Source organism: Poeciliopsis prolifica, unplaced genomic scaffold (assembly GCF_027474105.1).
Source record: "Poeciliopsis prolifica strain line A6 unplaced genomic scaffold, Auburn_PproV2 SCAFFOLD145, whole genome shotgun sequence".
In the NCBI taxonomy this organism is placed as follows: Eukaryota; Metazoa; Chordata; class Actinopteri; order Cyprinodontiformes; family Poeciliidae; genus Poeciliopsis; species Poeciliopsis prolifica.
The window spans coordinates 11,818-300,175 of NW_026562520.1; the positions used below are offsets into that span (position 1 = coordinate 11,818).

Consider the following 288,358-nt stretch of genomic DNA (forward strand, 5'->3'; position numbering starts at 1 on the left):
AGATAAATGAATTCAGGATGTTGGGATGGTTCTCTGACCCGGATCTCTGCTCAGCTGCAGAACAGCCTGGTGAAGCAGCAGTGTGTGGATCAGGGAGACGTTCCTGGCAGCATCCCGGTCTTATACGAGTGTCACTTTGAGGAAACGCAGGTATCACAGGGAATCATTAACACAAGCTCTTGCTGAATTGCTACTGAGTCCAAAACATGAGCCGGTTTCTGTCCCTGCAGAAATGTTTCTACAACACAGAGGCTGAAATCATCATCGGCGGCCTGAGATCCCATAAGTACAGCCGGAACCGCTGCCTGGTGGATCCGGGCTCCGGAAGCGTTCCCACTCTGCATGAGTGCAACACAGCAAGGCTGAACCAGTTACACATGAACTGGGACTTCAAGCAGGTGAGCTGGGAGCACTGGGAACAATGAGAACAGTGGGAACAATGGGAACAGTGGGAACAATGGGAACAGTGGGAACAGTGGGAACAATGGGAACAATGGGAGCCATGGGAACCATGGGAACACTGGGAACAATGGGAACAGTGGGAACCATGGGAACACTGGGAACAATGGGAACAGTGGGAACCATGGGAACAGTGGGAACCATGGGAACAGTGGGAACAATGGGAACAGTGGGAACCATGGGAACAGTGGGAACCATGGGAACAGTGGGAACTATGGGAACAGTGGGAACTATGGGAACTATGGGAACAGTGGGAACTATGCGAACAGTGGGAACTATGGGAACAGTGGGAACAATAGGAACAATGGGAACAGTGGGAACCATGAGAACAGTGGGAACCATGGGGAACAATGGGAACAGTGGGAACCATGGGAACAGTGGGAACAATGGGAACAGTGGGAACAATGGGAACAGTGGGAACTATGGGAACTATGGGAACAGTGGGAACTATGGGAACAGTGGGAACTATGTGAACAGTGGGAACAATGGGAACTATGGGAACAGTGGGAACTATGGGAACAGTGGGAACAATAGGAACAATGGGAACAGTGGGAACAATAGGAACAATGGGAACAGTGGAACCATGAGAACAGTGGGAACCATGGGAACAATGGGAACAGTGGGAACCATGGGAACAGTGGGAACAATGGGAACAGTGGGAACAATGGGAACAGTGGGAACAATGGGAACAGTGGGAACCATGAGAACAGTGGGAACCATGGGAACAATGGGAACAGTGGGAACACTGGGAACCATGGGAACAGTGGGAACCATGGGAACCATGGGAACAATGGGAGCCATGGGAACAATGGGAACAGTGGGAACCATGGGAACACTGGGAACCATGGGAACAGTGGGAACAATGGGAACAGTGGGAACCATGGGAACAGTGGGAACAATGGGAACCATGGGAACAGTGGGAACCATGGGAACAGTGGGAACCATGGGAACAGTGGGAACAATGGGAACAGTGGGAACCATGGGAACAGTGGAACAATGGGAACAGTGGGAACAATGGGAACAGTGGGAACCATGGGAACAGTGGGAACAATGGGAGCCATGGGAACAGTGGGAACCATGGGAACAGTGGGAACCATGGGAACAGTGGGAACCATGGGAACAGTGGGAACAATGGGAACAGTGGGAACCATGGGAACAGTGGGAACAATGGGAACAGTGGGAACCATGGGAACAGTGGGAACAATGGGAACAGTGGGAACCATGGGAACAGTGGGAACCATGGGAACAGTGGGAACCATGGGAGCCTTTCTGTCTGTGATCTGAAATCGTCTCACAAATGAAAACTCAAGTTTTTATCTTTGGACCTCAAGAGGAACGATTTAGGGTCAACACTCAGCTTCAGTTATTACAGCTAGAAACTAGAGATCAGGATGACCTCTGACCTGAGCCTTCACAGCCACATAAAGACAGTTACAAAGTCGGCCTGCTATCATCTGAATGTCCCAGCAACATCTAGAGAAATGCATTTGTTTTGTGTTTCCATCACTAATGTGCACAAATCTGTTTCAATATTTTGTTAATGTAAAAAAAGAAGCAATTTTGCAGTTGCATTAAATAGGATATAAAATTAAAACCACATTTGAATAATAATAATAATATCCATCTTGTTCACACAATAAGCTTTTATTTATAGGGTAAGTAAACAGATTTAAACACATGATCTATATTCATAATTCATCTCATCATCTATCAGCCAATCAGAGGAGACGTTGGCGTTTTGTTCAGGCATTGCGGCAGCAAGCCCCGCCTACTTGGGAGGGTTTACATGTGAAGTGTTTTGGGGACGTTGGAGTCGGCCATTTTCCAGAAGAGCGGCGATTCGGTACGTTGGAAAGACTCAACGTTTTATGAACTGATGCAGTGAGAGATCCGGTGGATCCGGCTACAACAAACCATCATCCTCCTCCACTTCCTGTCGTTGTCTTTGTCATTTCTGCCAGTAGTATCATCCAGTTGTTGATCACAATGTTTCCATCGCAGTTCAGCAAAATGCATCTATTTGAAAAAACACTTTATCCCATTACAAAAACCTTGAATGAAAAATCATGAGATTTTTGAAAGCCGCCGTGTTTCCACTAAGTAAATTTATTTTGTAATTTAAATTTGCTCAATTCTTTGGTTAATGGAAACGCAGCTGCTTTAAATCCAGACTGAACCCTGAAACATGAACCAAGTGATGATTTTATTGATGGCACTTGATGTAATGTCTATTACTGGTTTCCACCATCGTTGACTGTATGATGCCTTGTTGCTGAAATGTGCAGTGCTAATAAACTTGATTGATTGATCATTGTTCGATCAAACCTTCACAGGGCAGAGAAATAAGGAACAAAGCCACGCGGCGATGTCTGGAGGTCGCTCCGGGAGAATACCTGGACTACCAGTTGGTCATCCAGCGCTGCACCGGCCAGAGCTGGACCATCCAGAACCTGGTCACCACCGCCTAGCGCCGCTCAGCCACAGCCGGGACTCACTTCATAAAAACAGACAGACGGTTCAGGACCTGCATCATCTACCTTCACCTGCAGCCAGAACCTAAATAAAGAGGCGAGTTGGACATCTGATCACCTGACCAGGGTGTCTACCGGGGACGGTGTGTCCTCTCTGGACAGTGGACGGCAGATGGATGGTGTCTCTGGTGCTGTAGTTTTATATTTGTGCTTGTAATTGAGAAGTTAAAGTTGTAGAGAAAAGTCCTAGAGGAGTTTTGTAACTGCAGATCCATTTCTTCTTCTTCAGTAAGAAACAAATTATATTCATTGAGTCAAAATCACAGTTTTTCCCCAAATGGAGCAAAACAAATCCTCACATGCCAGAAAAAAATTACTTACAAATAAATATTTGTTGCTGAGAGTGAATAAAATCCATCCATCCATGGATGGATGGACACGCATACACTCACACACACACACACACACACACACACACACACACACTGTTAGGGTTAACACCTGTTAAACATACATTAACAAAGACAGAAAAGACAAAAGAGTTAGATTCTTTTTCACTCGCGAGGAGAACGGACAGAGATGTGCTTCAGTTACAATCTCCTACCGCTCTGAAGCACATTTTGTCTGCTCCTCTATTTTATTGTTTCTAGGATCCCTAATCACAAGGACGCTGTAGCTCTAAAGGGAGGGGGCAAACAGCTACAGCGTCAAATGTTATTCACTAACTAACACACAATCATTCTGCACTAGATAATCTCCTTCCAGGCACAAAGATTAATAAAATATGTAGTGATCAATGATGGTTTTATTGGAGGCCAGCAACTCAACCGAAGCAGAGCTCTTCACCAAGAGGTAAACCTGCAGGAAGATTTTGTTTCTGCTCTCTGTCAGTGAGGCCTTCTGAGAAAGGAATCAGAGCAAATCAACAATACAAGAAACATTCTTAATTCTATAATGAGATTAACTTTAAGGGAAGCATCAATTAAAGATACATTATAAAGATCAATGAGAATAACAAATAATTGATTAATAATATCACAATTTCTCCAACACAGACTCACACACACACACACACACTCACACACACACACACACACACACACACACACACACACACACACACACACTCACACACACACTCACACACACACACACACACACACACTCACACACACACTCACACACACACCCACTCACATACACACTCACACACTCACACACACACACACACACACACACACTCACTCACACACACACACACACACACTCACACACACACACTCCAAAATGTCTACCAGCCAACAGAACTTTTAATAACTCGGCTTTAGAACTGAACCTGAAGTCGCTTTATGTTTCTGCTTCTGTCTGTGCAGGCAGTAAAAACACAAATTCAGTACTTTTTGTTTCCAGATTAATAGGTTATTGTGTGACTCATGTGCTTTAGAGGTTATATGGCTTTTAATGGAGGCGGTTCCAAACCGCACAGCTGAACTATTTAATGTGAAACAATAAATGAGGGGTTGTAGTTTAAAACTGTAGGGCCGGGATGTCAAAGTCAAATACACTGAGGGCCAAAAACATAAATTTGCTGCAAGCCGAGGCCAAACACAGTGTATATTATTGGATAATTAAATGAATAAAGCAATATTTTCTTCTGGATCTGTCAGTAACCTCAAGGAAAACATGTTCAACAAGCAAACAGCAAAAAATTTTATTGTTTTGAAAAACTAAATATGTTTCTTAATATCAAGATAAATACATAAATTAAAGTGCATAATAAACTGAAACTATATTATTGTGCTGCTCTATGATGTTTATGTTCTTGTCTTTGTGTGTTTCTGAGAAACTTGTTAGAGCCTTAGATTATATCCTCATTACAGCCGGACTGTCTACACACAGGCAGTGACTGCAGAGTTACTTTGAAAAAGTAACTTTTATCAGATTACTGATTACTCCTTGAGATGGGAATTTAGATTACTGACTACTTTATTTGGAAAGTAACTAAGTGACATTAACAGTAACTATTTACTGTTCGATAGTTATGTACTGTAGCTATTTAACAGTAAATAAGTATTTATTTAACTGTTATTTAAATAACAGTAAATAGTTATTTACTAGTTAAATAGTTACAGTAAATTTTATAATGATTACATCAACACTGTGTCTCCAGTTATAAGGTTAAACTGAAGGGAAAACAGTACAAACAAGACTTTAGTAATTTGTGCATCTTTTTGTGTTTCTATTGTCTGGAAAACTATCATAGGATTTCAACAACGCCTAAAACAACAACAAGCGACTTTAAAGAAACAAAACAAGCCCAAATAATCGGACGTTTGGAGCAGAACTCAAAATGCGCATCTGTCTCCACTGTTCATGTTTCTGGCGCATAGACTCTCCCCGAGCCGCAGAGAGGAAGTCAACTTTAATCACAAAAGAAAAATAGTAACAAAGTGAGTTTGATAAGTCACTGTAGTCTGACTACTGGGTTTGAAACAGCAACGCGTTAGATAGTTACTGAATCAGTGGTTCAAAGTCAGTAGTGACATCACAGCACGGAGGTTTGTCTCTTACCTCCGTGAACATGAACTCTGCCTCCCGCCAGAAACCCTCTGTCCTCAGCGTCCACTAACCGTTCCACCATTCTTGAGGAGGGGACCCGGAAGTTGATCTCTGCTCTGATTGCTGATGAAATGAAGCCACTCGAGCTGCAGCGGCTTCATTGGCCGGATCACGGGCCTTGACTTTGACATGTGCTGTAGAAAATGTAGAACCAACAGCAAACAGAAAAAGGAAATCCCACGTGAAAAAGTTCCGTCCGTCCGTCCATCCGTCCGTCCATCCTTCTGTCCGTCCAGCCGTCCTTCTGTCCGTCCATCCATCCGTCTGTCCTTCCGTCCGTCCGTCCATTCGTCCGTCTGTCCTTCCGTCCGTCTTCGTCCTTCTGTCCGTCCGTCCATCCGTCCGTCCATGTCCTTCGTCGTCCGTCTCCATCCGTCTGTCTTCCGTCCGTCTGTCCTTCCGTCCGTCCGTCCATCCGTCTGTCCTTCCGTCCTTCTGTCCATCCATCTGTCCTTTGTCCTTCTGTCCGTCCATTGTCTGCCACTAATCCAGGTCGGGTCTCGGGGAAGCAGCTTCAGAAAGGAGGCCCGGTCTTTCCTGTCCCCAGCCACTTCTTGCAGCTCCTCTGGGGAACCCGAAGTCGTTCCCAGGCCAGCTGAGAGACATGGTCCCTCCAGCGTGTCCTGGGTCTTCCCCGGGTCTCCCTGGTCCAGCGAGAGCTGCTGATCACGTCCTGATGGAGCCAATAGGACCAAATCATCCACAAAAAGCAGAGAAGTGACCCTAAGTCCACCAGAACGGATCTCCTCAACACCCTGACTGCGCCGAGAAATTCTGTCCATGAATGATGAACAGAATCACTGAGGGCAGCCCTGCTGGAGTCCAACTCTCACTGGGAACGAGTCCGACTAACTGCCGGCAATGCGGACCAGACACCTCCGGGACCCTGCTGGGGGTGTAGAGCTGATCCAGTGTTCCACGACCAGAACCAGAACCACACTGCTCTCCCACAATCCGAGGTTCCACTATCAGACGGAGCCTCCTCTCCGAAACTCTTCCATCGTTCAACCCTGACCTGCTCCCTGGTAGAAACCCCAACACCAACAATGCTTCAGAGAGTCGGGCGTGCTTTTTCTCAAAATGAGTTTTTTGAGAAAAAACATGGCAGTCTTAAAATACCCATGATGGCACCCAATATTTCAAAGTTCCTGAATCATACATTGTTCGAAAAGCACGCCCGACTCTCTGAAACATTGTTGGTGTTGTTTCTCCTGGCGTGTTTTCTTCCGTTTCCTCCGTGGTTGTTACAGTTTTCTCCATCTTGTTTAATTTGTCTTTGCCTTTCAGTTGATCTAATTTAATCTTTAACGCCACGATTTCCTTATTTAATTTGATGTTTTCTGCCTCCATCCAGACCCGATCTCTGGCGCTTTCCATTAAAGAAAAGTGGGCCTGTCGCCGAATGGATGTATGTTTCTGCTGCAGTTGTTCATTTGTGCGGGAAATATTCTTAACCTCTTTTTTTAAAGATTTAATTGTGGCTCTCGCCTCCTGCAAATCCATATTTAGGGCCTTGATTCTGTAGTCATTCTCCTTTTTCAGGCTCAGAAGCCTCCTGTTCTGCTCCTCTATATATCTCAAGTTGCTGTCTGAGCTGTTGGACAGCTGTTCAATTTTTGACCTGATTTTCTCCACGGTCATTTTAAGCTGGAGGTTTTCTTCTTCTAAACCCTTGAAGCGCTTCTCTAAAACGTTCACTGTATCAGCTAAACTGGGTTGAGCCATGGTGATCTTTAAACTTTCTGAAAACACAAATGAATCTCTCTGTGGAATCTTGGAATATAGAGACAGTCACCGATGATGTCACAGAGAGGATGAGTGACATCACAGTTTCACATCAAAGCCACAAGAAGTCTGTTGTGTGTGAGGGGGGAGGAGCGGGGGAAGATGTTTTTTTTTACTTTGTTCCCAGACACACTGTATAACGACAGAGTGAAAGATTTCTTTCACAAAAAACAAATACAGATAAACAGCTCAGCTAATTCAAAGCGGTACAGATTTCAATTGTTTTAATAGTTACTTTTTGTCAGACTCTTGATATAAAACTTAACTTCATTGTATAATACAAGGCCTGGCTTTCCCTACCAGGAACAATGAATATGATATTTACCGAGTGACAATAAAGGATTTATGAGAAACTAAAACAAAAACCTGCAGCAGCATCATTCTCTAACATTACCTGTCATCTTCTTTGTTATTTCTGCCAGTAGTAACATCCAGTTATTGATCATCTGACACGTGATGTGAAAATGTGTTTCTGTTGCAGTTTTGTGAAATAAACTGATTTATACAGTGAGAAAACCAAACGCAAAAATTAATCAAAAACCATGTTTTTTTCAAAATGGTGTGTTTCCATTAGGTAAATTTATTGTTGTAATTCCAACTTGCACAATAATATGATCAATGGAAACACACCTGTATATTATTTATGAGGGCAATAGCAGGAGATAATCAGTCAGTATGATTTTTATGCTATCTAAACCTGTTTATCACTCTAACCAGAAATGTTTCCATGAACAACCTTCTACCTTCATTTTCTTGTGCAAGTAATAATTGACTTCATCGAAATAACTTCCCAACACAAAGATGATGGTTTCAAAATATGGAAAAAACATTTACACATGAGGAAATAACATTTTTGAGACTGGAGTTCACTTTGGTTTTGGCTAGTTTTGGACTAGCTGTTAGCTTTAGCCTCTGGGATCAACTAATCAGGATTTATACAAAGTGAGGAGACATAAACTTTACTCTCACCTCAAATTTAGGGTCTGAATTGTGGAATAGACTATATTTGTTACCCGACTGGTAAACACTCACTATTGAATTTCAATACAGGAGAGCAAGGATTTGGACCTGATAAAGACTCATCAGAATAAACACTAAAGCATCATGGGAACTTCAGTAACGGCTTTATTAAATTAGTGCAAAAGACAGACAGAACTCATTCAAAATGTCCTTTTTTGTTTCAGTTGGTCTTCCAGCACAAGCTATCCGCTTGCTGGATGTGAGAGAAAAAAATTGACAAATTTTTAGTAAACGTGTTCATCTCCTTCACTTCAACCTATCTCTGTGAATGTGGGTTTTCCGCTCTCGCAATGATAAAAAGCAAATCCCGGTCAGGGCTGCTGGTTGAAAATTATCTGCGGTTATACCGCTCCACAGCGCAACCCCCGCATTAACTGGATTTGCGCATCAAAAGCACAAGCACATTGTTCCCACTAAAACGAAGGTGAGCTGAACAGTAATGTGTGAGGCGCGCCTCACACTTTGAAAACCGCCGGTTTAGTTCAATAATGAAGATGGAAAATGTTGATTTGCTGTGCAGCTGGGAGTCAAGGCCATCAGTGATGGATTGTGGGTAAGAGTTCATCTTTTCAGAGAACTGCTTGTTTTACAACGAGGCGCTGCGGCATTTAGCTCTTGGTTTGTTAAATATTATCAAACTGTAATAAATTTGATCAAACTGTAATAAATGTTACACTGTAAAAAAAAAACTGTCATTTTACGGTAAAATACTGGCAGCTGTGGTTGCCAGAATTTAACCGTAAAAATTAGTCAGCTAATTTTTACAATTGCTGATTCTACAGTAAAAAATTGTGTTTTACTTAACCTTTTACTGTAAAAATGACAGTTTTTACCATTAAAATTGATCAAGTTTATCCTAAAATTTACATTAAAACAATATTACAAATACACTGAATTCCTGTATAATTACAGGGTTTTGTCTGTAATTTTAAAAAAAATTATACTTTTTAAAATACAGAGAAAACCCTGTAATTATACAGGAATTCAGTGTATTTGTAATATTGATTTAATGTAAATTTTAGGATAAAACTTGATCAATTTTAATGGTAAAAACTGTCATTTTTACAATAAAGGGTTAAATAAAACAATTTTTTACTGTAGAATCAGCAATTGTAAAATTAACTGACTGTAATTTTTACGGTTAAATTCTGGCAACCACAGCTGCCAGTATTTTACCGTAAAAATGAAACTTTTTTTTTACAGTGCAAATTGCGAAATTAAAAAGTGCAAATTTACTTTGTAAAATTATTAAATCGATTATATCAGCTATATAATGTGTTACCAGTGTAGTCTAATGGTAAAAACATGGAAAGGTATAAGTAAATTTTATATAAAATATCCAAAAACCAAACTTTATTGTATTTTTTCCATTTAATGAAAACTTTTTGGACTGTATAACTTCTCACAACCCTGTGCACACTGATTACAAAGAACTTGTAACACATCTTCCAAAAAGCAGCAAGCACTTACATTAGTGCAAAAGTTTGAAGAGATATGACACAACATTATCACTTCAATCCTGGTGCAGTGTTTCAAATGAATAATCCATATGAAATTGGCACATACACAGAAATAAGAACTTTCTAACAAATGTGCTGGCCACCACTGTAACCTTTCTGAAATAGGTATAGAACTGTTCACATTTGTCAGGTTTTTTGACTTGTAACTTGTAAATCACCACATATTCATTAAGCCTTGACAGTGGTGCAGCATAAAATCGGTTTCATTGTCATCTGCTATTTACATACAGAAAAAAATGTCTAACATAAATTTGCAACATTTAACATGAAGATGAAAATTTTGAAATCTTACAGTGTAAACTTTAAATGCCAATAAAATGCAGTTTTCAACATACGGCAACATAACAACATTACACATCATATCACATGACTAACAAAGTATGGTCTAAGTCCACTCATGGTCTGCAAGGTCAGCGATGAGTGTGAGGACTCTTGGGTTGACTGCAAAGATCTTCCTCCTCTTGCTATGCTCAACTTTTGTTCCTCTCTCCGGATCAATTGAAAAGAAACACCTTGAAGAAAAGAAATTTTATTGCATTTAATGTTATGTTTATAAATGACTTAAGAGAACGATATCACGAGATCCAGCTTTGTGGTGGCTGGATTCAGTGGCAGAGCCAGAGGAATATTCAGTGACAGGCTTTTGTGCCTATTCTGCTTCACAAACAGACTGAAGAACTCTTCTGTGTCCATGGCCATAAAAAATATACAATTTAAACACTGCAAAGAATGATAAAACATTTTCACAGTTTCTACTGGCATTATTTCTATCATGAATATTTAGATTTAGCAGTTTTTTACCCTCCATTTCAATTGTCTTTTGTATTATTATATTTCAGTAACTAGTAACATTCTGATCTATAATGTGAAAACTTCATCTTGCTGGTAAATATAGACACTGTGTAAGTAGAAGAATTACCTCTGGAGGAACTCCAGTGTTGATCGCAGTCCCACTGGGTAGTGTATATTAAAACAGTAGTAACTGCCAAACATCAGGCAGATGGCACAGGAGAAGGCAGTGATGTGGTCATTGATAATCTTCTGATCAATACTCAACATGAAGCAGTCCGCAGTGAAGCAAGAGGACCCTTTGAATAAAAAACATGAACAAATAATATATATCACAAAAAGCCCCTGTGTGAACCATTCAACTACTTTGTCAACTTGGTTCATACATACCACACACAATAAGGCAGGGTGTTGCTGGCACATCCTCCATCTCAACCTCTTCAGCAAGGCTGGTCTTCTCAACATAGTGGAACATTTGCTCTTCCTTCTCACCAAAAAAAGCAAGTAGAAGAAGAATCATCTCTGTACAACCACTGGACTGACCTTTTTCACTTGCTAACTTGAAGAGAGACTCCAGAACTTGTTTTTCTTTCTGAGCAAAAACAGTTTTCAGGAAGTTGAGGATGCGCTCCGCCTTTTTGTCCAGATTGGTGAAGAAGGCTTCCGTCAGACTGATGCCAGTAAGTTGCTGGAAGTGTTCTTCCATGCCAGTTTCATGGAACAAAAAAGGCCTTTCTTGGCATAGCGTCAGGATGCTTGTACCTTTATTGATGTCCTTTCGTTGCGTGTAATAGGTGGACTTGATAAGTTCTTTCACATCTTCTGCAGCATATTTTTTGTCTTTGAACATCTTTTTCATGTCTTCTTTTTTCTTAAGCTGACTCTCTACTGTCTCAGAAAGGGGCAAAAACTTTGGCGCCCAGTTGACACAGCCATACGTGTCTTGAACACTGGCTTTCTGCTCAGCAGGTATCTCATCAGTGTCATTATCTGATTCCGCCTTGCGTTTAGTTATCTTTGGTGTGTCTTGTCGTTTGACATTTTCAATTCTTGCCTGGAGTTGTTTTACCAGGGAATGATAACCAAGTCCAATAACGTCACCATCAATGACATCCTTAAGTGACTTTGGATACCTGCTCACCATTCTTTCTGCTATTTCAGTAGTGTTGCGTTTGGTAGGATTCTTGCAAATCAGCATCATTTCAGAGACAATAATCCTGACCATTTGTCTTCGAAGTCGTGCACTTGGCCTTTTCTGTCGTTCCAAAGTCTGTATCAGCTCTTCTGGAAGCTTCTGCCACGGTATCTGACAACTGTCAACCCAGGTTGGCAAACTGGGGAGCAGCTCAGGGAAGGCGATGAAGTATCAGCAGATGATGGTTGTGAAAGTGAGGCTGCAGGTTGAGAGAATTGAACGGACTGTGGAGAGGAGGATGCCCCGCCTGAAGTTGAAGCCATTGAGTCTGGAAAGGTACAACGCATAAAATTGAAAAACATTAAGTCTAAACTTTTTTGGTAAAGAAAAAAAGAATATTTATCAAAAAAAGATATACACAATATGCTTAAGTGTCAAAACTACTATTATCTCGAAATATCTTATCAACTGGTCATATCAAATTAAGTTATACATAAATATATACAAGTACATGTACTTTTTACTGTTACAATTTTTCATCTTTTACAATGTGCAAAAGTTACACAAGACTTTATCTCAAAATACTTACTATTTTGGGCCCATGCAGCAACCAGTCTTCTGGCCTGTATGGGCTTCAGCACAGGCAATAAGTCTCCTTCGGTGATATACTGGAAATCATCTGTGGTTGTAGTGCCTAGTTTTTCCAACACATCCTCTAAAGCAGCCAAAACCTCCTGAGAAAGACCAGGAAGCACTGCTCGAATGGCATCACGAATGTCCTTTTGTGTATCCATCATATCTGTTGAAATACAGAAAACTAAAAAAGGTTGATCTCTGAACCATTAATATCAAGCCTTTACACTGCCAAAACACTATGCTTTAATGGTACAAACCGATTCCCATCTATTATGTAAGATGATAATGCACACTGGAATCTTTTTTTGGTAGCACTTGAAGCACTCTGAGTATCTTCATTACTTGTTTGACAAATCACATTTTCAAAATAATTTTTATGTTTCCTGGAGATGTGAGAGGTAAAGGAAGATTTTACACGAAACACAGAGGTGCACTCTTTCACAGGGCAAGTTACTTGACGCCCCTCTACTATATGCTCCTTCAAGTGAACAACCAAAGTTTTTATCCCTTCACACTGCCATTTACAAAGTGGAACTGTGCATTTTAATTTCGTTACACTTGTGTCCAGAGCAACTGTTGGCATGCTATTATGATGACGATATTTTAATGCTGCATAACCAGAACCTGCTTGCAACCGGCCGCAACACACTTGAACTTACGCCTCGGTTCGTTGCGATGCAGTTTGCAATGGAGAACAAAGGCTTTAACAGATTTAACTGGTTCTGCACACAGGTTGCATGAATACATCTTAAATATATTACTTCGATGGATAGCTTACAGCAATGGCGATACAAAACCGATGTTAGCAATAGCTTTGTAGAGAGGCTAACTTTCAACAACGTTTTTTTTTCTTCGTTTCCCTTGAAATGTCTTTTCTTCAACCAACCGAAAGCAATTCAAACTATTTGAAATTTTCCGCAATATTTCCTTACCTGAGAATGAGAGCCGATCAGATGGAGAAGGTTGGATGATGAAGTTACTGCACAATCTGAGCGGAAGTTGGACAAAAACGCCAATCACCGAGAGCGACGGGTCCTCAAATGCAGCGCGCTGATTGGTCCGTTCAAATCCACCGCTTCCAAAGTACCGCCAGAGATCCACTGCGCCTGTCCGCGCGGACCAGGTGCAGGGGGCCCTGTTGCCCCATGAACTAAGACTGACTCCATGAAAAGTTAAACTTTTTGAATGGGATTATTAAATAGATTTTTGATTATTACAATTTTTAGAAATAACCAATACTCCCCAGAAATAACCAATTTTCCCCATAACCAATACTCTTTACAGTTAAAGGCATAATTTCTTAAGAGAAGGTATGCAAGAAATGTGCAGCATATTTCTGTTATCCCCATGAGTATATGTAAATTTATAAGCATAAAACCCCAAAATTACAGCATTGACTCTTCAAATCCTTGCAGCGTGTTTCTGTAATTGCCACAAAAGCATGCCCATTTAACAGTTACCAACTGTATTATTCAGGAGAATTAAATGCAAAGGTTACAGCACTAATACAATTTTTTTTATTTCCACAACAGTATGCATATTGACAGTTTTGAACTGTATACTTTATAATTATTGAATGCAAAAACTACGGTATACATTGCTAGAAAAATTACAGTATGTTTCTGTAATTGTCACAACAGTATGCATTTTTAACAGCTCCTAACTGTATTATTTACGAAAGAAAATTGCAAAAACTACAGTATGTACTACTAGAAAAATTACGGAATTTTACTGTTAAAAGTATTACCAGATTTTATTTTACAGCAGTGCAATGTAAATTTTATGAAAAAAAACTGTAAAATTTACATATTTTTTTAATTATCTTATTTACGGTAATTACTTGTTAAATAAACAGTATTAAACTGATTTCCAATTTACGGTATTAAATTTTCGTTTTTTACTTTCTTTAACTGTAAAATCTACGGATATTTTTTACAGTGTATCAAACTGTATTAAATGTTATTACTCATTGTTTAATAAGTCAAACTAAAACTTCTGCTACTAAATGAATCAAATTGAGTGAATCAAAGCCAAACTGAGTGATTGTGACTCCAAGTCACTGAGGCTGAAGCTGCATAATATTCTGACAGGTTTTACAGTGAAGCTCCATTTATAACAACAGAGTCAGCATAATGAAATACTTTTATGTTTATTTATACGCAACATATCGAAGTTTCGTGGGAATTGTTGACACTTATGCCTGTATTAAGTAAATTGAACAAGCAGTTTTTTGAGTGTAAAGGGATATTTCATCATTTTTGGATCGTTATGAGTTAAAATCATAAACCTGCCTGGATGTTCAGGGTATGAAAACTTGTGGACCGTCTCGCCCTCCTGCGTCATCCTGATTGTTAGAAATGGAAAATGTTCTGCTATGCTGGTGAAGTTGACCAACAGGCTCCTGGCGGTTTAATTATAACGTCTGCCGCGCGCTATTTCAGCTGACGTCACTGTTTATTGGACACACCTGCGCCGCGCATCACCGCGTCCCAAAGCAGCGGGTCCTGCAGAACCTGTCGGTGCAGGAGGTTTTATCGGTGCTGCAGGCTGGCTGCTCCAAGTCTCGGTTCCGTTCCGTTCGGTTCGACTCCATCATGAGAGCGGTGTCCTTCAAGCGGCCGGTGCTGATCGTGGGGTGCGCGGGCCTCCTGCTGTTCGTGGGGATGTTCCTGCGGACCGGACCGGAGCCCAGGGACAGAACCGAGAGGCAAATGGACCCGGACCCGGACCGAGCCGTCCGGAGCTTCTCCGAACTGGAGCGAAGCCTCAACAACCTGAGTGAGTTTCTGTGCATCCCGACCGATGATTGGACTTTAACTTCCGGTTTCTGACACATCTCACCAAAAATGACTAAAAATCACAACTTGGGTTTTTTTGGTCTAATTTCTCAAATTGGACTGAAATGAATGTAAAACAGGAGCAAAAACAACTTTTTCTGAACCTTTAAACAAAATGATAAGTTTGAAAAATGGGATGATTCAGAGAAATCTGCCATCTGATGATTTACTGCAATGAGCTGTAAAATTATTTATGTCATATTTGAACTAGAGAATAAACAAAAATATAGAAATGTATAAATATTTTATGCTAAAATGAAGCCCTGCACTTGAAGTTTATTTAACTTTATTTCATCGACTTTAAGAAAAGCCAAAGACTAAAATCATTTATAGATTATTGGTTTGGAATATTTCTGCTTCTTTCCGATCACAAAGTAATTCTTTGTAAAGTGAAGTCAGAGAAATAAAAATGTTTTTTCAATATGCATTTGTTATAAATGTATGTTCAAGATAAAAAACATAGAAGACATAAAGTAAGATCGCAGTCATGCTATACTTTTATTTATTAAAGTCTTTATTAATTTTAAAATGTTCCTATTTAGTCCGAAGCAGCAACACGCCTTCCTGGTTTCTCTTTTCTCTAACTGGTTTCTCTTTTCTCTAACTGGTTTCTCTTTTTGTCAAATATTTATAGAAAATTTTTTTACTTTGTTAGAATAGTTTTTAGAAAACAACCTTGTTTTAGATTTATTTTCGACCCAGTGCTCAGTCTGCTCTTGTGAAAGTCACAATTTTATTATTTTATCTCTGGACTCAAATAAACAGGCTGGAGTTGAAATCCTACCCAGGACTTTGCTCAAAAGTGGAACCGCAATTTTAAAACAATTTACGGGAAAAATGAATTGAATAAAGTGAATTGAATAATTGATCTGTTTTCAGATGATCTTAAGAGTTTGCACCTGGCGTTACGTCGTTCCTCTTTACAACCTGAGCTGACTCTGCGTTTGTCTTTAACGGTGATAAACTTTATAGTTATGACACAAATAAAATCTAAAAATCTGCATAAGGAAATTATAAACCACTCAGGAAGTATTACTGACTTCATTTATATATTTTTAACTGGTAGAAAAAAGCTATTTAGTCAATAAAAAACCAAGAACAGCAGATTTAGATACATAATCTGTATTTTCAGATATTATCTGTTGTCATTTAAACACTCTGTCCTAAAAGGTTTTATTTGCCACCAAGTTCAGCCAAACTCAACCTGCCGTTTAATGCCAGTGACATTCAAGTTTAATCGTCCATTAATCAACTAACCTACGAGGTTCCCTTTTTTCTAAATGTTATAAATTAGTTCAAGTTTAATAAAATGTTTTATTAAACTTTTTATGTTTTTTCTGTTGTATATTTTATATACAACAGAAGAGGAAGAATTTGAAATGGAATTTTCTTCTGTCTTATTTTGTGTCGTTTCTTATTTTTTGCCCGTAATGTTACAGGAATTTCTTTAAAACTAATTTAGACAGATGAGATGCGATGAGCTAAATTTGTGTTTTACTTTGTGGATTTCTTGTTTTTGCAGCCAAGATCCTCAGAGGATTTGAGCGCAGACAGGATGTGATGCAACAGATCCTGGAGGAGAACCGAGACACTCAGAGGAAGGTTGCAGACGTCCTGCAGCAAGCCGTGCAGCTCAGGGAGGACCAGCAGCAGCAGCAGCAGCAGCAGCAGCAGCAGCAGCAGCAGCAGCAGCAGCAGCAGCAGCAGCACCAAGATGCTCCCGCCCCGCAGAAAAAGTCCAAGAAACTGTTCCCCAACTCGGCCCTGTTCAAGGACTGGGGGGAGAATCTGTCCGCGGACGAGCAAAAAGAAGCCCAGTCTCTGTTTGAGATGTACGGATACAACGTTTTCCTGAGCGATCGCCTTCCTCTGGACCGACCGCTGCCCGATACCAGAGAAAAAGGGTAAAACTGACTTTATCTGGTGATATTAGACGACCAGCTCTGATATTTTCCTTCATTTTCAGAGTAAAATCGGAGTAACAAGAGAATACAGTGAAAATAACACGAGAATAAAGTCGTGCAACAGTTGAAATACGAGAAAAATCATTTTCTGAAAACAATACAAAAATAAAGTGTAAATAATAAAAAAAAATTGTAATAATGACAAAATGTAGTTAATTTTATGATGTATCCATTTGTCTCTTATTTATAAGACAGATATTCATAACACAAAATGTACAAACGCAGTAACAATACAGATGGAAAATGAATCCGACTCAATTTAAACTAATTAATGAACAGTAAAAGGTTTTGTGAAGCTTTTCTAGAAACAACAGCAAGTTTAATAAAAAAATCATTTTTAATAAATAAAATAAGAAATGTCAAATTTGGCATCAGTTTTAGAAAGAAAGAAATTATTCTTTTTTTTAAACACATTAACATCAAATTATTAACAGCAGCTGGATTTTGAAATGACTATTTCTAAAAACACAAAATCTTTATAACTTTAAAATCTTTTTGCATCTTTTTATTGGTAAGAATCATAACTTTCTTCTCCAGCCCTGATTCTCTGTTCTTTCCACCTTATCGTGGATAGAGCAATCATTTGACCTTTAACCCTTCGCCAGTTTGCTCACATTTCACTTCACAAGTTCATCCAAACGAACTTTGATAAACGGTTTGTTGAACACGATTCTGCAGGTGTTTGAAGAGGACCTATGAGAAGGACCTGCCGACGGTGGGAGTGGTGCTGATCTACCTGAACGAGGCCTTGTCCATCCTGAAGAGGGCGCTGCGCAGCATCATCGACCACGCCCAAACACCTGCTGAAGGAAATCATCCTGGTGGACGACAACAGCTCCAACGGTGGGTCGCTTTGGTTCCGGGTCGGTTTGGTTCCGGGTCGGTTTGGTTCCGGGTCGGTTTGGTTCCGGGTCGGTTTGGTTCCGGGTCGGTTTGGTTCCCGGTCGGTTTGGTTCCCGGTCGGTTTGGTTCCCGGTCGCTTTGGTTCCCGGTCGCTTTGATTCCCGGTCGCTTTGGTTCCGGGTCGCTTTGGTTCCGGGTCGGTTTGGTTCCCGGTCGCTTTGGTTCCGGGTCGCTTTGGTTCCGGGTCGCTTTGGTTCCGGGTCGGTTTGGTTCCCGGTCGCTTTGGTTCCGGGTCGCTTTGGTTCCCGGTCGGTTTGGTTCCCGGTCGCTTTGGTTCCGGGTCGGTTTGGTTCCGGGTCGCTTTGGTTCCGGGTCGGTTTGGTTCCCGGTCGCTTTGGTTCCGGGTCGCTTTGGTTCCGGGTCGGTTTGGTTCCGGGTCGGTTTGGTTCCCGGTCGCTTTGGTTCCGGGTCGCTTTGGTTCCCGGTCGCTTTGGTTCCGGGTCGCTTTGGTTCCGGGTCGCTTTGGTTCCGGGTCGGTTTGGTTCCCGGTCGGTTTGGTTCCCGGTCGCTTTGGTTCCGGGTCGCTTTGGTTTCCGGTCGCTTTGGTTCCCGGTCGCTTTGGTTCCCGGTCGCTTTGGTTCCGGGTCGGTTTGGTTCCCGGTCGCTTTGGTTCCCGGTCGCTTTGGTTCCCGGTCGCTTTGATTCCCGGTCGCTTTGGTTCCGGGTCGCTTTGGTTCCGGGTCGGTTTGGTTCCCGGTCGCTTTGGTTCCGGGTCGCTTTGGTTCCGGGTCGCTTTGGTTCCGGGTCGGTTTGGTTCCCGGTCGCTTTGGTTCCGGGTCGCTTTGGTTCCCGGTCGGTTTGGTTCCCGGTCGCTTTGGTTCCGGGTCGCTTTGGTTCCCGGTCGCTTTGGTTCCCGGTCGCTTTGGTTCCCGGTCGCTTTGGTTCCGGGTCGGTTTGGTTCCCGGTCGCTTTGGTTCCCGGTCGCTTTGGTTCCGGGTCGGTTTGGTTCCGGGTCGGTTTGGTTCCGGGTCGGTTTGGTTCCGGGAGGGATTGTTGCTGATCAACTTGACATAATGGGAAGATCAGAAAGGCAGAAAGGTCTATTTTACACAATCCGGCTCCCTTAAAAAAAAATATCAACTTCCAGCTGTATTGCTCTAAAAACTAAAATAATTCCTTTCTACTGAGTTTTATGAAATGCAGCCTGTTAGTTGATGCATGTTTGAAATGAATGCTTGTTGTCAGTAAACTGGAGAGACTAGAGACAGATACGAGCAGGAAACACTGCGTTTTGCACACCTGTCCTGACTATAGTTTTGTGAGAAGTGTTAACAATAAAGTGGTTGATTCATGTCTTGCTGCTTGTTCACATCAAAGCATCTTTTGTGTCACTTGTTTTGAATCTGCTTTGTATTCCAGTTCCTCTATTTTCACATCTCCTGTCTGTCCAACCGGATTCAACTCTCTGCTTTCATTCCAGAAAACCTGAAAGGTGACCTTGATGCGTACGTTAAGTCTCTGGAGGAGGAGAACCCGGGCCTGCGGTTTGCCAGGGTGAGGCACACGGAGCAGAAAGGCCTGGCGTTCGCCAGAGCGTCTGGCTGGAGGGCAGCCACCGCCGATGTGGTGGCCATCTTGGACGCTCACATCGAAGTCCATGAGCTGTGGTAGGAGCAGAACCCCAACTGGAAACCAGTTTCTGCAGCTGGGGCTGCACAGTCTGATAGGCCGTAGCTCTGAATTAACCAATCAGGAGCCTAGAAAGACATGAATGACATCATCGTCTGATTTTATGAGAATCAGAAAAGGTTTGATAAAACAGAAGCTGTTCAACTTTTACCCAACTTTTATTTTTCAGTGACTTTTACTTTAAATCACACTGAAATTAACCAAAATCTGCATTTAATTGTTTTATTAAACTTGACCAAATACAACAAGTATTTCCAATAAGAGACCCAAACACTGTTCTTTTGATGAGAATATACTCAATTTTTCAACATATTTTTTTCCAAATAAGTCTCCAAAAATATGCAAACTGCTTTCCTTTGTTTTAATGAGCCTGCTGCTTTCCTTGAATTAATAGACAACAATAAAATATTGCATGCTTATTGTTGAGCAAGAACAAAACCCGACAGTTTTCATCTCTAACTCTCGCTCTGTTGTAATTTTTGCCTTAAAGGTATTTTGGACTTGATAATTTTGGTCTAATCACATGAGAAAAAAAGTTTTAACATTTCCAGAATAAAGGAAATATCAGAAGTTATTGTAATGGAGCTATTGCATGTAAAATATGAAAATAAAATAAAATTAATGTTGCAGATAGGGATAAATAAATTCATTTTTAAACACATCAGCATCAAATTATTAGTAGCAGGATATTTCTCATTAACTTTTAACATCAGCATTTTTTTTTTAGAAAAGAAAATGATCAATATTGGAAATCAGATCTGATAAACGATGAATGTTGTTTTAATGGTTCAGCTCCAGGTCTGAGTTTCAGGTTGTTTAACTTACATTTCATCCATTTTGATGTGGATGAAATGTAAATGTTCAGCAGTTATTTACATAAAAGTAGAGAAATGGAAAGATTTTTCAGACTTTGTATGAAAATTGAATGAGAACTCTTTTATCCCCGGGTGTCCAAAGAGTGGCCCGGGGGCCATTTATGGTCCCTCAGTGATGCAGATTGGTCCCACCAGAGCAGGAGGTTGATGCAGACGTTCTGACCCACAAATTAAAGTCTTCTCACAAATATGTCACAGTTTCATGAAGCAGACCTTGGTGCACAAACATCTGCTTTTAATTACATTATTAAAACTTTGCAGCAAGTATTAAAAAAAGAATGATTTGTGTTTTTGTTGAGAAAATAGATTAAATCTTTTTCACATTTTTTCAGTCAAGGTCAGAGTGCGTAGCTAATAACTAACTGCCTTTTTTGGATAAATAATTACACTGTTCTGAAATATTAAATCTAGAAAGATTTATACATTCCTTTCCTACAAAAATGTAATTTTATTTGTGTAAAATATGTTATGCTAGGTTTATTTCAGCATGAAACAGATAAAACAATTTCAATAGAACTGTTGTTGGTTTTAAGAAATGGAAACGTTTTGGCCTGTAATTTCTCTCTGGGTCATAATGGAAACAGTTTGGACTCTCCAGCCACAAATCCGTCCGAACCTCTGGAGGAATCTTACCGGATCTCCTCTAACAGTGAAACCTTCTGCATGAACCTGGAAAGAGTCCAGACCTCAGTTTCATTCAGCATCTGTGGGGTAAAGTAAACACACCCTGTTTGTGCTGATACTGTTGATCCCAAACTGACCAGATCAGTTTCTCTGGTCCGTTCAGCAGCTGTTCTGCTGCTTGTCATGCAGGCGCGGCTCCCGCCGGCTGTTTCCACCTTTGTTTTACTGACAGCAAGCAAACAAGTTTTTATAACGTCGTTACAGTCTGCACTCAAAATACATTTATTATTGAGCTGGAACAATTTTTTTCCTCCGATGCTCCCTCTGCGTTTCAAACTCCACCCATTTATACATCAGGCAGGCTGCAGCAAGACCTCTCTGCTGCAGCAAAACCTCTCTGCTGCAGCAAGACATCCCTGCTGCAGCAAGACTTCTCTGCTGCAGCAAGACCTCTCTGCTGCAGCAAGACCTCTCTGCTGCAGCAAGACCTCTGTGCTGCAGCAAGACCTCTGTGCTGCAGCAAGACATCCCTGCTGCAGCAAGACATCCCTGCTGCAGCAAGACCTCTCTGCTGCAGCAAGACCTCTGTGCTGCAGCAAGACCTCTGTGCTGCAGCAAGACATCCCTGCTGCAGCAAGACATCCCTGCTGCAGCAAGACCTCTCTGCTGCAGCAAGACCTCTCTGCTGCAGCAAGACCTCTCTGCTGCAGCAAGACCTCTGTGCTGCAGCAAGACATCCCTGCTGCAGCAAGACATCCCTGCTGCAGCAAGACCTCTCTGCCGCAGCAAGACCTCTCTGCGCGCAAGACCTCTGTGCTGCAGCAAGACCTCTGTGCTGCAGCAAGACCTCACTGCTGCAGCAAGTCCTGGTGCAGTTCCGTCTTTAAAAGCAGAACTATGAAGAATGTTTTTTCTTGTTTCGTTTGCCTCTCAGGGTCGAACCGCTGCTGACGCAGATCAAAGCCGACCGGACCACGGTGGTTTCGCCCGTCTTCGACAGGGTGAACTTTGACGATCTGAAGGTCATCCAGTACCTCCCTGCGGCACACGCGTTCGACTGGGCGCTGTGGTGCATGTATGAGGGCTTCGCCCCCGACTACTACAAGCACAACGACAGCTCCCGGCCCGGAAAGTAAGTTCATCCTTCAGCTCTGAACTTCCAGCAGGATCCAAACTCCTCAGCATGAGAGACGCTCGGCGTCTTAACAGCCAACACCAGAGACTCCGAGTCGTTTATGATCATCACAGTAAATGTTCACATCAAAGCATTTATTCCCAAACCTGATTTAATGTTTCTTATTAACCTCAATAGAAACGGCTGCTTAGGGCCTCCACACCACCAGGGGGCCCCAAGAACACCCGTTACATTGAATAATACAAACTTGTTACACATGGAAAAATAATTTCTATCTTATTTTTATAGTTACACAGACAATATGTTAATCTCTTCCTGCTGTTTGTTGCTGCCGCTGTTGGGGAATATAAAATATCAAACTAGTTAACTTGTCTCAGCTGCACTGCAAAAACACAAATTTTACTAGTATTTAGTATTTTTGGTGCTTTTTCTAGTGTAAATATGATAATAGACCTGAAATAAGATGGTTAACTTAAATAACATTTAGAAAGATATAGGAACAAATAATTCCTTAATATTGATTTGTAAAAAAAAGTTACTAATTTCATTGGAAAATTATTTTATAACCAGATATTTTCCCCAATGCTAAAGTGATCTATCAGTGGAAAAGTGGATTTTCTTTGAGCTATGAAATGTCTTTGCAGCCCCTTTAAACACAGTGGCATTAAAACGATTCAGGAAGAATAAATGGATCTGCGGTTCTCGTCTCTCGCTGCAGGAGTCCGTCGGTCATGGGGATCCTGGTGGCCGACAGGAAGTTTCTGGGAGAAATCGGACTCCTCGACGAAGGAATGAAAGTTTATGGTGGAGAAAACGTCGAGCTTGGGATTCGTGTGAGTACATCTAAAAAGTTTGACTCAAGGCGTTACCAAGCTGCAGCGCCTCCTGCTGTTTACTCCAGTAACATTGATAATGGTTAGCAGGTGTGTTTGCTTTCTGTTCTACCGTCGAAGCGCCAAAATAATATTTATCAGCCTTTGAAAAGAGCTTCAGTTGAGAAAACAAACCCGTGGCGTCGGTCTTCAATGTTTGAGAAATTCTTTTCTCTCTGGTTGGACCTAGCCTTGCCTTCGAGACGCAGCTCCTCCCCCACTCTGCTCCTTCAGACTAGCCAGCATCAATTAGCAAACAGATGGAGAATCGAGCTGTAAAATGTGTGACATCATGTTTTCAGCGCTCAACTCGTCGTTAAAGTAGTGATGGCAAAGTCTGCAGCTTTTATTTCAGTCAGAGAAAATTCTGATGATTTATTCCACAACAAGCAGGAAGCCAAGAGAAATGAAGTCGAGGAGACCTAACAAACCACCACACCACGACTAATTTAAAAGCTCTCTTTCATACTTTTTTGTTCAGGTTTTTCTGCTCTAATAAAACAAAGGGATTATTGGCATGAAGGAAAATATTGAGAGAAAAATAATTGCACTGTATTTAAAACTGCTTGCAATAGAAATATTTTGTTTGGAAAATCTTTATTTAAATAACATAAATAAGAGTTTAGTGTTGGAGTAGCGGTGAAGTCTGTGGTTGGACGACAAGAGGGAAATAATGCCAGATTTTAATAATAATTTTTATGTTTCTGGTTGTAGGTGTGGACATGTGGCGGCAGCATCGAGGTCGTTCCCTGTTCAAAGATCGCCCACATCGAGCGTTTTCACAAGCCCTACATGCTGGACCTGTCGCCCGCCATGAAGAGGAACGCCCTGAGGGTCGCCGAGATCTGGATGGACGAATACAAACACAACATCAACCTGGCCTGGAATCTTCCCTTCGAGGTACGAGAGCCGCAGACAGGAAGCAACGCATGAGCGTAAAGCAAACGCCGTTTCATCAGGAGCTGCACAGCAATGACTGGCAGCCATCATTACCTGCAGTCTGACTGGATCAGGTTCGGGTTTTAATTCAAACTGTCGCCGTGAACGCCGCCGTGAGCGGCGCCGTGAACGCCGCCGTGAGCGGCGCCGTGTTCTGCTCAGTCCGCCCAGATTTTAGAATAATTTTACATTTTTTTCCCCCAAACAAAATCACGTTTTGTGTTGCCAGTTTAGAAATTTAGCTTTATTTTTTCTCACTAAATCCCATCTAAAATCTACATAAACAAGAAAAGCAAATAACAAAATAAACAGACAGATTGGCCGCATTTTTATTCCTAAAAGAACTTGAGCAGCTCGCCTCGTTGATGACGGATCGGATCTGTGGTGTTTTGGCACAAAATGTTCAATTGCTCATTTTTAATTGCAGTTGCAAAAACAAGTATAAATTGCAAAATAAATAACGTACAATATTTTAATTGAATAAGCAAAGCAGTCAAATCTCTGTAGTTCTTTGCTGGATAAAAAAAATATCCTAAATTTTTAAAATCGTTTTCTGGAAATGTTCCATTTTATACAGAATTATTTTTTTAAATTAAATTAAAATAATTGAATTATTTGCTTCTTTGCATCTGTTAATGTACTTTTAGTAATCTGTAAAATAGATTTAAGGGGATGAATAAAAAATATGCAGACCATGCCAATTTTTTTGATCCGATTAATTGTGAAAATAATTGATTAGTAATCGATAGTCGCAGCCTGACGTGCTGATTGCAGGTTTGTGTTTTACTTTAAAACGGTTTGGATTGCAGTGAGGGAAGATTTCAGGCAGATGGATCCGTTTTGTTTCTGTGCAGAATCACGGTATCGACATCGGAGACGTTTCTGAGAGGAAGAAACTGAGAGAACGACTGAACTGCAAACCGTTCAAATGGTACCTGGACAACGTTTACCCCAAACTGGACCCCTGGGACAACCTGCTGGCTTACGGCGCGGTAAGCAGCTGCTGCTCTCCGCTGGCAGGACGGAGCCCGGCGTCTTCCTCACCCTCCTCTTCCTCTCTTGACAGCTGAAGAACCTGGACTCTGAGTTGTGCATCGACCAAGGTCCGGTCCCCGGCGACACGCCCATTTCCTTCGACTGCCATTACTACGGACCGCAGGTAAGAGAAGCGGTCGGTACCGGCCCAAATGGCGCTGTGGAAAAGTATTCAGTCCCTTACAGATTTTCTTTTTGTTGCATTTAAATTTTTCAGATCAGTGAATAAACTTTAACACCAAAAAACAGAATCAGAGTAAAAACAAACATCAGGTTTTTATTAAATGCTATCAAAGTCTTGATCTTCAAGCTGTTTCTGGTAAATATGAGGCGAGTTTTTCTGTTCCTTTGGGTCAGCCGTGGTTCTGGTCCTATGGAGTCCTATGACCTTTGACCTTAACAGACAGTGAGGCCTGCAGAGCTTCAGATTCAGAACTTTAGTCACCTAAAACGTTTTTACTTCCATTTCAGTTTCTTCTTCTGAAAACATTCAAAGAGTTTTAAAAAACATTTTTTCTAATGAAATGTTTCTTTTTGGTGTCTGGAAGTGAGTCCTTTCAAAAACATCTAGAACGTAACATCACATATCAACAGGTACTGCCCTGTTACCTACCAACCCCAGGAAGTTCCAGCAGGTTTGTTCAGCTGGTTTTACCACCATATGTGCTGTACAACGGCTGCTGGAAAAGACAGGAGTTTGTTGTTGACTCACCATCCAGAAACCACTTGCTGCATTCTGGTTGAATGTGCAGGAGACGTCACTTCTGCTTTGTATGACTGCTCATCTGTTTGCAGCCAACCTAACCCTAACCCTGAATCGGGGGCGTGGCCAGCAGGAGCTTATTTGGATTTAAAGTGACAGGCCCTTAAACAGCTCAAAATAGGCAGAACGGAGAAAGTAAAATCTGATTGTCTAAGAATGACTTGTTAACCGATCCTAACCGTAGACGGCGGCGGCCATCTTTACAGAGCGCCGCACGGTGACGCCTACGTTCTTCCTGCGGGTCGAAAATCATTCAGTCGCATTTAATTAGCAGCATGAACAATGCAAGAAAGAAAAGTGGTTTATTGTTTCACAGTGTTGTAAGGCACACTTTAATAATTGTATTATTTCAGAACCATATCTGATTTTGTCTAATAAAATTAGTTTGATGATCTGAAACATTTAACTGTGAGGAAAAGGACAGGAATGTGGGAGGAAACAGTTTTTTCTCCGTCTCCTGTCTCTACTCCAGATGGCCTATTACCGTGAAACTGGTGAGATGTACATCGGCGGCATCAAGTCCCACAAGTACAACGACAACCGCTGTCTGACCGACAGAGGGGAGAAGAAAACCGAGCCGGTCTGTTCAACTGCAAAGAGGCCATGCAGAAAGGAATGGGGATATACTGGGACTTCACCCAGGTTGGACCTCAGAACCAGTTCAGACTTACTGCACGGCTCAAAAGTAAACCAAGTTTTATTGCCTTTGACCCTTTTTTAATTGTGTTCCAGGGAAAACAGCTGAAGAACCGTCAGACGAAGCGCTGCCTGGAAATGGTGAACAGGGTTCTGGTGATCCAGGACTGCAGCGGCCAGCGGTGGAAGATCCAAAACGTCATTAAAGACTTTTAAACCCACCTGAGCTGCAGCGAACGGGTCACTAAAGCTCTATGCATGAAGAAAATAAAAAATACGTTTTATGAATTTATTTTACTGAAATTAAATGAAATCATTTTGTAAATAGATGAAGGGAGATTAAATATTTATTTTGTTTTCATATCAATAATGTGAGCATATAAAACCCAACAAATGTCCATTTGCAGCCTCTGAAGCTTTTCTTCGTTTAGCTGCTGGTTTTTTAACAGACTGAAGGTTTCGGCTGGTTTTCTCTGCAGCTCTGCGAGGGTCTGAGGGTCTTTTGTTACAAAATGCTGTTAAAAAAACACTGATTAGAGAAGTTAAAGGTGAAAAAGTTCTTGTTTTGTTCCCTGAGATGATGATGAATAAGAAATCTGGCATGTTTGGTTCAAATAACCTTCGTTACTATGAGAAACTTCATTTGGATTTATGTTTATTAAAGCTGCCCGTGACCAGGATTATTTAAATGTCTTCATGTGTTTTGGGGTTTTGTCATATTAAAAAATAAATTTAAAAGTGTAAAGTTGATTCATGGTTCTATTAGTTTTGGGTTTTTCTTGTGTTGCTGCAGCTGCGGTTCAAAAATATATTTTCATTCTGTGTGAAAATAAAACTTTAAAAGTGAGTTTGTTCATTTTATTACTAAAGTCGAGTTACATTTTGGTTTCATGACAACAGGAGTGAAAAAGGTTTTTCACAAACTTCAGTCATTATGATAGTTAAATTGACTATTTTACATGTTTAAAATGCTTTAAAGAATTATTACTTTTCAAAAAAACTAAAATTCCGAAGGTCAGACACATTTAAAAAAACTTTAAAAAGTAGGAAGTTCTGCTATCAATATTGAAATATCAATGCACATTTCATGAAGTTACAACTTAAAGTTTTGAGAAATTGGCCTTTTTTGTGCGAAATGTGACCAAAAAGCTGCAAATTCAGAGATTTTCTTTGAAATTTTTTTACTTTATATAATTAGAAAATATTGAATCAAATATTGGAAAGTGGATATTTTTCTCCCAACTTTAAGACTTTCATATCAGAAGTTTGAGATTCATTTAACTTATTTTCCTGAAATAGAAAATTATGTTTTAATTCCACAAATCTGAATTTTAACTTCAGAAAAATTAACTGTTTTTTGTTTTCTTGACTTTTTAAAATTAATCTCAATCTGAAGATTATTGCCTGTTAAAATGTGTTTTAAGATCATCTGATGGAACAAAGGAAGTAGGATTTCCAAAGTAAAACAGTAAAATATGGGCAGAGAAAATGGGCAGAGAAAATAGTTGTGAAATTTTTAGAGTTAAAATTTTTTTATGAATAAATAGAATAATATTGTTTTTTTTTTTCTTCCCAGACCTGAAGCTGAATCTTTTCTCTGGAAGTTTTGAATGCTTTAAACTGTCTGTCCTCTGAGTTCAGGTTTGCCCCTCACAACATGGCGGACGCCTGTCCGGATACAACGCAGCGGCTGCGAATCTGTGGTTACCTAGCAACCGTATTGTTTTCACTGACAGACAGGAAGCTGAAGGTGAAGCTGAAGGTGAAGGTGAAGCTGAAGGTGAAGCTGAAGGTGAAGCTGAGATGTTTCAGGTGGAGTTGCCTCGCGAGCGGAAGGCCAGAGAGAGCGCGGAGCGCCGCCAGAACTACGAGGCGGAAAGACGCCACAGGATCTTTAATGAGAAGTTCAGAACCATCGGGGTGAGTTTCTGCTGCAGCAGAGGATCCAGCGGAACCAGCGCGGAACTCAGGCCGTTTCCTGGCTTCCTGCCCAGGGCAGAGAGTCCAGGGGCGCCACAGGCAACAAAATCATCTCAGGAGTCTTTGAGTTGAATCAAAACTCCTTATTTCATGAGAAATTAAAAGGAAATCTAACTTTAAATTTTAAATCGTCGCCATTTGATCATGTAGTTCAAGATTGTTTTATATCTCAGTGCGCTTTGAGATATGTGAAGCGTCGTTTTTTCAATATTTATAGTATTAGACTCACCTTAGATTCAAATCAATAATCTCAGGAACTTTGGAAGCTTTGTTGTACGTCAGTGAAAAACACTATGGATGTTTCTGAGGGAAGTCCAATGTGTGATGATCCACTGATCTGCTTCACAGGTGGATAAAGAAGCTTTAGATCGGCAGGTGATCGAGAAGCTGAAACGAAAATCAGAATTAAAAAATCAAGAAGACGCTCAGCGTGAGTAAATGAGCAGCTTCAGTCTTTAAAGCTGCAGCATTTAAATTATTAAATAGATTTTGCATGTTTGTCAAACCTGTCTCTATATTGTGGCGGTTCTATGAGACATAATCTGAAAAATTTGATTATCATGCCTCTGTGTACTGCTCCTGTGTTTCTCCGCCATTAGAACATTCAGCAACACATACACAGGAATGATTGACAGCACTGAGGCCCGGCTCCAGGCTCTGATTGGTTGTTTTTGGTTGGAGTGGTGCATTTCTTCAGACTATCTGGTTACAGATGGCTGATGTGGACTTAATAATTTAACAATACTATTGATGACGATAAAAATGACGTTAAAACTATTCCTTATTTCCATTACATCAAACATAAATATTGTTCTTGAAAAGCTCCTGTTTGAAAGACGCTTCTCCTCATAGTGTGGTTGATGTCACTAACTGCAAACATTTAATCAGATTTTCAAATTTACTGATATTTATTAATATTGGTAAATATCAAAAAATGGAACAAAAAGCAAAGAAAATAAAATGAACATCTCTGATCATAATGTCACTTGTTTTTTATGTATTTATCATAACTGCCATTTAACATGACAGTGATAAATCAGAATTATTATCATGATTAATTATTCACAGTAAATTAATTCCCATCTGTCTCAGAATCAGCTGTCATGACATGGTGACGGTTTTAACAATTATGCAGAGTCAGAGTTATTACAGCTTTAATTGGAGCATATTTATGATTAAATCATGACAGTAACTTTACGTGACGTTTTTGTTTCTAAACAGATGCTGAAGTGCAGCAGTACAACCGAGCAGCGGGCCTCCTCCAGAGGCGGCACGAGAAGGCGGACCGCTCGGCGCACCAGGCCCGAGCCGCCTTCTGGCACCAGAACCAGAATCCTCAGAGCCGCCGCGAGTTCGACCTCAACGACCCGGACGCCCTGAAGAAAACCGAGTCCCAGATGGTTCTGCCGGGCCTGCTGGGCGAGGACCCGCAGTCCGGCAGCCGGCAGCAGAGGCAGCAGGAGCAGCTGAGGGACTGGCTGCTGCAGCAGCAGAACGAGCTGCAGCAGAAACGGCTGAAGCAGAAGCTCGACGGTGAGCGGGCTTTAAGCTGCCGGACGCAGCTTTCAGAAACCAAACATGCTTTTACAGATTTTTCAAACGTTGGTCATGCCTGGACTGTTTAATAGAGACAGATAATCTGTGGAAAGAAACATCTCTCCTGAGCCACGGCCATCAGAGCCAGAAGGAGGGGCTTAGTGCTGTCAATCAAACATATACGCGCTGCTAAATGTACTAATGATGGAGAAACAATTCACTGTTTCAGGAAAACTGTTTATCTGGTGTCATTGATGGATGCGTTACTAGCCTAGCATTAGCTAAGCTCTGCTCTGCTGCTGCAAAACAGAGGAGCCACAGTGGGAACAGCGGCACACTACTCTGCAAGTCACAATTATCGGCAATAGCGTTGGAACATAAATGATCAACAATGCGTTTGGCAACAGCATCATCATCATAATAATAATAGTGTCACAATATTCTGCAACGGCATCAAAATACGTTTGGCTGCAGCTCTGCAACTTTCAGCAACAATGTTTCACTATTGAGGAGCAGCGTTGTACTATTCTGAGACATGAATTTGATTGACAGCGCTAAGACCCGCCTCCTCACTATCTGTCTTATACTGATAGTGACAAATTCAACAAATATGTAGTAAAATATTATTTGTAAAAGTTTACATCCTGTAGCTTTAAATTGTGCATCAATGCGGCGGAGTTGACGGTTCTGTTCGTCCGTTAGAGATGCTCGACGACCAGTACAGACAGGAAGTAGGCCGCAGAGCGATGGAGCTCCAGAACCTGGAGATGGCGAAGAGAAAAGCCGACCTCAATCGACGACGCAAACTACAACGTAGCAAAGGTGGAAACGATTAACTGTGATGATCGAATATTGACATGATGATCAACTCATTTAGTAATCGATTAATCGTTAACTGGAGCAATACAGACTCTAAAATCGTCCGTTTTCTGAAATAAAAACAGTCAGAGCAGGAATGAGCCAAACCTGTACTAAACTATAAACATCTTGCATGGAAGATTAAAAACTTATTTTTCTATAAATCTGTTCTTCCTGCAGTTTCAGCTTTAAAAAATCTAAAATTAGTCACTTTTCATCCTTTAATGTTTTCCTTATTCTGTGTGAAAGACTTTATTGCTAATTTAAAAATGTCCAAAATGTGCATTAAGATAAACTGATTAGTGAAATAATCATGATTCAATCATTCAGCCACTTGAGCTTGTTTATAAATTCAAATACATTAAGAAAATGCTAACAAACAAATAATTACAATCCTTTGTAACTAGGAAATACATATTTTATTGCCTTAAATGTAATAACAGCGTCCTTTAGTGAAAGTTTGGTCGTTTGTAGCAAAGGATTCATCTGCAGAAAAAACATCAACATGTGAAAAGTTCAGTCCTTTCTGCTGAACTGAAAATCGATACAGAACTGATCTGATGATTATATTTTATTAGTAATTGGATGGGAAAAGGTGCATAATGTGAGATTTTTACAGAATTTGAACCAGGTGGAGCTAAAACTGCTACTTGAGGATTTTTCCATCTTAAATGTGTAAAGTTTTGTTTGAAAGGTTCAGTCACTTCTTTATTTTCTGTTTTTGTCAACAAGCTTGTGGAGAAAACGAACCGGGAACGGGAGCAGCGTGAGGACATCGCGCTGAGCGCCCTGAGCATCCCCCCCTCTATCCCGGCGCCAACAGGAAGGATCCTGCAGAGACGCAGCAGCAGGTCACCCAGTTCCAGCTGCAGCAGGTTCTGGAGAGGAAGGTAGGAACCCGATCCGGATCCTTTCCAGACGCGTCTCTGACCCAGAGTACGGTCGCACTGGCCCACGTTTCCACTTCCTAAGGTTTGGATCCGATAACGATGAATTAAAACCTTGCTTTGGTCTTAACGAGCCGTTTTTTGAAGAATAATATTGTTTACAGAAACTTCATAATTCACATCTTGGATGTTTTGAAATGTTTTCTAGTTCCAGTGTTAAATGTTCATTAGAATTTAAAGTTTATTGTTGCATTATTGTGTCATTTCCATTAGATTTCTGCAAAATGGTCCCAAAACAACATTATCATTTATCGCAATAACTTCTGGAATAATTTATCGTACTGAAAAACTAGTTATTGTGACAGGCAAGAGGCAATGTTATGTAAAATCTACATTTTTTTTTTTAGCTTCACGTCAAATTTGTATGTTTTTCCCCCAAACCTCGAGTGTTGCTTTGATTCTTTACTCTACATGGCAACCAACTAGCTGTTCAAAAGGCCTCAGTGGACCTCGTCCCGCCGTCGAGGTGCAGCTCCTCCCCCACCCAGCTCCTTCAGACTAGCCAGCAGCAATTAGCAAACAGCTGCTGATCTCCTTATAGGAGCTGCTGCTCAGAGCAACGCTGGTAAAAACATTAAAGGGTTAATTCAGGAGCCATGTTGTGATGACTTCCTGGAGGCGGAGCTTCAGAAGGAGCAGGAGTTTCTTAAAGAGACAGAGGAACCAATTTCAAGGGCTCTGGTCTCTGTGTTAAATAAAAAAGTCACATTTTTATAAGAGCTGAAGGTAACAGTTTGATTGTGGCTCTGTGTGCCTGGAAAACACGATTCTACCCCTTTGACATGGTGTGGGTGCGTCTGCTGCAGAGGCTGGAGATGGAGAGGAAGCAGAGGGAGGAGGACCAGGACCGGCTCCTGCTGGACTCGGCCCGCAGCGCCATGATGCTGGAGCGGCTGCAGGAGAAGCAGAACAAGCAGCTGAGGAAACACATGGACAGCGTCAACGCCCAGCTGGCCCACATCCGGCTGCAGGAGTCAGTGGCGTCCGCAGAGCCGTGAGCAGCGCCGTGAGCAGCGCCTCCTCACCGCAGACTGACGCTTTGCTCTCGTCTCGTTTCCAGGAGTCCAGACCTGAAGAGGGGGCGAATCGACGACAGCTTCTTCACCCAGTTCAACACCTGCACCAGATGACGCACGACGACGTCACAGCGCCGCGGCGCCATCAAACATTAAACTGAAATAAACCATTCCCAGTTTATTTTCACACCAGAACAAAATGTTTAAATCAACTTTACTGCTTTGCATTCAAATAGTTAAACTATTGACAAAATGAGCAACAGAAAAACAGCAAAGATATTTATAGTTTTTAATTTGTTCTTCAAACATCAGATGGAGAAAAAATGTTCTAGTGATTCAGCTTTCCAGAGTTCCTCTGATTATTCATGGAGAATCTTTGGAAAAGCCAGAATAACGTCTGATACTCCAACAATAATCATTCATGACCGAAGCGGAAAAACCCGAATACTGAAGAGGTTAAAGGAGAAATCAGCAGCGGCTGCAACCAATCAGCTCATGTTGACCCTGTATAAGGGAATGGTGAAGACAGACACGGGAAACAGACACGGACACGACGTTACTTCTTTCACTTCCAGTGTTGTAATGGAGGAACAGAAGTAACGCGTTCCACTACCCCGAGTCAGACCAGACCAATCGAGACACGATCAGTAAACAGACAAAACTAATCGAGGCACAATCTGTAAATAAACTCTCAAAATTTTGGATTTCTTATTAATAACATGAAATGCGTATTATTCATATTAATAACATTAAATGCGTATTATTCATATTAATAACATGAAATGCGTATTATTCATATTAATAACATTAAATGCGCATTATACCCTACAACACTCACAGCATGAGAAATCAATCATTAAAGATTCACCCCGTACAAAATCTATGCTTTGCTTTTTTCTTTTAATAAAAGTGTTTCCTGAAACTGCTAATTTCATTACAATTTGTATTTAGTTTTTAAACTTTACCACTATAAGAAATTTCTGAGGTTTAAAAACTATTTTTAAAGGCGAAACACACAGACATGACACAAAATGATTAGTTTTTGAAATCCAATTTTGACCCATAATCCATTTTATTTCTTTTTCATTTGTTTATTTTGATATTTAAAAGTTTCTGTGTTAAATGTTAAGAAATGTTAGTTTTTCTTACATTTGAGAGGCTGCACTTGCATTAACATGCCATTATTACTCTGATAGTTGAAAATGGTTTCAAAATAACATTAGCATTTATTTCTATTAACTGGAAAATTTGTTTTTGACAAGAGATTCTCAGACCTAATTGATCAGAATAATTGTTTGTCCCCTAAATAATCATTAGCTGCAGCACTTGTGCCAATCCAGGAATCAGATAATCAATAGTTTCACATTTTCTATTGAAAATAATCAATGTTTCCCCTGATTTAAACGAAGCAGCAGCTATTTGGGTTTATTTCTGTAACGATAAAAGGATGAATGTGTCGAGGATCATCGGTTTCAGTGGCACAACTGGAAAAAGTTCAATGTGACAGAAAAACGTTCTCGCTCTTCAGTTTTCAGCCACGAACTCGCTCCATCTTCTCTGCCACAGAACCAGCGCCTCTTCCTGCTGCTTCGCAGTCAAAGAGCTGAACCTGAAACAGAGACGGGAAAGTTCAGACCGGAACCGGCAGGCCAAGTGGGAACCGACCGGGCGGAGCGCCACCTGATGGAGTTCACGGCCAGCTGCTTCAGGGAGCCGATGTGGGACTTCAAACCGCCGAAACCCACAAACGCCTCGTAGAAGTCGAAGGAGAGCGCGCAGGAGCCGAACATGGCCGGGTCGTCGGAGCTGATGACCAGCGGGTGATTCTCCATCATCAGAGCGGCGGCGGGGTGATTCCGCAGATCCTTAACCAGCTTCAGCACCTGGAGGGGTCAGAGGTCACAGCGGTCAATGACAGTAATTCAATTAACTGGACATGAAAGGCATGAAATAACGAGACATGTCTGGAAGCCCATTTCTGCCATGAGAGCAAAAATAAAAGCCAATCAGGAAGTCAGAATTTAGAGTTAAAGTCATAATCACAACAATTACAGCAATAAGTCATAGTTACACATTTTAACTAATCATAGTTACAATTTACTAGAATTAAACTCATAATTATGAAAACAAAATTCATACCTATGCCAATAAAACTCATGATTTCAAGTTTAAAAGTCATAATTACAAGAATTAGTATTATGATTTTTATTCTCATAATTACAAGAATAAGTTTTATTATCGTAGTTCTGACTTAAATAATCCAACGTCAAAATTCCCGATGGTTTTTGTGGAATTAGGTATGAAAATGTATCAATTTCCCAAAGTAATTAATGTTTCTGTTCACAGCCTAACCCTTTCCCTAACCCTGACCCTAACCCTAACCCTAACACTAACCCTGACCCTAACCCTGACCCGTACCCTTACCCTAGTCCTGACCCTAACACTGACCCTAGTCCTGACCCGTACCCTGACCCTAACACTCCATCCTAAACCCTCCATCCTACCCTGACCTGAAATCTGATGACAAAGATACTAAATCCGCCTGAAAGAAAAGATTATACATCAATAAGCTTCTAATATTTTTTCTGTAATCTCAGAAACAAATGTAATTAATTTAAATAACTCCGTTTAAAGAGAACTTTATATAAATTCATTACATGCAGAGATTTAAGGTATAATTTATTTGTTTATATGACGTTTAAAGGGCCTGATGCTTTAATTTTCTGACAGACTGAATTTTTTATTTTATCAAATCCTTCAGCATCAAATGTAGTAATTCTGTTCTAAAACTGGATTTCAGTACTAAATTAATCTGAAATGGTAATGTGACGTAAAGAGATGCATTGTGGGAGATGTTACCTGGTTGGAGATGGGGCACACCTCCACAGCCACGCCCCTCTTCCTGGACAGATCTTTGGCCACTGGGTGGCGCTGCAGTGCAAACCCGTGGCCGATACGCGACGTGTTGAGCAGCAGAGCGTCCAGCAGGTTCTGGTCCACTTCAGTTCCCTCAACGTCTGCTCACAGCACAAAACTATTTCAGTTCCTTCTGCTCTAAATAATAATAAATAATTACCGTAATCTGGACCTGAAGAAACATTCACTCTGAACTTACTGAATTATTTAAGAAGAATCCAAACTCAATTACATAAAATATTCTTCCAAGTATTTTAATTGCTGCATTTCTTTTTAAATTAAACTTAGTTTTAAAAGCATCAGGTTTTATTTTCCACTCTGTTTTAAACAGCTCAGGTTTATATAACATCTGCAGGTCAGATTAATTACTGTTTATTCAGCAGAAATGAAGTCATAAACCAACCAGCTTCTGAAAGGAACTTCTTCTCATTTCAGCCACGTCTCACATCATTAATAACTATTAATATTGGATAAGAGAGAAAAATAAAAGCAGTTTTCAGTCCTAAAAGAAAAAAGCTCCAAACCAACTGAACACATAATCAGCTCGATAAATCATGAAATAACTCATTATTAAGAGCAAGCTGATTATTTAGTTATAAAACTAAACCTTCATTTCAGGACTAAATATTTTTGCTATTAAATATTTTGCTCTACAAACTAAAACAGCTGTGAGCTAAATATGTAGTTGACGAGAAAATCATTTAGCTTTAAATTAAACATTTAGCAAAAGGCTCAGCTTCCTCTGCTAACTGAAATTGCAGCTAAATATGTAGCTTAAATATTTAGCTACAAACTCAATATTTATGTTGAAATTAACATTTAAAAGTGAATGAACAACATGGTGAAAATATGAGAGAATTTAACCCCCATTTGTTTTGCTCTGTGAAAACAGAATAACCAAAACTATTGCTGTTCATTTTTGACTTGTAACAAACTTTATGCCCGTAATTTAGAAAACAAAGAAGGAGAGTGTGGAAATACTTTTTGCACCACAGTAGTTGTGACATCAATTTGCTCGTCTAAGGAACTGAACTTATAAAAATAAAGCAACATTTATAAGCTGGGTTAAATGGCCCAGTTTTCCGGTCGAGACTCACCCGTCTCTCCGGCATGGAAGAAGTACGGCAGCGCGACGCCTTTCTCTGCAGGCAGCGTCAAGGCATCCCTGAAGTACCACAGCGTCCGGCCTTGGTCCTCCCGGCCCACCTGGACATGCAGAGGTTACAGAACCAGAACCAGGAGCTTCATACTCAGCAGTTCCTGTTGGACCTCACCAGGTCAAAACCGGCCAGGAAGTCGGGAAAGTCCTTCTTCAGGTGCATCGCCTCCTTCACAGCTGCAGCTACCACCGACAGTTTAGCGTGCCTAAAGAGCGAAACACGATCAGCGAAGCAGCAAACACTCTGACCTCTGACCCCTCAGACAAGGCTACAGAATATGGAAAATAACATATTCAATAATTATTACTTCTATTTAGCTTAAATGCTAAAATCATACCAATTGAATTTAGCCATAGGTGAAAAAATGTATCATGAGTTAATAAATAATTCTACCAAAAACTAAATGATAAAAGTCTCCAGGCTGCTTCGGTCTCTACTTTCTATTTTTACTTGTTGTTTTGTTCATTTATTTGGGATTTTTAAAATGTCTTGCAGTTCCAGTGTCAAATGTTCATTAGAATTTGAAGTTTATTGATTTATAATTATCCTTATATTACAGAAAAACAATATTATTGTTTATTGCAGTAACTTCTGTCTGGAACAATTTATCGTCCGACATTCGCTACCTACAGGCTGCTGTGCTGGACAACTTTGAAGACTTGCAGAGAAAAGTTCCAGTGCCTGGTTCTGGACCTGATGGGTCGAATCTGATTGGTTCAGACTCACCTGTGGTTGGTGAAGATGATTCTGGCTCCGTAGAAGTCTGGGTGAGTGGAGACGAACTGCTTGGTGAGGTCCTGGTAGGCCTGCAGGGTCCAGGCCCGGTCGTGGCTGCTGCCGTCCAGCTCGTACAGCTGCAGGTGAAACACCTGGTTAACACCTGGCTAACACCTGGCTAACTCCTGGCTAACTCCTGGCTAACACCTGGCTAACTCCTGGCTAACACCTGGCTAACACCTGGCTAACTCCTGGCTAACTCCTGGCTAACACCTGGCTAACTCCTGGCTAACTCCTGGCTAACACCTGGCTAACACCTGGCTAACTCCTGGCTAACTCCTGGCTAACACCTGGCTAACTCCTGGCTAACCTGGCTAATACCTGTCTAACACCTGGCTAACCCCTGGCTAACACCTGGCTAATACCTGTCTAACACCTGGCTAACTCCTGGCTAACACCTGGCTAATACCTGTCTAACTCCTGGCTAACTCCTGGCTAACTCCTGGCTAACTCCTGGCTAACTCCTGGCTAATACCTGGCTAACTCCTGGCTAATACCTGGCTAACTCCTGGCTAACACCTGGCTAACTCCTGGCTAACACCTGGCTAACTCCTGGCTAATACCTGGCTAACTCCTGGCTAACTCCTGGCTAACACCTGGCTAACTCCTGGCTAACTCCTGGCTAACACCTGGCTAACTCCTGGCTAACTCCTGGCTAATACCTGGCTAACTCCTGGCTAACTCCTGGCTAACACCTGGCTAACTCCTGGCTAACTCCTGGCTAATACCTGGCTAACACCTGGCTAACTCCTGGCTAACTCCTGGCTAACTCCTGGCTAACTCCTGGCTAACTCCTGACGGAGTGAGTCGCCATCATGGCCGGTCGGTTCGAACCTGAGGCAGGAGCGCACGCAGCTCCAGGTACATGACATTGTCTGCGTAGAATTGGTTCAGAGCCTCGATGTAGTAATCCCTGAAGACGGGGGCAAAGGTCACCAGCCCCCACAAGGCCCAAAGGCCGCCTCAAAGCGGTTCCAGACCACATCCTGGCTGGGGAACTCTTTCTCTGGATCCCGGTCCGTAAACAGCGTCAGGTTACCTCTGATGCTGAGGAGGAGAACGATGAAGAGTCACCAGAGCAAAGGTCCAACTGGTCTACGATCCGATTTGCAGCTGGAATAACTAGAATATTAATGAATATTAACTAATCCAGAATCTCCAGAATATAGTTTTATGACAAAAACATCAATTTCAGAAAATTTTACTTGGACTGGACAGCTGTCCTGTTTAAATGTCTTAAATGACTATTAATAATCAATACAGTTTGTACAGGAAACTGATTGGTTCTTAGTTCTTCAGCTTGTTTCATAATTGATGATCGTACAATGTTTTTATGAAGTAAAGAAATTGTGAAATGTTCCAAACAGATAAGCCTGAAAATATGAAAATAAATGTTAAATGGTTTTTAAATTAGTAAAATTTTATTGCCAAATTCAGCAGGAATCCTAAAGCCAGTAAAAATAAAACTAAACTAAAAATATTACACATTATTTCTTTCTAAGAAATGATCAACAATCGGATATAAAAATAAAAATGATAAAACTAATTAAATGTGTAAAAGTCCTTACAATAAATGGAGCAGCATGAACTTAACTGTGAAGTTTAACTTTTCATTTATCCAACTGAAAAGTTAAAAAAAACTATTTCTACCCCACTAGGTGGCGCTAAACTGACAACTCCCAAAGATTTCTGAAAAGTAAACATAAGTGCAGCATTTTATAGCTGTAGAAACTTTAATTAGTGACCTGACTTCCTGCTCAAACACATTTGCATCCAAATTCTCTTACAACCTCCTAATAACGGGAAAGACAGGCAAACATGCTGTTCAAGTCAGAAAATGTTTGCTAAACTTCATCAGTAGTTGACTGTTCAGTCATCAGAGCATTAATAAAACAGCTGCAGCCTCCACCATGCGCCGCCAGGACGTGAAAGAGAGACGCCTGGTGGTGGGAGTCAGTACTGCAAGTTGTTTCTATCAAACATGCAGTTCAGATTGTGAGCGTCAAGCAGATTCTTCTTACATTGAGACTTCTGCAACGCTTGTTGCTCACACTCTGTTAAAGCATGGTGGAGGACCTGTGGTGCTGCGGGTCCCTTTTGTTTCTACAAACCTTGTTTAGAAAACCTGTTTTCAATATCAGTACAGAACTACAACAGAATATGCAGCAGCAAATGAAGGATTTCAGAAAGATACTTTTGCCACTACTTGTTTATTTCTGTTATCTGACCTCCAAACTTTTGTGTTACAGCTGAAGATTTTAGGCCATTTCTATGGAAAAATGTCTGAAGCTAAAAAACTAGAAATAATTTATAGGTTTTGCATGAAATGTGTTGGAAGTGAGCCACCTGTTGTCCAGGTCGGTTGCGTTGCCCGCCTCGGAGCGGAGGCTCTCCAGCAGGACCCAGGCGGAGCAGCGCTCCAGAGGTTTGGGCCCCTGTGACGCGAAGACGAAGCGGACGGACGCGCTGTCGGTGAAGCACATGTAGCAGTGCGGGCGATACGTGGCGTTCTTCACCAGCCACTCCACGTCCACCATGGCGAAGTCATGGACGTGAAGGACGCCGCCTGCCAGGATGGATTAACCATTAATTAAACAGATTTTTTCATGTTATTTTTATATGCACACATATATTGGTTGTTGAACTGACTTTTGAGAGAAGGGGTGGATCATACAAGATTGTTTTCTTCAAATGATTCTCAGGCAAAATTTTTGTTTATGTTAATTTTAAACCGTGAATGAATTAAATAAAACACATAAAAAGTTTCTTTCTGTTTTGTCGTCAGTTTCAGCTGAAAGGAAGAAACAATATTAATCGAACTATTGGTAGAACTGTTCCTCTCATGCTGCTGGAGGATCCAAACTTAAACTCCCTTCTGACTTTTTGTATCCAATTAATTTTTACTGAAGCACATAAACATCCTTTCCAGGTCAAAGTGAACAATCACAATTTCCTGACTAAAACTCCACAAACAGCATAATTATTCTCCTAAACCTGGCTCAACCTGGTGCTGAGCCTGGTTCTGGTCCTGGTTCTGCTTCTGCTGGAGGGTTTTTCCTGTTAAAGGGGAGTTTTTCCTCTCCACTGTCACCTCATGCATGCTTGGCATGAGGGATTTCTGGATGCTGCAAGTCAACGACGATCTGCTGCTGGGTTTCCTGACACAAACTTTTTAAATGAATTTGAATAAAAACTGAACTAATTTTTTTTTTATCTGGGATCAATTAGAATAAATGATTGTATTAAAATGACTTTTTTGTAAACTGTCTTGAGATGACATCTGTTGTGCTGTTGGTTCATTGTTCTCATAGCAACTCCACAGCAACTGCCTACCAAGATGGCTGTCAGTTACAGAGTTATCAGTGTGACATCACAGGAGAAGTGAACTTAACGCACTGATTGATGATTCTCATCCAGTCAATTGGAATGGATGTGGTTAAACTGAAATGAGTGTTTTTTGTAAAGTGTATCGAGACGATGTTTGTTGTGAAATTTTGCTAATAAAAGAAACTTTTTAGGCTCAACTGCAACCAGTTCACAAGCAATCCTGATCCACCGTGTAACATTAGGAACAATAATCAAATGAGCAAATATCCATCTGCTGCAGATCGATATTTAATCTGCTGCAGATCGATATTTAATCTGCTGCAGATCGATATTTAATCTGTTGCAGATCGATATTTAATCTGTTGCAGATCTGCCAGTGCACAGCAATCTTTTGTCAAAATCTAAGATCTGGAATTATTTTCCAGATTTGTACAAACACTGTAAAAACTCAGCAAGTCATGCTGAACTCGTTCTGCTCTTTACCTTTTGGCATCTTCTGCAGCAGCCTGAAGAGGGGACTCGCCTGGATGAGGCGCCGGGCCGTGAAGAAGTGCATGGAGGGAGGAAAGTCTTTCCTGGACATCTCGTCCTGCTTCAGTTTGGCCAGCAGAGCGTCCAGCCGCTGCTCGGCCTCCGTCAGCACCATCCCGCCGCCCGTCTGCATGGACTCCTCCAGCTCCATCAGCTCCTTCCGCAGCCTGGGGTCCGGGCCGCACCGCACCCCAACCAGGCAGCACAGAAACAGGCCACCGCCACCAGGGGGCGCTGCAGCCGGCCTGCCATCCCCTGACAACTGGAGAGAAAAATTCAAATATATAACAAAAATTTTTGTATTTATTGAAGCATTTCAGAGTCAAACACATATTTAGCTTTAACCCACCAGAAGCTCCAAACATTTTCACTCATCAGCCTCCTGTTGTTAATTTGTCTATTTAATGTCTATTTTAGTTTCAGTTAACTTTTTTAATCTGTGGTTAAGAGAAAAATAAGTAGTGAGTAATAAGACTTTCTAAACGAGACATTGCTTTTATCTGGAGAAAACAAGATAAATATGTTGCACCAATGAAACGTTTTGTTATGTTTACTGTTACAATGACAAAAACAGTTCTATTCCAGGATTTCATTAAAATGTTACATTTATCTATCCACAGTACTATTTTCAACCTTTTCCTTTCACTGAACTTTCCTTTCCTGTGCATGGATACAGCTCTCTGAACAGTCACTGCTGTTTGCTAATATTCTGATCATTTTGTTGTGTGGAGCCACAAAAGTCATGAATAATTAAAATGAGTTAATTCAAATCAATCAAATTGTATTTGTATAGCACATTTCAGCAGCAAGGCATTTCAAACTGCTTTACATCATAAGAACACAAAGTCATAGAATCAACAATCAAACAGTCATCAGTAATTAGAACTGATTACGTTTCTAAAGCAGCTTAACCTGCTGAGTTTAGTCCACATTTAAAGGAAGTCAGGGTTTCAGCTGATTAACAGTTTTCTGGAAGTTTGTTCCAGATTTTTGGTGCATAGAAGCTGAAAGCGGCTTCTCCTCTCTTGGTTCTGGTTCCCAGAACCAGAACCTGAGAGTCTGGAAGGTTGATACAACAACAGCAGATCTTTGATGTATTGTGGTGCTAAACCGGTTATTATTATTATTATCATTAATAATTATTATTATAATTATCACTATTATGAATAATAATAATTCTTTTTTCTGAAGGTCGGGTCACATCAGTGGGTTTTATTGATAAAATTGATCAAAATGTCTGCATAACAGCAACAGCAGCAGAAGCAAACAGAACAGCTGCTCGTGTTGCAGATCTGAAAATAGTCGCTTTGCATAACAGCGTTTTTTCCTCACAAGTCGGAAACAAGCAGCTTAAACACAGAATCAGCCGATAATTAACACGTTCAGAAGCTGTAAAGCTCTTAAAGGCGCAGGAAAACGTCGCTGTTTACAGACACAAAGGGGATAAATGTGACATTACCTGGTTGCTCCTTTCGGGCAGCAGGTGGAGGAACGAAGCTCCGCAGGTCGTTTCGCTCCAGCTGTGGGTCACTTCGGCAGTAAGGAGGACTGACCCACGGACACGGACGAAGCGGTTTTCACCGCTTTCTGACGAGCTGTCACAAATAAACTCGCTGCTAAACCCACAGCGGGCAGAACCTTCGCCCTGAGCGCTGACTTGCAGGCACAAAGCCCCGCCTACTGTGCTGTGATTGGCTGAATTAGGACGTTCCTCGCTATTTAATTGGTTCATCTGATGTATAAAAAGACAACGGAAAGACGAGAAAAAGGAAATCATTTTTGAAAATTACTTTTGTTTTGGTGGGTTTTAAAATAAATAAAACTGAAAAAATGTTTGACATAAAGAGGATAGAAACTTTTTTTAGCACCTGAATGTATCAATTTTGATTTTTGTCCAGTTTAAACCGATTTAAACTGGACATTTTTACCCACTAAGAGCCGCTGTGACCCGATCTTCTGAAAAAAGAATATTTATAATTAATAAATTGGAAATATTTTTTTTAAAGAACCAACAGTTTATTTCTGTCCTTAGGTTTTAGAATAAACACCAATGTTTTGCAAAAGGAGGATGAGACATTTTCTTTGTGATGTTACTGGAAAATTATGTAAAATCAAAAATATCAGTTTCCAACTTTTCAGAAAATACAAAATCTGCATTTCTTATCAGGGCAGTGTTACAAGTGGTTACATTTGCTTGATTAACTTTAAGCTTAGGAGTGTCTAAATCCTTTTGAGAAATATTATCGTCAAGTATGACTTTATTGAAAGAACAAAGTTATTTTAAAAACATTTTAGAATTCTAATAAACAAAATGTGTTAAGTTTTATATATTTTTGATTATGACGGATATTTAGAATTGTGGGCTACAAAAAGGTTTTCACTTCTGTTTTCTGTTACAGTCTTGTGCATATATTATTATTAATCTTGTTTTTTGATCACATAAAAACCCTTTCTCTTAACTTTTGGGTTTTTGTGTGAACCTTTTCATCCGTTTCTGCTGACACAACTTTTTCTGTCGTGTCAGCAGAAATCCGTTTTTCAGGACAATAAAGGTTGTTTCTATTTCTTTTTCTGTTGCCGTGTAAACACTGAACATTTCAATGTGTTCTAGGACTTTTGTGGGTCACCTGCAGATCGACCTGGACATGGATGTCCACCTGCCCGACAGGCTGAGGACGCACGGAGCATTTAGAGCGATCAGCTGGAAAAAGCTCAGTTTGAAGCTAAATAGAAAATATTTAGCTGTGAACATACTTAGCTTGCTTACAAACTCTTCACCTTCCTAATTAAACTTCAAACTAAATATTAGCTTGCTAACTAAATCTAGAGCTAAGTATTTAGTTAGCAAGCTAAATCTTTGGCCTAAAACTAAATATTTAACTTGTAAACCAAATACTTAGCTTCAAACTATTTAGCAAATATTTTACATTTGTAGCTTTAGCTTGCCAATTACATATTCAGTTTGAAACTGAAATTAAATGAATGAATAAAATGTTGAAAAAAATGACATTTCTTTCCTCTTATGACAAAATTACTGGTGTTAAATTTTGAGTCTTTACAAACCACATCCTCACGTTGAGAAGCTCCAAAGGAGAAAGTTTCTGCAACATTGTGGTCAACACTACAGAAAACTGCAAAAACAGATAAAACAAACTCTGAGTTGAGAAACGTTATTTATTTCTAAGACAGTATAGAAAATAATCCATTCCATTCCCCAAATAATCCGTGTCAGTCAGATAAGAACATGTAACTCCACTTTAAAAACAAAAAGGTACAAGACTTTATCCCCTCCTCCCAAAGCCGCCAAAGGACGACGGATTAAAAATGTCACAGGAAAAAAGTTACATTAAAACAAGTCCAAAAATGTACAAAATTCTTAAAAGAGCAAATAAATATGATTCACATTTAATCACGTCTAAATGGGTTTGTCACTAGTGCAGAGATGACAGAAGAGGGAGAATCGGTTCCAGTCAACTGGCGGCCAGTACACACACACACACACACACACACACACACACACACACACACACACACACACACACAACACACACACACACACACACACACGCAAGTACACACACACACACACAAACACACACACACGCAAGTACACACACACACACACGCAAGTACACACACAAACATACACACACACGCAAGTACACACACGCAAGTACACACACAAACATACACACACGCAAGTACACACACAAACACACACACACGCAAGTACACACACAAACACACACACACGCAAGTACACACACAAACACACACACGCAAGTACACACACACACACACACACACACACACACAAACACACGCAAGTACACACACACACACGCAAGTACACACACACACAGTACACACACACACACGAACACACACGCAAGTACACACACACACGCAAGTACACACACACACACACACACACGCAAGTACACACACACACACACACAAAGTACACACACACAAACACACACACGCAAGTACACACACACACACACGCAAGTACACACACACACACACCCCTACACACACACACACACACACACGCAAGTACACACACACACAAACACAAGTACACACACACACAAACCTGTTTGAATGCTACCTGCTATTTTCATTTCACTACTTTGATAAAATGTTGAGGAAAATTCTCTGCAGTGTTTCCAGACGTCGCATTAATGAAACGACGTGGGTTCAAATGGACTGCGAACAGACTGGAACCAGATTTCCCATCATGCATTGGGACTTAGAAGAGATGGTACACTGCTGGGGGAGTCTGGGAGGAGAAGAAATGTACGCCAGCCAGCAGCTAGATGAGGTAGATTCAGATCATTACTAAACTGCACTAAAGACTAAACCGCCACGAGTCACAACAAAAAGCCATAAAACTAGAATTATTATTTATTTTTATTCAAAATGACTTAAAACCAGATGAAGAGGAAAGCAGAATAAGAATTAGAAGAAACTAAAACACATTTATTAAAAAAACAAGAAGAAAGTCGGCCGGTTGGGGATAGAAGTTTCGACGTGCTGCTCCTTCCTCGAATGATTCACAAAAATACCCGTAATCTGAATCTGTACACCCTGAGGAGAACCTGACCACTAACAGCAGGAGGAGGAGGACACCTGAAACTCTGAACACAAGAAGCTTCGTTTTGTGCTGCATGTCTGATGGATGCGTGTGCAGCGTACCGGCGGGACCTCAGTAGTACAGGACGGATATGCAATCATTTCAGAGGTTCTGAGGAAGGCCACTCAGTTCTGGGGAATCTGGACTGACTGAACTCATAGTGCATAACAGAGAATCACGGAAGCAACCGCTTCCTGTCAGGACATTCGTAAAATCAAGGCAGCGCTGAATGGTGCATACTGAAGTTTAGAGACGCTTTTAGAGTTATGGGTAGAAACAGAGGCAGGAATCAGAGTCCCTACATGTGCAACTGCGGAGCTGCGCTTGTCGTCTCAAAGGTTAACTTTACATTCACAGAGAGGAAGAAGGCATCAGCAGGCGGCCGCTCAGGACCCGCCTCTCCTACACCTCTACACCTGAGATTAAGAGACGACCTGCGGCTGCCCGGCGTCCCTGAAGGCGGCGTCCCTGAAGGCGGCGTCCCTGAAGGCGGCGTCCCCGGCGCTGGTCAGGTTGATCTAGTGGTTAAAGAGGTTCCCTTCGTTCCAGGATAAAAGCTTCAGCGTAGGAAGAAAGAGTCAGGAGGAAGAGGTTTGATCTCTGAGGCTCAAAACTATTTCACATTTTATTCTGCTGCGGCAGCTGGTCGGTTGGAGCCTCCCAGCAGGAAACAGCGGCGCCCACTGGGACGGACTTCCCGTCTGTCCCAGCAGGTTGTTGAGTCCGTACCTGAAAGGCAAGAATGAAGGTCAGTTAAAGGTCAACTTCAGCAGGTGTTTATAAATTAAAACGAGTCATTTCCTCCATAAATCTCCAGATTGTCGTCAGGTTTTCTACTCACTTTGATATTCAGATTTTTACTGTCCTTGTTTCGCTCCAGCACCTCCAGGAGTCGCCATCATCTGCTGCCTGGAACCATGTGAACTTTGATTAGGACCTTTTGCTCCAGCAAAACAAGCTGCACATTAAAACATTAAAAGTCACTTTAATAAACTCAAGTCACACCTAGATTTGCTTCTGATTGGTTGATCAGTCCCTCATGTCGACTCCAGGAAGCTGGAGCTACCAAGAGGAGGTCTGTCTAGAATCCTGGACCCGACCGAGCCAGAACCAGAACCAGCCACCCAGTTCAAACTTCTGCTTCAACCTTTTTGTTCAAAGCACTTCACCTGGTTTAAACCTAAACTGTGACTAGCAAACAACTTAACGGAACATTACCGCCCCCTGCTGGTGAGAAGTTTGGACTGAACGTCATCAAGACAGCAAAACTTTCCATCATCTCAAAACCAGAATGTTTCTATATTCCAGTCTCGTCTTGCTGAACCAATCATTGAATCCACACAGATTTAAGGAAAGTAAATCATGGTGAAACTAAAATTACATTAATTGCGACTCAGAATCAACATGTTTGATATCGCTTTATTAAAATCCCATCACTGTTGTGATGCTCAACAATTTCATATTAACTATTATTAATGTGGCAATAAACTGAGTTGTGATTGGCTCTTGTGTAAAGTTGTTTTTATCTGGCCTTCCTGCGTAACTGTCCCGATGAGACGGGCGTCACCGAGGTCCGACCAGGGCACCTGGACCTTACTGGGCCTCACCTGGACCTTACTGGGCCTTCCTGGGCCTCACCTGGACCTTACTGGGCCTCACCTGGGCCTTACTGGGCCTCACCTGGGCCTTACTGGGCCTCACCTAGGCCTTACTGGGCCTTACTGGGGCCTTACTGGGCCTCACCTGGACCTTACTGGGCCTCACCTAGGCCTTACTGGGCCTCACCTGGACCTTACTGGGGCCTTACTGGGCCTCACCTGGGCCTTACTGGGCCTCACCTGGACCTTACTGGGCCTCACCTGGGCCTTACTGGGCCTCACCTGGACCTTACTGGGCCTCACCTGGACCTTACTGGGGCCTTACTGGGGCCAATTGACAGAAGTAATGAAAGTTTCAGAAGGAATAAAACCAATTTACTTAAATCTCTGAAACCCTCAGAATGTAGAGGAAGCATATTAGTTACCCCGGGTGCAGGAAGCACTCCGGCCCCCTCTGCTGAACCATCATGCCCTGGAAGTGCCCCAGCCCTGGGGTGTCGGTACAAGGCCATGCGCGTTTGCCCGGGGGGGTAGGGCAGCTGGGGCCGCTGCAGCACCTCCATCAGGTGTGGGTGGGGTCTCTGGGCAGCGTAGCGGGGGTCCGGGTACGGCTGGCCGGTGTATGGCATCCCGCCTCCCGCTGCCTGGGGCATCATGTGCGGCGGGGGGGCGCCGCCCTGCTGCATGCCGGGGTGCAGTGCTCGGGTCATACATGAACCCTGCCGGATGGGCGTGCCGCAGCGGGAGGGGTGGCGCTCCCCGGTGGCGGGCGGCGGCGTTGTGGCTGTCCAGGTCCAGGATTTCCTTCGGGCTTTCCGGCGGCTCTGAGTTCTCGGCCGTTTGGTTGCTGATTGGACCGGCCGGTGCCTCGGCGCATCCTCCCTCCTCCGAGCCGGTGGGGACAGCAAGGCGGCGCGGCTGGAGCCCAGCGGTGACATAGCGCTGTCCTTGAAGTGGCCGTTGGCGGCGCCCACAGGGAGGTAGGCACTGGGGGCATCTGGCTGCTGCGGCCGGTAGGGAGGCTGGTACCCCTCCCTGCTGAGCGGTGGGCCGTAGTAGGCCTGCTGCTGGTACTGATGGGGAGGGAACATGTTCCTGAGCGGAGGGGGCGGCTGCTGGTAGGGGAAGGCGTTGCTGCCCCCCTGCTGGTAGGCAGGGTGGGGCGGGGCGTTTAAGGACTGGCTGGGAAACGGCGGCTTGTTGTAGTGTGCATGCAGGGCGCCGCCCAGGCTGTACTGGGAGGAGGACGGTGCCGCGGGGCTGTAGCCACCCGGCCCCCTCAGGGCAGTGTTGCTCCTTGTGTTACCCCCCATGGCGCCCCCCATTGGCGTGGTCTGGCTGCTGAACTGCTTGTACGTGTTGGGTGGGGCGGACATCAGGGCCTCCGGATCGGGCCTGCCGATGGCCTCACAGGGCCGCTGATTGCCCGGTTCCGCCCCGCTGAGCTGGGGGTGCAGCAGCGTGGAGGGGTGGCTGGGCGGCAGGGAGCTGAGGGGGGCGCGCTGCGGGGACGGCAGGGGGGAGGTGGCGTGAGGCCGGGCGGAGCCCTCTGGCAGCCCATCCGCCCCCTGGCAAATCTGGGAACTGGCGGTCCGCTCCGACCCGGTGGGGCGACCCGACGGACTCAGAGCGGCAGCCTGTTCCAGCCTCATGGCAGGAACGCTTCTTTGTGGCGTTGCTTCATTTATGTCGTTTTTGCAGTTGGGCGTTGAACCTGATGGACAGAAAACAGACGAGTCAGCAGAACGTCGAGACAAACAACTTTCGGGCTGAAATAATTCCTCAAAGTCTCGTTAATTATCCTGATGCCAATACTGTCGAACTATTCAATGCAGTGGCCTGGAAGCTTGTGTTACAAGACAACGCTCTTACTTTGCTAACGGTGTTGATGAGACTATGCTAAGCTAATGTTATTTTAGCTATGTAGCATGGCGCTGACCTCAAACGACGTCACTGTTGCCTGGATGTTCAGACAAACAAAGAATAAACTAAATGGTGACGTCTGAAGAGCTTGTAAGGTTGGAAGAGGAAATAAGGCAAAACACATTTTTAAAGATGAATATACTTTCAATTAAATAAACAAAACAAATAAAAACAATTATAAAGTCTCTGTAAACAAAATTGTTCCTGAAAAAAGGCTAGTTGAGACCAAAACATCAGACTGACGACTAATTCAGTTTTTGGTAGAAAGAGAGAAAAGAGAAATCGGTAAATAGTACAATTGGAAATTATTGAACACAATTTCATTCCATGAAATAAAATCCCAATAAAATAGATTTAAAGCAAATATATTAATCGTTAGAAGTTGTGAAAGCGAGCTGGTGAAGATAGCTCAATATTTTTTGAGGGACCTGCTGTGAGGGATAACTAAACAAAGCAGAAGGAGTTCAGTCTTTCAGCGCTGAGATGGAAAACCATCGATTCTGTCAAACAGAAACGGAGGAATGAAAGGTCGTGTCTACCTCTGGGCTCTGTGTCCGCCTGGCCGTCCGTCCCTCTGTCTCCAGTAGGACCCAGCAACTGAAGCTGTTTGGAGGGAATACTGCCAAACCCTGATGGGGCCCCCGGCTGATGAAAGCCGCCAGCAGGGGGTCCAGAGGAGGCCGACAGCTGCTGCAGGGCCAGCATCTCTGGGCTCTCCAGCATGGAAGACGACTGAGTCCTGCCAGCTGGGTCCGACTGCAACGTCGGGGCCCGCGAGGCCGGTGGCCCCAGGGAGCTGGACATCTGTTGCGGTGCGATGGGGGGTGCTGCGGGTAACCGGCGGCCTCTGGCCACGGCTTGTGTCCCATCGGCGGGGGCATGCCGCCGTAGCCGAAGCCGCGCTGGTTGGTGGCGTTGGGGTTCAGCCGGTCGTGGCCATTCATGCCGGGCCAAACGCCGGAGGAAGAGCCCAGGCCGGGGGCCCTCAGGCCGGGGTAGGGGAGCTGAGCGGGCCCCTCGGGGACGGGAAACTGGCCGGCCATGGGGTGCAAGGAGCGGCCTTCGGGGCGCTGGTGGGACGGGTACATGCTGGCTTCAGGGGGAGGGCCGGGCTGGAGAGCCGTGGGGCGTGGCCCCAGGGACGGGCCGTGAGTCGGACCGATGTAGGCCCGCTGCTGTGGAGGGCCCCCGTTAGGGTCCGGCCCCATTGGATACCTGGGGCCCATGTGATGTCCATCAGCCAAATGAGTCTACATAACACAAAAAACAGTTCTGGGTTAACTGGGCTGACTGTCACCAGGTGGTAACCGTTAGTTATAGAACAATCTGTGAAACAAATTCATCTCCTCCACCTCCTCCCTGTTACTGCCATCTGAAGAATTGCACCAAAAACAACCAATCAGAACCAGGAGGAGGGGCTTAGTGCTGTCAATCACTCTCATGTACTCACACAGTGTGTTAATGGCAGAGAAACAGCTTACAGTTACAGGAAACACGTTGACATCAGTGCTCATGCTAACTAGCCTAGCGTTCAAAACAGGATCTGCTGACAGGAAAATCTGCAGTATCGCAGAGGAAGGCAGCGCCTACTAAACCCCGCCTCTTTCCTCTGATTGGTTGATTCTGGATTGCACTGGGAGAAGGCAGAAGAACTTGATTTTTTCATAGTGACAGTTTCATCAATTGTGTGATATATATTTTTTTTATAAAAGTTACATACTGCAGCTTTAAATACAGATTACCAGGAACTCAATATGTAACATATTGATAAGGTGTGATCAGACTGTTTTACTTTATTGATAATTCAATAGGAGTAAAAAAGGGGTGAAACATGTTGAATTGAGGTGTTGTACCGAGTTACACCACAGGGTGGCGGTGCTTCCTGTGAGACGTTTGGTGCATCCAGGGCCGGATTTACAAGGATGTGGGTCCCTGGGCTGGAAACCGTTTTGGTGCCCTATCCACTAAAGAAAAATTTATTTGCTAATGTAAACTTCATTACATTACATTAATAGGTAAAGCCATACATAACTGATGATACCAACTGATGATGGAAAGTTCAATCATCCTTTCACCACTAAAAATATATTGTAACTCCATAATTTTAAAATACTTTAATATTGTTTATTTTTATAAAAATCTCAAAATATTATTACAACTCACCTGATGCGACTCTTCCACAAAGCACCATTTTATTGACGAAAACATGGAAAGCCTGTGGGGCCTGGTCTACTGTCATTTGCCCTGATAATTTTTTACTCTCTTTTCTAATTATTGGACAACTGCACATACATTTATTGATTTTATTTGTTTATTTATTTTCAAAAATAGCAGGCAAAGCTGTTTAGCTATTAAACCATCTTTCTCTTTATATTTAAACTATTTTTAATGCTTACAATAAAACATAAAAAGAAAAGAAAAAGAAAAATACTCTTCTGGAAATATTTTTTAACAAATGTAAATGAGTTGATGGTAGACATGACTTTTATTTACTTTTACTTTTATTTAATTTTAGGAAGGAAAAGTCCATATTTGATTCCTATAAAGTTTTTTTTATCATATAATATTTGTCACTGCATCAACCACTCTTATGGAGTATGTTTTAAGAGTGTCATAACTGTTCTACTTCACTAGTGTTTTGGTGTTAGCATGCCAGCTAACCAGCTAGCTTAATGGCGAATTGCTAAAGAGTTAGTGGTGATTGTACAGGTTGGTATCTGCCCCATTTATACTACAGAGGCATTAATGATGTTTCTCAGTCAGAACGTTACACTTTCAGTGAGCAGAAGTCTTTACGTTAAAGGTTCTGCATTTTAAGTAGTCATGAAACAAATTTTCCCAAAAGTTATTGCGATAAACAATAACATTGTTTTAAAATGATTTTCAAGTAATATAATGGCAATAATGCAGAACATTCTCACAGATCAATGAACTTTAAATTCTAATAAACATTTACACTGCAACTGGAAGACATCTTCAATATCCAAAATAAATAAACAAAACACCAAAAAGAACAAATAAAATGAATTATGCGTCTCTGTAAGGAAAACTTCCAATCAATAAGGTTTAGTTGAGACCAAAGCATCAAACTGAAGACTTTTATTATCCAGTTTTTGGCAGAAAGAGAGAAAAGAGGAAAATCAATAAATCATGCAAAGGGAAATTATTGAGTTTATTTTCATTTATCACGTGATTAAACCTATCTACTGTTTATTGCAACAGTTTAAATGTTAAGCAAAATCAAACAGTTTGTTCATGTCAGTGGCATTGTTAAGCCATTAGTTTTGTATTCAAGCCGATGTTTGAAATAAAAATATGAACTAAAGCAGTGTTATTTGCACAGTAATAAAACAAGCTTCATGCAGTACTAGGCCTAGTTTGGGGGTCCCAGGCTGAAAAAAGTCAAACACCTCTGGACTCAAAGTTTAAGTGTAGTCTTTATTATTTTGTACCTGCATATTAAAACTGTGAGGGTAGCGGCTGAAGTTGGGGTCTCCAGGCCTCGGGATGTGGACCGGGTAGCTGAAGCGAGGATCCACGGCCATCCTTTGAGCGAACATCTGCGGACCGGGAGGACCAGCTGGAGGACGGAGCTGACAATAAGACATGGAGACGTCAGTTTTGTTTTGATAAAACACAGAGACATTAGTTTTGTTTAGTTTCAGGCTCAGGTTCAGGCAGGCGGGGACGGGTCCAGGATGGTCCGTGATTACCTGCTGTCCTGGATGGAACATGTGCTGCTGGTTTGGAGGCAGGCCGTGAGCCGGTCCATGAGCCAGGCCTTGACCCGGGCCGCTGGCCCAGTGGGGTGGGAGCTGCAGTCGGGGCATCCGGCTGTCCTCTGCCTCTGCAGGAGAGCTGCCTTTTCCCTGCGGGTTCCTCTTACGCTGGACCTGCTCCGTCGCCCTGATCAAGCTCTCCGGTCCTAAATGTTTACTGGTCCGGTTTCGCTTCTTGTCCTTCCGTTCTCGGTCCTCCCGGCTGATGTGGAACTCCTCGTCCGTGTCGCCGTCCTCCGATGGGAAGTGTTTCAGCAGCGCCCGGTTAAAGCAGCGCTCCAGAGATTCGGCCATGACGGTGTATTCTGCAGACAGAAACCGACCGTCAGACAGCATTCCTAAGGAACACCGGACTTTCTGAACCTTCTGTGATGCGTCACATTTCCTTTCATAAAAATATTCCTGAATAGTTTCTAATATCTAGCAGCAATCGATTATTGGAATAAACAACTGGAGTACGAAGACTCAAAAAAAGGCAGTTTGCAGAAAAAACAGCATACTTACAGTAAATAAGCCAAAATTGTACAAAAAAATCTAAAACTTTTTGCATTTAAGATAAAAAAAACTAATTTCTTTGGTCTGTAAATCTACCCGGTTTTCCATTGGCCCATGTGTGGCTCACGGTTCTGCTGAGGTTCTCTGGAGAACCAGAACCTTGGATATGGATCTGTAGCTCTTTCCAGACTGACAGGTGTTTCCTTTAGAGCAGAAGATGATGTTTTGCTGTTTGAGCTCTTCAGGCCTACCTCATGCTGTCAGCCGGGTTCTGGAAGTGATCTCTGGCTGTCATCAGGTAAAATGTAACCATAAGCCGAAAGTTACATATGTAACTACGGTTCTATGAATCCCGGATGACCGCCAGAGGGCGGTGCTGAAAGCACTGAATGTTCCCTTCGCGCATGCGCCGTTCGAGTAATAATGCCAAAAGAGTCACACCTGTGACATATCGGATGATCAATCAGAGGCTATATAGCATGACGTCATCCGATGCTCTGTTCCTACAGAATCTTCTCGCGAAATGCAAGGATTCTGAGTGACAGAGAAGCTCTGGCGGTCATCCGGGATTCATAGAACCGTAGTTACATATGTAACTTTCGTTCTATTTCATCCCTACTGACTGCCAGAGGGCGGTGCTGAAAGCACTGAATGACGAATACCAGCGATGTCACAAGGAATCCGAGCACGCACCTCACTGAGAAGGCCCAGAAGACCCTTGCAAGAGAACCTGGTCCAGAGGATGAGAGGATGCCACATTCACGTTGTAAAACCTAGTGAATGTGCTCGGAGAAGCCCACGACGCAGCAGCACATATAGCTTCCAGTGGAACTCCTCTCAAGGCGGCCCAGGAGGTGGAAACGCTCCTGGTAGAGTGCGCCGTCACGCCGACTGGCCGGGGATGTTGCCCCGCAGCGTAGGCGTGGCAAATGACATCCACAATCCAATGGGAGAGACGCTGTTTAGACAGAGGACAACCCAATCGAGGGCCCCCATAGCACAAGAACAGCTGGTCTGAACGTCGTAAGGCAGCAGTGGCTGCAAGATAGGCCTCCAGTGCCCTCACTGGGCACAGCAACTCAGGACCATCACCAGCGTCCCCTGAGATGGGCCGGAAACGCGCCAATTTCAACGGCTGGTTACAATAAGAAGGAGAAAACACCTTTGGGGCAAACGCCGGGTTCGGCCACAAGGTGACACCAGAGCCATCCGAACTCCACCTCAGGCACGATGGACTGACAGAAAGAGCATGTAGCTCACTGACCCTCTTAGCTGAGACAATAGCCAACAAAAAGGCAGTTTTACATGACAACCATTTGAGGTCCGCCTGAACCAGAGGCTCAAATGAAGGGTGGCACAGAGCACTGAGGACCAAGGACAGGTCCCAAACTGGTGCTCGCGGGGCCAGTGGAGGGCGCAGCCTACGAGCACCACGCAAAAAAAGAGAAACAAGATTATGGCTCCCCACTGTACGGCCATCAATCTCAGCATGACAAGACGATATAGCTGCCACATAGACCTTAAGTGTCGAAGGGGAGCGGCCCTCATCAAGAAGGGACTGAAGAAACTCCAAAACAGTGGAACCGCACAGGTGACCGGATCAACATTACGGGCAAAACACCACCGGGAAAACAGACGCCATCTGTTGTCATATTGCTGACGAGTGGAGGATGCCCTCGCACTCAAAATAGTGTGCCTGACAGGAGCCGAATACCCAGTCAGCTGCAGTTCAAGCCTCCCAGTGGCCACACCCACAGCCGGAGGCGGTGAGGATTGGGATGCCATATCTGACCCCCAACTGAGACAGTAAATCCCTCCTGGGCGGGACACCACGGGACACCGTGACACAGACTCCGTAGAAGTGGGAACCACGGCCGTGCCGGCCAACACGGAGCCACCAGCAACATCCTGTGGCCCTCCTCGAGCACCCTCCGAAGAGTCGGCCAAATCAGGGAAAGGGGTGGGGCATATAGGAGGACCCTGGGCCAAGGATGGGCCAAGGCATCCTGGCCCAGGGCACCGGCGGCCCCTGTAAGGGAAAACCACAGAGGACAATGAGTCGAGGCCTCTGTGGCGAACAGATCGACCTCCGCCTGACCGAAAAGGCCCCAGACCAGGCGGACCTGTGGAGTGGACGCTGTGGAGGGACCACTCTCCCAGAGCCGGCGCCTGTCGGGAAAGGGAGTCTGCTACCTGATTGCACAACCCCGGTAAGTACACCGCCTGCAGGGTGGACAGGTGAACCGATGCCCATACCAGGAGATCCTGGGACTCCTTCAGAAGCTGCGCTGACCTGGTGCCACCTTGGTGGTTGATGTGGTAGACAACAGAGGTGTTGTCCGACCGAACCAGGACATGTCTCCCCTCCAGGCGGGGCAAAAAATGCCTGAGAGCCAAATGTACAGCACGCAGCTCCAACACATTTATATGCCTGGAGCGATCCCGCGGACACCAGCGGCCCCGAACCGCCTGGTGTTGCCACACAGCGCCCCATCCCACAGAGCTGGCATCTGTCGTGACCACCTCTCTGCGACACACAATCACACCCATGGACACACCCCTGGACAAATAGGTCCTGTCTCGCCATGGACTCAGGGCGCGAAGACACAGCCATGTCACCACGAGCCTGCGGTGCCTGTGAAGCCTTGGATCCAGGTTCCAGCTGTTGACCCACCTCTGCAAAGGGCGCAGCGAGAGCAGACCCAAGGGCACAACCCGAGTAACCGATGTCAGTTTGCCCAGCAGCTGCAAGAAGGCAACGTAAGGAAGGGCCCTGCCCAGCCTGAATCGACTCAACAGCTGGAGAATGTTGTCCACCCTCTGGACAGACGGGTAGGCCATCATGGAGGGAGAATCCAAACGCACTCCAAGAAAAGTGGTTGTCTGCGATGGAATCAGACAGCTCTTCTCCAAGTTCACCCGGAGGCCCAACCGGGACACATGAGCGAGCAGGCGACTCGTATCGTGAGAAGCCTGCTCTCGAGACGGGGCGCAGAGAAGCCAATCGTCGAGGTATGGCATAACCTTCATGCCACGGGCCTGCAGAGGAGAGAGGGCTGCCTTCACGCATCGAGTGAACACCCTCGGGGAAAGGGAGAGGCCGAACGGGAGCACACGGAACTGCCAGTGGCGACCCCGATAGGCAAACCTCAGAAAACGACGATGATCTGCCGCAACAGGTACATGAAAGTAAGCGTCCGTAAGGTCGATTGAGGTAAACCAGTCCCCCTTCGTCACGGCGCGAAGAACCTCTGCCATCGTGAGCATGTGGAACGGCAGGACCTTTAAACACTGATTGAGACCCCTGAGGTCCAAAATGGGACGAAATCCACCAGTCTTTTTCGGCACGAGGAAGTAGGTCGAATAGTAGCCTCTGGGTTGCCGCAGAGGATCCACCGCCTCGAGTGCACCCTTGGCCAGGAGGGCGGAAAGCTCCTGGTCCAAGGCCTGAGCTTTCACCGGGTCGGTGATGACGGTCTCCCTGACCCGGCGTGAGATGTGAGGCCGCCGTCGGAACTGTAGCCGGTATCCATGGGTCAGAGTGGCAACCACCCACGGATCCACAGCAAGAGCAGCCCAGTAACTGAGCTGCCGATGAGAAAAACGTCCGACGGCCGGCCCGGTGGAGTCACTTTCTCTCCCCAAGGCCCCTAGGGGCTCTGTGGGTGGGGCGGCCAAAGTCTGGCCCGGGAGTGCCTGGCTGGTTGACGGACCGGCCCACGAAAATCCCCCTGGACCTCTGCTGCACCGCATGAGGCCGAAATCCACCAGGCCGATCACAACCCTGAGGTGGCGGCCGAACGCTGGGGCCAGCCGACGGGCGCCTCGGACCATGAGGAGGAGGGGGCATCCCCCTGCTGAGGCCTGAAAGCTGCTGCCTAGTCTGCCGCGCCTGAACAGAACGTTGCAGTGCATCCAAGGCAGCAGAACCGAATAACTCCCCTGGCACCACAGGAACATCACGGAGGGTCCTACGGCATGGTTCAGTCAACGTGGACTGAGCCAGCCAGACCTGTCGACGAGCCTGGACTAGAAAAGACATCACACGCCCAAGCTCCCTGGTCATCAACGCAAAGGCCTGAAGCGCCGCATCGCTAAAGCCAACAGCTGCATCAGCCCCACTGGCATCCTGAAGGGACCCAGAAAGGGCAAACATGAGGTGCGCCAAGGAATTGCCAAGGCGGCCAGCACGCGCTCCGGCATTATATGCTTTACAGAGGAAGCCATCCGTAATACGACATTGAGCCCGCGGGCACCGAACATCATCACGCAGGGCCTCGTCAGGGGACACGATGAGCGAGGCAGCAGGTTCGACTGCCGGCATGCGATCCAAGCCTGCCGTAACCGACTCGTGCATAGCTGCCAACACCCGACCATCGGCGGAGAGACGTGAAAAGGCCCTAGGGTCCCGCCAACAAGCATGCAACTCCCTGAGGTACTCCTCCGATGGAGGGACAGAAAAGGGGGTAGGGACACGTCCGCGCCTGAAAAAAGCACTGCCAGGAGCAGACTCCGTCATCTGCGGGACATCCAGCTGCAACTGCCCCAAGGCCATACGCATGACGTCCTGCATGGAACTGCCACCAGAGCCACTAGCCGCACTCTGAGACGAAGAGCGTGAGCCGGTCTGAAGCGCGGGATGACTGTGCTTCTTCCTCCTCATGCCGAAAGTGAGAGGCAGAGGCAGCCAAAGACAGTACATCCTCCTCCACGGCCAACTCCGGCATAGGCGGGGAAGAGAACCCATCCATGGAAACATCCACCCTGAGGTGCCTGAAGAAGGGACTTCATCTCTGCCAATTCCGCAGACAAACGCTCAACCATCGTGGAAAGACTCTGGTCAGACTTAGCTCGCCTCTTCTTAGGAGGAGCTACGGAGGCTGCAGCCTCGGTCCTGCGCTTAGAGCGCCTAGCCGTGGCAACCTGCCCAGAAGGTGGAAGGTCACCGTCACGCTCTGGGCGTAACTGGGCCAGACGAGCAACCTTCACAGCATGGGGCATGTAGCTGCAGTTCATGCAGGGATCGCCCGACAGGGCCTCAGCCAGGTGATCATGCCCGAGGCAGGCAGGGCACCGGTCGTGCCCATCATCCGCCTGAAGCACAGCCCCGCAATCCGCACAACAGTGGGAGCTATCCATAGCGCCGCTGTCCCACCACAGGCAGACAGAACCGACCACGATTGGGAGAGGGGGCGGAGAACGCAACCGTCACCAATCACAAGAAAAGAGCAACAAAGGGGCTGACACCATCAGCTATGCCCAGAACAAAGGGCAAGGAAAAAATCAAATCGGGAGAGGGGGCGAAAACGCAGCCGTACCAACCAAACCCGGAGGGGCAACACGCAGCCCAATCCAGAACAGGAGGCTTGCTAAGATCGGGAGAGGGGGCGAAAACGCAGCCGTCACCAATCAAAGCAGCAAACGAAGTCAGGTGAATCCCACACAAAACTACAAACACAAGATCGGCTGAAACTGGGAGAGGGAGCGAGACGCTACCGTCACCAGTCACAGAGATGTTTTAATAATAACACAGACCAAGAATGGGCGAGGGGGCGTGAACGCCGCCGCGGACCAAAATCCAAAAACTCGGGAGAGGGGGCAAAAAGGGCACCCGTCACCAATCAAAGCAAAAAACAAACCGGCCGAAAGGTTCGGCTAAAATTGGGAGAGGGGGCGAGACGCAACCGTCACCAATTAAAGCCAAACGGCAAACTGAGAAAGGCTAACACCGTTAGCGTAGCTCCAACAAACAGTACCGTGAATCGAAGATCCGTCGCAGCCCTAGGAGGGCGACACACCGCTACTCCGGCCAACAGGCAATCGGGCTTCCAACGACGGCGAAAAGATCCAAAAGGCCGATGCCATGCAAAGCGAACCGCACGCGAGAAGAAAAGAGGAACAGAGCATCGGATGACGTCATGCTATATAGCCTCTGATTGATCATCCGATATGTCACAGGTGTGACTCTTTTGGCATTATTACTCGAACGGCGCATGCGCGAAGGGAACATTCAGTGCTTTCAGCACCGCCCTCTGGCGGTCAGTAGGGATGAAATAGAACTCTTGTTGTTGATGAATTACTCTTGGATGTCTAAACTCATGATGTTTTCCTCAGGTTTAAATTCGTAAGACGGGGGTGAATACTTTATATACCTCTGTCATCACAGAGCGTATTGTCACTGACCAGCTGCTGGAGTCAGTTTTCTATCTGTCTCAGCGACCAGGTCAGAGGGCGTGGGTTGGCCCTGTTGGCTCTCCCCTGCCTCAGGCCCTGCAGCATTTCTCCTGCCCCGCCGCCCCAGCTGGATGGACGGCTCCAGACAGAGCGCTTAGGGCCTGGAATGTTCCTGTGGCTCTGCGGAGCCCGGGTCCCCTTCAGCACAACTCAATCACTCCCCATTAATCACTGTCAAGGCGACCTGGACCCCCTCCAACACAGACCCCCTCACCAACACGGACCCCCTCCAACACGGACCCCCTCCAACACAGACCCCCTCCAACACAGACCTCCTCCAACACGGACCTCCTCCAACAGAGACCTCCTCCAATATGGACCCTCTCACCAACACAGACCCCCTCCAACACAGACCTCCTCCAACACGGACCCCCTCCAACACCGACCCCTCCAACACGGACCCTCCAACACGGACCCTCCAACACGGACCCCTCCAACACAGACCTCCTCCAACACAGACCTCCTCCAACACGGACCCCCTCCAACACAGACCTCCTCCAACACAGACCCCCTCCAACACAGACCTCCTCCAACACAGACCTCCTCCAACACAGACCCCCTCCAACAGACCCCCTCCAACACAGACCTCCTCCAACACAGACCCCCTCCAAACAGACCTCCTCCAATATGGACCCTCTCACCAAACAGACCCCCTCCAACACAGACCTCCTCCAACACAGACCTCCTCCAATATGGACCCTCTCACTACCCCCATTCCTCCAACACTTCCTCCATTTTCTACAGCACCTGCAACAGTTCTCCCCTGAGAAACATCAACACTTCCTTCTCGCAACAAACATGATTTACTTACTAATGCATTCATTTTGATAAAATAATTACAAAGTTTAATTAAAATGTTAATGCAACCAATCACCCCTTCTCATTTTGAACATATGAAAGGAACCTTCTGCATGTTTCTGGTACACCCATAAATCTGATGCACGATAACAAAGCTGCTTATCTTTTCCTACAGCAGTCCCTCATAGTAACAATGCATGTGGAAACAGTGGAGAGGACAAACTCCCCTTTAACAGAAAAAACCTCCAGCAGAACCAGAACCAGGCTCAGCACCAGCCATGAACGACTGGAGGTTTAAAAGAAGTAATTTTCTCTCTACCAACAAGTTGCTGTAGTTACACTTAAATCTGCTTCTGATTGGTTGATCAGTCCCTCATGCTGACTCCTTGCCAGGAAGCTTTAGTTACCGAGATCCTGGGCCAGACCGAGTCAGAACCAGGACCAACTGCCATCTGATTTTTAAAGAGGTAGTATCATGTGTTTTCCATGCACATTGTATAATTTTAAAGCACAATCAAGTAACTATGTTAGCTTCAGTTATTTTAAAAATGCTATATGTCAAACATGACTTGAAAGAAATTTGACTTGGTAATTTAACACCTTAAATTGGGACTGTATCTCTTTAAAACTCCTGCTCTTTAAAACTCTGCCTCCAGGGAGTCATCTCACCATGGCTCCTATGTTAACCCTTTAATGTTTTAACCAGCGTTGGTCAGTTGCTCAGCAGTTCTCTGCGAATTATTGCTGGCTAGTCTGAAGGAGCTGAGTGGGGGAAGAGCCGCATCGTGAAGACAGAGTTAAGTCCAACCAGGCCATGGAGATTAAAGGATTTAAAGAATCAAGGCAACACTCCAGATTTGCTTATGATCAGATAATAACATCATAAGATTATGTGAAGCACAGAAAAGTCGATTTTACATAAGAATGCCCCTTTAATAAAGATCTGTAGGGCTCCAGTTTTGTCTCTGAATTATGTTTGAACTACAGTCAGAATGATAATGCAGTTAATTGCACTTTATGTTATTTTTATTTTTTTTACATACAAAAGTCCCAAGCCAGAAGCTTTGTATTGTGTTTCTGGTATAATAATTATAATGGAGTCCCACCATTAATAATTAATTCCATGCATGTTTGTGAGGCTGATGGCTTACCGCTGTCTTCTCCATTGTATTCCACACAGTTTTCAAACATGAGCTTCACGTCTGCCATAAACTCCTCCTTGGCGACGTATTCCCCGTCACCGAGCTTCTTTTCAATGGTGGACAGGTCCATGGGAGTCTGGCAGGATGAAAGGTCAAATTATTCTATTAGCCTATAAAAAACATCATTAAAGATAAATAATTAACACTATATAAGTGAATTTACCTGGATGATGTCATGGTAATTTGGGGCATAGGAGTCATCAACAGGCTCTAAGAAAGGCCAGGCGTCTTTGTGAGCTTTCAGGGCCTCCAGCACTGAACACAAAAGAGATCGGGTTAAATTCTGCAGTGCTGATGGGCAGCAGATGAGCTGCATTTTATCAACATACCTTTGTAAAGAGCGGTGCAGTCATCGTCAATGTCGTAGCTGTAGAGGCAAAGATTGGACATGAGCGACACTGAGTCAGATACATGAGCAAGGCGCCTTGTTAACAACGCAGAGAAGGAAAATAACTCTAACATTTCATCAATAATCTGAAAAGTGCAGCAGAATTCAGCCTCTGTGTGAATATGTTACAGAATTACGTTTAGCAGTGAGACATTAACTTTTTAACCAGTTTTCTAGAAAAAGTTAGACCAGTTTTCTTTCAGTTTTGCTTCAAGCTGAGTCAGACTGGGAACACTGGCTCAGAGAATCAGCTTCCAGTTTGAGTTGGACTTTGACTAGGCCGTTCTAACACATGAAAATGCCTTGACCAGAACAACCTCTGCCTCAAACTAAGACCTTACATTTTTCTGAGTTATCCCTGCACTTATGCTGCAAACTGAACACCGTTAATCGCGCTCTTCTCCTACTGCTCACCAACTTGCATTACTTGCTGTCATTTCCACTCAAATCTTTATATTTATTTTTTTCTCTCCATAGTAGCTGCCCCTGGTCTGGCAGTTGGCAATGATTCCTGGAGGTTGACATAATCCTGCCATCAACTAATCGACTCCCTTTGCTGCTGTTGACTTTTTACTTTCAAGTTCTCCTGGTTCAGTTATTCAGAAAAAAATTTAATTTTGAAAACCCTTCGTTTTTCTTCCACTTTCCCATACTTCACTTTGTCATGTTTTTATCAGTCAAAATCTTGATTAAACACATTGAAGTTTGCAGCAGCAACTTGAGGAAGAGTTTGATTTGCATTCTCACAATTCTTTGCTCTTCCGTGTCCGCCTGACGGGGGAACGGCTCCAGGTTCAGGAGTTCGGGTGGAAGATCTTTTCCCTGGGAGAGCAGCCAGGCCTTCTCCTCACGCATCTTCCGCCTCTTCGCTCGCTCTGAGGGAAACCAACACACACACTTTTATCCACAGACGACTTTAAAAACTCACCGCACAGCGGCTTCAGGAAAACGCAGTTTCCCCAGGCTTTGAAGTTCGCGTTTAAAACCGTCTTTGAGGCCGTCAGCACGGCCGATAAAACCAGACCTCAGCTGCCAGAGAGGAGCAGAGCGAGGACGCATCAGCGCCTCCGCTTCAGCTTCCAACATGAAAGGCGGAGCGGCCTGCCAAACCCCCTGCTGTGTGGATTAAACATGTCTGACGGAGAATATCTACAGTCCACAGGTCCTGCTGCGCTATGGCAAGTCGATTTACCATAATATCAGATTCATTTACATTCCACATTTCATGACTAAACACATAAGTTAAGATACATCTAATCACGATCGATCAGATAAGTAAACTAGTCATAATTATTATTTTTTTTTTTATCATTTTTTTCTCCGAAGAGTTTTGCGGCGCTAGTAGCTCGTAGTTTCGACAGTAGGATGACAGGAAAGAGGGCGAGGAGAGGGGAAGACATGGTGCAAAGGTCGCCGGGTCTGGGAGTTGAACCGTCCGCGTCGAAGACTGAGGCCTACAAACGTGGGGCGTGCTAACGCCCTGCGCCACCACAGCACGCCCCATAGTCATCATTCTAATGAAAAATATGTTCAATGTATTTTTTAATTAGAATGGTGCAAATGAAATTGTGGTTATATTGAAAGTAAATAATGACACAGTAAAGCTAGCTTAGCAATATCTAGAACTGTAATTTTGACTTGTAATGATTCTTTTTAAGATATTGGCAAATGAATTAGAGATATCTGGAACTTTGACGGCTTTACGAGATATGGCAGGCCGTTTTTAACATAAAATAATTTCAGATATCGAAACATGAGTTTTGATCAGAGACTATATTTTGACTAACTGGAATGATAATTCAAGATATATGCAATTACATTTTCACTAGTAAGATGAAGAATTCAAGCCATCTTAAATCACATTTTAAGTCAATATTTCTTTCAAAACGAGGTCACCAAAAATGTCATTTTTAGGTATCTGAATTAAGAATTTGGGCTCAAGCCCTCTGGCGTTGTCACTGAGCTGTCCAAACAGTTACCGCCAGTATTTTGGGTTTCCTGCACTCAAAAAGAGTAACAACAACAAAAAAACTATCAATATCTATTTGATATCTGTATTATAATTACAGAAGGTCAAACAAATTCAATCTTATGCTAAAACTGCTTGCCATAGAGCTCATCCATAGAAACATCCCTGATATTCCTCCGCTGGAGAACAATCAGCCTTTCGTTAAGCCCTGATAGGAGACATTAGAGGCAGGAGGGATCCTCTGATTACAGGCTTTCCATCCCATTGGTTCATCATAAAGCTTCTAGAATCACTTCGCCTCTCAGGGAACAAACCACAGCAAAGGAGATGTGAAAGAGTCTGTTACTACAAAATCACACCTGCTACCAGCATGAGACAATGAGACAATGAAACATTATCAACGTTCAACAATTACCACCAAAGCCTGTTTATCTCAGAAACCGTAGAGTCCAGCTGTGAGAAACATCTGGAGCAGAGAGCAGCTCCACCCGCCAGCCTCACCCTCCACAGCTTTCATCTTCTCCAGCTTCTCCCTCTGCTGCTCCTCCTGCAGGAGGCGCTCCTCTTCCCGGCGCTGCTCAGCCAGCAGAACCTGCCGGTCCAGTTCTTCGTCTTTCCGCTTCTCCTCCTCTGATCTGGCCTTCAGATTGTCCTGCAGGCATAAACAGGAGAGTTTTACGCTGAGTCGTCAGGAAAACATGCCACGCTCCATGTGTGCATGTCGCACCTCTTTCTCAGGTTCAATGTGGTTTTCAGAGAACCACTGCGAGGTCCGGACCGGCGCTGGGTCCAGTAACTTCTGCTTCTGCTCTCGTTCCTAAAGAAAAAAAAGCACAAATTTAGTTCCGTTTCTGAAACTCGGGCAAGGAAGATTAATTTCGCTCTGACTTTAACTGCTCAGTATCACAACTCCTCCTCCTGTTTGCTTATTGGCCAGGATGGAGAAATCGATCTCAATAGGAGAAATGCCAGTTGGAACACTGAGGGGAGATGAGAATCAAGTGGATTTGTGTAGGAAGACACCAGAAAGGCCAGCATCAAGTCAAACTAAAGTTGAAGTTACCGAGGTTTTCCTGTTTAAAGGGAGTTTAACAGGTTGTCAACTGTATGTAGGCTTGCTTAGGTTGTCAACTGAACCTAAGGGTGGATGTGTGTGTATGTGTGTGTGTGGGTACTTGTTTAGCCAACTAACCAACCGAATCAGTAACCAATTAATTAACTGGAGTAGAGACTCTAAAAACAAGTCAGAACAGCCACTAAGTCAAAACTGAGCAAATAGAAATGTTTATGTTCCACCCAGAACGCCTTAAGTGGAAGTTTAAGCTTCACTTGGTTCAAATTCTGCAAAAATCTCATATTAAGCATATTTTGCTTTCCAATTGTTAATTGAAAACATAATCCTCAGATCTGTACAGAGTTGAGCAGAAAGGGTCCAGCTTTTCACCTGTTGATGTTAGAATAATTGTTTTAGCTGCAGCTGACCGAGCGTAAACTAATGGATTGATATTCTAGCATTTTAAGCAATAAAATGTTTGTTTTCTTATCTGAAAAAAGGACCTGAAATATTTATGTCCGTTTTTGACGTATTTCTAATATTGTATAAAAAGGCTTAAATTGATTAACAAAAAAATCATTGAGATGAGGCTTAGATTGTACAAATTAATGGAAGTCAATGCAACTCCACACAAGCAAAGCATAGTGAGACAGGAGTGTGTGTGTGTGTGTGTGTGTGTGTGTGTGTGTGTGTGTGTGTGTGTGTGTGTGTGTGTGTGTGTGTGTGTGTGTGTGTGTGTGTGTGTGTGTGTGTGTGCATTCATAGCTGGAAAGTAAAGAGAAGAAGAAGGAGGTGTGTGGGAAAGTAGGAGATAAATGACAACGATGGAAAGAAAAAGAAAGACTCATTTCAGTCAGAAACACTGATGAATCCCAGGACCTTCAGCTCCACCCAGACCAGTCAAACAGCTGCTGACATGTGGGGGAGAGACTTCAGCAACCTTAAAGGGCCAGTATCATGTGTTTTACAGGCACCATTTCACAGCACAATCAAGTGACAATATTTCCTTCAGGAGTTGTAAAAATAAATAAAAATGCTGCATATATTAAATTTGACTTCCTGACTTAACACTTGATATTGGGCCTCTGTCTCTTTAAAAACTGCTGCTCTTTCTGGCTCCTCTCCTAACCATTTAACGTTTATACCAACGCTGCTCTGATCAGCAGCTCCTATAAAAGGCTCAGCAGTTCCAGGTGTTTGCTAATTGCAGCTGGCTAGTCAGAAGGAACTGTGTTAGGAGGCGAGTATGTCCTCCCAGGCATTTTGCAGAGCTGAATGATTGCCATACAGATTAAAGGATGTCTCAAACATAAAAGAGTCAAAGCAACAGTCCAGGTTTGTTTTTGATGCTGTAAAGCTCAAAAAAGCAGATTTTACATAATACTGCTCCATTAAAATTTCAGTTACGTATGTGGTACTCTACTTTATATTACAAATGTAATTTAAAACTACAAATGTAGAAATGCATTTTTTCTGAAGTGAATTCAAACTAATTTGAGTTTGAAAGCGATCGACATCTGAACAGATCTGCTTCTCGTTGACTTGGGGTAAATTGTTCAAAGAAGGTTCTGCAGAGATTCTCTGTTATCAGCCTCTGAAGCTAAATAACGATCAAATGAGTTTCTGTCAAAGGAACCTGCAGTAAGGGAACCGTGAGTGGTGCCGACGTGTTTCCAGCTCTGACCTTGTGCTCAATCATGCTGCTGATCTCAGGCAGGAAGTTCTGGCTGATGACGCGGTAAAGATGGCGGTCCTGTGGGGACGTTCTGTCCTTGATGCTCTCCGCCAGGCTGATCCACTGCTCCTCCGTTTCACACACCAGAGACCAAGCGCCGCGCTGACGGCCTGCCGGAGGCACAGCAGGGGGTTTGATTCAAAGGTAGAGATGATGATGATGGCAAACGGACAGGTGTCCAAATCTCACCTGTGCTTTGGAGGAAAGTCATCCAGCCCGTTGTCTGACTTCACATCTGCCCCTCACTTTCATCTTCACTGAGCAAAACAAATGGAAGGAGATAAATAAACCAATAATCTGCTGGAACAGGGATCTACAACACACCTGGCTCAAAAGGCTAAGTCGGCAAATGCTGCCAAGGCCTGGTGACTGCAGCTGCACATGTCACCACAGTATTTGTTTTCTTCCAGTGCTAACGAGAAACAACCAATCGGAACCAGAAGGTGGGTCTTAGCGCTATCCATCATGTCCATGCGGCATTTAGAGCTGCTGCGACAGTTTTTTTTAAAAAGCAGCGCAACATGAGTGCAGAACATAATATTGTTCATATTTACCTTAGATTATTGTCTTCTAGCTTTGTTTCTTTGGTGGTCTTCCCCTCCTCTTCCTCTCTGGTAATGTTAGATCAAATTCACTGGAAGAACATTTTAAGGAGTTTAATTAGCTCCTGAATGCTTAACGAGTCTGTAAACACGTGTTAATGTCCTGTTCCAATGACACGCTTCAACATCTCCCATTAAACCAACAGAAACCTGAATGCTGTCTGATCTCACCTGAGACTCTCAGCTTTCATGTCCATTGGCTCCTCTTTGTACATACGAGTGCCATAGAAGTACCAGTAGAGGGCACCGTCTCCATCTTGCCCCAGGGGTTCTACCTCAGGCTGTCTGCATCCAGCCCCTGCAGGAGGAGATGAAATTCAAATCATATGTTTTGAGTAGTTAGTGATTAATGCCATTCAGTCCTTTGAACGAACCCATTTAAATTACAATAAATAAATAACCTCTGAAATGATTCATTAAATGTGTGATTAATTAGTTGAAACTGAAAATAAGGAAATCATTTATTAAATCGTGAAAATAATTACATCTGGGTTTGCAAAAAGGAAATTTATACATTCAATTGAGACATGTAATTAATGTAATTTTAAATAAACAATTTTAGTATTTCTTTCAAGTTTCAAAAAAATAATGGCATTAAATAATTATTTTATGAGTTATTGGTTGCATTTGCACTCTTCATTTACATATTGTCTGTGAGAAAAATAATTATAATAAACCTTTTGATATTCTTATCTTTTATTTATTTTATCTTTTTTGTTAATTTATTATTTTCACTAAAAAAATTACATTTCTTAAATTACGTTTTTATTTCTTATTTTTTTTATCTTAGATATTTCATCACCATAGGCTCCTGAGTCTATGAATAGAGCAGGGAAGGACAAGCCTTGGCTCCAGCCTGTTAATAACCAAATTATTGGTGTTTTGTTTTCTAATTTGCAATGTTGTCGATTTACCAAAACAAAATGAGTCTGAAATCTGAACATTGATACAGAGTTCAAACATAAAAAAAGATCCATTGAAATTTGCATGATTTCAAACTGACCAACTGCAAACTTCAGGTGTAGATTTAAAAAAAGCTAAATAAATTTAAGTTAATGAGGAAAGCAGCTTCTTTTTAAACCACAACATGACTCCACGTTTAACTGACCTTCAGCAGGTCAAAGACGTCTGCAGCATCCAGGCGGTAGTCGCAGAGCCGGTGCAGCAGCTCCACCTGAGTGCGAGGGTGGAGGCTGTCAAACGGCCCATCCCGCAGCGGTTGGGCTTCCCCTCCTCCAGCTCCCACCTGTAGCTGATGATGTCATCCAGGTATCTGCTGAACGTCTGGGGTCTGAACACAATGGCGGCTCTGTTACAGTCTGCCTAACAACTCCACAGAAATATCTAAGAGATATTATTCTTCACGTTTATGACGATTAACATGTGATGCGTGTTTGAGTTCCTCATCTTTATTCATTTTTAGATTTAAAAAGAAAAAACTGAAAACAAGGACGGCATAAAACTACTGGTTGACTTGATGACAAAAATTAACTGAGTTACTTGCAGGATATATTATTAATTAATAACATTCTGGTTGAAAACTACATAATCAAAAAATAAGCAACACTTTCAATTGCTGCTAATTAATTGAATAAACAGACATATGATCTCAACATCTAAGATATTTACAGCCTTTAATCTGTTTTTCAACCATCAGGTTGGAACAAAGTGTTTTTCTATCAATTAATCTTCCCCCAGTTTCCCTGATCATTCATGGAGCTTCTTTAGAAAACTGACATTACATTTTTAACTGAAGCATGTGCAGCTTTCAGACGGCATTTTTTAAAAATACCTGTAAAAGTTTCAACTGATGCAAAAGTGCTCAGCTTTAATACTTTTCCTTCCTTCCTTCCAGTCGTTTGTTACTTTGCCTGTAAATCTGACACACCAGCTACATCCGCTAACAACAGTAACGAAGCTGCTTTTCTCAACTCACTGAGGTTTAAGTTCTGCCTCTAAACGATCTGACCGACTGTTGTTGTGCTAAAAGGAGTTAGCCTATCAGCAAACTATGCTAGGCTGAAATAGCATGCTAAACATGTTGCAGCTAACACTGATATTAGCGTCCGCAGTCCAGTTTTGTCCTCATTGTGATTTCAACGGTGTAGCAAATGTTTGGTGTTCATTATTATGAATGCTGATTGGTCTTTCTATGTGATCTTCCCTCCCGGCCAGGTTGTTATTGCTAGTATTTGTTCTTAATAACTCACCTGATTAAATAAACTTTAAATAAATAAATTTAAGACCAGTTATCAACATATTTAAGACTAACTTGCATTTTTCTTCTAATGAATTCAAAACATTTTAAGACGTTAATTTCAGTTACGTGAATGAAGTGTTTTTGAGGATGCACAGACAGACACCCTGTTAAACTTTTCATGGGAGCTGGGTTTCTGCTGCTGGGTCAGGTATGAGAGATAAACAGGACTTCTCCTCTGCTGTTCTTGGGCTGAGTTTTATCTGAGCATCTGTGGAACTGCAAACAGAAAAAAGTGGCTTATCTTGACAGAGCAGCGTGCGTTTTTCACACCGCTGCAGGCTGCCTCCGTCCCTCCTTTCTGCCCCTGCTCCCCCGCCCCTCCAGCTGCAGCTGAGCGTTAAGCGCGTGCGGATGAAAAGGGCAGCTCTGTGAAAGGCCGCCCCAGGATGCCAGCGCCTGTCTGCTCCAATAAAGCCGCCTGTCTTCCTATAACCAGCTGCCTGGGTGGAAAAACTGGATCGTGCTTCGGCTCTTGCCGCGTTACGCTACTTTCTAACGATGGAGAGAAGTAGGAGGATAACAGACGGGGAATCCCCCTGAGCAGCTAAATATCTGGATTTGAATACCAGCCTCTGCTGATAGTCACTTTCTCCCATCATGAGAACACAGGAGAGAGAATGGTTTCAGCGGTTTTATTGCATTCATGCAGAAATCAAAACACCTCACTGTTGTTGCCCTGGTGACTCAGACTTCCTGTGGAGCTTCCTGAGACCTCTGACTAATATAACATGACATTTATAGATAAATTTGATGGTTCAAATTTATCTAAATGTTTTATATGTTGTTTTATGCAATCCGGATTGCTTACACACAAACACCATGAAGGGGTTAAGCCCTCTAACAGATTAATATCAGCCAAAAATAGCACCAGGAACAAGACAGAAAAAATATCCAAATGTGAAAAATGAAATAATGAGATTTCATTATCAGTGTGGAGCAATTCTGGCCGACTCTTCTTTGGAGAATTGTTTTACTCAGCCATTTTGGAGCTTTTTACCAAGGTCATGCCACAACATCATAAAATATGTTCACTTTGAGACTTTGACTAGGCCACTCCAGAAATGTAAGGCCCCATTAACACAGAGCGGGTTTTCAGTGAAACTCTCACATTTTTGTGGCGTTCCAGCCACTTGATTACATGTCTCTGATACAACAACTAATAAAACATTACGTTGCATACTTTCAAATTTTAAGATTTAGTAGAGCTCAGAATGGCACTGACAACATACTAATCCTATAGAAATCTCCTTTCAAAATTTTATTCAGAAGTAATTCAAAAAAACAAACAAACTATGAATTAAAAAGAGAATTTTGTTTAGAAAACTAAAAGTCAGAACAAATATTAAAAACAACTGTAATTAGAGAGATTCATATCTGGAATAATTGTATAAATGAGTTAAAAATGATGTTTTTTTACTCTCTAATTAAATCGGGTGAAAGATGCAGCTGTTACAATTCTGCATTTTCACAGCGGGTTTTTCAAAAAGCACGACAAAACAGCTGATCCTTAACTTCTCCACTCACGTTATATCAGTGCGCTGGTAGCATCCTTGCAACAAGCAGGCAACGAGGTCGCCGAGGAAGTCCAGGTCCTGCTCTGACAGAGCCTTCTCCAGCTCCTGGAAAGAGAAAACAGGGACACGTTTAATTAAAGGTAAAGAACTGTAAATGCAGCAGGGTTCAGCTGCAGCAGGGTTCAGCTGCAGCAGAGTTTAGCTGCAGCAATAACACTCCCAGTCAGTGAGTAGCGCTAAACTCAACAGCAGCTAAACAATGGTCAGATCAGAAGCAGGAGAAAAACAACAAAAAAAGCTCATTTTAAATAAATTTGGAAGGATCTCCTGCTAAATCGATCAATGTTTTGATCGATTTAGCATCATGAGAATGATGCTAAATCATTCTCATGATTTAGCATGAGAATGAGGCTGCAGGGAAGCCTATGAGGCTGCAGGGAAGCCTCTACAACTCTGAGGTGAATGTTTCCAGCTGATCCAAACATCATGGGAGCAAAGGCAAGGCCGTCATGTAAACTGGAGCAATCACAGCAGGGTGTGATTTTATTCTCTCCTGTCTGTAGTTTGACCTGATCAGGGCCTGGTGACCCAGATGATCAGATCAATGATGAAGCAAACACTCAGGAAGGATTTAGCTCTCTAAACACTTCTTCATCCTCCATCTCGTTTTTTATCATGTTTCTACATCAGAACTACATTCTATATTGAACTACTTTCAATAATGAACGTAGTTTTAATGTGTTTAGAACGTTATAGAGTCAAAGCAATCGGCACTTCATCATGTAAACAAAGAATAAACATCCATGAATCTCGTGTTTAGGGTGACAGCGAACAATTATTTTAGAAATTGAATATTCTATTGATTATTCTGATGGTGAATCGCTTAATCAGACAAAAAAGAATACCACAATCTTTATAAACATATATATGTACATACACACACACAATATACATGTGTTGCACTTTTTTGGTTTAGTTATTGTTCTGAGGGTATTTTTCTTTGAATAAATTACATGTTTTAGACTGTGTCCTCCAATTTATTTAATTACTAAATTAATAGCCAATTATATCAATTAATCACAATAAATCCGATGAATTATTTCAGCATTCTTATGAACCTCGTGTAACTGACTCATCAAGCTTTTAACCAGTTGCCACTAAGCCGTCATGTAGCGTCCATCTTGAATCATCTGCACGCTCCTCCTGCCTGCTGACTAGAATTTACTGTATTCTGCAGCTTCGTGTGAGAATGAAAACAATCATCTGGAAGAGAAAGAGAAGCTCTTCCCGGTAGGACTCTGCAGGTGGATGAGGCATTGCAGTGGCGTGAGTCAACATTCAAACGACGCTCTGCAACATGCAAACAGGAATATGAAAACTGGATCTGGTAGGGAAATCACATAAACACCACAGCAGAATAAGGGTCTTATTTAAAGTCTGGGCAGAGGGAGGCATAGCTGCAGTCTGTCAGCTGTTCAGTGAAACTTCCTGGTTCGCTAGCTGCTGTCGGGTTCAGAAGCAGCGCGACCTTAGCAGTGACCCCTCTGCTCTGCATTGTGTTTCAGCCTTTCAGGTTTTATGAGGCAGTAGTAACTGGCCAGGCAAAACTACAAAAGACCCGAAAGCGCCAAGGAAAGATGGCCGGCAGCATCCATGTGCCCCTCTGCTGACCAGCCCATACACATGGCCTCCCAGAATGCACTGCTCCTCAACCAAACCAAACCCAACTGGACAAAGGGGAGTTCATCCGAGTCGTCGGTTAGTTTTCTCAACTACAGAACAGAAAGACAAGACTTCAGGTTCAAGTCCAAGCAGCTGGAGGGCAGTGAAAATTATTCACCCAAAAACTGGATCCTCTTTTGCTGTTTAAGCATCAATATGGATGAACTTTGACTCTGTCTGGTTTGGAGAACGGATTGATATTGAAGATATTTCTGGCATATTTAAGTTCATGCAACATCTTAGCTGGATTTAACAACAAACTTTGAATAGGCCACTCCAAAACCTTCAGTTTGCTATGGTAGCTTTAAACCAGATTTGACTGGAGGCAGACTTTTTAAAACTTCCCATTTCCCCAATAGCTTTGGGATTATGGAGTTGAAGGAAAGTTCTCTTCTGTTCCATGCTCATAGCAGTTTTCACTCTGGTATGGAGTCCAGAAGCTCTACAAAAGATTGGATCTGAAGTTATAAAAACAATATTACCCAATAAACTCAAAGATGTTCTGATAAGATGCTGCTATGGATAGGAAGGTGGCTGCTTTATGGTTATGTTTGGTCTGAGAAGATGGGAGGTTGGGAGGACCTTAATGAGATACAGAACAGAAAAATACTGGTTTTCTAATATAATGTAGCCCTAAAACAACCGGTGCTTTGAAATACATTGAAATAAAAGCTTTTCTATGACATGGAAGCATGTTTAATTATTATGCCACATGCGTCTTTGTCTGCCTCTCCCTTCAAGGACCAAGCTTAACTCAGAGGTCACCAAAGGTCAGCATGCACACCTCCGGGCCAAGGAGGCTGACGGAAGCCAGGAGCCAACAAGTCAGCACAATGAAAAACATGAGGAGGAGAAGGAGGAAGAGGGGTTGAAAAACAGGATAAATATTCTGCTGGAGATTAAAACAAAAAAGCATAAAAACTAAAAACTGATCCTGATGCAAACTTCTGTCAAACACAGGAGATTGAATTTGAATAAAAGTTTTGCTTTTAGAAAATGTAACCAAACCAACCACTCCTATCTGATCTGATGAAAATTTAAGATCACAGAGAAAGTTACAGGTCTCAGGTGCCAAGTGCAAAACCTGCCCAGATGACAGGAACTGAGGGAACTACATCCTGTTTGATTCAAACTCACTTCTTGAAAAACTAATGATGGATTAGAGCTGTTATAAACAACGATTGAATACAATCACTGATTTATCTGTTTCTGCAAAATCATATTGGAAATCAATCAAATCTTTATTTATGTAGCATTTTCCAACAGCACCTTGCATGGCAGGCGCTTTACAACAAATTCAAACACAACAGAACAGAAATATTTCTAAGTAAAATGCTAAAACATACAACAACATTAAAAGAAAGTACAGAAAATATAATGAGGCGAGAGAAGTCAGTCATCAGGTAAAGACCTGCTTCAGTGAAGATCCAGGCCCGCACATACGGAAGGCAAACCAGGTCAAAAACACAACCTCGAAAAAACAAAAAAATCAGCGTACTGATAAATAAATATTGATTAGTTTTTATTGTTGAAATCCAAACTATTGATGTGGCCTTTTGTCTTCCAGCCACAGGTCTGTTTTGAGGTGTTGTTCTCATTTTCTCCTTTCACTCTACCCTGACCCCACAACATGAATGAACTCAGACAAATTCTAGTAGTTTCCTCCATTTCTGGGAAGTTGACCGATTTTCTCCACTATATCTAAACTGAGACTCAAAAACTACTTTCATAATTCCTCATTTCCATCCTACCTAAACACTAAAGGTACCTTTAGTTTCAGAAGGAGTCAGTGAAGTTTCACACAACCAGAAATACATCTGCTTTAAAGAACATCTGAATCTGTTCGCCCAGAAATGGAAAACAAACCATAACAAAGAGACAGAACAGCTCCAACTGCTCACTCTGCATTCCCTCACGTGTTTCCCAGCTGCCCGTAAACTTTGATCTGAATATCTGCCGTGTATATCTCTGCCAGCAAGCGCATGTGCAGAGGAGGCAGAGATCCTGCATGGCGCTCTTTTCTTCCTGCAGGCCTCCCGCCGGCCAGCCTCTGGGTCACAGTGGACTCATCCATCAGGGGCTGGCTGCACTTTGAACACGCTCCGAAAACCCTGGGGCCTCCGCCGGGGCCACGACTGGGTAAGGCGCTGTGCTAGCAGATCGAAGGCCCCGGGATTAACACCACCCTGCTCCAGCAGTCAGGTGGAAAGCAGACCTGAGCTGGGTCTGCTCCATCCTCACGCCGGTGCTGCACCTTATTCTGTGACCACCGTATATTGTGACGGTAGGAGGCGCTGTTGCAGTTTTATGCCAGAGCTTGTCATATCTACAGTCACAAAATATGATAGCGCTTATCATATAGTGTTGCCACTCTGTAACTTACAGTAAAATACTAAATACTTCAAATAAATATGTGACAACTGATATTAAGACATTGCTTTTTATTAATTGGAGGAAGGAGAGAGTTTGCAAAAATACTTTGGTTTAAATATTTAGTATTTTAAATTGCAGTTTGGTCACATTATAATAAGCACTATTATAGTCTGAGGCTGTATAATGTATAATAATACATTATACTGTATTATTAGTGGTTAGATATTACTTTTATTCTTCGTCAAGCTTCTTTATTTTCCATTTGTGTTTGTTTTCCCCATGTAAGGCTTATGTTTTTGTGTTAGCATTGTGTTAAAAATGCAACAGCGCCTCCTGCAGTGTGGGCTCAGAACATTGTATAACACTGGCAAACATTATAAAACCTATAATCAATCACTTTAACCCAAAAACTTCACACGATGCTGAAAAACACAAAGTGTTGTGATGATTATTCAAACTTGGAACAAAAAGAGAACTTTGGCTGTTTGGCATTAATGATCAATGGGGCTCTCAGATAAGGCGGCTGGAGAAGTGAAGCTATTGATTATAAATCATAGCTGCAGCGTCATTTTCTGGTGGAGACAAAGCGGCTTCAGACCTGCTATTCACCCTGCAGGCGTTTCTCTCCCCAGGATCCCTGCTGCTTCCCTCCCCCTCCCCGGCTCTGCAGCCCAGAACCTGACTGGGCCCCTGACGACACCCTGAGCCCTGAGCCTCCACCGCCTGCCCCCTTCCCTCTCCCTGTCCTGATCTGTCCTGCATGCGTCGGCCCGGTCAGAGGCGGTCAGTAGCCAACTGCCGTGGCTCTCCTCTCATTAAAACGACTTATTCTGCCTTTTAGTTCAGGTTTCCTTCAACAATTCACTTTCTTCTCCTACTACTCTCCATTAACATTATTTGCTGTTATTTGACTTGTTAACTTTATGTTTTCTTTCAGTTTTTTTCCTCTCTGTAGAGGTTAAATCTGGACTAATGTTCTGTTTGGCTGTTATCAATGTCACAATAAATCAAAGAATCGCTTGAAAAATTAAGATGAGCTCCATGATTTCATTCAGACAATTATCATTAAAGAGAGGCTCCTCTTTAATGATAGTAGCTAGATTGATTCTTTTTTTTTTTTACTGAAGTCCTGTCTGCCTCTTTTGCCTGTTCTCCCTCTCTCTAAGCACAATGATTAATAATTAATAATAACACAACTTTGCCTACAGAGGAGTTTTAATTATTGCTGGTTTCAGTTATGTTATTTATTTTGGATATTTAAAATGTTTTTCAGTTCCAGTGTTAATTTTTTTTTTTTTTTTTAGAAATTAAAGTTCTTTGTTTGTTTTTAGATAATGTACTTGCATTATTATTATTATTATCATCATATTGCTGAAAAATGGCCTCAAATTGTCACTTATCACAATCATTTCTGGGATGATTTATCATCCAGTAAATCTTGTCATGACAGGCCCGGCTGTGAAGCCGCCCTGGAGGAGGATTTTGGATTAGATAAAACTAAAACTAATTCTCCTGCTAATGACTGTCTATTACTTGAACATAGAAAGTTCTCCTGGTTCAGTTCTAATGCTTCTGCTTGTGTCTCTTCTCTGTCTTCTCAATCCACCAGTCGGTCATGTCAGACAGCTGCTGATACTGACCCAGGATCTGGTTCTGGTTCTGCTGGGGATTTCTTCCTGTTAAGTTTTTTTCTCTCCACTGTCGTTACATACATGCTCAGTAGGAGGCATTTCTGGAAAGTCAACAAACAGAATGGATGTGTGATTGAGCTAAAATTACTTCTTTTCCTCTAAATGAGATGTTTGTTGTGAATATAGAAATAAACTGAACAGAATGAGGCGCCGATGCAGCAGGACAGACTGACCCAGCATCTCCACAGAACAAGCTGAACTGTCTCTTTTGTCCGTAAAACAGTGTGAGAAGTAGCAGGGAGATGACTCTGCAGCTTGAACCGCTCCCTTTCTCCTCCTCACAAAGCCCGTCACACCTAACGCTCCCCCATTAACGCCACCAGAACTTCTCACGGCCCAAAGTCCTGCAAATGAAAATCTGGACAGTCATGTGAATCCACCTTTTTTTTTTTTCTTTACTGTATTGTACTTTACTCAGTTTTGATCCTAAAGTATTAAGATCCAAACCAGAACAACCCTGTATGTTTTCCAGATGCACAGTTTGAAAAAACTCAGCCCAACACTTTAATATATCTGAACTATTAAATGTTTGCTATCAATATAATTCTATGGTTTATGTTTGACTGAAGGAAAATTAACCTACAAAGACCCTGAAATGAACCTTTAAGTGAAAAGAGAGACAAATTTAGCTTCAATGTAAAGTTTGGTGTGTCAGATGAAATCCCAGTATAGTGCAGTTAGTGGTACCTGGTCAGGATGAAGTCCAAATTAACGCTGCATCGTCTCTGTTCATTATCAGACTGAATCAACAAGCATCAAACCTCAACCACATCTCTGCTGCAGGTCGACGCCAGGCATCATGGGAAATCAGCTGCTCTAGTCACATTAACCACTGAGAACACTTCACCCTGCAGCCACACTCAACCATAAACACATTCGTACAGACCAAACGCATCCATACGCCGATAAGCCAATCAATGGCTGACTTGGTATTAATATGTTAATATGTGGTAAAAGGAAGCTGCAATCAAACTCAACCTTCAAATTTAGCTAAACATTAAAAGTAATTTTAATGAAATTTTATGTTTTCAAGAGTCATTTGTTTGTTTTACTAACTCAATGGTAGCAGGAGAACTGGAACCAGAACTGGATCCAGAACTGGAACTGCTTGGGTTTGGTTCCAGTACAGAACAAACACTGCAGCTTTCATTTTCCTTCGTGATAAATCCATCTTGACAGCTTGCAAATGATGACAAACATGACTATATTTAACTGGGAACCATTATACACCCATCACATCAGAAACATTATCAGTTGACAAAAATGTACATGGAAGCTCGCATCATTTGAATAAATATAAATGTTTTAACCTGCGATATGATCTATGGTACATGTCAAGTCCATTGGTAGCCATTTGTTTGCTCTGAGAACAATGCTTGGCGGTGGCAAACCTCCCAAATAAGGAAATTATTTGAGTATTTCCATACAGAGATCTTTTGCATCAGAAAACATAGGATGAGGGATCATCATGAAAACATGACAAAACCATTTATCTTACATGGACATGGTGCCAGGGCTTTTCATTTTGATGACAGATACTTTCATTGACATGAATACTTGCTTTTGACAAATGAATGATCCATTTGGAGCAGGAAATGCACTTCCCTCGGTCAGCTAGGTTTTGCAGTTTGTACTGTTTTAAAAATGCAATAGCTGTTTTGCAGATGTTATTGATGTGAGAAATGCACCAAACTGACTGAGAAAAACTAAAACCACAAATACTCAAAAGTCTGCAGAATGTCTGCACTTTAAGTTACATATTATTATATTATTGTAGATAAACGAACCAGTGTTTGATTAAAGTGGACTAAACAGGGCTGGTGTAGATGCGACCAAACTCCTTCCCATTTGCCTAAAAAGTCCGGTTTGTTTGGGGAGGAGTGAATGCAAGATTAAACTTGTTCATTGAGGAACTACAGAGAACTAGCTTTTATAACTAACTGGCATATTATGTGATGCATATTGTCCCTTTTGAAACACGCAAACAACTACTATTCTGATGCAGACCAAAAAACAGGAACTCTGTTAGAACAGAGACCTCCAAACCTCAGGCTGGGTTCAGTTAAACTGAACGTTTGTATGCAGATGGAAACGCCAAACAGACCAGAGATCGCTCCAAAAGCATGAAGTAAACTGCAGCACAGGGCATTCTGGGTAAATACAACCAAAGCAAATGTGTTAGCCTAGCGTTAGAGGCTTGTGGTTTTTAGCTACAGACAAAAGAAAAATCCTCCAACCGCTGAAATCTGAAGCCACTCCATGTTTGTTTCCATTTGGTGAAGAAGGAAGGTGCACTCCGTGTCTTCAGAGGTTTTATGCCTTCAGTGGTTCTTGGTGCAGCGCCCCCACAGGCCAGGAGGGGAACAGGTTGCTCAAAGGGTTTGGCTGGTTTGACTCAGAGCAGAGAGAAAGAGAACCACAGCAGCTGGAGATTTAACAGATGGTGAAGTTCTGGTTCCCACAGAACCAAGTCTACCGGACTGTCAGGTGTGAAAACAGACAGCTTTTCTTCAGTCTACATTCCTACAGTGAGACTGTTTCAGCTCCATATTTACAATATTTTCTCTTTCAGAAGCTAAAGCTTGTTCATCCCTCAGTGTCTCTATCCTGTAAAACATGATAAATATTACATTTTGGCTCATAATAACAGACCTTGCATGTTTATGCAAACAGCCTCTGATCTTCAAAGCAGGCTGATAAACAAAAGCCAAATGTACGGCAGAGTAAACATGACTCCTGTAATCTCGTGCAGTGCAACATCATTTTGTAGCATTATGTAGCAATTATACTCCTACAAAGCTTTAATTCCTCCGCTGCAGTGGGATTCTGGTGAATAATAGGTTCACTTCCTATGTTTGATACACGAGGACCACGCTGTCCAACCACCAGGAGACGATTTGCTTTAATGAGTTAATGAGTAATCAGTTTAAACTGATTTGATGCCTTAAATTTTCTTTGATTTTTTCCCCCTCAAAACTCATAAAGAAAAAAAAACAGGCTAATGGAAATTATGATGAAAATATGATGAGAAACAGACGCATCCCAAAAAGATTTCAGAGGTGTTATGCATCAGACTGTGCTGGATTCTGGACTTAAAACTTGTTGTTGACTAAATATTTTATTGGTGAGTTGGGCTTTATTTTGCAATCCTGTCTGTTTTGTTTCTGTTTTGACAAAAGGGTTTACTGTGTTACAGTTATCATTTGTAAAGAAACACTTTTTTATTTCCATTTTTAGGCATTAAAATAAAGGAAAACACAAACATTTGTACAAAGAGCACGGCTGCATCTGGATGCAAAATTATGTTTTAAAAAATGGAAGCACATATTTTCCAGTAAAAAAATCTTAAATATAACTGGTACTTTTTTATTGTGGGAATTTGATACACATTATTCCATTAAAAAATGTTTATTTGTTATTATACATTTACTTAAAATCAGCTGATTTTAATCAAAGTTATCAAAAGATCCAATGAACCGCTAGTGGCTCTGGAGCCTCAGGTTGCAAAACCCTGATCTAGCTAATATATGAGTTTCACTTTCTGAGATAACCGACGACAAATAATGCACTTTTACACAATATAAAAATTTTTTGAGATGTACTCATAAAATTAGATTAGTGAAATAAAAAAAGTCATTACAGAACCGCATGAGACCTGAACATGCCTCTGATGAAGAGGAGAGGAAGGAACCAGGAGGATGTTGCAGGTCTACCAGAGAACCGCTGCTCCTCCACTAGTTAGAGGGCGTAATGGAGGCCGGCGGGGGATGGAGGGGCTGTTTGTTGTGTAAAGGCTCCAGTCTTCCTCCACCAGCCCCCCCACTGCACATGGTTCCTCCAGGAGCCATCATCTGACAACACCCCAACCCCCACTAGAAGCCGCCTCCTGCCACATGACAAAGCCAGCTGTGAAACCACAGGAAAACGCCCTCACATCCTCAGGATGTGCAGATCATCTGATCAAATGCTAACGCTGACATCTCAGACTATTGCCTCAATCATCTGACTAACAGCTCCAAACTGTAAGATTTTCACTTTTCAACACCAAACGTCTGATATCATTTATATTATATTGGTTTTTCCTTCCAGCTGCTTCCCCAAGCAGCAATCAGATCGATCTGAAGAGTCGCAATCATTGATTTACAAAAATTAAACTGAGAGATCGAGAACCATGATCACATTAAATACAAAACACACTCTGCACTCATTCCACCGTCCAGCAGTTTCTTATTAAGTCAGGATCAGGTGGGACAGGTGGGGGAACATCAGGACGCTGGACACATCCAAGCCGTCCTCAGGCTACGGCTGGATCAATCACAATGAATCGATTCTTGAAATATTCATCAACTAATTTAGTAATCGAGTAATCATTAACCAGAGGATTCAAATGCTTAAAAAAGTTATTACTGTAAAAAAAAAAACCCTTGGAGCAGCAATTTATGTTTTAGTTTCACTTGATTCAAATTCTGTAAAGAAAATGTCCTGTTAAACACTGTTTAATGTCCAGTTATGAATCAGTTAATCCTAAACATGATAAGTTTTCTACATTTTTATTTTATTCAACAATAAACTAAAAAAAGATTATTTCATCCAAATTAACAAATTTGTCAGATTTGTACGTCATTATAGATACAAAACATAGTCTTGGACTACATTTTTCAGACAGTTTCTGCATTTTTAGGGTTAATTATTTTCTTATTTGAGAATAAGAAATAATGTAGCGACCTCACTATCGCGGAAAGTGAGGTCGATGTTTGTGGTTCTAGTCACTCCAAAGGAAAAACCTTGTTACCCTGAAAGACAAAAAATGTCAATTTGCATCCACTATGGCTGCAGGCCAGATCTTCTCCATTCTAAACTTTAGCTCAGAGGACCACCAAAAATCCTTCAGAGGGCTGTAATTGGCCCCCGGGCCGCACTTTGGACATCCCTGCTACACTGTGTTGATGTTCAGTGCAGTTCCACTTTGAGGAAACCGCATCATCAGCTTCCTCAACTCAGCTTCCTGCTCCAGCTCACATCCCACTGGATATACTTTAATTTAAAGAAAACTCCCAGCTAACTTTAGAAAGACGTTACAAACAGGATGTTGCTGTTATTTCAAAGTAACATTTAAAAAAAACTTAAAGTCTGGCTGGTGTGACGAGGTCCTGACTTTCCCAAACAGCACAGCAGCTCCCCAGAAGTTATCCCACATGAAACCCCCCCGGACCACCGAGTCCAATTCATCCCAATGGGGCCACATTCTTGGTGCCACCACAGAGATCTCAACGATTTTTTATTCTGATCCTTCTCATTCTACCATAGATTCAGGATTTTCCAGCCAAATGGATTTTGATTTTACCCAATTTTCATTCCGAGTATTAGGGGCGGGTAATATCCCCTCACAATATATTTCTTTAAATACCGCAGTAACAATATCACAGATGTTATTAGACATTTTCTGTTTCTTCTTTTTTAAGTTGGATTTTGCCAAATATGTAACTTCAAAACTGTTTTTTTTTTACATTCTTTTATAAACTGTCACTAAATAAAAAGATATTTATATATAAATTTACACAAAAATCCCACAATGTGTTTAGTGCATTAAAAAATGAAATGGATTATCATATATAAATGTAAACTAAATTTGGCTGACAAAAACACTCTGAAATCAGCTACTAAACATAAATAAAATACTTAAATACACAAATGAGACAAACTGCTGTGGTTCAACAGAACATTAGTTTACTAGATGTTGAAATGTTTTTCCCTCATTGTGTGCAAAACTAAGAATATTGATTCAATATAAAAGGAAATCTTCCTTTCATAAATACTCAACACCAAAAAACATGTCACATAAAAACCTGCATAAGGTAAAATCTTGTGTGCGTTCCTAAAGCTCAGGAACTTCGTTCATGACTGTCAGTGTTTCGTGTTCTCGTTCTCCTTAAGTTTTTCTATAATCCAGCATAATATGAAAAATTAATGTTATGGAAAGTCGATTGACCCTTTTTATCCAAGAGAAAATTTTTATCAAAGATGGCAGCTTATCAATTAATTGTTAGTCCATCAATCAACTTTAGATTAACTAATGAAATCAATAACTTGAATCCCTATATCACTCAGTGATAAGAGTTTCTAAAATAAATTAGCTTTTCAATAACACTCTAATTTATTGTATATGAACAAACAGCAGCATGTCCGAAGCTAACCGTTAGCTGCCGGTTCCTCCCAGATGTGACCTGGTGAGCATTTCATCACCTTTGGTTTTGCTTCACATCCAGCTGCAAAGGGACTCCCTCCTCCCAAATGCCTCCACCCCCTCAGACTGGAGACAGAGAGTGGGAACCATGGGGAGTCACCACAATGAGTCTGGCAGAAAAATAAGTGCATGCACCACTCTGCCCCCCCCCCCCTCACACACTGGCTATGTGGAACCATCTGATGCATGTACTGCTGTCAATCAGATCAGGGGGAGGGGTGGCATGATCCTCCATCGCCCCCTAACTTAGCATACAAGTGACAACGTATTACAATAGACTTGCAAAAAACTGTTTGATCTTTAAGGGTCCTCGTGGCTCCGGGGTCATTTAAAGCCTCCATGTTTGAACTTCCTCCCTTCCTGCTGCCAGTTCAGACCAATAAACTATTTCATGCTCATGAGGAAAAGTTTGTAATTCAGTTGAACCGTCTAATGTTTGCTTGATTAAACTATATTTCAGTGAATTGTAGGTGTGATTGCATTTGGGCCAGATGGCTCGCTGGTAAAATAACGGACTAAGAGTCTAAATTTTTCTTCTCCCAACTAGAGTGAATGGCTTCATAAATAACAATCTGCGTTCATCAAAACTGTAATAATACTCTAATTGCAGGTTCAGGATTGACGTGTACAATTTGTTTCACTCTTACTGAATTTTATCGGTTTGGGATTCAGAAAATGCTGATTCTGTAAGGAGACCAGGTCAAAACCTTAACTTTTATGTGTCTGTGTATTGTTGATTAATTGATATAAAGGTTAGATGGTCGGTTGGAGTCCATCTCCAGCAGTCACTGGGTAAGACGCAGAGTCTGCCTTCACCTGGTCTAGAGTCCATCGCAGGTCCATCGCAGGACATCACTGGACGACTGCATGGAAGAAGTGAAGACTTCTGGTTTTCTCTAAGATTCTGAGCAGCTGCAATGTGAGCATTTGAATTCCCTTCTGCTTTTCTCTGAGGCTTGAATGTGTGGTCAGACTGAACATGACAAGAACACGGAAGGCTTGGAAAACGATTATTCAATAGATACTGACTTGTTTGTAAAGTTTGTTACACCAACCAAGAGTTGTGTTTCTGAAGTGTGTTAGGGAGAAAACCCACGCAGCCAAACTCCATGCTGAAAGATCCCAGGCCAGGATTCAGGTTCGCCACATTTCAACCATTATGAGCTGCATCTACAGCCCCAGCAGAGGCAAGGAGGCGCCGGGCCGTGAGGGAGCATCTCTTTCTCTCTGGTGATCCACTTGCTATTTACACAACAGAAACAAGGATGTGCTCACAGGCAGGCTGTTCTTCCTTTTCTGCTACATCTAATAGGACTAAATCTTCTTTCACAATCATCCTGGTTAAAATGCACACACACACGCCAGGATCCCCTCCCCTCACACACACACACACACACACACACACACACACACACACACACACACACACACACACACACACACACACACACACACACACACACACACACACAGCAGCTTTACCCAGTCAGAGTGAGGAGCCTCCACCCTCCAGGGGGAAGCCAAAGAAAGAGCCACCATCTGGGGTTTAGTCATGGTGATGCCAGGGGCTGGGGCGCCAAGCGGGGAGCGGCAGCCATCGCAGACGTAAACAGACACCCCCATCCAGGTTCTGTTTCCATCTTGTGTTTTAAAATTAAGGTCAGAACTTATATTCACTTTGTTAACTATAAAATATTATCTTTCTGAACAATCCAAATTGCTCTACAATATGGAAGATATGGTCTATTATTATTTTTCTGGCTGCCATCGCAGAGGAAGAGGTCATCATATTTGAGGGTCCCTGACAGAAAACAACACCAGTTTGTGGGTCTGCTGCTGATAACAGCCTGGGTGGTCCGTCACGACTCCATGCCCACTTCACCCACTCGACATTCTGAACACCAAAAACATTAAAAGATTGAACCGAGACCAAAAGGTCACAAATCCCTGTTTCTGAAACATTACAATATTTTTTTAATCTCCAACTCCAGTCCTTCAGGCCACCGTTCTGCAACTTTTGGATGCATCCCTGCTCTGATACCATTGGATCAAATGAATGTCTACATTCACATAAAACCAGGTTGATGCAACACATATCCAACTTATTCACCGCAGTCTGAACAGCTCAATTCTGATCCTTTGATCCAAAATAAATCACCTCTGTTCCACTTCCATATGTGGAAATAAATCAAGTGTCTGCAGTCTGAACGCTCATGTCGCATTTTATCCAACATGCGTCAAAATTCAGCAGCGGAAGAATCCAGATGGTAATCTAAACTATGGCTGAAAAGCTAATAATCACATGATGAAAGCAATCTGAGTCAGTGAACGCATCATCCCAACCGACCACTTCTGATCCGACTCCACATCCAAACAGAACCGGGTCAGAGGCTGCAGCTCTGTTAGCTGTTAGCTTTCCGTTTATCAGCTTCTTTCATCTGTTGACCGTCTCCTGACCATGCTGTCACTCAGCAACTTCACAATCCATCCAGAGACCGGCCATCTTTACCGCCGTAAACAGAGCGCTGCAGCGGCCATTTACTGCCTAAACAGAGCGTTCGGCGGCCATATTTACCACCCAACATTGTTCCCCAGAGATGCTGGGGAAGAACTGTGGGGTTGGAAACCGGTCACACAGAAATCTGACTTCAACAAAAAAACTGGAAAAAACTATATGCATTTCCACAGTTCCAGCAAATATTTCATCCTCAGAGTCTTAGAAAACTTGAAAGATGTTCTTGAGTTGCTGTTGAAAGCAGCCAATCAGATATCAGGGGCTTCTATAATCCCACCCACTGAGTCTGAAAGGTGAAGTTGACAGTTTAAATTAATTCACAATGTGGTTCAGCAAAGGAACCTAAAATAATTTATGAAATCATGACAAAATTATATCTAGTTTAAAAAATAATAATAATAATCAAGACATTTAATTGTTTTATTCTATATTTGATCAATTATTTGTTTACTTTCATCTTTAACAAATTAATGGCACGTTTAAATAATTTTCTCATGAACTGTTGATTGTAATTTTTCATTCTTCACTCTTCAAAGTTGCTGATTCATTAAAAACCAGAAACTGCTCCTCAAATTCAGTGATCTTTTCTTTTGTTTTTTTCTCCTTTATGAAAGAATTTAAATATTTGAGTTTACATTTACATCTTTTTAACATTGCCACAAAATGCAAGAAGCTTTAAATTATTATTAAACCCAAGACCCAGACCCAATTGTAGTGCCGCCTGATCTCAGAGGGACAATGACAAGCAGCTAATTAAGATGCGTAGTAAAAACAGACGACCATGTGCCAAACAAGCTCTCAGCAGGGCCGTACTGACAAGCCCAGGACGGAGGCCCCTGGCACCAGGGCCCATGTCTGGCAGAGCGACTCCCCACAGAGGATGGCGGGACCTCTGGCATCATCTCATTGATCCACAGCCAAAAGAAACACCAACAAGAGACAGAAAGTAAGGCACAGTGGCGCGCCGGGTCGACCCTCTGCTCTTCCTCTGCATCACTCACCAACTAATGTGCTTCAGCTTCCTCCCTCCCCTAAATGCCGTCTCCAGGACACTTCCATCTACTTCCTCCTCTGCCCTTCCCCTAACTCACTCGTTTCCTTTGCTCTAATCCTCCGGCTCGCTGTCTGGAGTGGGAGGAAAGTGGGAACCAGTCACGGTGAAGTGTGTCACAAACAGGACAATGTGTGAGGGGCTCCTTTGTTGGGAAGCCTGGGTAGAAGCTGCCACTGCAGCGCTGCTGGCCTGGATCGCTGGATTTGTCAAAAATCCACTTTGGCTTCAGTTTCAAAGGTCAATAAACACCGAGGTCCCAGATGACGGATTTGTTCATGCATGTCGGGAAAACAAGGGCCTTCGCTGGGCAGAACACTCAGCGCTCAGGTTCACTTTCACTTCCTCACAGATATACTCAATAAAGGCTCCAAAACAGCAAGTTAACAACATTTAGCTTTTGGTGACATTTCTAAACTATTATTACTACGTCAGTGTAAAAGTTGTAGCCAAATCAAGAGTGGCAGAGAGAGCGCAACAGAAACCTCACATAATTCACGCCAACTCGCCGACCCGGTTTAGAAAGTGGGATTAAAATAATTAAATATAACATCAAGAATAATAACCATCAAATATATTTATCAATGTTCTAGATGTTATTAATCAAAGGCAGCTCTAACCAGGCGGGGTTTTAGTCTGGATTTAAATGAACTCAGTGTTCGACTGTTTTCTGGGAGTTTGTTCCAGATTTGAGGTGCATAGAAACTGAATGCCGCTTCCCTATGTTTGGTTCTGGTTCTGCTCTACATCCAGAACCAGAAGACCTGAGAGGTCTGGAATGTTGACACAACATCTTTAATGTATTTTGGAGCTAAGCCATTCAGTGAATAATAATGTAGATATTAAATAGGAGAGGTCCAGGCCTGAGCCTTGGGGTTCCCCACCTGTGACTGATGTCTGCTCCAATGAGAGCTTACCTAATGACACAAAGAAGTTGTCCTTTTGGTCAGACTGGAACCAGTCAATGCAATTTGTAATTTATAACATCAAAAGTTTCTTTAAAATCTCACCCTGGTCTCATAGACCAAATATACTTTTTTTTTTTTTTTGCTGAATTTATGGCTCTGGCTAATTTACAAACTGCAAGATAATCAAAACCCTATGAGAAACCTACCTGGGGACGAAACAAAAAGCACAAAAACATAATCTGTTTAATTAGTTATTAGGGTTGTGAGCATGATTAAAACAGGCCATCTCTAGATTATAACCTGTGGAGGCATGAATGTCCACACCCACTGACTCACCGGACACCAGAGGGAAAACCAGGAAGCTGCTCAATAAGGCAACACAACAGGATTAAAACTCTTTGGTTTACGGTGTTTCCCATCAGATCCCACATTGCAGTAGTTCTAAAGACCGACAAGGGAAACGTTGATTTTTCCAGCAGTGAGGTGCCTCCTGTCGCAGAACCAGAACTTTTCCTCACTTATCTTTTCTCTCTAGCTAACAGATGTGGGAAACATGATGTGAATATTTCTGCGTTTAGATGATTTACATGAAAGACGAAACTGACCAGAATAAGACAAGCAGCAGAATAAAGTGAAGAGTGAACGCTCGCTGCTCACTTCCTGCCTTCTCATCTGAACACTTTCCGCTCTAAAGCTAAAGCTGTCTGCTTCACTCAACTGATCCTTTCCAGCTGAAAATATGTGGAATATGGAGGAGCAGAAACTGAAATCAAGTTCATACTTCCTAATAAACTTTCACAACTACTATCTTATTCTCCAAAACGCTTACAGTAGCCATGACGAAAGCAGAAGTAGATGAGTGGCCCGGCTTGTCTGGTTGCTGCTATGTGGCATTAAGCAAAACAAACATGTCCGCCTGCAGTTTCCTCTCATTTCTGTGACACAACGTCCTCAAAAAGTAAACATGCTGGTTCCAAATGTTCAGAATCCTAAAGCTGCTGTTAAAACTGTTTGTGTGAAAAGAACAGCAGGATAAAATAAACAAGCCAGTTTTTAATCATTAGTTCAGCAGATCCTGAGCCGTTTCTATCAGTCCTTTCCAAGATCATCCTGTTCTCACAGCATCTAAAACATGATATCTGTCCAAAAGTTGGCTTTCCAGACCAAGATATAATAATATATATGGGGTAAAAGCAGAACTGTTACTAAGTTACTAAGAAAATGCATTTTATATTTACCCAAATGTTGAACCCTTAAAATGTATTTAAAGCATTTAGAGCACCTGAAGCTCTACATCAAGAATGACTCTAGTGGATGAGATTTAACCAATGTTCAACATTTGTTACATGTTTCTAACAGAAATCCCTTATGTTGCACGAGAAACCACCAGCACCCTTTCCCTGTTCCCCATTTAAGTTTCTGCAGGGGTGCACAAACTATTCTCCAAAGAACTAATCCATCGAAATTTTTTTGAAATTTGGATCAACAAAATGTCTCCAAGCTTCACCTTCTTCACATCACAGCTCAGCTTTAAGTCAGAAGTCCAGACCAGAACGAAGCATGATGAGGATTTTATGGATTCAAAAACTTCCGGAAATTAATCCAGAGCCAAAACAATTCATTAATAATTCCAAGAAATGTGAAATGTTTTATTTCTCATCTCTTTTTGCACTTGGAAAAAAACTTCAAACGTGTGACAAAAAGTGATGTTTGAATTATTTTGCTTTTAAGCAATAAAACGTTTTCTATTAAACAAAGAACTGAAATGTTTTTGCCAGTATTTATTCAATTACAAACTAAGTTTAAAATAGCCCTAATTAATGAAACTGAAACCATTGAAAAATGAAACATGCTGGATTTTAAGATTACTAGTAAAACAAAGAAATTGCGGTTCAGAAATCATGTTGATTTTTCTGTCTTGGGATTCAGTAAGTCTAATCACAGAGTCCTTAATTAGCTTAGCATTTCACTCAGACGCAGAAATACCATTAGAGCGCCATCAAACTGACAGTTTGAAAGCCATGGATTCAGGTAATCGGCTGAAAGAAACAGAGTTCTAAACTTTTCCAGAATCAAATTCCAGATATTTCCAGAAGTTTTTGAGACATTTTGTTCAAATGCCCAGAATGATTTGAGCACAGCTGATCCGTTAGGTTGACTTTATATCTTAATCCAGAGCCAAGAAGTAGTGAGAGTGGCCAGAAACCTCTTACTTCGAGAGTTGTGTTCTGCAACTCTGCAACACAACATTGTAGTTCAGCAATGAGCTAACAGGCTAATTCACTGCCTTTAATGGGAATGCTTGGATCGACTGTTCTTAAAAATCTGTAACACCTTAAAGAATTGGTTTATGTGTTTATAACGTAGATCTAGGTTTTTGGAAAGTCACAGAACAGAGCTTATGATCTGTTTTAATAAACTTTTCCAAAACTTAATGGAAGTGTAAATGTTTTTTGCGTGTGAATCAGTCCAGACTTAAAGGTTCTCGCCGTTGGCAAAGTAATCCACACATTCTGAATTTTGAATTAAAGTGCATTCCTTTCTCAGCAGTGAGTTGGACAAAATCTTGAGTTTTTATCAAAGATAAAGGAAGTAATCTCAACATCAATCCAACCCTGGAGAATCAGATTTTCCAGATTTATACATGTCTAATTTTATATATACCTCTCAGGTTGGGTAACACTGCTTCACTTCCTTCAGAAGCAAAGGAACAGAAAAGATCTGACTTACTTTTTGCAAATTTTTCCAGAGACAAATGATAGAGAGGCAGCCACCATTTTTCCACCCAAAACTGTTTTAATGCAATGCAGAAACATCCGGACTGCATGCAGAAAAACTGCAGGACCTTCTTTGTGGTCTCACTTACCAGTTCCAACTATTTCCATTACTCCCAAAGAACTACACCAAATAAAGCAGAAAAGTTTGAAAGCAGTTTGGAATCCAACTGGAAATTAAACAATTACACATTTATTGCCATTTAGTCTCTCTAGACTCTCCATTTTAAAAATTGTTGTGAGTTGATGTGTTCATAAACTAGAAGTTGTGGGACCTGGGGGGGAAACATTAACATCAGACAGCTGTTTACTGTACAGTTAGTATTATAAATGCAACTGCTGGTAATTAAGCGGAGTACCAAAGAGTTATAACCTTGAACAACCCTGCATCTAATTAAGATGTCAAAGTGTGAGACTTCTGCATCAATCTCAGTGTCCTTGCATCCAGCTGAGGGTGTAGCCACACGTGTGATTTGCTTAGTGATGCGGTTCCAGATGAATGGATTATTCATACTAGGCTGCAGCAGCAGAGCAGCACTGGCAAAACGAATGACTCAAATTATGCCTGACCTGCAAAACGAATCATAAAACTACAAATCAAGGCACTCAGGTGCATAAGAGATCCAGCCCTTATGGACTAGTGCAGCTAATTATCTTCATCCCTCTTTTATCCTAAATCCAGTCAAATACGTATGAATACCACAAATGTTAGATGCTGCCTGTCCCCATCATACTAAATATATGTACTTTTACTGATAAACTTAGGAAATAATCTCAACTCCTGAGCTTGGTTTGGAATATTTAATACATTTAGTCTTATTTATGTATTCTGCTCATGATAACGTGTTTAATTCTAAAACCTATTTCTAATTTTGAGTCTGAAGCTTTTCAGCAGCACTGATTAATACTAGTATTGATAAGTAGGGCTGGGACTTTAATGCATTCATTTTGATTAATTGGCTACATCAATTTTAACGAGTTAAAAATCATAAAAATTTAAATTTTCCACAATTCCTGAGCCACATCCTTTGTGTTGTGTTTCTGATACGCCTGTCAATCTGATGCACTGCAACATTCACAAAAAACAGCAATGAATGACAAGTAAATATATTTTAGAAGTACTAAAATATATTGGGCATATATTTTGACTATACAACTTTGAATCAAATAATTACTTGAAACTACAATATAATGTTTACATAATTATGAATAAGTACTTATTCACATAAGTACATACCCTAATATGACATTTTTATTGGGATTCATGAGATAAAAGATTTAACACAATTCAGTAAAAGGATCTTAATTGATTGAAAATGTGTGTTGAAATTCAATTAGTAAAACTAATTTCACATTGAGAAAAAACAGAACTTGCAGCTCATGAGATACACTGCTGTAAATACAGTGGAATGAATACAGAGTTGTACTTATAGTACTGTGATGGTTGTTGTAAAACAATAAACAGCATTCCCAGACTGAAGTGCCTGGTGGATCTAATTAGCATCATGTCTAAAATGACACTAGATGTAATGTCCACATTTATCATCTCTGATTAATTTAAGTTGCAGTAAAAGTGACTTGATATAAATTCAGGCTTTAAGTGAAAATACATTGAGCTATCTGATCTAAAACAAAGCCCCATGTGAAGGAGCCAGAGCAACAATAAGACCCTCAACTTTCGTGTAAACTGGGCGCAACGCGATCCCCCATCTGGCTCACTTCGTTTAACAACAAAGCCGCTGCCTACGTGTTTTCCTGCTGAAGGGGGTGGGGACGGCTGAGTGATGGAGGCTGATGCTGATGTTGACCCCACCAATTTCTTTAAAAAGCAATCCATCCCGGCGGGGCAGAGCAAAGCATCTCCATGAAGCAGAGCTCCCTGTTCATACTGTACTGTGGGGCGGAGGGCTTTACAGTGAGCAGCGGCAGGAGGAAGAGGAGGAGGAGGAAGAGGGGGTGGACACTGATGAAGTTGCATTGTCAGATAATAACGTGTAAATTAACTTTTTTTTCCTCCACAAAGAACGGGAGCACGTGCAGGACGTTGCCTTGGCAACTGGCAGTGATCGACCTGCGGCGTTTTTTAACGTTAAAAGCCGCCGTTTCTGGCAACAAGACGGGCTGGAGGAGCAAACAATGCCTGAAAACAGCATCTGCGTCCCTATGGCGACCAGAGCCAGATGGCTGAGACAATAAACTCCGAACCTCACACCGTGAACTTAACTTTAGCTCCGGACTCGGTGGATAAACGGAGAGCAACCCAACGATTAACGCGAATATTAATTAGATGTTTCCACAATGGCGGTTGAGGTTAATAACGTCCTAGAAAACGAAGGTTTAGAGTGATTACTCGTGTTGTGGATAGTTTCTCCGAGCAGATTGGAACCAAATCGTTGCTCTTTAGCGAAACCCGGAGCAAATAACAACAAACATGACCTCTAGGAGTTACTTGTTTTGGTGTGTGTCTGTAAATATGTTACAGCAGACATGTGAACAATGCCAGGAGTAAATGAGGTAAACTTCTTTCAAACATTTCCCAACTTTCAGGCGCGGGGAGCAGCACCTGAAGCTCCCTGAAGCTCCTGTTAGCTAACAGGATTGCCGTTAACGGCTGAGAAGTTCGGAGAAGCCTCCATAAGCTGGTTAACCGAACCCCGCCGGGCTCAAATGCGACCGACCGATCACGTAAGCAGAAAGTGCTGACACAAACAGCTCCTCATTTCCGGATTAAAGGACATCCGTGTGGCCGCAAGCCGCCGCGAATAAACCCTTACCTCTATTTCAAAGTCTGGAAGCCGGAACGCCGTCCTGAACAGCGAGCAGAAGTGGGCTATGGCGGGGACTTCCCACCAGGACTGGACCTCTTCCACAGAAACGGGACATCCCTGGGACATTTTGGGATCACTCAAAGTGTGTAACGATCCTTCCTCACATAGGAAAGTAGCTTCTTCAGTGACTCAGAACTCCTCCGGAACATTACAAACAAGAAGAAAGTTGTCGCTCCCTTCTGTTGGAGCGGTTGCCATTGCGACCAGCGGAGCGCTATGACTCGCTTGAATCAGTGTCTCAACCGAGCCGAACAGATGGAATGGACCGTACCATTCCGGCTGCAACATGGGGGGGATCACCTAGTCAACACCAGTTAATAAACTACTTCTAAAGACATATAAAAACGCCAATCCAGCGGAAGTGTTTTTACGTAATCAGTAACAACAGACACAACATATTTACATTTTGATTTGCTTTTTTAACCGCGAAAATATGACCGGACCCCACCAATTAGATGGTGCGCTCCTCGTTTAAAGGGAACGATAGTAAAACACAGAATGACGAAGAAGCTGAAAAAGTTACGCAATGCCTGACTGGTGATTCATTCTAGTTTTGTTTTTCTTCCGATTTGGTTTCGTCTAAAACTGTTATTAAACTTGTTAACGTACACTTCAACAAACGTTACTATTTTGTGGTCTAAGTCTGATTTTCTGTTAATTGTTGTTTAGTATTTTTTAGGGAATTTCGTTCTGTATAGATTAAGACTTAACCTCGGGTAAAGGGGTATTTTGTGAACGGCAGTGTTGAGTGAAAGTTAAGCTGCGTTGGGGCTCCCCCTACTGTGGTTATTAAGTATTGCACGAGCACCGCAGATAGACAGAATCACTGTGGCTCCAAGCATCCAAATAAATAAGAAACCAAAACTAACCGTTATTACGTTTTATTAGGAATCTATCAAATCTATTTCATTTTTATGTGCAATAACTAGAAAAGCAGAAGGTTCGTTTTACATTAAGAGGTGTGAACAGTTCTTGTATGGCAGCTCTTGTAAAGACTTTACCACGCTAACACTTTGGTTTGAAGTGTTTTAGACTACTCTAGTCTATTATGCCGTTTGTTTTTAATATTATTTTGGTTCTTAATGACAAAACTGTGGAAATCTGCAATAGGTTTTCTAAAAATAGTATCTTTAGTTCTATTTTGGGAAAATCTTTTTGAGTGCAGACACACTGAATCTTTTCATTATTATTTTGTATTTAATTTTTAAAACAATTTTTTGTATTTATTTGAACATTTTTACAACGCTGCAGCTTTGCCTGTTAGCATTCCGGTTGTCCAGCAGGTGGCAGTAGCTGTCAGTGTTCGCCCATCTCGTTGCTTCAGGTTCGTCGGTGACAAGTTTTATTCTGACGTAAATAGCAAATGTAACGCTCACTGAGGCTAGGCGCCTGACTACAGCCAAATATAGCAATAGGCAATCAGAAGGGTTCGCCTGAGGAGCCCGTGCATGTGAATAAAACACCAACAGACAGGTTGTAAGTTTAAGTCATTGTATTCAAAAGCATATCTTTGCATATATTTAGGGAGGTATTCAATAATAATAATATATATTTGTATTTTCCTACGAGTATAAACAATAATTACAACAAGAAGACAACAACAAAAATAAATCAATAATTAAACAAAATAAATAAATAAATCCCGATAACACCCAAGAGTTCTTTTCTCATTCAAGTCCAGTACTTTACATGCAGAGTGATTAATGATCCACCAATCACAGTCCGACTAGGTCCTTTTGTTTTCCCTAGTCCATGATCCAGGGCTATAGGTCCAGAGAACTAAAGCAATTTGGTCCAAGTTAGTCCTACCGCAAAGCTGCGGTGATCTGGTAGCTCACCATCCTGGGTTGAAACCGGGGGTGGAAAAAAAAACCTGACCTAAACAAGGTCATAAATAAAACAAATTAGCATGTAACAGGCTTAATCTGCTATTTGAGACACATAAACATTCATTACAAAAAATTGTTATATTCCATAAAGTACTTATCAGAAATGATTCAAATGAGTTTCAAATTAATCACATTAATGTTACAGATTAGAATCAAGTTACAGATCAAGTAGTCAGAGATCTAGTAAAATCACAGATCTAATAAAGTCACAGATCTAATAAAGTCACAGATCTAATAAAGTGCACTTTCAAGTTGTATCCAAGTTTAATTGACATTAAAGTCAATTAAACTTAATTGACTTAATTACTACTTCAAATAGTTTTTTTTCTGGTTTGTTGCGCAACCCTAAAGAAATTAACCAATTCCAAAGTTCCATTGGCCGTTAACAAAATCAATGAAAAGTAACTAAAAGTATCCGTAAAGGGCAAATTTACAAAAATCAAAAGGTTTGCTTAATTCATTGAGAATATATATTCTATTCGGCCACAAAATTAACAAAGAAAGAATGATCTTTTAGTTTACAAGACCATTCTAAAACGCCAGTACATCATTTTAAGTGGGCGTGTCGCCACCGCATTTCTACTATACAAAAAAAAACAAAAGACGTAAAATAAACGACTCACCGTCGAGCAGTTGTCAGACTATACCCAATATAATCCTTCGGCTGTGTTAATTGGGCTCGATTTTGCAATATTCTTCAGCGATTTAGGAAAACGCCAACACCAGCAGCCAGCCACAGCGACAGCAGCAAAAGCAATTGAGCAGATCCGAGTGCAGTTCTGACCCCGAATTTAAAGCGTGCTGTCCGGTTTGACCCGCCAAAATAAAATACGGGGTTATTATTTTGTGCAGGCTACACTCTCCCCTCCTGATCCCATGTACGTCCTCGCACATGTAGTAGGCTGGCAGCAGATAGGTGGCTGGGGTATGAAGCAATCAACTGCTCTTCTTCATCTGCTTGATGGGCGAAGGAGAAAGCAGAACTCAATCCATGAAGCAAAGTCTGGATGCTTTTCAATAATGGGTTGCCAGGTTTAGTATACTGTAGCCGAGCTGGTGGATGTCTTGTACGGCTGGAACGTCTCAGGGGTTGGTCTTCAGTATCCAGAGCTACTGATTCCACTGTTCTTGAGGTTCTTCAGCATAGCTGGAAATGTCTGGCACATCAAGCTCTTGTATGTCAAGTCCTGCCTTGTCAGATTCTGGCGTATCAGGATCCAGAGAGAGACTTCCATCAGCTCTGGAGACCTCTGCAGAAGTGATTTGTCCAGAATCAATTTCAGGTTCCTCACTGCCTGTTGCTAGTTGTTCCTTTTCAACAGTTGTGGTTCCTTCCACAGGTTTTGGTTCATCTTCCTCAGTGTCCCGGTCTTCTTCAGTGACAGGTCCTGGGAATTGTGTGAAGTCGACAGGCTGCTCAGCAGGAGGTAGATCAAGGTCAATTGTAAATTTGACCAGGTTCAAAAGATAGTGGAATGTGCAGAGGTGGATTGATTAGTTCATCCTCTGCTTGGTCATCATCAGCAGCAGGTACTGGGGAAAACACAGGAGATTTGTTTTTGTCTCTGGTAGGTATTTCCTCCTCAGGAACTGGTAAGTACCCACATGGTAATAAAAGGTCTCGATGTAGGGTTCTTAGTGGTTTGTCTTGGCTTTCTGGTCTGACTGTGTACACAGGAAGATTGCCGGCTTTCTTCACAACAATATATACAGATGACTCCCATTTATCTGCGAGCTTGTGTTTCCCTCTTAGTCGCACATTCCTCACCAATACTCTGTCTCCAATGTCCAGGTCTGATGCAGTAACTTTTCGATCAAATCGAGTCTTGTTACGTTGCATCACCTTAGCTGAGTTCCTACTAGCCAGTTTATAGCTTTCCTCCAGGTGGACTTTAACTTCTGCACATACTGCGTATGGGAGGTAAATCCGTCCCTACTCAATGGCAGTCCAAAGGCTAAGTCCACTGGTAGGTGAGGTTGGCGTCCAAACATCAGCTCATATGGTGAGTATCCTGTAACATTGTTTTTCGTGCAATTGTAGGCATGCACTAGCGGTTTTACAAAGTCTTTCCAATGAGTTTTTTCCTTTTCGGTTAACGTTCCCAACATGTCCAGCAGTGTCCGATTAAAACGCTCAACAGGGTTTCCTCTTGGATGGTATGGAGTGGTTCTTATTTTGTGGATATTGACCATCTTGCAGAGCTCTCGAATGGTTCGCGATTCAAAATCTGAACCCTGATCGCTGTGCAATCTTTCCGAAATACCATAGTGCACAAGGAAATTGTCCCACAAACACTTTGCAACAGTTCTGGCTTTTTGGTTTGGAGTAGGCACAGCAATGGCATACTTTGTGAAGTGGTCTGTTATGACAAGAATGTCTTTGACTCTGCGATCCGGTTCTACAGAAAGGAAATCCATACACACCAACTCCAATGGATGAGTGGTTTTGATGTTGACCAAAGGTGCAGCTCGCTCAGGCAATGATTTGCGTTTCACACACCTTTCACAAGTTCTGACTTTGTCAACACGTCGATGAACATTCTGGGCCAGTAGAAATGGGAACGGACTAAATCGAGAGTTCTTTCAATTCCCATATGACCCATTTGGTTATGCAGTTGGTGTAGCACAGCAGCTCGATACCTCTGAGGTAATACTAGTTGGTATGTTGGCTCACTTCCCACTTGTCTCCTCCTAACGAGAAGGTTGTTTTGGAGCTCCAGTTTGTTTACTTCTCGCAGTAGCAGGGGCAATTCAGGAAGTTCTTCCCTCACTGATGGTGATGGTGACTCTCCTCCTTCGAGTGTAGCTATGACATGGCGGATAACAGGGTCGTCACGCTGTTTGACTGCAATGTCATCTAATGAGAATTGAGGAAGAGAAGAGGAGTTGAACTGTTCATCGTCAGTAAAACTATCCGGTAGGCTGTTGACATGGGCGGACATAGACAACACCAGAGCATTGTCAAGATGTACACCTCTACTATACACCATGTGACGAGCACAAACCGCTTCAATGGTGGGTTGGTCAATAGGGACATAATCTGGTTCATTTAGGTGTTGCTGAACGAATTTCAGGACTCGTTCGTGTTCCTTTCTGGAGATAAGATCATCAGACAGCTCACCATGAGGTCTCCGAGACAATCCATCAGCATCCATGTTCTGCTTTCCAGCTCTGTAATTGATCTTGAACGTGAATGTAGACAAGGCTGCAAGCCATCTGTAACTGGTGGCATCGAGTTTTGCTGAGGACAACAAGTAAGTTAGTGGATTGCTGTCTGTGACAACTGTGAACTGAGTGCCGTACAGATAATCATTAAATTTCTCCGTTACTGCCCATTTTAGAGCGAGAAACTCTAATTTATGAGCTGGGTATTTAGACTCACTTCACGAGAGACCTCTGCTGGCATATGCCACAACTCTGTTTGTTCTGTCGTGCTCCTGATACAACACCGCACCAAGACCAGTAGAACTGGCATCAGTGTGGAGTGTGTAGGGCTTCTGTGGATCAGCAAATGCCAGTACAGGAGCAGAAGTTAATCTCTTAATGATGGTTTCAAAGGCCTGCTGGCACACTGGTGTCCACCGTCCTCCAATGGTGCTTTGGGGTTCAGGTAATTTTCTGGTTTCACAGTTGACCTCAGTTTCTTCTGGGATGGCGGATAACCAGCAGTGAGGTCATGCAGTGGCTTAACTATGACTGAATATCCTTGAACAAAACGGCGGTAATATCCAGAGAAACCAAGGAAAGATCTCAATTCTTTCAGGTTCTTGGGTACTGGCCAGGAAGTAAGTGTTTTGATCTTATCAGGATCAGTCTCAACACCATTCTGGGACACTACATGCCCAAGATATTTCACAGATGTTTGAAAAAATACACATTTCTCAACAGACAATTTCAACCCAAAGTCTTTAAGTTTGTTGAGAACATTCATCAGGCGTTCTTCGTGTTCCTCCAGAGTGGGTGCAAAAATAATCAAATCATCAATAAAGACCAAAACTTCTTTTAGATTCAGCTCCCCATGCATTTTTCCATCAACCGTTGGAATGTGCTTGGGGCATTAGTGACCCCTTGGGGCATGCGGTTGAATTCCCAAAACCCCAATGGACAAACAAAGGCCGTTTTGGATTTATTCTTTTCCTCCATTTCAATCTGGTAATATCCTGACTTGAGGTCTAACACAGTGAACCACTTTGATCCAGAAAGGGCAGAAAAGGTATCTTCCAGCTTTGGTAGAGCATAGGCGTCCTTTATTGTCTGGAGATTTAATTTTCTATAGTCAATACAAAGGCGTACACTGCCGTTCTTCTTGCGAACAACCACTATTGGGGAAGCGAATGGCGAATTAGACTCTCTTATTACTCCTGAATCAGAAAGTTCTTGCAAGTGTTTTCTGACAGCATCGACATCCTGAGGGTGGATTGGTCTTGGCCTTTGTTTAAAAGGAGTGGGATCAGACAACTTGATTTGATGTTTAACCTTGTCTGTCCGGCCAAAGTCCAAGTCATGCTTTGCAAACACCTCAGGGATACTGTTGAGTTTTTCGGTGATTCGCTGCTTCCATTCAGGAGATAAAGGTGAATCTCCAAAGTTGTAATGTGGTTGAGATTGTTGTAGTGACTCTGTAGACTGGGTTGAATTCTGAACTTTTTGCTCTTGGGAGATAACACTCTGGAAAGTGCTGATTTCTGCTATGACTGCTCGTGCTGGAATATGAATCTCATGGTCAGACTCATTGCTTACCACAACTGGCAGATGACAGGGCCTATGTTGAGGCAAGTCAATGAGGCACGTTTTTACCATAAGCCCACCAGGGAGAGCATAAGAATTTGGATGTTCAAGGAGGACTTGTTTTACATCTTGCCATAATCTTGCAGCCAAGCAACCTTCTACAACTGTGGTTTGGCCAGCAGGGATGAGTTGAGGCTGATTAGACTGCAGGGTGACATTTGCATTATAGTCATTCAACCTCTGGGCATAGCGGTGTTGGAGGATCTTATACACTGCTATATAGCCTGACATCAAAGGTTGAAATGAGTCATCAGGATGGGTATCAAAATGTTTGCTATAAGCAACATCTAAGGTGTTGGTGCCAATAAGAATCAGATGTTGAGAAGGTTTAATATCAGGCACAACAAGAGTGAGTGTGTCGACTTCAACAAGTAAACCAAACAATTCAGGCGGGAAGGTTATGTTAATCTCTACATATCCCAGGTAAGGCACTGTTTGTCCATTAGCTCCTTCTATTTCCAACAGGTTGCTTATTGGTTTAATTTCATGATCCCTGAGGTAAGTATTGTAGAAGGAGTAGGGGATAGTAGTAACCTGTGAGCCAGAATCAAGGAGGCAGTTGAACCAATCTCCTTTTATTTGAACTTGGCCTGTACTCTTTGTGCCAACAAGACCTCGTGGCACTGTCTTTATCTGGCGTTCTTTGGGACTGTTCATATGCACAGCTTCTGTGTGTCCCACAATAGAAGCTGTTCTTAGTTTAAAGATTTTGAGTTCTTTTCATCCCATGCTTGCTGCTTTTGGCGTAACAGTTTCTTTTTCTGCTCAACAAGACTAGGGTTTGCTTTACTTGTGCAGGAGGAGGAAAGATGACCATCTTCTCCACAATTAAAACAGTACCAGGGCTTGGGCTTGGTTTTTGACTGAGGTGAAGAAGAGTATGATTTCTTCTGTGTTGGCATGGACTTGAATTCAGTTGAACTTTTCTTGGACAGAAGTTGAGACATTTGCTGCTGTAATTTCTGAAGTTCTTTTTTTCATTTCTTTCAGCTCTTCATTGGGTGCAGAATGTCCACAAGGACAGGCACTTTGGGACTGGATATGAACTTTCTGTTTTGATGTGCCCATATGCTTTTTTTCATAAGTGATTCTTTAGCATACTGTCTGTCTCTTCTGTTCTCAATAGCAACAACAAATCAGAGAAAGATGGTGGGTTATCTTTCTTTTGTTCCAGCTGTAACTTGGTTATGACAGTGTTGTCCCAGCACCCGACAAAACTGTTTCAATAGATGTTTATTAATGACTGCAGGTGAAATTCCTCCTTGCTTCACAACAGTGTTAAGAGTAAGCAGAAGCCTTTGAAGGTAACTGGACGGTCGTTCCCCTGGATTCTGGAGAATGTTTAAATATTGGGCATACCGTCCTGCACTGTCCCAAAGGCAGAATCCAGTATATTTAGCAAAATCGCTGGTGATGTGTTGGGGCTCAAACCTTTGACCAAGTCAGCTGCAGGTGATGACAAGCTTTCTGTAATTTTTCTGGTGATATGCAGCGCAGGAAAGCTGGGGTCAGCAAGCAGAGACTCAATCTGGGAACGCCAGAACTCAAAATCCGCTTCATTACTCGGCTTAGGAAGCCGTCCAGAAAAAGTTCGAAGACGAAGTGAGGTTGAACCAGTCAAATCAGCATTTCTGACCACATGTTCAACAACAACCCGTTGTATTTGAGGTGGATTGAGGTCATTGATGGACAGTGTCAGCCTTGAAGCTGGTTCCGGTTTCCTGCGTCGAGGTCGTGCTCCCTGCTCCGCAGAGGAATGAGCAGGAGGAAGTGAGGATAATGACCCTGATCTCAATCCTGTTTGCACTGGCTGTCGAGCAATGAATGTATCCTCTTCCTCTTTTACCTTTGTTCCACCCTCTTCATCGTCATCGTCGTCGTCATAATCATCATCATCTCTAATGCCAGCATCACCTCCAAAATTGTCGTCGGCTCCTGCTGCATGCAAATGTTGGCCGATCTGGCTCATTATTACCTTTAATACATCTTCAAAACGATGGCCGCTCTGCTCAGCGATTTTCTTAAGTTCAACGACATAGTTGGGCTGATGACTACTGCTGCTATCGACTGTGGCTGCGTACTCGAGTGCCAAAGCAGTGACACGGAACACAAGATCAGTAGTTGTTTGAGAGGAGTAAGTATAAGGCAAAAGCGGTTGCAATGCGGAAAAAGCAGTGGAATCCGCAAATTCAACGATCAGGTTTTTAAAAAAAGTGCTTGAGGAATCAGTTACATACAGAGTGCGACTAAGCTTACCATAGCTACTCAAGCAATCAAGTATTTCTTCATCGGCCTTGGTATTAGTAGCACCAGTAATCATCACTGACTGTGATACATTTATACCAGATTGCGCAACAAAATCCATGTTTATTTTTCTTTTCCCCTCTATATTATATATTTTACTCAAGCTTTTCCTCCTCAAAACTCAAATAAATATTCAAAGTGTAACTAAGGAACCCCCCAAAAAAATATTCACACTCACAGGCTCCTGGCTAGCTCACCAAGTGTAAGGCTCACTGAGGCTAGGCGCCTGACTACAGCCAAATATAGCAATAGGCAATCAGAAGGGTTCGCCTGAGGAGCCCGTGCATGTGAATAAAACACCAACAGACAGGTTGTAAGTTTAAGTCATTGTATTCAAAAGCATATCTTTGCATATATTTAGGGAGGTATTCAATAATAATAATATATATTTGTATTTTCCTACGAGTATAAACAATAATTACAACAAGAAGACAACAACAAAAATAAATCAATAATTAAACAAATAAATAAATAAATCCCGATAACACCCAAGAGTTCTTTTTCTCATTCAAGTCCAGTACTTTACATGCAGAGTGATTAATGATCCACCAATCACAGTCCGACTAGGTCCTTTTGTTTTCCCTAGTCCATGATCCAGGGCTATAGGTCCAGAGAACTAAAGCAATTTGGTCCAAGTTAGTCCTACCGCAAAGCTGCGGTGATCTGGTAGCTCACCATCCTGGGTTGAAACCGGGGGTGGAAAAAAAACCTGACCTAAACAAGGTCATAAATAAAACAAATTAGCATGTAACAGGCTTAATCTGCTATTTGAGACACATAAACATTCATTACAAAAAATTGTTATATTCCATAAAGTACTTATCAGAAATGATTCAAATGAGTTTCAAATTAATCACATTAATGTTACAGATTAGAATCAAGTTACAGATCAAGTAGTCAGAGATCTAGTAAAATCACAGATCTAATAAAGTCACAGATCTAATAAAGTCACAGATCTAATAAAGTCACAGATCTAATAAAGTGCACTTTCAAGTTGTATCCAAGTTTAATTGACATTAAAGTCAATTAAACTTAATTGACTTAATTACTACTTCAAATAGTTTTTTTTCTGGTTTGTTGCGCAACCCTAAAGAAATTAACCAATTCCAAAGTTCCATTGGCCGTTAACAAAATCAATGAAAAGTAACTAAAAGTATCCGTAAAGGGCAAATTTACAAAAATCAAAAGGTTTTCTTAATTCATTGAGAATATATATTCTATTCGGCCACAAAATTAACAAAGAAAGAATGATCTTTTAGTTTACAAGACCATTCTAAAACGCCAGTACATCATTTTAAGTGGGCGTGTCGCCACCGCATTTCTACTATACAAAAAAAAACAAAAGACGTAAAATAAACGACTCACCGTCGAGCAGTTGTCAGACTATACCCAATATAATCCTTCGGCTGTGTTAATTGGGCTCGATTTTGCAATATTCTTCAGCGATTTAGGAAAACGCCAACACCAGCAGCCAGCCACAGCGACAGCAGCAAAAGCAATTGAGCAGATCCGAGTGCAGTTCTGACCCCGAATTTAAAGCGTGCTGTCCGGTTTGACCCGCCAAAATAAAATACGGGGTTATTATTTTGTGCAGGCTACACAAAAGAATTTAATTTGTGAGAAAATCTTGGTTTTTGGATGAAAATCTTATAAAACAAAGTTAAATTTGTGCTTTGCTATACTATTTATTTGCCACAAAGTTCTAGTATATCTTGATCCAAGTATGAGGTGAAGTCATTGACTCGTGTTTACATTTAATATAGCAGCATAAAAATGACTTTTACTACATGCATTTGCGTTGAGGTTTTTCCTCCATTATACACTTTCAAAATACATTATATGTCACAAAGGTAAGAGTGTACTGTAAATATAGTTCAATTAACTCAAATTAAGTAACTTAATTTAGGTTTACGATTGTAAATAGATTGTAAATCAAATAATACCTTTAAAAAGTATACTTTTATAAACTTGAAATGTTTTAATCTAGCCCAAAAAAATATTAAACTGGCATGCTTTGTATTGTTCTGCAGGTAAATGATTTGTAGTACACTTGCAATAAATGTCAGATATACTTAATAAAATTAACTTTGACTGTTAACATATTTTTTTATTAATTAAACTCCCTGCCACTGTCCAGGCTCCAATTAACCTATCAGAGGACTCCAAACCCATGACATCATCATCTGGCCTTTCCCTGTTACTTAAAGCGACAGTAGCCATACTTCTGATTCTGAAGGCTCATAAAAAAACCTGACGAATTATTTCTCACATTATTGTAAAATGTATCAAATAGAACATAAAAATGAAACTGGATGCTCTGAGTTTATTTTATTTTTTTATTTTATTTTTTTATTTATTTATTTTATTAAGTATATCTGACATGTATTTTTATATAAGTTGGGTAAACATTTGTACTGGAACTTTTGTTCCCAAATAAAAGTAAAACAGGAGCGCACTTTTGGTCCCAATTGGAAGTCTGTGAACATTGTGGCATTCAGTGGGTCTGTGTGGATATTATGTAACAGCAGGAGAGTTGCACAGTGAGCTCATTAGTGATGGAAAACCTCCTTTGTTGGAGCTCAGCTTGTGTAGTTACATTTCTAGATGAAATACACACAGAGATCCAGTTATTGATCAGTGTCTGCATGTCCACACCACAGCTTATGTTGGATGTGTTAGTGTAGAGCTGGTAGCTGTGACACACACACACAGAAAGCAAGAGAGAGCGAGAGAGAGAGGGAGAGAGAGAGGGAGAGAGAGAGAGAGAGGGAGAGAGAGCGAAGGAGAGAGAGAGAGAGAAAGAGAGAAGGAGAGAGAGAGGGAGAGAGAGAGAGAAAGAGAGAGAGAGAAGGAGGGGCTTCAGCTGCAGGACAATGCTGGTGTTTGTGCAGCGGCCCCTGAGTGGCGGCTGGTTTTCTCTCGTTGCTCTCGCTTGACTACCAGTTGCTGTGCTGAAAGGAAAGCAGACATCTTCATCCTGATGAACTGACAGAGGAAAGGTAAGATTTTTTCCTGAACGTTGTCTCACTGCTGTGCATTTAGGATTCCTTAGAGCAGTTTTTTTTTGTGGGAGCTGGATGTTGGTTTGGGTTGAGGCACCCTTGTCTGTGTTTTGGCAGAGTCACTACTGTGTGTGTGAAAGGAAAGTTTCACTGAAAGAGACTCAGTTAAAGGCTCCACTGGAAAAGAATGAGTTCAGCTGAGAACAATGATTATTGTGGTAGTAAAGTTCCTGAAAGAGGAGGCGGCGGAGGCGTTGGGAGGTGATGCAAAGTGTTACTAAGGGATAGAGTGAAGGTTTACTCCGGTAAAAATAGACAGAATGGAGATGGAAGGATTAAGAGAGGGAGATTAATGAGAGTGTGAAGGGAAAATAGAAATCGGAGAAAAAGATGACACTAAGGAAGCAGGAGCAGATGCTTACGGTCCGCCACACATTTCTCAAAAAGTCTGAAAAACTAACAGAAACAAACAAGCCTGTCAGACTGTTTGCTTAAACATTTCCTGTTTGGTTATTTGTTTTAGAAAGTGCAGTTAAATGACAGCGACAAACCTTTCATCGCAGCTCTGCCCTCCTTCCAGCTGACAGATTAGAGACACTAAAGATACTGAAGTTTGACAGGATTTGCAACTGAAGTCGTATGAATGAGTTTCAGAAAGCATAAAAACCTGACGGTACAAACCTGCAGGTAAATAACGGCAGGACTTTGCAGAACCATAAGTGTGTGTTTTATGTAATCCATGTGTCTGAAGTCGTGGCTTTTCTGCACCTCAAACCAAATTCAGCTTCCAGCTGTGGAGCAGCACAAAGGAGGCCGTCCACCCAGACTGCATTTCTCAGCTAAATAAATCATCTGGTTCGGGATTGTAGCAGGTGAGAGCTGAAGAAACACCTGGAGGACGACAGGAGGAGCGTTGGAGGAAGGCAAAGAGCCCCGAAAACACTAACATGGGAGACAAGAAGGTCAGGTAAGAAACTGTCTGCTTTACTCACCTTAGGACAAAGTCACAGTGTTTTCTGTAGCAATATACCAAAATATAGTTTATTTTTATTTTTTCTCATCAATTACAAACTCTATTTCAGAAATCTTGGTACCAAAATAAAGCAAACACTTAGGAAACTCCACCAGAAGAGAAAACATCACAGCAGCTGCAGCTATAGAAATGAGGATGGAATATTAAATCATTTGGATTTTTTGCATTATACTTACTGCATGTAAACCTTTTAGAAATACCATAAAAAAGTACAAATGTCAGGAAACAATACCTGTTCAAACACTGATGCAGCTGCAAACTGCAAATTTACAGACGCAGTAGAAAGAAAAGCAAAGGCCTTTTTATCCAACAAAACTGGGAGTTTCATGATGTGATTTTCTAATCAAACTTTATTCAAATTCAAAAATGTTTATTGATCCCAAAGGGAAGTTAAATTGTTGTGGCTCATGTTGGCAGGAAAGCTCTAGTGTTGTGATTTATTACAGCAAAGAAATAAACTTCTTTTTTACATGTCTAAATTTGTTTTTATGTTTTTCTTAAATATCCACATTTATTTTTTATCCAATTATAAAAGAACACTAAAATCTATTATATCTGACTCCAATTAAAGTGTATTTTTTAAGGATCCAAAGTAAAACATAAAAGGAGAAAAATTATAACTAAATTAAGCAAATTTTACTGAAAAAATATTAGAACCAACAAAATATGTACTTTTTTGGCTCTATCAGAGCTCCAGTCTTAATGTTTATACTTCGCATGGTGCAGACCGAGTTTTTATTTCATTTCTACATCTGTGTGTGTGTGTGTGCGTGTGCGTGGGTGTGTGCGCGCGTGTGTGTGCGCGTGTGTGCGCGTGTGTGCGCGCGCGTGTGTGCGCGCGTGTGTGCGTGCGTGTGCGCGTGTGTGTGCGCGTGTGTGTGCGCGCGTGTGTGCGCGCGCGTGTGCGCGCGTGTGTGTGTGCGTGTGCGTGCGTGTGTGTGTGTGCGTGTGTGTGTGTGTGGTGTGTGCGTGCGTGTGGTGTGTGTGTGTGTGTGTGTGGGTGTGTGTGTGTGTGTGTGCGTGTGTGTGTGTGTGTGTGTGCGTGTGTGTGTGTGTGTGTGTGGTTGGTCCCTTTCAGTCTCCCTGCTAAGCTGATCAACGGGGGCGTGGCGGGCCTGGTTGGTGTCACATGTGTGTTTCCTGTTGACCTGGCGAAGACCCGCCTCCAGAACCAGCAGGGCGTCCAGGTCTACCAGGGAATGTGAGTGGGATTTCCTCCACGGCCGTAATCTGCTCCTGTAACTGATCTGGCCAAACAGACGGAGACGGGTTGCCTGCACAACTCCTGATGTTCAAACAGATCTCTCTTCCTCCAAACATTAACAATATCTGAGCTGCATCTCCTCAAAATGATGCTAGACACTTCTGTAAGTTTACAATCAAGCTTAAATTAATGATCAATGTGGATGAGGCAAAATACTTTGTATGGTTTGAATCTACAGTGATTTATCCATTGTTTAAAATATTTCACGCTAAGTTTAGTTTTTTTCTAGTTTATTGTGAAGCAGAAAAAAAATCAGAGAATAACTTCAGCATTTTTAGTTTAAAAAAGAAACATTTTTGGCCATCTGATTCAGTCGAAAACTAACACTCCTGATTTATGTTACTTAACTCATCATAAGAGGAATAAAAATAGGGATGAATTTGTGAAAGTCATATTTTCACCATATGATTAATTCACTTATTTATACATTGCAAGATATAAAACTGAATATTCAATCATTAAGCTAAATATTTAGCTTAGTTTAAAGCTAAGGATTTAGCTTTAGCTACTAAATCCAGGACAATCCTGGAGTGAAAATGTGTTTGATGCTGCAGAAGAGCTGAGACTCGGGTTTAGGTTCCCCTTCCAGCAGGACGACCACCCTGAACAAACAGCCAGAGACATTATGGGACGGCTTGAACCAAAGCAGATGCACGGCTTAAAATGGCCTAGTTAAAGTCCAGGCATAAATCCAAATAAGAATCTGTGGAAACACTTAAAAATTATTTTAAGGATGAAGAGCAGTAAGACACTCTCTCCATCCATAAACTCATTTCTGTTGTTATTTCCAAACAAATGTATTTTTCAAACATCTGAACTGGTTGACCAATAAAGCTGAAGAAAGTCAGAACCAGTCGTCAGGCTGCAGCTGGTGGAGCTCAGCTTGTTCTGCTACGAATTCAGGAATTTGCTTTGGCAGCAAACCAACAGGTAAATTAGGACAAAGTATGACTTTTACATTTAAATCTATTTACAAAAATGAGATCGTTTTTTTCCCAAACTTCCTGGTTTTGTTTTGTTGTCATGATAACTGGAACATCTACTTATTGACTTACACTGTACAGCCGGGGTGCCAAAAGGCGGCCCTGGAGGGCCGGCGTCCTGCATGCTTTAGTTCTCCCAGGTTAGCATCACAGATGAAGAACCTGCTGAGGAGGTGGTGCTTCCACCAGGCAGAGAAGTAAGACGTGCAGGACGCCGGCCCTCCAGGGCCGACTTATATAAGCAACTCAAATCTGCTTATATTTGCTGTATTAAAACTTGGCTAAATACAGGAAGTGTTTTCAAGTGAAGACTGACCCAAATCCTAAACAACAGGTGAAATAAATGTATTCAGTTTTCTTCAGTTTAGCCCAAAATAACAGGCCTGATGTTTTTTATTCAAAACAATCCAAAAACTATTTGAAGCTACAATCTACAAAGAAAGAAAGAAATCTCATCTGCTTAATCAAACAGTTCATGCTTGTTTTATTGTTGAGTAGGTTAAAAAAAATCACAATATTTTTGGTGATTGTACATTTTAAAAGTGATATTTGCAGTTGATAATTATGGGCCAAATGGCATAAAGTTTGGAAATCTGTGAGGTTTGTGTTGAAGTCTCAAAGGGAAGCTGCTCTAAACTCAGTCAAATCTGTGTTTTTATGATGATATTAGCTCTTACAGCTCCAGTTATTTCATATTCGCTCATATTATCAGAGCTGAAGACGCGTAGAGAGACAGAAAAGCAGAAGCAGGCTGAGCCGCTGCCCTTCAGCAGCACAGCGACCCAGAGGTTTGATCAGCACACATCTGCTGGCCGGGCGTGGCCGTCCTGTTCATGCTCAGCTGCCTGTGGGTTTCCTGTGACTCATGCATGGAAAATATCTGGGAAAACTTCTCTGCAACACAGTTAGACACCATTTTCTCAACTTATTCGCTTTAAAAAGCCAGGATGGCTTGGAATAGCAGTCTTATTCCATCTATGAAGAAATAAGACTGCTAATTCACCCCTCTGCAGAATATGTTGTGAACATAACCTGATGAGAAATGTAATGGCTGTTTTTTGTTGTTCTAAAGGTTTGACTGTCTGGCAAAGACGGTGCGAGCCGAGGGCTATTTCGGATGCTACCGAGGTATCTAATCCACAAAACTACGATGTTGTTGTCCTGCAGAGCTTAAATCTTTTTACGGTGGAAACCAGTGAACCATCTGTGCTCTATAGTGACCCGCTAAGCTGCTTTTTAGGCCTGTTTCTATTTGTGGAGACAAACGTCGGCCTGTTTGTTGTTTTCAGGAGCAGCCGTAAACCTCACGCTCGTTACGCCAGAAAAAGCCATCAAACTGGCCGCCAACGACGTCTTCAGACAAAAACTTTCAAAGGACGGGTAATTTATCTTCTCCTGTCATTTGATGCACCAACACTGACACGTTAGAAGGGAGTTAATCAGATCCGTTAGTAGGAGGTGGGGAAACTGCAACCACTTGTGGAAAATTTCTAAATGTTACTTGTGATTTTTTAGTGATATAAATCCATTTCTGTAGAAGCCCAATTCCACCATGAAAGACAAATAATTACCAGAATAAAACTCATAAGAAGTACTTTTATTCTTGTAATTAGAACTTTAAAACTGAATTTGTACTTTTATTGGCATAGATCAATTTTGTTCTTGGAATTATGACTTTAAAACTCATAATTATGACTTCCTGCTGGCCTTTTGTTTTTTATTTCATGGCAGAAATGGGCTTCCATACTTAATGCATGCAGTGTCTGTGTACTGACCAGTGTGTAACCCACTGCTCTGCCCCAGGCATTTGCCCCTGTGGGGGGAGGTCCTGGCGGGGTGCGGGGCAGGGACCTGCCAGGTGGTCGTCACCACTCCCATGGAGATGCTGAAGATCCAGCTGCAGGACGCAGGACGGCTGGGTGAGGCTTTCAGGACTTTCCCAGAGTCGGAGCGCAGGAGTCTCTGCTGCCTGACTTCCGGTGTTTTCCGTTTGCAGCCGCACAGCGACCCGTGGCGGCTCCGACCCAGGCGGCGGCGGCTCCCGGTCCGGCGCCGTCGCTCGTGGCCCCGGCGGTGCGGCGGCCCTCGGCGACCGGCATCACGGCGGATCTGCTGAAGACCCGTGGCCTGGCCGGCCTGTACCGGGGCGCAGGCGCGACCCTGATGAGGTCAGAGAAAACACCTGCAACGAAACGCCGAGGAAACGTTTTCACACCCTCAGACGCAAACAGAGTAAAAATCTGTAAATCTGTTCTTTTTAGAGCAAAGTTTACAATTTACAAGTTTGTGCAAAATTATCCATATCCCTGCAGATCTCTGCAGGTTTAGCATAATCAGAGGTCTTCAACATGGGGGTTGCAACACATCGGGGTCGCAGAGGGACTGGAGAGGGTCGAGACTGTGAGATTTATGATTCAGGCATTTATTTTGTAAATTCAAAGAATTTTCTTGACATACATGAAAGCAACACATAACAGCAATAGTCTCTTCATTATGTTAAAAATTCTGTTTTATAAAACAGTTTATGGCAGTATCATTATTAGACTTTTGAATTAAACTTATGTTTTTAAAAAACAAAATGAAGAAGCTGTAAATTACTTGCAATGTAATAAATATCTATCAAATTCTATTTCTTATTGCATATCATTTTTTCAAACTATTATTCTCTGAGCAGCTTGCAGGTCTGTTGTTACTGATCCAGTTTCTGACGATCTATGATCAATAGATCAATGGAGTCCTGCAGCTATGTCTGGTTGTTACGCTGCTATTAATCTCATCACTCCATCGTTTTTTTCCCAACTTTTCTAATGTTTTGTTGCAGGGATGTACCTTTCTCCATGATCTATTTCCCTCTGTTTGCCAACCTCAACGCTCTGGGCCGGGAGGGCAGCGAGGGCCAGGCGGATGTCAGGCCCAGGCGCCGTTCTGGCAGTCCTTCGTGGCCGGCTGCTCCGCCGGCTCGGTGGCAGCAGTGGCCGTCACGCCGCTGGACGGTGAGCAGCGGCGACATGGACACATATAGTGCATTACACTTAAATGCGTTTTAATGGGATTTTATCACAAGCCACGTGTGAAAAGGGAAATGACAGAAAGTGGAAGGAAAATGATGTTACAAATGAACATCATGCTGCAGCTCCGTTACGCAGCATGCAGCAGCAGCTGCTGCTGCATGCTGCTGGACCTCTGGGGTTCATTTCTGCTTCCAAACTGACCTGATGGGAAATTATTGTTGTGTTCAGGCTAAATTCTATTAGCCTGAAATAGAATCTCGATGCTAAACATGCAGCAGTTAATGCTAATGGCCATGAATGATCAGGGCTTCCTGAACTCTTTGTTTGAAGAACCTGAAGACCTGATTAAAACTATAAATATTGTTGTTGTTGAGCTCATTTAACTATTTATTCAATAATTTAACAGCAAAAACAGGTTTTCAGTTAAAAATGCTGCTTACTTTGTCTGTTTAGTTTTGAAAATGTTAATTGTGATTAATTACAAACCCTTCAATTCAAAATCAAAAATACTTTATTGACCCCAAAGGGATATTAATTAACTTGTTTCAAAGTTGTAATCAAGTTCCACGTTCATTTTGTGTTTCTGTTTGCAGACGTTGCATTTTTAGAGACTTTTTGTTGATTCTTCTTTGGGAAACAAATCAAGCTCAGGCAGATTGGATGGAGAGCGTCAATGAAGATCAATTTGTATATCTGTATGTTTTCATACTGCAAATAGCATAAATTAGAGATTTTTTTCTTTAAATGTTACCAGTGATAAAGACTCGCCTGCAGACTCTGCAAAAAGGCGACGGTGAAGATTCGTACAGAGGAATTGTTGATTGCACAAGGTAAGACTGCTGAGCAAAGGGCTTCACGACTCCTTCCTGCATCTCTCTTAAAACTGAAGTTTCAACAAATACGTCATAAAAATCTATATTCTCATAAGTTACACACTGCAGCTTTAAGTCGTCATTTCTCTGAATCTTCCAGACGCATCATGAGGCGGGAAGGACCGTCGGCGTTCCTGAAGGGCGCGGCATGCCGGGCTCTAGTCATCGCTCCCCTCTTCGGCATCGCGCAGGGCGTCTACTTCCTGGGGGTCGGGGAGGCGGTTCTGGGTTTACTGGGATAGCGGTGACTGGCGGCGGTGAAGAGGAACACGAAGGAGAATCCCAGCTTCATTCTCCAGAAAAATGGAGTTTCTCTGGTTTCACCGCCTGGCAGTGAGGTTCTGATGGGTCAACAAGGTCCGGAGTAACTAACCCGAGTCCAGGTGTTCCCTTCACCTGAAGGACGTTTCTCCCGCTGGCTGTAAAGAAAGAAACTGCTGGATATTTTTACAGCTGCTAAACTAAAATGCCTGACAGTGAGTGTGACCCATTTATTTTCTATCTGCTTAAAGCAGCAGCTCCGTTACGCAGTCCTCCCACTCCTTCCTGTAGGTCACAGTTGTAATCTGGTCTTCTGCTGGACTGGGAGCCAACCTCTATAAGGTCATTTGTTAATCTGATGGTAATTCCTTTAATCCCTGTAATAGCGTACATTTCAATTTACAACACAGCTCACTTCCTGCTAAAAGGCCACAGGTTAGACTGCAGGACAACACGCAGCAGCCGTTTTTCACTTTCACTTCAAATAAGAACAATAATAAAGATAAATTTCCCTCCTTATTTATGGTTTGCTTCAAATAATGTGCGCACAACAACAAAGGACAATGCAATCAACGCCTTATCGATCCTCTTAGTGTTAAAGTTTATGTCTTGTAACATGTTAAAGGATTTTGTTTTTAAAGTGGGATTCTGTACAGAAGATACAGAAAGTCAGTATCTGAGCTTCAGACCTTGAAGCTAAAAGCTAATCTGTGGAGTCGCAGTAATTTATGCCGTGATGAAACATTTCCAACATCAGAGCAGTTCTCTAAACCTTCACCGAGCCAGACGACTGCTGCCAAAACGTTTATTAAACTATTCAAACTTTTTTATTTCTCACCAACATTAAATATGGAGATTTTTTGTTTTAGATCAGTCAGGATCACCAACATTATTTCTTTTTGCTAAATGTCAGAATAAGGATATAAATCTATCACTTTAACAAATAAAATTACTTGATTTGGAATGGAAACAGAGCTGCTGTCGTCATCCACTTCAAAATAAGAGCATGAATATAAACATTACTCACATGAAAAAATTGTTCTGCACAATAGGGGATCAGCAGAAGTCTGACCGCCACGCAGCAGTCAGTAACCAAACTGCAGCACATCAAACGTCACATAACTGTACAAACAGCCACGTATTTTATCAAGAAAAGTTCATTCAAGTGACATCAAGTACATAAAATCTTTTCAAAGTTAGCAAAAGCACTAACCCAAAAAACGATCTTTGTCCAGTTCTGAGAAGTCAATTCACTACGTTTCAGTTTAAATGAAGGAAAACCTGAAGAGGCCCTTTGAGGCAGCAGCTCAGACGCTTCCTGGTTAGATATCAAAAGAAATCAGGAAAAATGTCAGGAACAGAAAATTGTGTTTCCACATATCTGGTTCATTGTTGGTTCAACTTCCTGGTGCACGAAGTTTCTCCTGTTCAAACAAGATTAATCAGCAAAGCAATTGGATGGCAAATATTAAAAATATGCCTCGTTTTTCTGTCATTTAACAAATAAAATGTCATTTTGTTGATAATAGACAGAAAACAGGGAACATTTACACAGATTTAGTGTCTTTTACATGAGTACCTGCTTTTTACTGCAACACAAACATGACAACCTGAAATAACTCCATTCCATCAAAGTGAAGATACTGACTGCTTGTAACATCTCAACAAAACCCCACTTTAAAATTACCCCAGTAGCTGGAAGTGGTAATATTTTGCTAGAATTCAAATTTAGACAGGACAGTTTTAAATATTAGACAGAAGCAGTTTAGTAAGGCGCCTCGTCTTACCAACCGCCAATACTTAAAGCCACCAGGTGGCGCCACCTGGTGGCGCCACCAACAGGTGGCGCCACAGGTGGCGCCAACAGCTTGTTTTGTTTTTGCATTGTAATACCAGACAGACGTGTTTCCATAGCAACTACCTTTGTCCTGTTCTGTAGAGAAAACTGTTTACACACTGTAAATAAAGAGATCTCCAACATGTTAAACTGACTCCAATTTGTTTATTTTGGCTGTTAAACATCAAATAAACTTAAAAATGTTTTCCAACAATATCAGCAGCAGATTTCAGTTTATGCATCCCGTATTTGCAGAAGGTAAGGAGGACATAAGAGCTACTGCTGGGTTACGTTTAAGCCCAGACGTTTTCTGAAAACACTGATCAGTTTAGTTTGACCTGAAAACGTCAATCGCTCTCCTGCGAGGAAGGTCAGGGGTCACCTTGACGTTTCCACCGATGTTCTCCTCAAATTAATCCAAGAATCTGCGGTTGGGGTTGGAACCGAATAAGATCTCTCTAATTTCAGGCATCATCTGGAAGGAGAGGGCGGCGCCGTTTGTTTTAATGAGGAAAAAACGCTGATAGATTCATTAAGGTCTGATTAACTCAGAAAGTCAGTGGTTCTTTCTTCTAAACAGAGAAATTGTTTCAAAATACTGATGCTAATAATTTAATGTCTAAGCACCAAAATATAACTTCACAAGATGCTCAACATGTCTCTTTTTAAATTATTTTTGTGTAGGAGTTTGCATATAATTACTACGTTATTCTCCCACAATTATGATTTTCATGCTACCAAGACTGTATTCTCGCATTATTACAGTTTTATTCTCGTTTCATTATGATTATTCCAGTAATATTCCGATTTTGTCATTTAATTGCTACTTTATTCTACTATGAGTTTTTTCTTGTATTATTGTGACAATGTTCTTGTAACATAAAAATAAATTTATTAGCCTGATCAATATTCTATCATGTTGAAGTTTTGAAAACTGTTTGGCTTCATCCAGACTTCAGAACATGTTCAACATATTTTAGAAACATTTTCAGCTTTTGGGTCAAACAGGAACCGGGTTTGAACCCAAAATGAACAAACACTTAAAAACGCAAAAGGCTGAAAACATTCTGAAGTTTTCAGGTTTTTCCTACTGATAGAGTTATGCTGCCCCCTGCAGACACACAGCAGAACTACATGCTATGATTTTACCTAGTAATCCAAATTTCTGCACTTTGTGTAATGTATAATACCTGCTGTGCTACGAGATCCAGTCTGCTCTCCAGGGTGTTGGAAACCTTAATCTTTCCATTACTGTTATAGACTTCAACGCCGCCGCAGCTGTGAAAACGCAGGACAGATTTACTTTAACTGAACGCATCAGCAGCAGCCGCTGGTCCGCCGGTCCACTGTGCTGCAGGGTTCAAATCTGGTTCCAAACAGCTGCATCACATGAGGAGATGATTAAATTAAAACTGTGATGGATTTGACCATCTTACATGTCTGATGGAAGGAAGTGATCCTGGTCAACCCGGACAGTTATGTTGCTCTTCACCGTCTCCTTGTAGATAGTGATGTTCTTATCCACTGCAGCCTGCAGTCACAGCACACAGCTTTATTTCACCAACCCAAACCGTCACCAGCGCAAAGCAGAAAAGCTAGACTACCTGAACCATGTCAACATCCTGCTGCCGGCAGCGGACGGTGACTTTAGGCTCCAGCAGCTGGTAAAAGCCCTAAAATGTAGCAATAAATCAAAAAAACACGGTTAGCGTAAGTAGTGGGCACACTTACGCTAACCTGCTAACAGCCAAGCTAACAGCCAGCTAACAGCCAAGCTAACCTTTTGCTTAGCGCTTCAGCTAACTTCAAAAAGGTCTAGCATACTTAGCTTCCCATAAATGAGTTTTCCTGGATAAATTCAAAGTTGTTCATTTATTTGGTTGTTTAGAAAATGTTCAGTTGAATGAAGTTCAACATCTGCGTTGATGTATAGATATTTTAAAACAGAATCACACTAAAAACACCAATGGTAGTATGTTTTAAAAAGTCTTGCTTTTCTTTAATTTAAAATCTAAACACAGAAATAAAACGTGGTTCTTTAAAAATAACAAAATTTTTGCTACCAAAAAACTGAGTTTCCTTTTTTTAAAAGGTCTGCAGTCTGGACTGAAGGCTGTAGACGCCCTTAGCATTAGCAGAACCAATGTTTATGCTTCAAGGTTAGAGATGCTAACTTCTTTATCTAGGGTCGCCCACCACTGTTCTTGGTGAAGCATTACTTATGATTCTCAGCTCACCTGCAGCAGCAGACCCTCCAGCAGCTTGGCGTACCTGTCGGGTCTTTGACGATGTCAGCGATTCTTTGTCGAGCCTCACTCAGCAGATCCTGAACATAAACACAAGTTGAAGTTTTTAAGAGCCGCTTATCTCAGAAAACCTTTTCTCAAGCACTTCTGCATAGTTTCTGCATGGTGCAGAACCAATTGTTCTCAAACTGCGGGCGCCCCCTGGTGGTTCACACGGTACTGCAGGTCACTCAGCAGAAAAACTAAAGATATCGGTGGAAAGAAAACATTGGCAGCCAAGTCAGACCTGCTGAAAGTATTAATCTGTCGATTCTTTTGACCCAATTGCTCTGCTTGCACTTATTGTTATTTTTATTTAATTAAAAGTGATTCAACCGGCAACTAAATACAATTGATGAAAATGGGTGTCTAATTTTTATATTTAATAGTGCAGAAGGTTTTTGTTTCTGCCAAAGCAACTCAAGTCTATTTTTATTTACTATGCTTCTAGATTATAAATTATAACATTTCAGGTTATTATTGCAGAAAACAGGATTTCTCTTTAGATTTTCATGTGTTTGTCAAAACTGAATCCACACTTTCAGAATCTGCAAATAACTAAAAACTCTCCCGACTTAATATTTGCAAAGGTGAGTGGCTGTTACAAAACAGCATCATCCTTCTCATTAAGATGAACAAAGAAAACAGCAATAAGTGAGTTAAGACAATAATTTAATTTCAGGTTGCATATGTTAAAATGTTGAGTTATTGCGGGGCAGTTTAAGGCTGGTGAGTTTCTGTGAAATGGGTTAAAAGGTTTGAGGATCTGACCGTCACCATGTCGTCTCGGGCCTTCAGCACCTTCAGCCTGGCTTGGTTCTTCAGTTGGGACATCTGGCTGAGGAGAGACGATTCCTGATGAGAACATCGCTCTGACCTCCAGAAGCCACACTAAAGAACACAAACCTTAAAAACTCACATTTTCTTATGTTGTTCAATCTGCTTCTCCTTCTTCTCATAGTAACTCATAATTTTCACCCGGTGGGTTTGCACCAGGCGACCTTTCTCGATGTTAAACTCTTCTTCTCCCTGAAAGCAAACATCCCGGTCCGTTACGGGTCGCTGTGACGGAAGTGGACGTTCTGAGCTGAACGTCCGTTACCTTGGCTAAGATCTCCTCGACTCGCTCGCTGGCCTCCTGCTCGATGAACGCCATCATGTGTTTGATCTGCAGCCACAAAACAGATGAAACTCACACCAAGGTTTAAGTCTGAATCTTTCATTTAACTCCAGTGGTAGTCGAGTTAATTGACAGCAAAATAAGCAACATTTTCAATTCAAAAACGCATTTTTTTTCTACTAAATTATTGAATAAATAGACATAGGAGCTGAAATATGTATAATTTCTAATCTATTGTTCAGGTTTTTCAACCATCAGATGGGATGACTGGTTCCTCTGGATTTCCCTCAGAAACAGCAGGTCTAACGTCATCAGGACTGAAGTCAAAGAATCAGACTGGAGGCTCCATGAAGTTCATGGAGTTCATGGAGCTGCTCCTCTCTGGGGTTGTCAACGTTTAAAACACATTTCAGAAAACTTCTTTTTCTGCATTCTTTCAGTATCTTTGTATTCAAACGGATCCCTGACCCATCCGAGTATTTATCCCGAAGACAAAAGGAATGGTGAGAGTGCAGTGCCCTGTGGTGCTCCCCAGGTAAATATAAAAACAGGCACAAAGAGCCTGAATGCATCGTCTGGAAATGATTAGTCAGCATTTGTTGCAGTTTTTTGGGATCATCATATTGGATATTGTGATAACAATGAATTTGCAATGTGACGCCACACTTCTGGGAATTTTTGTAGCTGACAGCCATCTTGGTAGGCAGCCATAACCAAGTGCAATGAGAGTTGATATGGAGTTGCTATGACAACAATAAACTAGACACAAACTTTGAACTATGAAAACATTACAACTACTACACATTACAATTTTTGAGTACTGTACCAACCCCTGAATAATACAAAAATAAATATCAGTGATATTTACTGAAGCACTTGCTGTACTACAGTAACAACTACTAAAATTAGCTTTGCTAATGTAGCTTTTATCTGCAAGTTAAGGCAGACTTGCAGCCTACCAAGATGGCTGTTCTTAGGGAACTTGCTCTTCTGTGATCTATGGTCATAATGAAGTTGATTATTTGCTGATTGTGATTTTTTAAAAGTATTTTTCCCCCCATTTTGTCCCATTTCAGTCGGACTTTCTGCATTCACTGACATTTCTCTCCAATGAACCTTTGACTTGTCAACAGAAACTTGGTTTGTGTGACTGGACTGGTTCCAGTGACTGGTTCCAGTGACTACTGGTCTCAGTGACTGGTTCCAGTGACTGAACTTTCATACAGAAACATAAATGCAAACAAAAGGCGGATTATTTTGATTATTAATATTGGGCAATTATTATTTAACTCAGCTGTACTGTAACTTGCAGCATTCTAGTGTCCAGATCGATGTAAACAGGATGTTTTGCTCCAGGATGTTCTTCCAGTTTATCCGCTGGAATAAAACGTTTTTTTTAAAAAAGGCGGTTTCATCCTCACCTGCTTCTGGACGTCTGCGTCGGTGAGCGCCATGTTTCTGCTGTTTCTTGTAGTTTGGAGCGTAAAAATTCAACTTTTATACAGCAGCGAAGGAGGCGCCGTGTCGAGCCCAACCAGCTTTTCTCCCCGAGTTTACGACACAGGACTTCCGGTCAAACTTTTTAAATTTGGCCCACAAGTAGAACCGTTTATACCCTTGTTTTAATTAATTGTTTATCATATTTTTCCCGTTAAAGTTCCACATGCTTTCATTTTAGAGCAGCACAAACATCTTTTTTCAGCAAATTCTCCCAAAGTAGTAAAGATGGAGGGCGGGCCCTTCATAAACCAGAGAGACAGAGCTTTGACCTGTCGGCCATATTGGGAGTGGCATCTTTGCTGCGTTCTGCAAAAATACAGTTATGCTGCGTTCCATTTACCTCGGAAGTCGGAATTTGTTCTCTTCTAATATTTTTCCCAATTTCTATAATAACAACAACAATGGCAATAATAAGAAGAATATTTATTTATTGTCATACAAATACATATTAATATCTAAACATTTGGATTTTAAAGGGCTTTGTTGTCACCCATCATTATGTATTTATTATTATTATAATTATTATAATATAATAATAATTATTATTATTATTATTATGATGATGATGATGATTATTATTATTATTATGATTATGATTATTATTATTATTATTATTATTATTATTATTATTATTATTATTATTATTATGATTATTATTATTATTATTATTATTATTATTATTATTATTATTATTATTATTATTATTATTATTATTATTATGTGGTTTGTATATTGTTAGAAAGTATGAGTGAATTTTAAGCACATGAGTTTTTGTCATTAATGTACTCTCCCATATAAATATTCTACATAAAAGCAATTTATCTAAATTCCTTGACTGTAAATTGAAGTTCAGGATATTCGGAAAGCCAGATTTCCCACCAGATTGTCCAGGTTGAAACTCTCACACTGGCGGAAAACCCGATGTGTCTTCTGAACGGCGCTTCTCCACAGCGTTTTAAGGCTCGAGTTTTCACGCCATGGTGCATTCACTCAAGTCGGAAATATGTGTTTATGTCATTTCCAGAAATAACACTGACTAACTGAAGAGCTTTGTGACACCCGATGAGAAAAAATCACACACTTCTTTTACACAGTAATTTAATCAGTGTTATTTATGTGGCTGTATAAATCAAGATGACATCAAAGTTCAACAACAACGATTAAATTGCATGATGTAAATTTATTCAGAAACATATCAATTCAACTAATAAGAGCAACAAGTCGATGTTTGTTTGAGCTGTACAAAGCTTGGAGTTTCAAGAGTTTTAAAATGAAGATGCTTGAATAGATATGATCATCACTGTTTTCACTGTTTTATATGGCTTCATTTGGATTCCATATAAAATCCCAATGAAATACATTGAAACGTGTTGTAATTTGACAAAATATGACAAGTTTAAACGTTCCAACCATAAACTTTCTTTTAGATGGTGAATAACTTTATTTATGAAGCACCAAACCATCTCTGGTGAAATTGGATGTGAGGAAGAGTTGATTCACGTATTCTAAAACCATTTAAATGTGGATCGTCTACAATACGAGATGTGCTTGAATGCATCGTTAGACCGTAAAATACGCTATAGAAGGACAATGACATTAGAAGGACAGAAAAGGTGGGAAACGGCGGGACATATACACTGACCAAACGGTTCGAAGGATCCGCTTTATTTCCACATATAAACAGAAGCTACGCACGTTTTTTGTGGCAAACGGAAGTTTTTGTTGAAGGATTTCACAGGAAGCCCGGTGTTTCATTTTCGCGCGCTTGCGATCCATTCGGAGCGCATTGTTGGTGCTGCTGCCGACCGCGGCGCTCCGCTCACTTCACATCCCGCAGCTGCGAGGGGTGGTGGCGACAACAGCGTCCAGCCTGGCGGTTGTCAGCGTTTGGTTTCCTTCTGGACAAGGACGGTGAAAAATGGCTCCCGCGGGAGCGTTAGAAAGTTGCATTTAAGTAATTTCTCGGCAGTTTAAACGTTAAGCTAGCTAATGTAGCTTCCAAAGAGACTCCGGGGTTCCAGCAACGTTTGTTTAACTAAAAACGGGGTTTTTCCCTTTAAATATCAGACAGGAGCTTTTTTGCATGTTCACCAGATAATATTGATCACTTATTGGTACTTGAAAATATTTTACACCACCGTGATGCTGCTATTTAATGAAAACGTAACCAGGTTTGATGCTGCTATTAACACTGCGTGTAATCTGAATAGTTTTATTAGTTTTAAATTAATTTGGGCAGCATGTGGTTTATTTGACAGTTACACCGGAAGTGTTTTCATAGTTTGGTTGACTTGACATATTTTGCCAGTCCGCGTGGCGCCACCTCATTTAAAACTATCTAAAAAAAGTTTTAAAAAAGTTAAATAAGCCATTAATTAAATGACTTTGGTAATAAACATATAAATGTATCCATTAAACAAATTAGTTAAATAATTTATAGTCGGTTAAGTGTCTGAAAGGGATTTTCAAAAATAAATAATTGTGAAAAAAAAAAACAGTTTTAATATTTAAACTCATTAAACATTTAATGAGTTTTGTATTTCTGGATCTGGTGATATTTTAATTGAAATTATAAACTATCACCAGGGGCAATATGACAGGATAGAATTAATATATAGAAATTTGGACGTTTAATAACGTAAATGAATTTGGAAAAACATATATAAAATAAATAGCATATGAGTATTTTTTTATGTTTCAGATATTAGAAAATTAAACAATAAGTGAAAATCATTCATAAAATGTTGACTTTTTCAGATTATGTACTTTATTTTTATTATTAGTATTATTACTTTTAATTTTTTTTAATTCACTTATTGTTAAATATAATAAAAAGTGTTTCAACTTGTTTTATTATTGTTATTTCAAAGTTCTCTGGTATATTACATCAATCTCCAGGGAGTCTTGTGATATTCAGGCAATAATTTAAATAAAAATTGCAATAAATATGTGAAATAGAGCAACAATTAGATTAATATGTAAATCCTTTATTTAATACACAATATCAATAATAATAATACTTTAAAAAAAAACCAAAACTCATATGTCTGAAAATGTAACTTGATGATTTTAAAAAATTAACAAGAATTTAATTTAACCTTCAGTCTGTTTGAACATCCTATGGTTTCGCTCATTGAATTTAATGGCTAATTTTTGAATAACGTTACATGAATAGTGTTCATATAAGGAACACTATTTTGAATGAATTATAAATGTCCTATTTAGGTTTTTATGTAAGTCTCTAATGAAAAATTTAAATAATTGAAAAATCACATGGAGCTTAAGTAAACACACGTTTAAAAACAAACACCTACTGTGGATTCTTTTCAAATGTTACTGTTATTTGAAAGAAAACATGATTATTCAGAAGGCTGTATAACTTAAAAAGCGGTTTAATCTTCCCCAGGCCAGTCGTCCAGCTTTGACAGTGAAACTTGATGTGCCTGTGAATCTGAAGCGTTGTGATCATGACATCCTCTGGTGCCTCGGCCGTTGTGCCTCCATGTTTCCACTACGAAACCAAATACATTGTGCTGCACTTCCTGAGAAAGCTGCCTGTCCGCAGATCACGGACTCCGACCACAGAGCTAGGTGAGGGAAACGCTTGTGACGCTTTTCTTAGTAAATGAGTAATTTACTGATTATTCTGACGAGCAGAATGAAAAATAGCCTTGCCTGTTCTGTAGTAGTGGCTTAAGTTAGCAGAAGAAATATTTAAAACATAAAATGCTGTCAAAAAGCAAATCAGCTCCTTATTGTTGTGTTTTTACATAAAAAATTATTCTGCTGTGTAAAATGCAAAATGATTCAAACGTTACTTTAAGTCTCAAGTTTGAAGTAAAAAAATCTTTTTTGTGGTAGACTAGCTTCCGCTGCTATTAGCTAAGCTAACACAGCAGTGGTTGATTGCCTAATTTAAGCCCCTGCCCTCCTGATGATCCGTCAGAGTTGGTTGGCTTATTATAATTTTTTTTAACTGAACCAAAACACACTAAATTCTGCAGCACATATACTTGTTAAGGTTCTCATAGTCAAGCTAGCATAACTTACCTACTGCCCTCTCTTTCAATAAAGTTTAAATTTTTTTTAATTAAAACTTTGTCCTGACCTTGTTGTCTAGTTTTTGTAATGCTGGCTATTAATCGCAAAGCATCGCATCCCTTTTTCTTCTAGATATCACGCATACATTTAAGATCTAGCTCATTATGTTGGCAACTTCAGCTAAAACCAATGCTAGTCATTGTAGCAGAGCAGTTTTTGCCTCTAGCAGGAAGCAGGGGGGCAAGATCCTGTGTGTGACGTCACACTGCAACGTGTCCGTATGCCGACCCAAACCAATATTGGCCAGATCAGACTAATGGTGCTTACCATTCATCAACTGTGAGAAATTTCAATTGCAGAGCGATTTGCTGAATCATTGCAGCCCTGGTGCATGCTCATGTCGCAGCAACTCAAAGTATTTTGGGTTGTTGGGCGTGTAGCCACCTGTTCTCCAGCCCTGAATGTCTGCATTCAGATGTCTGAATGCAGACATCTGAAAGCTCTCTGGCTTTCAGATGTCTGCATTCAGTCGACATCTGAATCCACCTTCATCTGAGACACTTTCAACTCATCTGTATTCTCATATCTGTCCAGATTGACAGAAACGTCTGCTTTATTTATTGAAATCTTACTTTGGAAATACAGGAGTTATTTCCCCACATTCCTGCATATTTGAACCCAAATCCTTAATTTCCCGCTGATGTTCTGGTTCTGGTGCTTCTCCACATTAAACAGCAGTGAAAGAAACACAAACAGCTGCTTCTATTTTGCTTTATGTTCATAAATCGAGCAGAAGAGAGGCGGTATTGAGTTGCAGAATGTTTGAAAACTTCCAAATGACCGACTGATCCCTGCTTTCCACTCGACCCGGTCCAGTTTGTGACAGCCTGTCATGAGCAATTATCGTAGGATTACTCTCACACCAGTAGACGGCGGACAGCGGTCTGACCGGCTGCCTGCTGAGGCAGCAGAGCAGCCCGGCCCCGAGTCTCTGGGCTGAACGGGACAAAGGGGAAATAAGGGAGGCAGATTTTTTTTGTCTTCAGTTTTTATTTTAATTGGTTGCTATTGTCCTTTTGTGTTGGTGGTTCTGATTGGGTCTGTTTATAAAGTTTTGTTCATGTTTTGGTTTAACTGTTGCTGTTTGGACAGTTAATATTGGGAAGAATATTTTTCACTTACTTTTTACTTTCACATAGTGTTACTATGGCAACAAATTGTTATTTCTACACTTAGGAACATCTGATTAGCATCTCAAACGCTCAGTTAATATCTGAACTTTGACCCCAAATCCCAGAGGACTTGCAAAGATGACCACAGAAAGAAAGAATGAGGAAGTTCAAACCATCTCTTCAAGTCTAACAACATAAATAGGATATTTAAAGGAGTGGCAAAAGCAAAGGAGGTGGATCACAGAGCTAGTCTATAACAATCATAGTGTTATTCAGGATGTGCTACCAGCTGCAAATGACCAGAACGTTGTCAATATTCTGCTAATGTCAAAAGAACACCATTTTACAATGGTGACGTTTCCATTAAAAACGAAACAAATTAAAATCCCTCGTTAAAAAGTCATTAAGCTGCTTCCTGTTGTCTTCTTCTTCATGGTTTCCCCCAGTAGCAACATCTGGTAGTTGATCATGTGACTCGCGTAACGTGGTTTGTCTCGAGGAGATGAAAAGATGGACTTGAAAAGTTAGTTCCACTTTCTCTAAAGTACTAAGGTAAAGGGCTGTACCAACATGGCATTTAGTGGAAGCTAATGCTGAAGCTCCAACCTCTTGCTTCATAAAGTTTCTGTAAAAAAAGAGGAAATAGAACAGGTGTGCAAACAAATGTCAAAATAAGAGCATGAATATAAACTTCGAAGTGACAGGTGTCAAACTCCGGTCCTCCGGGCCGCTGGCCGTCCTGCAGGTTTCATATGAGCCACAGGTCCAAAACACTGGACTGAAAAGGCTTCATCACCTCCAGCGTGGTTCGGTTCTCCAGAACCTTCATGACCTAATTATTCTGTTCAGGTGCTGCAGCAGAGGCTCATCTAGAAGTTGTTCTAACTACTTGACAAATTATTAAGTCAATAACCAAAACTTCCACAGACATCAAATTTCATCCAAACAAATAATTTAGGCAAAACTAAGTGCGCTAAAAGTTTTAAAGATTATTAGCACATTATCTGCCTGCTGGTGTGAAACCTCCACGCCTCGCATGGTTGGTTAGACCTCTGCTATTCGCCTAGAATAATTTACTTCCACATGAGCTGCTCTAAAGTCATTCTGACGGGTTTTCCTCTGTGTTTTATTAGGAGTCAGCAGCTGCCTGTCCAGGTTCTCCTGCCTACAGAGAGTAAAGTGTAAAATAAGGCTGCAGCCATCAGGGGCTTTTGCAAAGGATTCGTCTCCGTTTAAACTTTAAACAGGGACGAATCTCAGTAAAAGTATTGATTATAATATGAGGATAAACTAGTTTATTTATCAGGCAAGGTGGAGCAGAAACAAGGATTAAGAGGATTATTAACACTGACCGAACCCGCTCTTTAATATTCAGATAAATGCAGGATAATATTTGAGTTGGTAGATACAGATTTAAAGCTGGTCCAGGTCTGATGTGTTAAGGAGACGCCCAGGAGGAGTGGGAGAGAAGCAGACGAATGAAACAGCAAATCGACGAGGAGCTGAAGCAGCTGGAGCAGGAAGTCAATGACAGTAAGTTTCTACTGCCTGAGTGAATTAGGCCCCGCCCCTTTTCACTGGCCCCGCCCCCTTTCAATGGCCCCGCCTCCATCCCTGACCCCATCACTGGCCCCGCCCCCTCCTCCAACAGATTACATGAAGTTGGTGTCGAACGTTTGTTCGACGCTTGTGCAGCAAAAGTTTTTGTTTTCTGCTCATTTGGAAGATGTGAACAAATGTTTCCAGAGGTCATCCAAGGTCAACCAGCCAGTCCAGATTTACAAAGTCAGATTGAATACGGTGTCGATCAGCTGTGCTGGTTTGTGCAAGGACAAGTTTTTGTTTGTCGTTTTTAAGCTTTTTTAAAAATACAAGTTAAACAGATCAACTTGGCTCTCCACATTAACAAAATTAATTGCTATGTTTGCGCAGCTAAACTTGTTTTTTTTTTTTTGTAGTTTGTGGGTGCAGGTGACTGGTTGACCTTTGACATGTAAATTCATCTAAACATTTATTAATATTGAAACATTTTTGCACCAATTTAGTGTTTAGGAAACTTCTCTCTGGTGTTTTCAGTCTGAAAGCTTGTCTGATGTGTTGAGTAACTAATTTAAAGTTTTTATTTTTCCTTAATTAACCTCATTTCTGATCAAAGTTTCCAGTTCTGCGGCTTTTTCTTGTTTCATGGCATCTTCCTCCTGTTTTCAGCGTTTTCTGAGTCGGACTTCGACCTGCGCCAGTCGGTGGTGTTCTGCCCGCCGAACCCGGACAACTCCGTGGAGGAGTGCCTCGCCGCCATTGGGCACAGCGTGTCCCGAGAGCTCGGTCCGCAGCTCCCGCCGCCGTGGAGAAACTCCTGTCAGGGTGAGCAGAGCTGTGGAAATATTTACCAAAGAGTTTCACACAGTGAGCTTTCGCTATCGCTCCATCCTGCTGCAGATAGTCGCTCAACTCGCAGCAAGACGTGATCTGCACAAAGGCTCTCGCTCGGCTTGTTGACATTTCTCAGTATTCTTTATGTGAGCATTTATGAGGTCAGACGCTGATGTTGGACAAGAATGCAGCAACAATTATTTTAGGATGATGGATGGATGGATGGATGGATGGATGGATGATGGATGGATGGATGGATGGATGGATGGATGGATGGATGGATGGATGATGGATGGATGGATGGATGGATGGATGGATGGAGGATGGATGGATGGATGATGGATGGATGGATGATGGATGGATGGATGGATGGATGGATGGATGGATGAATGATGGATGGATGGATGGATGGATGGATGGATGGATGGATGGAGGATGGATGGATGGATGATGGATGTATGGATGGATGGATGATGGATGGATGGATGGATGATGGATGGATGGATGGATGATGGATGGATGATGGATGGATGATGGATGATGGATGGATAATGGATGGATGGATGGATGGATGATGGATGGATGGATGGATGGATAATGGATGGATGGATGGATGGATGGATGGATGATGGATGGATGGATGGATGGATGATGGATGGATGGATGGATGATGGATGGATGATGGATGGATGGATGGATGATGGATGGATGGATGGATGGATGATGGATGGATGATGGATGGATGGATGGATGGATGGATGGATGGATGGAGGATGGATGGATGGATGAATGGATGGATGATGGATGATGGATGGATGGATGGATGATGGATGGATGGATGGATGGATGGATGAATGGATGGATGATGGATGGATGATGGATGATGGATGGATAATGGGATGGATGGATGGATGGATGGATGATGGATGGATGGATGGATGGATGGATGGATGGATGATGGATGATGGATGGATGATGGATGGATAATGGATGGATGGATGGATGGATGGATATGGATGGATGGATGGATGGATGGATGGATAATGGATGGATGGATGGATGGATGGATGATGGATGGATGGATGGATGGATGGATAATGGATGGATGGATGGATGGATGGATAATGGATGGATGGATGGATGATGGATGGATGGATGGATGATGGATGATGGATGGATGATGGATGATGGATGGATGATGGATGGATGGATGGATGATGGATGGATGGATGGATGGATGGATGGATAATGGATGGATGGATGGATGGATGGATGATGGATGGATGGATGGATGGATGGATGGATGGATAATGGATGGATGGATGGATGGATGGATGGAGGATGGATGGATGGATAATGGATGGATGGATGGATGGATGGATGGATGATGGATGGATGGATAGATGGATGGATGGATGGGTGGATGATGGATGGATGGATGATGGATGGATGGATGATGGATGGATGGACAGATGGATGGATGATGGATGGATGGATGGATGATGGATGGATGATGGATGGATGGATGATGGATAGATGGATGATGGATGGATGGATGGATGGATGGATGGATGATGGATGGATGGACAGATGGATGGATGATGGATGGATGGATGGATGGATGGATGATGGATGGATGATGGATGGATGGATGATGGATGGATGGATGATGGATGGATGGACAGATGGATGGATGATGGATGGATGATGGATGGATGGATGATGGATGGATGGATGATGGATGGATGGATGGATGGATGATGGATGGATGGATGGATGGATGGATGGATGATGGATGGATGGATAATGGATGGATGGATGATGGATGGATGATGGATGGATGGATAGATGATGGATGGATGGATGGATGATGGATGGATGGATAATGGATGGATGGATGATGGATGGATGGGTGGATGGATGGATGGATGGATGATGGATGGATGATGGATGGATGGATGATGGATGGATGGATGATGGATGGATGGATAGATGGATGGATGATGGATGGATGGATGGATGATGGATGGATGGATGATGGATGGATGGATGGATGGATGATGGATGGATGGATGGATGGATGGATGGATGATGGATGGATGGATGGATGATGGATGGATGATGGATGGATGATGGATGGATGGATGATGGATGGATGGATGGATGATGGATGATGGATGGATGGATGATGGATGGATGATGGATGGATGATGGATGGATGGATGATGATGGATGGATGATGGATGGATGGATGATGGATGGATGGATGGATGGATGATGGATGGATGATGGATGGATGGATGATGGATGGATGGATGATGATGGATGGATGGATGATGGATGGATGGATGGATGATGGATGGATGGATGATGGATGGATGGATGATGGATGGATGGATGGATGATGGATGGATGATGGATGGATGGATGATGGATAGATGGATGATGGATGGATGGATGGATGGATGGATGGATGATGGATGGATGGATGGATGATGGATAGATGGATGATGGATGGATGGATGGATGATGGATGGATGATGGATGGATGGATGGATGGATGGAGTATTATATTGCTTATTCTGACAATTAATTGGATAAAATATTGTACGGATTTTTCATTTAACCCCTTAAACATTTTTAGAAGTCCATTAATGTTCCAAATAATAATTCAGTTTTCTTTTTTAATGAAGAAAATAAACATTTTGTTGTAATAACATCATTCATGTAGTGAATTTAAACTGAATGAAGCTTAAACTGCCAGTTAAGGAGTTTAAAGAAATTGTTTTTATTGATATTTTTTTTAATTTGTTTCAGTCAGGTTTACAAAAACAAGAAATAACCAATAACAGAATAATTAGCTTTCCACTACTTTTCTGTTTCAAATGGAGGCGGAATCAATGAGCACTTATTTAATCCACTTCCTGTTGTCAAAGGGTTTTAGTCTAAGTAGAAAGTTTTATGTATTGTACAGCTTTGGCTAAATTATTGCTCTCAACATGTTGTGTTTTTTCAGCAAATTGCCATTTTTTGAGTGTGTATTCTCCAGTTAATGATTAATTGCTTACAAAATTATTTCATAATGATGATTATTTCAGTAATCGATTAATCACAATTAATCTGATGAATCACAATTAATCTGATTAATCGTTTCAGCACTACTTCTTTTCTTTGCGGCCAGATTTCAGTGACAGTGCTGTTTGGTGTTTGTAAAGCTGAATGTTTGCGTGTTTCAGGCCTCTGGACGACCAGAGATTTCAGAGCACAGCTCTGGATCTGGCCAGACTCACTGAATCGTGCTGGAACAAGGTGAGCCAGTGGCTTCTTCCTGTCGTCATGTGACGCAGCCTCCTCACGTTATTGGCTGTGTCTGACAGGTGTTGGTGCCGCTGCTGCTGCTGCGGGCCCTGCAGTATGAAGGGAAGCCTCTGAAGACGCTGCTGCAGCTGGGGCTGCACTGCCTGCAGGACGACGAGGCGCAGTTCATCATCCAGCAGGGAGGATGGGTGAGTGTTCGATCGCAGAGGGGAAAACTTCTACAAACTGTCCCACAGGGATTCCCGTAGCCTGGGTTTGTGTTGCATTATGGGATGAACTAAGAAGAGATGGCGGCGAGTCGTTTTCGTAAAGCGTTAAACTTTGAGGACGTCTCCTCGGATGTTACCGGAAATAAAAATCCAGATGTTTGACTGATTTTAAAGTCAGAAGATGGAAATTTGTTCTCCAAAAACAACTTCAGTTCACAGTAGGAGAAGAGTTGTGACCTTTTATCTCTGTCATCTGAGACTGAAAACATGGAAACGGGACTTTCTGCACGTTTACATTCAGATCGACATGCAGTTGCTAAATTAGCCACCGGAGAGCAGCAGTGAGTCACCTGCTGTTGGCTTAAAATGCTAAAAACAGGTTTTTATGTTTTCTGTATATTCTCTTCAAAATATAGAAAGGTCCAACCTTTAATTTGTGATTTTAGAATTATTGAGAGCCTCTACAAACCATTGGCTCAATCAAATTTGATTAATAAAATGAGCTGCAATAACTGAAATGTTAACTTTCTGAGGCTCAAATTATTGCTTTGGAGTCTTAAAATAATGAAATAATGTCCAGGTTCAGTTTATTAACTCAACTGAAAACAATCTGTCTGAGTGTAGTCAATGCTGCTATAGGAAATCAATCAATCAATCAATCAATCAATCAATCAATCAATCAATCAATCAATCAATCAATCAATCAATCAATCACTCAGGAGACCTGGAACAGTTTAACTTAATGTACTTATCACTAAAGAAAGTTAAATAAATGTTTGTATGTTTTTAATAACATCGGATTCAAATTATTAGATTCCCCAAAGTATTTATTTGACTTTTTAATAGAGTTAATTTTAAGGTCTGTAATTAATGAGTCACATTTCGATGGATAAATCAACAAGATGAGCAACAGTTTCAATTCAGAACCATTATTGCTGCTAAATTATAGAACAAAAATCCAAATAGGATCCGTTTCTCCCGTCATTCACAGGAACGGGCAGCACTGGTCCAGATGAAGATGAACCTGAAGATTTACCACAATATTTTGTGGGACTATTGTGAAAACAAGAAAACTGATTAATCTCTGCATTTTTAGACAACTTATTGCTGTGACAGCAGCAACTTATTGCTGTGACAGCAGCAACTTATTGCTGTGACAGCAGCAACTTATTGCTGTGACAGCAGCAACTTATTGCATGACTCCAACAAATCCTGCCAGTCACATAAAGATGTTTGATTTGTTTCACTTCATTTAATCTGTGTTAAATGTGACAGCTATTGATTTAAAAAGTCTAATTAGCAATCCCTGAAATATGGACAGTTTTTTAAACATAATTAATTGTGATAACAATCACTCAAACTTCTATAAATTATAAACGATACAGTAGAGACCCACAGAAGGTGGTTCCTTGTTGAAGTAAGATTTGGAAGACGTTTTATTTGTTTTAGAGGCTGCAGTCATTTAAAAATCGGACTGACTGGTCGTCATCGATGGCGAACGCTCCAGGTCTCGTATCGACGCGTCGTTTCAGCGTTTGCTTTGGAGAAGTGAGGGGAGCGCTGCTGGCTGTAAACGAGGTCACTGATGAGAAGCCACGTGACTCGGCACGTTATCGCCGCTCCATTACTGCAGACAAAGCTGCATTCTCCCACAACGCTGCGTCACAGCTGAACAGATGACGGGATGGCTGATGAAGGGATGAAGAGGAAAGAGGCGGGGAGGGGAGGGCCGGCCGAGCGACAGCAGCCAGTGGGAGCAAAGTTGCATCTCTTCCACTTTGACGGCTGCATGCTGGCGCCCGACTCACGAACTGCGACCTGAGCTCTGTCTTGTGGCTCCTGTCCGGCTGGATCTCCACAGATTTGTGCGCTGAGGTGCGATTTGGCGCCGCAGGACTTTACGCCGAGGTGAGACGTTTTCCTGTGGAGCGACAAAAACCCAAACTCATTTCCAGGTGCTGAGAAGGTCTCCTCTTCCTGGCAACATGGCCGCTGCCGCCTCCTGTGGTTCTTCAGGCTTCTTTATAGGGATGAAACTAACGATTGTTTTTGTAATCGATTCATCTGACAATTAATTAATTGCATAAAAATAGTTGCATTCTACAGATTTTCCATTGAACTATTTAAGCCTTTCTAGTACAATGTTAGAAATGAGTATATATATAAAAAAATCTAATATGCAAATCATAATTTAGGAGTTTTGGCTAAAACATATTGCAGACAAATGTTTTATCTCAAATGGCCTTTTCCTTTAGTTAATCAGTTACTAAATTAGATGTCAATTATGTCAATAATCGATTAATCATAATCGTTTCAGCCCGACTTTGTTTCTCTGTATCGTATTTCTTTTTCGTACTCCAGATCATGTATTTTGTCTGCCAGGCCGTTGTTAACGTCTCTGAGATGAAACCGGAGCAGGATGCTGGGTTTTGACTGTTGGAGCAGAAAACAATGAGGTTCATTATGAGCCTAATGTGGTTCACAGTCGGTTTGGCAGGAACAAAGCCCGGGTCGGGTTCTGCAGGTCTGGCAGCGCAAAGAACCAGCCGGCCGTCCTTCTCCTTCTGGAAACTGCTGATCTCAAAGTTGACGTCAGCCATTTTCTCCTGCGGTTTGAGTCGTTGAATCCTGGGAGGATGAAGGTGAAACGCTGTGAACCCGACAGCTGATAGTCAAAGCAGGATATCTGGGAACATGCAAAACATTTCTGATGCCGCAGCAGCTTCGTGCTGCAGCAGCCTTGCGTTGCAGCAGCTTCGCGCCGCAGCCTCACGCCGCAGCCAGCTCCCGGACTTACGTAAGCGATTCGCTCACCGGCTCCAGGGTGGAACACGTTCATCACGACCCGTTCTGGATCAGCAGCAGAACACAATTTCTGTTCTTTTATGTGATTTAAAAATCTACTTTTTAAATAAGAAAATTGGGACTAGAACTAACAATCATTTTAATAATTGACTATATTGGTGATTAATCGATTAATCAGATAAAAAACACTTTGCCTTTTATGTACAATATTAGTAAGACATTTTAAAATGCAAATAATCAAATTCTTTTCTAATAGAATTAGAAAATGATCATTATATTGCCAAGAATGTGAAAATCTCCATCTTTTCTGCTGGACTGAATATCAATACAGTGTAGGGATGACCTGCTGATTATTGATCAATAATCAAACGGTGACTAATTTTTCCAGAATCTGAACCAGGCGAAGCTAAAACTGCACAGCAGGAGATCTGGGTAGAAGAGATTTAAGAAGATTTTTAAATATTAATGCAATTTTTTGTGTGCAGTCTTGGCTAAATTACTGCAGTGGACATGTTTTTTTCCAAAAAACGGCTTTTTTTAGAGTCTGTACCGCAGTTATTAATTAATTACTAAATTAGAGGCCAATTATTTCAATAATCAATCGTTTGAGCTCTACTCTGCACATATGCAGCCACTTTCTCGCTGTGTTTAGCGACTTTTCTAACCAAATAAATCTGAATCATTTTCAGAACTTATTTGCTCCTGGTGCCAAGATGGTGAACTTATTGATGCGACCCAATCAACTGGAGCCGAATTAGTCAATAAATGTTGATTATGTGCATCTCTGAGAACTGCAGTCTCCAAACGATGCTAACATGTTTTGTTTTGATGAGTTCAGGGATTTAGTTTGGTAAGTTCCTCGGTGTGTCGCCCTGCCTGTGCTGATCTCAGGTCAGATTAGAATTTCAGTGAGAGTGAAAAACAGAGGCGGCTCTGGCTCCGACCCAGGAATCTGCCGTCTGGGTTTGTCTTCAGGCGAGGGCGGAGATCTGCGTCTGGCAACGAAGCCCAGCGTAGGTTAATGTTTGGCAGCTGCAGCACAGTTCAAGGTCAGCAACGCGCAAATCTGCACGACCGACCTGAAGGTTAGCTGGGATAAAACGGTAAAGCTTCATGTTTGAAATGTTTCATCTGTGGCTCATAGTGACTTGCTGTTGTTAAACTGCCTTTAAATGTCTGTTAATGTGGGTGAAAAGCAGCTGATTGGTGTTGGAAGGCCATTCTGGAGGATTTTGGAAAGTGCTCCTGCTGTTCCACATGTAAAGCAGCTTAGGGAGAATACGGATGTTGGATAATTCTGGAGCGTTCCCAGATTTAATCTCTCTGCTCTCACCAGCTGACATGCAGAGAATAACCTTCAGTTATTTTCTTTTTGCAAGTTCTGGATATTCTTTGGTTGAAAATGAGTGAATCGCTCTTCTGTCAGACGCTTTCTGTCTGCTGTGTTGTCAAACCGTTCGCCCTTCCTGTCAGTCAAACGACTGACACTGCCGGTTAAATCCTGTTTACCATCCACAGCGTGTTCCAGGTTATAATCTGAATTATGGACCAGAAATCATGAAAATATTCACAACCCCACAACTAATCAAAGACTAGATGATATAAATTATGAGAACAATGAATTTAACTTTGAGCTAAATAAAGTATTTTTGACTTGAACTACCGAACTATTTATATGAAGATCATGGTGGAAATAACCGGCGTCTGAAATGAACATGTTAACCAGACTGGAGCTCCTCTGGATGCATCACAGGCTGAATGATTTCTGTCCTGGACCTTCTCCTCTTCTGGGTATTGCTAACTAAAAGGTTAGCTGTGATAAAGCTGAAGAACTAATCATAAACATCAGCCGCGCTAAAGCACTAAAAAACAAACATTACATGTGCTAAAGCACTAAAAAAACAAACATTAGATGTGCTAAAGCACTAAAAAACATTAGCTGTACTAAAGCACTAAAAAACAAACATTACATGTGCTAAAGCACTAAAAAACAAACATTAGATGTGCTAAAGCACTAAAAAAACAAACATTAGATGTGCTAAAGCACAAAAAACATTAGCTGTACTAAAGCACTAAAAAACAAACATTACATGTGCTAAAGCACTAAAAAACAAACATTAGATGTGCTAAAGCACAAAAAACATTAGCTGTACTAAAGCACTAAAAACAAACATTAGATGTGCTAAAGCACTACAAAAACAAACATTAGATGTGCTAAAGCACTAAAAACAAACATTAGCTGTGCTAAAGCACTAAAAAACACATTAGCTGTGCTAAAGCACTAAAAAACAAACATTAGTTGTGCTAAAGCACTAAAAAACAAACAGCAGCTGTGCTAAAGCACTAAAAAAACAAACATTAGATGTGCTAAAGCACTAAAAAACAAACATTTGATGTGCTACAGCGCTAGAAAACAAACATTAGATGTGCTAAAGCACTAAAAAACATTAGCTGTACTAAAGCACAAAAAACAAACATTACATTTGCTAAAGCACTAAAAAAACAAACATTAGATGTGCTAAAGCACTGAAAAACATTAGCTGTACTAAAGCACTAAAAAACAAACATTAGATGTGCTAAAGCACTAAAAACAAACATTAGATGTGCTAAAGCACTAAAGAACAAACATTAGCTGTCCTAAAGCACTAAAAAACACATTAGTTGTGCTGAAGCACTAAAAAACAAACATTAGTTGTGCTAAAGCACTAAAAAACAAACAGCAGCTGTGCTAAAGCACTAAAAACAAACATTAGATGTGCTAAAGCACTAAAAAACAAACATTTGATGTGCTAAAGCACTAGAAAACAAACATTAGATGTGCTAAAGCACTAAAAAACATTAGCTGTACTAAAGCACAAAAACAAACATTAGATGTGCTAAAGCACTAAAAAACAAACATTATCTGTGCTAAAGCACTAAAAAACAAACATTAGCTGTGCTAAAGCACTAAAAAACAAACATTAGTTGTGCTAAAGCACTAAAATACAAACAGCAGCTGTGCTAAAGCACTAAAAAACAACATTTGATGTGCTAAAGCACTAGAAAACAAACATTAGATGTGCTAAAGCACTAAAAAACATTAGCTGTACTAAAGCACAAAAACAAACATTAGATGTGCTAAAGCACTAAAAAACAAACATTATCTGTGCTAAAGCACTAAAAAACAAACATTAGCTGTGCTAAAGCACTAAAAAACAAACATTAGTTGTGCTAAAGCACTAAAAGACAAACAGCAGCTGTGCTAAAGCACTAAAAAACAAACATTAGCTGTGCTAAAGGTAAAGCACTAAATGATCAGGGACAGGAACAACCAAGCAGAACAAATTTGTATTTCAAACCGAATCAAACTGGATTGGGAATCAGAACCTACAGTGTGAACGCAGCCATTATTTTTCTGCTTCTGATGTGTGTCCGCCATCTTGTCTGCCTGGTTCTGTCGCAGGGTAAAGTTCTGAGCTTGGTGCAGAACGAGGACGAGGAGCCCGCGGCGGCCGTCGCCGACGACAGCAACGACATCTACATCCTGCCAGAGGAGCAGCAGCCCGGCACGCTCAGCACCGGCGACAGCGGCGAGCCCAGCTCCTGGCAGACGGACGTCCTGCCGGCGTCCCTGGGCGGCCACGAGTCGTGGGCGCAGGTCGACCTGATGGACCCCGAAGACGTGAAGGACCTTCACGGCGGCGAGGGCGTGGCGCTGTCCGAGGAGCGCGAGAACAACTCCTCCAACTCCGACATCGTCCATGTGGAGCGGGAGGAGGCGGAACTCATGGAGGAGGACGGCGACGGCGACACCATGGAGAACACGATGAGCCTGCTGATGTCCGAGAGCGACCTGGTGGCGCTGCGGGTCGAGCTCGGAGACCCGGTTCTGCACGCACAGCCGCCATTGTCCCTGGTGCTTCCCGAGGAGCCCGTCGCCATGGAGACGCCTAAGAGTTTGTCCCCAGAAGCAGAAGCCCCGCCTCCTGCTGCTGGGGTAGAACCCGACCCGGAACCCGAACCCGAACCTCAACCCGAACCTCAACCTGAACCTCAACCCGCCCCAGTGCCTGTCGAGGTGGAAGCCACGACTCAAGCTGAGGAAGTCTCACCAGAACCAGCAGAACCTGAAACCCGGCCAGAACCAGTGTCCATCCCCAAACAGAACACTGAGCCTGAACCAGAACCGGAACCAGATTCTTCTGAGCCCCCTGCGCCAGAGGTCCTGGCTGAAAAAGTTCCGGTTCTGGAGGTTCCGAAAGAGTCGCCCCAGACCCCAGCGACACCAGAACCAGAATCGGAGGAAGAGTTCCCGGTTCTGCTGTATGGCGCAGCGGTTGTGGTTCTGGTCGCCGCAGTGACCTTCAGCCTGATTCTGTGCAGGGAGGAGGTAGAAATTAATTAAATAAATGTCCTATTCTTGATGTAAAAGCTCCTTAGTGCCGGGTTTCTCTGGTCGGCCCGGTCCAAAAGAACCGGGCCCTGAAGCAGGATCATCTCCTCCTCACTCTGTCTTCTGCACGTTTCTGTCTCACCTTTTATGGTTTTCTAACTTTTCCAGAAGCAAAAGAGATTTAGATTTTTTGAAAAATGAATATTAATGAAATATTTTATTTTCTGTGAATCCAGGCAGGAAGTTCTGGTACAAAAATCATCTGTTGCACATTTTACTGCACATGCAACAAGGTTTTTGTCTTTTTGAATAAAATATTTTTCCCCCAGAGACGAGTGGAAATATTTAAATATGAAGGTTTAATGCTGCTGTAAAACAGGAGCTGAAGGCAGAAATACGGAAGACAATTCCTGCCTTGAAAGAAGAAAATCAAACAGGAAGTCATAATTACAAGAAGTTGCAACTTTGAGATTTTTTGATAAAACAAATTTAAAGTAATTTGTAGAAAAATATGGTATAATTTTGAGTTTTAAAGGATAAGTTTACAAGAATTTATCATATTTGAGTTTGTTATGTATAGTAATTTTTTTTGATAACTTGTGCATATAAATGGTTACAAGGATAAGTTTTTGTAATTTTGAATTTTAAAGTAAGTTGTAATTACGAGGAAACGCTGCCAGCGTGGGGCCTAAATTATGGGATATGTTGTTACCATGGTGATTAAAGCAGTCCTGCTTGCAAATGAAAGCAACCTTCATTGTGGATCTCAAACATTTTTAAAGATGAGATTAATCTGTAAAACTCCCAGAGTTGCAACAATCTGTTACAAAACCGTCTTCCATGCAGACGTAAAGTAAAACCAAAAGTCTGAGCTGGAAACTTTTATCTTCTGCTAAAAACAAAAACTATGAAAGCGTCCAGTCAGAAGTTGATCTCCAGCAGTTTATTATTTACATTAATTAAAAAATATGAACTCAATGCCGACGAGCGCTGAAATTAATGTTCAGTTCTGGGTGAACCAGCCCTGATGCACAGACAAAAACAGTTTGATCATTTAATTCAAGTACAGAGTATAAATTTGCATGCATATTTGATGCCTGCTTTAGTAAACAGAAACATGTAAACCATGAAACAAATTCAAGTGCTGACTTTCAGTTCCTTCTTTTTATGAATAATTCTGCAGTTTAATCCATCAGTAACGTTTCTACAGCACAGCTGGGCCGAGGGGGCGGGGCCACATCCTTCAGTCACTTCCTGTGCCGCAGGAAACTCATCTGGTCCACCGATGGCAGATGAACCGAACGGCCGTGTCGAAGAGGCCCTTCAGCAGCCGCGGAGCCTGGATGCAAACGCCCTTCACTAGGGTCAAGGTCAGGGCCACGACGACCTGCTCCTGGGGCAAATCCTTCAGAGAAAACTCCCTGAGCAGCCGCTCCACCTCGTTCACAAGATGGTTCCCCAGCTGATGGGCAGCAGACCAACAGAACCGGTCAGAACAGCAAATCAGTGACAAACAAGCAATTATTCACAATCAATGAGTGAAACGATCAGCATCTGATTTGGTAATCGATTCATTGTTAGCAGGAGACATCCTGACTGGAAAAAAGGAAATGTGCTGCGAGAACATCACTGAGCAGATCTTAAGACAAATATCGACATTTTTCAGTTAAAGGGACAGTAATATGTGTTTTCCAGGCACATGGTGCCATTTTATTTATATTTTCTTATTTTAAAAAGGACTTATTTGAATCTTTTTATATATTTCTAAAATTGTATAAAAAGGCTCAAGTGATTCAATAAACAATCTGCAGAAGGTGCCAATTCTTAAATCTGATTAATCGTCAGAATAATTGATTAATCAACTAAAATAATTGTTAGCTGCAGCCCCGTAAGGAACAGAATTCCCAGATTTCTATGAGTTTTGATTTGAAACCTGCTAGTTCTGATCTTTGCAGCGGTGGGTGCAGCGCTCACCTCAGAAGGCGACTCGGAGACGTTCCTGGCCAGGTTCTGCGCCGCCCGCGCCACCACCTGCAGCTCGAACTGGGCCGCGATCTCTCTCAGCTCCTGAGCAACGGCCTGGATGTTGACTTCCTGCTGGCCTCCTGCAGAAACAGATAAGAGTCAAGGCATCAGCGCCGTCACTTCCCCCCACAAACTGCTGAACGGGCTGGACTCTTAACGGAGCTCAAACACCCATCAGGGCTGACGGGTCGTCCGTCTGCATCACCGTTTTCTGCAGGATCTTTACTAAACTCTCAGGTTTCCTGCCATTTTTGACACCATGTTGATAAAAGCAAAGCTGAGAGGCATTCAGAACGTCTCCCAGACGCTGGATTTCACTAACATGGGGAATTTGGAGGCTAGGAGATGAAGTCAGACTGATCATTGTGCTCCTCAAACTATCTGAAATTTTTATTTCCTTCCTTGTTGACACTTGGGCAATCTGTCCAACTAATATAATAAACTCATAGAGCAACTAGGAGGCAAAAGACAGTACAGCATATTTTTGTAAAATTGGATTTTTTCCTCCGGTCTCTGCAGATCAGAGTGATGTCATCACCCAGGGCAGCCATTTTGTTTGTCAACCGTGTTTAAGACTTTAAAATGTCAACTCTACGATAAAGTAAACTTATGTATTTTTTAACTACCAGAATATAATCATATTAGGAGAATGAAGTCGTAATTTTATGAGAACTCCAACATGAACCCCCCCCCGAAAATCTAAAATGTGGATGTTGAGAATCGTAAGAAGATAATACTTACATAGATAATAATGTATTTTGAAGAAAGACACATGAACCAGGCTGGTCATATCAGAACTTTAAAAATCCATTAAAGTTTTTTTTCTTCTCAAGAAAAAAATGCTCTCATAATTTTAAAAAGTTTTCTGGAAAAAAATAATACATCTGGCCAATTTTACTACTTTATTATCTAATTAAAAAAATAACTTGTAGCTTCACTCTAATACTTCAATTCAGAGTGTGGTAGATTTTTCTCTTTAAAATACCTATTTGACAATATTTTCTGTCATTTGTGATTCCTTCCACATGCCAAGTATGTTAACATAATTGTTAGTGGTCATAATGTTCTGCCTGATCAGAGGTCGTTCTTACATCACATGAACAAAACAGGTTTAGATGTAGAACTGAAGGGGAAGTCTAAAACTCCCAACAGTATCAGTGTTGTCTGTTTTTACTTTCAGTTTCCTGGTTTGTTGTTGTTACTGAAATAACAGATCAGCTGTGATTCAGTGGAACCAGCCAGCAGGGGTGCTTCTACACGGGGGCCAGTGCCCTTTTCTTATGAGATAATACTAAAGAAATGTTTTATAATGATATTAAATGACAGCTAATTGCTCCTCTTTACTAATGTATTTTTCCCTCACAAATTTTTGTTAAATAAAAACTGAGGTTCTGCAGTTTTAGCTTTGTTGAGACAAGATCACTTTCCATTTCCTAGTTCTGCAGCTCCAGGGGAAACATTAACATCTGGAGGGTAATATATCCTCTGGGGGAAATATTATCTTGTTATTCATTTAACAAGATAACATGACACAGCAGCAGACCCCAACCTGGCACCCCTGGTAAATCTGGTCTAGATCCGCCTCTGCTCCACTGTCTATAGATCATCAGTATGGAAACCAGCTTTGGCTATGAAAATTAAAGTCATCCTCCAGATTTTTGTCGCTACTGTGTGTAAAGTTTGACGGCCAGGCCTCCCAGGGGGGACAGAGCTACTGACCCGGCCGAGGCAGCTCCACCAGCGGCAGGATGTCCTCCAGACACCCGGTGATGTTTCCGGGCAGATGTCCGTCCGTCTGGAGCTCCCCGTGTTCCTCCCCGTGATCCTCAGCTTCCACCTGGTTTCCATTATCGTTGATCTCCCGGGATGCAATCAGTTCGTGTCCTTTGGCGTAAAGCTGCTTGCTGTAGTTCAGGTCTGCGGAATCAGGCTGGAGGAAGAAGAAAACCACCAGAGCGCGCTTCGCTGCTCCGCTAGAAACCGCAAGTCTCCCATTGACGGCCGGTCAACATCCGCTCTGCTCAACGGGGAAACAGCGAGCCTTCACTTCACTGGACAAGCCAACAAACTCTGGACACAAGTCACATTAAACTGATGAAAAGCGTTACGGAAACCCAGTTCAAACTGTTCAAACTTTGACGGTCAATGAGGAAAAACAGTAGCTTCATGCTAACTTTGATTAGCATCTAAAAGTTCACTTTAACCTAAGCTGCTAACTGCTGACAACAAATCAACAGCAAGAGACAGACTCACTCGCGGCTCCCTGTGGTCTTGAAAACATTTAAGTAAAAGGTTTAGATAGTGATATTAACTCTGAAGCTGGAAAACCCGCAACCTTGTTACCGCATCAGCCTCCAGCGCTGAACTGAGCGACTTCTTCCAACTCAACGCTCTAATGGTGCACGAGGACCAAGTATTACGGTAGTCATGTTTCAGGCGTAAAAATATCTTTACAAAATTTCACCCATCCAACTAAGAAAAGTTCATACTTTTTCCATTTTGCCTTATTTTAATAAAAAAAAAATACAAGCGGCAATGTCACTTCTTAAGATTTTGTTTTGATCTGGATACCGTAATGTTCAGTATACTGCACAAAAAAAAAAAAAAAAAAAAAAAAATAGGGGGTGGGAGGAGACAACAACAGAAAGCATGGCAAGGTTGAAGCTGGAGGGACGCATTCACTGGACATAAGAATTCGTCCACCCAAGAACGAGGCTTGTTCATGTACTGTAGTTCTAATCGCCAGTGAAGTAATCTCTAGTATTTGAACAGCTGAGATAAACGAGGTTGTAGTTTGGGTGAAATGGCCTAAATATCCAAACGGAGCTGAGGTGGTTTAAGAAAAATTGTAAAATGGACCAATATAAGAAAGTTGTAGAGAAACAAAAACCAAAAAAAAAAAAAAAAAAAAAAAAAAAACAAGCCAGAAAAACAAAGACAAGAAATGTCAAAATATATTTTTGCAAGAGTTTTCTCCATTTAAAATGAGGTCTGTTAGGAAGAGTTATAGAAATAACTGATGTCAGTGAACTGCCCAACTCGTGACCGTACAGCTGGATGGCTCACACTTCCTAAGTATCTGATAAAGGGAAAAATCCCTCCCACTGGAAAGTCCCTTAAAATAACAAAGAGCACAACTTGGTAACAAACAAAAAGTTAAATTAAAATAAAAATTCCATGAATTAGAAAGGAATTAAAATGTTTATTTACAATAATAAAAAAGGATAAAAGTCAAAGAGCAGCCAAGTATGTTGGATTAATGCAGTTACAGGATGTGCAGGAAACAAATTCACCTCTGCAGAGTTTCAGTTCCACAACAACACACAAGAATGAACACGTAGCCATGTCTGCTCTCATTCCTGTTAGATTGCTTCACTTTGTATTTAGAGCCACAACTTTAATGAACACATTTCTCAGGATCATCATAATGTCAGACTCCGTACCCTGGACAATCGAAGCTGACAGATCGAGCAGTTTTCCTGCCAACGAGTTTCCTCCCCGTTCTTGGTACAGAGCCCACCTTGCTGGGAGGTTTCACAGCAGGGTTCTGCTTCAGGGACAACGCAGCCTGCCGCGCCTCCTGCAGCTCCCTGCGTAAAAATAAATACAATTAATGAGAAGCATAAACTAAAAGCTCATTTCACCATATATTCAGATTTATGGCTGTCGACCTCTAGCGCCTCCTGGTGATAGTGTGCCTCACTTCTACCTGAAGGAAAAACTATGGAAGCCCGTTTGCACCATGAGAAAAAAAAAAGTCAACAGGAAGTCAACAGGAAAAAAGTCAGGAAGATTATGAGTTTTGAAGCCATAATTTTAATTTTTGGGTTAAACTTGCACCGTTTGTAATAACTGTTAAGTATGTTTACGACTTAATTTTGTGACCAACTTTAAAAGCCGAAATTACACCTTATTCACGTAAATATGACCAATTCTCGTAATTATAACTTGAAAACTAAATTATGACATTCATTAGCACCTGTTCAGTTCGAAATGACAACTTTTAAAACTCATACAACTTATTTTCTTGTAATTATCAGACTTATGAGCTATTCTGTGACTAAAACTCAATTTATCCTCATAAATAAGACTTTAAAACAATACTTAACTAAAGTCAGTTATTGATATCAATAATATCAATATTACAGTCACCAGTAATATTGACATTAACTGTTACCAATAATATTGACATTAACTGTCATCAATAATATTGACATTAACTGTCAATGCCCAAATGAACATTGAATTGTCAAATATTTGACAATTTAAAAATTATGATTTTTAAATGAACATTTTAACAGTTTTGATTTTTAAAGTATTTGGAGATTCAATTTATGGCTTTTATTTTCATAATTATGACTTTAAAAAAATGACAATTACTTTAATACTCAAAATTATAACAAAAAATCTTTTATGATTTATTCTTGTAATTACTTTACAGTTTCAAATTATGACCGAGACTTGTAGTTTTGACTTAATTAATCCATTACTGATGTCAATAATATTGATTTTACTGTCAATATTTTTAAAAATTATATATTTTTTAAAATAAAGAGCAGAAACGGGCTTCCATAAAACCTCTATGGTAATACCATGTCTGACCAGAAGATGGCAGCCAACCCGCCTATTTTATGGTAATACCATGTCTGACCAGAAGGTGGCAGCCATCTTGCCTCCTTACTTCTCCAGCATGGCGGTCCTGAACTTCTCCACGTTGAGTTCCCGCTGCAGCTGCGCGTTCAGCCGCTCGGTCCGCTTCTCCCTCAGCGCCGGGTGCCTGCAGAGCTCTCTGGCAGACGGACGATTCACCGGATCCGGGTCCAGCAGCAACTGAGGGGACGAGATAAAGACGGACAGGGACATTTAGACGGGTGGAGGCTCCAAATTCAGCCAGAGCTGAAACGCTAAATCTGATTCATTGTGATGAATCGATTATTCAAATAATATTCAACGTATTTAATCAATTAATCGTTTACTGGAGTACAGTCTAAAACATGAAATTTTGCTGAAAAGCTCGACTGGATGAGAGCAACTGACTGTCGCCTCATTACTCAAGTTCACAGAAAATGAACAGAGAGAGAGATTTCTAAATTAACATGATAAAATAAAATAAAATGAATTCCTTGCAGACTTTGAATATAGAAATATAAAAACCTGGAAAACGGAGAATCTTAAAACATGTTTGGCATTTATATGCATAAATTGCCGCTTTTTGATATGGACAGTTGCCCAGGGCAGCATCACAGAGGGGAGGGACACGCAAGACTAGCAAATAAAATGCATCTCATCTGTCAGTTGGTTCCTGAGTAAGTTTGATACTTCTTGTATGAATGTGCAGCGGAGTAAATTTTTCTTAATTGCTGTTGAGTAACTGCATTACCTGCTCTCTGCTGTAAAAGAATAAGATCAATCTATAGAATAATAGATTACTAATACCTGAAGTAAGCCTCTGAAAGCTGGAGAAAGCTGCTGCGGCAGCAGGGGGAGCTGCCCCTCACGGAGCCGGTGCCACTCCTCTCCATTAGGGGGCAGCGGAGCGGCGCCGGCCGCCAGCAGCACCGTCAGACCCAAAGCAAACATGTCCGCCTTTGGCAGGTGGGCGTAGTTCTGAGGACGAAACCAAACAGGAGGTTAATGGGAGAAAGAACTTCTGGTTTATTGGCTCCATAGCAGCCAGGTTTACAAATGTTCACAGAACTGGTGTTTTTCTTCAAAAATAAATAAAATTTAAATTGTAGTGTTTCCATTAAATAAGATGGCCGATTAAAATCATACACGAATAAGCTTATTCAGATAAGACGTTTAAAAAAACTAAAAAAAAACAAACGCACCATCATCATCATCATCCTTCTACTACTTCCTGTCTGTCATTTCTTCAAGTAGCAACATCCTGTTGATCACATGACTATGGTGATGTGAAAAAAGTTTTTTCACAGCAGTTTTTAAAATAAACTATTTTCTATGCAGCTGATAAAATATTCAAAGATATTTATGGTTTTACCAATTGGCAATTTTTGCTTCTGGTACGAAAAACCACAAAGCTGAGTTTTTTTTTTTTGTTTTTTTTTAATAGACTAGTTTTCATAAAGCAAATTTATTTCATAATTAAAATTAATGCAGCTAGCAAAACACCAAGACGTTCTTCACCTCGTGCAGAACCTCTTTGGCCAGAAAGCGGCTGTCCCCCTCCTCGACCCGAGGCCGGCTCACTGAGGTTACATGACCCAGGTCACCTGCAGGAAACCAGGATGAAACAGAAAGCAAAACTATTAAAACATGGATGATATTTTTCTATAGATTGAAAACTCCATAGTAGACAGAGCTTTTCTTGAATTGGCCCACTTAAAGAGGCACATTAAATACCAATTTTATAGAGGACTCTGCCTGAAGAGTACTCGTCATCTTCCCCCTCACTCTCTCTACTGTAGCGGTGCTGGGCTGCTGGCAGATGAATATATTACCTACAGGAGAGCACAACAGCTTTAGTGAACAGGAAGGTTGGATGTAAAGAGAGAGCTGCAGGTTTGGGGAAAAGGAAGGCTGCAGATGCCAGTATGAACACAGAAGCAGACGGAACGAACTTGGTTTGATGTCCAGGTGGACCAGACTGTAGCTGTGGATGAACTTCAGACCCATCGCCACCTGCAGCAGCAGATCCTTTAGCTCCGCCTCCGTCAGCAGCTCACCCTGCGCTGACTTCTTCATGACGGCGTCACTCAGGCTTCCACCTTAAATTAGAAAAATTGATTAATTGTTTATTACAGTAACTTCAATGAAAGCAAATTTGATTTTCTGCAAATTCTCCCCACACAAAGTTATTTATTTCTGTTTATTTTGAGGATTCAGGAAATAAAAACCAAAAATTCTGTTTCTATGTCCCACCAGACCAACAGCAGGATGAGCAGTACAGACAGAACTGAACTTTATGTGCTTCTTTAGCATGAAGCCCTGCAATTAAATTTATACAAATTCCAATTTTGTTTTTCACAATAATGCATAACTGAGACTACTGTATACGTTCCTGAAAAATGAAAAACATGGCGTGATACCAACACCAACCTGCAGGTGGCAGTAATTCCTCTGCTACTACGCTGCTGCCTGAGCCTGACTTGATGCCCAGTTAGTTTGTGATCAATGCAACGAGTGACAAATCGATGTGTTTGAGCTCTTAAAGAATAAAAACGTTTTTATCCGATCATTCTGCTTGTCATTTTTTTAATCTATATGGATTTTGGACAGGCGTTTAATCAGGAAAAAGAATATTGCGAAATTCCTTGCAAATATTTCTAAAGTAGCACCACAAAAATGTGACTGAGAGACAAAAAAAAATGTTTGTATTTTTCTTGTCTCTAAAAGGATCAGAGTTTAGAAACTTCACTCTGAAATGCAAACTGTAGATAATCTGATCTCCAACCAGATGGAGACAGACAGACGGACTGACTGGATTAATGTCAAACTGTAGCTATCTAAGGAACTGACTGTTGTCACTTATCACCCCCAGCTCCGACCTCTGACCTCCATGCTTAATGATTCCTGTATTTCCTTCAGGCTGTGGTGCGTCCCTCACCGTCACAGTATTCGTTCTGGATCAGCATGTGGTCGTCTTCTGCCCAGGCTGAATAATACCGGACAACATGAGGGTGGTGGCCCAGCACGGCGTGAGCGTACACTTCCTTCAAGGCCAGCTGCCTGGGAGGAAAACCAAACGAGTAACGCACCGAACGGACCCGACCCGATCCCACCCGGCGGCGACCCAAACTCACTCGTTGGCGGAGCCGGCCAGGGGTCGCCTGGAGCGCTTCACGGCGTACAGACAGCCGTCCAGCCGGTTCACGCATTTATAGACGGCGCCAAACTCGCCGACGCCGATGCACTCCAGCTGCAGGAACTCGCTCTCGTAGCGCGACAGCATGAAGGCCTGGACCGCTCGGCGCTGGTGGGACCAGAACCAACAAACACTTCTAACAGCAGCACAGTACAAGAAATACAAACTGAAAAATGTTTTCAAACTGAAAAAAAAAAAAAAACACAGAAATTCAAATAAAGCTTTGAAACGGGAAAAAAACATTTCAAACTGAAAATAAAATTTTGTTTTTATTTTATCTAATACTTTTTCAAATATTTGACTGAAAACATTAAACTACTTTTCAGATTCAGTTTTTTTCCTTTAATTTTTTTCTCCCACTTTCAAATTTTCTTCAAATTAATTTAAGTTTCAATTTTTTTTTTTTTCCCAGTTTAATTTTTTTTTCTTTTGAACAAACTTTATGGCCCTGATTTAGCTCCGTACAGAGCATCAGAGGAAGGCCGGATTCTCTTTGATCTCACCAAATATGGTGCTGCTTCCTCCCTAAAACAACCAAAAAAACCAAACGGCGTCTGACAGCAGTCAGTTTTCATTTCCTCAGAGGAATCCGGAAACAGAGTCATTTTGGACAAAACGAGGCGCCGGCTGAAGATGACAGAGCCGATGATGAAGGCTCAGCGGATGAATCTGATAGGCTGGATTATTTTCAGCCGTGGGCATCGATAAAAATAGTCATACCTTTGGTGGGAGGAAGGCTTCATCATCCTCTTCAGATGACGCCAGGCTGTGCTTCAACCTAGAAGATTTTTAACAGAAGCCCCCAACATAACCACATGAAAATTAAAACAGAGATCACATTAGTTTCATTTCATCTGCATTTCCTCCATCAGCGCGATAAATCCAGAATATAATTCCAATTCTCCTTGTCACACGAAAAAGCCATAAATAATCAGCTCCATCTGAATGTTCCAGATATTCTTAACTGAATACTCAATTTCATTATATGACACAAAATCTGAAAATAACTGCAAAGATTAAAAGAAAAACATGTATCCCACATACTATCAACAATTAAAATTCTGTTTTGTCTTAAATTTATTTTTAAAGTGCATCTCTTTTTTGCTTATTTTTAAATCTTCATTCTCTTGTCAAACTGGTTATTTTGTATATCAGTACCTGTTTGTCAGTCTGCAGTACTTTTTTATATCTGGTGAATTAATAAAGAAAACTCAGGAGAATTATTTATTTCCAGTTCCACAGTTACTTTAATTTTTTTTCAGAATGTGAAGCTTGAAAACTTTTTCACTTTTGATGGTCAAATTTTTTAAAGAAGAAAAAAATTATTTTGTCCCACATCAAGATCATGAATGTTTTAAAAGTGTTAAAATATTAAACTGTTAAAATAGTAAATAGCTATCACTAAATAATATTCGACATCTTTTCACATTGATCAGCCCTCCACAATTTCATAGTTGCTTTTGTCATTTTTTTTGCAGTAAAAATTGTTTACTTTGTGGTGCTAAATTGGAAATGTATGCGAGAAATTTTATGATCTTTGACTTTTGATACATATTGTATTAATCACAGAATATAACTTGACATCAGCTAAGGCTACAGAGAACTAAAAGCAGGAAGTACTGCTACCTACAGGTGGGGGTTAGCATAATTTAATCCCAAAGTTTTGGACAAATTTTTGAATAAAATTGCAGTGAACTCAAAGTTACACATTATTGCCCCCCCCCCAAAAAAAAAAAAACCCAAGAAAACAAAAAACAGTGTGTGGATCTGCTGATTTTGCATGAATTTCCACGATCTCCAAAAGCTGGTCAGAGTCATTGATGTAAAGATAAAAATGGTTTTGATTGATAAAATATTTAAGTACACAACTGTTATCTTGAAGGTTATATTTATGTGTTATATTTATGAGGCCTTTTCCTTACTTTCTTCTCCTTCTAATTTCCATATGTATTATTTTCTGATATTTCAATTGTTAATGTAATGAAAGGTAATTTATTTATGAAGAACATTTTCCGCAACAAGGTCGCTGAAAATGTACACATAAAAAAAGAAAATAAAATTATCTGGTGTTTCTGATAACTGCACAGTATGTTGCGTATAATTTGTTTTTTGTTTTTTGTTTTTTTTTTAGCTTATCCCTGAACAGGTAAGTTCAGGGATAAGCTAAAAATCCCTGAACGGACATTTCAGGGATGAAATGTCCGTTTTGATTCCATGCTGTGGAAAAATGTCTGCACTTTAAAATGTCTAATCGATGAGAGATATTCTGGTAAAACACCTGTTGCTGTAATCGTGGGCCTCCTCTTTGCCGCTCCTCCACAGCACCTCGCTCTTTCTGCGGACCGTTTCCGGAGTGAAGGGATTCACGTTGACTGAAGGAGCCTGGACCAGGCAGGCGGCGGCGGAGGCGAAACGCAGACTCCTCTGGTGGTGACTGACCTTAACGTTGGAGAACGGCTGGGAGGATTTGGAGAGCAAACTCTGCAAGAAGAATGAAGTAAAATGATTCAGGTTCCTCAGAAGAAGCCATGGAGGAGGAAACTCACCTCAATCGATTAATCAAGTTTACTTGTGTAGCACATTTCAGCATCAAGGCAGATCAATGTGCTTTAAATCATATCATAAAGTCACAGATGAAGCTGGTGACAAACATTACATCAAAATCATCAAGACATCAAACATATTGATCAATGTTTATATTATGGTTCAAATTCAACTGTAAACAGCTGAGATTTCAGTTTGGCTTTAAAGGAAACAGCGAGTTTAAAGGAACTCGCTGTTTCAGCTGTTTTTTCCTCTAAGTTTGTTCCAGATTTGTGGTGAACAGAACATGGAGGCTAATTTGGTTCTGTGGATGCAGACCACAACCAGAAGGTCTGGGAGGTTCATCCAACCACAGCGGATCTTTAATGTACCGTGGTGCTTTATAAACTACCAACAATGTTTTAGTGTCTCTGAGCTCCAGGGAGCCAGTGAAGGATTGAAGAACTGGGTGATTTGCTCCATCTTCCTGGTTTTAGTGAGAACAGCAGCAGCTGCAGCAGCGATCTGGACCAGTGAGGACACTGTTCCACTAAAGAGAATTCATGGATGAGTTTCTCTGGACCAGTGGTGCCCAAAGTGGGTCCTGGAGGTCGGCGTCCTGCAGGGTTCAGTTCTCTCACTGCTGGTAGAAACAACCTTTCCAGCATATCAATGTTCTTCCTCTAACGAGCCGTCATTGGATCCAGGTCCTACAGCATGCAGGCCCTCCAGGACCCACTCTGGGTCCCAACCACTGCTGTAGATCTTCCTTTAATCGTCGTGATGTTCTCCAGGTGGTTCTTACCTTGGGAGTGTTGGGGGTGTCGCAGAGTCTCAGTTTCCTCCAGGATGCGTAAGGAATGGGGCTGGCGCTCTGCAGGGGGGACGAGGAGGAGTTGCTCCTGCTGCTGTGGCGCTGCACCCGGGGCGTCCTGCCGGCCAGGCGGGGCTGCACTCCGGGAGGCCGGCGCTGTCATCGGACGTGTTGTCGCTGCTGTTTCCTTCCTCGCCGCAGCTGGAGAAGTCCAGCTTCTGGCTGATCTCTCCGAACAGAGCCGCCATGCCTGAGGAATGAGGCTGTGGAAGTTTTCCTTCATGTTCCTCAACTCTGACCTGAAAACCAAACACAGGGTTAAATATGGGCCTCCTGCTGCCTCCAAGTGATGCTCAATATCGCTGCTTAATGCAAACGTCCCAGTTTTATCCGTATAAAATGTGATGTTTTTGAGAAAGAAGAATAAAAAAACATATTTATGTTTCAGCCCCCGAGAAAAAGTCACGTTTCCTTACAAACAAAACGCCCTGCGCTCCGCACAAACACCTTCCGTTCAGCCAGGTAAATACTTCCGGTTTAAATCAATTAGCGCGCCGGGTGAACGCAGCGAGCGATCTGATTGGCTGATCGTTTAACCGTTTTTTCTTTTTATTTGTTGAAGATCAATAAAACAATATGTGAAGGAATACATAGAAACACAATACATTTTATTCTGCTACAATACGAGAAACTGAGCAAAAGAGGTAAATAAAACAGTTTAAGAAAAGAATAAAGGATATTACATTAAAATAAAGCAGGATAAAAAATAAGCAATATTTTGAGTCTCAGATTTAGTTCTTAACATATTGATACAAATGTTATCTCACACAATAATAAGATGAATCTTTATTGGCATTAGAGCAGTCAAACCTTTATTATGTTCAATATTTCTGGCTTTACATGTAAATCTCAAAGTATTAACCAGTGTAAAAAAACTAATTTAAAATACGAATCATGGTATCTTCAGAATAAGATCAATTACAATATGTTAATGCTAAATGTGGGACCAAAGAAAATGAAAAGTATTTGTAGTAATTTAAATGTTATTTTCTATATTTAGTCTGACAAACAAGTCAAATTGTAAAATATTAAAAAGAAATATTTTACATAAAACTGTATGAAAAAGATTTAGGAGATAAAATATCAAAGCCGCAATAAAACTGAATTATGCTGATAAATAAACAAAAATGAGGTCATGCTATGAAATAGTAACGCAGACACGTGGGCGGAAGTCAGCTACGTCATCACAACAGTAAAAGCAGCCACTCCGTGGATGTGACACGCTTACAAATCCGTGGAAAACAACCGACATCAGCAGGGAACCGCGATGCGGCCGCAGCAGCGAGTCTAACCCGCCGCCCGCTCCGAACCGCCGGACCGCCGCCGCTCCTGTCCCGCTCCGAGGCCGCGGCGCCATGGTGGAGCAGTCGGACCGAGCCCCGCTGCTGGACTGCGAGGAGATCCCACCGCCCGACCCGAACCGCGCGGCCCGGCCGCCGCCCGAGCCGCAGCGGCAGGACGACACCGCCGCGGCGGACAAATGGACACCGACGTCCGGCTCGGGGTGGAGCGGCGCCGTCCCCGCCGCCGTCCCCACCGTTCCCACCGCCGTTACTTACAGCCCCACACGGAACATCACTGCTGTGGTTGTGAGCAGGGACAAGCCGGCCGGGGGCGGCTTCACCCGCCCGCAGCCTCCCGGCTCCAGCCTCCCCTTCCCCGGGGTCACGGCGCGGGGTCAGTGGGAGGAGAAGGACCAGATCGTGGCAGTTTTTGTGGTGACCTTTGATACCAGATCAGGTGAGACCATGAAACGACCATCATGTGATCTCTGCGCCTTAAAGCATCATTTACAGGATTTTATGCGTTAAAACAAAAACATATTGATTAATATATTAACTGACCCTTCAACCCTGAAGGGTTGAAGGGTCAGTGACCTTTCAACCCTGCAGTCAGTTTCACCTTCAGTTCAGCTACACATTTATAGAGCCACAAAACAACATGACTAAAACAAACAGCTTGTTTTTATTATTCCCACAGGAAATTAGCTTCAATAGATATAAATTCATTTTAATAGCATTTTTTTCCGATGGGGCATGAATTGTTGTTTTTAATAGAAAATGAGGCAAAATGTACAGAATCAACTAATCTGCAAAAGAGGATTATGTAACAATAAGGCTATAACTTTAACTACTGTATTTATTCTGCATGTAAGCAGGGCCAGATCTAGAAGGAAGTGGGTCCCAGGGCCAGTGGTGTCACCAAAAACTTGTGGAGTTCAATAGGGGCCATAAAGTTAGTTTTAGAAATAATAATAATTAAAAAATAGAAACTTTAAAAATGTTCAAAACGACTTTTCAGATTAAAATTAGTTTTTTCAGATACATATTTTTCTGTTTAAAACTTGTCATGTTTGGCGCAGGGCGTGGCCTGAAGCACTAGGGGCGTGGCCTCATATCACAGCAGGTGTGAAATCATAACTCACAGCTCAACACAGCAGCTGGAAACATATTCCCAGCTGTTATACTCAGGAACCGTGGGAACTGGAAATATTTTTAAAACATTATCAATATTCGATTGGTTTTGAAAAATAACATGCCTCAGCGATTTAATCTGCTTATGTTAACAGACGACAAAAATATATTCAAAACTCCGCATAGCTATTATTTTTCAAAACTAATCACACAAACATAGAATATCACTAACATTTTTCTTCAGTTTTAAAAAATGCTCTTGGGTATCAAACTTTTGTGTTTTGAGATCAATTTATGGCATCTATTTAGCTCCATAGATCTGCACCTTGTATCTTTGGATCCACAAGTGGCTGTTTGGCTCATTTAATATGTTACATGATGAAATATCTGTCTGTTTTTTTTTGTTTTTGTTTTTTTTTTTTTTTTTTTGGGATTTTGTGCTGCGGCCCCCACCAGGCCCCCTGGTTAACCGCCCCTGTGTTTGTGCTATTTTTAAAAACGGTTTTGTGAAATTCTGCAGCAGAAATCTGAACCTTGTTACTCATCTGTGCTTTTTGTGTTGGTGGACACTTTTGTTTGAATCACCTCTGGTTAGCAGTTTGAATTAAAAAAACAAGCCATTTATCTCAAATGTATTATGATGTAATTTAAAATCCAACAGAGATCAAGTTTGAAAAAACAGCAGCTATAAAATCAATAAGGAGGAAAAGCTGAGACTTGGCTTCTGGTTAATGTTTACTCAAAGTCAGATCTGAGGTCACGAACTCTTGGATTTATGAGGAAGAAATAGAGGAAGTGTCCCAGATGAAAGTGGAGGCAGGAAGGGAAGTGACATCACTATCTGTGTGTGAATGGCAGGGAATATGGTGGAGTGGTGTCTGCCTCATGACGTCAACCTGGACGGAGTGGAGTTCAAGTCCATGGCCAGCGGCTCCCACCGATCACCAGTGACTTCATGTAGGTCCAGATCCGTCAGAACCGCCCTCCCCCCGTTTCCACCCCGGCTGACTGCTTCTGTTCTGCTCAGATATTTTCGTAAAGGGAAATACTTCGGGCTGGCCTGCTTTGCCAACATGCCAGTGGAGAGCGAGCTGGAGCGCGGAGCGAGGATGAAGTCCGTGGGAATCCTGTCTCCGTCCTACACTCTGCTGTACCGATACATGCACTTCCTGGAGAACCAAGTCAGGTGAGGCTGTGTGTGTGTGTGTGTGTGTGTGTGTAATGTGTGTGTGTGTGTGTGTAATTGTGTGTGTGTGATTGTGTGTGTGTGTGTGATTGTGTGTGTGTGTGTGTGTTTGGTTTGTGTGTGTGTGTGTGTGGTTTGGTGTGTGTGTGTGTGTGTGTGTGTTTGGTGTGTGTGTGTGTGGTGTGTGTGTGTGTGTGTGTGTGTGTTTGGTGTGTGTGTGTGTGTGTGTGTTTGGTGTGTGTGTGTGTGTGTGATTGTGTGTGTGTGTGTTTGGTGTGTGTGTGTGTGTGTGTGTGATTGTGTGTGTGTGTTTGGTGTGTGTGTGTGTGTGTGTGTGTGATTGTGTGTGTGTGTGTTTGGTGTGTGTGTGTGTGTGTGTGTGTGTGTGTCTGCCTTCTTGCTTTATTTCTCACTGAACTTTTTCTTCTCTTTGTGTAAAATGTTCTCATCCATTAAACATGAAGCCAGCGCCTCAGTTCGTGTCTGTTTCTCAACACAAAGCATCTAGAAACCCTGACAGCATCTTTTCTCCTCTCTTCTATAACTCTGCTCTTCTGCTCTCCTGCTACAATAACTGGAGTCTCGCTGTGTAGAAATAAAAACAGCTGCAGGGATGCAGCTTCCTGCCCCTCAGTGGTTATTCAGCTTGAGTTTTCTGCTGCACAGGTTCACTGTTAGGTTTTACCCATCAAGCAAAAATAAGCCGTCACAGTCAACAATAAATCAATTAATCGCTTGATGAAAAAAATGGGAACAATCATTTCCATTTCATTATGTAATCTTTAGAGATGCTGCCATTTAATATTATTGAAAAGCAGCCATTTTAAGAAATGCTGCAAACATTTGATGCAATGTGCAAAGGAGTTTAAATTTTTGTTTCTTTTTAAAAGTCTTATATGTGAGTTTTGCTTGTTTTGCTTGAGATGGAGATATGTTTTGTTTTATTGAGACTTCATATTTATTATTTCAGTTGTTTTGTTTGTTTATTTTGGATATTTCAAATATCTTCCAGTTCAAGTGTTAAATTTAGTTTGGAATTTGAGTTTATTGATCTTTGATTATTATTATATCAGTTGAAAATGGTTTCAAAATGACAATATTATCGTTTATCGCAATAAACAATAGTGCATTAGCTTAGCTTTGTAATTGTGGAATGTTTTATAATTTTAACCAAAACAAATCAACACACCTTTAATTCTGTTGCGCAGCATTATTCTCAGGTCAGAGCGAAATGAATTCAGTCATAAATGTCTTGAACTCTGGACTTTATGAGCTAAAGGTTAAAGGTTATTCATTACAAGGAAAGAAGCAAACAGGAATATCTTGTATTTTTAAAATCTAATAGAAAGGATGTATAGCTGCTGCAGGAAGTAAAACAACACAAATCACTTAATATTAAATCCACATAAAAAGATGGGCAAAATACTTTAAATTGTGCAATTATTACTATCAGTTATCTTTTTCAGTCGTTCTCAGGAGATTTTATTAGATGTCTGCACACTTTTATTTTCTCTTCCAGCATAAATTTGTTTGATAAAATCACACAACAAACAGTTTCAGTGAATCATTTTCACACCTACGGCTGTTTGGTGTGACTGGACACCTGTGAAAAGATGGAAAGGAGCTGGCGGTTCATTATCTAAATCTGGATGAACTTTGACTTAATTACATCATTTGTTTCCGACTGTTTGCCTTGTAGACACCAGCTGCACTGTCCAGGCCAGTACTCACCACTGGAGGCTTTTTACGAGGATAAGAAGGCGGTTCTGCCGCCGACAGGAAACGGGTTGGTTCCGTTGTGCCCAACCTGGACCGTCTCCGCCATAAACCGCTGCATGCACCCAGAGATGAAGGTCTGAGACACCTGAACTCGCTCATTTTACCGGTCCAGCTGCTGCTGGATGCATGGTAAAAGGACCTTCTCCCTGCAGATCACCCACCCGGCTGGCTGCATGTCCCAGTTCATCCAGTTTTTCGGCGAGCAGATCATGGTGCTGTGGAAGTTTGTTCTGCTCCGGAAGCGGCTCCTCATCTTCTCTCCTCCACCCATAGGCGTGGTCTGCTACCGGGGTGAGCAGCTCGAGCCTGAACACCAGGCCTTTCCTGGCCGCTTGTGGTCACAATCTAAACCTATTTCCTGTTTTCAGCCTCTGTTCATCACTGAAGAAATGATTTATGAATGTAAAAATAGAGATGTTCTGTACGGGTGACACTGTAAACAGCAAAAGTTGACAGCAATAATTCGGATTATTTTGCATAACGTAAGAAGAAAAAAGTGGGGGTTTATTCAAATTAAGTATTTTAATTAGCAATTAGCAAACGGATTATTTAGCCTCAAAACAAACATTTAATTGGCAGCTAAATGTTCAGATAAAAAGCTAAGTAATAGTTTGTAAACTAAATATTTATTGTGCTAAATATTTAGTTTGTAACTAAATATTTTGTTCAAAATTTAAGTTAGCTGAAACCAGGTATTTAGCTTGAAAGCTGAACTAAATATTTCACTCCAAACAAAATATTTTAGTAGCAAACTAAATATTTAGTTAGCAAGCTAAATATCGATTTTGAAGCCGTTAAGCTGCTAACAAAATATTTAGTTTAGAACTAAATATTAAATTTGCTATCTAAATACTGAGTTAGCAAACTGTTTAGTTTGAACGAGAACATTTAGTTTTATAAATTTTTGTAATGACGAGGCGAATCTGACTTTTAAAAACGAACCCCCCTCTTCTCATACCACAGGATAAATAAGCCGAATTATTGCGATTATTTTTGAGTCTGTAATTTTCCAGTGCTTCTCCTCTTTGTGTCCTTGGATTTGACTGTTCCCTTCTGCTGCTTCAGTGTACTGCTGTTGCTGCCTGGCTAATGTTTCGATCCCTGGAATCGGTGTTTCTGTGCCTGAATTACGGCCATTTTTCTATATCAACATTGCTGACATCAGCACCTTGGAAACAGAGTTTTCATACGTTGCTTGTGAGTTTTGGTGCAATACATTTTAAAAATCCTCGTGGTTCTTATATGGTGTAGAAATGAGCAGGTTCTTCTGTTTTTTAAGGCACCACAGAGAAGATTTTTGAGGACAAGAAGGATCTGTATGATGTCTACATCGATAACCAGAATGTAAAGACGCACAGAAGCCACCTGCAGCCGCTGCTCAGGCTGAATGCAGCGGACAAGGAGAAGTACCGGAAACTAAGTGAACAAAGGTACTAAAGCACTTATTACACAAAAAAAACCCATTTATTTTTCACCAGAAATGGCTTTCTTTTCATTTAACAGAAAATTTCAGTTTTGTTAGTTTTTATGGTACTTGAATTTTATGTTTGGAAAACAGTGAATGGACGGATGATTTTGTTGATTTTTTTCTGTTAGTTACCTTTTTTTTATTCATTTGATTTCCTGTTTTGACACATTTTATTTGCTTTTGACATTTTGCAGACAGATGCTGCTGTACTCTCAGGAGGTGGATGAAAACTGCACAGCGAACGAAGAGGATCTGTTCATTTTGTGAGTCCAAGGAATTTTTACTTTTCATGTGCAATTTAAGTTTAATCACATTAGAAAAGTTTGATAGAAATGGCTAATTTCAAAATAACTTCCTCATTAAAACAACAAGTTTTTATGCTCACTTGTGTTGGTTTTTTGGCTTTTCTGAAAAAGAGTGGGAGACGGAAACATATTTGGTGGTCTGCAACCATTGCCTCCTGTTAAAGGGGCAGTGTAATCTAAAATTGGCTTTTTTGAGCTTAACATCCTGTTATAAACTTTTTCCTCATCAAAATCAAACCTGGAGTGTTGCTTTGATTATTTCAAATTTGAGAAATCCTTCAAACTCCTTGGCAATCGTTGAGCAACCGCCTTTGAGACACAGCTCCTCCCCCACTCAGCTCCTTCAGACTAGCCACCAATAGGTGGTAGATAAAAACACAGATAAAAAGAGGACGAGTTCTTAAAGAGAAAGAGACCCAACTTTAAGGCATTAAATTACAAAGTCAAATTTCTTTTATGTCAGTTTTTCACGACTGAAGTTATTATAGTGCTATGAAATGGCACTATGTTCCCAGAAAACACGTAGGTACTTTGAGAAAAAAATCTTAGATATTTTAATCCTGATCAAATGTCTGCCAGGTTCTTCATGGAGCTGAACAACCGGATCTTCCAGACCCTGTGTGAGGTGGCGGGCAGTGCTGATCCCACCATCACTGCTGACCACATGAGGGCCATGGGGCTGGACCCCCAGGGGGACCGCTCCTTCCTGGAGGACCTGCTGGAGGTTTACGGCATCGACGTCACGCTGCTCATTGACAACCTCTGCTGCTCCTAAACCCCCCACCAGCAGCAGCCCCCCCACACAGAGCAACACACTGGAAATGGAAACACTGCCCCCATCTGGGGGTTTTCATCTGTTCACCTTTGGGTTTATGAGCCGCCCCACTGTGGGTGACCTGGACACTCAGTGTGGGGTGATGATTGTTGGATCCTTCTGAAACTCTCAGTCGCATTTGGGGAAAAAGTTTCTCCCCCATTGGAGTTAATTTGTCTAATTGGATTCATTTCCTGGGAAATTAAACCGACTCACTCGAACTCCTGGATGTGCTGTGAGCTTCTGGTTCTGGTAAATCTACTTTATTCTGCGTTTCAGAAAGGAAACAACATGAGAGTGAAAAAGCTTTGGAGGGAAACGGATGAGACTGATTCTGCTTTATGACTGGAAGACGTGAACATCATGAAGCTGATGACAAGTTTGCATTCAGTCATGAAGAGATGAATATTATTGTTTCTGATGTTTTCACCTGTTTAAAAATACAAGATACCATTTCTATTATTTTTGAATATCAAGATTAATCATAACACGTCTATCTGTTTGAGATGTACTCCTCTTTTATTTTCCCATCTTTCCAGTCAAATTTGAAGTTGTGGATTTTGGATCAGAACTGAGACTGAAAGTAAAATCGCCTTATTTTGGAACATAGATTTTCCAAAAATTACATTGTCATAAACATAAAATTTGATAAATTGATTGATGGTGTTCCAGATCAATGGCTGATAATCTGTGAAATACTTAAAATCAGGTAATTAATCAACTTAAATGATTTCTACCATATTGGGAAGCAGTAATTCAAATTCAGTAATATTTAAAAACATTTTTAAAGGAAAGCTAAACGTAGTTGTAGTTTCTGACTGAGGACTGCTATATGATAGTCTCATAATCCATTCAGCAGCTCTGCTAATCCTCCTCATTTGCTTTCGCCATCCCTCCTTAACTTTTGGATTATGATGAATGAAATATTTCCTCCTTTTCAATTCCTCTTGTTGCCACAGTTTACTAAAGGCTCTAAAACCAACAATTTGCAAAAAGACTGAAATATTATTAATTTTTGAGCCTGTTTAAAAATGAGAAATTCACAATAAATTCAATTTTATTTTTATTAAAAGCCCCAAATTAGTATGACCTTCATGACTGTCTGTAAAGAGAAAGGCTGTTAATAAATACTTTAAACTTTATGCACTTTCACCACAGGCCGTGTCTGCTGGCCTTTCTCTGATTATCAGACCAAAAGCAAGGGTGCATTCTGGGAAATGTAGTTTTTTTTGGGGTTAAAGCTTCACATTTGTGATATTTGTAGGAGGTTTTCAGTGAACATGCACCACATAATATGAATGCTGCACTCGGTCAAACACTGGATTATTTCCTCTCTCTCTCTCTCTTGCTCTCTCTCTCACACTCACACACACACGCACACACACACACAAACACACAAACTTGTGCTTAACTGTAACCTTTTATATGATGGGTTTGTGATTTAAACTCTTGCATTCGTTGGTTCCAGTTGTTAACCAGATGATCCTTCATAAGAACCTCGTTCGCTCATGGATGCAGGAACTCTGACCGCCTCTCCTCCAGCTCAGTGACTTGAACCGGGCTTCGGAGACGGGCTGGAGGGGCTTTCAGTTCTTTGGTCATTTTGATAATGTCAGTGATTTGTTCCATGTTGGAACACAGGAGGCTGAAAATCTGCTTCCAGAATCTGCATTCCAGTGGGATTTCAAACTTCTAACGGTCTCGCTATGAACTGTTACAAGCATCGCTTCTGTATTTCAAATATACTGTTTCATTTTTTAACCTTTATGTTGGATAAAAGGAAATGCACTAATTGTTCACGGCAGTTAAGCTTTATTTCAAATTTGGGGCCTTAAAATGTGTTTTTTTCCCACAGAAATGCTTGTTTGTAGTTTGAATTTTTACTTGCTGAATGTCTCAACACCATGCTTCACGTTAGCCATCAGCAGATCTCCTATGACTGCTTTTGCTCCACAGCTTTAATGTAAAAGGGAATGTACACACACACACACACACCCACACACACCATGCCACTGAACGCATCACCTTTTTCTGTGTGGAAACCTCCACAGTGTGGACTGTGGTCAACAAACCGTCTCACTCTTCTGAATGTCAGCAGAGGCGTCGCTCCAGCATCCATGCAGATGTTTTCTGACTATTGTAAATCAGGAGTGTTCACCAAGTAGCAGTGAAGCCTCCACTGTGTGAAACACACAAACTCGGCAGCATGATTTCCTGTCAGTTTCACTGTAACACAAGAAAATACTGATTCTGGTTCAATGTTATTAAATCCCACAAGTCTCCCTCTGAACACTTTGTCATATTTCTTTCCATAAAGCATCTGATGATAAATTTGCTACAATAAACTCACACAGCAGATGATACAGTAACCTGGTGTAAAAATAATACAAGGTGTTTTTTGTGAAGTTACAGTCAAACATTAACAGCAATAATATTCAGCTTGTTCTCAGAGAAACTTTAAAATTAGCCACATTTCTGCCATGTCATTTATTCATTTATAAATGTCAGTTTCAAACTGAATATTTGGTTAGCAAGCAAAATATTTTGATTTAAAAGGAAACTGATTCATAATGGATCCATAGTGACCAAGAGGAGGTTGCAGAAAAAAGACAGCTTTTTTATTAGTTATTTAACTATTTACATTGACATTAATAGTGAGCTAATATTTAGTTTGGAGCCAAATATTTAGCTTTCTGCTAAATGTGTACTTTGATGCTATATATTTGTGGGGGAAAATATTAACTTGCAAACTAAATATTTACTTTTCAGTTAAATAGTTATCATGCAAGCAAAATGGTTAATTTAGAGCCTAATATTTAGTATTTAGCTTGCTGGCTGAATATTTACTTTGAAGAAAAGTATTGAGCTTGTGTGAGCTAAATATTTACTGTAACATAGTTTTCTATTTAGCTTCAAATATTGTGAATCTAAATATTATCTGGACAAAAAATGAACAGAGTAAATATGAACCATATATCATATAAATCAGTGAGATCCGCCTTCATTAAATCACCTTTCAGCATCACTTTGTGTTTCCTAAAGAGACGGATAAACGGACGCCTGCAGCGCAGCCTGATCCGGCACCATCTGTCAGATCGGATCCGGCTCTGCCAAGCGGCTCCTTCTCATCCAAGAGTCTCATCCTCTTTTCCTCTCATTTCAGCCCAACTCCCTCCTTCCTCCTGCTGAACAAAACCTCTTCCTGAGTCATTTCAATCTGAACTGAAAGCTTTTGCACCATCAGACGGACACAAAGATCCTCACACTGAACTGGACAGGGGATTTTATTAGAGCAACATGAGTCTGGGGCACAAACACTGAAAAGCCTTGGTCCTTCTCGATGCAACAGATTTTCATGTCGCCATGGTTATGGCTAGTAAAGGGAGCTTTTTGATATTCTGTCCTTTCTTAGTCTTCCTTCTGGGCTTGTTTGTCGTCACTGCGGCTGTGAGACGAGCTCCTCTCTTCGCTTGGTGCTGATGAAGAAGCGCAGTTTCCTAGGCAACAGCCGGACCTCTACGGGCATCGCCTCGTACTCCTCGTTGTCGATGTTATAGAAGCCGGCGGCGCCCTGCAGGAAGCGAGGCGCGCGGTTACCCACGGATTTCACAGAGCAGATCAACTAACACATCTGGTGAGGCTCCTCACCTCCGGCAGGGTCAGCCTGCAAACACTGGCCTCCAGCTTGGTCGAGTTTTCAGTGAAAAGTGTCGGATCCTTCACTTTTTTATTCCTAAGAGAAACAATGGAAAGTAATAAATGTGGAAGTTCATTTAATCTGCTTTCCATGAGGAAAGACACCGACCCGACAGAGATGAACTCGCCCACGGTTCTGTTTCCTGGTTCAGCGCAGATCATCAGAGCGTCATTTATGCGCTACAGATACACACAAAAATATGATTTTATGATATTTATAAGAGCAGAAAAGGTTGGAAATATTAAAGTAGCTTCCTTCTGACCCGCTCTGCTGGGTTTTTATTGAGGGTCTGGATGTAGAGCTCTGGTGTAGACAGCTGCTGCTCCTCCCACGTCTCAGGCTCTTCTGGTTTCAGAGGCTCTGAGGAATAAACCAAAGCTTACTGTTAACACTAAACCCGAAAGGTAAGCCAGGGGTTTTCAAACAGCAGCTCCTGCCGCCACCGGGGGGCGCTGTAGTGGGCCTCAGGAAGTTGGTGGAGAAGGTGAGAAAATGCTTAAATTTGTCATCATAATTTTCATTTTTTTATCAATTATTTTAAATAAAATACAAGTTAAAATATTTGATGATATGTTATTTCTGATGCTCATTTTCTGATTGGCTGCCAGTCATGAAGCTGCTTTGCTCCTCCAGCTAACAGGAAAAGTTTCTGACTAGAAAAAAACAAAACTCAAAAAACCAGAAGAACTGTGGGATTAAAATAGAATTTGATGTGATTAATATGAGATATTATATACTTGTTTTCTAAGGGGATCGCAATGGAAGACATTTATTATCTGATTATAAAAGTTTCCACCACAAAACTCATTTATACAAAATGAATGCTATAATTATCTAAGAGTGAATAAAACTACTCTAAAAGTTGATGTTTATTGACATATTTTGAGACATTATCTGTGGGTTTGGAAATGTTCTTGAAGACGTGCCTTCAGCCGGAGGGCTCCAGTAGTTTTTCAGTCTGCGGATGATGCGGTGCAGCAGATTAGGCCTGGGTGGCCTCTGAGGGTCCAGATCAGGGGGTCGAGGTCTGGGAGCCAAGAGGGACACCGAGACGTCGTGGACCAGAGGCCACTCCTACAAAACATGAACACAACTAAACATGGCGGTGGCAGCATCATGCAGCTCAGCTGATGGGAAAATGGGTGGAGCCAAATACAAAACAATCACCTTCCAGCAGGAAAATCACCTAAACACGAAGCCAGAGGCGCTATGGGTTTGTTTAGATCAAAGCTGTTAAAGTTGTAGAATGGCCTAGTCAAAGTCCCAACTTAAATCCAATTTAAAATCTGTGGTAAGAGTTGAAAATGATGAGCTTCTTTGTGTTTGGGAGCCATGAAATCCCAGTAAAATCCATTAAAGGGACCTATTGTGCTAAATTCACTTTCTGGACATTTTTATTTTTCCATTTGGGTCTCAACAGCGTCTGAAAACTAAGTGGTTAAACATCCAGTCAGGGTTTTTTTTGGCAATAAATGAATGTTTTTTGTTGAGACGAAACCAACTGTATCGCTGTACCGTTACCTAGCAACCCAAGCTGAACTCCAGCACATTTAGTCAACCGGTTTTATCACTGGATGCTGTTTTGTTATTGACTTATTATTCAGAAGCCACTTGCTGCATTCTTGTTGGTTGTGCAGGAGGCTCCACTTCTGCTTTTCAAACATGTTACATCATATTTGCAGTCATTTTCTTGTGTAAATGTTGAGTCGGGGGGCGTGGCCAGCCACAGCTAATTTAAAGAGACAGACGCCTTAAAACAGCTCATTATGAAAGGATCTAAAAAAAGACTAAGATCTTATCATCTAAAAATGATTCTGTGCAAAAAATTGTTTTATAGTCCGGAGAAGCATAATAGGTCACCTTTAAGGTTTGCGGCTGTAAAATGAAAACATGGGAAAAAGTTCCAGGGATTTGAATACATATTAAATCCCTAAATGAAATAAAAACACAAGCCAGTGAGTAATGGCTAGTTTCCTTCAGCAGTGGTGGAGGCTCACCCTCAGCGTGTGGAACCAATGAGCCGCGTTCGTCTTCAGGGGTCCGAGGTACCAGTATCTACCCGGAGAGAAAAGCCGTTAGGAAACCTTATAACCCAGACTCAGAATCTTTTAGTTTAATTAAATGTCTGCATCTTTTTACTTGCTGATCTTTGCGGCGACGTCTCTGAAGGCGCCCCAACGCAAACCAATCAGAGCAAACACCGGCTGTTCCTTCTCTCCCTGCAAACAAACATTAACAAATTTCAATCTACAACAAGAATTATCACTGTAACGTAAAAGAAAAAAGACATCTTTAATAAAGATTCAACTGGTTGTTTTACAATGGAGTGTTAGGGCAAGGCTAAGAAAATGTTTTAATAAGAATAAATTCTTACAGCATAAGATAATTGTTGAATTATGACTTTATTGTTGTAATTCTACTTAATTCTCATATTTTGACGATTCTCCTATTATTACAACTTTATTCTTGCATTATTCCGACTTTATTCTGGTATTATGACTATATTTTCATAGTCCATTTATTTCTTAGAATGACCCGAATACTCCGTTGAAGTTTTTGTCCCAGAATAAATTCTGATAAAGTGATGGAAGATGTTAAACTGAAAAGTTCCTCACTTTGATTTGAAGCACGTCCACAGGGACCGTCTCTCCTTGCAGGATGGACAGCGTGGCGGCCGTGATGTCCCTGAACATTTCACAAGAAGCAGGAAGTTGGAAAAAATGTAGGAAAAACGAAATAACTCCACAAGGATGGACAGAAATCAAAGTTTATTTTTTTCTTAACATGCAACTTCTCCACTGAAATGAAAGGTTTTCAACATTCCTCAGAATGAGATTGTAGTGCTGCATGGCTGCTGATAAGTATGTAAGGAGCTAAGCATAAATTTGTAACATGAAGACAACAAGCTCACCTCTGCAGTGCAGCAGGATCGTGGTGCCACTTACTTGACTTTGTTGTCACTGAGGAAATGAAGAGACGGACTGAGGGAATTATGGGAACCCAGAGGAATGAATCCTATCGGCGTGCTACTGAAGACCTCCTGGAGTCAGGAATCATTTCAGATTTCTACTTGGTGAGAACAGATTTATTACTCTTATTATTTTATTAAACCCACTTGGTCCGGCCTCCGCAGTAAACCTGTGATGACCTCCTGCAAGGTGCCGTCACCTCCAGCCACAATCAACATGTCTGTCTGCTCCATCAGCTCCATCAGCTTCTTAGCCTGACCTTCATAGTCTGTCTGTGTTTGTAACCAGAGTTAAGCATCTGGTGACACCAACATGTAAAGGCTGCTAATAAAAGCTGAGAATGATACCTTCACTACTGTGATTTCCACGCCAGCCAGGTGTAAAATAGGAGCTGCATTCTTTTCAAATAAGTTGTTGGCTTTCCTGAAGAAATTAAATTAGGGATGTTTTAAATACATATTTGATAAATGCAATAAAAATTGCGCAGGAAATGTGACATTTTTACCCGTTGGAAGCTGCAGGATTCAGAATCACAGTTGCTTTCTTCAGTCTCTCCTGAGGTGCGACCTGCTGGCGTCCAAACTCCTGACGGAGCAGCGACAGTTAAAGGTTCATGCGGCTGGTTTTGGTTGAGAATGTCAAAATATCATTCTGAAGAAAACTCACTCTGGCCAGTTGGCAGGCCTCTCTGCGCACCACGCTGTCACTAGTAACACACAAGTTACACCTTTACGCATCTAATTGAACTCCAGCAGAACAAATGAACGGAGTGAAACCCACCAGTGTTTACCATACAGCCAGAACCCTCCGTAGGACACGACACACGCAGCGACCGTGGATTTCTTCCAGTGGTTCCTCAGAGTCCGAAACACTTTAACGACCCGAGCCATGCTGGTTCAAGCCGTATCAATGAGGTGGTACTTGGGATTACTTAAAGGCATGATTGACTGTTTTAACTCAGCGGTCACAGATTCATCGCTGCATGGACATGATGGTGTAACGCCAAAAGAGAACGGACCGAAACCAAGCGGAACTAATGTCACTAAATCTTGTTTCTTGATTTCTACATTCGAACACACGCTTCGTTATTAATAAAATACATTTTTCAATAAGTAATTATTGAAACATAATCGCGTAAAATAGTATGCCAATTTGAACAATATCCCGCTGTTTAAATCCTATAAACTACATTTCCCTTCAGAGAAAGCCTCTGGGAGAGCTTTCAAAGTATCAAGACCCCGCCTGAAACTTTTAGATATTAACACGGACACTTCTGAGATCATACAGTAACTGAATAAATATTTAAATAAATATTTTCTATCATCTGTCGCAAGTGTTTTTATTCAAATCATTAGGAGAAAGCATCGGATATTTTCATGTTATATTTCGGACCGGCACAAACAGAAAACCTGCTTTCCGAACAGTTCGTACCGCATCATGGCGGTGCCGATGGCGGTAAATTCAGGTAATGATGTTTATTTCAATAAATTATTTAGTTATGTCTGTTTCTCTAAGACTACATTTCTATGTCACACAGTCAGGCTCATAAATCCGAGGTTCAGCTCACTGTTTGTTTGTCTGAACATGATCCGCCTGGAGTTCTGACTGCTAGCATAGCCTAGCTAATGCTATTGAAAGCTAAATAGCCGTGTCTTGGAGGATAGACACCAAATCTGTTGCTTTTACAAAAAATAAATTTTGTAGAAAATCGCTGTCTTTTTAAATTAAATGTTTTTTCTCAGCAGTGTGGTTATTGCGTTTGCCTACTTGGGAGTAAAGCTAAACTAATTTATAATATTGTGCTTTACAGTGATTCTGAAATTCACATGTTTTGCTAATCTTTAGCAAATTAGGATTAATTTTTCAATAGAACCGAAATCATGCATGTAGATCGAACATAAAGCTACTTATTTCATTTTCAAATACGAAATTCTGGGGTATTTTATGGCTGTCAGTTTACATTACAACCTGTACAAACTTGCAATCTAAAGCCAAAATATTGTTTATAAAAACGAGAATTGTTTTTCCGTTTTTTAATGATGCAATAAAACGTTTGCTTTTTGTCTTTGAGAAATTGCAATACTTTCTCAAAAACTATTAATATTCTTATCCAATATTTGCTGATTTGCTGCCTCTGTGAACGTAGCCATAGAAGATGAACAAAAACAGTGTTTGGCATCATTAAGTGAATCACCACGCGTAACTCAGTGATGAACCTTTGTGCTCACTCAGGGGCCAGTCTGTGGGGGCCACTTAAAGAGCTGTGGGAGACGGTAGATGGAGCCATACTCAGAAGACAGTCAGAGACCGTCCACCTTCTGGACCTGCAGTTGAAGAAACACAAACCTCACTTTCTCTCCCTTTTTAAGAATCCGGTGAGGAAATGTCCAAGTGCAGCAGCTTTAATTAACTTAATCAGTTTCTGACCCAACAGAAAGTGATCAAATGTTTGTGTGTTTTTTTTTAGCCAAAAAGTGCAGAACAGAGAGAAAAAGTGCGTAAAGCCAGCACAGAAGGCATCGCCATCCAGGGTCAGCAGGGCTCCCGGCTCCTTCCAGAGCAGCTTCTGACCGAGGCCTTCATCCTCAGCGATCTGTTTGACATCGGAGAGTTGGCTGCATTGGAGCTTCTCTTGGCCGGGGTAATGTGAAAGTTGTGTGACGACGTTGACTTTATTATTGAACATCACTGAAGCATCCCTCCATCTTCACCAGGTGAGCAACAGCAGCCTCATTTTCCAGGCCTGACACGAGGCCTGGTGGCCGTTCTGCTCTACTGGGACGGGAAGCTGTGCGTCGCCAACTCTCTGCGTACGCTCATCCAGTCACGACATGGCAAGACGTTCACCCTGAATTTGAGGTGAGTGCTGATTGTGATGTTTAGTGCTTTACTTTAGGGCTGAAACAATTAATCAAATTATTCTGATGCATTGATTCTACAAATAATTGTCAACTAATTTAGTAATCAGTTAACTTGTTAACTGGAGTCTGTGTAATGCTAAATCATTCCTTTTTTAATTAAGTAAATGAACATAGTATTCCCTAAAATGCATTAGCAGCATTCCTTTAGTGAGTAAAGGATGAATCTGCAGCTATAAAAATACAATCATCAGCATGTGAAAAGGTCAGGCGTTGTGTCCTTCTGATCTGCTGATTATTGTAATTTATTGTTGGATAGAAAAAGTAGCTTAATAGATTTTTTTTACAGAATGTGAATGAAGTGAAGCTAAAATTGTCACTAAAGGAGTTTTGGCTAAATTACATCTCTACTAATGACTTATGTATGCTCCAGTTAACAATTAATTGATCACTAAATTAATTGTTAATTATTTTTATCTACTGATTGTGATGAACCGTTTCAGCCCAAACTAAAGGAAGGCTAAGTTACTGCATTTTAGACAATAAAATGTTTATTTTTATTTAATAAAGAAATTGTTTTTCATTTGCATCGTTTACGGTATTATTTGATTGTTTCAATAATCGATTCAATCATCTTTTACCTGACGTGCTCGCCGTCGTGTCACAGTGAAGAGCTGGTTGCCTTGACGACCCGTTTCACAGACGAGCTGATGAGTCAGGGACTGACCAAACGCATCCTGACTTTGGTGTCAGATATAAGTGTGACGGGAGTTTGAGCGGCTGCAGAAAGAGCGCGGCCTGGGGAATGAAAAGCACAGGAAGGAGGTGGGAACAAACATCCTGGATCAACCAGCAGCAGCAACTATTATCCAGCTTTTTCTTCCAGATTTGATCTGAAAGTTTCATTTGTGCTTCAGGTTTCTGACCTCATCAAAGAGTGCCGCCAGGCACTGGCAGACAGCTTGTTTTCGTGGACCTGTCAGTCGCCGCTGACCAGAGACGACACCTTGGCTCTGATTGGTCACCTGGAGACGGTGTCGGCTCAGGCCGACGGCTCATTGGACAGCGTAAGCCTGGCTCTGGTCATGGCTCTGCTCTACTGTTTGGATGTCAGCTTCATAGAACAAGGAACAGAAGACAGAGAAGGTGATGCGTGCGTGGCTTGAATGCGACCTGCTGTGGCGATGCCAGCCTGACCGTGTGACGGTTTGTCCCTCAGATCTGCTCCAGGCTCTGCCGCTGCTGACGGAGAGGCAGTACGTCTTGGCGGTGCACAGCCGCCTAATGGACGGCCAGCCGTGGAAACTCCCAGGGCTGCAGGCCGTGTGCCGGCTGGCCTGGGCTCTGGCTCTCAGGGTGCTCTCCCAGCTGCCGCAGGGGTCAGGTGAGGCTGCCGCTGGGTTCAAGGGTCAGGTCAAACAGTCAAAGGGGTCAGGGATCAGTTGAGGCTTTAAGATCTGGGTTCAAAATGGCCGCTGGTTCCTAGAAAGACGTGGAGGTTAAGAGGTTTCAGGTCCGGTTCATAGACATGTTGCAGCGTGACGTCACACACACACGATCTTATTTCTCGTGTCTATAGACCTTATTATACGTCCATCTGACTTTTCTTCTCTCGACTTGTGAATTTTTCTGTCCTTAATTTTCGGACAACTAGAAACATTTGCTACAAATTCTTGCAGAACTTTTTGCAGTTCTGTTTAAAAATGAGCTATAAACATGAATTGTCTGCAGATTATTGCTTTTAACCAGAACGCTCTCCACTCTCTGTGTCTGACTGCTTGCTGGATGCTGGTTGTATTTCCGCGAGGCTCCAGATTGACCTGTTGTGTGTGTGTGTGTACTTTCAGCCCTTGTTGAATTCACCGAAGCGGACGAGGCGCTGGCCGACCAGGCTCTGCTGGGAGACGTCTTCCTCTTCATGAAGGAGGGGATTCTGGGATGCAACGCTTTTGACCAGGAAGAGTTTTACATCCGTCGCCTCCATTCGCTCATCACAGACTTCCTTGCTCTCATGCCGATGAAGGTCAGATGTTCTTCAGACAGTTGTAATTCAGTTCATCCACTAAATAACTAATTTTATTTTATTTATTTATGCCTTTTTGTGCGTCTGCAGGTGAAGCAGCTTCGTAACCGCGCTGATGAAGACGCCCGTCTGGTCCACATGTCTCTGCAGATGGACAGCGAACTTCCATCATCCCTGCGGAAAGATTGGATCACCTCATGGTTCTGGTGAGTCGTTGCAGCTTCGCCTGATGACAAAAATTTTGCTGGACAATAAATTATCCATGACATAATTACAATAAACGACTATTGTTTTGACATCATTTTATAATGATGTCATAATGATAATGGCAAAATAATATAGGAACACATTCTGAAAGATCAACAAACTTTAAATTCTAATGAACATTTAACACCGGAACTAGAAGACATTTTAAACATCCAAAATAGACAAATGCAACAATAAATAAAATGAATTATGAACTCTCTGTAAACAAAATGTCATTTAAATAAAGGGATAGTTGAGATCAAAGCACCAGAATGAAGACTTTTATCTACGGTGCATCGATTTATCAGCCATCTGATTTCCTTAATTTTGGGAGATCGATGATCGGCCGATATTTACATGTGAAGCCGATCTTATCGCTCTCACCAAAAGGTCTAAAAATCAACCACTGTCTTCTGATTTCTTGCTATATTTAACAACATTGAAAAAATTGGTTTCAGCCAAAATTGGAATCAGCAAGTCAGAGTTTCAAAGATCGTCGATCGGCCAGAAAACTGCAATGACTTTTGTCATCCAGTTTTTGGTAGGAAGAGAAAAAAAAGTAAAACAATAAATCACACAAATGGAAATTATTGAGCTCATTTCAACTTATCACGCCATTAATTCATTCATTGCTTATTTCAACTGGCCTCTTTGCCACAAATATATTCATGCAGCTCTCAGTCAGCCTCTCTGAATCCTGTCTGATGTGTTGTGTGTGTGTCAGATCGGGGAGTTTTACACCAAAGACCCGTTTGGACTGGAGCTGGGTCTGGAGTTCTGGTGTCCCACCGAGTCTCTGCAGCACGCCTCGCTGCAGGGCTCGTACCTCGGCATGGCGCTGCAGCGGCCGCCTCATAAAACAGGTCAGGGTTTGTTCAGACACTGAGGTGCTGCTCAGCAAACAGTCCTGCTCACGTTGCTCTGTGGTGCAGGTGGTCCTGTCAAAGTTGTGCGTCAGATGGGAGACCTTCTGCCCTCCACCCTCTACATTTCCTACCTGAGCATGCTGAAAGGCCTTGCCAACGGCCCGCAGTGTGCTCACTACTGCTTCAGTCTTCTGAAGACCAACGGGGCGACACACAGTAAGAAAACACATTTACAACAATTCTTACTCTTTAATAATAACAACAAATCTGCTTTTCAAAATGGAAATCTGTAAAATTAGACTTTGAAGTTCATGATGGTGTTTAGTTTCCTTCTGCTCTTCTCTGAAGAGTCTAGAAAAGCATGTAAGTTGCTTTTTTTTTTGGCTTTTTGAATTATTTTCCCAGAAAGAGAAAATAAAGAGTGTCTGATTTTGTTTTCTCTGCCAGGTGAAAACATCCAGGGAGCTTCAGGCAGTCCGGTGTCCTGGGAGCATTTCTTCCACTCCCTCATGCTGTACCATGAGAACCTGAGACGGGACCTTCCCAATCCGGACTCGGCCCCACTACCGCCACCCGCCGCTGCGGGGAATCACCCAGCGAGAGCTGGAAGGACTCACCGCCTTCCTGCAGCTTCTCACCACCATCATTTCCTGGGTACGACGCCACAAGCAGCCCTAAAGATGCTCCTGTCCCTTTAACTGTGAAGCAGAAGGGTTCTTCTTCCTTCATCCTGGTAGTGATGATTATTTTCCTCTGCAGAGTGAGAACGCTCGGCTGGCGTTGTGCGAACACCCACAGTGGACTCCGGTGGTGGTGATGCTGGGATTGCTGCAGTGCAGCGTTCCTCCGGTTCTGAAGGCAGAGCTCCTCCAGTCGCTGGCGGCTTTCGGGAAGTCGCCAGAGATCGCCGCGTCTCTCTGGCAGTCACTGGAGTACACACAGGTAGGACAGGAAACACACAGGTAGGACAGGAAAACACAGGTAGGACAGGAAACACACAGGTAGGACAGGAAACACACAGGTAGGACAGGAAACACACAGGTAGGACAGGAAACACACAGGAAACACACAGGTAGGACAGGAAACACACAGGTAGGACAGGAAACACACAGGTAGGACAGGAAACACAGGAAACACACAGGAAACACACAGGAAACACACAGGTAGGACAGGAGGAAACACAAGTAGGACAGGAGGAAACACAGGTAGGACAGGAGGAAACACAAGTAGGACAGGAGGAAACACAGGTAGGACAGGAGATGGTGCGTCTCTGCTGACGGCTCGTTTTTACTCTGACACTGAGGAAAGGTCCAGAAGCCTTCAGGTGTTTCCAGACCAGAACCAGAGCCCAGTTGTGTTTTATTTCATCTGCAGCTGTTCTGGTTCTGGACCCAGAGGTTCTTTAGATGCTCCTCCATGGTTTCTTGGTATTTTATATATTTTTATGATCACAATGATTGATTTTGTAAGTAAAGTCTTTATTGTCATTTGTACATAGTGTAGACATCACAATGAAATGGGGGCAGAGTTTTCTCCTCTTTCTTTTTCACTTAACTGCTTGAACTTATGATTTTTTGTATATTGAACACAGACTATAACTAGATATTAAGTAAAGCTCAGGCAGCAGCTCCTTTCATGACTCTCTTGTGTTTTCCAGATCCTTCAGACTGTCCGAGCGCCGGGCCAGAGGCAAGCAGCCGGGATTGAGGTTAGTCTTTGTGGGTTTTCACCCTGTCATCAGATCTGGATTCGCCTGATTTCTGATTGTGTTTGGCTCTCAGGTGGAGCTGAATGAGATCGAGTCGAGCTGTGAGGAGTATCCTCTGACCCGGGCCTTCTGCCACCTCATCAGCACCCTGGTGGAGAGCAGCGTACCTGGTAATTTGGGGCGGGGCTTCGCGTTCCGGCTTCCAGCCCTACCTGAACTTCCTGCGTGACTCCGTGTTCCTCCCGTTCCCGACCCGAGCGTATCGCCGTCCAGCCGAGAAGGTAAACTCACGCAGAGCGTTGGACGGAGCTCCAGACTGGTGCTTGAAATCCTTGAATTTCACTTGGGTGTTTTCAAGGTTTGGAAGGTGCTTGATAATTCTGACTCTAGTTTTGTAATAAAATCTAATATTTGATAAAAGCCTAAAACTGGAAAACATTATTTACAGTTCATATTTTTCCTCACCTAATAAAAATAAATGTTTTCTCACAATCTGAAGTGAAATTATACTAAACTTCTCTTGGTTTAGTGAGAATCACCAAAATTATTTATTTTTTCTAAACGCCAGAAAACATTTTTAGAGAAGTTTTTCAAGGTTTGTTTACGTCCTTAGAAACCTTCAGCTTTGTCTAAAATTAAGGCCTCAAATGGTTTTAAATGGGTTAAAAACAGTAAGTTGGCCTCAAATACATAAATCACAAGTCTTAAATTTTTTCTTGCCAGGACAATTTAATTGTGTATTTTATAATTTTTTTGTCACTCCTGCATTCGAGGCCACACTAGCTGGTTGCTAAACATACCTGTGCTAGCTTTATTATGTACAATTACAATGTACAATTTTATTGAATTTGGGTTTCTTTTTCTTTTTTTTTGTTGAATTGGTGTTTTGAAAAAGGTTTGTGTGTGTGTGTGTGAGAGAGAAGCATCTCAAAACAACATTTTGCTATTTTGCTAATAAATTAAATGAAAGAATTCAAGGATTTTTACTGTCACACCAGCTCATAGTTGCATGTTTATGGTATAAAACCTGATGAGTGAAGAGTATAAATGGGTGTATTTGAAAAAAACAAAACAGTTAAAGTATAATGAAGCTGTATTAACAGTGGTTCATTTGTTCTTATCTCCAAAGTGTGATAAGTTGGAAACTTACCTTGAAAATGTTTGATAGGTTCTTCCATTTGACCCGTGTTTCTTCTTCTGTCAGTGGGAGGTCGCTGACGGCGTCCTGGAGGTTTTCCACAAGCTGCTGCGCGACTACGAGCCGCAGCCTTCAGACTTTGTGCAGGAGACGGTGGAGCTGCAGGGGGAACAGGTCCTCGCTCACAAGCCGCCCGGCCACAGCATCATGTTCCACCTGCTCAACGACTCGCCCATGCTGGCGCTCTGCCTCAGCCTGCTGGAGGAGGGCGTCCGCCAGCTGGACACCTACGCTTCCTTCCCTGGTGAGGAAATGCTCTCTGTCTACCAAAGGTTTTTCTTTTTTAAGAGAACATATTTAGTAAAATTCACATTTTGCACGTTTTTACTTCCATATGGGTTTTTTAACAGTTTCTAAAATCCCACAGAAAAAAATGTTTTCCATTACGTGGTTCTTTAAAACTGACAAACAAATTTCAATAGCATATAAATATCCTTCACTCCTCCCTCCCCCCCAAAAGGTCACATAACATTTTCAGCTGTAAAGTTTTGTTTCACTGGACTGGGGGTAAATTTGTCTCGTTAGAACTTTTAAAAGGCCACATAAGAGCGTATGGTGAGCTAGATTTTGCCCCCAGGCCTTAAGTTTGACACCTGTGCCTTGCAGGTAAGAAGCATCTGGAGTCCGCTGTGCTGCACTGCCTGTGCCTGCTGGACCTGGCGCTGCAGAAGGAGGTGATGTTCATGGACCTGCTGCGGGAGAGCCAGTCGTCTCTGCTCGTCTCCCCCCTGGAGCAGCTCTTCCAGGGGGTCAGTCCGCAGACCAGGCGAGCCGACCACATCGTAAACATCGCCAGGTACGCACCCGGATGTCAGCCCAGTCACTTTACCTTGTCGCAGGTTCAGATTATTGACTTTATGATTGGTTTTTGTTGCAGGTATCTTTATCACAGCAGCTCAAACCCAGAAGCTGCTTTCCAGAGCGCCAGGATTCTGCGACGCATCGCCAACTACCCCAACATCCAGATACGGCTGGTGGGAGACTTCACACATGACCAGGTCTGCACAGCTCTCGCACGCTACAGCTGCTTAGCACCTAGCATATGTAATCTTCCCAGGATGCATTTAAGTGAAAACAACATGGCGGCATCCGTGTGACAGTATTTTATTTGAAGATAATACAGCCTGCAGTATTTTCACTGTAAATTTTCTCAAACAAAGCCTGATGTTTGGACTAATGATGGATCCTTATAATTTTTTCTCTCTAACTGTGAAGCTTTTCCTCTAGTTTGAGGCAGAAATCTTTGTAAAGAATTTCATGTTTCATCTGTTTCTCTTTGTGGTTCAGGCGGTGAGCGACAAGTTGATGGCTGGATTTGTGGAGTGTTTGGACAACGAAGAGGCAGAAGAAGGAACAGAAGGAGAAGATGGTGATTCATTTCTGTTTCCTAATATTTAACAGCGAGATCTGTCATCATAACTAATTTTGCTGGATGATGAATTTTCCATGAAGTCATTGCTGTAAACAACGACAATGTTGCTTTGAGACCATTTTCAGGTAATATTGTAACGATGTAATAATCCAAGAACACATTGTGAAATATCAATAATCTTTAAATTCTAATGAACACTTACTGGAACTGGAAGACTTTTTAAATTCCCAAATTAAATGTGCAGAAACAACAGATAAAATGAATTATGAAATATGTAAATTAAATTGTTTCTTTATAAAAGCATCAAACTGAAAACTTTCATCATCAAATTTTTGGTAAATAGAGAAACATTAAACATGCAAACAGAAATGATTGAGTTTGTTGTAATTTATCACGTGATTAATTGATTTATTGGTCTAAAAACAGCCATAAGTCCATTTTAAGTTCTGTGAGAGATAAACTTGAGGCAGTCAAACTGACCAATCAGAGTTGTTGGTCTTTAGATGTCGATCGACCAAAGAAAGTGGCGAGAATCCGACACGAAACCCAGATCCACATCCTGAACCTGCTCATCACCTCCTTGGAGCTGAAGGCGCCCAACCTGGCGCTTTACCTTCTGGGTTATGAAGTCAAGAAGCCGGTGGCTTCCACCAACCTGCAGGATCCAGGTGAGTGTAGCGGGCCGAGCTCACCTGCTGATGGTTGTGACCAGGTGATGTGAGCGTCGTCTGAACCGCTGCAGGTGTGCTGGGTGTCCGCGTAGCTGCCTGCACGCCATCCTGAGTCTGCTGCAGCGAGGCACAGAGAAACGGTCTGGACCCGTCCTCACCCAGCAGGCGCCTCACCTGGCGGAGCTCTGCTACCAGGTAACCTTGGTCACTGGAATGTTGTTGGATTGAAATGCTTTTTCTGAGTTACACAGTTTCTGTGGTGTTTCAGGTGATCTACCAGCTGTGTGCCTGTCCCGACACATCTGGACCCACCATGCGCTACCTGAGGACCAGCCAGGACTTCCTGTTCTCCCACCTGCAGCACCTCCCCTTCGTCCTGACAGGTGAGTTCAGAATACCTGCTCAGACGATCGCAACTGTTACAGCAGTGAAGCACGAAGCTCATTCAGATGACTGACCGAAACCATCCCATAATAACCATGCGAGTGAATGTTGGTGTTATTTTGCTGATTGTGATGCAGAGAACCAGATTGCGGCGCTGTCCCAGATGTCATGGCTCATGAAGACGGCCGCCATCGAGCTGAGGGTGACCTCACTGAATCGACAGCGCTCGCACACGCAGCGCCTCGTCAGCCTCCTGCTGGACGACCAGCCGCACCCGCAGCACGCAGGTACGCCCTGGGCCCAGTCTGCCGGGCATTAAAGCACAGCTGCTGCTTTTCTTCTTGAGTCATTAAAGGAAGTTTTATTCAAAATGATGATTAAAAATATCAGTTTTCAAATGTTTGCAGTGCTGTGCTGCATAGTCAACCTCAGAGCTGTGTTTTTTCCCCAGCTGATGGAGAGTCTGGCATGGAAGAAGACAGCAGATCAGTCAGCGGTTTCCTCCACTTTGAGACGGTCTCTAAAGGTTTGTGCCTCATTTTTCTCATTCAGTCTCAAGAGTGGAGCCGATGTGGCTTAACCATAAAACCTCTGGTGTTTTTCATACCAGATAAACGACGGCGTTTTACGGCCATCGGAGATACAAAGGGAGAGAATTTATACCAAAATTTTCTAGAAAAATCTTCAAAATTGGAGTTTTAAAAATCAAAAATGTTCAACTTTTGGTGCTCAGAGAATTTCCAGATTTTTCTAGAAAATTTCTCTGACGTCACTGAACTATGAAAACTCAAGGAGGCGTTGCTGGAAAAGAAATCCTGATTTTCAAAAAATCTTCAAAAACCAAAAAATGTATTAAGTTATAAAATCAATTTGACCCTATTTCCAGTCATGTGTAGAAGTGTGAACCTCGGCGAATGCTGACTCCTCCTCATGTCAGAGTGTGCTGCTGTTTTCCTCCATCAGTGCGCAGGAAGCTGCTCAGCGTTCTGGACGCCATCGACTTCAGTCAGGACTTACCGGAGCTGCTGCAGCTGGACTTCTTTGAGCGCGCTCAGATCGAACAGGTGATCTCCAACTGTGAGCATGTGAACGAACAGGGCCACACCGTCTGCAACGTCAAGGTCAGTTTGAAGATGGAGGACGACGGCTTGTGATTCACCTGCTTCTCCGTCTGGATTTCTCCCAGTTTCATTCTGGTTTCCCGCTTTGTTCCCAGTTGCTGCACAGAGTGCTGGTGGCCGAGGTGAACGCCCTGCAGGGCATGGCCGCCATCGGACAGAGACCGCTGCTCATGGAAGTAAGTACAACCCCCATACATCCATCTGGTTGAACATCAGAATCATTTTTCTGACTCCGTCCTTCGTGTCCGCGTTGTTTTTCCTTCAGGAGGTGAACTCCATCCTGCAGCAGGTGGTGGAGCGAAACCGCGTCCGCCGCAGCCTGAGCGCCAAGCGGCACGCGCTGCAGTCCTGGAGGAGCCTGGTGGAGACGCTGCTGACCGCCTGCCCAGCTGACCTGATTCCTGCTGACGACCGGCAGCTCATCATCAGAGACCTGCTGCTCGACCTCTTCGATAAGGTCGCTGACCCGCTTTTGCTTGAAAGTCATTTAGGTGTTGTCAAGGTTTTGATTTTGAAGTCCTTGAAAGTGCTGCAGAGTTTGTAATTAAGTGAATTACAAAACTCATGTTTAAAAGCCTAAATTTACAGCTGGAACCAGAAATTTACATACAGCTCAGAAAAGACGGAAACATTTTTTCTCTGAAGTTAAATCAGATTAAACTTATTTTATTTTGTATATTTGAAATGTTTTCCAGCTCCAATGCTAAATGTTTATTGGTCTTTGAGAGGGAAAACTTGCATTATTATTCCATTAACATCATGATTTTAAAATGGTCTCAAAACAACAATATTATCGTTTATCACAATCATTTCTGGGACATTTTATTGTCCAGTAGCGTTAGTGATGGTGACCGGCCGACTGCTGCTTCCTGTTGCCCAGGTTTTATCGGAGGACGCAGCAGGAGAGTTGATGCCCATCGTCGCCGGCGCCGTCTTCACGCTGACCGCCCAGCTCAGCCAATCGGTGCTCTCGGAGCAGCAGCAGGGCGTAGGATCAGAAGCATCTTCTGGCTTCGCCTCCATCGCCAACTCCGCCCTCCACCTCATCCTCCGCAAGCTGGACTTCATCCTCTGCACCGGTTGGTCGTCGATTCCTCCTTGTTTTCTATCGGACAGGAAGTCTGTGATTAAGACGCCATTTATTCCGTTCTGAAGGAGGCGGATACCAGCGGCTGCGTGCGCACCTGTATGGCTCTCTGCTGTATTACCTGCAAATGGCCCAGAAACCAGAGGAACCAGACACTTTGCAGACCGGTACCACTCCAGCTGAAGTTATTGGTGATCTTTGAAGGGAAAGGAAAGTTGATCAGAACTTGTCTTTGTTTCTGCAGCTGGAAAAGCCATGTGGGAGCGACTCACGGCTCCCGAAGACGGATTCTCCAAACTGCAGAGGAGAACCTCGCCATCATCGAAAGCTACGGCAAAACGCTGATGGAGGTCGTCTGTAGGGACGCCTGCGACGGCCACGAAATAAGCAGAGTGAGAGAACTCGCTTCTGAACTTGAGTCATTTACCTCAGTGTGCTGGTTTTCCACTAAAAGTAGATGATTCAAGGTTGTTTCCTCCTGATAGTCCGGCAGTCTGGGTTCTATTAGAACCAAAGTGAAAAAAGTGGATCTGTACATCCCACTTTAGTTCCATCTCCAGCTGCCCTGAATAGATCGACCTGCCACTGATTTCTGGTTCTGTTCTCTTTGCTTCGGGTCAGATGCTGGCTCTAGCCGTTCTGGACCGCATCCTGTCCATCGATCGTCAGAATCAGTGGCTGCTCTACGTGTGTAACAGCGGCTACCTGCGCTCTCTGGTGGAGAGTCTGCGGCAGGACGACGCCGCCCTGCAGAGCCTGCTGGCGCCGCAGCCGCCCCTCCTCAAGCCGCTCTACATCTACGAAAGCAAGATGGTGAGCGGCGTGGTTCAGACGCTCCAGATGTGTGCAGGTGAAGCTAACGGACTCTGTGGCTGCAGGCTCTGCTGACTCGTGTGGCGAAAAGCGGGCAGGGAGCCGTGGAGCTGCTGCGCTGCGGCCTGGTGGCGCAGCTGATCGAGTGCCAGGTGTTCGACATGGTTCCCGACTCCGACTCCCACAGGTACCGAGCGCAACGTGCATTGTTTCAATGTAATGAATATTTATTATTCCTCATGACTTAAACATTAAATCAACTATTGGGGGATTGTTTTTGTTCTATTTGTGTTTTGTTCAGGTGCAGAGATTTCATTACATTTTATTATATTTAAATTAAGTTTGCTTGAAAATGTTATGAGCCCTGATGTCAGCTCAGCGATGATCCTTGTCTGGTGTGTCGCTGTGTTTCTTGCCATGGTAACTCAGGATGATGAGGGATCCGTCGGGCTTCATCCCGAGTCCGATAGACCGCTACAGGCAGATTCTCCTACCAACTTTGAAGCTTCTTCAGGTCATACTCACGTCTACATCCATGAACCACCAGCAGGGGGCGGCGCAGGTAGACACAACTCTTTATAAGACGTTAAATGTCGAGGAATAATTTTATGGCTGCAACCATCGATTCTGTCCTTGATCTGATAAAAAAACTTTACAGATTAAAGATTTTTTATTTAACCACTTAAGCTTGTTTGATGCAATATTAGAAAAAGATGCAAATAACAAATAATTGAATTCTTTTTTATTAAGAACATAAACATTTTATCACCTGACATGCAATACACAGCATTCCTTCAGTGAACCTGAACCAGGCGACGTAAAACTAAAACTTATTCACAGACCATCTCAAATGCAACAGTTAGATATTTTTTGGACAGTTGCATTTAAATGACATTTTTTGGTCTCTATATTCCAGTTGGCAATTAATTGATTATTACATTAGTTGTCCTCACTTTCAATAATTGATACATTGCGATTGATCCGATCTGTTGTTTGAGCCGCAAATAATATAATGTAAAAGATGCAGCTCTGTATTATAGAAATTCCTGTGTGTGTGTGTGTCTGTGTGTGTGTGTGTGTCTGTGTGGGTGTTCGTGTGTGTGTGTGTGTGTGTCTGTGTGGGTGTTCGTGTGTGTGTGTGCGTGTGTGTGTGTGGGCGTGCGTGTGTGTGTGTGTGTGTGGGGGTGTGTGTGTGTGCGTGTGCGTGCGTGTGTGCGTGCGTGCGTGTGTGTGCGTGCGTGTGGGTGTGTGTGTGTGCGTGCGTGTGGGTGTGTGTGGGTGCGTGTGGGTGTGTGTGTGTGTGCGTGTGGGTGTGCGTGCGTGTGTGCGTGTGTGTGTGCGTGCGTGCGTGTGTGTGCGTGTGTGTGTATGTGTGTGTGTGTGCGTGCGTGTGTGTGCGTGCGTGTGGGTGTGTGTGTGTGTGCGTGTGGGTGTGCGTGCGTGTGTGTGTGTGTGCGTGCGTGTGTGCGTGTGTGTGTGCGTGTGTGTGTGTGTGTGTGCGTGTGTGTGTATGTGTGTGTGTGTGTGCGTGCGTGTGTGTGTGCGTGCGTGCGTGTGTGCGTGTGTGTGCCTGCGTGCGTGTGTGTGTGTGCGTGTGTGTGCCTGCGTGCGTGTGTGTGTGCGTGTGTGTGTGTGTGCGTGTGTGTGCCTGTGTGCGTGCGTGTGTGTGCGTGCGTGCGTGTGTGTGTGCGTGTGTGTGCCTGCGTGCGTGCGTGTGTGTGCCTGCGTGCGTGTGTGTGTGCGTGTGTGTGTGTGCGTGCGTGCGTGTGTGTGTGTGTGTGGTGCGTGGGTGCGTGTGTGTGCGTGCGTGCGTGTGTGTGTGCGTGTGTGTGTGTGTGCGTGCGTGTGGGTGTGTGCGTGTGTGTGTGCGTGTGTGTGTGTAGGTCCTCCAGTGGCTGATCGTCCATGCAGACACGGTTCAGTCTTTGCTGCGCTGTCAGGATCTGAGTATGGGGGCTTTGAAGGAACTCTCTCTGCTCACGGCCATCATCAGTAAAACGGCTCTGCCAGGTAGAAAAACCTCAACATGAGCAGAAAAGACCTTTTGGATCTTTTCATTAACTACATTGTTCTCATTTCATTATGTTTTGCAGTTTATTCCCTTTGATTCAGCGTCTAAATGATGTTTCTGTTCTGCTAGGCGTCCTGGAGATGGGAGGAGACATCAACAGCGCCGCTCTGATGGAGTTCCAGGGTCACATCACCAGATTTCAGGTGAATCACGTCGATCATGAAGGTTCCTGGGGTTCGACCTCCTTCATACAGACATTAAATTATGTCCAGGTCTGGATGAATCTGGTAAAAATGTTTGATTTGAAACTAACTAGATATAAAAATGTCAAACGAAGCAGATACATTTTAAAAAGTTTCTAATCTGCTTGGAAGCATTTATGTTTCCACTCAAGACATTTTAAAATCTAACAGAATCTGAGAACATGAAGCCAGTTTCATTACAAAAATCTGCTGAAAATCAGAATCAACTTTGCAACAATTTTTAATGTTGTCCTTAAATTCCATGCTGCAGTTTGTGCATCTTTAAAATCTTTTAAAGTCATGTTATAAAATGTAAGTGAAATGTGGCCTGTCACTGAATTTATTGTTGTTTTGAGATTATGTTCACATAATTTATTGACTCTGGCATCAAATACAATCTAAAACTGAGATGCAATTTAAAAAGCCCAAATAAAAACAACAAGTAAAACTCAAATAAAGCCACACATTATAGGAACCATAAATAAAATGGAAAAGAGCCTCAAACCTAGAAATACCACAGAGTGGCTAAAGTTCCCAGGAAACAGTCACTGCTGCTGTTAGCACAAAGCTAACAGCAGCATGTTGTGCAACAAGATGGCGCTTCATGAGGTCGGCTCCAGTGAAATTTCATTGATAAAAGTCTTGAGTTGTGAAACCCGTATAAAACCTGCGTGGCAGTAACAGGGCTCTGGTTTCTCAGCGGCTGTGCCTGTCCCTGCTGGGTCGCCTCGCAGGAAGCGAACGGGAGCGGCTGCTGAAGCAGGCGGACATTTCTTCACCCGGAGACTCGGCAGAACGACGGGAGGAAATGGAGGCGGCCATGATGCAGGTCCGACCACCCGAAGCAGAGTCCGCCTCCTGTCCGGTCTGAGGCCATTCGCTGCTGATGCACGTCTGCTCTGTCCTGCAGGTGTGCGCTAACATCATGGAGTACTGCCAGACGCTGCTGCAGAGCTCCTCCCAGGCCCAGTTCAGCATCTGTCTGTTCAGTCCGTCAGGCAGCGAGCCAGCCGGCAGAGACGGAGCGCGCTCAGGTCGGCCACATCGCTCCGTCCAGTGTTTTACTGCGTGAAATGTGTCCTGGAATCACTTCATTTTGCTTAAAGAGGCTCTTCGTCTTGATTTGTTTTGTTTTTTTACAGATCTGTCGTCCTCCGTGCCGTCCATTGCTCACTCGCGCGTCCCCAGTCTGGGTCTGGTTCTGTACCTGCTGAAGAACAGCACTGCAGATTTCTTCCAGTTCCTCCAGAGCCACAGGCAGAGCCTGGGGAAGCTGCAGAGCCTGGAGCAGCTTCCTCCAGAGGAGCTGAAGGAGGTCAGCAGCCAACCAGCTTACAGGCTTAAATCAGAACAAACCACATCTGATATGTTCTCTGCCAGAACCTCTTACTGATGATATTCAGTTATTTAATTCCAGAGGGAAAATTTAACTCATAATTCTCTAATTATTCTTTTAACTAAAGGTTATAAATTCAGATATCAGCCATTAATAGACAGTACTTTGATAACAGAAAACAGAAAATCTGTCTGATTTGAGCATTGATGTAAAAAACCACAGTCACAGGAGCTGGTGAAATGAAAGTCATTTATGGGTAAAATTCAATTTAATGTTTATAAATTGGAAAAAAATCTGTTGTTTTTGTGTAAAAAATCTATTTGTGTTGCTACTTAATAGATCTTTGCAATATTTTTTCATTTCCAAAATTTACCTGGGAAAAAAACAAACAAGCAGATCAGATCAGACACACATTGGAGAATTTAAATGGCTCAACTTATTTTTTTATTAATACATTTTTAACCCACTATATCTCGGAGTTTATCTGGATATCAATTAAGTAATTTTTGCAATAACCTTAGTTATGAGTTGGTGTGATTAAAAAATGCAGGGATCGGTAGATCAAAATTTAGTCTTATTTGTCCTGGAAATGTTTCAGAACATTTAAGATGCTACAAAATAATGTTTGTAGGCTTTCAAAGTCCTATTTTTCAGAAACGCTTGTGTCAGTTGACTGTGTTTGCGGTGTGTGTAGCTGTGCCAGGGCCTGGTGTCGGGTCCGGGCGGCGTGGAGAAGATCTCGTCGGTCCAGAGGAGTCTCCTCGCCAGGCGGTGGCTGGTCCAGTTCATCAACAACAGAGCCAAACTGCTGGCCTTGTGCTCCTGTATCCTTCTGGCTGCAGCAGTTCTGTTCACACAGCAACATTTAGCTCCGCCCACATGGCCAGGAAGGAGCAAGCGCTGTGAAAATAGTTCCCTAAAAGATCAGTTTTATCATTTGTGAGCTGGTTGCAGGTGATGTCAGAGAAACAGAACTGGTCATAATCTTTTGGGGTAGAAATGCCTTAACTCACTTCTTCTTCAGATGTTATTGAAACCTGTTTGTTTGTGTTGTGGCGCCATCTGGAGTACTACCTGCTGCACTGCACTCCCAGCGACCCGAAAGACTCCCTGCTGCCTGGAAGCAGTTTGTTCAGAACCCGGCTGGCGGACGGTGAGACGGCAACACGATCGTTGTTCTGATGTTTGGTTTTAGATTCTGGTTGTCGGTTTTGAAATGTTCTAGAGGTTTTAACTCCATAGGAAGCAGGTTTTTGGTTTTTTGGTTGTGTATTAAACTGTCTGATTTAATAGACGCTTTAAAAAAGTCTTGTTGCTCCGTACAGAACGCTCAGATTTCTCCGTACACTCAGATTTCTGCGTCTCGTCTGTTTCAGATTCGCTCGGCGCGCTGCAGGCTGGCGGCGGCCGTGGAATCGGACGGTCCAGAGTCAGCCAGCAAGATCTGGATCTGGTAGGAAACATTTAGAGCTTTCATATTACTATCTATTATTTTACTATTGTTGTAATGCTGTTTTATTTATTTTTTTTATGTATTTGAAATTTTTCTTGCTGTCTGCAAAGCAAATTTCCCCTTGAGGACAATAAAGTTGACCTAATCTAAGATGGGGAAGGTGATATAATGAAATATTGTATGATGACAATAAGAATTATTTATTGCATCATTTTTAGGTCTTTGTTTAGGTGACTGTTTGTCACAGCATTTTATAACCCCACAAACACAAGAACAACTTTTTAAAAAAACTAAACGTTAAAGCATTTTACAAACGCAAAAGTTTAAGTGATTTGTATTTATTGCTGAACAAACTGGAGAAAATACTAAAACTACCATTTCAGAACATAACTACAGTTTTTGAATATCATTTATTGTGACAACAAAGTATAAATATTCTTATAAATGTATCGTAAACAACAAATGATATGATGTTCATGACTCCGTTTTTTTCGTGCTGCAGCTGAAAGGTGACATGGCTGCAGGCTTCGGCGAGGCTCTGCAGAGGAAGCTGCTGGAGGTCGAAGGTCAATACAGCCAGGTCCACTCCCGCTACACCTTCATCCAGGCGCTGGTCCGCAGGATCCGCGGTTTGCTGCGGCATCCCAAGAGCTGAGCGCTGCGGCATCGCAAGAGCTGAGCGCTGCGGCATCGCAAGAGCTGAGCGCTGCGGCATCGCAAAAGACTGAACGATGCTTCTGATGCAGCGTCGCTTTGTGACGATTCTAATAATGTCGACGATTGTTTGAAAGATGCACCTATATTTCTACTGACTATGAAATTTGATATTCTTCTGGTTTGTCAATGTTTTTCTTTTCTGAAAATAAATCTTTTCTAAATGTGTAAGATGTTAGTTTTATTACTTAAAACTAGAACATGAAAAGAAAAATAAATTTTTACAGAGACTAAGATCTTCTGAAAAATTAAATCACAGAATTGATGTCGATCAACTCGACGACATGAGGCAAAAAGTTTGTTGGTCCTGCTTTGACTTTGAAGATATTAAAGTTTAAAGGTTAAAAGGTCAACTAGTACTTGTTCCCACCACTTTTACAAAATCAAAATTACCTTTAAAATTTTATTCATATCGTCAAATGTAGTCGAGTTGATCGTCACCAAATCTGATTTGAAGAAGGTGGTGGAAGGCTGGTTGACCTCTCATGACCCCTGGAAACCATATCTTTAAAATGATAGCAGCACAAACGTTTGACAGCATTTTGCACCGATTCGAAGGTGACCAGTTTCACTCGGGTCGTCGTCTGGGTCGGGTCGCTGAAGCAAAACGGGGAACTAAAACCGTGTGAAGAGCCTGGCAAACTAAACGAGCCAGAAATGCTTTTTAAATATTACAAGATCAGCACAGACCACCGGATGGCTTTTATTTTCTTTGCAGGTAAATGTTTGTTTTCTTCCAGGGTGTAAAGTGCGTCGATTCTTAAACGGTTGGGAAGGCGATGAAGACAGAAATATAGATTTACATTCAGATTCATCACAGGGTTTGTGCTCAGTTGTCTTTGCTTTATTTGGACACTGCAGAGGGGAACAGTTCAGAGACGAGCAAAAATAACAGATTGGCACATTTCCCCTCCATGTTGGCGGCCATTTGACCAGTTGGTTGCATTCCTCAGCTGACTGCACAGGAACAAGTTTGTGCTGCATTCAACAGTCCATTATAGTATATAAATTACTTTAAATAAAAAATAATTACAGCAGTAAAAACACATTTACACTTGTTTCATCGGCTGGCTGTGTCTGATTGTGCTGTTTCTCCATCATCAGTCCGAAACATTAGGACAAACCATTTCTCTCCTCTAGCCATGGTTAAAATACTAAATTACTGTTCTGACACAAATGGCAACATAAATTTCAATCAAATACATTTAATATTTCTGATGATTTCTCTAAAGGACTTTCTGCCATTAGTAACGTGGACAGGTTCATTTCCGCAGTCGTTGCGTCATTTCCGGTCAAACTCGAGTGAATCGGAGAGACAAACAGGAAAAATGACGTAATCTGTGGAGATCTTCAATGTCAGAGTTGATATTTACTGGATTAGTTTCAAAGTTAATAAGTCTTTAAATGAACATGAACATGAATCCAATAAGTGAGCAAACAAATTTTACACATTTTATGTGGTTTGTTTAGGGCTGTCATCATCAGGCCTTCACTTCTATTCAAACTTATGTTCAACATGCAGCTGGGACTTTAACGCAGTAATTTCAATTAATTGACTATTTGTATTTTTGCTTGAACATTTTTAACGTGATTAATCACTTACATTTCTGACATACAAATGTTCCGAGCAGAACATGTTTCTGGGATGTCGATCAGAACCACAGCGCTGGAGAACAAAGCCGCCGCTCGCTTCATTTAGACCAACAAACTGATCTGATTGGACGCTGGAAAATACTATTGCTGTGTTCAAGTTGCGCTAAAAGCAGTTAAGATGCACCTCATTAAACTTTAGTGACATAAAAATGGGAGATTTTACAGTGAAGAAGCTTTTGATTGCAGCAGAAATGTTGATCTTAACATTTTTTCACTTGGATTTCGAAATAAATACAATGTGATTGATTACATGTTTAACGTGAAAATGAAACAAGATTTTAACAGCAAAAAATTCCATTTGGTTTGCTAATGAAGATTTAATTATTTAAAGCACACATGCTTCAAATAACGTGATAAATATAGTTTTTAATCTGCGTCACATCCTGTTTACATTTGTCTCTCGTTTCAGCAGATTGAGTGAAGAGATGAGAATCCAGCTTCATGTTCTTCTCCAGCTCCAATCAGAGGGAATGCTGGGAATATTTCCCATGATGTTTAGATGTTCCTCCTTTTCTTAGCAGAAAAGCGGGAGACTGAATTTTTGTACATAAGTGAAAAAAGTTTTTTTTTATATATAAAAAAGCGTTCTGTACAAAGAAGAGATTTACAGAACCAGCAGACGTAGTTTGAGTCCCATCCTGGACGCCTCCTGAAAGTTTGAATTTTCCTTTATAGTGCTCGTTTGAGGGCAGATGGTGCGTCTCGAAGCCTCTGCTCTAGTGTTGATTGTGCCAGAAACGTTTGTAATCCAGCACAGACAGAAACCCTGGAGACGGCAGCTTATCCCGTCGTTCCGCTGCGTCCTGGAGGACAGGACGTCTTTGGGTCCTGGACGCGGAGGAAAGTCCCGCAGCTGGCTAAGTGAGCGGACGACCCTCCTAGGTGTCGTCAGGAGTAGCTTCCTGCGCGCCGCTGTTCTCGTCGGTTTCGGGCCGCGCCGGCATCTCTCCGGTCACCGCCACTCGGATGACCTTCAGCCAGCGCTGCTTCATCTCCTCGCTCTCAGCAGCAAAGGTGTGGACAAACTTGGACTGGGACAGGCGGAAGCTGGCCGGCGTGTCGGCGTCCTCCACCGTGTAGCCCAGCAGCGGGACAGTGCACAGGGCCTTCACGTCCTGCAGGAAACGCCACAAATGTGATGTCATCCATGGAGACAAAATGCTGTTTGATGCACAGCTGCTTATGCTTGACTGATAACTGACTTCATCTGATGAATCAGCGAGAACCAAATGTTTCTGTCTCCAAAGTTACATTTGCCCAGAAGAGTTTAATAAAATGCTTTTTTTATGATATTAAGTGATTTGTCTTTACAAATGTGCACAAATTGTGTCGATTCTGTAATAATGTCAAAGAAACACATTTTGCAATTAAATAAAAAAACTTAAATGAAGAAGGTTGTTCATGGGGTAAGTCATTAAAAACAACAAAATACATGAAAATCTGCCATTGTTGTATCAACCGTTCAGAACCTCTCAGGTCTCCTGGTTCTGGTTCTGCTCTGCATCAGAACCAAACATGGAGAAGCAGCTTTCAGCTTCTATGCACAACAAATCTGGAACAAACTTCCAGAAAACTGAGAAACAGCTGAAACACCGAGTTTAAATCTCAATGTAAACTCAGTGCTGCTTCTGAAACATTAAATGAAACATCTTTAATGTGTATTGATGATTGTGATGCAATGTTTCTCCCTGGTTTCTCTATTGTTTCTTATTCTTGTGTTTATTTTGTAAAGCACTTTTAACCTTGTTGCTTTAATCAACCTTTATTGTTGATTCTGTGGTTAAGGGAACTATGTGTAGTTGTGGTTTTGTCACCTGTGGAGCTCCGTACAGGTAGAGCACCAGACACTCTTTCTCAGGGATCACACACCAGACCCGCTGCCACAGCTTGCCTCCTTTCTCAGAATGCTGCAGGAAGCCAGACATGATGCTGCTGTCTGTGAACTGAGCCGCCTCGATCTGCACACAGGAGAGCAGACAGCTGAGCGTAACAACATCACCGAACAACATCAGAACCTATCGGATCCGTCCTCACCTCCAGGATGCCCTTCCTTCGACCCTCGGTGACCCCGTCCCCGGTCAGGATGGAGTAGCAGTCTTTGCAGACTTTGTTCATCTTGTAGTTGTCATATTCAAGGTGTGCCTTGTTGTCTGAGCATTTCCAGCAAACCACCTGGAACAACAGACCAGTTTGTCCCAAACTGTTCACTGATGACATAATGAATCCATTTAATTAGCATTTTGAAGGTGAACTCAAGGACAGGACTGGATAACCGAAAAGTTTTGTTTTGCAGAATATTCTTTGTTAAAATTTTGATTATTTGAAATGGAATGAAGAAGAAGAAGAAAAAATAGCAGGAGGAGGAAAGCGTTAATGTTTTTATTTTTACTCGACTAATCATTTATTTTATCCATTGCTGTAAAAGGCAGAAACTGTCCAGCAAACAGTTTCTGCCTTTCAACTCCTTTTTTTGTTTCTATTCTGAAGAACTGAATCTAAACTGAAAACTTTCTCCTCTCATTGTATCTTGAAGATAAGCGGGAAGAGCATGTGCTAAAAATAGCGCTTTAGCGCTAACTGGAAGTGAAACAGTGTTTATCATCAGTCGAACTCCGACACCAGATAATCAGGAAACATTAAATGTTCTTGAAACGTTGAGCTCACATATCCGCAGGCTCTGCAGTGATGGCGCCGCCGTGTGATGGCGTTGAAAGGCTCCCTGCACTTCATGCACATCGTCACTTCATTGTCACGAATCCAGCGAGGAGCCCGCTTCCCCAACTCAGCTTTCTGCAAAACAAAGGAGTCAGCATGACACCCAAAAATAAAAACAACACGGCGTCAGTGAGAAAAACTTTCAATGCTGCGCTAACCGAAACTTTCCACGTCTTTCAGAGCGTTCTTGAACGACTCGTTCTTCTGCTGGAAGATGTCTATGGTCTCCCGGAAAGCCTGAGCGATAAGACAACAAACCAAATGAGCTTTTAAAAAGTTATGGCAAAACAAAGAGAGGAGGAGAGGCGAGTCTGTACCTTGATCCATCCCGCCTTGTCTTGCTCTGAGCTGAGGGGAAGAAAACAGGACAGAATATGTGAAACCAAAGCTTCGTTTTACTTTAAACGGTTCCTACATGCTGTATGAAACATATGTCTGTGTATTCAGTGACCCTGACCGTCTACATAACAACATATTGTCATATTCTGTTATTCTAACAACAAATGATAACATTCTGAGCAAAAAGCACTTAAATAATTATTTAATCAGCAACGACAATACATTTCTGAAACAAAAGCAACCAGACCCTTTGAATATATTTCACGATTTGCATTAATAATCATAATTATTATGTAAATACCATGAGCTGTTTTTGCAAAAGAAACACAAGGAGAATTTCATAGCATCTCTAAAATGTGCAAAAGTTCCAACCTTTAAGCATACATTTCATTAAAATGATTTAAAATAAAGGCCGGATTCATCAACACAGCCATAAGTTTCCAGACTTTTAATTCACTCATATTTGAATTTACTGAATGAATTCCCCCGCTGTGAGGAGCTGCAACGTTTCGCTCACCTGGCCTGGAGCTCCAGCGTCCGTTCTTTACCCGACACCTGGAAGGTGTGAGGATGATCCTCGTTGCTCGTTTCCAGAACCTTCATGCCGTCGATCCCGATCCGGGTCCGCACCGTGTATTTGGGTCCGCCCAGGCTGAATTTAGGCACGCAGTACAACAGCATGTTGTTGAACTGGAGGCACAAAGCACAGAGTGAATTATTGTCCTGATAATAACTGCTTCATATCAATAACAGGGACATTTCTACAGGTTTTCCACACACAGAAAGGAGCGACGATTATGAAATTATACATTTATTTACTTTAAAAGAAGAATATTTTCCTGCTGCACTCTGTGTGTATCTGTGTGTTAGAGGTATAAATAAGGAGAGAATTGCAATTATTATTCCAACAAATTCTGAATCGATTTTGAAAAACGTTGAAGTTGAATGTCTGCTGTTCCTGTTTGCAAGTAAACTGCACCTGGCGTCACGCCTGCATGCAGCTACACTGACCAAATCCTCCTAATTCATGTTCAGGATTTTATGCACAAATCTATTGTTGTGTAGATATAATCTAAAGACATTTTATACACTATGGTTACGATGATTAGAGTCTTTTTTAACTCAAAAAAAGAGGAGTAAATTTCCACCCCCAAAAAATCTGAAATACTGATGTTATATAAAAAATTTGGACATTTCTGAGCTTGAAAAGTTGAACGATTTTCTAGAATAAACAGGCAGTTCTGAAATTCAGGAAAGATATCAGAAACTTTTTAGGAAATAAATTAGATGATTTTTATTCAAAAAGTCAAACATTGAAAAAAAAAAAGAAAATTTAAAAGATGAAAATTCACAAAAAAAGTTTTAGCGCGTGCGTGTGTGAGTGAGTGTGTGTGTGTGTCTGTGTGTGTGAGTGAGTGTGTGTGTGTGTCTGTGTGTGTGTGTGTGTGTGTGTGTGCATGTGTGTGTGTGTGTGTATGTGTGTGTGTCTGTGTGTGTGTGTGCATGTGTGTGTGTGTGTGTGTGTGTGTCTGTGTGTGTGTGTGTGTGTGTGTGTGCATGTGTGTGTGTGTGTGTATGTGTGTGTGTCTGTGTGTGTGTGTGCATGTGTGTGTGTGTGTGTGTGTGTGTATGTGTGTGTCTGTGTGTGTGTCTGTGTGTGCGTGTGTGTGCGTGTGTGTGTGCGTGTGTGTGTGTGTGTGTGTGCGTGTGTGTGTGTGTGTGTGTGTATGTGTGTGTGTCTGTGTGTGTGTCTGTGTGTGCGTGTGTGTGTGTGTGTCTGTGTGTGCGTGTGTGTGTGCGTGTGTGTGTGTGTGTGTGTGTGTGTCCTCACCAGGAACAGGTATCTGTCCATGGTGGAGGTGTTCCTGGCTGCCAGCTTCATGATGTGACCCTCCTTGATGAATTCGTTGGATGGATGAACGATGTCCTCCTCTTCACCCAGCATCTCGTAAATCTCCATCAGCTTCTTCAGGTTTTCCTGAACAGTTAAAGGAAGTTTGATTTTGCTCCAAACTGGACAGATTTTCTACCTGCAGAGTAGGAAACCTGCTCCGCTACTTACAGATTTCCTAATGGCGCTGTTGGAGTGGGTGGCTGCTGTGGCGATGATTTCTAATGATTCTGGAAAACAAAATTTGCATTTCAACATTTCCTCCTTCCTCAGAAACACATTCATAAACAGCAACAAGGTGGAAGAAACATTTGTTAGTAATATTGGCCCAGTTTTGGCACTTCTGCGAAGAAGTGCCAAATTTTTCTAACCTACGATTAGAAAAAAAGATTCTGATTTTTGATTAAAATTTTGAAAAAAAAAATCTAAATTCTGATACAAAAAAGTCAAAATTCAGAATTTGAAAATATTAAGAGAAAAATTGTGACTATCTGATAATTATGACTTTGAAAGTTTAAATATTGACTTTAATCCTCAGAATGAAAACTTTCCATCTTTAAAACTCAGAATTATGATTTTCAAAGTTGAAATTATGACTTTCATTCTTGAAAAAAAATTCCAGTGTGCCTTTTATTTTTTCATTTATGGCAGAAATGGGCTTCCTTAAAGAAATGTACTCATCTGGCCGATACCCATAGAGAGAAAATGCAACCCCTGCTTACAAGAATCCTCTGAAAGTGAAGAATAATAATTCAACAGAAAAATGTAGAAACATGATCAGAAAGTCTGAAGTTCTTCTGATCAGGACGAGTTTGAACGTTCGTTCTCTCCAGATTGCAGCAGATGAAGGTGGATTTTAACGTACTTTCTGCGTCGCTGCGGTCCGGGTCGTTCTGAGGAAGCTTCTTCAGGTAATCCTTCAGCAGCATCTCGTATCGGGGAACTCTCTGCACCGGCTCCAGCATGTGATGCTGCAGCGTCAGGCTGCCGCAGATCTCCAGACTCTGTCCACAAACCAACAGGAAGCTTCTTAACGTCAGACAGAAATGTTTCCGCCCAGAGCGGAGCGGCGCAGGTTTACCTGAATCTCCTGAATGACGGCCTTGAACGGCGGCGAGCGGTCGCTCCACTGCTTCAGCAGCTCCATGGCCTTGTCGAAGTTCTTCACGTACTCGGCGTACATTTTGAGGAAAGGGGTCAGTTTCTGCAGGATGTCGCCGATTCGCGGTGTGGACGTCCTGCGGCGCAGCAGGAAGGCTCAGATTATTGGAAAACACAACAAACACCAAAGCATTTCCCTCCTAAATCAAACTGAATTTTATAATTACCAAAATGATGCAAAATGATGTTTTCATATTATTACTGAGTGAAGCTGAATTTCGCTCCAGATCAGATCACACTCAGAATAACCAAATATATGTTTGTTTATATTTTGACAGATTACAATTCACACTTGACCACCAGGTGGCGACATTTTCACCTTTACGCACTTCGCAGACATAAATAAGTCTGGCTGTTATAAAAACTAATATCTCCACCACATTTTGTAAACATGGGTGTCCAAAGTGTGGAGTGGTTTGGGCCGTTAGTGACAAAAACTCAAGCAGTTTGAATTGAGTTAGTTTCAGGGTCTGTAATTAGTTAATCATATTTTAATTGGCAAAATAAGCACAACATTTTCAATGAAAAAAACATTTTTAAATAGATATATGAGCTCAACAAACAAAGACATCATTTTAATCTGTTCTTCAGCTATCAGCCTGGAGCAAAGTGTTTTTCTATCCGTTCATCTTTACAAAGTTTCTCTCATGATTCATGGAGATTCTTTACAAATGAGGACACTAGCATTAGCATTAGCTGCTACATGTTTAGCATTGAGGTTAGGCTTAAATAGCTTCATTCTTCCAGCGTCTAATCAGATCGTTAAAATAGTAATTAACCCCTTGTGGCCAAGAGAAGCAGCTTCCATCGCTGCTGTTGCAGGATGCAACCTGTGCGTCAGGTTAATAGGCGTACCAGAAACACACAAATACAAAGGTTCCAAGATGTAAAAAAAAAGAAGAAGAAAGACAAAACATGTGACTAATTGTGTTAATATTTTAAATTCCAGGCCATGGTTTCTGTCTGACCTGTTGTGTGTCCAGGTCTGATCGCGGGAACCTACCATTCCCCCATGCGTTTCTCCAGATCAGGGAGCAGAAACTGGCTGTGGAAGGCGTGGATGGAGGTGATGTTGGAGAAGATGTTCTTCACCACATCCAGAGGGAAAGTGCCTTTATTCGCCTCCTCCATCATCTTGGTGCAGAATACCTGCAGAGCCACGCACGCGGTTAGGGATCAACAACTTTGTTTCTCTGTCGACTGAAACAGAAGTGAGACGGAGATTTGGCGAGTTCCTCACCTGGTCCCAGCAGGTGAGTCGGGCCACATACGCCTTCTCTGTGTGCAGCAACTCGCTGGCGATCTTAAAACAGCTTCTGCTCGTTCGTCTCCTGAGAAGAAAGAAGACATTTCTATTAATGGGACAGTTTAAACATCACAGCCCTGCAGGAACCAGGAAGTAGAATCTGTTTCTGAAAGCGTTGCTGTGAGGCTCCACCTGAGCCAGATCCACCAATCAGCAGCCCAATAAGTTCTGGTTCTTTCAGAACATGAAAACATAAGGGAAACACAAAACAAAACAAAAAACACAACGAGCTAACAATGAGTGAGAAGTCAGCTGCTGTCACAGACAACAACAGAGGCCTGACAAAGTGATGGTGTTGCATTCTGGGAAGTGGAGATTTCATAAGGTGCAGAGCCACAAAAAGGAACCATCTTCCTTTTTAAAGCTGGTCAGAAACCTGAGAACAACGAGCCACACGCTTCCTCAGAACCACTGGTCTGTCGTGAATTCAGCTCAAACACATTTCAATGAACCAACAGCTGCTGGTTTTATCGTGCAAAAGAAACTAAACTGCAACTTCTCTGCTGGGAAACAGCAACAAGTGGGACAGGTCAAGAGTTTTCATTTTAAACCCATGAAATATTATCAACCGTTCTCACTGCTGATAAATAAATAATCACAGCACTTCCTTAAACACGAGAAATGATGTTCAGTAAAATATTTGTTAACTTGGCAAATTTGCTTCAATAGCAGTAAAAACTTTAGGATTATATTAGTGATTGATAATTCTGCTCATACGTCACAGTTAGGAAGGAAGCAGCATTTCCTCCAGATGTAGCGAAGGCCATGACGTCCAGAGACACCCAGAGACGTCCAGAGACGCCCAGAGACGTCCAGAGATGTCCACAGATGCCCAGAGACGCCCAGAGATGTCTCCAGACGCCCAGAGTCGTCCAGAGACGCCCAGAGACATCCAGAGACGCCCAGAGACGTCCAGAGACGTCCAGAGACGCCCAGAGACGCCCAGAGACGTCCAGAGACGTCCAGAGACGCCCAGAGACGTCCAGAGACGTCCAGAGACGCCCAGAGACGTCCAGAGACGCCCAGAGACGTCCAGAGACGTCCAGAGACGCCCAGAGACGTCCAGAGACGCCCAGAGACGTCCAGAGACATCCAGACGTCTCCAGACGCCCAAGACTCCTGGAGACGTCTCCAGACGCCCAGAGTCGTCCAGAGACGTCTCCAGACATGCATGCCTTTGTTTCTGTTGACAAACTGAAATGTGTGACTCTTTTGGAGGGATTGATTCTTCCTCGCTGAACGGCCTGCCGGCCCACATCGTTACTCTGAGGATAAACCAGCAGCACCTCACTGAGGTTCAGCCTTTTGCTCTGAGGTCAATCTGAGGTCACAGATGGAAGTTAACCTATCAGACGTCTCCAAAGCCATGACATCATCTTCTGGGCTTGGCTTTGTTGTTTAAAGAGACAGTAACGATTCAGAAGATGTTGAATGAATCGTTCATTATTGTGACGTTTGGTCTAATTTCAGACAGAGATAAAAAATGTTAAGTATTTTCATAAGGCGTCTCGGCGCCTGCCTGTAACGTCTTTCACTCGTCTGCTTCTCGCCTTTCACACTTTTAAACACTTCTTGTTTTTACTTAAAAAAATTATTTAACCACCATAAAATACAAGCTTGAAGAAAGTAGAAGGAAATATTAGAAAATATGACTTATACTCTATGAATCAGACTCTGTCAGTTTTCAGAGTGAAATCTGTGTCTCATAATTAACTCTGGAGCCGAGCGCTAACCCACTGAACATTGATTGACCTCTTGACTTGGTGCTAACAGAACGACTTAAGCCTGTTGTTTTACTGTCGCTGCTCAAACGGCTTATCTGGTATCACTTCCACATATCCATGCAGGTCCAGCATGGAGTCTGTTCTGCTGTGAAACCCGGTGAGGTTACTGGTTTCAGGAAGGTCTGTACAAGAAATTCACTTTGAATTCACTGGAAAATTCTTCCTCTCACTCGGACGTCAATCAGTTTTCCACTATTGGCTCAGATTTGCAGTTCAAATAGAGAAAAATCTGTTTTTTCTTCCATAAAAATCTGAATTTTTGTATAAAATCAACTTGTTTAAATTAAAAATGGGCATCAGTGGAAGAATAACTGGATTAAAGTGAATGTAGGATGTCGGGCTATATAAGAATTATTTATTACTTTTTTAAAAACTTTTTAGGTAATTTCAGTCACAGCCACACAAACACAAATTATTCATGATTCGCTTCTTTAGGACAATAGTCACATGAACAAGGAACTGAATTTAATCATATTTCCAAATGTATCGCTATTAATTGATATAGTTTTATGGGAAAAAACAGCAGTAAAAAAAAACAGTTTTAAAGGTTTTTAAACATCAATTGAAATAAATAATAATAAAATCTCATTTTAATAAGAAATTTATGATGGTGGTTGTTTATAAAGCTGCAACTAGAATCATATTCAACACATTACACTGAGAGTCAAGACAGTAATTATTTCAGCTCCTTTGAATCACTGAACTCAGGCGTTTCGATCGCCTTCAGAGCTACAGGTGTATAAATCCAGCCTCCAAACACGCAGACGCATCGCTCAGTCAAAACAAAAAAACATCCAGAATAAAGGTCGAAGGTCACAGGCGAAGCACCTGGAACCAGAAACAAGGAGTCGCTGTGAGGAGCTCAGGATGAGGATCACCTGTCTAACACCTCCAGAAATGGCTGTTTGTGTTTTAAAAGGAAGAAAAAACGACTGGGTCTCCAAAACCACAAGAGCTGGGAGTCGACAGCTGCAGAGCTGCAAACATCAACATTAGCTCAAGGACAAAGCACAGGTTTCTTAACAGAATGGATTACAATGCTGAAAAGCACTAAACTGCTATGTGTAAAGTTTGGTGGAAGGAGGATCTGTTCGTCAGAGCTTAGTCCCAGTCTGTGAGTTGCAGTGACAGGAACTCTGTCCAAAAGGTTTCTGCTTGCTGAAGCTTTCAGTTTCCTTACAGCTGCAAACAGTTCAGGGAATTTCCTTCCCTGTTCCAACGTTTCTGAGCAGCGAGCGAAAAGCCAGAACCTTCAAAACGCAGACCAGGGAGTTTGAGAAGGTTCATGAAAAACTTTTCATTTTTTAATGTCTGTTCGTCCAATTCAAATATTAAATCTCCTCTTTAAGTTATTTTTAAGAAACAAACTTAAGTTAAAACCTCTTTAACTCAAAAAAATTCAACTTTAATGTACTATTGTTTAACTTGTCAAGATCAGTTAAAAGATCTTGAAATTTCAGATCACTTCCTCTGCAGACGTCGCAGAGGAAGTCTGCGACGTCCTATTTCTCTCATTTTTTTCATTTTTTTATTATTACAGACCTTATTAAGTAATAATTATTGTTATAACTTATTTTATTTGACTTTTTTTAACTTGTGTCAAAAACTTCAACAGGCTGCAAAATCCTGACCTGAAATGGATAGAAACCTGTGGGATGAATTAAAGCTGCGACTGCGAGCCTCGTCATCCCACATCAGTGTCTGACCTTGTGAATGTACTTCTGGAAGACTGGTCACTCATTCACTTTCCTGGAAAACCTTCCTGGACCAACTTATAGCTTCAAAGCTTGAGCCAGCATCATCCGACCCGCTTAAAAAGTTAAAGCATGTAAGTTTTGTTTGGAGACGCCTCATATTTCTGCAAATGCTGAATAAAACACAGAAAGTCATTTCAGTGTTTAATTATAGCTCATTCTGCTCAGATGTGTTTCTCCCTGAAAAGGCAGAGCAGCAGATATTTTAATCCTCAGACAACGCAGCGTCCCGGGGGGTTTGGTTACTATGGCACAAACTGCTTCCCCTCACAGAACGACTGATTATCTTTGCTTACTTTGTAAAAACAAAACCTACCTTTTGCTCAGAGTTCCCCTCTTCACTCTTCTGCAGGATTTCTGTTGTTTTCTCCCTTTCTACTGTTGTTTGCTCATTCTCAGCACCAGTCCAGTCCGAGTGCTGTGAAGCTGAATGATCGTCCGGCTCATCTGCTTTTTCCAAATCTCCGTTTACGAGCTCAGCAGTCTCTGTCCTCACGCTGTGGTGCGTCTCCTCCTCCGTCTCCTTGTCCTGCTCCATCTGTGCTAGCACCCCGTTAGCCGCTGGCTTCTTGGCATCCTGCGTCGCAGCCGCCGCGGACGAGAACTTCTCCTGAATCTTGCTGATGTCGGCCCTCTGGCAGACGCGCAGAGCTGAGCAGGACACCTTGCTGGTCTGTTTGAGCGCCGAGCCGTCTCTCTTGTTGTCTGCGCTGCTGGAGGGAGAGAGCAAAGGCGAAGGAGGAAGTGTGTCAGAGTGCAGAAGAAGTTATAGAAGGACTTTCATTTAAATAAGACAGTGGAAGGAGCCTGCAGACGGCTGATTTTTCACAGCCAGTGTGGGGCTCGGCAGCTCCGCGAGTTCGCACGTGGGCGTCAAGAGTTAAAAATAAATCCAGAGGAGGTGCACTAACTTCTTGCTGTGGCAGAGGAAGTGCAACAGAGGTACAGTAATAAAGAGGTGTTCCCAGGAGGTACAAGCTGTCCTACTTCTACACAGGAAACCTACTTTCCTCTGAGCTCAGAAATAAATGTAGAAAAAGGTTTTTTAAAAACTTTGAGTCTAGCTGCTCCACATCCTGCAGCTGCTTCCCCGTCTGAATGAATCACCTGCAAACAGCTGCTAAAAATCTCTTCAGCTGAGCTCAGACACTTTTAAAAACTAAAGTCTCTTTAAACTCCTTTGTGCTACATAACCTTTACCGATACAACAGTTTCTGTGTTGCAATGAGCGCTACAGCTCATAAAAACAGGAAGTGTGTATAAATAGAGGAACAACAGGCAGTTGTGAGCAGTCTGCATGAATCAGTTGTGTGCTGCATGCCACCTAAGATATACTACAGTCTGACAGGACGAACCCAGAGACGCAAAAATAAACCAGAAGTATCTGCTGGTGAAACGTGTCGAGTTAAAACATCAACTCCTCTGCTCTGTGTCTCAAACTGCGGCTGAAGCACTGAAACAAACAAAACGAGAATGAAGTTTCATTTGTAGATGTGCTAAAAGCAGGCCGACCGACCGGCTGGCCGGCCTGCAGCATGTGAATCAGATTAGGACATTAGTGGCTAATTCTGCTCTGAGAAGCGGTGGGTGTTTCCTATCTTTGTTCTGCAGCGCTGCAGCTAATCTCCCTCAGCTAGTGGAAACTGAGGTGATGAACTTCAGGAGCAGAGGAAGTCTGCTGATGTTCTTACAACCTGCAGTAAAGAGAAATTCACTCTGATGCGCATCTGAAAACTACCTACTGGCTACAAGACAGGAGCAGGAGAATAAAATACAGGGTGCTCAAACTGTGGTGCATGTACCAGTGGTGGCACGCAGACTCACTGTAGTGGCCCAACATGAGGTTTTGCTCTTTATACTAAACAACTAAACAGAAAAGCTAATCAAATATTGGATTGGTAATTGTGGCACCACAATAAACTGATTCTTCAAGAAGATACGGTCTCACATATATTAATAATCTGACATTCTTGTGGTGTAAAATCTTATTACATAAAAGTGTAGCCCAGCACTGCCCCTCCCCAGCCTGTTGCTGCACAATCCCAAAGTTTTATTACTTCCTCAGTGGCATTAAAGGCATGATTGATTATTTGGAAATCAGGGACTTTGAAGCATTAACTTTGATAAATTAATTACAGAGATTTAAAAAAACGCGGTGGTTTCCTTTTGTTTCTGGTACGCCCGAAAATCTGACGCACAATCTGACAGCAGCGACGGATGACAAAGCCGCTTCTACCTGTTGAGTCACTTTTGCAGCAACAATTTCAGGTTTTGCCTCATAAATGGTTAAAAATAAAAACCTAAAAACAGCTTGGAGCAAAAACTGTGGATAAAACAGAAAAACGCCACCAGTTTGCCAACATTCAGATACTTAAAACAAAAACTAATAAAAATGACCATATGAAAGGTTCTTATCATGATAAATTTAAAAAGTCTAGACTGGTTTATGAGATCCAGTTTTCTTTTGGTTCAAAAACATCATTTTTGTCTTTCAGGCAAGTCTGCAGCTACAATTTAGCTATAATTCACCAAACTGGACGCAGCCAAACACTGAAGCACCAAAGGGTTGGAAGTGGGAACCAAACGGCCGTTCAGCAGAGCGACAGCAGCTCCTACCTTTGTCTCCTGGGTTTAATCCGGCAGCAGTGAGTCCTGCTCTCCGCCGGCTGAATGATGACCAGAGTTCCCTCGCCTGAACAAATCTCCTCTCATCCCCTCGCTAACGCTTCGCCTGTCACACAGACTAATCTGCTGCCGTCTGAGCTACACTCATCCAACACGCTCAGGACTTTCATCTGACGTCTTCTGCTTTTCCTTTTCTTGAAACAAACTCAGGTGTTGGGAAAGAAAAACTCTTCTGTCACTTTGATTACAACAGCAACACTGAGGGTTTATATTGCAAAAGCACCAGAGGGTCAAAAATGGAGTTAGCCAAGAAGAACCGAGCAGCATTTCTGCAGTTAGATCAGGAATCTGAGGCATTTAGGATTCAGAGACGTTTCTATCCTCATTTTAACTAAAGATGAAAACTAACAAGACCTTTGCAACCACTTTACAATGCCTCATAAATGGCTAGTAAACAGTTCATAACTGTGTTTTACTTATTATTCTGTAAAACATTTTATAAAGCGTTAATTACAAAACTGTAATTAAACATCTCAGATTAATCTGTTGGCACAATGAGATGTGAAGTGAGGTTTGAGGTGATGGAGAACTAAATAAATGTGTGAAGTTTCTGATTCCAATTAGAAGATTCACATCTGTGTGGAAACCGACTGTTCAAAGCTTTCCTGGGACAAATAAGAGATTTTCCTGTTTTATTGCTGTTTTATTTATTATGAATATGTGTGACAGTAAGTAACAGTTAAAACAGGTTTTAATTTGTCTTCACTCCTGATCAAATGTTCCCTGATTGTAACTCCAGGTTTCAGTGCAGCAGCAGATTCATCCTCCAGATCAACAGCAAAACTTTGAGATTCTCAGTAAGAATTTGAGACGGTGTTCAGGTCACAGCGGATGAAAGGTTCATAATTTAATCGTTTGTTTCATGGTTATATGTCACTGAGGTCACAGTCAATGTCAGCGCAGAGAAAAAGTTAATGGCACAATGTTGATCTGCTCATAAATAAATATCACATTGAACAAAAAGTCTCCCTTAGATAGATGTGGATGTTTATGATGCAGTGATGATATTTTATGATAAATCTCACTGTGAGGACAAGGAAACAACTGAGTCTGAAATGTTGATTGCAGCAACTGTTTGCCTCGTTATTGGAAAAGAACATTTTATTTGGCTCTTAATGTATTATTAATGATTATAAAGTGGTTACAATTTAATTAATAACATTTCTATAAATATGTATTAGTCATTTACAAGGTGTACTTTATTAAATACCAAACATTTTATCCTATTTTTAGGTTTTAAATCAAAGAAATACTCAAATCTTTTTCAGGATGGATATATTTTTGATGTATTTGTGGATGAGGTAAAAAAAAAGAACAAAAAAGGAAAAGCAAATGAGAAAAATAGATCAAAATGAATGTTTCTAAATATAAACCTGTATTTGTTATTTTATTTAAATAATTGAGAGGCGTTTTGCCCCCCCTGCCCCATGTTGGGGCACTTCCTGTTAAAGCCCAGCGAGAGCAGAGAGTCAGTACCGGTTCTCCTCAAAGCGGCTGATCAGGTCCGACACCTTGGACGGTTTGACCCTGTCGCGCGGCGCGGCGGTCGGCTTTGCTCCTCCGTCCTCCATGATGAATCTCAGAGGGGATTTCTGGACGTTGCGCGGCGAAGGCTGCAGAGGAGACACTGGACTCAGCAGGTGGTCCGGCTTTGGCGGCACTAAAGAAACAACAGCAAAAAAACAAAACATGCCTGAGTCCTGATGGATGCATTCATGATTTCCATTGGAGGAAATATGAAGCTGCAGTTCCACTCTGAAGCTGAAGAGGGCAGCAAAATCTACCCTATGTGACAACGGCCTTACTTCTCTGATTTTTTCTTTGTCTTTGTTTTTTCGGCACATTTTAAATCAAATCAAATTAATTTTAATGAGACAAACATCCAATTCATTTGATTTGCAAAGCGCATTTAGAAAACAACATGTTTACCCCAAATGCTGTACATCAAGGACAGAAAATTGTTTTCATCCATGCTACTCTTTGCAGAATCACCTGCTGCTTTTACTCATTTTTAAATAACATTTCCTCTGTTGGAGCAGAAATGTATTGTAAATAGGGTAGGATACTTCGTATACATGCACATTATATGCAGTTATTAAAACGTGATCCGACTCAGTTGTTCATCCCTTGGATCATGAGCCCAAACTGCCAATTTCTAAAAACTGCACAGAAACTTCCTGTTACAGTCCTGCAGTATTGCATTTATTATTATTAATTTAGTTAATCTTATTTCTTTATATATTGTTTTTAACTCTTTCAGTGCTTTTTGTGTGGACCTTTATATCTGTTGCTGCTTTTCATCTCAATTTCCTCTTTTTATTTCATTCTAGATACCAAGAAAATAACTAAAATAAAAACATTAGCAGCAGAATAAGGTGAACCAAAAACACTCCAGAAATTTTAAAAAAGGAAACAAAAACTAACTTGATTTTAGTTTCAGTTTGTTTAAGAGACACTTAAAAACAGCAACAAAAGATGTTTGTCTAATATTTTACTTTAAGATAATTGGAGTAAAAATGAAAGCAGTTTTCTAATGATGGTTTCTTTAATTAATAGAAAACAAATTTATCAAACCAACCTGTGTTAAGAATCAGTTGGGCTGGAGTCTGTTTTGGTGCCTCGCCAGTAAAACAAACATTATTTTGTTAATGTAAATTGACGATGTAGGTTTAATCTGTCCCTTGGCCAGTAGATCCATATTTTTGCAGAATGTCTGCAAAGGATGCGTTCAAAACGAAGGACAAACAATCTGTGTGTGCCGGTTTCTAAAGAGCTCAGAAACAAACCACTGTTTATGAAAACACAAAGACCAAAATTAAATCAACCAACAAACAAGGCTGAGTTGGTTTAAAGTTTTTCCCTTAATAGATTAAGTTATTTGAAAACTGATGTTTGATTTGCTCAGCATACTTTCCTGTGATATTAACATTTATTCAAGGACCAATAGCAGTGAGAACAGAAACTGTTAGCTCTGTTCACAGGTTTATAATTTGCTTTTACAGCAATGAGAAGAAGGAAGTTCTTCATTGTTATCTTTGTAGAATGATTAACTGAAGTCAAACAGAAGAGGTTCACCGGTCTCACGGTTCACTGATTGAAGGACTTATCACACAAACACACTCTGGACTGTGATCCTAAATCATTCAGCATGAGTTATGGACGGCATGCCGACAGGTACCTTGTGGTTTAGACCGTAGCAGAGTCCTGCTTCCAGGTACTCTTCCATTGACCCCTCCCCTCCTCCTGTCAGCTGCCCCCCCAATTGCCCGATTCAGACACCTGCAGGATGGGCGAGCCGCCGCTGGTTTTCCTCGGCGAGCCGCAGCCAAGAGCTGAGGGACAAAGAATGCACCATCAGGACTTCCACAGACGCGACACAGACCAAAACACACGGTCATCCTGGAGGTGGCGGTGCTCCAGATGACCACAGCACACCAGAGGAGACACTGCAGTTCATGTTACAGCAGCATGAGCTGCTCAGATGATGCTGAGGCTGAACAATATCTGCTGAGGTACTTTCATCTCCTGAACGGGTCCAAACGGCCAGAACCACTTTTCATTAAAGCCTCTCTAATCGTCCTGATGTGTTAAGAAATCTTGCCTGATAGCAGCACACTTTAGCTAATGTGCTAATAGCAGAGCTAATATTTGGTTTAGCACTGTAGTGATCTTGCTACAGGCCTGGTTGTTAATGTTTAATATTTCTTTTTATTTCTATTTGCTTATTGCATATTTGGCTCTTGCTCAATGAAGTTTCTTCAAAAAAAAAAAGACAATGAAACAGAACAGATGTCAAAATAAAAGCATAAGCGTCAGTTATAGTAGTTAACTGAAGCTTACAGACTTTATTCAACTGAAAGTCTGCAAAACAGCCAAGTAAATTAGCACTTTAAAATTTATCCAGAAAAAATATTTAGGAGAATCCAAATGCCTTAAACTAAAAAAATAGCTCTGCTATTAGCGCATCAGCAGATTCAGGGGAAGTCAAGTTTGATTAATATGTTTCTAAATTTACCAGAAACTTTATAGCACAAAACTAAAAATGATCTCCACTATGAGCGCATTAGCAGAAGTGATCCACTTCTGCATGGAAATACTAGCAATGAATGAATCTCCTCACTTTCTCCATGCAGATGACATTTATTCCAGAATGCATCACTGTAGAGGAAACCGTTTCAAATCTTTACATTCCTGAATGTTTTCACCTAATTTCACCTAAAAACCTCATTTATGGAGTTTGGTGAATAATGTTTGGTGCAGCTGTTCTCTTTGTCTGCAGACCAAACTTACAGATTTGGTCTTCATTATTTATTCAACTTGTCTTTAAATGTTGTAAATATTAATGAGCAACACCATAGCAGCTCTCATCTTGGCCTATTATACTTTTCTTAATTTGTAGAGAAGCTAAAGCTAAACTTTCTGTGTAAAGTTTTCTCAGAGGTTTTCTGGATTTTTTCCATCTGACTCTGAAAATGAGGCATTTCTGCCTGGAGCAGTTTGGCGGGTTCTTCTGCAGGGTTTGGGGTTGTTTTGGGAGGCATTGATCCTCACAGCCTCCTCAGCCGCAGCAAACCGGCTGAACAAACCGGATCTTTTTCACCGAGCCAAGCAGGTGAACCAACTGAAAGTTTGAAAATGACAAACAAAGCTCTGAAAAACATTTACTGCTCCACTACAGCCATAGACAAGAACAAAATCAAGACTAACACCAAATATTGGCCCGATTATCCCACCAATAATCCACCTGATGGGACTTTTCCCGACCAGCTGGTCCCAGTTGGGCCAGCATGACTGTTTAGATGGAGCAACAGACACAGACGGGCAGAGTTTACTGGAGACTAAACCAACCTCACTGTGACCTCTACACACACACACACACACACACACACACACACACACACACACACACACACACACACACACACACACACACACACTACATGTTGCTTTGTCAAGCCGACCGGCACAGAAAATGTCCTAATAAGGAGTCACGTTTCCACAAGCTCTAAATAGTTCCACACTATTAAGTTTGTTCGTTAGTTTCCATTTAAAGGGGCCACTTCGTTTAGATGCAGACAGTGTGAGTTTGGTGCTTTTATTGATGAGTAAAAAGCCTGAAAATAAATGCATCTCTTGATATAGTGCCAAATCTCAGTGAATATTTAAGAACATTGAGATGTGATTATTTTTATCCTCATAAAAATCTCATCTTCTGCCCCCTACTGGCTGTTTTCCTTCTTAAATCTGAGCAGGATGCTGAGGAACCTTTAATCAATAAGCTCTGACCTCCTGTTTCTACAGGACATATATATGATGTGACACAGGTTCATTTGTAAAAGAAGCAAACATATAATTCAGCCATGACAGATGTGTGTTTATCTGCATAACTCAGCTAAACAGATGGAATAAAATTACTGCAGGTTGAGACTCTTAACCACATGAGGTCAGAGCAGTAATTTCAAATTTAGTCATTGATTACTAATGAAATGCTGCAACACACACGGATTAGTTCAACAATTTAAAACACAAATTACAAAAACACCATCATTACTTTTAATTTAGGGGGTTTTCTTGTGAAGCCATCACAAGAAAACAGTCAACAAGTTGTGTGTGATTACAGGAACGGAGCTCAAATTCCTCCTGTGAACCGATCATTTTCATCCTGGACAACTGCAGGAAATGTATTCATCCTGAGACAAACCGGAGGTCCAGGAATTTGAACTTGACTATTTCAAATATTTTAGAAGAAAATTTGTTAAAAACATTAATCACCTGCAGCCACTCCACCGTGCATTGGTGGAATTGTTGCTACAGAAATAAACTGAACTGAATAAAGCAACAGTCAATTACTGCATATTCACAAAATCTGCAAAACTGAAGCGCTTCTGATGATTTCTGCATTATACATCTATGACTTTGTCTCGTGCGTAACTACACAAAGAGGTTTGTGAGACCAATAAGCATTTTCTTCCATTCTTTGTGCTTTATTTAGTGAAACTCTCACCATCTAAACACAGACCACATGAAGAGGTTCTTGTGTTCGCTCTACGTGTGGAGCGCCTCTCAGGATGAAGTTTGTTTACTAAAAATTGTTAGTTTGGGCCAAAATGGTGCTTAAAGCACCATATTTATTTTTCTTAACATGATCTTTATCTGGCCAGCCCTGGAGCATAAAGAGGGAGAAACAACCACAGAATCACATAGTCACAGTTTTAATTTCATCCAGTCTGCCCTAAATTAAAGGCAGTAGCTGGAGGAGCTGTCTGCCTGGAAACGATCCCACGCCGCGTTCAGCACGACCACCTTCCAAAAATAACCCATTAATTACCAACACGGCCTCGACAAATTTCTCTTGATAAGCTGGTTGGTTTCCCTCGCAGCCACATGAAGCCATCACAAGAAAACAGTCAACAAGTTGTGTGTTATTACAGGAACGGAGCTCAAATTCCTCCTGTGAACCGATCGTTTTCATCCTGGACAACTGCAGGAAATGTATTCATCCTGAGACAAACCGGAGGTCCAGGAAGTCAGCTTCAGTCTGGACTGAAATAACTGCAGCTGCTCTAATCGCTGCTGCAGATAAGACCAGGGCAATACCAACCGAGACAAAGTCAAAATTAGTCAAAAATGTTTGATTGTTTTAATCCATCAACATTAAAATAATTGTTTCTCCAAACTGGAGAGTTTGGTGAAAGCTGCTGCTGCTCCTGGTCTCACACTTATTCCAGCATCTTATTAAAACCGTCTGGGAAGAGCGTCAGACCGCTGCATTCAGAAAATTACAGGCAGCCCCGCCGCCACCCGCAGAAACGCTTTGATTCTCTGACAACCAGAGGAAAACAGCAGCGAAACGATCCGTTAAGAGGAGCGATCAGTCAGCAGCAGGAGCTTCAGTTGTTACAGACAGAAACTAGAGAGCAGGTTGAAAACTGGTGGAGATCCGAACCTTCACAGTCACATAAAGACAGTTACAAAGTCAGCCTTCTATAAGGGATCAGTGAACGGCTCAGAACATTAAAGACCAGCTGCTGTCGTATCACCGTCCCAAACCTCTCTGGTCTTCTGGTTCTGCTCCACATCCAGAACCAGAACCAAACCTGGAGAAGCAGCTTTCAGCTTCTATGCTCCACCAAACTGGAGCAAACTTCCAGAAAATTGAAAAAAAGCTGAAACACGGAGTTGCTTTAAATCCGGCATAGACACTTTTTCATTTTTTTTTTCACATGTGGATGACATTTTCTCAAAAAAGAATATTAGCTATCACATTCATTAATAATTTCTTTGCATTCATTTTACTTTTGGAGAATCTTGAATCTCAAAAGTAAATCTTGCAGAAACTGTTTTTATTAAGTTTTGTTTCTACAATTAGTTATGTTGATTTCAATAAAATTGTAATTTCCTTGAGTCTATTATTGAGCAGATTAAATAAAGGCTGTAAAAGCTTATTTTGAAACTGAGTTTGCAGGCGGCTGCAGCAGCCTGCAGCCGCCACCTGCGGCCCCCTGCAGCCGCCACCTGCAGCCCCCTGCAGCCGCCTCAGCCGCCACCTGCAGCCCCCTGCAGCTGCCTGCAGCCCCCTGCAGCCGCCACCTGCAGCCCCTGCAGCCGCCTGCAGCCGCCACCTGCAGCCCCCTGCAGCCGCCTGCAGCCCCCTGCAGCCCCCTGCAGCCCCCTGCAGCCGCCACCTGCAGCCCCCTGCAGCCGCCTGCAGCCGCCACCTGCAGCCCCCTGCAGCCGCCACCTGCAGCCCCCTGCAGCCGCCTGCAGCCCCCTGCACCGCTACCTGCAGGCCCCTGAAGCCCCCTGCAGCCCCCTGCAGCCGCCTGCAGCCCCCTGCAGTCGCCTGCAGCTCCCTGCAGCCGCCTGCAGCCCCTGCCGCCCCATGCAGCCCCTGCAGCCCCCTGCAGTCGCCTGCAGCCCCCTGCAGTCGCCTGCAGCCCCCTGCAGCCCCCTGCAGCCCCTGCAGCCCCCTGCAGTCGCCTGCAGCCCCCTGCAGCCGCCTGCAGCCCCTGCAGCCCCATGCATCCCCTGCAGCCCCCTGCAGCCCCATGCAGCCGCCTGCAGCCCCCTGCAGCCGCCTGCAGCCCCTGCCGCCCCATGCAGCCGCCTGCAGCCGCCTGCAGCCCCTGCAGTCGCCTGCAGCCCCCTGCAGCAGCTTGCAGCCGACGTTGAAGCTCTGCAGCAGACCTGGGATTTCAGCCAGCGGCTTTAGGAAATACTGACGATTAAAATCGTTGCAGCAGATGCATGAAATGTGCAGATCTCAAAGTAAACTTTAGTTTTCACACCCATTACAGCGGCCACCACCACTCTTACAAACACATGCCTAAATACAGCACAGCGACGGTTACAGGCGACTGAAAATTTGCAGCAGTTTTCACACTGCCTGTTAAACCAGTAAAGAGGAATGCATCAGCCCAGTACAAACAACTATTTCTGCAACAAAAAATAAACAATGTCCCTAAAAGTAGAGAATTTTCCAAAGTAGAGCCTAAAATAACTCGCTGAGCCTGCAGAACCTCAGACAGCTAATGATCAAACGGATGTTTCAGAAGTTACAGTTTCACTTTTCTAACCAGCTTTAGAGAAAAATGACATTTCTGTTAATACAAATTCATACGTTTTGATCTTTAACGTCTTCGTGGGTCTGAAGCGATGCTGGCTGGACTCTGAAGGATGTGACAGGTTCCTTTTTGCTCACTGAGTTCGTGTTGCTGCTATCATTTTATTTTTAAAAGCCAGAAGCGGTTTTGTTCCTTATGTCTTACTTTATGAATCTGCAGCAACAGATCACATCCTCTTTTGTTTTCTTGCATCTGAGGAAGTTACAGAGGAACCTTCAGGGGTTCAGGCATCATCTTGACATGATTTCAGTTCAGTAAAACATTTTGTTTTCTGTTTCTGACCTGAAATTATCGTGTCGAAAGTGAGTCTATAAAGACAAATTTATTGATGTGACATTTTCCAATTTGTTGTTTTCAATGTGAAAACCTTCTTGACTCTTAAAGATTTTCATGCTTTGTCACGTTATAACTTTAAAAATCCTGAGATCCTAAATGTTTTGAAGAATATAGATCTGAAAAGTGTGGCATGCATTTGTATCCAGCCTCCATGATTTCAAACTATGAAAACCCTTTTAGGGTTCATCTCTGCCAGCTGTGGACATCTAACATTTCTACCAGAATTTCAGTTTTCAAGGCTTGTGACAACATTTCAATTAGATTTATATCTAGACTTTGACTAGGCCCTTATGTCATTGGATGTGCTGCACAGACACATTTACTTTCATAATTTCATAATTATAATTTTCAGCCTATGTTTATCATTTATTTAGGATGTCTGACTTCTTCTGGTGCAAAATTATAACGAATGTCTCACATCAACGATGTAAAAGTCGGATAAAATGCGACACGACCGTTCAGACAGCAGACATTTTGGAAACCATTGAACACGATTTATTTCCACATGAGAAAGTGGAACAGATCAGATTTGATTTTGGGTGAAAAGATCGGAATCGGGCTGTTCAGACTGCCGGGAAACAGTCGGATTTGGCTCGCATAAAAATTTAAAAATGCCTCCATTAAAAAAATTAAAAACAGAGAACAGTTAGAGAGCAGCAGAAAACTGATGTTTCCCTGAGCTATGCAGGTGGACAGGTCTTTCTGAGATTCCCTCTCAGTCAGGACATTTTTCAGATTCTTCTCTCCTCCCCACCAGCAGCCCAATCAGTTCCTTCTGGTAAAATATGTGCTGAAAGCTGCGTGAGCAAGAGAAGCAGGTGAGAAAAACAAAAGACACACCTGTGTGAGCCATGTAGCGGGTCCCACCCTGCCACAGGGCAGCCCAGCGCCGAGCCCAGGAGTGTCAGAACCTGAAACTAAGGCGTTGTGGCTCCACAGGAATCTCAGGTACAGATTCTCCTTCTTCTAGACAAACAGGTGACTTTTACTCAGTCACAGCAACTATAATCATGATAATAACGTTAATTTGGGTGATTGACATGCTGCCAACAACTGTTTACATTTAGACTGTTTACTATCCGAAAGATCGACAGTATCAGCGTCTCATAACTTATCAGATAACATATGAGCAGAAAACTGCGTGAGATTTCTGTTTTCTTTCCAGATACTGAGCGGAAAGTCTGACGCAGAGCCGAGCTCAAACACAAACGGAGGAGAAAGAAACATTCAAAAGAGAGAATCCCAGTAAATCCACTCACCGCGAGTTTCAGACCGGCAGGACAAACAGATGCAAAGCCAGGCTTCAGTAAGGAGACGCTGCCGTTCGCTCCCACAGGGAAGCTAAGTTTAGGCTCCATGCAATCTTCCCAGGCTGAGTGAATCAGCCCAGCAGGGAGGCTGAGAGAAACGCACTAAACTCCTCCCTCTCTCGCACACACACACACACACACACACACACGCACGCACGCACGCACGCACGCACGCACACACGCACACACACACACACACACACCACTTAGGAAACTTTCACAACAACCAACACGGGTCAGGAGCTGCAGACACAAACATGATCCAACTGATGTGATGACAGATGTTCCACCTGCCGGCGGATTTTAGACCCAACAGGACATTAAAAGTTGGACTTTCGATGAAATGAGCAAAAATATTTAACTTGAGACCCAATCAGACGGATCAATGCCAGACGAACAGAAAACTAATGTTTGCCTGACAAACAGTTCTGCACTGCAAAAACACAAAGTCTGATCAGGTAGTTTTTATCTAAATACTGAAATACTAAATACACTGAAGACAAAACTAACTTACACATAACTTTTCAGAAATACTTTTTCACTTATAGCAAGACATTATGAAGACATTCTGCTAGTGAAAGTATCAATTAATTAGGTTTATTTTTATAGCACATTTCAGCAGCAAGGCAGCTGGAAAGGTTTTACTTCATAAAAATACAAAAATTAAAACTCATAAAAACAGCAGTCACTATTTAGAGAAACCAGTGGAAAACATTACATTATGTTGGTCAATATTCCAGTTATTATTGTTCAAAAGCAGCTCTAACCAGCTGGGTTTTAGTCTTGATTCACAGAAACTCAGTGTTTCAGCTCTTTTTCAGTTTTTGGGAAATTTGTTCTTGTACTGAATAATCGATATTAAGAAATGATTGATCTATAACAAGCTTCTACATCTTTTGTTTTTGCAGTGTAAACCTGACCAGAGTTCATCACAGCAAACAACTAAAACGGTTTCTGTTAACTTTGTAAATGCTGACTCTGTGAAAATCTAACATTATAAAACCAGCAGGTCTGGCATGTACCTTTAACTGAAGCCAGCTCTGACCTGTCCATGCTCTGCAGCTGCTCCTGGTGCCAGTCGTTATGCATTTATTGCACTGTAGATGAATTGCCAGCGGACATGGTGGCAGTGCGTCGCCTCTGAGCCGTTCTATGAATAAGAAGAAGCAAACTCGACAGCGACGCCCAAGTCGGAAGCTTTCACATCAACAGAAACGACGGGGCAGAAAGGCTTGTTGTGAATCAGCTGAATGGATGTCAGGTGTGTTTATGCTGCTGCACATTCACATGACACCTGCCTGCTCAGTGAGGAAGGAATGACACCTCAGGGAACCAGTCGGACCAGAACGCATTCCAATCATTCATTTCCTGTCTGAAACACGTCAAACCGAAAGACAAACAGACGAAGACAAGCAGCTGCGTTTCAAACCTACAGCTCTGAAAAACCAGAATGATTGAGCATTATTTAGTAAAAACGCATCATCATCTCCTCCTCTGTGTGAAGCAACAGCACAGAGGGAGCAAAGGTCAACTCTGCACATTCCTGTCGCCGTGTTGTTCTGCCAGCAGCAAGGGTTAACGGAGCAGAAACAGTAAAAACACATCTGACATTTATTATAGTTTGACAATGTTTACATACTTTTTCATTAGCATGACTTAATGCATCATAGCAGTCCACGATAATTAAATTGATTCTCATATTCAAATCTATCAACATTTATTGATGTAGGAAAAAAAAAGAGTTAAAAACAGAAAATGTAACATTTTGGACTCTACTGGGTTTTAATTAAACATAAAATCTGGACTTTTATCAATAATTGTTGTTCATTTTAAGAACACACAAAGCACCAGATCATGAGAGTTAAAAGGTTCAGTCACTGTCCTGTCCACTGTCGCCTCATGCTTTCTCATGTAGAGCAAAAAGCAACTCACTGGTCTTCCTTTCATCAATGATTGGATTTTACCTGAATTTGGATCCAACTGAACCTGAATTATTATTTTCCAGTTAAATTTACAAATATCCCTCCTATTTTAGAGTCAATTTTAAATTTCACTACAGATGATAAACCCTCAACCTGAACCGCTGCGTCTGCGTCCGGGCAGAGCCTTCAGGCAGAGCGCGGTGGATCGCTGCGACCCGGTTGCTCAGAAACAGAACGCGTCCCAGACTTTGAGGATCCGCCAGCTGCGACGGGCCTGCGGTCTGCTGGGTTCCTGTCTGGGTTTCTGGGCTTCCTGCGATGGCCAACGTGAGTTCAGGGCAGCTTCAAAGTTTAGAGCTGAGCAAACATGAACTGCAGAGGATCTGCAGCCTGTGTGTTGCTCCTGCCTGCAGCAACATGCCCAACACGTTGGCTCAGCCACAGAAACATCACCAAACGGGTCACAGCGACGCAGCAAGCCGGGAAGCAACAGCCTTTAAACAACCTTTCAATGCAAAGTCAGGGTTTCTTCAGGTTCAACAAATTCAAGACATTTTAACTGATTTAACAGACGCACCCCCATAAACATGTGTGATCCTTTGTGATAAAAATAAAGCAGGAAGTTGCAGCTTCTGTTTTATTTTTGCAGTTGGAGGAAGAACACCCGGAACACCTTCGTCCTGCTTTTTTCTCTTATATTCCAGTTTTAATACAAATGCCGCTTCCTCCTCCTCTGTGCTCATATCATAAGAGATGCATGACACAAAAGAAAGCTGCAAACCTCCCACACTGCAGAGCTGTAGGAAATTCTCATCAATGTCAAATTTGCATAAAAGTAGCATCTGCATCGCTGACGTTTTCTCCATCTGCATCAAATAAACTACAATTACCTGCTAGCAAGTCAGGCCTGAAAATGGTTCTGTCAGGGATCTCTGGCTGCTTTTTGTGCCGTTATATTCTCAGTTTCGGCTCGTATGTTCAGTAAACTTCAACAAGGACTGAGGGTCCAGCCTTCAATCACACTGGAGGTTTTACAGAGTTGATGCTCTGAGGCAGAAATAGAAACAACCACCTTGAATTGTTAGCAGATTTTAAGTTAGAAACAAACACGGCGACGCTGCGGCGACGCTGCGGCGATGCTGCGGCGACGCTGCGGCGATGCTGCGGCGATGCTGCAGCGGCGATGCTGCTGCAGCTCCTTCAGTTCAGGCGAGGACACAAGCAACTTAAACAAGAAGCCTGGAAATTTTTCTAAACTTTTCTCCACTCATCTTTCTATGGATATTTTATAGAAGATATAAAGCCTAATCACTATTATAGAATCATCTGATATAGTTTTGTTGTAGAAACTCTGTTTAATTCCTCTAATTCCCATAAATCTCAGTTTTCTATCCGGTGGAAGCCTGCAGATGAAACGGGCAGCAGGTGAGGAAAACTGCTTCCTACCTCTGGACTGGTCGATTTTCACTGCTATGCAGGCCTCATCATCAGCGCTTCTGGTCTGGTAGCATGGAGTTTTGCCTTTTCTTTCTGCAACAAGAAAACGCAACAAACACAACAGAGTCAATTTCTTCTTCTTTGTGAAACGTCAAAAATAGTTTGGCAAACAAGGAGCTTAAAGCAAAATCAAAACATTATATTTTACTCAGGTCCAGCACTGAGGCTGGGAATCGGGACGATGAGTGAGGATGAGTATCAGAATATAAAGCTGACAAACTATAACAGAGAGAAATTTGATGCCAAATCTTCCAGACGTTCCTTCCAGCTGCATTCATTCAAACCTGGAGCAGACGTTGCTTTGTTTAGTAAATGGAAAGGAGCTGCGCGCCCCTTGGAGACATAAACCCTAATTAGCCTGGATGTGTTCTGTGGGGAGACCAGCAGCCTTTCCACACAGTCGGTTAATATGCACATAAAAGATTAAAGGGAAAGCAGTAGTGGTCGTAAAGCCAGTGATGAGACTGCACCAATCACAGGCCCTTCAGACAGATTAGAGCTCACAGATGCAACAGACGGAAAATGGAAACAGCAGAACCAGATGAGTGACAATCAAGGCAGAATTACACATAAACTATTTAACATAAAACTAACTCAAACAGCAGGACGGATCAAAACTTTACTGATCTAATTTAATCTCCGTTTAGATTGTGCTATAATAAGCACATTTCTGCTAATCCACTACTAATAGGGCTTAAGAACTCATTTTAATTTAGCTCTTAAACTACCTTGGAAATGTTTAACACGCTTAGATTCCCCTAAATCAATATTTCCAGATAAATTCCAAAGCACTAATCTTATGAATCCTTTTTTCTCACCACTTTTAGCATTATTTCAAGAAGTCACAAAACCATCATTCTGAGTTTTCACCTTTTACACCTACAGCAACGTATAAAAGCTTTTCAGCTCGCCACCTTCTGCATCACTGCAGCAGTGATACAGAAACTGAACTCAGAGCAATAAGGTCACATAAAACAGAACTAATATTTAGCAATAATAATACTACAACAGATTTTATTGCTTTTTATTTCGGAGTTGATCATAGAAAACTTCACCAACATGATTTGATCTAAAGCAGAATATCTGGTTGGATGTTTGGGCTGTAAGGAGAACCTCACCAGGCTCAAATCTTCTGCAGACCAACAAGTTTTCCTCCAGGATTGTCCTGGATTTAGCTTCGTTCATCTTCCCATCAACTCTGACCAGCTTACCGTCTCTGCTGCACACAATCAGTACCTAATTCATGGGAGGGTCATGCTTTTCTTGACCTGAGATAAGTATTTAGGACGGATGAGAAGAGCTAAGCTCAGTGTGTCAATGATGATATTTAAAGGGAAAGTTGCCTCTCACAACTGAAACAAAGTTGTGTGTGTGTGTGCGTGTGTGTGTGTGTGTGTGTGTATGTGTGTGTGTGTGTGTGCGTGCGTGCGTGCGTGCGTGCGTGTGTGTGTGTGTGTGTGTGAGAAGCGGGGGTTGGGGGTTATATTCTGGCTCGGGGATTAAAGGAGGGCTTTCTCCACACACCATCTGGAGTCCTCATGGCCGGCCTGCCTGCTGTTCCTGCTCGCAGACACGCCCACATGCAGACATGCAAACTTCTTTTTTACACAACTCAAACCCAGAAAAATTCCTTTTGGACACTTTAAAACATGGAAGCAGTTTATAGGAATCAGTTCAGTCCAAACCAGACTCAACCTGCCAGTCCATCTCCACAGATGTGATTCCTCACATCCATTGTTTCCACAACTGGCGCACGCTTTTCCACGGCTGCACTGACAAACATGCACACATGAATTAATAACATGAAAAATATCCGTGACACAATGTTTGACGAGCTGCTTAATGATGAGCGATGGTGAGAATCTCCATTTCCAGTAACTCGGCTGACCCAAAAACTTCTTCTTGTCGATTAACTTCCTCTTTTCAGCTTTGTGTTTTTCAAAATATAACCTCAGCATTTCAACTCTCAGCAACGTGAAAACTTGAACAAAAAGAGAAACTTCAGACATCATGTTTGCAATGTCGGTCAACATTTACTGACAGGAACAACAGAGTTTGTGACCCTAACCAGTCGCAAGAAAGAGGGAAAACCACAGATAACTCCATGGTTTGCAGACATTTCTATGATGTACAGTAACAGGAAAACACATTTGTTCACATCATCAATAGAGGAACTGAAACAATTTTTACTTCACTGCTAAATTGTCAAGAAGCAAACTGCAAATATGGAAGTTAGCGAAGCATCTGCCAATGCATTTTGGTTTCTGTGTCTCATTCTAGCAAAAACAGATTACAGGTTAGCTAACAATATTCTCCATGTTGATCATCTTTAATCTCTCAGGGTTTCCAGAGAGAATTTGATTCAAAAGGTGCAGGTATGCGCTCCCTGCCACACATTGGTCAGACAAATCAGATGCTTTCAGAAACTCAAATTTCCAAAGATCTCAGCGTCTTTTCAGCAAAGACTAAATATTTAACGCAAACCTTACTGGATTCACGGCTGATGTTTCTACAGCAGTTGGTGTTAAGATTATGCAACCTGGAAAAAACTGACTACAGAAATTGGTTGGTTGGTTCGACGGATACAAATGTTTGTCTACCTGAAAGACTCTTAATAGTTGGTAACCAAAATTTGATCAATAAAATTTGAACTTTATTCAAGTGAGTCTTCACAAACAGCCAAGAAAATGAACATGTTTGAATTTATCAAAAAAAAATCAATTAAATCACGTTCAACGTTAAAAAAAAGCCAAAGGAAAAATAGTGGAAGTGAGTCCAACACTGAGCAGAACATCTCATGTTACAATTATCTGCTGTCCTGATGCAGCAGATAAGTGGAAGTTTTCCACTTTATCCCAAGACATGATGCTTCATAAAAATCTCTTCTTTTTCACATTCATCCCAATTAAAACATGTTGTTACATATATGAACATGTGTGTTCAGAGAACACACATCTTAGACCTTTTATAATGTCTGTTCCTGCCAAGTGGGAACAAAAACTGAAAGTTAAAACTAGAAACCCGACTCCAAATGTTTCCCATCATTTCCTCTCAGCATGTTCGTCCGTCGCCGCCGGACTTCCATGTTTACCGAACAGTTTGTTTGTGCAGGATAGTCAACAAGTCATGACTCGTATGGGTCTCATCAGATCCTCAGGAAAATGTTTGCATGAAACATGTTCAGTTATCTCATGATCAAAATGTGGTGTGAAGGAATCATTTACTGCAACACATTCTCTTTGTGGGTATCGGCGACATTATCAGTTTAAGAAGGCGGAAAAGTGCGTCTGACCTCCAATCAGCTGCATCTCAGATTCTCTGAACTGTAACTATTGATGTGCTGAAATTTGTTGAAGCAGATGAATAAAAAAAGAGAAATTCAAACTAAATAGTGCATTTTCATTTGGGGAATAAAAAATGCATCAAACTCTGACAGTCATCTCGCATTAGACATGGCAAAATAAACAGGCTGCATGTCTCGGATGTTTTACAGGTGACTGGCCTCACAGACCGCCTCACCACTGCGTGTGGGATATTTTGGTTCAGAGCATTTCCTTCAAGATTATTTTCTCACCCGACTACGAGTGGAACAAAAATAAGAAGTTTTCTGACTCTGTTTGGTCGATGCAGCAGTAAAACAACATAAAGACAGAAAAAGGAAGTATATCTACCTGCATGTCTTCTCTCAGATCACGGGATTTCCCCGTCCTGTCATCACCACACTGTTCTTCCATCACATAATCACTTTTTGGATCACTATTATTAGGATCTACAAGGAAATCGCTGCCCTTTCCTCAAACCCAATGTTCCCTGTTGGCTGCCAGGTTCAAGTCTGTTCGTCATCCAGTCTGCGTACCTGAACGCTGTCACTGCACAAACCGGTTCCCTAGAAACCAGAGTCGCAAGGTGAAAGGCAGGATGGGAGGAGGGAGGCTTTGTCCTTGAAGATGTTGCTGGTGACAACGCCTTTATAATGGTTTATTTTCTGGGGGAGGATTAGCCAGGAGTCATCGTCCCGTTGAAGTGGGAGGATGATGAGAAGACAAGGTTTAAACACTAATTTTACTGGGGAGGAGACGATGCAGGTGCAACAATAGAGAAGTGAGACTGATGAATATGAACCAACCGTAGCAGTTAATAACTCAGATTCATTTCTGTCTGTTCATCACAACTCTGTTCCCTGAAGGTCCAGTTTCAGCCGAATCTCAGTGGAAACTTTACAGTTACATAAACTCATTTCTTCACTTATCTTTCTATATAATAATAGACATATTTACCACAAAAACCCACCAATGCTGTCAACTAAAAGCACTAAGTAAAAAGGGTGATTTACCTCTGTTTCATTTTCATGGCTCCCCTGGTTTGAGATAACTGCTATTTGAAGGCATCGTATAAATAATGTATAAGGGGGGTTGAAGTATTAACATGCTCAGTCACACCCCTTTAATCATGCTAATGTGTGTGTGTAAGCACACGACTGAGGCTTTATGCTTGGCATTGAAAACATCGGCTCGTCTCGGCGTCCAGATGCGTCCGTCTCTATTCGCTCAGGATAATTACCAACGACTGACAGCTTTCTGTCACGACACGAGATAGACAGAAAATAAATGGACCTTTAGAAGATCTTAAATGTTCAGAACAACCAGATGAGACTCTGATTATAGACGAGTGCATGACTCAAAACAAAATCATTCTCAAAACCGAATAGTAAAACAACCGAACTGCAGCCTTGTAGCTGGATTGTTGATTGATTTTTGCTTTAGCTACGGAAAACAAAAGGAAACTTATGGTTGTTGATTTAACATGTAGCTATGTTGGAAGCTGCTGAAGATGCAAAAGCGTCATCAAACCGAACAAAGCGAACGCAGGACTGCCACTCGGCCTCAGTCTGCAGTCTGGTCTGGTGTGGTTCCAACGCAGACGTAAAAATATTCCATAGTTCTTTCTTTGCAATTTTGGTTTTTCCAATTTAGTTTTAAAACTAACAAAAAAACCCAACAACAACCAGTTATTCAATTTTTGCTGTTTTATTTTAAAATGAAAAAAAAAACAATATTGAATGGATTTCTAGACTATGTCACATACTAAAACCTCTGAAGACTTTCAAATGTAAAACCCTTAAATGATTGAAGGGCATGATTATAAATTTTACTCTGGCTACAGAAACGGTGAAGGACTGGCTGCTAAATGATGTTCTGTGTTTCTAGACGTCACTAATTCTGCCTTCTTTTGTTTTTTGAACAGAACCTGAAAGGAATTTCACAGCCATGAATCACCTGCTTGTTTGGAGTCAAGAATGCAAATGTTACGAGACTCTGACTGAACAGGAGCAGCAGAATCAGGACGATCCTTAATGTAGCTGAGAAAACGTTTTGCCTACAAAAAATCTCATCAAATATGTAGCTCTAGAGCAGATGTCATGCATTTCCTGAGTGGTTACCAGCGTGCTTCTTTCACCCAGCTCAGCATGAGAAGATAAACTCTTAGCATGATCCGAGTATGTTCTCTGGCCCGTATCTAACAAGGGCAGGCCAGTGGGGAACTGCTTTAAAAGGTGCTGTGATCTTGAACATGCTGAGTGTGTCTCTAGAAACACAGCTGCTGTCCTCGTCTCTCTCTAGTCTGGTTTTCTACCAGCGTCTCTAGACTGGTTTTCTACCAGCGTCTCTAGTCTGGTTTTCTACCAGCGTCTCTAGTCTGGTTTTCTACCAGCGTCTCTAGTCTGGTTTTCTACCAGCGTCTCTAGTCTGGTTTTCTACCAGGGCCTTTAGTCTGGTTTTCTACCAGCGTCTCTAGTTGGTTTTCTGCCAGCGTCTCTGGTCTGGTTTTCTACCAGCGTCTCTAGTCTGGTTTTCTACCAGCGTCTCTAGTCTGGTTTTCTACCAGCGTCTCTAGTCTGGTTTTCTACCAGCGTCTCTGGTCTGGTTTTCTACCAGGGCCTTTAGTCTGGTTTTCTACCAGTTCTCTAGTCTGGTTTTTCTACCGGTTCTCTAGTCTGGTTTTCTACCAGCGTCTCTAGTCTGGTTTTCTACCAGCATCTCTAGTCTGGTTTTCTACCAGCGTCTCTAGTCTGGTTTTCTACCAGCGTCTCTAGTCTGGTTTTCTGCCAGCGTCTCTGGTCTGGTTTTCTACCAGCGTCTCTAGTCTGGTTTTCTACCAGCGTCTCTAGTCTGGTTTTCTACCAGCGTCTCTAGTCTGGTTTTCTACCAGCGTCTCTGTCTGGTTTTCTACCAGCGTCTCTGGTCTGGTTTTCTACCAGCGTCTCTAGTCTGGTTTTCTACCAGCGTCTCTAGTCTGGTTTTTTACCAGCGTCTCTGGTCTGGTTTTCTACCAGCGTCTCTAGTCTGGTTTTCTACCAGCGTCTCTGGTCTGGTTTTCTACCAGCGTCTCTAGTCTGGTTTTCTACCAGCGTCTCTAGTCTGGTTTTCTACCAGCGTCTCTAGTCTGGTTTTCTACCAGGGCCTTTAGTCTGGTTTTCTACCAGGTTCTCTAGTCTGGTTTTCTACCAGGTTCTCTAGTCTGGTTTTCTACCAGCGTCTCTAGTCTGGTTTTCTACCAGCGTCTCTAGTCTGGTTTTCTGCCAGCGTCTCTGGTCTGGTTTTCTACCAGCGTCTCTAGTCTGGTTTTCTACCAGCGTCTCTAGTCTGGTTTTCTACCAGCGTCTCTAGTCTGGTTTTCTACCAGCGTCTCTGGTCTGGTTTTCTACCAGGGCCTTTAGTCTGGTTTTCTACCAGGTTCTCTAGTCTGGTTTTCTACCAGGTTCTCTAGTCTGGTTTTCTACCAGCGTCTCTAGTCTGGTTTTCTACCAGCGTCTCTAGTCTGGTTTTCTGCCAGCGCCTCTGGTCTGGTTTTCTACCAGCGTCTCTAGTCTGGTTTTCTACCAGCGTCTCTAGTCTGGTTTTCTACCAGCGTCTCTGGTCTGGTTTTCTACCAGCGTCTCTAGTCTGGTTTTCTACCAGCGTCTCTAGTCTGGTTTTCTACCAGCGTCTCTAGTCTGGTTTTCTACCAGCGTCTCTGGTCTGGTTTTCTACCAGCGTCTCTGGTCTGGTTTTCTACCAGCGTCTCTGGTCTGGTTTTCTACCAGCGTCTCTAGTCTGGTTTTCTACCAGCGTCTCTAGTCTGGTTTTCTACCAGCGTCTCTATCTGGTTTTCTGCCAGCGTCTCTGGTCTGGTTTTCTACCAGCGTCTCTAGTCTGGTTTTCTACCAGCGTCTCTAGTCTGGTTTTCTACCAGCGTCTCTGGTCTGGTTTTGTACCAGCGTCTCTAGTCTGGTTTTCTACCAGCGTCTCTAGTCTGGTTTTCTACCAGCGTCTCTGGTCTGGTTTTCTACCAGCGTCTCTGGTCTGGTTTTCTACCAGCGTCTCTAGTCTGGTTTTCTACCAGCGTCTCTAGTCTGGTTTTCTGCCAGCGTCTCTGGTCTGGTTTTCTACCAGCGTCTCTAGTCTGGTTTTCTACAAGCGTCTCTATACTGGTTTTCTACCAGCGTCTCTAGTCTGGTTTTCTACCAGCGTCTCTGGTCTGGTTTTCTACCAGCGTCTCTAGTCTGGTTTTCTACCAGCGTCTCTAGTCTGGTTTTCTACCAGCGTCTCTGGTCTGGTTTTCTACCAGCGTCTCTAGTCTGGTTTTCTACCAGCGTCTCTAGTCTGGTTTTCTGCCAGCGTCTCTGGTCTGGTTTTCTACCAGCGTCTCTAGTCTGGTTTTCTACCAGCGTCTCTAGTCTGGTTTTCTACCAGCGTCTCTGGTCTGGTTTTCTACCAGCGTCTCTAGTCTGGTTTTCTACCAGCGTCTCTAGTCTGGTTTTCTGCCAGCGTCTCTGGTCTGGTTTTCTACCAGCGTCTCTAGTCTGGTTTTCTACCAGCGTCTCTAGTCTGGTTTTCTACCAGCGTCTCTGGTCTGGTTTTCTACCAGCGTCTCTAGTCTGGTTTTCTACCAGCGTCTCTGGTCTGGTTTTCTACCAGCGTCTCTGGTCTGGTTTTCTGCCAGCGTCTCTAGTCTGGTTTTCTACCAGCGTCTCTAGTCTGGTTTTCTGCCAGCGTCTCTGGTCTGGTTTTCTACAAGCGTCTCTAGTCTGGTTTTCTACCAGCGTCTCTAGTCTGGTTTTCTACCAGCGTCTCTAGTCTGGTTTTCTACCAGCGTCTCTGGTTTGGTTTTGTACCAGCATCTCTAGTCTGGTTTTGTACCAGCGTCTCTAGTCTGGTTTTCTACCAGCGTCTCTAGTCTGGTTTTCTACCAGCGTCTCTAGTCTGGTTTTCTACCAGCGTCTCTAGTCTGGTTTTCTGCCAGCGTCTCTGGTCTGGTTTTCTACCAGCGTCTCTAGTCTAGTTTTCTACCAGCGTCTCTAGACTGGTTTTCTACCAGCGTCTCTAGTCTGGTTTTCTACCAGCGTCTCTGGTCTGGTTTTCTACCAGCGTCTCTAGTCTGGTTTTCTACCAGCGTCTCTAGTCTGGTTTTCTACCAGCGTCTCTGGTCTGGTTTTCTACCAGCGTCTCTAGTCTGGTTTTCTACCAGCGTCTCTAGTCTGGTTTACTGCCAGCGTCTCTAGTCTGGTTTTCTGCCAGCGTCTCTGGTCTGGTTTTCTACCAGCGTCTCTAGTCTGGTTTTCTACCAGCGTCTCTAGTCTGGTTTTCTACCAGCGTCTCTGGTCTGGTTTTCTACCAGCGTCTCTAGTCTGGTTTTCTACCAGCGTCTCTAGTCTGGTTTTCTGCCAGAGTCTCTGGTCTGGTTTTCTACCAGCGTCTCTAGTCTGGTTTTCTACCAGCGTCTCTAGTCTGGTTTTCTACCAGCGTCTCTAGTCTGGTTTTCTACCAGCGTCTCTGGTCTGGTTTTCTACCAGCGTCTCTGGTCTGGTTTTCTGCCAGCGTCTCTAGTCTGGTTTTCTGCCAGGGTCTCTAGTCTGGTTTTCGACCAGCGTCTCTAGTCTGGTTTTCTACCAGGGTCTCTAGACTGGTTTTCTACCAGCGCGTCTCCAGTCTGGTTTTCTACCAGGGTATCTAGTCTGGTTTTCTACCAGCGTCTCTAGTCTGGTTTTCTACCAGCGTCTCTAGTCTTGTTTTCTACCAGCGTCTCTAGTCTGGTTTTCTACCAGCGTCTCTAGACTGGTTTTCTACCAGCGTCTCTAGTTTGGTTTTCTACCAGCGTCTTTAGTCTGGTTTTCTACCAGCGTCTCTAGTCTGGTTTTCTACTAGCGTCTCTTGTCTGGTTTTCTACCAGCGTCTCTAGACTGGTTTTCTACCAGCGTCTCTGGTCTGGTTTTCTACCAGCGTCTCTGGTCTTGTTTTCTACCAGCGTCTCTGGTCTGGTTTTCTACCAGCGTCTCTAGTCTGGTTTTCTACCAGCGTCTCTAGTCTGGTTTTCTACCAGCGTCTCTAGACTGGTTTTCTACCAGCGTCTCTAGTTTGGTTTTCTACCAGCGTCTCTAGTCTGGTTTTCTACCAGCGTCTCTAGTCTGGTTTTCTACTAGCGTCTCTGGTCTGGTTTTCTACCAGCGTCTCTAGACTGGTTTTCTACCAGCGTCTCTAGTCTGGTTTTCTACCAGCGTCTCTGGTCTTGTTTTCTACCAGCGTCTCTAGTCTGGTTTTCTACCAGCGTCTCTAGTCTGGTTTTCTGCCAGCGTCTCTGGTCTGGTTTTCTACCAGCGTCTCTAGTCTGGTTTTCTACCAGCGTCTCTAGTCTGGTTTTCTACCAGCGTCTCTGGTCTGGTTTTCTACCAGCGTCTCTAGTCTGGTTTTCTGCCAGCGTCTCTGGTCTGGTTTTCTACCAGCGTCTCTAGTCTGGTTTTCTACCAGCGTCTCTAGTCTGGTTTTCTACCAGCGTCTCTGGTCTGGTTTTCTACCAGCGTCTCTAGTCTGGTTTTCTACCAGCGTCTGGTCTGGTTTTCTACCAGCGTCTCTGGTCTGGTTTTCTGCCAGCGTCTCTAGTCTGGTTTTCTGCCAGGGTCTCTAGTCTGGTTTTCTACCAGCGTCTCTAGTCTGGTTTTCTACCAGGGCCTTTAGTCTGGTTTTCTACCAGGTTCTCTAGTCTGGTTTTCTACCAGGTTCTCTAGTCTGGTTTTCTACCAGCGTCTCTAGTCTTGTTTTCTACCAGCGTCTCTAGTCTGGTTTTCTACCAGCGTCTCTAGACTGGTTTTCTACCAGCGTCTCTAGTCTTGTTTTCTACCAGCGTCTCTAGACTGGTTTTCTACCAGCGTCTCTAGTCTAGTTTTCTACCAGCGCGTCTCTAGTCTGGTTTTCTACCAGCGTCTCTAGACTGGTTTTCTACCAGCGTCTCTAGTCTAGTTTTCTACCAGCGCGTCTCTAGTCTGGTTTTCTACCAGCGTCTCTAGTCTGGTTTTCTACCAGCGTCTCTAGTCTGGCTTTCTACCAGCGTCTCTAGTCTGGTTTTCTACGAGCGTCTCTAGTCTGGTTTTCTACCAGGGTATCTAGTCTGGTTTTCTACCAGCGTCTCTAGTCTGGTTTTCTGCCAGCGTCTCTAGTCTGGTTTTCTGCCAGCGTCTCTAGTCTGGTTTTCTACCAGCGTCTCTAGACTGGTTTTCTACCAGCGTCTCTAGACTGGTTTTCTACCAGCGTCTCTAGTTTGGTTTTCTACCAGCGTCTCTAGTCTGGTTTTCTACCAGCGTCTCTAGTCTGGTTTTCTACTAGCGTCTCTGGTCTGGTTTTCTACCAGCGTATCTAGACTGGTTTTCTACCAGCGTTTCTGGTCTGGTTTTCTACCAGCGTCTCTGGTCTTGTTTTCTACCAGCGTCTCTGGTCTGGTTTTCTACCAGCGTCTCTAGTCTGGTTTTCTACCAGCGTCTCTAGTCTGGTTTTCTGCCAGCGTCTCTGGTCTGGTTTTCTACCAGCGTCTCTAGTCTGGTTTTCTACCAGCGTCTCTAGTCTGCTTTTCTACCAGCGTCTCTGGTCTGGTTTTCTACCAGCGTCTCTGGTCTGGTTTTCTGCCAGCGTCTCTAGTCTGGTTTTCTGCCAGGGTCTCTAGTCTGGTTTTCTACCAGCGTCTCTAGTCTGGTTTTCTACCAGGGCCTTTAGTCTGGTTTTCTACCAGGTTCTCTAGTCTGGTTTTCTACCAGGTTCTCTAGTCTGGTTTTCTACCAGCGTCTCTAGTCTGGTTTTCTACCAGCGTCTCTAGTCTGGTTTTCTGCCAGCGTCTCTGGTCTGGTTTTCTACCAGCGTCTCTAGTCTGGTTTTCTACCAGCGTCTCTAGTCTGGTTTTCTACCAGCGTCTCTAGTCTGGTTTTCTACCAGCGTCTCTGGTCTGGTTTTCTACCAGGGCCTCTAGTCTGGTTTTCTACCAGGTTCTCTAGTCTGGTTTTCTACCAGGTTCTCTAGTCTGGTTTTCTACCAGCGTCTCTAGTCTGGTTTTCTACCAGCATCTCTTGTCTGGTTTTCTGCCAGCGCCTCTGGTCTGGTTTTCTACCAGCGTCTCTAGTCTGGTTTTCTACCAGCGTCTCTAGTCTGGTTTTCTACCAGCGTCTCTAGTCTGGTTTTCTACCAGCGTCTCTGGTCTGGTTTTCTACCAGCGTCTCTGGTCTGGTTTTCTACCAGCGTCTCTAGTCTGGTTTTCTACCAGCGTCTCTAGTCTGGTTTTCTACCAGCGTCTCTGGTCTGGTTTTCTACCAGCGTCTCTAGTCTGGTTTTCTACCAGCGTCTCTAGTCTGGTTTTCTACCAGCGTCTCTAGTCTGGTTTTCTGCCAACGTCTCTGGTCTGGTTTTCTACCAGCGTCTCTAGTCTGGTTTTCTACCAGCGTCTCTAGTCTGGTTTTCTACCAGCGTCTCTGGTCTGGTTTTCTACCAGCGTCTCTGGTCTGGTTTTCTACCAGCGTCTCTAGTCTGGTTTTCTGCCAGCGTCTCTGGTCTGGTTTTCTACCAGCGTCTCTGGTCTGGTTTTCTACCAGCGTCTCTAGTCTGGTTTTCTACCAGCGTCTCTAGTCTGGTTTTCTACCAGCGTCTCTGGTCTTGTTTTCTACCAGCGTCTCTAGTCTGGTTTTCTACCAGCGTCTCTGGTCTGGTTTTCTACCAGCGTCTCTGGTCTGGTTTTCTGCCAGCGTCTCTAGTCTGGTTTTCTGCCAGGGTCTCTAGTCTGGTTTTCGACCAGCGTCTCTAGTCTGGTTTTCTACCAGGGTCTCTAGACTGGTTTTCTACCAGCGCGTCTCCAGTCTGGTTTTCTACCAGGGTATCTAGTCTGGTTTTCTACCAGCGTCTCTAGTCTGGTTTTCTACCAGCGTCTCTAGACTGGTTTTCTACCAGCGTCTCTAGTCTGGTTTTCTACCAGCGTCTCTAGTCTGGTTTTCTACCAGCGTCTCTAGTCTGGTTTTCTACCAGCGTCTCTAGTCTGGTTTTCTGCCAGTGTCTCTAGTCTGGTTTTCTGCCAGGGTCTCTAGTCTGGTTTTCTACCAGCGTCTCTAGTCTGGTTTTCTAACAGGGTCTCTAGACTGGTTTTCTACCAGCGTCTCTGGTCTGGTTTTCTACCAGCGTCTCTGGTCTGGTTTTCTACCAGCGTCTCTAGTCTGGTTTTCTACCAGCGTCTCTAGTCTGGTTTTCTACCAGCGTCTCTAGACTGGTTTTCTACCAGCGTCTCTAGACTGGTTTTCTACCAGCGTCTCTAGTCTTGTTTTCTACCAGCGTCTCTAGTCTGGTTTTCTACCAGCGTCTCTAGACTGGTTTTCTACCAGCGTCTCTAGTCTTGTTTTCTACCAGCGTCTCTAGACTGGTTTTCTAACAGGGTCTCTAGACTGGTTTTCTACCAGCGTCTCTAGTCTGGTTTTCTACCAGCGTCTCTGGTCTGGTTTTCTACCAGCGTCTCTAGTCTGGTTTTCTACCAGCGTCTCTAGTCTGGTTTTCTACCAGCGTCTCTGGTCTGGTTTTCTACCAGCGTCTCTGGTCTGGTTTTCTGCCAGCGTCTCTAGTCTGGTTTTCTGCCAGGGTCTCTAGTCTGGTTTTCGAGCAGCGTCTCTAGTCTGGTTTTCTACCAGGGTCTCTAGACTGGTTTTCTACCAGCGCGTCTCCAGTCTGGTTTTCTACCAGGGTATCTAGTCTGGTTTTCTACCAGCGTCTCTAGACTGGTTTTCTACCAGCGTCTCTAGTCTGGTTTTCTACCAGCGTCTCTAGTCTGGTTTTCTACCAGCGTCTCTAGTCTGGTTTTCTACCAGCGTCTCTAGTCTGGTTTTCTGCCAGTGTCTCTAGTCTGGTTTTCTGCCAGGGTCTCTAGTCTGGTTTTCTACCAGCGTCTCTAGTCTGGTTTTCTAACAGGGTCTCTAGACTGGTTTTCTACCAGCGCGTCTCCAGTCTGGTTTTCTACCAGTGTCTCTAGTCTGGTTTTCTACCAGCGTCTCTAGTCTGGTTTTCTACCAGCGTCTCTAGTCTGGTTTTCTACCAGCGTCTCTAGACTGGTTTTCTACCAGCGTCTCTAGACTGGTTTTCTACCAGCGTCTCTAGTCTTGTTTTCTACCAGCGTCTCTAGTCTGGTTTTCTACCAGCGTCTCTAGACTGGTTTTCTACCAGCGTCTCTAGTCTTGTTTTCTACCAGCGTCTCTAGACTGGTTTTCTACCAGCGTCTCTAGTCTAGTTTTCTACCAGCGCGTCTCTAGTCTGGTTTTCTACCAGCGTCTCTAGACTGGTTTTCTACCAACGTCTCTAGACTGGTTTTCTACCAGCGTCTCTAGTCTAGTTTTCTACCAGCGCGTCTCTAGTCTGGTTTTCTACCAGCGTCTCTAGTCTGGTTTTCTACCAGCGTCTCTAGTCTGGCTTTCTACCAGCGTCTCTAATCTGGTTTTCTACGAGCGTCTCTAGTCTGGTTTTCTACCAGGGTATCTAGTCTGGTTTTCTACCAGCGTCTCTAGTCTGGTTTTCTGCCAGCGTCTCTAGTCTGGTTTTCTGCCAGCGTCTCTAGTCTGGTTTTCTACCAGCGTCTCTAGACTGGTTTTCTACCAGCGTCTCTAGACTGGTTTTCTACCAGCGTCTCTAGTTTGGTTTTCTACCAGCGTCTCTAGTCTGGTTTTCTACCAGCGTCTCTAGTCTGGTTTTCTACTAGCGTCTCTGGTCTGGTTTTCTACCAGCGTCTCTAGACTGGTTTTCTACCAGCGTCTCTGGTCTGGTTTTCTACCAGCGTCTCTGGTCTTGTTTTCTACCAGCGTCTCTAGTCTGGTTTTCTACCAGCGCGTCTCTAGTCTGGTTTTCTACCAGCGTCTCTAGTCTGGTTTTCTACCAGCGTCTCTAGACTGGTTTTCTACCAGCGTCTCTAGTCTGGTTTTCTACCAGCGTCTCTAGTCTGGTTTTCTACCAGCGTCTCTAGTCTGGTTTTCTACCAGCGTCTCTAGTCTGGTTTTCTACCAGCGTCTCTAGTCTGGTTTTCTACCAGGGTCTCTAATCTGGTTTTCTACCAGGGTCTCTAGTCTGGTTTTCTACCAGTGTCTCTACTCTGGTTTTCTACCAGCGTCTCTAGTCTGGTTTTCTACCAGCGTCTCTAGTCTGGTTTTCTACCAGCGTCTCTAGTCTGGTTTTCTACCAGCGTCTCTAGTCTGGTTTTCTACCAGCGACTCTAGTCTGGTTTTCTACCAGCCCGTCTCCTCTAGCCACGCCGATTGGTCCGTCCACCTTTTAAAACAGATCACAGCTGCTGGACAGGAGCTCCCATATGTGTCAATCAATATGTTGTCTGCCTAATGATCCCGTCTGACTGAGTCCCAACGCTCCAGTGCGTTCACAAATGAGCTACTAAGCATTCACAGCCGGCGTTTCCTTTAAGAGGCTCTGAGAGGATTTACAGGTTAGAGACTGATGAGTGACAGAGACGCACATCGAGATGATACTGATATTCAACTAGTTCATTCCGATTAATTACATCAATTAAATTAATTATTATTACTATGTTTTTGCACACAGGTTCCTTTGGGAACCTTTGTATTAGTCGTTTCTGGTAAGCCTATTAATATGACGCACCAGCTAGATCTGCTAACAGCAACGGTGGAAGCTGCTTCTCTCTGACGTCTGGGGTTCATCTCTGCTCCAAACCGTTCTGATGGGACGCTGGAAGAGACTATTGTTGTGCTAAAGTTGTGCTAAAAGGAGTTAGCTGAACATGTAGCAGCTAACGCTAATGTCAGCAACCGCATTTCTAAAAAAGATTCATGAATGATAGAAAAACACTTTGCTCCAATCTGATGGTTAAAGAGCAGAAATATCTTTGACTTTCAGCTCTTATGGTTATTTATTCATTAGTTCAGCAGCAAGATTACAGTCCCATCACTATTTCCTTCAGATTTTACATATTCCTAACTAAACGGTGAAACTTGAATTTTAATGAGGTATTTTTTGCTTACGAGCATCTTTTAGCTGTTTACTTTAGAAACTTTTTTTTTTTACCCAATGCTTATGCAGAATATTTTAAATAAAAGCCACAGGTTCTATTATAATGTCCACTTTGTTCTGCTTTCTGCTAATTTTGCTCTTTTCTGCATCTGCAGGTTTTGCACTGGAGTTTTTCTTAAATCTGATCAAAAGCCAGTTTTCTCTAAAAAAAAAAAAAAAAAAAAAAAAAAAAAAATATATATATATATATATATTATATATATATATATATATATATATATATATATATATATATATATATATATGTATTGACTGGATAGCTCAATACATAAGGCATCAGTATATCACCCGAGAGGGCAGGGTTCGAATCCAGTCTGGGTCCTTAGGCAAGACCCTTCAAGCTACTGCCTACCTCATACCATGAGAGATACTAAGTTGCATAACATGCCGGCTCAGACGTCGCCCGGCCAAACAAGGTCTGCGTCAGGTGTTGGGGAACCAGAGCACCTTGATGACAAATGGGCTACTGGAACAAGACGGAAATGGGCGAGAGATGAAAATGTGGATCTGTTGGAATGCTACTACTCAAGTAACCCTAGTGAGAGAGGTTACATGCAAAGACTGGGGAAGGAATGGTTACTTCGACATCCCCAGTCAACACTAAGCACTAAACAACTAGTAGCTCAGTGTTCCAACATCCGCAAACGGCAACTGCTATCACAACTTGAGATTGACGAGATACAACACAAATGCTACGGCAAAAGGGAGGAACCCGGATGTCAGGACTGTGGGGACTTAACTACAAGTCCCCACCCAGTGAGGGGATACACGGCCCCAATGAGCGAAACAGAGCTGAACGAGACAGCTGCTGACCTGAGAGAGAGAATCATGACCCGAATGACAACCAGGCCTCCCCGGCGCCAATTACAACGGCTGAGTGAAGTACCATCTGAAAGTCTCATTGAGAATGTGAATGCAGCATTGAGAACGATCCCTACCAACACCATAACAGAAACCAATGAGCTGATCTACAACTCAGCATCAGTGATCCTTGAGATACTTGGCTATAAGAGCAACCATGAGACCCAATACCCACCATGGAAAAGACGGTTAGAGGCTAAAATCAAGGTAACAAGGAGGGAAGTGAGCCAACTGTCAGAGCTCCACAAGGGTACAATGAAAAGACCAGTACCCAGAAAGTACAGGCAGATGCCCATACCTGAAGCACTCGAGACTGCCAAACAGAGGCTCCAAGCCTTGTCCAGCCGCCTAAAGAGATACACAAGGGAGAATGAATCCAGAAGGATTAACCGGCTCTTCTCCACTCAACCAGCTAAGGTGTACTCTCAATGGCAGGGTAACAATAACAACAGAGCAGACCCACCAAGGCTGGAGACGGAACAATACTGGAAAGGCATATGGGAAAGGGAGGCGTCCCACAACAGCAATGCACAGTGGCTGATCTCTCTACGAGAGGACCACAGCAACCTCCCTGAGCAAGCCCCGGTAACTATCACTGTGACAGATGTCCAAGAAAGAGTCTCAGGTATGAAAAACTGGACAGCACCAGGGCCTGACATGATCCATGCCTACTGGCTAAAGAAACTCACTGCTCTCCATGAGCGAATGGCAGCCCAAATGAACCAGCTGCTACAAAGTGGGACTCACCCTGAATGGTTAACTGAAGGGCGGACAATCCTAATCCAGAAGGATCCATCAAAGGGTCCAGTCCCACCCAACTACCGACCAATAACCTGCCTCTCCACAACCTGGAAGCTCATGTCAGGCATCATAGCGGCCAAGATAAGCAAACACATGGATAAACACATGAGCACGGCACAGAAGGGTATCGGTGTAAATAGCAGAGGAGCCAAACACCAACTCCTCGTAGACCGCACAGTTGCCCGAGACTGCAAAACCCGACACACCAACCTGTGCATGGCTTGGATTGATTACAAGAAAGCCTATGACTCAATGCCGCATACTTGGATCATTGAATGCTTAGAGATGTATAACATCAACAGGACTCTGAGAGCCTTCATTGCAAACTCGATGAGGCTGTGGAAAACCACCCTTGAAGCCAACTGCAAACCACTTGCACAAGTGTCCATCAAATGTGGCATATACCAAGGAGATGCTCTGTCCCCGCTACTGTTCTGCATAGGCCTGAACCCCCTCAGCCAAATTATCAACAAGACTGGCTACGGATACCGACTCAAAAATGGGGCCAACATCAGTCACCTCCTCTACATGGATGACATCAAGCTGTACGCCAAGTGTGAGCGAGACATCGACTCACTGATCCACACCACCAGGATCTACAGCACTGACATTGGGATGTCATTCGGACTAGAGAAATGTGGTCGGCTGGTCACAAAGAGGGGGAAGGTCATCCACACAGAAGGGGTCTCACTCCCAGAAGGAACAATAGCAGACATAGAGGACAGTTACAAGTACCTAGGTATACCACAAGCAAATGGCAACCTCGATGAGGCCACAAGGAAAGGAGCCACAGCTAAATACCTCCAACGAATAAGGCAAGTCCTGAGAAGCCAGCTCAATGGCAAGAACAAAATCCGTGCGATAAACAGCTATGCCTTGCCAGTAATCAGATACCCTGCTGGAATAATCAGCTGGCCAAAGGAGGAGATAAAAGCCACAGATATTAAGACCAGAAAGCTACTAACAATGCATGGAGGGTTCCATCCCAAATCCAGCACCCTGAGACTGTACACGAGCCGCAAGGAAGGAGGCAGAGGACTAGTGAGTGTGAGAACCACTGTCCAGGACGAAACAACTAAGATCCATAAATACATCAGAGACAAAGCCTCAACAGACAATGTGCTCAGTGAATGTCTCAGACAACAGGGAACGGAGGTTGAGGTGCCAGAGATACCATCATGGGAGGACAAACCCCTACATGGGATGTACCACCAGCAAATAACCCAAGTGGCTGATATCAGTAAATCCTACCAATGGCTGGAAAAAGCTGGACTCAAGGACAGCACAGAGGCCCTCATCCTGGCCGCCCAGGAACAGGCCCTAAACACCAGAGCAATAGAGGCCCAGATCTACCACACCAGACAAGACCCAAGGTGTAGGTTGTGCAAGGAGGCCCCTGAGACAGTCCAGCACATCACAGCAGGGTGCAAGATACTGGCAGGGAAAGCGTACATGGAACGACATAACCAAGTGGCAGGCATAGTGTACAGAAACATCTGTGCAGAATATGGACTGGAAACCCCAAGATCAAAGTGGGAAACACCCCCAAAGGTGGTGGAGAACGCCAGAGCTAAGATCCTGTGGGACTTCCAGATCCAGACAGACAAAATGGTAATGGCGAACCAACCAGACATTGTCGTAGTGGATAAACATCAGAGGAAAGCCGTTGTGGTAGATGTAGCAATACCAAGTGATTGCAACATCAGGAAAAAGGAGCACGAGAAACTGGAGAAATACCAGGGCCTCAGGGAGGAACTGGAGAGGGCCTGGAAGGTGAAGACCACAGTGGTGCCTGTGGTCATCGGGGCCCTCGGGGCAGTAACCCCCAAACTGGAGCAGTGGCTACAACAGATCCCAGGAACAACATCAGACATCTCAGTCCAGAAATGTGCAGTCCTTGGCACAGCCAAGATACTGCGCAGAACCCTCAAGCTCCCAGGCCTCTGGTAGAGGACCCGAGCTCAGAGGATAAGAACCACCCGCGGTGGGTGAGAAGGGAATTATATATATACTCCTTCATGCTATTTTCAGTTTAATCTGGGGTCATAACCTGTCCTGTCACATTAGAACCAGTAGCATATCAAGTTTACAGATAATAATGTACAGTCAAATTACAGCACATGATTTATTTGAATATATATAAGTCTGTCATAAACAAATATTTAAATATAATTAAAAAAGTCACAGATCTGCCAGCGTGTTTGGTGTGTTTGCAGGGATCAAGTGGAAGCAGCAAAGAAAGGCAAGTGATGCGAATATAAATTATGTAATCAGTAAATGGAGGCCTGAAGATTCAACGAAGGTAAAAAATAGAAAAACTGAAAATAAAAACAAGAGACTGTACAGTAAGAGCAAACTCACAACAAAATGATTATGTGCTGTTGATAAGTAGATACTCAGTTTAAAGTAAAAGTGCAACTACATAGAATTATTTAAGAAATGTGCGAGCTGAGCATAAAGAAATGACAGCAGGTTATTTGCAGAAGATGGAAGAACTGAAAATAACAGCTGGGACTTTTGGAGCAGTGGTGGTTCTGCAGGAAGGATCTGCCATCATGCTTCCTTGTGCACCAGGGATGCAGCTGTCTGACACTGGAGGAGCTCTCTGGCTCTGCAGCAGTGTCATGCATGTGGGAGACATTGTCCAACACTGATGCTACAAGCTAATTTTGGAAACATTTGCACTACTTTATCCAAGTTATTTCTGTATTTCTCCAAATCACAATGACATCATTTTACAGGTATTCTTTGCTGACACAAATGACATTTATTTCAACAAAAAAAACTTAATTATTGCTGCACAAAACAAATATTATCTCTACCTGTTGACAAACAACTGTTGGAAGACTAGAATGAGATTTTAAAGAAAGAGATTCAGAACAAACTAAATAGAACTTTCTGTGAGTTTCTTCAAATGTCTCTTTTGTCTTGAGTTGATAAGAGAAAACTGGGATCAGGAGAAATTCATAAGATTTGGCTCACTGCATTACATCTGAAGTAAATGAGGAACATAATGCCAGTCAAACTGCACAGCAACTTCGTTCTCAAACAGCATCTTTGTGCTCAGCATGAATGAGGCCTTCTGACTGAGAGCTGGAGCCATATTCTCAGCACAAGCTGCCAATGCAGCGGCAACCCCGCAATCCTGAAAGTAAGCCTGCAGATGGGCTGGATGCCAAGGCTGGAGCAAGCAGCCAGGCAGAAAGAGAATGACAACAGCCAATGATTAACATTCAGAACAACTCAAACTTCCTCTGCAGCTAAATGTGAGCTCTTTCTTCACCAATTTGGCCTGCAGAAAATGATTTGAACAACTGAAAGTACACATGCAGTCATCTGTCATCTTCTGTTCTCATGGACACAGCAGCTAATCTGATAGTGGAGTAAAGTGTCAAGCAGCATCAGCATTTCTGACGTGTCAGAGGACACTCAGAAAGACAGACCTCAGCCCACAGAGGACAAAACGACAGCATGATCACCTGAAGGCAAACCAGTCAGAGAATAATGAAAACCCGTGAAACAGACAAAGTGACGAGGATGAAAACAGACGATGAAGCTGCTGACAGGCAGAATCAATAAAGAAAAGAGACGCAGCTTTCATAGTCAACATCATCCTATAACATGGATGTCTGAAACGTCTCCACAGCGTCCTGGAAACAGACGTAGAGACATCTATGTAGTTGTATCATCTCTGCAGAGACGAGGAAAAGTTTCTTTAAAGGGTGACGGTCCAGACTTTGTGAACAAACTGTTATGATCTGAGATAAATCTACCTGTTTTTCCATCTACCTGACTCTTACAGCTGGTTCCTGCTGATTAGAGCTGTTATTTCAAATCAACTCTACAACAATCCATCACTTAAATGAGAAGAAATGCCCTCTCAGTGTTATCCTGTTAAAAACAATGAAACCTCTGCATGAAAAAGGAGGAAGTTTCTCAACGGAAACTTTGCTGGTATTTTTCTCAACCTTTTCTTGAGCTTTGAGGAAACAGCAGAAAACCTAATAGAATGTCAACTCAATATTGTTGACACACAGAATATGACTGTTACGTTTAGGAAAGTAGAATAAATGAGTGGGAAACGGAGTGGGAGAGGCAGTACAGTGATTCTGCAGAGATATTAGCCTGAGTTACAGTGAGGAAATATGAAAAGTAAGGATTCCAGTGGTGGATATGGATAACAGTGGAGCTAACTTTTCATTTAGCTCTTTAGCTAACTTAGAAAATCAGCTGTGCACACTGTGTAGAAAAAAAAGAAAATATGATAGTTATTCTTTTTATTCTCTTTCCCTTTTATTCCATGACATTGTGGAAAAAATAAAAATTATGTGTCAAAATGTCACATCTGCCCCACATCTGCATGCATCTGTGGGGGTGGACACACTCCTAAATGCTATTGGTCAGTTTACTTTCATTTGGCGGCTTGGCGCTCTCTCTGTAAGTTTAATGAGACTGCAGCAAAGCTAGCTAAAATTTGATGAGCAGACTTTGACCCCCCAGCACTTTTGAGAGGGGTGAATGGACCCGCCTGCACTTTTTATTGTGAGCGCGGTCTGTGTGTACTTTTACAAGTTTTTTTCCTGTTCTGTAACTGAATATCTCATCCCTTCTCCACTGACCGACCGTGACATCTGCCGCGCTCTTCCTCTCTGTCACTCCACAAAATAGTTCAATCTCGTCAAAATGTTTGTCAAAAAGAGCAGAAATTAATCAAACATTGTTGCTTCACTTCCTCCTCTGGACGTCTCAAACACCTGAACCTGGGGAATCTCTGACCTCATCCTCGTGGATCACATGGATATGATTTGCTCTCTTTATTATTTAGCGCAGCTAACATTTTAGTTAGCAAAGTCCACCACTGAATTCTTGACTACAACAGAAAAATCCATTTAATGACATTTTTAGAAATATCTGGGTCTAATAAAATAACTGCCGAGTCATTTTCTTTGCTTTTAAAGGAATCAGGAAGTTGCTTCCTCCTCTGTGAGATTATCTGACTGTTTAAGATGACAAATTTACTTTTAAAATCATAGTTTTGTTTGTGAAAGATCAACGATTAAAGACTGATCCACAGTATTTACACACACGCGCAGAAGCATGTAGCCAAACACACACACACATATTTTCCTGCAGCTCCGGCCAGCTGAGGTCGATTACACCAATCGAGGCAAACAGAGTTAACTGAAATCAGGAGCCTCTATGTGCAAAGATATGTGTGTGTGTGTGTGTGTGTTGCAGTATATCTTGAGACCGACTGCAGCTGATTCAATATCGCCTTAAACAAAATGAATAGTCCTCTCCAGTCGGTGCAGAACTGCAGCTCAGACGACCCACACGCTGCCACAGACACCCACGGCCAACAACGCCACGCCGCCGCGCAGCACCTGCCTCATCTGTGGAGAGATCAGCGGCTTGTCTTTTGTCTCGGGAGTCCCTCCCTTTGTCGCCCTGAGCAGGTAATGTGTTTCTCAGTGAGCGGAAAGCCAAAGCCGGCGCTTTCTCCCTGTGCGGATGGGGAAAGTAACGGCGCCAGGATTTGCATTGTGCGTCTCCTGCAGCCTGCCGGTGCTGCTGGGTGAACAGATGGAGGCACTGACCTTAGCGGAGGTTGAGTCCAGTTTGAGTCCAGGGATGAAACAGGAATCCTGAACCGAGGAGACCTTCCTCTCTCTTCCTCTGCCTCTGTCAGCGCTCTGACGCTCAGGCTGGCAGGTTCAGCCTCATCGTGTTAAACTGCTGCCTCACCGCATTGGTTGCATCTTCCCTCCCTCAGATTGGCCTCACACCCACACACACACACACAACCACACACACACACCCACACCACACACACACACACACAACCACACACACACACACTTCAGCAAACTGATAAAGTGACTCGCCCTCCAGCTCAGTTCCTCGTTGGCTTCGGTTTTCCTCTTTATGGTGAAGAGAAAACGATCACATTCCAGTGGAGACGCGGCACAAGGCGGAGGACCTGAGCCTCCTCTGTGGGTGTGTATGTGAGAGTGTGTGTCGCCTGGACAAGCAGACCCATTGTGTTGGATGAAGGGGAGGGCCGGTGAGAGAGGAAGTGGCCAATGGCCGAACTCTGCAGAGGATCTCGGTTCTGACACCGAGCGACCCCCTCCCAGGAATAAAGCCGGGTGGGGAGCAGAAGAAAGGCGACGCATCTGGCCAGAGACGTCACAAAACCGGCTTCTTTCTGAGAAAGAGACGCGCAGGAGCAACGGGATGAAGAATCCCGACTCAGCTCTGGTCGTATCTGGAGTCCAGAAGCCGGTTCTGGAGTCGCCCACTTTTCTCACAAAACAAATCAGAAAATGATTCAAAAACAGGAAGGGAAACTGGGAAGTTTTATCTGGAGGGGAAATTTTGAAATCATCATTTACACTATATATAAAAGGACAAATCATAACTTTTAACTGAATAAAAAATACAAATGAACCTCTTTCGTTTATCAAATTAATATTCACAGTGAGGTGTTCAGAATTGTCTTGGTTTTGAAGGTTTAATATTTGTTGATATAAATAAATTTGACTCTTTCCAGGATCAAGAAGCTGAAGAAGCTGCCACTTTCTTACCCACACTAACGATGACTCAGCACTTCTCTGTTAAGCTGTTTGTCTTTTAGGCTGCAGAGGAAACCAGATATTTACATACACTCTGCAAAAAGACACATAATTAAACCTTCACTGTCTGACATTTAATCAGAGTAACCAGTTCCTGGTTTTAGGACAGCAAGGATTTAATTTACCGTCTTAAACCTCCAGTCAGTCGTGGCTGATTGGACCGAGCCACGTTCTGGTTCTGGTTCTGCTAGAGGTTTCTTTCTGTTAACAGGGAGCTTTTCCTCTATTCCTCTATAGAGATTGTGTGTGGATGTGTGTGTGGTGGATGTAGCAACACATCCATTGCTGTAGAGACAATCTCCTTACAGCAATGGATGAGTTGCTCCATCCAGGAGGGTGGATGATGCCAGTCGTGTTTTCATCAGCAGCTGTTTCCACTACAATGAGCACAAAACTTAGTTGGTATTCTGCTAATGTTGAAACAGTTTTTATTTCATGTTGTTTCCATTAAATAAAAAATAGTTAAAATCATCAATTTATGCAATAAGTCATTAAAAATAAAAACGCGACGCCATCATCTTTCTACCACTTCCTGTCGTCTTCTTTGTATTTTCCAGCAGTAGCAACATCCAGCTGTTGATCACATGACAATACAGCCAGAAAACTCATAGCACAAAAACCTTCCACCAAAAAATGTTAGTTTTAAAATGACTTTTCCATTTAGCAAATTTATTTTTGTAATTCCAAGTTGCGTCATTTTGAGGTCAGAAGTGGCAGAACTGGGTCGTTTGCAGGCGACCTCCCTCTCACACCTTCCAGTGCTGAGAAAGTTCTTGACTGACTTTGACTCTTTTTGTCCTTCAACTCCTAATTCAGAAACTAAAAACTGGAAAAAATGACAGCCGACGTTAACAGATCATTTCTCAGATGTTAATAGAGCAGTTTAAGTCTGAAAATGTCTGAAATGTGCAGCTCCTGCTATCCCTTCATTTCAGGAACTAACTGCTCTTTAGCTTGATGACATGCATATCTATTTTAAGTTTGAGTTCATTTGATAAGAACTCAGATATTATCATTAAAACATAACCAAAAGTAAATATTAAGTAAAAATAAAAAGCATGCAGTGGGCCGAAGGGCTGGATGAGTCCAGTGATAAACTGGTGAGATGAGTCTAAAACACAAAGCTCATCTGAATCGACTAAAAGCACATATTGCTTGTTGTAGGTGGGAGGGGAGGCTCCATTAGTCACGATGTGTGAAAGAAAGGCAGCACTTCTTCCCCCCGGCTCAGAAAATGACCTGCAGACATCGATGGGTGCTAAAGTAGAAGGAAATGCTGCTTTCATAAGCGTTGGCACAATGTGATGCTCTCAAACCTAAACCTCGCTGGGGGAATAAAAACAATGTTTAAATGTTTAAACATTACGTGACAGCATACAGAAATTATAGGGCATTAGATCTACTGGAACGTTTTTTACTTTACGGTTCCATCCAGTAAAATAAATATGATTCCACTTCAACTCACAGTTTTCTATTTGAGAGGATTTGGACCTGGAACCGACTCCCTATCAAAGGAAACTGTAACCAGTTTCAATGTTTAAAAAACTCTGGAACTGAACGCTTAATGTTTTATTGTCGTGTTTTTAGATTTCATTGCTTTATATGTATTTGTATGTATTTTAAATTACTTATTTCACTTTCTAATATTTTTAGATGTGCTGTTTAAAACCAGCTCACGCTGTAAAAACTGCTCTTCTGTTCAGTCTGTTAATGCGTCGGTCTCAAATAAACCTATTTGATAAACATGCAAATGTTTTCGACTGCAGAAAGCCATTACATTACAGTCCTGACCTTCCTCTCTGCTCTCGTTTTTCATTTTTCACCTCAGCAAATTCAACATGGACCCAGTGGCTCCCACTGCTGCCTGTTGGCCGTTAACATCCAATATTTCCCAGCAGCTACATGAAAGGACTTACTGTCTCTCTTAATCTCAAACACACCTTGAACCATGCTGTGAGTGTGGCTAGACCTCACTACACCACACACTAATTAGAGAGTGGAGGGTCTGCAGAGCAATAATAAAACCTCAGCAGCACAATGTGCCAGACACGTGCCGAAGTATTCCTGCTTGTTACGCAGACAGAAAGAATGCTTCATGCTCGGCTTCCTGTAAACTTTTAAAGGCAGCAATTCATGCCATGGTAATTCAAAGTACTTTAGAGGAAAACAAAGAATCAGGAATAAAAACATGAAGCTTCATTTAAAACAGATTAGCTGTCAAACCGAAGGCAGATCAACACGGTTAATTCAAAAAATGCAGAAAGTTGCTTTTCATGGTCATAATTACAAGATGTGTGAAAATCAATTAGTTGATGGATTAAAAGTAGGAGGTGTTTACTTAGAAAAGCAGATTAAAATGTTCCTACTCATGCAAAGAAAGTTCATATTTCAATTAAATTTAAAAGTAAGCAACCTAAGTGATTGTACATAGGATATATTAAAACCTTCAGTGAATATTTTATATTAAACTGTTTTATAAACTCACCTGCTCAGTGAGTACAGATGGAAACTAGCTTAAGCCTTTTGTTAATGTTTTTTGCACATTGTCCCTGTTCTAAACAAAACTTAGAAAAAACTAAAGAAGTCTTTTTTGCTTATCAACAATAACCCAATAATAAAATATTTTAATTTCATGCCACGTAATGGACAAGCTGTTTGCTCTGATGAAGGTTCACTCACCACTTCATACTAAATGCTTGAAGAGGCTCCAACGGCAGTGCAACCTGACCTCTTTTCGGATTAATTCTGATAATAATAACCTGAAGGGACTTACAGGCTCAATAAGGAACATCTCATCTTCTGAATATAAATATATTTTGTGGTTTTTTTCTCTGATATATTGTCTGTTGGATTCAAATGTCTGTCACCTAAATTCCAAAATAGTTCATTGTTCTTATTGATGTTATATTCCCAACAATCCTAACAAGACCGTTCGCTCGGTTCTCAGGAGTGTTTTAGTCGGAGTCAGAAGCTGGAGGAAGACGATGTGATTTTCCTCCGGGGATGACGCAGTGATTCAGCTCAACATCCTAACCCAGTGTGACGGGTGGACTCTAACAACGCAGAGCGAATCCCTCTCAGCTCCCAGGTTTCAGAACATGCCACAGTATTCAATTATTTACGCCACATTAATGTGACGCCAGGCGGCTTTTACTGAAGAACCATTTAGAAACAAATTGGGTTCCAGAAACACGTCGAGCAGCAAGGGGAGCACTTCAAAATAATGTTGGCAATAATATCAACTTATAAACCAAAATGCTGGATGATTGCTATCTGTCGTTTCCATGGCGACACTTTTTCATACCTATTTATTCACAGTCCAGTCTGTGCATGCAGAGACCATCATGCAAGGATTATGGGCAGGCAGGTGAACATTCAGCTTGATATGCACCTGCTGCAAAGTCCTTAGTGCACAGAATGAGAGGAAGGAAATCACACCTGCTATTGTTAAAAATAATAGTTTGTTTAATAAACATGCTGAAAGGAAGACGAGGAGAAACAAACGGATGAAGAGGAGAGTCAGAAAAAATCTCAAGCTGTTTCCAGTTAGCATCAAATCAAAACATTATTACATTATTATAACAGTTTGTTACAAACACTGTCACTTTCATTCATTAACTTCCAATTTATTCTAATTTCACAATAGCTCCTGCCAGTGGAGTTAGCTCCTGCTAATGTAGTTAGCTCCTGCTAGTGTAGTTAGCTCCTGCTAGTGGAGTTAGCTTCTGCTAATGTAGTTAGCTCCTGCTAGTGTAGTTAGCTCCTGCTAGTGGAGTTAGCTCCTGCTAATGTAGTTAGCTCCTGCTAGTGTAGTTAGCTCCTGCTAGTGGAGTTAGCTCCTGCTAGTGGAGTTAGCTCCTGCTAGTGGAGTTAGCTCCTGCTAGTGGGGTTAGCTCCTGCTAATGGAGTTAGCTCCTGCTAGTGGAGTTAGCTCCTGCTAATGGAGTTAGCTCCTGCTAGTGGAGTTAGCTCCTGCTAATGGAGTTAGCTCCTGCTAGTGTAGTTAGCTCCTGCTAGTGGAGTTAGCTCCTACAAGTTGAGTTAGCTCCTGCTAATGGAGTTAGCTCCTGCTAGTGGGGTTAGCTCCTGCTAATGGAGTTAGCTCCTGCTAGTGGAGTTAGCTCCTGCTAATGGAGTTAGCTCCTGCTAGTGGAGTTAGCTCCTGCTAATGGAGTTAGCTCCTGCTAATGGAGTTAGCTCTAGCTAATGTTATCAGATGCTGTTAGCTCTGATAACAGTTCAGTAGATCAGAAGCTGATCACATTGGCTGTGGCAAAGATCTCGTGTTTAACGACACATAAAGACGTTTTGTGGGCGGCCATCATCAGCCTCCGTCATCTTGAGTTCTTTGTTTACAGACCCTGGTCCACCATAAACTGTCCGCCTCATCGGCCCAGCATGCATTGCACCAGTGAAAAAATAGTGATCTCTGTCAAAATGTAAAATATCCCGTTTCTGATGTAATTACGAGTTTTTAAGCCCAGCAGACAACAACTTACAGGTTGATAGAAAAATATATTTAGGCCAAAGTTATTATAAAAACATTTGCAGAAATCAAAATGAAAATAAATAAAAACTTGTTTGAATTGACTATTTGTTGGCACAGAAACATGAAGCAGACATTTTGCACATGACAGGATGTTTCTGTCAGACATCGGATGATATTCAGAGATTTAATGCAGTCAGATGCCTCACTACCTTCCTTCCACACAAACACACAGCCAGTATTACACTTTTTTCTACCTCCTCACAGCCTCCTCTGTCTCTGCACCAGCCTGTCCACCTCTTTGTCCTCCCACTGGACGAATGTCTGCAGGCCATGACTCACCACCTCCTCATCTCTAATGCACAGCGTACGCCCCCCGTACCCCCACATGCCCCCCGTACCCCCATACGGCCCCTGTACCCCCACACGGCCCCTGTACCCCCACACACCCCTCACCCACAGTAATTAAACCCAGATCATGTAAACTGCATTCACAGAATGCATCAGAGCCCTCGCTGTTTTCATTGACTCTCATTAGCGACACACATAATGAAATCCAGCGTTGAAGGATTGGTGTTATGTGCCGACACCAGCATGTTAATGTATGCACAAGTGAGATCAAAAGCATCAGGAATGCAACAAACAAAACTCCAGAGGCTGAATCAGAGTCTGTAAAAACATTTAAGAAAGGAAACGAGTCAGCAGTGAAGTCTGAGTCTGAATATGTAAAATCAGCGACATATTAAAAAAACACGTCTACCTCCTAAAATGAACATCAGCTGATTAACGACACTGCAAGAGGAATAATAACACGGCTGAAAGGAACCAAATTGATTCATTACTTTATTTAGGGTGAGAAAAGTGGCGGGTCCATTATCCGCCTCATCTTCTTCATCTTTCCTGGAGGTAAACACACAAACTAATCCAACCCTAATCCAAGCTGAATGAATAAACGGGCTGATGAAAACCTCCCAGGCTCATTTCAACTGTTTCATGTTGATGAGGAGAGACATGATGAGAGCAAAACATACTAACATATCTGTTGATCTCCTGAAAATCCAGTTCATTAAGTCAAGTGTTGCTGTGCTCATTATTGATCTACTGGTAATTAGAAAAAAAAACAATCTCTGGGTTAGATAATGGAGAGTGTTGTGTAAGCGTTACACGTTTCCTGGACAGTCAATAATCCTGTCGATGCTTCAGCGATCACATGCTGCCCATCAGGATTCATGTTCCTCTTTACGTTATGTAACACTGCAGCAGATCTGGACAGGCGCTGTAAAAGGCTGAGGTGTTATTCTGAAGGAATTAAATATAGTTTTTGGTACGTAATCACTTTCGGAGAAGAGTTGGAGATGATATAATAATAGTAAGACTAATAGCAGCATTTAAACGGCTAAATCAGAACATGCTGCAATATCAAAACTGCAAAGACAGAAAGTTATACTGTACCAGTTGTTAATAAAATTAGCAAATCTAATTATTGATGAAGCAACAAGATAGAAAACCTGATTCATATAACAAACTAAAACAAACTACCTGGAAACCAGGTCCAAATTTTCAGGTGTTTTTAACACTAAATAATTAGTCAGTAAGCAAAACAACAACAACAGCAATAAGCACCATGTTTTTGACAGTCCAGTTCTTTCTCTCTGCTCTGACCCAAACCAGCCTGTTCCTCTCCTGGCCAGTGGGGCGCTGCACCAACAACCACTGAAGGAAACAACACAAAAACCTCTGAAGACACTCAGAGCAACTTCCTGTTTCACCAGATGAAACAAGATGGAGGCGTCAGAGTTTAGTGTTGGAGGATTTCTCTTTAGTCTTTGGCTGAAGACCAGGAGCCATTTCTGCTGCTAGCGCTAGGCTAACATGTTAGCTTTGGTTGTATTTACCCAGAATGCCCTGCTGTAGTCCACTTCCTGTTTTTGGAGCGGTCTCCAGTCCACTTGGTGTTCACATACGCATTCGAACTTCAACTGAAGAAAGACCGAGGTTTGTAGGTGGACCAGAGTTTGGACTTTTGGTCTCAGAGTTTGATCTCTCTCCCCCAAATCCACCACACTTTCCAGATAGATGGACTGGAGGTGGATTAAAGTGGACCAAACAGAGCTGGTGGAAATGCTCTCTGAAAAGGGACCTATTCTTTTTCAAGCAGCTAGGACAGCTCAGAACATGTTTGTTACATTTTTCTGCAAAAATCATTCTCAGATAAAGAGATTTTATCTCCTCAGTTCTGCCTCTTTTCAGGTCCTTTTGGAATGAGCTGCTTTAATGCGTCTGTCACTTTTATGCAAATGAGCTGCTATCCACGCCCCCTCAACTCAATGTTTACACTTTATGCATGTGAAAATGGCTGCAAACAGATGCACAATTGATCCAAACTTTGACCAGCTGAGTGTTTTTATTTTTTTTTATAATTTTGTTTCAATCTGAAATACTATTCATGTTGCAGAAAATTTTTTTGTATCTCAAATAGCATCTGGTCAGACTGTAGCCTGAAACTGCCTATAAAGGTCTAATCAGTACAAACTCACTCTTACATGCTTATTAAGTCTCTCATCTCTAATTATATGCAGTAATTGTTTGTACAAGCTGCAGATGAACAGGTTTCATTGCATCGAACATCAACATATTTTTTAATCATCCAAGAACGGGTCATTTAAAATCAAGTCAAATCAAATTTTATTTACATAGAACATTTAAGCAGCAAGGCATTTCAAAGAAATGAAACCATCTTTCACCTCGAGTGGATTGAGTGGATTCTGCAGGGCATGCAGGCGTCACCCTGAACGGCTGCAGATTCTAACATTAGAACCTGATAAAAATCTGAGTGTGTGACATGATGACCATTGAAGACGAAAATCTGCATCACATCTCGTCATAAATCTCATCAAAATTGAATGTTTGTCACTCATTTCTCAATCAACTGTATGTTGCTTTTGTTACTTTTCATTTTGTTTTCTTATGCAAAGAACTTTGAACTGCCTTGTTGCTCAAATGTGCCATACAAATAAACTTCATTGATTGACCGATTGATCGTCTCCTTCCAAAACAGCAAAGTCCTCAGTTTCAGTTTTGGCATCTGATTTTGTTACATATTATTACTTAAAGTTGTATGAACCAGATGACCAAAGTCAAAAACATATAATGTGACACAAAGTTCATCTAAGTTATTAAAATGGGTAACAATTTATGGCAATAATTGGTTTTGAAAGGATGAAAAACGACAGCCATCCTGAAGAATGGCCGTCATCCTGATAGTCTAGTGGCTAATGGGAATCTGAAAATGACCTGAAGAGTGAACATGCAACTTTTTATACTTTTTGAGAGATTTTTATGCTGCACCGTCTCCTGTCTGAGCCAGAGCTGCGATGAAATTCCACCAATTAGGCTGAGAGTATTGAAACTTACAGAAATGAACAAAACTTTATCCATTTTTAACGTTTCCTCACATCAGAGGCAGCTGGAGTTGGTTCCTGTAGAAACAGAAAGTCAAGCCAACTGGAACGGCGTTGTGTTCGTCTCACGCTGGAACAATGAGCGTGGTGAAAGGACCCGGGCCTTTTCCTTCCTGCCAACCAGGAGGGAACAGAAAGCTTCACTCCGTTTCCTCCTGCAGGCGAAGGTTGATGCAACCTCCTTCACCAACCTCCTTCACCAACGGTGCAAAGCATCCCAGAAGATGGAAACGGCTGCAGGCTTTCTGCGTATGAATCGTCGTCTCCAGTGCAGCGCAGCATGGAAACAGTAAATGGGCCACTGGGGAAGCTGCCAAAAGGCCAGAGCGGTCTGAGAGGGGGAAACGGTTCCCAGACCTCTGAGAACAGAACAGCCTCTCTTTCTACAGCGTGGCAGATTTAAATTCTTTCCTTCTTGCTGCTGAACACCAACGATACTGAAGCAGTTTGCTAAATCCACACTGGCTCCCAGGAAGAAAACACGAGCAGCTTTATACAGCGGGAGAGTTTACACAAACCACCCAGCAGCTAAATTAACAGCTTATCAGAAGGAAAGCAAGATAATAGGATTAGAAACTTCATCCAGAAAACAGAAGAGCTGAAAGCCAGACAGGGAAGGATGAAAATGCATTTCTATAGCATTGACTCACGTTTAAAAACAAAACGACAAAAACCGAGGAGTTTCCAGATCTTACCATAACAGCAGAGCAGACACATCTTTGAGGTTTTACCTTTCCGGCTCCAAAACTTGTACTTGCGTCGCCGTTTCATTGTCAGTCCACTCAAGGTCAGTTAATCAGTGAGCTTTAATTCATTATGAAGTCCAGACCTACCAGCTTCTAACCAACTCAGATGGGAATAAAGGTCGTCCATGTTGTGTCCAAGAGGAGAAGTGAAGGTGTGTGAAAGTCCAAAAATACTCCTGTGTTTAGTGAACTGGACTTCCTTCCTTCCTGTCAGAACTCAAAGAGGGAGAGGAGACCTGCTGTTCTGCTCCTCACATCAAGTGAAGAGAAAGAATCATCCATCCTGCAGATCTGTCCGTCTTCTGGGGAAGGAATACCCCGGATTTCACAAACATACAAGATTTCTCAATCAAAAACTTCCTTCTGAACGTCCATCCTGGTCTTCAGCTCAGCTTGAACTCAAAAGGTAAAGAAGAATACGGGAGGTTTCTGGGAAAAGCCCGCTATCGAACAATGCCAGTCAGGAGAGGGAAGCAACACAACCCAGTCAGGAAGCTGCAGCTGGCGAATGGAAAACAAGTTTCCTTCTCACTCTGCGTCTGAAACACAGGATCATTTCTGCACAAACGTGAGTGAAGTATCCAAAGATTTGTCTCAAGTTAGGGTGGAACTGTGTCAACAAGTATTTACCTACACAACATGATAACTAAAGATGATAAATTGTTCCAGATGTTGTTGCTTTGACATCATTTTCCAGTAATATAATGGAATTGACATAATAAATCAGTGTTTGGATTCTTTAAGATTTTATATTTGGTGTTCAGGTATTAATCTTCAAATCTTTTAATAACACATAATTATCAAGTAATATTTTCAAATTTCCTGTCAACTTTAAACATTTTTAACTGAAAATCACGACAGGCTGTTAGATGAATTTGGGGGCTCTGGAGCCCAACCACCAGGGAAACAACGACGATGCAAAAACTCATCAAAGATCGCAAAGATCAATAAATGTCGGTTAGAATTTAAAGTTTAACACTGGAACGAGAAGACATTTTAAATATCTAAAATAAACAACAAATAAAATGAATTATGAAGTCTCTGTAAACAAAACTGTCCTTAAAAAAATGATTCAATTGAGACCAAAACACCAAACTGAAAATATCCAGAAAGAAAGAAAAGAGAAAATTATTAATAAAGCAAATGGAAATTATTGAGCTTGTTTTAATTCATTATTCAGTTAATTAATTTATTGTTTATTGCAACAAGCTTATATTTACTCACATAAAAGAAAAAAATTGATAACAAAAATGATTAATAGTTTTTTGATTACAAAAAATTATTACAAAATTTCAATATGAAATGTATTAAACCAATATATAATAAGCAACATCTTATGTGATGAAAGGTACTTCCATTATTACAGAGTTTTACCTGGAAATGCTACAATAGACTCAACAGACAGGAAATAGCAACAAAGCTTGTGCACAAGCAAGAGGTCTCACTTCAACATAAACTGCAGCTGAGTGTCTGTAAATGGCACATTTTCGCTTGACAGTAGAATTAACGTTAAAATTAAAAAGTTTTAATACAGAGCACGAAGTAGTACAACTACTTCTAGAAGTATTTTTCCTTTAAAAAAGTTACTCTTGAATATGTACCTTTTTACTCCTCAACTCTGTTTTAGGAACAAGTTAGATAACATTTTAAATCAGACAGTTTTAAACAATGGCTCCAATATTGCAAACTAATAAATCAATGCTTTGCAGCAAATGAAGTGTTGATGTTTGATTTTGACAAAACTAAAAATAAACTAAAAATCAAGACATAACTTAAATACATTTAAAAATCTAATCTAAATAAAATAAAATAAAAGTCTCACATTTTTAAATCTGGTTCATTTCAGCAATAAGAAAAGTAGAAAAAAAAAAAGTCTTGGTATTTGTCTCCACCTACTGGAAGTTCGTGGTACTGCTACAGCAACGCCCTTCATCTGTCGGTGTTTCTGCATCTTCTGAGGTTTATTACTCAAACAGGAATTTGCCGTATCCTGTTACATGCAACTAAAAACCCCCTGATGACCAACTGAGCAGATAAATCACGTCATCTTCAGATTACACAAGCAGCAGAGATTGAAATATTCCTGCAGGTCGTATAAATAGAAGAGAAAAAACACTTCTGCTTTTCTTCATCTAATAAGCTTTTATATTTTGTAGCTAAATAATTACTGGACAGCTGCAGATTGAATTTATGGACACTTTGAAGATGAATACCTTAACAACCAGGAAGTGACTGACTGGAATAGTTTTATAGGTTTGTTAATTTTTTTCCTTCCTTGGTTCTTTTTCTTCTTCCAACACTCCCTGTGACCTTTAGCATCGTGGCTGCTATCACCTGAGCCAGGTGTGGATATCAACTGAACCTCCATTAGGGAACAGCTCATGTTTTACATTATGCAGGAAGGGACACCTGGATTACAGTAACCCTCAGTTTCACTATACCTGAACTCTGCCGTGTGATTGGCTATTAAACTGTTAAACTGTTCTATAACTACTTATAAGGTGGCTTGTGAGTATAATAAAAGTTAGGAATGATTTTAAGAGGAAAGCTGAGGAGGAAGTTACCGTAATCTAATCGACATCCCAAAAACAAAATATCCAGCCAGAAACAGGAGATAAAGTGCTATTCATGATCCCACAGGGAGAAACTCTGGAATCATTTTAAAACGGTCATCCTGTCATCTTGGACAGGATGAAATTTAACTTTTACAGAAATAAAAAGTCACTCTGACTGAGTGATGGTTTACTGCAGTTAGTACTGGGAGCACTGGGAGAAGGCAGAGGAGCTGCTTATATTATACTGTGACAACATGTAAATGTGAAAAACGTATTTTAAATAAAGTGACATCCTGTAGCTTTAAGGGAGTTCAGACAAAAATGTAACTTAATTTCACAGAGCCGTCAGAAAGGAAGGATGGCGCAGAGAGAGCTGGGTGTCATCCGCAGAGCTGTGAACACGAACGGCAGATTCTCTGAAAGTAAGACCAACAGGGAGAAGACAGGTGGAGAAAAGGACCAAGACCAGAACCCTGAGGAACACCGGAGGTCACTGAGAAAGACAAGACCAGAACCCTGAGGAACACCGGAGGTCACTGAGAAAGACAAGACCAGAACCCTGAGGAACACCGGAGGTCACTGAGAAGACAAGACCAGAACCCTGAGGAACACCGGAGGTCACTGAGAAAGACAAGACCAGAACCCTGAGGAACACCGGAGGTCACTGAGAAAGACAAGACCAGAACCCTGAGGAACACGGAGGTCACTGAGAAAGACAAGACCAAACCCTGAGGAACACCGGAGGTCACTGAGAAAGACAAGACCAGAACCCTGAGGAACACCGGAGGTCACTGAGGAAGACTTCGCCAAATCAACCACGGAAACTGATTATTTGCTGAGATGAATTTTTGAACAAACCGAAACTCAAAACAAAGATTAAACGCCTAGCATAGGATTGTATCTATGGTAACAATAAAATGCTAAAAAATGTTTATTTTAATATATTTAAATCTTAAATTTGATCTCCACTGAAAACCATCAAACCAAATTCAACAATATTCTCAAGTAAAAAAAAAAAATCTGAATATTTTAGAGCTAAGGTGTGAAATTCAAACTTTTACCCTGATGGTTAGGAAGCTGAATGCAGTGGCCCGGTTTGCTTGTGCCTTGGGCCGGTTTGCTTATGCCTTGGGCCGGCTTGGGTTGCATGTTTCTGAATCATCAAAAATAATCACTTTTCAAAGACGTTTCCATCTTCAAAATAAAAATACTGGCACTTCAGAGCCACTTGCTCTGAAAGCAAAGCAGAACATAAAATGAATCTGAGAGCCTGTAGAAGTGGCACAGAGCCGTTTCGGTCCAGATGAACAGCGACAGCAACACACAGCTCCCTATTCATACAGTCCCACTGCTCCTTTCTGAGCCAACAACAAGCAGCTCATTGTTGGAAAACAGCCGACCGTCTTCACAGAAACACCAGCACTAAGCGACGGTCCAAGGTCCAAATCTGTTCCTTTCACGACAATGCATGTGGCGACAGTGGGGGGAAAAACTCTAATCTCATCTCTGCTAGTTTTACTGTGAAATTTAATTTCTTTAAGCTTCTTAAGCTCAGACAGATTAGATGAGGAACATCTGTGAACATCAGTTTTCAAGTCATATCACATATTCTCAGTTGAACTTGGTCAGAGTGACCTGGACTTTGACTAGGCCATTCTTTTTTTTTTTAAATCATTTGTCGCCGGGACTGGGAGTCGAACCCGCAACGTCCGCGTCAAGGACTGAGGCCTCCAAACGTGGGGCATGCTAACCCCCTGCGCCACCGCAGCACGCCCGACTCGGCCTTTCTAGCACATGATGTGGTTGCCCTGAGGGAAGGTGAACTTTGACCCCAGTCTCAGATCTTCTGCTGGTTTTCTTCTTAGATTTAGCTCCGTCCCTCTTCCCATCAACACTGCCCTACTTCCCCACAGCATGATGCTGCCTCCAGTGTGTTTCATAATACTGCAATGAAAGATGTCAAGATTCAAACCTGAGACTTTTAATTCCTGCAAGGCAACAGTGCAACCATCAGCTCCACTTTTCTTCCACTCCTCACTGCTTCTAAAAATATCAAATAAAAACTAAATCACAGACTGTGGGGAAGTTGGAGGATCATTAATATCTTTATCAAACATTGGCTGATTGATCATTATAAAGAATAAAACCAAATCAAATCTTTCCTATCTTGAAGTTTTATGACTGCAGTGTTCATTTAGTTACAGATTGCTGAGAAATAAACTTCCAAACATTACGGATGATTTCTGAAAATGGGATAAAGACAAAAAACTCCAAACATAAAAAAGCATTTTCATTATAAAATAGGATCCAATTAAAGCAGCTTGTTAAATGCAGAGCAGCGTACGGCTGCAGACGATGTCTGAAGGAAAGCCGGATCATCGTTATGAGGCGCAGTGACCCGAGGCAACGACTGGAGCAGAACCCAGAGCTTCGATCCAGGAAGTTCAGAAACATGATTCATTTTATCTACATGGAGGCAATGAAAATAAATCCAACAACTGGATTTCCATCAACATGTGCAGCGTCAGCGTTAGATGTTTTGGATTCCTGGACATTCTGGAGCTGAAGGAAATGTTGTTATTTTGGACAAAACCAAAATAACGACTGAACAAAATGACTGCTTAAGTTTTAGATCCAGAAATTAGAGATTCACATCAACAGCAGGGGCGTCACTAGGTTTTATGAACATGGGGGGCTTAGCCCCCAGAATATGAACAGGATGTTAGCAAAAGTAAAAAATTCTCAAAAAGCAACAAAAACAAACAAGTTACTTTTCCAGTTTTAAAATATTGTTTAGGGAAATACAAAGATCTTACTTTGTATTTAGTTATTTGCTATTATAAAATGGCTTCCTAGCAAACAGCTTCCATTGGCTATCTTTTTCTACGACTGCACATTTAAAACAATTTGATACCTTTTGAAGAACATTGAAACTTTGGCATGATAAAAGTTTTAGGCTTCCATCTTCCAAGCAATTCCAGCCATATTTGATATCAATGCACCAGAACATTATAACATAAAGTTAAAGGAACCTGGCAGATTTATTATGAATTTTGAGTAAAAAATGATAGTTCATTTAAACTCCAGCCACATTATTTTGAATTTGTCATCATAAAGTATTCCCAGAGATAAAAACATGAACGCAGGTGTATTACATGCTAATGGTGCAAAACAGCAGCTATGCTGATGAAAGCTCACATCGGATGACTCAAGGTGCGACTGGGTCACCTGGGGGTGACCCAGAGTCGACCTCATTTCCTGAACCAGTTTATAACCTGAGACTGGAGCTGACTTTATGAAACCGCCACCACTATCATATGAGCTGAAGTGTTACCTAGTGTGGACATTGCCCCCACCGAGCACAGAGAAAAGTTCAAGTCTGTCTGAGAGCGTGGCTGAGTCTCCCCAGCAGCGTGTTTACACAAGTAGCAGTTCCAAGATAAGACCAAATTATGTGAGTTCTTCCTGCCTCAGACAGACAGGCCCAAACAGAGCAAACAGCCGGAACATGGAGCGGGTTCTGAGAACATCTGACTAAATATGCAGCTGCATGTTCGCAGTTTGCAAAGATCCGTTATGATATGGAGCACCGTTGGTGACAAAAACAGTCAAAAATGACCCAATCATTTGGGTTATGTAGCCTGTCAGAAGAGAAAAATGAGTTCATATTTAAACAAATAACCTTAATAACTGTCAGCTTCAAACATTTTATTTGCAAGCTAAATATTTAGCTAAATAATGAACTAGCTCAGAGCTCATATTTAGTTCACCAACTATTTAGCTCCAAGTGAAGTATTTAGCTTCCTCTGAGCTGCATATTAAGCTAATATGCAAATTCACTTGCGATATGCTTTAGCAGACTGTCAAAATAAAAGCTGGTCCTTAAGAACTTCCATATAAATTCCAACTAGCAGATAGTCACTGTTGAACATCTGCATTGCTGTAAGAAGCTCATTCTTTAACTGTTTTGAGTTTGTTGTGGAAATGTTTTTCGTCTTCTGACAGGCTAAATAACCCAAAGTGTTGCAGCTCATTTTGACTGTGCAGCTCTCCATATATCACAGCTTTGAAATGATGCAAACTGTTGGAGGAGTTTTGATAACTGAGGCTGGAGCACACAGCAGAGTGGGAACAGTTCCCTCAGTGTTCCTCCAGCAGATCAGTTCATCTCCTTTATAAGGGAGAAAATTGTTGCCCTGCAGCCAGCGGTGCAGCCAGCGGTGCAGCCAGCGGTGCAGCCAGCGGTGCAGCCAGCGGTGCAGCCAGCGGTGCAGCCAGCGGTGCAGCCAGCGGTGCAGCCAGCAGGCTGGGACTCGCCTCTGACTCGCCTCTGACAGCAGTGATGATGGCTAAACAAGGCCTGCAGCTGTTTCCAAGCTTTCCCAATCACACAACACGTGAGCGCCGACCCAACATTACAGCCAAACAACGGGATAAAACTGATTTATTTAGGTGGATTTCAGAAATGCACTTGGTTTAAAACACATGAAGCCAGAGCAGAGGCAGAAGAACACGAACCCACCTGTGGCCCGTCGAGGGCCCAGGTCCAGACTGCGCTGCTTCCTGCGAAAGGCGACCCGGTTGAAGCTCTCCATTTTCCCCTCATCCATCATTCCGACTGACCGATTTCACTGGAGGGTCGAACAAACACCGGAGATAAAAGTAAGTTTTCAGAAACGCGCTTCCTTCTTCCCAGCAAATCCAACTCCGAGCAGCGGCGGCTCACTGGTCCGCGGTCCGTCCGCGGTCCGTCCGGGTCCAACCGGTGCCAGCCTGAGGAGCTCGGTTCCTTCCAGCGGGCCGGCTCGGTCCTGGTCTCCCTCCAAAGTCACCTTGATGGGCGTGTCGCTCCGAGCCCGCCCCGCCCCGCCCCCACTGGTTTCTGTTTGGGAATTTTTCCAACAGAAATAATTGAAGTAATAATTACTGAGTCTGCAGCTTTCTGCTGAAACACAACAACTTCATCAAAGCTTCAGCTTTTATTCTGCAGTTTGAACTAAATCTAAGGTTAGAGTTGTTTTTATATTGGAAGTTTAAAGCAGGTTTATAAACCAGTGGAGGTATTAGATGATCAGTTTTAATTTAAATCTAATTGCTGGATCTGTAATTAATAGAATTTCAGTCAACATTCTGAGTTCAAAAAAATTACTGAATAAATAGAAGTTTTGTGAGCTCAGCAATAAAGAGCTATACCGTTTTCCTTTACTTGAGTAATTTATTTATTTATTTGTGGAGGAAATATTAGAGTCAAATATTAGTGCTTGGACCACATCAGCTCATTCTCTACAGGTGAAAATAACCAGGAAGGCAGAACCAAAGGAGAAATATTTTATTTGCTTGTGTATCCAGTTTAACACTGTTTCAAATGGTGGAGAAACTGTAAAACCCACAATGTCCCAGCAAACTGCAAGCATTCCTGTTCCTGTTGTTTCCAGGAACCCGGTTAGTCTCTCTCTCTTAACGAGTCAGCACAGATCCAGCTGCTGCCTCTTCATCACTCTGGAGTTGCAAAAGTATCAATCTGTGGTGAACAAGTGAACAATGTCCAGTCAATGGTTTCCTCCAACACACCAACTCTGGCTGTGGAGGATCAGGCTGGAAATATTTAACTTAGGACATAATAATCATGAGAATGTTGGGAAGGTGCAGAAAAATGAAACTTTCCTTGCAGTTGCCACATTTTCTGCGTCTCAAAAGGAGACAAAGCTTTAGTTTTGTAACAGAAAATTAATTTCTTTCTTATCTGGAACTCTCTGTTGCTTTAACCTTCCCACACAGTTTAATGACAGAAAGGTTTCCCCCAGATCAGCCTGTGATTGCTGCAGCCTGTGATTGCTGCTGCTGCTGCTGCTGCTGTATTGCTCAAATGCATAGTGCAGAATTGTGCTTGTGCTGTACTGCATCCTGTCTGGGGAAGCAAAGGGAGACGGCAACACGAGGGGCAGCTTTTAAACTTACTGTCAAAAATTAACGCAATTATTAGATTTATTTAGCCTGTCAGAAGAGAAAAACATGGCAGTTCACTGAACAGTCATATTCTCACCATGTTATTCATTCATTTATAAATGTTAATATTATTTGGCAAGCTAATTATTTGGTTGATATAATTAGCTCCAAGCTAAATATTAAGTAAATTCTTTAGCTTGGATCTAAATATGTAGTGATCAAGGTGAATATTTAAATTAAAACTAAACTAAATATTTAGCTTTAAAAAACTCAGTAAGTAAGGTACCCATTTAATGTAAAACTAAATATTTTGTTACCAAGCTATTTAATTTTAAACTAAATATGAAGCTAGCTCAGAGCTAAATGGTTAGTTTTGGGCTGAACATTTAGCTTGCTAAGTAACTGACATTTATAAATGAATATATAACATGATGAAAACATGCTGGTAATATTTGACTCTAAAAATGGACCCCAAAGTTTTTTCTCTCTGTGTCACAATGAGGAAAAGAATCAGTAGCATGAGAGCTTTCTACCGCAGCGAGAAAGTCCGAAAATACTCAACGAGGAAAATACAGAGTAGATAACAGAGACCTTCATTTCAACTTGTGCAATTCAAAATGAAAAGCAGCTCAAAAAGCCTGAACAAATCCACTCAGTTTCTGAGAGCTGAGCTGCAAGCATCACCAGGACCCACTGTAAAAAATGTGTCATAAATAAACAAGGAGTGATATAAAACAGTCTTTGTGTACCTAACTTAAAAATGTCAAAATAATTCATAAATAAGCATCGCAAGAAAAACCTGTGAAAGAAAAACAGCTGGAATCAAAAGTCACAAACACGAAACCTTTTCTTGTTATTAGTTCCCTGGAACCGCCGAGCCAAAGTGTCTCAGAGCTACTGTGTAAAAAAAACTCCATACATGATTTATTTGGTTGTTATTCTCACAAAATTCTATATGGATTAACTAGATACGCTTTTTTCTAGAAAACGTCCAAATCAAACGTTTATTTTTGTTGAATTTTTGATGGAAGAACAAAAAAGTGAATCTGTGAAACCGATTACTTCGACTCCACAGCAGGAATGAATTCTTATAAAAAACATAATACAGAAGAAAAACATACAACCATTATTAAATCCCGTAAATAATAAATAGTCAATAAATTATTAATAAATAACAGTGAACTAATGGAAAGATTCCAGTTCAGCGTCAGCAGCATTTCTGCCGGTCAGTCCTGCAGGAAGTCGCACCCAGAAGACGGGGAGCGCATCCTGCGTCTCTTCTACGACCCAGATAGCCGGGAGGCCCAACAGAACCCGGCTAGAACCAGGTCAGAAACCGGCTAGAACGGGCCAGAACCGGACCGGGCCCGGCCGGGGTGGGGGACAGAGTCCAGTGAGGGAAGAGGAGGCCCCTCCCTCATCCAGGGCGTGTTTGCCTCTGCATGGCTCCTACGGGCGGGCCGGGGGCGGGGCTAGGTGCCGGGGGCGGGGCTAGGTGCCGGGGGGTTGAGGCTGGTGGGCCATGCAGCTACGCGGGTCGCACGGCGAGAGAAGGCTGCGACTGCTGGACAAGACCGCTTGGTATTCCAGAAATTTACGACTGAAAAAAAACAAACAAACAAGAAAAACTTCTAGTGAGCAAAAAACGGATAAAAACAGCAAAATGTGACACATATTTACAAAAGGAGGAAAATTGAAACATTTAGGGAAAAAGAGTTTAGCTTTCCTGTAAAGAGTTAGTTTGCTTGCAGAAAACAAAATTACTGGCATCAGCTGGGTTTGCTGAGCAAAACGAAAATCAGAGTCTGACTGTGCAACGTCTGCAGATTATTCACAAAAATCTGCACAAAATGCTGAAAATAAACCAAACCTGAAGCATAAAGACAGAACCTCAGAGAAGCATTCAGACCCCGAAGACATGAAGACAAATTCATACAAGGTTTGCTGTTTACTTTGGAAATGAAAATCTAAAGAAAGTATTCAAGCTGTTTAACTTCGGCTGACCTCTATAGCTCTCCTAGGGTCAAAGTTGACCTTCCAGCAGGATGACCTTAGAAAGCACACGCCCCAAAAATGACCATTTAAAATCTGGTTCTCCAAAGTTTTGACTCAGAGCAACTTAATGCAGATTCAGAACAAACTACAGTTTGTTTCTGTTCTAAAACAAATAAAGGTGATTTAGAACCAATGTATATATTTTTGTAATTTGCTGTCCGTTGTCCTTCGTTTTGTAACTAAACAGGAAGCAGCACAATATAGAGAACACTACAAAAAGAGAGATTCAACCGGCTCCGTCTTCGCTGGAGGAAAACATTTTGGTTTTTATCGAATTCTCAGGAAGTCTGTCTGGTTTTTGTATCTGCAGAGGCGACATGAATGTGGAGCACTGATCAGGAGGTAACTATTAAAAAACTGTCAAATGGCTAAAAATTCCTGGAAATTGCAACGCTGTTGTTCTCGGAAGAGACGGTCTGCAGACTGTCTCTTTGTAACAAAACAAAAGATGCAGGAAAGGAGTGATTGCGTCTAAACATGGGTTAATATTTAAAATGTAATAAATGTGAAAAAGAATGCTAATGTCTTCATTTGTCTTTCTTCCTTGCAAACAGACTGGAGTAGATGATGAGGATCAGAAATTAGTGTAATTCATGAATAATTGTTTTGAAAATCAAAACTCAGAATCGAGTGGTGAATGGAAGAGCCAAAGGTTCCCATCACTGTTTTAAACATCACAAATGAGTAAATTTAGTTTCTGGACAAATGTAGACTGTTGAGTCCAAACTCCAAGTGAAAAAGTAAGCATTTAAAGAGAAGTGCCATGCAAAATTACACATGCAAAGAGAGAAAATCTTCAACCCTGGAATGAAAGGTGTTTTATTCATAACGTGGCAGAAGTGTGACTACAGAGAACATGCAGGACCAATTGTCTGGATGCAGAGGTGTGAAGAGGTCAGCAGGTTCTCTAGCTGGTTACCTGCGGGCCAACGAGGCTCTCCCTCGCCTTAGTTGTGGGGAGAATGTCGATACTGAGGCAGAAGGCTGCTGACAATCTACAAAAAACTGATAAATTAGACAAATATATAGAGTGGTGACACTTGAGGTTAGAGAACAAAATCAAAACAGGAGGATTAGTTCACATTCAAACATTTATGAAACAACTGCTGCTTGAAAAAGCATCAGCATGAACTGGAACCAGTTACTGGCACACAAACAACTGATTCTGCTTTGGAACGAAACACATGAAGAAGACACAGTCCAACGCTGCCATCTAGTGGTGGAGATTTATTACTCTGGATCAGAATAGACAGGAGTCCTCAAAACAGCAGATGAGCCATGAAACACATGGTAATTATAATTAATATAATTTATGTTGATGTGAGATAAATTGTATCTGTTGTTAGTTCCTAATATTCCACAAGGAGGTGCTGTGAGTCACAAAACATAAACTGCTTCTGCAGCCGTTTCTGGTTCCTGGTTGTCATGTTTTGAAATATTTAGTATGAAAATAGAGAACAACACTTTAAGCTGAAAATACTGACATGTGGAAAATACTGAAGGTTAAGATGAGAAACTTCTTCATACCATATGAACTTCCTCATATTTGTCCCATTACAATAAAGTATAAACTGTGAAGTTGAAAGAAACGCGTCATGGTTTGAAATCTTTTTCTTTTCCTGAGTTGATACTTTGTAGAATCACATTTTTGCTGCAAGTCTGATGTTCTAACTTAGCCTAACAATAAGGAGGCAAGATGGCCTTCCTGATGATTCCTTTAAAAAACATCTAGTCACTAATCCAGAAATCACAGGTAACATCTCTTTTAGCATTTTTGCAAACTTTTTTTGATGCCACTTAGCTTCCGATGAATACATTCTTCCAGATGGATTCTGAGGTGCTAAATTACTTGGATGTTTTGTAAAGTTTGTAAAGCGCAGCTAACTTTGTGGCTGGCGGAGCTCACCACTGAGGTTCGGCTTTACCTCTGTGTTCAGAGAGGTAATCATAACAGAACTGACCCTCAGCTGCAAATCAGAGTCTTTAATTTCATCCCCTGTGGGGTGAAATTGAACACATGACTTACTTTGGGTGGGCTGCTTTTTATCTTGGGCACTTTGGCGCCGCGGCCGCGGTGAATCTGCTCGTGGTCGAACTCCAGGTCCTCCAGGCGCTGCGTCAGGGCCAGTTTCTGCTGGATCGCCATCCTGAGGAGGGAGTTGAGCGTCTTCTTCTCGTCCTCTGCTGCAGCCAGCTGCCTCTGCATCTCGTCCAGCTGGGTGACATACTCATCACACCTGCAGACAGACAGAAGGTGAGGAGGTTTGGTCCCAGTTTGGTCCCAGTTTGGTCCCAGCAGGCCAGGGGAAGACATTCCTCTGCTGGAGTTCCTCACCTCGTGGCGAACATGGCTCTGAGAGAGGAGAAGGTGGCAGCGTCTTCCTTCAGAGCTTTCAGTTCGTTCCTCAGCTTCATCATGGTCTCTGTCACCACTGACTTTTCATTCTCATATTTGCTCTTCAGGTTAGCCAAGGCATTTTCTGCTGTCTGCAAGAACGAATATTTAACTATAAATTTCACTGAAGAATTTGTTGAACTCAGTGATTCTAACTTGCAAACAGTCGGCTGTGCAAACGGCTGGGTGGACGAAGAATAACCTCCGCCTTCGAGGTGCAACTCCTCCTTAGAGCTGCGGGTTCTGAGCTTCTGCCTCACAGAGCAGCTTTGCTTCATGCAGCTCCTTCAGAGTAGCCAGCAGCAATTAGCAAACACATGATTACTCATTAAAGGAACTACTTCTCAGTGAAATACTGGTAAAAATGTTGTTAAAGGGTTAACCCTCCTGTTGTCCTCGGCTCATGTCGACCGAGGACAAGCCCTTAAAAAATATGTTTTTCAATTGCAGCTGCATACAGAAACTTTAATCTAACAGTCCTGCATCAGAACTACGGTGTGCACAACTCAGGGGGAAGTTTAGGCTCAAGCAATTCAAATGTAAACTTTACAAAAGAAATAAAGATAACCAAACCCAGGCCTCAGGTCAGACTGACCGGAAGACTAAGGAAATCACAGCTGGACAGTCAAACAGTATGGAATGGCATCATTGATCTCCGTAAAACTGATATCTTTTCAAATTTCCCCCCCCTCCTGTTGCCCTCGGGTTGACATGACCCGAGGACAAGCCCTTATAAAACATTTTTTTAATTGCAACTGCATACAGCAACTTGAAATCTAACAGTCCTGAATCAGACCTACAGTGTTCACAACTCAGATGAATTTTCTGCTGGAGCAAAATGTGAACTTGACGAAAAAAATAAGAATAACCTCCTGTTGTCTTCGGGTCAAAATGATCCGAAGACAACAGGAGGGTTTTAATAGAGGAGCCATGTTGGGATGACTTCCTGAAGGCGGAGTTTCAGGAAGAGCAGGAGTTTTTAAAGAGACAAAGACCCAACTTCAAGTCCAATTTTTAAAAGTTATATTTCATATGAAAATCAATTTTACAACAACTGAAGGTAATTATGCTATAAAATGGAACTATGTGCCTGAAAACACGTCATCTGGAACAAACTTCCAGAAAACAGCAGAACAGCTGAAACACTGAGTTTGTTTTGATCTAAATCCCACATGTTGCTTTCGAACCATAATAAATGTTGATCAACATAATTGATGTTTATTGATGATTTTAACAGTGATTTGTTCACCATCTGTTTCTGTTGTTTTGTTGATTGTTGACTCTCTGATGTTTTCAGCACTTTGCATGTTGCAGAAATGTGCTTTGATTGACAATAAACCACTTTAAAAACGTCTGTTTAACAGCTTTTGATCAAAACTGCTTCGCTTTAATAACTGAAGGATTTGACCTGTTTATTGGCCTTGAGGACGAGCCGCAGCGTGGCGATCTGCTCCCTCTTGGTGCTGAGCAGCGACTTGAGCTTCAGGATTTCCTCCATGCATGACTCCTTGTCCTTGTCCAGCATGGTGGCCATCTCCCTGGCTGCAGCTCTCTGCCGGGACAGCTGCAGCGAGCGGTCCACGGCCCGCTGCAGATGCTTGATCTGGTCTCGGATGATGGCGTTCAGGTTGTAGATGTTCATCGGCTCCCTCCGCAGGTCGCCGCCCGCATCCGACGGCACCGGAGACGGCAGCGGGATATGCTGATGGAGGGCGAGCCGCTGATGTTGTGGATGGGGCTGCTGTGGCAGGACGACGAGTCCGCCACGTTGCCCGCCGCGTTGCTGTGGTGGGCGTCTCTGGACGGCGAGTCCATTGGGCTGCGCGGGGAGTCGGACGAGCAGGCCGCGGACGCGGCGGCGAGGCGGCGCGCCAGGCGGGGAGACAGGAGCGCCCGCGGATCCTCGGGGCCCTTCAGGCTGCCGCTGCGGGTGATGCGACTCTGCCGGTAGTAATCCAGCATGACGCGGTTGGGCGTCTCGTTGTTGCAGAGGCAGACGTGGTGGTAGAGCTGCGCCAGCTCCTCGCTGAAGGTCACCAGCTCGTCCTGCGCTGCGTTCAGCATGCTCTGGCTCTCCGTCGCCGTGTTTGATGCGGCGCGCAGCTCGGCCTCCAGCCCGGCCACGCGCTCCCGGCTGTCCCGGTAGCTCCGCTCCAAATGGGAAACCTGCGTTTCATTAAGAAACCTGTGAGATGATGGGGAACTTCTTCTGCAACATCAGAATGGTGATTATTTATATGCATCACATTAAAATACAATCAGATTTAGGATTCAATTAGGACGTTTACTTTGTAAAACTTTAAAGAATCATCTTGATCATCACATTACAATATGTGTTATGTAACATATGTGTTATGTTGTAATGTGATGTGTTACATCACATTAAAATATGATGTAATGTTTGTGTTTAAAAATTGGGTTTGTTCACAAATACATCACAGCAAATAACCAATAATCAATGAATGATTTTAAACTCAGCCAATAAACCTGATCTTCCTCTGACAGATTCACCTTATCAATATTTAAATAAGGTTGGGGAGGGGGGGGTCTGTCTAAGGCGCCATATTATCTAGAGCTGGCCCTGCAAGAACGGCCGCTTCTCTGGAATCTACCTTGAATCTACCTGGAATCCACCTGGAATCTACCTGGAATCCACCTGGAATCTACCTGGAGTCCTCCGGTGGCCCTGTGTCAGTCCCCCTGATGCTTTTGATTCATTTAATTGTGGCATGTTTGGCTTTATGCTGCGGTTCTAATTATGGCTGCAGTATTTTTTCCTGTTTATTTTCTTCAGGCAGCAGAACCAGCTCCGGCAGAAGTGGAGATTATTTGATCAGATTTGAGAAGTCAGTGTGAGTCTGAGGAAGCGAACCTGCTCAGTCAGCGCCTGGACCCGGTCGTCGTTGTGGCAGTCTCCCTGGCCCTCCACCGCCTGGTTGTACTTCTCCTTTAAGACTTTGAGCTCGGCCTTCAGGTCGATCACCTCCGTCACCGCCACCTTGTACTTACACTCCAGGATCTCAAACCCGTGGATGTCTGGGTCGAGGCGGCCGTTGGACGACGGCGACGGGGAGCCGCCGTCGGGCTTCTCGCTCTCCTGCGGGTCGTCCAGCTCCTTGTCGGCGTTCAGGTGTTTGAGGGCGTTGACGTGTTCGGTGAGGCGATGGACGCGCTCGTTCTGCTCGGTCAGGGCGCCCTGCGTGTGCTGCAGCTGGGTCTGCGACTCCTGCAGGGTCATCAGCAGACCCGCCTTCTCACGCTCCACCTGCAGGACGGAGGTGCAGAAGGAAAAGTTAGAACTTCTGAAATGCTAAAAATGTGTAACAATAAATAATTTGTTGTTCAATCTGAAATATTGACTGCAGTTCTTTGTTTTTACCTTTTTATTTCCTTTGTTTGTCACAGCTACACTTGTCTTGTTAAATGAATTACTTCCTTACTGTTGTGCTGTTTATTTGCACAGAGGCAAAGTACAGCATTTCATCATTTTTAAGATGTCTGGTTATAGCAAAAGATGCTGATCTGCAGCTGCAGTTACTGGACAGGTGGACGTGAGACGGCGTGATGGAGCCGTGGCAGACAACAGAAGGAGGAAATTTACCACACAAAACACTGACATTTTTAGATACAATTCAGAAATTATCTAGAAAAATTTGGAAATTTCTCGGTTCAAAAAGTCAAAAATGTGCAAGAATAATTTCAAAAATTTCCAGATTAATCTCAGAAATTTTCTAGACAAAACATGAACAGTTCTGAGCTAAAAATGTCATAAAATTTTCACATTTGAATTTCCCAAAGTTGAAAATTATCTATCTACACCTTTTCCAGAAAATCCCTAAAATTGATCTCAAAATTTCTTCAAGCAAAAACTGAAAATCGATTTATTCACTGCAGGTTTATGTCTGTTTGGTTTAGTTTGAAAATAGACACAATCAAAACTGTCAATGATTCATTGCCCTGTGATATTAACAATCCAAATCGTTTGGATGGATTGTTTTCTCTTTCCATTGGAAAGTCTCTGTTTAAATCACAGGTTTGTGATGCATTTCCATCTTGAAGAAAAAGACAAAACTTCAGTTATTTCACAACAAGATATTAAGATACATGGAAAAAACCTCATGAAGATCTTATATAACAGCAGGAAGAACAATGGCCATTAGAAGAAAGGCTTATTCAATTATAAACGCAAAGGAAGAAGAAAATTCTGTACAATCTCAAAATTAGTTTGTTTTCTAGCAAATATTTTGCTTTTGGAGATCAAAAATTTCCTTGTTTTTTTTTATATTTCTAAAATTAATTTCCAAATCTCTGAGTTTTTCTCACAGTTTTACTCGTCTTTTTTGTCCTGAAGTCCTAATAAGCCGTTATGTTGATGTAATAAAGTATGATTGATCAGATTATGAATCGGTGAAAAGCCAGATTAGTTATTCTATCAGCTTGTTGTCTGGACTATAATGTTGTAAATGATGGACTCATGTCCCTCTGGTCTGCCTCAGCAGAACTCCATCATTGAAAGTCACATGACTCACCTGCAGCAGCTGCTGCTTCAGCTTCTGCATCTCGGACAGGTTGAGCTCACTGAACAGGTCCGGCACCAGGCCGTCCGCCTTCCTGCCGGCGCGGTAGTCCCGCCGGCCTTGGCCAGGACGGGGCCGTGGTGCAGGTGGCCGTTGCAGCGGTTGCTGTCCTCCATGTTGCCGTTGGCAGCAGGGATGGCGCCGCCGTTGGGAACGTTGCCGCTGCCGGTCTCCTCGGTGAACTTGAGGCCCTCGACGCCGGTGACGGTGAGCGCCAGGTGGGCCCCGGCCCCGTACACGCTGTCGCTCAGGCTGATGTGGTGGGCCAGCTCCTTCCTCAGGTTGTTCTTCTGCTCGCGCTCCGTCTTCAGGGCGTCCAGCGCTTCCTCCAGCTGGCCCTCAGAGATGTCCTTCAGACGCAGCGCGTCCTCCAGCTGGCTGTTCAGGAGAACCGTCTCCTCCTCCAGGACTTTGATTTCGTGTTTCAGCCCCTCATACTCCACCTGCAGCGCAGCAGGAAGGACAGCAGTCACTCAACTGGACCCACTAGTGGGTTCCCAGTCACTCAACTGGACCACTGGTGGGTTCCCAGTCACTCAACTGGACCCAATGGTGGGTTCCCAGTCACTCAACTGGACCCAATGGTGGGTTCCCAGTCACTCAACTGGACCCACTGGTGTCAACTGGACCTACTGGTGGGTTCCCAGTCACTCTGACCAGAAGTTAGTTTTCTACCTTTTTGTTAAAATTTCACATGTTCTAGAATAAAAAAACTTTAAAAATTTTGCAAAAACTTAATTACTCAAAATCCTAATGAATTTAAAGAAATGGATGAACAGATGGATGAACAGATGGATGGATGAACAGATGGATGAACAGATGGATGAATGGATGGATGGATGGATGAACAGATGGAACAACAGATGGATGAACAGATGGATGGATGAACAGATGGATGAACAGATGGATGAATGAACAGATGGATGAATGGATGGATGGATGAACAGATGGATGGATGAACAGATGGATGGATGGATGAACAGATGGATGAACAGATGGATGAACAGATGGATGAATGGATGGATGGATGAACAGATGGATGGATGAACAGATGGATGGATGGATGAACAGATGGATGAACAGAATTTTCCAGCCTGAACAGAAACTTTGAGGAACCAGAGTTTCTCTAAGTTTGTGCTTTTATTATGAAATCCGAATGAATTGTGTTTCCTGTTGAATTAACGCAGACCTCCGGTCTTACATAAAACATGCATGAGACAGAAAGGATGTGATCAGGTGGAGGATCAGCAGAGTGAGACCAGAGTAACTAAGACAAAGCAGCAGCTTCTTCTCCAAACTGATGACCGGTCGGCCAGGATCACGTTTCCTCGTGGCGGGTAAAGTGAGAACGCATACATGTCATGAGTGGGTGAAAAGTAACACCGTAATGACGTGCAAACTCTAACCCAATAGGAGAACAAAGTGTTGATGATCATCTTTGTGACCTGGCTCTGCTTGAGCGTGGAGACCAGCTTCTGCAGGGTGATGTTCTCCTCCTCCAGCTCGCTGTAATCCTGGAGGAGACGCGTCTCCCTGAACTTATACTCCTTGATCTCCTCCCTCATCCTGCTGCGCTGCAGGTCCAGCATCTCGTTGCTCTGCAGGAGCACCAGAACCAGAACCGGAACCGGAACCAGAACCAGAACCAGAACCAGAACCAGAACCGGAACGAGAGAGGAAGGCAGAGACAGAGGAGGGACAGAAGAGACAGTTTAATAGTCAAGACCTGATTAAGAACCTGACTGAAGTTCAAATCTTACAAAATTGGTGCCATTGATGCACAAAGTAATTTTTTTTACTACACAAACATTTGACCAATTTTGTTAGATTTGGGTATTATGGAAGAGCTGGCTGACCTTTTAACCTTTTAACCTTTATTATCTTCAAAGCAAAAGCAGCAAACAAAAATATCACTGCAGAAACATTTGACAGCAGCTGCGTCTGATTTGAAGACGTTTGGGGGTCAAAGTTCACTCTGGTTCAGTAAAAGAATGAAGGAAAACAAACTTTCCAAAAAACTACATTTCCAGCCTTATTGTTAGGGCTAACCCTAACCCTAACCCCTAAACCCTAACCCTAACCCCATATTTTATCACAATATTTTTCCGCACTGTTGAGATAACAATAAAAACCCAACCCTACTTGTTGTACATGTTGATATCAGTAAAATCAAAAGCACGTTGACTAAACACTCATCTGTAGATAAACAATTAAAGCTGAAGGCAGCAAATTCATTTTTACTGAAATATTGCTGAACATGTATTCTAACATGCAACTTTTGATGGATTTTATGTAAAGAAAAGCAAAAAAGAAAGAACTTCTTCAGAATATGTGAGCTTCAGGTTTTGCTGCAGAGCTGCCTGCAGCTGCCCTGCAGCCCTCTGTGCATAAAGTCAGGCAGAAATGCTGATCCACAGTCAGAGTGAGGGGCCTGAACACATTTATAGTGCAGAGACGTGATTAGAAAATCCATAATGTATCTACAGTAAAAACCAGAAGTTTACATACACCAAACCAAACATGTTCAAGTCAAACTTGTCCTTTTTCAGGGCAGTTCGAAACAACCAAAATATTTATATTTAATAAATACCAAAACATTGAACTGGTTGAGCTGAAGCTCCTTTCTAACCTGCACATTGAGGCTCATCGTCCGTCTGCAGTTTGTCTTCCTGGTTGATGTATTTAGATGTTTCTTGAATATTTCTACAGAATGTTTTTTCCTCATAATGCCGCCTGTTTTAAGAAGTGGACCAGTTTGAGAAACAGCCCCTCAGCATGATGCTTCCACTGAGCAGAGCATCTTTTCATCTGCAGTGATAAAGTTGATGAAGTGCAGCTTCACATGATGTGCGCTGACAGTCGTCTGCTGCTGCAGTTTAATTTAAATGGATTCACTGAATGAGGGGAAATCTGTGTGGAGGGAACTGCAGTGGTTGTTGGCAGCAGCAGTTCTGATCCATTGAGTGAATGAGTGAGGTGTATTTAATGGGAGCGTCCCAGTTGGCCCAGTCGTTGCACAGTGCCGAGCTCAGGGCATTTCACTGATTCCCAGCTTAGCGCCGGATTTGTCCCCCACAATGGAGTGGTTGCCGTGGCGTCTGACCCCTGCTCGAACTCCTGACCCCCCCACGCTGCGCCTGCAGCCATGTTGGCTTTTGGAGGGACGAGCATGCATCACGTTTCCTCTGTGACAAAGGTTGGAACGTTTGTCCGCATGACCTCTTGACCTTTGGCAACGTTTTGGCCCAATTGGTTTAACAAAGATCTCATGGTTTGTTTTAACATAAAACACATATGCATATGAAATATGTAAAATATATAAAATCAGAAGGAAAAACAGATATTTATTTGATTTCCTTTGCAGATCTATTAAAAAAAAAAAATCTAAATATACAATTTGTTTGAAGAAATGTCAGAGAATTTAAATTCATGATGTAAAAATTAAAAAAAGGAATATTTAACTCTTTTTAGAGAGAATATTTTCATTATATAAAATGAAAACATTCATTTTATTTAGCAAATGAAATTAGCAAATGCAGTTAGCCCATATTTTTCTCTTATGATGGACTAAATAATCCAAATTATTGTTGTTAATGTTTGTTTAACTGATGGTGTGTGGTGAAAACTGTCCACTTCCATATCTGCGCCTGACTGAGGCAGACAGCCTGAACCTGCCGAAGCTCTGAACCTTCACCAAACTGCGCTAAACGTTTGCTCAGTAGAAATATTCATTTGTGCCGCTATCATTTTAAAAATATCAGTAAATGTTTCCAGAGGTCATGAAAGGTCAACCAGTTACCTCACAAAATGAAAATAAATGTGCCGTTAGTCAGGCTCACCTCTCGCAGCTCCTGCAGAAGCGCGTTGAGCCTCTCGCTCTCCGCCTGAGCGTTGGACGCCACCGAGCGGCTCAGCGTCACCTCCGTCTGCAGCTCCAGCAGCCGGCCCATGTAATACGCCTCCTTGGAGGCTGACTCCTGCAGCAGCGTCTCCTCAATGGTCTCTCCATCCTCTGCCACCTTGCGCTGGTTGGTGTAGGCCTGACCGAACGCCTGGAGAGACAGAAACCACGTGATGGACCTGCGGCTCCGCCTGGCCGCCAGGTGAAACCACGGCCGTCGCCAACATGGTCGACCTGTTGGGCCGTCCATGGCGGCTGATGTTTCACTGATCAATAGATACACTGTTCCCATTTTCCTGACACAGGTTTTCACATCACGGGAAGCTGACTGAAGGCGCCGAGGCTTGATTGAGGAAACCAAAGCAGGCACCAACAGAACAAACGCTGCCAACCGTGGAGGCGCCGCTTCGTCACTAAAAAGAACGGAGCTGAAAACGCTCCACCGTCAAAACGTCCCACATAAACGCCGAGGCGAAAGGATCGAGAGGGAAGGAGAGAAAAGCTCAACTTAATCCATCATGTTCATTAACTGATCTCAAAAATGATCAATGCAGCAGCAGTTTGAAAACCTTCCAAACAAACAAAATAGTTTTAATTAATTTTTAACATTTTAATTCATGAATGTTTGTTTTCTCTGTATCTGCAGGAGGTGACAAGCAATAAATTCACCAATAGCCTTAAACATTAAACCTTTACAGAAATAGTGTAAATAGTTTTGAGATAAATGAAGAAAATTAAATAAGGTACTTACTATTGTATATAAAAAACATTTTAGTAAATGAAAGTTAAAAATGCAAAGTCTTTAGTAGGATATATTTATTCTAAAAAACAAAAATGTATTTCCATCAAAACCAATCATTCAATCTTTCTTAAAATTAAAGAATCAAAATAAATAAAGGATTTTCTCAGCATTTCCACAATAAATTAATGTTCTTTAACCCAAACACATAATAAAGAAAAACTGATTAAATGATCCAGATCAGCATCAGAGGAAAAATACAAACAAACAGCTTTTATGTGCAAAAAATACCAAAACTGAAACATAAATAAATAAAGTTTGAGGTTCTGCTTTTTATCCTCCTTTATTCTAAGAATGTTTTCTGGCTGCAGTCGAGTTTCATGAGTATAAAATGGATTTCTCTGTGAAGCAGCAGCAGCCAGGGAGGGGTCAGCACTCTGACCCCTCCCTGTTCTCAGCGCCTCAGCAGAACCGGGCCGTGGAGCCGCTGGCCTCGATCAATCGATGCGGCTTCGTCTGGAGTTTTTTATGCTCCAAATGAACACATGATGTGAAACTGTAAACAATTCAAGGTCAGAAATACTGGAAGGCTTTAGGGTGCAGATTCTGACTAATAAGGCAGCCTGCATAATAAACAGAGAAAACTGTATCAAGGAGATTATAACTGAACCCCTCCTTCCAATAAACATCCTCTTCTCTGGTCATTATGAATCATTTATGAGATATGAGTTTCCATTATTTTCCATTAGACATGAAACCACTGTCATATTTTTTCCTTCCATATCGGATCAGTTTTCTGTTTCACTTTTGTTCAAGAAATCTGAATTATTCATGTTGGAGAATATTTTTCTCCTATTCAGTGAATGTTTAGTCACTAAAGTGATTACAAATAATTTCTCCTCACTGTTGGAAAATGAATGGATGGCTTTGCAGGTGTCATGATGTCAGACAGGATCTGTTGAGGAATTTCTCTGTTTAACTTTATGATCTCTGACTGATCAGAGAAACAGAAAGCAGCTCACAAAAACTGCTTTGACTATTCACTCACATCATCTCAGCCTGATATCAGAAGTTTTTGATGATATAAAACATTTAAGTGTGAGATAAAAAAGCAAAACCTGGAGAAATCTCTAAATATTACACTGCAGCAGACCACTAGGGGGCTCCACTCACAGGCACAGGACAGGATGTTTGCATGGAAGTTTATAAAACAGTCAAGTAAATTAGAGCTTTAGAATTTATCTGGAAAATTAATTTAGAGGAAGAAAAATGTGATAAACAGTTTTCAATTTTGCTAAAATGCTAACGTAAGTGATTAGCCGAAGTTTGTCCCCAACTGAGCAGCTGCATATAACACCCTAAAACTCTGGATCAGGACTTTTGTCCAGGTTTAGAGCAAAGACTGATGCAGACAGAGGCGGACGTCTCCACAGGACATTTAACTTCAACAGAACATTTTGTTTTGCCCTTGAAACACAAAGTGAGAGTTAGCGTATGAAATAATATGAGCAATAATCAGTCAACTGAAACAAATGCAAACACAGAACATTCAAGCCTTCAGGCATAAACAACCTGCACAACGTCCACTTTAATGAGGAAAAGCCAGTGATGCGCAAAAATGTAAACAAAACAAACAACAGCTTGATTATTATTATTATCATCGTTGTTATTATCATTATTATTATCGTCATTATTATTATCATTATCATTATTATTATTATCATCATTATTATTATCATTATTATTGTTATTATTCTTATTATCATCATTATTATTATCATTATCATTATTATTATTATCATCGTTATTATTATCATTATTATTGTTATTATTCTTATTATCATCATTATTATTATCATTATTATTATTATTATTATTATTATTATTATTATTATTATCATCATCATTATTATTATTATTATCATCATTATTATTATCATCATTATTATTATCATTATCATTATTATTATTATCATCATTATTATTATCATTATTATTATTATCATCATTATTATTATCATCATTATTATCATCATCATTATTATCATTATTATTATCATCATTATCATTATTATTATTGTCATTATCATTATCATTATCATTATTATTATTATCATCATTATTATTATCATTATTATCATCATTATTATCATTATTATTATTATTATTATTATTATTATTATTATTATTATTATTATTATCATCATTATCATTATCATTATTATTATTATCATCATTATTATTATCATTATTATTATTATCATCATTATCATCATTATTATTATTATTATTATCATCATTATTATTATCATTATTATTATCATCATTATTATCATCATTATCATTATTATTGTTCTCCAGTTTTTCCTCTTGTCCTTCAGATTGTCTCGCCCTTCGCTCTCCAGAGAGCAGCACTGTGATTGCAGTGAAGGACTTGATTAAGAAAGGAGCAGCGTGTGAACAATTAGAAAAGCTCTGCTGATTAATTCAAAGCGGGGAAACGGAACGAGCCGGACTCCCACATCGGACCAGAACAAAACAGAACAACAGCAGGAGGAGGGACACGAGAAATCTGGCAGAAGAGGAAGGAAAGGACGTCTCAGGACGAGTTGTGGGAGTTTCTGCCTTGACTGCTGCTTCCAAACAAATATAGTAGCACTGAAGCAAAAGTAATGAGTGAGTTTTTTTTCCACAGTTTTTGATTCAAATTTTGTAAATCTTGCTCTGAACTCAAAGGCTGGAAATGCAGAGCTGGAGCCAGATGGAGACACGGAGAGACAGGATGTCCCAGTTAGAGACAATGAATCATGAGCCACTCATCCGGGGAGGGCTCCTAACGAGCAGCAGATGGTTTTAGAACAGACACACTTCCTGTGCACTTACAGACAATCACACACAGTGACAGTGATGGACGTGCAGCGCTGCTGACACACCAAGAGCCTCAGGATGTTTCAGCTTCATGCACAACAAACTGATGGAAGTTTGATGGTTAAATCAAACTTTATAATTATTAGCTGAAAGGAATGTTTTGTTTTACTGTTTTACTTTTGGAGAGTTGTGATGAGTAACCGTGACAACAGGGTCAAGCTGATTAGCATTTCAAAAGCTCAAATGGTCAGATAGAGATTTAAAGAGGAGCGGCAAAAACAAAGGAGGTGGATTAGCAGAGCTGGCGTAACACCTGATGGTGACGTTCATAACATGTTACTGTGGACAGTGTCACTGTCTCTATTCCCTGGACATCGAGCTGTTAGCATGTTAGCATGCTAGCACGAGACTGCCATACAGTGATAGTCTTCAGTCAGAAGCCTTTTTAGATTTGTACAACATTGACTGCTAATGGAGGTCCTTCCTGCCCACAGCATCACCTCCACAATGACTGAATTGATCACAAACGTTACAAAAACACAGCAGGACTTTAGTATTTCCAGGTAGGCAGCATGTGACCCGTATCCAACTTTTTCACTGCAGTTTGAACGACTCAGTTCTGATGTTTTTACTCCAAAAAATCCAAATGTCTCTGAATTTGTGCCACTTCCACTTCAGATCCAACTGTTCTGTATGTTTTCCTCTTGATTAGTCATATAATTAACTTTTATTCCCATCAAATTAATTCTGCGCTCTCTTTTCCTGCATTTGGATCTTTTTACTTCACAACCAAACATGACAGGAAAAATGTACATTTTAGTCATGCTAACTGTTTACGGCTAACTTAAGATGGTAAAGATCAGAACATATTATTTTGCTCAACTCCAACTCGTCATGTTTGTGAAACCTTTTCCTCATGTCTCATGCACACAGTGAGGCATCAAGCAGGAAAAAAAAAGTTTTATTCTTGAATATCTCAATGCCACATCAGAACAGGCAGTTTTACAAACCTGGTAAATACAACTTTACTGGAAACTATTAGAGTTTTTTACATTTTCATAAAACTGATTTAATCTTGGAGTTTCTCATTGAACACCTGTTCAATTCTCCGCAAAGAAAAGCATTTAATATATTCAGTCTTCAGGCTTCTGCCTTTTGCGCTTCAGTGTCCAGACAATAGAATCCCAGACTGTAGATATTCATTCCTGGGGCCAAACCAGGAGGAGGAGGAAGAGGAAGACTGCACCATGTAACAGGAGGAGAAGGAGGAGGAAGAGGAGGAGGAGGGTGCGACCCTGAAATCCCTCCCATTGTGTTGCGGCCCATAATGAGGAGTCAGGGGACGGCTTTAGGGTGTGAAATCTGTATTTTCTGGGAGTGAGCGTGCAACAGAAATCTTTTTGCACACGCAGCATTAAGGGGTGGCTTAATCTGTGATGCATACTGGAGCAGGAAGTTTACTTGTTATTAGAAATGTAAAGACAGGAAGGGATTTACAGCAGATTTGATCAGATTTTCATGGTCAGGGTTTAGTGCAGCTGGCTGCAGTTATAGTTTCAGTGCAGGAATGCAGAGACAACCAGCGATTTTCAGTTCAAATGAAGGATTTTACTCTCGCAGTTTAATATTCTCATGAATGATTACTGTAAAAATGAAAAATTATAACAAGTATTTTCTGCAAGGAACCCAAACTACAGCAGGAACCGTGGATATTTCCTGAGATCCGTTTTTATGACATGTTTTGTTTGAAGTAAAACAGGATTAGAAGGATTTCACTGGAGGCAGGTCATCATCACAGGTCCAGCAGACAGGAAGCCGTCCATGCAAACACTGCGCTCAGTTTTCCTCTGCTGCTCAGCCAGACGGTCACACATTCAGCACAATCACTCAGTTAAAACTAATTCAGACTCATAAACAGATGAAGCATATCAATATCTGAACCTGTGTTTCAATTTAAGCTGTCAAAAACTCAATGCTTCCATAGTTTCCTTAGACAGAAACTTTCAAACTGATTTGTATGATAAACTGAGCTTCATGCACTGATTGATTACGAGGATCAATCGGAATCATGTGTCATGGAATTTAAAGGATTTTTTCAACATTTGTTGTGAATTGGTGCTAAAAGAACAAAAAACAGCCATCAGAAATCCTCCTCATTAATAACTGTGACCGCGACTGGCGTAAGTTTTTAAGGGGCCAAAAAAGAACTGTAAGTCATTATTATTGTTATTATTATTATTATTATTATTATTATTATTATTATTATTATTATTATTATTATTATTCATGGCTTCCTAATAACAGCTGGAAGTGACACGAGTTGCTGATCTCAGACAGATTAAACAGTTTTTGTTTCGTTTTTTAGTGACAGATGAAACGTAAAAAATACCATCGCATTAGTGTAAATGACCGTTGTGTAGCTTCTCCAGCTTTTATCTTTACAATACAGCAAATATTATTTTATTAAAAATCAGATGGACGTCCAGCCAGAGACATCAGGGCTTTCAGAACCATGGAGAGAGATGAGAGAGACAGAGGGTGTGTGTGTGTGTGTGTGTGTGTGTGTGTGTGTGTGTGTGTGTGTGTGTGTGTGTGCGCGCATATTTGTTATTATTAAGCGACAGCGAATCGGTGAAAAGGCAGATGTCTCTGAGCTGCTTTGCCATCTGAAGAAATGAAAACAACCAATCAGAGCCAGGAGGAGGGGCTTAGCACTGTCAATCATCCTCGTGTACTCATTGTTAAATGTGTTAACGATGGACGAACTCATTGTGACAGTATGACTGTTTATCTGGCGTTATCAGTGGCTATGCTAACAAACTTTAGTACTCATGACAGGCTATGCTAGCTGTAGCGTAGCAGAGAGCAACAGGGGAAAACACAGGAGGATGAGCAGCACCACACAGAGGATGACTGGCAGCACTAAGACCCTCCTCCTGAATCTGATTGGCTGTTTTTAGTTAGTGCTGGGAGAAGGCAGAGCAGCTTGATTTTTTCACAGATTATCTGTCTCATAATAAACTGTCATGACAGTATCAACAAATATGCACAATATTTTTCATAAAATTTACATTCTGCAGCTTAATACAGTTATTGAGCATATTAGCTGCAGATCATGCAGCCATTACGCTTTCTATGAAAATAAAACTCATAATCTCAATATTTGAATTCAGTAAAACAGGAAAATCACTAAATATTAATAATATATGTCATTACATCTCATCCAAGCATTTTAATTTGGTTTATCTGTTCATTCTAGAAGTCTCTGTTGACGGCGACAGAGTGAGTTGCAGTTTTCCGTGATGAGGCGGATGGAGCCATATTTAGCCTCTAACAAGGACGCAGAAATGTCGCCATCAGCTTCAGGAACCAGGGAAAGAGCCAAGTCAAGAGATGTGAGGCCTGTAAGCTCACATGTCGCCAGCAGGCAGGGGAAGCTGGGTAATCACAGAGCCACAGAAACATCAGACATTTTTAATGTCCGATTTTATTAAATATAATCAATAAGAACAGCTTTAAAGGAGATTGAGGCCTGCTCCCCGCTTGAATCAGCAGAGATGTTTACAGTTTATTACTGAGAAAGTCGACGCTGCACAATGACAAGCCTGTAGTTTCATTTCTCCTCCTGCAACGAAGCTTTACAGCAGAAACACGGAGCTGAGATGAAGCTTTAATGGATAATAACAGAGGGAAAGGGAATCTGACGCCTGTTTCCCTCTGGTTACTCTGACAATATAAAATAATCCATCATTTAATACAGGAGAAAAAAACTAACATGTTTTATATTGAATGATTCCCAGACAACAGAATGGGGACAACACCACCTGTGGGATGCTCTACTTCAAAATTTCCCAGAATCCCTCATTCAACTCAAATCCTTCAATCCATTTTTATTTTCCAGTTTCTTGATATAAATCTGGGAATTCAGGCAAAACAAACGATCAAATCAAACTGAAATATTTACAGTAGCTGCTGTGTCATTAATTAAAGATGATGAGGCGAGACGAGAACGAATCCACCAGCCAATCACAGGATAGGCTGCACACACACACACACACACACACACACACACACACACACACACACACACACACACACACACACACACACACACACACACACACACACACACACACACACGCCCTGAAGCTCAGTGATTGGATGAACATCTTCAGACCTCATATCTGATCTTATTTTAGTGCAAAACAAAAACTATTCCTCCACATGCAAAACATCCAAAGATTCAAGTCAGCATTAATTTTACAGAGATTACGGTGACATCACAGCCTCTAACTAAAAAGCAGCTCAGTCTCAGCCAGATTAGATGCAGAACAAATGGAAACATTTTTTAAACTCTGCTGCAGATTTTCATCTGGATCTAAATCTAAAGCAGGGGTTTCCAACCTGCGGCTCTGGAGCCATAAGTGGCTCTTTGAGCCCTCCACAATGGCCCCTAATAACTGACAGAAAATGATAAACAGGCAATTCATGATTGAAATAACAGATTCAGGTTTCAGCAGTTTATCAGTTTTCTGTGGAGCAATTGCATTGAATTGAACAGAATGAAACCAAAAGTACCAGTAAGTTTCTTTTAAATCAGACAGACAGACAGACAGACAGACAGACAGACAGACAGACAGACAGACAGACAGACAGACAGACAGAACCAACATGTTACCTTAATGCTCTCAGAGATCTGAAACACACCTCTAACCTGCTAACATCAGTAACACCAAATTCAGATCCATGTTTAAATTTTTTTGCTGGCCCTTCCTGCAATGCCAAGTTATTAAATATGTCTATTAATAAATATATCTATTAGGCGGAGGGAACATCACGGATATTTAAAATATTTTTACCATTTCTTTTAGCTGTAAATGTTATATTTACAAAAACATTGCATCACCCTGAATGTCTGTCCTCAGCAGCCTTTACAGAAAGTAAACAGTTTCCTTTTAAGCAGCTCCCTGCAGCTCTACTCTTCTTCTAACTCACTGAAGCTGAAAACAGCTTAGATTCTCCTTCCCTCAGTGAAAGCATCTACACTGAAGGGCTCTTCATACATGGACTGAATGGACACAAGCACTGTCCCTTCCAGATGCACAAACTCAAATCAACGACATGGAAACAATAATAAAAAGTATCTAAACTGAAGCTCTTATTTGGACAAAATGCCTGAAAAGTTTCCTTTTCTGGTTTGAACCTATAAAACTGGACTGGATCTCTGTAAAGAGGCATGAAGTGAAAACATGTCAGAAGCACATCAGCTTGTTAGAGGAAGATTTTTCTGTTGTGAGTCTAAAAGTTTTCCCAAAATGAAGACTGTCTGAATTTTTGCTTTGCTTTCAGAGTTTGCAGCAGACACAGCTAAAGTCGACCACTAATCAATACAGCATCCTGCAGGCAGGGGTGTCCTGCTGCTACTGGGTTTCACTGCAGCAAAACACAGCTTTCTGTGCAGCGTCTGGCTTGTATGGAGACGTCAGCTTCAAATGAACCAGAAGGAAAAATCTATGTTTCAAAGTTGGATGGGTTATGATGACCACAGTGGGCTGCATCCCGGAGCTTGTTGCTATGGTCACAGGTTGACATCACCAGAACTGCAACTCAATATTTAATCTGTGTAGAATGAAAGGAGAGCAGGCGGAGTGGGTTGGTTTCTGTTCTGACCCATCTCTACGGCTTTCAGGAGACGCTGGCCGTCTCCCAGATTCTCCCACTGTTTGGTCTGATGCCCAACCAGGCTGCACCGTTTTCCACTGTGTGTGCTGCGCTACACACAGCGCCGCTCTGACATGATACATTTTCACCAAGCAGAGCAGAAATCGATGGATAATTACCACTTCACTCCAGGGGAGGGTGGGGATGGGGGGTTCAGACCGTGGGGGAGGGCAGAGGAAAGGGGGCAGCGGGGTAACAGGAGACGGTGAGCTGATGGTGCAGAGGAGGAAAAAATAGGAGGAAAAAAGCACACCCACCATCTCATCATGGATTGATTTAGCTCCTCCAGCCACGTTTCCCCCCCACACCGACCCCACAATACAGAGAGGAGCAGAACGATGGAGGCGACTCACAACCTGTCTGCCTCTGCTGTTACTGACTAACTTTATCTTACAAAACACATCCGTGGCTGACAGGGCGACAGAATGGCTGCTCACTGATAATCTGCAACAATTCACCTGCAGCAGCAGAGATTATATTAAACTCTTTCATCTTATTCATCTGCAGCCGACGAGATAAAAGTTTGTCTAAAAAATGATTGATTAATCATCAGAATAACTAATAAAACTAATGCAATAAGTAACAGTCACTGGCTTTACATCAAAAGCCAAAAACATGAATGGAAAACCACAATGCAACAATTCAATCATAAAAATCTATTCTTAATCTTTTATGTCAAATAAATAAATCATTTTATAACTTAGTACCATAATGGGCCTTTAGCCTCAAACTGACCATCACCAAAACAAATCATCACAGTCACTACAGAAACACAAACCCTGTCATGCCAGTAACAATTTTCATACTGATTAGAATCTAGAAAAATAATTTTTCAACATTCCATTTTTAAAAAATGAAATATAAATAAGAACAGATCATTTCTTCCTTTGATGTTGTTTTATTAGAGCTGGTTCTTTTTTTCAAACAGAAACAAAATTATTGGTTGAATCTAAGCTATTTCTAAACTTGCCATGAGTAAATTGACTGAATAAAATAATTATTCAGATCATAATATGGAAGGCAGTTGGACTATTAAATCCATGGCCCCTTTAACACACAGGCATGGTTTTCTTCTATGCTCTGCTGCGATGGCATCTCCAGCCTCTGATTTCCTCCCATTAGACTCCGATCTGCCCGGAAACAGCGCTAACAAGCAGGACCACAGGAGTGTGTCCGTCACTGCTTACGCAGCTATCCGGAGTGGAAGAACGCACACACACGGGAAAACGAGGGACGAGAGCGGGACTGGGCCGAAGGCCGGAAAGACAACAAAGAAAAGTCAAAGTATCAGAGCAAAGAGCGAGAGCAGCTCTGCTGCTGCCTCAGGCAGCAACGAGATGCACTCTTTCACAGGCAAAATAAAAATATCAAATCGTGACGTTTTTGTTCTATTTCCATTTTGAAAGGTAAAAATTAACACCAGTTTTGTGACGCATCCTCTCCACTAGCTGTGATCAACCAGAGCAGCAAGAAGAAACATATGCAGCACAGCAGCAGCATCAATGTGAAACAGGGAAGCATCAAACCTGGAGATTTTCTAAAGCTTATAGCAAATCCAAACTCATCCATCAACATTCTGTTTGAGTTTAAGTCTGACCATAAACAGATTAAATAATAATAATGTGTATAATGCACACACACACTTACATATACACACACTATGACCCTAAAAAGCCTCTGAGTTTTTCTAGAAAGTGAATCAAATAAGTTTGTTGCTGAATTTACAGAACAGAGTGAAACTCTTTGCCTGTGATGAGTTAAAGGGACGCTTTACACAGGATTCACATTTTGCACAGTTTTGTACTTTCATTGGAGTTTCTGCTGCAAACATCCAAAATGCTTAAAAAACCACCCAGCTGTTTTTTCATAAACAGATTCATGGTTTTGGTGTCTGGAAAATGAGCAGTTTCAAAAGGTTTTGGAATGTAACAGGCCTGTTACCTAGCAACCCCTGCAGAATCCATAAAGCTCCAGCATGTTTGGTCAGCTGGTTTCACCTATATTCACTGTACAGAAAGATGAGTGTTTAGTTGGTTTACCATCGAGAAACCACTTGCTGTATTCTGATTGGCTGTACAGGAGGCTCCACTTCTGCTTTTCAAAGATGTACGGTTGTATAATAGCTCATCTGTTTGCAGACATTTTCATGTGGAGTGTAAACATTGATTGTGGGCGTGGCCAGCAGCAGCCTGTATGGTTAACAATAATTGCCAACTTAGTAACTTTGTTCCTATATTTAGCAACTTTTTAGACATAAAATTTGGTTTCAGCTAAACTGGAGAGTCAGGCTTCATAAAGATCAGTTACCAGCCAGAAAACTGCCATCTGGGCACCGCTGAAGCAAACCAGCAGGAATTATGAGAATTATGTTTAGCTTCAGCAAAGTGTGGAACGGTTACTTCTGTGAACAGAGACCAAATAATGAAATTATTGTCAACAGGATTCTTATATAAAAATGAAGATGTCTCTTCCTCCAGAATGATGAGGCATTTCACTGCTTTCAGGCCTAGAGGCGCCTCGGTTTCCATCTGCAGCTCGCTTCCCCTGATAAGGCCGCTCTCCTGGGAGCGTGGAGCGGAGACATGATGTTATTGTGGTGGCAGGTTTGCACTCTGGCACTCTCTCTCACAGTCACAGAGGTCTGAGCTGCGGGTGCAGGAGGGGCGGCGTGTTTTACTGGGGGCCGAATGATGCAGGCAGAATATTCCCTCAGTCAGAGCCGAGCGACGGCGCGCAGACGGCGCGCAGACAGTGCGCAGACAGCGCGCAGACAGACGAGCAGACAGACGCGCAGACGGCACACAGACGGCGCGCAGACAGAGGAGCAGACGGAGAAACTCTGCTGCTGACGACGAAAACAAACCAGAACAACGAGAACGGTTTTTTAAAACACCCGACAGATCTGAGTGATGAAACTCAAACATTAGCTACATGTTGCTTATGTGACTAAAAAACTAATTCCTCAGTCTTCATTTTATCGTTTTCATTTAGCAACATTTCTTTTCTTCTCAGATTCTGTTTTCACTAATTTCTCAGTTGAGGCTCTTAAAGATCTTTTAAAGTAAAATATCCCAGTTTCACGTTAAACGCAAAAAAGCTGTGAATCAAGATTTAACCTTGAATATTAAAGAAATTCAAATGGCTCATTTATTATTGTCTGAATAAACACACAGTCCCATCCATGGTCTTCAACCTGAGGCTCCGGAGCCACTAGAGGCTCATTGGCTATTCATAACTTTGCCTAAAATCAGATAATAATTTTAAATATAGATATAGCAACAAATGCAACCTTTAAAAGTTTTCAGTTAAGATCAATTTCCACAACAAAAGCATTATTAATATTTATTTTGATTTTTTTTACTTTGGAAAATGTGTTCCTTTTTCTCTTTTACATAATTTTCACCCAAATCGACCCAATGATCTTTGTGTAAAAGTTTTAGTTTTACTTTATTTTTGGACCTAAAAACAAAACAAAAAATAACAACAAATGTCATTTATTAGTTAAGCATCAAAAATATAAAGTTGCTTTGTGGCTTTAAGTCGATTATTTGCAGAAAAAGCTCTTTGGACTGTAAAGGTTGTAAAGTTTTGCACTTTGCAACTTTTTAAACCTTTTAGTGCTTTACATTTTAAAGCACTAATTTAATTGGCTGTTTTGTAAAGTTAGATACATTTTGAAGACGTTTCATCGATGGTTGAGAATCTTTAGTTAGCCGTGTAAATTCACGCTCTTATTTTGAAGAGAGTGAAGTCTGATTATGCAGCAGTTCCATTTCCTCTCTCTCTCTCTCTCTCTCTCTCTCTCTCTTGTTCTCTCTCTCTCTCTTTCTCTCTCTTGTTTTCTCTCTCTCTCTTTCTCTCTCTCTCTTTAATTCAAGCCAGAAATATACATTAAAAGAATAAAACAGGAGGATGGAGAGCAAACAGAAACATAAATACAATATCTACAGGTATAGATTTGGTGAATCAAAATGTCTTGAGGGCTCTGGTGTTTTTAAAAAACAGGAACATTTTTTGAGATGAAGGAAAAATCCAGAAGCTTTCTTTCAGCCAGCTGATAGCACACAGCAACAGGTGAGGAAGGGGGGAATGATATGAAACTACAGAAAGTGATGATATTATCACAGCCTTTCATTGAATGAACTTTCTGTTGGTAACCAGGTCACACTGATCTCCAACACCCTTCAACTTTCTGTCAGTCAGACAACAAGAATCCAAAATAATGAGATATTAGCCAGACGGAGAGTCAGGTTGTCTCCTCAGCTTAACTTTACCAGCAGGAATGTACACAGGATGACATCAGCATGATGTAACCCGCTAAGTGCTGCCTGAAATGCTGCACAGCCTGAGCAAAGGATGCCATCATGATTTTTTAATGCAGAAAGGCAGCTGTGCAAGAATGTCACACAGAAAAAGCTCAGAGATCCATATTTAATGTCTTCATTCGTCAGGCTCAGCATGTAAAGCAGAACCGACTGGGACCAACAAACATGTCCACTAATCACCTGCTCTCTGCTGTCTTAGTCCAAGTTAGCAAAGGTCAAAAAAGATAAGAAGCAATTAAAGTTCACCGAAAGAAGAAAATTATTCTGATGTATGGGGAAAACATACAAATGTGATTTTATTCTTAGATAGGACAACAAAAAGTCCAAGAAGGTTCAAATCCCAGACGAGCCCCCAATTGTTTCAACCTGGCTAAGTTTTAATCTTACCTAAACTAAAGGTGAGATGAAACCTTCTGACCTGAACCAGCCGCAGCCCAGTGACAACAGCTGTAAATGGCATCATGGACAAACAGAAAGAGCAGCAACTTCTTAAAGAGCAGAGGCCAAATTTCAAGGCATTCAATTGCAAAATGAAGTGAAGTGATGTTTCATACACCGCATTTTTATAACAAATTGCCTGATTGTGTTATAAAATGCCTGGAGAACACATAATACTGGCCCTTTAAGACGCAGATGCTATAATGAGCGCTGAGGCTAACTAGCACCGGTGGTGGCAGCATCATGTTGTGGGGACATGGAAGCTGGTTAAACATGAGGGTCAGTAGAGGTTCAGATCTGGACGAGACAAACATGCAGAAGGTTTTTCTACAAAGTTTAGTTGAACAGAAATAGTTCGTCTCGCCTTATCGGTTCTCCATAACCTTGAGCTCAATCCTGTTTGCATCCATGATGCAAATGGACCAGATGTATACATAATCAATCCAACAAACCTCTTTTGGATTTATTGGATTTTACATGTTTTCATGTAAAACATGTAAAATCCAATAAATTTGATGACATGGTTTGATAAGTGTGGCTGTGAAATCCATTTAAACGTGTAGATATGAAGATGAGATGCCAGCAGAGGTTCAGATTCCTACAGGATGTTTTATTTATTGGGAGTTTGGGCTTGAACTAGGCCTGTAGGCTTCGGACTGTGCAGCTTGTAAACTATCAGCTTCCAATATTTTTTAAATCTCTGTTCAGTTGGAAGGATTTCCAGTTTCCAGTCATAGATTAGATCAGATTAGATAAGCAGCCCAATCATTTTCCCCTCCCAGATGATTCGCTCACAAGTTTCCCAGCAGCTGACCGCAGTGCGCTGCGTCCCGCGGCTCCAAACGCTCCCGCTCCGGAGCCTTACCTCCTGTAGCTGCTCCAGCTCCTTCCGGAGGATCTCCTGGTCGGTTTCCAGCTCCGCATATTTCTGCTTCAGCGCCTGATTCTCCTCCAGGACGGCCAGCCCGCACTCCGCAGCCCGGATCTTCTCCCTGTTGGCCTCGGCCAGCTCCTGCGTGAGCCTCTCCACCTCGGCCCGGTACTGATCCACCGATTCCCCGCATCCTCCTCCGGCGGCCATCGCCCTCTTTCCGCAGTGTGTTTTTCTGCCCCCCACCCCCTGCAGGTCTGATCCAGCGCCGTGTGGATGGAGGCAGAGCCAGAGCGGCGGGCGGAGGCTGGAGGATGCTGAGAGTCCGCCCTCCTCTTCCTCCTCCTCCTCTTCCTCTGAAAGGAAGCAGAGGACAGGAAATATCCGGGAAGGAAATCACGACATGTCAGCTGCTCTACAGCATCAGAAAAGAATAACTGTGACTAATGAAACCTTCATGAAACAAGGTCAGTGTTGATGACTCTCAGCTGAACGGAAGGTGTCATTTCTGCCTATTCATGGGCTGAAGGGCGCCACCTTTTGGCTACTTTAAGACATAACATGCTTTGTCTGGCAGCCTAAAGTATTCATACCCTTCTCCACAAAGTGACTCATATAGATGTAATCAGTTGAAATGAAAACATGAGGAATCCCAGTTAATAACAGGTTATATTTTATCAGTTTGGTTTATTCAGCAGCTTTTCAGAATGAACTGAAAATGTTTGTTTTTCTTCATTAGAAACTAAAATTATTTGATGATCAGAGAAAAAAAAACATTTGTACATCAAAGTGGGGATCCATGGGATTTCATTTCAGTTTTACTCATATTTCTTATGACAATAAAATAAGTCTGAGTGAAGTCAGGTCTTTATGTGTAACTTGTATTTTTTTAATTATTAAATGTGGGAGGAATAAGAAATTAGATTTTTGTCCCAATAAAATATTTAGGTTTGGTGTATTTGAGGAGTTTTTTTGTTTTGTTTTTTGAGTTTTCTTCAGTTCAGGTGAAAAGTTTCTGCTGCACAAATCAATGTTTCTCACTCTGGTGTCAAAGTACTTTACAGTAAATGATAAAAAGAAAACAGGAGTGGTGCTGTAAAAAATGGCAAAGTCAGATGAAATATGAGAAACTATAAATAATTTCTACAGCTGCATGTTTTATTTTTGCTTTCAACAAATCAAAGCATTTGATGTCTGACAATTATCACTAATTAATTATAAAGTTTCATTGTGATCGTTTGCTGTTACACAACAGTGGTCAAGGTTTTCTGTGCTGCTCCCTGCCAACTATTTCTGTCCTCTTTAACTCTGTGAAGCGCTGATAAATTTCTCACTCAGGCAGTAAACAAAAGATACGGCCGGGGTGAAAAGTTGAGCCGTTCTCATAAACCTGCAATCAGTTCTGGTTCCGTCAAATCAGTTGCTGAATTGATCTGCAGGGTGGTGTTTTCCTATCTGTCTGAGGACTTGAAATTATTTACATAAAGCAGAACTGAGAACTGTTTAGATTATTGCACAAGCAGAAACTTTTGTTAAGCTCGACTTTCTGAAGCAAAGTGGCATTTTTAGAGAATATGCTTTGAAGAAGTTTTCCAGCATTAACATGAGCTTCTATTTGTAAAGATATTCTACCAGGTGATATTTTTGCCTTTGGACTGATTTGACAAGGCCTCCAAATCACTGAGCTGACCTGTGAATAACCTCGTCTTACAAGTCCAAATTAAGATAAGGAGAGGTTGTCAGAAAGTCAAACAGATGAACTTTTCATGACATGGGCTTATCTTATCTTTCACAAGGAAGTGTGGTGTCATGAAAAAGGCTAAATGCTGATCTCCATAACAACACAGCGGTTTTCTGGTGAGAGACATGTGGAACAAGCTGCTTTCAAAGCTTCATCTGTACAGATTTAGCTGCAAAATTTAAAGAAAATGCAAAATTCATTTCAGAAATTCAGTTTATTGGAAAATGCTAAACATTTGTAGCTGCATGCGCTCTGCACAATGTCAGATATTCTGGGATTTAAGGTTAAATTTCACAGAACCTGGTTCAAAACTCCACAATTGTTTTTTTTTTTTACATTTTATATAAAAAAGATTTTTAAAGCTGTGAACGTTGTGAGACAGTAAGAGAGGCTATCGCTGCGTCCCGTGCAGGTGGGAGCAGACACTCCTGTGGCTGTGTGTGCTGCCTTGTGTTGCAGAGGATCTGAAAAACAGCCTGGATGGTTCAGGCGTCCAGCAGCTCAGCCAGCGCAGCGGCTCAAGCGGCGGCTCCTGGAAGAGACAATATTTCCCAGAGATTTTACAACCTGAAGACAACCTTCCTGGAAATGAGTCTCAGTACCTCGTAATAAAGCAGAGGATGAGTGGCTGAACATATCCGCCGCCTGCTCATCACCTCGATTTCCTTCAGTGTTTCTGACTTTCTCCACTTTGCTCGGCGGTTCTGGAACCAAATCTGTAGCACAATAAAATTCATTTTTATTGGGATATGAAATCTGCAAAGCGATGTAGCAAAGGTGCAGCTAAAGGCATTAAAGGGACGAGAGTTTAAGAGACACTGAATTGCCTTGTCAAGGTCAACAAGCTGTTTACGACAGGGTTCATAAAAAAACTAAAAAAAACTGTGCATTTAAGTTTAAAAAATTCCATTCTGTTTTTGTGCCATGTTACCAAAACATGAATTATTCAACAATAATTACAATTTTACTTTAGTTAAGCAGTGTGTTTGCGATATGAGTTGGTTTTACAATCATTTTGGATGAAAACATGCTTGATTAGCAGGGTAGGACATATTTGTGCTAATGTGCTAATAGCAGAGCGAATCTTAGCTCAGCAAAAGTTTTAGCTTAGCGCTTTAACACTTTTGCTAACTATGAAAACATTTAACATACTTAGCTTTACCGAAATGACATTTTCTGGATAGATTTTAAAGCACTAATTTTCTGTTTCATAAACTTTCAGTTGAAGAAATCCAGAAATCTGTGAAGACATTTTGATTATTAATTTTAAGAATTTTTTCAAATGATTAGTCATTTATGTTTATGCTTTTATTATGAAGAGTATGTACACAGCAGCTTCCTCTGTATCTTTTTAAAACCCACTAACTTTATTTCTAACATGAAACCTACAGACAAAATGGAAAAAATAGCAAGGAGAAATACAAGGAAAGTAGAATATTTTCCATATAATTTTAGCGTTAGCACAGCTAACCTTTCAGTTAGCGGTGTCCACCTCTGCTGATTACTATTTACAATAACATGTATACGTTTTTATTACTGCAAATTATTTTTGCTTACATCCAATGCAAACATTTAAAATTACAATATTACTCTTAACTTCATTATTTAATTTATTTCTTATTTCGAAATGACATGAAAACAAAACGATGTAGCATTTTACCAGGACATAAAGGCTCATTATTATTAAATCAAACCAACAGCAAATACTTTTTAATCGAGAAATATGGGATTAACTAAAATGTTATTTTCTACAGGTTAATCTGATAAATGAGCCTCATTGCAAAGGACGTTATAATTTATTAAGTATGAGTGTTTGCATATAGATATCGTTCTGCTGAATTGTTTGCGTCCGTTGGGTCATGACCCCTCAGCAGCAGCCCCATCAGCAGCTGTTGTACCTGTATTCGTCCCTCCGTCAGCTGCAGACGGCCGGCCAACTCGTCTCTGGTGTTGACGTCTGGATAGTGAGTCTGTTGGAAAACCGCCTCCAGCTCCTGAACCTGGATCGGCGTGAATGTCACCCTGGTTTGTCTTTTCCTCTTCTGACCTGCAGGTGAACAATTTATTAAAATCTCTTTGCTGGTTAAATAAATGCCACATTCACGGAGGTGCCTCTGTGACCCAGATAATTAATAAATACTCACTTTTGGTTTCTGTGGCAGATTTTGGAGATTCTTCATGATTTTTCTGTGAGGAATCTATAAACAGTGACAGTGAAGCTTTAACAGGAAAACTTATTTTCTGGCTACATTTTAAATCAAACTGTTAATTAATGGTAGATTTAAAACCTTACCTGTGTAAGAGAGCTGGTTATGTACCTCAGTGTTTTCTTTAATAACAGACCAGCTTCGATAAACTCTTTCCTCTTTTCTGATCGGTCTTCTTAGTATTTCTTCAATTGAATGTGAAATGTGTTTGTGCTGCCGTGATTCCCTCTCTTGATCCACACAGAAATGTTTTTCTTGCTCTCCTTTTGTCCACATGTCCAA

General features: G+C 42.0%; 10 protein-coding genes, 2 long non-coding RNA genes and 6 pseudogenes across 12 annotated transcripts in view; 8 read left to right on the forward strand and 10 right to left on the reverse strand.

The window, feature by feature from the left end:
• Nucleotides 1-2,949, forward strand: part of LOC129355764 (probable polypeptide N-acetylgalactosaminyltransferase 8) — a 10,373-nt pseudogene extending 7,424 nt beyond the window's left edge.
• A 7,310-nt stretch (nt 2,950-10,259) lies between these two features.
• Nucleotides 10,260-11,814, reverse strand: LOC129355767 (uncharacterized). The gene is made up of 3 exons (XM_055025383.1): nt 11,054-11,814; nt 10,794-10,962; nt 10,260-10,386 (listed from the first exon to the last, which is right to left on the reverse strand). The coding sequence occupies exons 1-3, from the start codon at nt 11,805-11,807 to the stop codon at nt 10,260-10,262; spliced, it is 1,050 nt and encodes a 349-aa protein (XP_054881358.1). The 5' UTR covers nt 11,808-11,814.
• Nucleotides 11,815-14,837: 3,023 nt separating this feature from the next.
• Nucleotides 14,838-26,913, forward strand: LOC129355773 (probable polypeptide N-acetylgalactosaminyltransferase 8; annotated as a pseudogene).
• A 1,484-nt stretch (nt 26,914-28,397) lies between these two features.
• LOC129355775 (RIB43A-like with coiled-coils protein 2) lies at nt 28,398-33,735 on the forward strand. Its single transcript, XM_055025390.1, is given in 9 exon segments — nt 28,398-28,566; nt 28,975-29,056; nt 29,848-30,159; nt 30,865-30,953; nt 30,955-30,984; nt 31,753-31,819; nt 31,822-31,910; nt 32,774-32,940; nt 33,028-33,735. Coding segments are annotated over 9 exon segments (1,023 nt in total). The 5' UTR covers nt 28,398-28,449; the 3' UTR covers nt 33,098-33,735.
• Nucleotides 33,736-34,053: 318 nt separating this feature from the next.
• LOC129355774 (adenosine deaminase 2-A-like) lies at nt 34,054-43,359 on the reverse strand. The gene is given in 12 exon segments (XM_055025389.1): nt 34,054-34,592; nt 34,664-34,866; nt 35,843-36,000; nt 36,997-37,105; nt 37,174-37,264; nt 37,786-37,913; nt 38,671-38,786; nt 38,789-38,883; nt 40,183-40,402; nt 41,647-41,904; nt 41,907-41,956; nt 43,154-43,359. Coding segments are annotated over 11 exon segments (1,503 nt in total). The 5' UTR covers nt 41,947-41,956; nt 43,154-43,359; the 3' UTR covers nt 34,054-34,507.
• A 2,461-nt stretch (nt 43,360-45,820) lies between these two features.
• On the reverse strand, nt 45,821-94,161 carry LOC129355780 (chromatin remodeling regulator CECR2-like; annotated as a pseudogene).
• On the reverse strand, nt 84,731-85,668 carry LOC129355781 (uncharacterized). The gene is made up of 3 exons (XR_008605319.1): nt 85,397-85,668; nt 84,970-85,156; nt 84,731-84,887 (listed from the first exon to the last, which is right to left on the reverse strand). It is a non-coding gene; the product is annotated as an uncharacterized LOC129355781 (long non-coding RNA).
• A 12,561-nt stretch (nt 94,162-106,722) lies between the features above and the next one.
• On the forward strand, nt 106,723-113,563 carry LOC129355777 (mitochondrial glutamate carrier 1-like; annotated as a pseudogene).
• A 1,099-nt stretch (nt 113,564-114,662) lies between these two features.
• LOC129355779 (uncharacterized) lies at nt 114,663-115,384 on the forward strand. The gene is made up of 2 exons (XR_008605318.1): nt 114,663-115,210; nt 115,252-115,384. It is a non-coding gene; the product is annotated as an uncharacterized LOC129355779 (long non-coding RNA).
• Nucleotides 115,385-115,438: 54 nt separating this feature from the next.
• On the reverse strand, nt 115,439-120,212 carry LOC129355778 (V-type proton ATPase subunit E 1-like; annotated as a pseudogene).
• Nucleotides 120,213-121,923: 1,711 nt separating this feature from the next.
• On the forward strand, nt 121,924-138,441 carry LOC129355782 (bcl-2-like protein 13). Its single transcript, XM_055025392.1, is given in 8 exon segments — nt 121,924-122,050; nt 123,546-123,730; nt 126,796-126,885; nt 127,561-127,686; nt 127,689-127,716; nt 130,962-131,034; nt 131,103-131,231; nt 137,500-138,441. Coding segments are annotated over 7 exon segments (1,512 nt in total). The 5' UTR covers nt 121,924-122,050; nt 123,546-123,606.
• Nucleotides 138,442-143,392: 4,951 nt separating this feature from the next.
• On the reverse strand, nt 143,393-153,324 carry LOC129355783 (wee1-like protein kinase 2). The gene is given in 15 exon segments (XM_055025393.1): nt 143,393-144,044; nt 145,136-145,284; nt 145,891-146,061; nt 146,602-146,687; nt 146,818-146,877; nt 146,880-146,915; nt 147,036-147,182; nt 148,022-148,143; nt 148,218-148,387; nt 149,000-149,057; nt 150,558-150,760; nt 151,608-151,747; nt 151,750-151,890; nt 151,893-151,915; nt 153,236-153,324. Coding segments are annotated over 15 exon segments (1,683 nt in total). The 5' UTR covers nt 153,253-153,324; the 3' UTR covers nt 143,393-143,884.
• LOC129355785 (DENN domain-containing protein 11-like) lies at nt 152,919-161,932 on the forward strand. Its single transcript, XM_055025394.1, is given in 10 exon segments — nt 152,919-153,416; nt 154,949-155,026; nt 155,029-155,047; nt 155,118-155,276; nt 156,976-157,129; nt 157,208-157,346; nt 158,121-158,252; nt 158,335-158,485; nt 158,718-158,786; nt 159,408-161,932. Coding segments are annotated over 10 exon segments (1,482 nt in total). The 5' UTR covers nt 152,919-153,031; the 3' UTR covers nt 159,604-161,932.
• Nucleotides 161,933-162,908: 976 nt separating this feature from the next.
• On the reverse strand, nt 162,909-167,304 carry LOC129355768 (acylglycerol kinase, mitochondrial-like). The gene is made up of 14 exons (XM_055025384.1): nt 167,089-167,304; nt 166,975-167,014; nt 166,814-166,893; nt 166,656-166,731; nt 166,455-166,580; nt 166,285-166,379; nt 165,955-166,024; nt 165,479-165,558; nt 165,337-165,394; nt 164,266-164,413; nt 163,602-163,699; nt 163,448-163,518; nt 163,291-163,375; nt 162,909-163,213 (listed from the first exon to the last, which is right to left on the reverse strand). Exons 1-14 carry the CDS (start codon nt 167,196-167,198, stop codon nt 163,079-163,081), a joined length of 1,272 nt encoding a protein of 423 aa, XP_054881359.1. The 5' UTR covers nt 167,199-167,304; the 3' UTR covers nt 162,909-163,078.
• Nucleotides 167,305-167,715: 411 nt separating this feature from the next.
• On the forward strand, nt 167,716-186,582 carry LOC129355765 (nuclear pore complex protein Nup205-like). Its single transcript, XM_055025381.1, is given in 47 exon segments — nt 167,716-167,773; nt 168,541-168,683; nt 168,776-168,965; nt 169,023-169,167; nt 169,834-169,929; nt 169,931-169,991; nt 170,084-170,312; nt 170,386-170,550; nt 171,014-171,189; nt 171,280-171,373; nt 171,376-171,395; nt 172,160-172,298; nt 172,341-172,517; nt 172,749-172,861; nt 172,863-172,955; nt 173,061-173,243; nt 173,959-174,009; nt 174,083-174,201; nt 174,203-174,290; nt 175,214-175,451; nt 175,814-176,003; nt 176,085-176,205; nt 176,495-176,576; nt 177,083-177,251; nt 177,322-177,445; nt 177,519-177,633; nt 177,772-177,921; nt 178,086-178,160; nt 178,598-178,755; nt 178,851-178,931; nt 179,021-179,212; nt 179,636-179,834; nt 179,911-180,009; nt 180,087-180,143; nt 180,146-180,234; nt 180,464-180,655; nt 180,721-180,842; nt 181,085-181,217; nt 182,539-182,665; nt 182,796-182,869; nt 183,609-183,737; nt 183,819-183,942; nt 184,051-184,223; nt 184,939-185,068; nt 185,269-185,397; nt 185,621-185,697; nt 186,200-186,582. Coding segments are annotated over 47 exon segments (6,012 nt in total). The 5' UTR covers nt 167,716-167,745; the 3' UTR covers nt 186,353-186,582.
• Nucleotides 186,583-187,098: 516 nt separating this feature from the next.
• LOC129355766 (FYVE, RhoGEF and PH domain-containing protein 4-like) lies at nt 187,099-255,078 on the reverse strand (annotated as a pseudogene).
• A 528-nt stretch (nt 255,079-255,606) lies between these two features.
• LOC129355769 (protein bicaudal D homolog 1-like) lies at nt 255,607-284,561 on the reverse strand. Its single transcript, XM_055025385.1, is given in 12 exon segments — nt 255,607-257,838; nt 259,213-259,298; nt 260,320-260,530; nt 260,629-260,780; nt 262,097-262,389; nt 262,392-262,854; nt 263,561-263,953; nt 265,218-265,316; nt 265,319-265,708; nt 266,711-266,863; nt 269,105-269,317; nt 284,123-284,561. Coding segments are annotated over 12 exon segments (2,778 nt in total). The 5' UTR covers nt 284,339-284,561; the 3' UTR covers nt 255,607-257,729.
• Nucleotides 284,562-286,060: 1,499 nt separating this feature from the next.
• Nucleotides 286,061-288,358, reverse strand: part of LOC129355770 (retina and anterior neural fold homeobox protein 2) — a 2,466-nt gene continuing 168 nt past the window's right edge. Inside the window, exons 1-5 of the mRNA XM_055025386.1 lie at nt 288,163-288,358; nt 288,014-288,067; nt 287,768-287,916; nt 286,472-286,585; nt 286,061-286,401 (exon numbers count right to left, since the gene is read on the reverse strand). The exon at nt 288,163-288,358 is cut by the window's right edge and continues 168 nt beyond it. Of these exons, the coding sequence (XP_054881361.1) occupies nt 286,261-286,401; nt 286,472-286,585; nt 287,768-287,916; nt 288,014-288,067; nt 288,163-288,358 (654 nt within the window). The 3' untranslated portion in view covers nt 286,061-286,260. The remainder of the gene's footprint in view (nt 286,402-286,471; nt 286,586-287,767; nt 287,917-288,013; nt 288,068-288,162) is intronic.

Bases quoted from the DNA above. Each gene is read 5' to 3' on its own strand.
- LOC129355767 (XM_055025383.1), bottom strand. From the start codon at position 11,807: ATGGTGAGCAGGTATCCAAAGTCACTTAAGGATGTCATTGATGGTGAC. The intron at 10,963-11,053 runs GTATGTATGAAC...TTTTATTCAAAG, and splicing joins ACCCTGCCTTATTGTGTGTG to GGTCCTCTTGCTTCACTGCG. The intron at 10,387-10,793 runs GTAATTCTTCTA...CTTTTCTTCAAG, and splicing joins ACACTGGAGTTCCTCCAGAG to GTGTTTCTTTTCAATTGATC.
- LOC129355768 (XM_055025384.1), bottom strand. From the start codon at position 167,198: ATGGCTCGGGTCGTTAAAGTGTTTCGGACTCTGAGGAACCACTGGAAG. The intron at 166,894-166,974 runs GTGAGTTTTCTT...CTGCTCCGTCAG, and splicing joins AGGCCTGCCAACTGGCCAGA to GAGTTTGGACGCCAGCAGGT. The intron at 163,376-163,447 runs GTCGGTGTCTTT...TGTTTCTCTTAG, and splicing joins GGCGAGTTCATCTCTGTCGG to GAATAAAAAAGTGAAGGATC.